The 288,358-nt window shown below is 46.6% G+C and overlaps 3 protein-coding genes across 4 annotated transcripts in view; 1 reads left to right on the top strand and 2 right to left on the bottom strand.

Annotated features, from left to right (window-relative positions):
• Positions 1-9,455, bottom strand: part of GOSR2 (golgi SNAP receptor complex member 2) — a 17,362-nt gene extending 7,907 nt beyond the window's left edge. The window contains exons 1-4 of one of the 2 annotated variants that reach the window (XM_026512583.4): positions 9,345-9,455; positions 3,072-3,136; positions 1,473-1,581; positions 521-653 (exon numbers count right to left, since the gene is read on the bottom strand). In XM_026512583.4, coding sequence (XP_026368368.1) covers positions 521-653; positions 1,473-1,581; positions 3,072-3,136; positions 9,345-9,373 — 336 coding nt within the window. In that variant the 5' untranslated portion in view covers positions 9,374-9,455. The remainder of the gene's footprint in view (positions 1-520; positions 654-1,472; positions 1,582-3,071; positions 3,137-9,344) is intronic. The other variant, XM_026512584.4, reaches the window with a different exon arrangement.
• A 103,816-nt stretch (positions 9,456-113,271) lies between these two features.
• Positions 113,272-133,862, top strand: WNT3 (Wnt family member 3). The gene is made up of 6 exons (XM_057318214.1): positions 113,272-113,421; positions 115,084-115,205; positions 123,270-123,511; positions 126,957-127,222; positions 127,892-128,379; positions 131,922-133,862. The coding sequence occupies exons 1-5, from the start codon at positions 113,272-113,274 to the stop codon at positions 128,369-128,371; spliced, it is 1,260 nt and encodes a 419-aa protein (XP_057174197.1). The 3' UTR covers positions 128,372-128,379; positions 131,922-133,862.
• Positions 133,863-137,414: 3,552 nt separating this feature from the next.
• Positions 137,415-285,208, bottom strand: NSF (N-ethylmaleimide sensitive factor, vesicle fusing ATPase). Its single transcript, XM_026512581.4, has 21 exons — positions 285,113-285,208; positions 261,115-261,200; positions 258,879-258,978; positions 255,444-255,483; positions 239,126-239,292; positions 236,027-236,134; positions 235,467-235,542; positions 232,570-232,725; positions 206,731-206,930; positions 195,104-195,269; positions 193,659-193,733; positions 193,068-193,255; positions 184,941-185,036; positions 182,650-182,806; positions 179,649-179,782; positions 167,034-167,100; positions 164,809-164,888; positions 144,015-144,149; positions 142,836-142,949; positions 139,514-139,569; positions 137,415-139,061 (listed from the first exon to the last, which is right to left on the bottom strand). The coding sequence occupies exons 1-21, from the start codon at positions 285,122-285,124 to the stop codon at positions 139,016-139,018; spliced, it is 2,259 nt and encodes a 752-aa protein (XP_026368366.1). The 5' UTR covers positions 285,125-285,208; the 3' UTR covers positions 137,415-139,015.
• Positions 285,209-288,358: the final 3,150 nt, after the last annotated feature.

Below are 288,358 nucleotides of genomic sequence, written 5' to 3'. Positions count from 1 at the left end.
AGGCCACTTTTGAATAGGATCAAAGTTAAGCGATCCATCCAAAACAAAGTACCCGTTAACAAATTCCTCCAAACTGCTGCTCAGATTCAGAGCAAAACCATTTTCACGCATCCGACCCTGGAGCCACACGCAGACACAGCACAGCGACGAGCGCCCCAAGGCAGCTTTGGACCGCTGCCCTCCTGACAAACAGCTCCGTTCTCATCATCTGTCTCTCTTCGATCAGAAAAAAACGTTTCCACCATGTGAACTTCCACCTCCCGGTCAAACCAGGTCATTTTTACCTCTGCCCACTCCCCCAGCGTAACTGCCTCCTTTTCGCGCTTTTGTGTTAGCAAAAGAGAGTCCCTGTCTGGGTCTAGCGTCGGTGGCAATGCACAAAGGCCACCATCATTTCCAGTTAGCTTCTCCTCCTCGGTCGGCTTCAGCCACCCCCAAAAAGGATGAAGCTCCAAGACCCCGGCCACAGCTCCAGGGAGCTGCCAGTGCCTGTGGGTCCCCACCCCGGAGCCTGGCTTACGTTAGTGGTGAACGTGCGAGACAGAAGCTCCTCTCGCTGTCTCTCCTGCTGTTCCCTTGCGTATCGCCGGTGCTGGAAGTTTCGGAGAGCAGTCTGCAGGTGCTGGACATCATACTTTAACTGGTCAACACGACTGGAATTGATGGAGAGAGAGATTACATTCCAGGAACCCAGGGCTGCACACCTGCAGTGGCCAGGCTCTGTATTCAAGAAAGATGTTTCCTTGCTTCTCCTTACCCCACTGTGCGTTATCCCCACCAAAATCATCTGATTTTGATCAAGGATGTTGGAAAAAAAAAAAAGAAGCAGCTTGTGGTTCCAGCCCACAAGATTCTAGCAGCTTTACTTAAGCATCTGCTGGTCGGGATGTATGACAGGGAACAGGTGATAGGAAGCAGACTCAAGGACCTCTCCCTGACCTTCTACGGACTGTATCGCTTTCCAAGAAGAAGCCCAAGGGCGTCTTTTTGAGTAAAGCATCAACAAAGTTTCATAAAACTTTTGGGAACGGAGGCTGGGGTGGAGGTGGGGGGGGTTCATTTTAATTTCACGGGGGAGTATCAAACATGAGATCGGCATTTCATGATAAATAGACTGATTGAAGTGATTAAGGGCAAGATTTCATTTCAACCCAAGAAGGCAGCGGGAACCAAAGGCCAGAGCAAACCTCTCTGGCGGCAGCAGGCTTCAAGTGGCCACGGGTCTGGTCAGAAAAAAAAGTATAGGAGGCAAAATTTTAAAATGACCCAACATAAGGAGACACGAGGCTTCTGAGCCACTAACCTCACAGGCTTTTTCCTTTGAGGAAGCATCACTGAAATGGAATCATGCCCTTTAAGGGAACTTTATCTTTACAGAGTCTCAGTTTTTCAATGTGTAAATGGATTTTCAGAATACTGGCTAGCCTCGCCCTGGGGTAGTCCTGACGGGCTGAGGGTGTCAGAATACTCACAGTTTGGCATTCTGTCTTTTGTTAGGGGGCTCCTTGCTGGACAAAATCTCCAGACGTTCTAGATGGCTGAATATCTGGTCTATGCGTGCTTGGATTTCATTTTCTACTACTGCACAAAAGAGAAAAAAGAATAATTGCTGGAAAAGAGACAGCGAACTTAAATTAGAACAGTACATTAAACACGTCTTTTTTCCATACCCAATAAATTCAAAGAAACACATCTGAAAAGGAGAAAAACGCATATGCTAGTGAATAACTGGAAGAAATACAAGTTCTACTAAGTGACTCTGTAAATGTTGTTCTAAACACACACACACACAGACACACACACACAAACACACACACACAGCTGTTAAAGCCATAACAATGCCAATTTTTAAAAAAGCTAGATAACTCTGTAGAAATAAATTTCTTGCTTTTAGACACAAAATATTTTAAGCAAAATGCAGTATCTTCTGAAACAGAATGAGGTCTCCTTTCCTTTGAGATTATTCTCAGATACGAGTTATAAATATCTAGTAAAAAGGCTGCCAATTGAATTCCCTACAGTAATGAGGTTAAAAGAAAAAAAGAGCACAAAGGGGAAGATTAGTGTGTGAAACACAGAGGAACGCTCCCTTAAGGCTTTCTGTAAGAATGGGCAGGCTGACGCTGACGTCCCCAAAATAGACCAAATATCACTAGGAAAGGCCCAGGAAAGAATCCACAGAGGTAAAGATATGATAAATACACTCATTTTCCTTATCCCTTTTGACAAACAGTCGAAATGACCGCTTTTCCATTTTGAATCGTGTGACAAGGGGAACATTGGGAAGGCCGACAGAGCCGATGGACACTAATCAGTGCAGAGAAGGGCACCCAGACGGCCTCTCGCCCCAGAAAGGCACGATGGCGGCCAACAAGGTCACCCTCCTGGGCCAACCTGCAGCGCACACACACAGTTTAGAGGAGAACGCGGTGGGCACAGAACCCGGAGACGCTCTTGAAGCTGTGGACAGGAGGCGTGAGCGGACAGGACCGGCCGTGCTGGGGGCCAGATAGGGAGGTGACGGGGTGGCCTCCGCAGCGTGTGCGGTGCAGCGGTGCCCGTCTGACCAGCTCCGAGGGAGGACCTTCTCCTACCACAGCCAAGAAACTACGAAACAAAAAGCAGGGCCCTTCTCCAAAGGAACCACGGTGTGGGAACTAAACTAATTAATATTGCTATTCGGGTCTGAATAATCCTCCTAAAATTTAGCCACAGTTCTCAGCTCAAAAGAAACGACCGATTCCAGCTAAACATCTCTGAGTGGGTGCGGAGCACATTCCTCCAAGGGCTCAGTAATTAGATTAAGACAGATGGAGGAGAGGACGTCCATTCCCATAGGGCCATGTCAGGTTGAGTGGAGGGGTAATGGTGGATAAGACTTGTGGGATTCCACAGGGCGCAATCAGGGAAGTGAGGGACTTTGCCGGAGGGTTTTTCTGTCCACCGTAACAACAGAACTCATTCTGCGCTGAATCATTAAGCCCCCGAGGCAGAAATGCGGTCAGGAAACCCAGCCCATTAGCGTCGTGTCATCAGAGAAAGGACTCTGGTCTCCATAGTTAATTACTCACAGTGCAGAGACTGCTTGTCTGCTGTCTCCAGGCGTCCCATGTGAGACTGGATCTCGTGGACCTGCCTATCAAAGGAAGAGAGAGGAAATGAGAGAGACAGGAGTCATCAACAGTGCTTCGGTCGGGAAAGACACGTTTTCTGATGCCAACATGTAACCGATGTAAATTGACAGCATCGCTGAACCGTGAAATTTGTAAGCAGCACTTCAGGCCGAGTGTCGGCGGGGTTTCTGATATTTTAACGTGAATAAGGTTAATGCGACGATGTTAATCATGTTAATAACACCACCGACGGGCGGCACTACCTGAGCGCTTTGCCACATCTAAGACACTCCGCAAAGTCAATAACCACACGAGGAAAGGACCGTTATCATCTTCATTTTGTAAATAAGACAACGGAAGCCCAGAAAGGTTATGTAGCTTGTTCAAGGTCACACAGCAAGTGATAAACCTCAATCTGGACCCAGCCAATCCCACTCGCTGGTCTTTGACCCAGTGTGCTAGGCGCTGGTCTGTACTTGGGAGAGTCAAAGGGCAGGATAGATATAATCCTTGTCCTTGAGAAACAATGTAATTAGGAAGGACAGGCCAGAGGCACATGAGAAGTCCCCAGAAGATTTGAGAGAGCACTCATACATACAAGTATAAACAAAAAGGAAGCAGAGGAAGGGTGGTGCCAAGCAAAGGCAAGTACACAAAAGAGTACGCTGGGGGAAACTGGTGGGGTGCGGCGAGTTCTGAAGATCATTTTGCAGCTGGGACACATGGACTGGTGAGGGAAGAGATAGAGAAAATGACAGGCAAAAGGGCCTGTCATGTGGACCCCAAGCAGGCTGGCCACCCTGAAAGAGTCGGGGTCGGAGGGGAGAAGGGATGAGGCGATTAGCTGGAGAAAACGATCAGAGAAGGTCCTGAAAGATAGGGATCTCCTGTTTGGTAAACATCTTTCCCTGGCAATACCAGGCGACTGCGATCTCATTTGGAAATGCAACACTGTACCCTGGACCTCTAGCGTGGTCCCAGACGTCAGGCCCTGGAGCACTCTCTGGGGGCTCCCCTGGGCTTGGCCAAGGTCACCCTCGGAGCCCTTCCTAGCAGGCCTCTGTGATCAGGCCTGGAACATTGCTTATGCTGCCCCTGACAACCGCTTCCCGGTGCTTCTGGTCTCTCCACCTTAGAGGCACAGAGAAGGAGTCAGCTGAGCTCTTCTATCACCTCCAACCCCTGAGGGAAAGGTCAGCCGCTGTCCTCCCACCATGGGCACCACAAACTGTGAACCCAAGTTGACCAATGCAAGCAAAGGAGCCCAAATTTGTTTTCAACTTCCTCTTGTCTTTTCCAGGGCTTTCCTGTAGTCTCTACACATGACCCGTGACACAAGAAGCAAGGCCCACTCTCTAATGACTCTGAGTGCGCCTGGGTGAGACCCACGGCCCCGAGAGGAAACTAGAAATCACTACCAGAGACGGAGGGCCCAGACTGCTACTCCGGTAAGGTAAGTCCTGATAGTTTAGAATGAGGGCACGTGGAGATTTGGAGGCATACGTAGGGATGCAGCTTGACTTAACCAACGACTGGATCAGGGTTACCACAGAGGCAGCAGCAGAGGACCGCATGGCAATGCTGATGGAAGGGAGAATTAGGATTTCACAGAAGGCCTGAAGGCCTGCATGTTGGCAGTGAGATAAATTTTCAACGGTAGCTTCACACAGCAAATCTGAAAATTAGCAGTACTGACAGAAACAGGAACATAAAAAGGGGGGGGGGGGTAGGGGGCAAAGAATATCCAAGACAACTCTGAATTACGTACGAGAGAGATGACTTGTCCCACCTGCTATGAACACTTATTACAAAGCCATAATAATAAAACCAATATGGTAGCAGTGCAGAGACAGACAGACAAACCCTGACCCCAACGCTGACCCAAGAGCAAAGAAGAGAGGCTAGAAAGAGTCCTCCATGTTTGGGGACTCAATGACATAAATGAGTGGGAAAAGAATGGACCACAATCAATGCCAAAGGCTCAGTTTGTTACCCACGTAGAAGACGGTATCTCACATAACACACAAAAACAAACTCAAGATGGTTTAAAGGCCAAACGGAAAAAGCGAGGCTTTAAAACTTGCTGAAGAAACTGATGGACCACCGAACTCCACCTCAGAAACTAATAATACAGTAGATGTTAATTAACTGAATTTAAATTAAAAAAACTTTCTGAAGAAAATATAGGAGTACATACTATGACTCAGGTTAAAGAATTTCTTAAACAAGACAAAAACCAAAACTATCCCCCAAACCTCACAAACCACAAGGCTGGTAAATTTGCCTACGTTAAAACAAAAAACTTTCCTACAGTGAAGACACTATAAAAAAATAAACGAGTAAAAAGACAGGCAGAGACTAGAAAATACCTGGAGCAGATGAGAAAGGACTAATGTCTAGAATATGTAAGAAAAAGGCTACAGGTCAATAGGAAAAGTCATACAAAGCACTTCTGTAAAACGGGCGAAGGGCAACTGACAGAAAAGAAAACCCAAACGGTCAACAGATATAAACAGACACGCCACTTGACTGGTCATCAGGAGAATGCAAATTAAAAATAAGGAGAGACCACATCTCTCCCATTGGACTGACAAGTACTTTAAACTTCAAGGATGAGGGCTTCAGGGCGGGCTAAATGATGGTACCCAGGGGATGCTAGGGAAGATTCCAGCATTCCACCACAGGACTGCCTCTGGCTCTATGTTTTGTTCAATATTTTTTAAAAAACCCAACTTCTGTTTATGAAACCTGCACATGATTCTGTGCTACAAGGAGCGGTTAGGATATTGTACCACAAAACAACTATTAATATTTTTCATTAAGTCTGAAAGAGTAAGATAAACTTTGTCCGGGATGAAAAGCATTTTGACTTCAGACTTTTTTAAAAAGTCACATGTATGATATCGAATGGCACTCCACCGTGGGAGCCATCGGTTAAAGGACCCCGGCTGTTAAAGGCTTCCCCTAATGGAAGATGGATGAACGAGACGGCCAGGAAAGACTCTAGAAGTCAAGTCCCGAAGAGGAATGGCCAGAAGAGCCAGTGACAGTAAGCCTCTGAGGAAAGAAAAGGGAAAAAACCCTAAATTAAAGGGGGCAGCTGCTGCTCTTCAAATATCTAGAGCTAACATATACGAAGGGATGGGGCGTGGGTGGCGTTAAGCGTCTGCCTTTGGCTCAGGGCGTGATCCCGGCGTTCTGGGATCGAGCCCCACATCGGGCTCCTCTGCTGGGAGCCTGCTTCTTCCTCTCCCACTCCCGCTGCTTGTGTTCCCTCTCTCGCTGGCTGTCTCTATCTCTGTCAAATAAATAAATAAAATCTTAAAAAAAAAAAAAAAAACATATACGAAGGGGAACAGGTTTGTTCGCCACTGCTGTTCCTTAAGGGAGATTCGGAACCAAAAGGTCCAAATTTCAAGATGACAGATTTCCCCTCAGCGTGCCCCTCCCCCCCAACCCAAGCATAACTATGAACTCTTGCTCTTCCAGAAAAGGAAGAAAAAAAAAGAGCTCTTGCATATTTAAACACAGAGTACGTGAACTGCCTTGGGTTTTATAAAGGGTCTTCCTGATCAAAGTGTGTTGGAATGGAAGATCTTGCCAGTCCTTTTTTTTTTAATTTCTTGAGAGAGAGAGAGAGAGAGTGCATGTGTGCAAGTGGCGGTGGGAGGGGGGGTGACGGCGCAACAGAGGGATAGAGACTGATACCGGACTCAATCCCATGACCCTGTGGTCATGATCTGAGCCGAAACCAAGAGTCGGTGCCTAACCAAATGAGCCACCCAGGAGGCCCCCACCCCTTCAATTCTTAAATTCTGTGAGGACAAAGGGAGAGATGATGGCAACACCCACCCTGTAAACACCCTTCAGGTGGCTTTTAGTATTTTCTAAGCTCAAACGGATAAATTCTAGTTGTAGGGAAACGTTACTGACTTTTCCCATCTAAGCTCTATTATATGCTTTGAATGAACTAGAAGAGATAGAGCCAAGAAAATGATTCCAACCTCTACATTTCATGCTCGAGGAAATAAATGCAAAATAAGAAAGCAAGTATGAATGGCATGGTGGGAACTACTATACGCCAAGGGGGAAATCTGTTTTAAACTGAACTGGGAATTCAGACAACACACTTGAAGCCAATAAGGAACAGGTGATACACAGGTGTGACTTGGGGGTGCGGACACTAGAAACCAGAAGTCCTAGCCCTGTCCAGCATGGGGGCATGGGGGGCTTGGGTAATAACATAAACAAGCAGGGAGATCTAACAGCAAGTCACTGTCGCTGACTTTAAAAAAAAAAAAAAAAAGTCTGTAGAAGATCTAGGAAGAATTTTAGAATGAAATTGCTTTTTAAAAGTCCGTGGAACTACCGTCATCTTCCTTCATACACACCACTTTGTATGCATGCTGCTCTGACCACTGTGAGCAGGAAACAGTTTTGGAGTTAAAAGATACTGATTGCAAGTTCTGGTTCCACTACACAGGGGAGGGATCATGAACAAGTCATTTAACTCCTTGGAACCTCAGTCTTAGGTAAAATAAGGTACTAACAATCACAATTATTTAAAGGCTCAGAGAGCCAAATGCAGTATGAAACTGTTGTGTAACCTACATAGCATCATACAAACCTTTGTGGTTGTTTTTACTTAAAAGCAGTGGGAACCATCTGGTCATTCTCATCTCCCTGACTTTGCCTCTACTGCAATTAGCCTCTAACCAGAAGGCAAAATCAAAAAAAAAGGAAAAACTGGTCTTGAGATAAAATAATAGTTTTTCCACCCAGCTGCTCATCAAAATCACTCGGAGAACTTGTTAAAAATAGAGCTGCTTTTGTGTTCCAGACAACGAATCAGAATCTCTAGGGATAATAAGGTGCAGGGCACTGAATGATGTTGGAGGATATAGGGGACAAGTATGGGCACCTTTACAACCACTGGAATATCAAAAATTGAAGTCTGGCTACTTATTCCTCTGAATGCAGTATTAAAGTGTAAGATGTTTATTCTGATTTTCACCCTTTTTTTTCACTCATTGCTCAGGCGCTTCAGGAGTTTTCAAGATACATAACTTTAAAATATTGATCTCAATGTACTTTCAGGGACATGGCAAGAGATAACAACAAATTGGGTTCAAAGTTCCAGTACAATTCATATGCTCAGTTACTGCTGTGTCAATTCAGCTACAATCATTAGTTTCTGCAAATGCAAAAAATAATTGCTGATGCTCACAGAATTGTGTATTTCCTCTCTAAGACACTCAATCACCAGTATTATGAAGCTGAAAGGAGCCTGGAAGTTTAACCGGCCCCAAACTAACATTTTATAGATTAGAGAAACAAGGTGAAGTCGGCTAGAATCAGAACTCTCAGGTTCAGTACTTGAGGGGAAAGACAAACTGTAAAAGGCCTGCCCTTTCTTAGCAACATGAGAACTGTCATTCCTTTTCCAATTAACTCACAGGTCGAATTTTTAAAGTCCCTTTCTATAATTTTTATATAAGACTAGGGCTCCCAGGGTGAGAGCAAACTCTGTCATTTTAATATCATTACAAAGTAGGTTCTCTATTTTCACTCACCGAAACCAAACACTTCATCATTATGGTCTCTAGTATAAACCATATCAGAATAAAAGGGGGGATAATGTAGCAGCAACAAGATTAATGTCAATGAAGAGTAGGGGCTGACATCATTTAGGAGCTGTGAGCTATAATAAGCTTTTTCTGATGACCTTAGCCCAATGATGGATCTTTCTAAATTGCTAAAGAAGATTCCGTTTGTACTGCTCATTTACCCTCCATCCCATCCTATCACACCTTAGAGCTTTCTTCGGACGTCCCCTGACTGTTCCAAGTAAATAGTAAACTCTGTGTAGGGATCCTGACTCCCCACCAGCTCTACCAACCCAGAGCATCGAGTTGGCAGGTGCTGGAGAAAGTATTATCATCTGTAGGTGTGATTTTCCCTTCGCCTAGTCTACCTAGCAGGTAGGTAGTCGCGGCCTCCAAGATCCCAGGGGCCGTCCGGCCCAACGTTCCCACGTATCAGGCGGGACCCTCCCTCCGCCGCTGACCTGGGCACCCCGCCAGAGATTGGAGCGCTTCCGAGCTGCCCCCGGCAGCGCCCCGGCGGAAGGACTCGGCCTCTACACTGGCTGACGCCCCGAGGCCCCAGCCAGGGGAGCCGGCCTCGCCCAGCCTGGCTGCGCCCCCGCCCGTGCCCCGACGCGGCCCTCACTTGTGCGTTTGCTGGTACAGCGGCTCCATGTCGCCGGCCCCGCCGGGTCCCTTCCTCGGAACACGTCCTCACAGTCCCGCTTCCGGCTTCCGGCTTCCGGCCGCAGGCCCCGCCCCCTCCTGCCGGCCAGGGTCGCCCCCACGCGCGCCCTGCTGGTGGTGGTGGCGACAGAGGAGGAGGGCACCGGGAGAAGAGGCCCGGAGAAGAAGGCTAAGTGTAGTCAGGGCGCTGCCGCAGGTCGGGGACGAGGAAGCCTAGTTTTTGGCGGGGTGCGGTCTTCAGCTTCGAGTCAGGCGTTGACCAGGGCAGTCGGGGAGGACCGACGTGAGGCCCTCAGAGCCAGGCTGGCAGCGGGACAGCGGGTGCATACCTGCCCTGCCCTGGAAACTGCCGAACGGTGGGTCTGGAGGTTTCACTCTTCGCTGGAGTTTCTGACCCAGGCTTCTCCTATGTCAAATCTGTCCGCTTACTGCCCCCCCGCCATTTACCCTTCCAATAAACTCACAGTGAATGTGTGGTTACCATGTGTCATGTGTGCTGTGGGAGAAACGGGGTTCCCCTTGCCCTCCAAAGAGGTGAAGTAAGATAAGTGTACAAATAAACATCTACAGGGGAGAAAGTCCAAAGAGACTGAGCCGAGCTGGGGGTCAGCCCCGTCGGAGATTCAGGAAAGACTTAAATGGAAGAGGTGGCATTTGAGTTAGGACTTGAAGGATTTGGACGCTTCGGTCTTTCCGCGTAGACCTAACCCGTGTCCACCCTCCCAGGCTTATCTGCAGTTCCTCCCAAGGGAGGAGATGTTCCTCTTCCTTTGACAAGTTGATGCTTTTATTTTCCTGTATCCTGGAGTCCACCCAGTTTTGCGTCCCAAGACACTGTCCACCCATGTACATTCTTTCCCTAACATTGTTACATTTATTCTAATATTAATGAGCACCTACCAGGCACAGATACGGGGGGGGGGGGGATACCAGTAAGATAGCCCTCAAATGTCTCATCTCTCATAGTCTGTTGAGCGGGCTAATCATGCCCTCAAGCCACATTATCAGGTAGAATAAGTGCTACAAATGATACAAAGTACCATTTTTCTGAAGAAAAGCAAGAAGAGTTCATGGACTAAATAGCCTACGAATGGGGCCTTCAAGAATCAGTAGATTTTTGTTTTGTTTTTATTTTTGTTTTTAAGAATCAGTTTTAACACTGTCTTGCACACACTAACCACTCTGTAAATGTTTTTTTTCCCCTAAAGATTTTTTTATTTGTTTTAGAGAGAGTGCATGCCAGCTTGCCCCAGGGGAGGAGGGGCAGAGGGAGAGGGAGAGAATCTCAAGCAGACTCCCCACCCAGGAGAGCCCAACACTGGGCTCTATCCCACCACCCATGAGGTCATGACGTTAGCAGAAACCAAGAGTCTGTCACTTACCTGACTGAGCCACCCAGGCGCCCCGTACATGTTTATTTCGTTGGCCTAATGGAGATGAAGGGCATTTGAAGCTGAGGATATAGCTTGAGGAAAGGAAAAGAGAAAGAACATAGACCTCCCGTGGCTGGGTTTAGGGGACTTGGGGCAATAATAGCGTCAGAAGAAAAGTTGGAGCTAAGTCATGGGGGATCTTAAATGTCATGTATAGATTTTTATTTACAGATTTTTAAAATTCTATAGTTAGAAGCTTTTAGAGGTTGGATAGAAATTTAAAATTTTCTCAAAGAATATTTATGTCTATATGTTGCTCTTCTTTGGACCTCAGGGCATCCCAATGAGGTGGGTAAGGCAGATAAGGAAATTGAAGTCCAGAGGACTTCCCCTCTGCTTCTCAGGCTCTTTAGGTTTTTATATGGCTGTAGGGCTTTCTCTAAACAGAAGAAAACTCCATCCCTCCATCTTGCTGTGCTTTTAACTTTTACCTCATTTCTTTTTCTTTTATGACTAAGCCACCTAGACAATTGATCTATACTGCCAACATCTCTGTGGGTGGCTGGCCTTCCAACCTCTCCTTTGTTCTCCTAGATCTGTTTTCTAGCTCACCAGAGTCTACCTGACCTAGTCCAGTGGTCTCTTTCCATGAATCTTCATACATATATTCATTAAACTCATACTATGTATCAGGCGTAATGCAAGGATTGGGGCACAAAGATGGGTAAAACATCCATCAGCTTGCCATTGAAGTTCTTTATTTTTTTATTTAAAATCAATTAAATAACATGTAGTGTATTATTAGTTTCAGAGGTAGAGTTTAGTGGTTCATCAGTTGCATATAACATCCAGTGCTCAGTACATCAAGGGCCCTTCTTAATGCCCATCACGCAGTTACCCCATCCTTCCCCCACCTCCCCTCCAGCAACCCTCAGTTTACTTCCTACAGTTAAGAGTCTCTTACGATTTGTCTCCCTCTCTGATTTCATCTTATTTTTCCTTCTTTAATATACACATCTACACAGAAAGGAAACATCCACAAGGACAATTAGAATACCACGTGGTGAGTGTGGGATAGAGGTGATTAAGAACTATGTGATGACAGAGAAGTGACATTCAGCCTAGCTTGGGGATTCAAGAGGACTTCAAAGAGAAGATGATAACTGAACTGAGTCTTGATTGATTGATTTATTTAATGATGGTTATGTTATTACTCATGATGCTGGGTCATCCTTCACACTGCATGAATACTGACTTCCGGTGACCCAAAATTTGTTACTGTGTTTCATTGATGATGACACTTTAATGGCAAATTTTCCCTAGAGTAGGCAGGAAAATGTGAATATTAATTCACTGTTCAGAATTTTTTAGTATAAATTTATAATAATATATCTTCCAACTATGTCTTTCCTTGAATTCTTCAGGCCTTAATCACTACATTCATAGAATATGGTCTCTTTCAGTGTTGACTGCACCCCTGACTTCCACACGCTGAAACCAGTTGGCAGAGGAGAAATGGTAGCTAGCCTGGAGGTACATGGATGAAGTAAGAAAAGAAGTCCCATTGCATGGCCCTCACCTAGCCCTACTTAAGACTGACTCAATGGCTCATGACATCACGGCAGTGATGAAAGGAAGGAGAAGACATTGATTGTAAAAGCCAGTCGGCAGAGTAATGGTCGCGAGCGAGAAGACAGGCATGGCCACCTCTGGTGCACTGCCTGACATGCAGTGGAAAGCCTGTGGTGGGTGTGGGGTAACCACTCTTACCAGGTGGAGGTGGGGGAAACCCCCAGTGGGCAAAAAATGCTGCCGGCCCCACTGTTCTAGTGTGTTGTAGACTGGAGGCAGCCTTATGGTCAGAACACAGGCTGGTGAGAGCCATGACATGGATCCAAACAGGGGGCTCAACTCCAAGCATCAGTGGTGGACTGTCAGTAGCCCAGAGTCCTGAACTCATCCTGTGTCCACTAAGAATAGGAGTCATCCCAAATCAGCAAGTCAGCACCATTCAGGTGGCCTGATCTTGCACAATGCCACAAAAGAAATACTGTGCTGGTGGGTAGAAGCAACCCACGGACACGGGCCCTGGAGCTTTTCAGGACACTTGGTCAATCAATACCATGTATGGGGTAGAAGGTTGGGGAATACCCTGAAGTGGAGAAACAGGCTAGAATGATCCCAGCCACTGAAGGGGGACTTAGAAAAATTCATAAATAGCACACCAAAGTGGGAGGCCCACAGGCCTGGGACCTGGGCCAGGGACTTCACTTGCCTGGGTCTTAGGACTATATCACATTGTTGAATAAAAGTGGTTTCATATTCTTTTTCCCATTAAAAGATGGAGTCTAATTCCATTTCCTTTTCAATCTGAGCTGGCCTTAGTGACTTGTGTATTCAATATAATGTGGCAGAAGAGAAACTCTGGGTTTTCCAAGGCCAGGTCATAAGAAGCCTTGCCGCTTCCACCCAGCTTTCGGGAGCACTCATGCTGGTAAACCCGAGTCACCTTGGAAGAATTCCAACTACCCTGACGCTATCATTCTGGAAAGCCTGTATGTGTAGGTGCTCCACTCAACATGCCCAGCCGAGCCAGATCTCCCAGCCACGGCGTCAGCCATGTAGGAGAAGCCATCTTGCACCCTCTAGACTGGTCTATCCACCAGCTGAAACCCACCCCGTGATCTGCAGGAAGAAGAATGGAACAGAAGGATCTCCCAACTCAGGCTATGCCTGAATTCCTGTCCCAGGAAATCAAGAGATAACAGCAAACTGACTGAATTTGGGGGTAGTTTGTTATATAGAGATAAATACTTGACCTCAAAAAGTTTATTATCTAGATAGAGAGACAGGGTACAGGACTTACGAAAGGTAACAATGCCAGAAAGACAGTGGGGTTCTGTCAGAATGCAGGGAAGGAAGAGATCCCTTTGAACGTGGATGATGAAAGAAGGCTTTCCAGAAGAGATGAGATTTCAGCTGGATCTTGAAGTACGTGCAAGATTAGGACGTATGGAGAGGCAGGCGCAGGCCATTCCTGGCAAGCCGGGAGGTAAACTTGGCAAGGTGGAGGAAGTCCCGGGCCGTGTGTGTCGTTCCTCTGGCCCAGAGCAGAGGGTCCCTGCAGTAGAGAAGACGAAGCTGGGATGCTGACAAGAAAGATGCAGGGGGGACGTCTGCAGGGCTTGGAGCTTTGGCTAATGGAGTCAAGTAATATTGCAGGAAAATAAATACGATGCCTTCCCGCTCTCTCCTTTTATTTGAGCTTCAAGAAGTGCCCCAGAGTTCTGTGGTTCCAGGATTTGGCACACCAACCCACGGTCAGCCTGTTTGTTCCCTCTGTGGTGTGATAAACTTGAAACCTCTGAAGAGTATTTTTGACCTGTCCAATTTGATGGAACTTAATTCTTGTCTCTGAAACCAAATTAATCTGTTGTGTGTCTCTGGCTGCCTCATTCAGATCCCTTCTCCCAAACTGTCAGTGCTCCCCATACTCCCCAATCCTGGCCTCTGCCCCCCACTCCTGGTGCATCTCCTGGTCCTGTTTCCTGCTGAGCCGCCTGCCCCTCCTGCCCACCCTACCTGTGCCACCCACCACCATGCCGGCCGTGAATACACCTCACTTCCCCTGCCAGACTACGAGAGCCTGTCAAGAGCCCCATCATTCCTCAACCACTCCCTCCCCTTTTCAATCATCCTCTTGAATGATGCCCAAGCGATCCTTCTAAGACAGAGAGTTGCTGTCATATGTATGTTGGGACTTTTGACAGCTCCCCAATGCCTACAGAACACAGTAAAAAATTCGTCTTGGCAGACAGAGCCCTCCTTACTGAACAGATCCCTGGCCATTTCCCCCATCCTCACTAAAGTGACCGTAGATATTCTCCCAATGGCTCTTGTGTCCTCTCATCTTGGCAGGCACAATTCCCTATGCTTCAGACACCCTTCCCTCTGCCTCAAGCCCGATTAACTCCCGCTCATTCAGGTCTCAGCTCTGGTGTCACCTCCCTTGGGGAGCGCCCCTGACACCCAGGCTGGGTGGGAACTCCTCCTCCATGCTGCTCTGGCACCTGGTGTTCCCACTTAGACTTGCCACGGGGGTCCCAGTTCTGTGTCCACCAGGCTGAGGACAGAAGATGTGGCTTTTTCCGCGGCGCCTCCCCCACGTCCGGATCTGTGACTGCTCTAAGGTCTGCGCGGGCTGGATATCTGTTGCGTTGCAACGGGCTCTGTTTTAATCAACTCATTCTCCTAAGGCTTCTGCCCGCCTGCCATTTCGGAAACCCAGAATTATTTGAGGGTTGACTTTTAGGCCATTAGAAACTGCCTGAGTCAGAGGAGCCATCCTTGCCGAAAGGCTCCTCACTTGCAGCCAATGCAGAGGGCTAAACAAAATGCCTCCTCCTCGAGCACTTTCTCAACAGGTTCTCATTCTGTGCTCGTAACCACCTGGTAGGGGGCAGGACCAGCATCGCCTCCCCGGTTTCTAGACAAGCCAGCTGAGCTTCAGAGAAAGGAACTTGCTTGCCCAAGCTGACGGTGGGAGAGCGGAGCGAGGTCCAGGCTACAGTCACGCACCGCCCTCCAGGTCGCTGTTGAACCCAGAGAAGGGCCTTGCCACAGATAAGACACCTCCGATGGCTTCTGCATTGGACATCAATAAAACCCTCGTCGCTGTCCAAAGCCGGAGAAACATAATCTCACCGCCTCTGGGTTTGCTCCCCAACCCCTTCGATTAAAACTGAGCAGACAGAAAGGATGACATTTCTGAATTCAGAGGCTGCAATGAGCTAAGAAAAACAAGCATCTGTGGCTCCTTCCAGGACCCACCAGGTGGAGGGGATGTTGCCCCGGGTGCTGCGGGAGCTGGGGAGGGGCGTCCAAGAAAGCTGCCCTCCGTGGACAGTCCATCAGCGAATTGTCTCATGTAGCCATAACAGCCAGGAGCAAGGTGGGGGAAGCAGGGTTTTGTCCAAGGAGAGCCAATGTATTGTAAACAGGATAAAAGGGGCTGGAAAGCCCCGCTTATCACTGACTAATGTGTCCCCAGGTCATCGGGGAGCTAGACCCCCACCGACAGCCCTGAGCAAGGGAAAGAGAATTCCCGATTAACCCCATCACCTGTGAGCAGAGCCAGGGCAAAGGTCTGGCTTTTCCTCTTGCTAAGTGATTCCTAGGGTCATTAGGCATTTGTGGGGATCGGCACAGTTTTTAGGAGGCCCTCGGCCAGGCTAGAGAACGCCTTCTGAGTCCTTGGCTCTTCGGGGCCACACAGAGCAGGCTGTTTGTGGGGCTATCCTTGGGAGAAGAGGAGGAATGAAGAAGGCAGAGGCAGCATGAGGTTGGGAGCCATTGCAGGGGGGAGGGTGGTGGTCTCCTGGTTCATCTCGGGGGACAAGAGGGTCTGTGTGTCAGCATTTGGAGCCATAGACTGGCTTAATTCAGACTTGAGGAACTGACTGAGAGAGAGATTGCTCTCTGGGCTCTAATGATCTCCTTCGTTCCTTACAAGCCCCTTGATGCAGGTACATTAAATTACAGACGAGAAAACCGAGCTTCAGGGAGCTTAAGTGCCCCAAGTTATGCAGCAGGTGGCCTGCGCTCAGGCCTCACTAGCCAGCAGCCAGGGCATGGCAGCATCAGCGGGAACCAGGGTATCAGTCAGTACGAAAGTGTGGCAGCTTCTGAGGGATGCATGGCTCAAGGGAGTTCCGCCTTCCTCTGAACATACTTCACCCATCCCAAGAGCCTTCCTTGGTCATCTCCGTCTCCTCCTTCTGGGTTCCCGTTTTCCTGGACCGTGGAGACGTAGGGTAGTAGGAAAGGTTCAGGACTCGATACAGAGAGCCTGAGTTTGATTTTCCAACTTGATCCTTTAGACAAATCCATTCATTCCTCTGAGCTTCAGCTCCTGTGTCTGTTAGACAGCGACAATCATACCCACTCTGTGTATCTTACCGAGTTGAAGGAGGATGAATGAGAAAGGGAACGAAGGGCTTTGAGTGAGATTCAAGGGTTCGTTATTTTCACAGCAACTGTTGCAAGACCTCCTGAGGAAATTCCTTGCCTCTGGTTTTCTCTCCACTGCCCATCTGCCCTCCACGCATATCGCTCTCAGAGCCACCTGCCTAAAATACCGCCTCATGTGTGTCTTCTGCTCAGGAACCATCAGTGTCTCCCTGCTGCTGTTTCCTTGGCCTGGAACTCACCTTTCCTGGTCCGGCCCATCTCCAGCTCCCAAACCCAGAGCCTCTGCTTCCTTGCCTGACCATGGGCTCGAGTCACAGCTCCCACTCGGGGAGTCCAAACACACCATGTGTTCTCATCCTCTCATACCTGGGGGCCTGTGTCTATCCCCTCTTCCAAACTTGCCCAGATCCCAACCCCTCCTCCAGCCGACTTCCTGACCACCCATCCTGTAGCAGCCTCTCTACCCTCTTGTCTTCATCTTTCTCTGTGCCTTAGCGTTCACCTCCTGGGAGTACTGGCTTTCCACGGATAATAAGTCTCCAGGCTAGATCATAAGCTTCTTGAGGACAAAGACCTGCTTGTGTCTTTCAGTCAATCTGCTCAACTAATCTAGCCTAGAGAGGCAGTGGGCTTACGGGGATGGCCTCAGGAATCATTCCGTCTGCATGTCAGGAGACAGTGCCTTACCCCAACACATGAGCCCCTTGAGCACCAGGACTTTGAGGATCTGGCTTACAGGAGGGCTCAATGCACGTCCATGAATTGACCGGAGCTGTAGCAGACCAGCGTGTGCGTGGGAGGGGGCGGGGGTTGTGTTTAGCAGGTGGCAACTTAGTGGGACCTGGCAGAGGGTGTCAGTATCGAAGTCCTCCATTCTACGGCCCCGTGGGCTTGTCCCAGGCATGTGGGAGCCCCTGGGTCATCCCCTTCCATCTCTGCCATTCGATGAGCCTTCTGGGTTTTAGGTGTGGAGTGGGCAGCGGGAGGCATGGGGAAATTGCCTTCCACGCCCTTGATAACCAGTGCACTGATAACCAATCGACCTGCTCAGGTACCATCAGAGGAGCTGAGCCCTCAGGAGGGGACGTGACCCGCCCACATCACCCGGAGTTCCAAGCCCAGCTGGGGTTGGAAGCTGCATGTCTTGACTCCTGTTCAGGGCTTACCTCCCTACCTCGCACTGCCTCTTAGGTGATACACACATGACAAGGCCCTGTTGACAGGGCTTCTAGAAGTGCAGGTCTGGGAACCAGGGCTCAGGAACCATCCCGGAAGCCAGATTGTCTACAACATGCCAAGAAGTGAAGGAGGCTGGTCCAGATTGAAAAGTCTCCAAGAAGGAGGCTCCAGGCCCCTTTCTGAGGCCCTCAAACCCGCCACACCTTGGTGCATTCTATCTGGTTGTTTTCTCCGCTTGAAATGAAGGTGCTGTCCGCACAGCCCAGGCTCCATGTGCTGTCACTAGCCACTAGCCACACGTGGCCGTTGAGCCCTTGAAGTGCGGTTAACGCAGATCGAGGTGTGCTGTAAGTTTAAGATGCACACTGGCTTTCACCAGCCTAGTACCGAAATACATAAAATGTATAAATACCTTTTCACATTGATTCACATTGAAATGATAATGTTCTTAAAATGAATTTCACCTGTTTCTTTTTCCTCTGTTACTATGACTTCTAGAGATTGAGAATTGAATATGTGGCTCACATTTGTGGCTTCTGCTCTGTTTCTAGGCGGGTAGCCCTGGTCTGGAGTATTTGCCCTTGGCCTCCCTCTGAGGTCGCAGGCTCTTAAGGGCAGAGAACTGACCTGAGTGAGTACTTCTTCCCTCAAGTTGTCGCTCCCCGATTGGCCGCCCAGGACTGGCACATGCTGACGTACCAATTGGGTTCTCAGTTCTCCAGAATGCAGAGCCTGGCCATGTGGGCTCCTCCGGGGTCCTTTGGATCCACAGAGTCTCAGAATGGCGTCTGAGAGCAATCAAGGCAGGCTTTCCATTGGAGGTGAATGGGGCTTCAGGTCAGGTCCAGGGTAAGGCAAGCCAGGTAGCGAGGGCACAAAATTTAAGGAGGCACTCATTCTCAGGATGGGGCTAGAAACTTCCCTTGCCGCTTGCCCTGTTCCCAGCCTTGTCAGCCTCCACTACGGTGCCTTCAGAGGGACCCAGGCAGGAGCCACATCTCCACAGAGGTCCACAGCTGAACTCACCGCCGTCCCGGCGTGTTTCTCACAGCCACCTTCCAGGGCAAAAACCCCACTCAACACCCACCAAGTCCACCCCAAATAAGCCAGATCGAGCCCCGAATCCTCCACAGCTAAGACATCTTCACTGTACTTTGAGGGCCTCCGGGAGACAAGCCGCATTAATGGTGAGAATTTTGCAGCTTTGAAAGGGAAGCGCCCAAGACCCTGAGGCCTGGGGCTACAGGAGCTCTCCGAGGAGAGGGCCAGACAGCAGGCCTCCCTCAGAGGACTCCGTCCCGCTGCAGGCCACGGGGCCAACGTGTCCCAACATTGACAGGCTTCCTTGCACAAGCCAGACCTCACAGAGTGAGGGGGCACGTGAGGAGGGGGGACAAGGAGGCTCAACAAGAGGGTCGGGGGCTCATCCATCAAGAACCGTCAAACAGCAGGGCCACAGGCCTGCCTGAACGTTTGGCTTTTTAAAGGGGACTTCTGCAGCTCCCCCACCCCAAAATCTTAGCCTCCTGAAATCAAGCACATTCCACTGGAGAGGGATTAGGGGGTTGGCAACCCAGGCTGGGCTGGCCCCCCCTGCTCACCCACAGTGCTGGGATTGAACCCCCCTATGCCATGCCCCCCCCCCCCAACTAAAGCTGCGGTTACGGGGCCCAGGGCAAGGCAGAAATTGGTGGGGCCTTTTTGTCTGTCCCTGCTTTTAAGAAAATAGCACACAGTTTGAGAGGCAATATTTACTATCTTTTTTTTTTTTTTTTAATCAGGAGAGCTCACAGTGGGGGTCTCCAAAGCCTCGTGTAAGCCAAGAGCCGGAGCTGGAGAGTGGGAAGGGCCCCATAGGTAGGAGCAGAGGACCAGTGTCATCCTCCCCACCAAAGCCAACGTGCGCCTGGCCCACCATCCTCAGACACTGGGGATCACCTCAAACCTTGACAGTTGCTCATCAAGGCCTAGGTTCAAATCCTGGCTCAGCCCCTTGCCCCCTGTTGACCTCAGCAGGCTGCTTGAGTTCTCTGAGCCCCGTTTCCTTAATCGGCACGTGCTCCTAGTATACTCCTGGTATAGTGGAAAGTTGTCTGGCCTTGCTATCAGAGGGTGGGGGCCAGTGGCTGGCTGTGCATCCTTGGGTAAGTTACTTGACTACTCTGACCTTCATTGTCCTTATGAGGTTTTTACAAGGAGCAAATGACGTCACATATTTGAAAGCACCCGGCACAACACATGGTGGGGGCCGCCATCGGCTGCAATGCATGCTCTTGTCTCCTGCCCTCCCGCGTCACAATATGGCGCCCCCCCCAGTACAGCTCTGACCACGCTAATCGCCCTCAGGGCGCCGTAGCTGCGGCAGGGCTCCCTGCTGGTCTCTCCGGAGGTGGGTTCCGGGCGGCACCCCGGACGGCGCCCCGCACGCATGAGGTGCTCAAGCAGTGCTCTATTTTCACACCTTGGGAGGCAGGGTTGCCAAGGAGTTAAGAGCATCGACTCTGCAGCCTGAGTTGACGTGCCGGCGCTGCCGCTCGCTGGATGGGCCGTCTCAGGCCAGCGCCGTCGCCTCTCTGTGCCTCAACTTGCTCATTTGTAAAAGGAGCAGAATGATGGCACCATCCTCATGGGGTTGTGGGGAGGGGCTGTTAAATGAGGGGATAATTATAAAGGGCACGGGCTCCATGCCACAGGAGGGTTTTGCTAAATCACATTTATTGACCACCTCCCCGGCCCACGGCCGCTCACCATCCATCTGCTGGCCCCCGTCTGGCCTTTGGCAGGCTCTGTCCATCAGTTCAGGGAAGCCCTTTCTGACCCTGTGTCTATTTTCTTATGGGAGAGGGGAGGGAGCCAAGCTCTAGAAGAGGCCCGGGGAAGGCCTTGGCTTGGCCTCTGGTCCTTGCCTCCCACCCCACCCGGACCCGTCAGCGCTGGTCAGAAGCCAGGCCCTGCTGCTCCTTTCCTGGGCTGGCTTTCTCCAGGGTGGGGGCTGGGCTGGGCGGGCTGCCCCTCACTCGCAGGAAGAGATCCGACAGGCAGGGGACGCATTCGTAACCGCCCAGCGGTCAGCACAAAGGTGGCTGCAGGAGGAGCTTCCTCTCTAGGAGGAAGGGAGAAGGTCAGCGGCCCACATCCGGCCCTGCCTGTTCCTCCCAGATGCTATGGAAAGATGTCCTAGCCACTTCGTCATTGCTGGGCGGGGTCTTTCCTTCACACTGGGGTAGGTCCCTTGGAGGACCCTGGTCTGCAGGGCTGGGCATGCACTCAGAGGCACACAATCTTTCCACCTTGCCCCCACTCCCCCCCCCACACACACACATACACACAGTCCAGGGGCTGCAGAACGAAGCAACCACATTCCACTGGGCTGTCCCAGGCTCTAAGGCCCTGCTGCCTGGCTGCACCATGAACTTTCGGGAATGATGGCTTAACTGTCCATGTTCATTGCCCAAGCAATCGAGGTCATGGGTCAGTCCTTAGATAGGGCCAGGGATTTCCTTCTTTTCCATAGCCACAGATGCCACCGTGCACCAGGCCTTCCTCTCTCACACATGTGCAACACATCTGAAAGGGAGCAGCTATGACTCAGCAGAAGGATACGATTCTGTCTTGTTGCTCTGACCCACTCTGGCTGGGGGCAGGTTCTCCCACGCATCATCTTCATGGGGGACCTTTGGATTCTGTGATGCAGGCTAAGATCATCTCACTAGGGCCACTGTGTAAAAACAGAGGCTTTCGGACATGTGGAGACCCACTCCAAGATCCCAGAGCTGGTTCCTTGGTGGTGGGACTGGGCAGCTCCTGCTCTGTGTTTTGGGAGGTGGAGGCCCAGGGAGGGGGCCCAAGAGATGGGAGCACCTCATTTCCAAGGGAGAGGCAGAGTTCTGCGGGAGACCCTGGGCAAGGAGGCTCAGGGTCATGGACTCAATGGCATCCCGGAGAATTAGGATTTTTTCTATCTTTCTGCCTGACTACTCCTCAAGTGCTTGCCAGCTCGCCTCGTGGTGTCAAAGTGGCTGCCACACATCCGGGTACTGCAGGCCTATACTGTAAATAACTGAAGCGTAAGGGGAACAGTTTCTTCTCATGTCCCTTTTTAAGAGAGAGGGAAACTTTCTCACAAACCCAGCAGAACTTGCTTTCAAGTCTCTTTGGTTAGCATTGTGTTACCTGCCCATGTTCAAATTAATCTCTGAAAAGGGAAAAGGGGTGATCACACCTGGATTTACCCCTGAGCTGGGGGGTGGAGATCCCGCCCCTGGAGGGGATGGGTATCTCATCAGAACTGGAGTTCTCTTTACCAAGAAGAAGTGGGGCTGGCTACTCACTGTGTCTGTTGGCAATCAAGTGAAAGATCCAGGAGTTTTGCGTTTCTTCCCCCACCCCAGGACCTGTAAACCCATCCCTGGCTTTCTCAGCCCCCTGCTCTGTTTGTTTTTCCCTCTGGAAGGACTGCTTGGCCACAAACTGCTCCTTATTTGTTGTTAAAACTTGGCCAAGTGAAAACTTCCTGCCACAGCGTTCTCTCTCTCTCTCTGTCTTACACACACACACACACACACACACACACGCACGCACTATCTAGTGTCCACTGAATTACCCTGAACCCCACACATGTATGAGCAAAATGCCTGCTCCGATGCATCGCCCCGTCTCCGGCAGGGACCCCACCCCCGTGGGTCTCTGACAAGGCGTGCACAAGCAGGCATCTATGAGCCTGCATTTTTCCACACACAATTCACAGCCAAAGACCGGGCTTGATCTAAAGCAAAGAAAAAAAATGACACCTAACCTCATGTGCTCCACGTGCCCAAACAGAAGGAAGATGCTTTTGAGGCAGCGTCCAGGGAGGGGGCAGCTTATCCAGCTGGACCCATAGCAGGCCCCAGAAGGAATCTCAGTGGTCAAAACCTTGCTCCAGCTCACGCAGAGATGGGGCCTGGCAGCTGGACACTGTGGGGGAAACCAAAAGATGTGTTGCAAATGGCCCAGCCCCACTCCATTGCTGTGAGCAGAGGGAGACACCGTACTAGACACCACGCCTTGGGGTTCTGCTGTTCCCTTCCCGTTCCCCCTCACAAGAAGTCTGGAGAGCCTTCCCATGCAGCCAGCGGCCCTCCATACAAAAACCAAGTCCCTAACGCAGACCTGCTTTCTCTGGGTAATAGGACCCCTGTCCACCTCAGGGTCTCCCCTTGCCACGCCCTCCGCTGCAGCCACCCTGGCCTTCTTGCTGTTCCTGAAATGTGCCAGGCTCATTCCCAGTCCAGTTCCCTCTTCCTCACATGCCCCCATCCTACGTTAGCCCACAAGCCAATTCTTCAATGAAACGTCCTTGAACACCTGTAGGTAGTCCCTCCCACCTTTATTTTATTTCTTTCAATGGCCTTATAGCTGGTGAGAAAATGCACTCTTTATAGGGTTACTTCTTTATTATCTACCTCCCCTGCCCCCAGAATAGAAGCCCCACAAGGACCAGACCCTGCACCGGCCTGGTCCCCACTCTATCCCAGAGCACAGAGCTTGGCCTGTGGATGGTGTTCAATCATGAATGAAGTAAGGACATCTCCAGACCAGACCACTATTCTGGGATGAAATGAGAAACAAACTAAGCAACATAAACCTGTTGCAAAAGTGCCTGATATTGGGGTGCCTGGCTGGTTCAGTTGGTGGAGCATGTGACTCTTGATCTCGAGGTCATGAGTTCAAGCCCCACGTGGGATGCAGAGCTTGCTTAAAAGAAAAAATGTTGTGGGATCAAAAATGCCTGATGAAGATTCGCTACAACCGTAGTCTTCCCACCCTGCCGTGTCCTACACGCAGGAGTGAATTGCCAGAGAGAAGCAGATATAAGACCCTCATAAACGCTTCTCCTTCTCCTTCATCATCCTCATCCTCTAAGAGCGACTGCACTGTAGGGAGCTTGAGAAGTAGCAAAGAATGGGAGGAGGTCATGTACTATCTCTAATGGCAACGATGCCTATGTGTTCCAGGCCGTGCTGTGTGTACGGCATTCGGATCATGGTACCCATTTTACAGATGAGGACTCTGAGCCTCATGAAGGCTGAGGGACCTGTTCAAGGTCACTGCTGGACTGCAAGCTCTGTGCTCCGCACTGCTCTACCAGGCCACTTCCCTAGCTCTCCTGCGGGTCTCTGTAAGAATTAAATGCTGCAACGACCAACTCACCTGACACAGTTTCCTGGAATTTTCTAAATAACAGCTGTATTGGGAGAATTCGCAGACCATAAGGTTCACCCTTTTTCAAGTGTACAGGTCGGTGGTTTGTCGTACATTTACAGAATTGTGCAAGCATCACCACGACCCTACTTTCAGAGGATTTTCACCACCTGCCCCCCAAAGCCCATGCTTGTTGGCAACCACTCCCGATCCTCCCTCCACCCCTCACCCCCTACCCCCCACCCCCAGACCTAGGCAACCAGTGCTCCATTTTCTGTCTCTACGGGTTTTTCTCTTCTGGACATTTCTTGTAAATGGAATCATGCAGTGTGCAGTGTTTTGTGACCGGCTGCTTTGACTCAGCCGCACATCGCGAAGGCTCATGCACGCTGCACTGTGCATCCGGCCGTCATTCCTCTTGATGGCCGAATACTCTTCCGTTGTGTGCGTAGACCACGTGCTTTATCCGTTCACCAGTTGGTGGACTTGGGCTTGTTTCCACCTTCTCACTGTTGTGGTTAATGCTGCCGTGGACATTTCTGCACAAGTATTCGTCCAGACATATGTTTCCGCTCTCTTGGGTAAATCCCCAGGTGTGTAATTGCTGAGCCATATAGTAACTCCACGTTTAACATTTGGAGGGATCGCCGACGTGTGTTCCAAAGCGGCTGCACCCCGTTACGTTCCTACCAGCAGGGTATGAGGCTTGTAACGCACAAGGGATTCTAGGTTCTGCGATTATTACTGTTGAAATAGACAGTTGAGACGCCTCTGTTGAGGCGGGCTCCCTTAGGCAAGGATCCTCCCTGAATTTTGAGGTTCCTCAAGGCAAGAACCCCCAGCATGACCTCTGTTTCTGTTTGATTGTCTCTCCTCTTCACCTCCCTCCTTCCTTCCCTCCTCTGGCCCTCTCCCCACTCATGAGCTCTCTCTTAAAATAAAATAAAATAAAATAAAATAAAATAAAATAAAATAAAATAAAATAAAATAAAAAGATGTATACCTTTTTAAAAAATCAAAATTACTAAGATTCCCATTGTTAAAACGCTGGAACTTTGTGTACATGCGTGATATTCTGAAGCTGTGTATTTGCTGGCTAGGGGAAGGTGGGGAAGTAGAGAAAAAAGAATCCGTTTCCACATCTCCCCTAGGGTGTCTCAGCAAGGTCACAGTCAAGTCCAACGCTGAAAAGCATGGAGAAATGTTAGCCCTTGCATGGGTGGGACGGAGAGCCTGTGATTTAGGGAGTCCCTGTCCCTGATAATGGTCTGCTCTGTCTCTGGGGAACTAATGCCTCCTCTTCCAGGAAGTCCTTGGAGACTACTCCTCAAAATAACTTTCTGGAAAATGAGAAGCCTACATTCAAAGGCCACACACTTGCTCTCTTGATGAACAGGCCCCCCTCAGGGAGGGTTGCTGGGTCACACACTACCTGTTTTCCTCTGAAAAATTCGCACTGAGAATCCAGGACCCAGCTGAGTGAGTGGAAGAAGTTCAGGCGGTGGGAGAAGCCATCCAGGAGACTCTATGATATCTTATTACACAGAGTCAGTAAAGGAAAATACACCCAGAGCCTATTGAAGAGAAGCCATGTGCGAAGTGCCAGCATGACCTTACCACAAAGTTCCTCAATCCGACACAAGTTCAAGGACGGACCCGACATCAGTGACTTTGTGGTTTGACGTGCTGTCTCATGGTGACCCTCAAGGTTTGGTTGACAACAGCCCTGGGTGGGCTCTTCTGGGGACTAGGTGCCTGTGTCCTGTGCGTCTAGGTGGTTCCAGGGGTCAACAGCAGGTGGAGGTGGCCCTGGGTTTTTAGATGAAGGTGACCCTGACGAACGGTAACCTCTAATCCTAGGCATCAAGGATCCTGTTTATGACCCTCGAAGGCAGTAGCTCTAGACTCTGGTTAATTGGGCGCCTCCGATCCTGTGGCATTAGTACGGAGGCCTCATGGTTCTAGGTGCCAGCAGCCTCTGGTACTAGGTGGCCAACAAGTCTGTGAGCATTGGCCCCAGCTGGTCAGAGAAGAAGGGCAAAGGAGCTAAGCCAGAGTTGTGCCCACCCTCCCCCCACCCCCAGTCATGAGGGGCAGGTCCTGAGCCTGCCTGGTTAAGCCTTGGACTGCGGCCGCCTCTGAGCTAAGCTATCTGGAAGCACTTTGAAAGGGACAGGCACAGCACACAAGTTAGTTATTACAAGTCACTGACGGGGCGGGACTGGGGGGATCCCAGCCAGCAGCCAGCACACTGACCGGTGGCTGAACCCGAGCTGGGCTCCCTGCCCTGGAAGCAGGGCGATGCCTGGGGATGGGTGGCCTCCTGTGCTCTCGGCCTGGCCCCATGGGAGCCTAAGGCCGCCTCCCAGTGGACTCTGGAGGTGCAGTAAGGGGCCACCACCGAGGACAGTGGGATCCAGCAGGTCTGGGCAGGTCTGCTCTGCCGAGGCCGGGCCCTCTCCTGGGTGGCTGGGGCACCCCAGAGCGGGCAGGCAAGCACGTCCCAAGCCCAGGCCCCTGCCCGGGAGGCCCGGCTAATGACCCCGTGCATTCCGGCCTGCATGGGCCGGGGAATTGGCTGAGGGCAGACCCATTAGCTGGAATTCTCCCAATGCTCACACATCAGAGTGGAGGGGGGAGAAGTGAAAAGTTGAAAAAGAGCTAATTATCGCTTTTATCAGAGCGGGTGGGTTGATGGGTCCTGCCTGAGGGCAGTTGGGGCTGCATTAAAGATTAAACGCCAGGTAGGGGGGAGCAGGGCTCGTCATTCCACAGGAGGGAGGCCGGCAGGCCGCCCTATGGAGAGCCGGTGGCAGGCGGCGGCCTTAGATCTGGCAGCCGGAGCCCTCGGTCCCAGCGCCCACCATAGCCACATTCCACCAGGGGACCCCCGCAGCGCCCGGCACTTCCGCCCACCACTGCCGGGAGGAGAGCTGAGGTCCACATCTGCTCCCTCCAGGGATGAGGGGTCGGGGCAAGCCTAATTAGCCAATTGGTAGGTTTCCTGGCACCTGTCCTAGGGGGACTTCAATGATCCCTGCACATCACCCTTTGACCTTACGTGTAGAACTTGCTTTGGAATTATATGAGGCCCGGCAAGGACTCAAGGTCAGAGAGTCGGATCCTCCTGGTTACTGCGGAGCAGGGGCCTAAGGCCCAGGGAAGGGAAGGGACTCAGTCAATCACTTTGCTGGGCAGTTAATCCAATGAGGTGGTAAATCCCTTGAGGGTGTGGGCTGCATCCTCAATGTCTCCTCTTTACACCGGAAGGAACTGGGGGGATTAGCTTCGAGTCATCAAGGCCAGGGTGCCTTCGTTATGCCATTGCAACCCAACAGTGTTTTGGAGACACTGGGTGTTCAATGAGTGTTTGTTGGGTGGATGATAAAAAGGCCGCACCTAAAAAACATGATGGTCATCTGGAGCCTTCTCCAAATCTTGGGGCTAATTCACTGGCCATGAAGAATGGATGTAGGTGACTATTACGGTCTTGAGTTACTAGAACAAACCGAAGCAGGGGTCGGAGGGGGTTGCTGAGGGCCGCGAGCAGACTGACCGTGACAGATGGTGTCAAGGCGGTCAGCTGTGCTAGTCTTCATTGTGCGTCCCAACAAAGATGTCCACTAAGACATCTCCACCCCCACGGAGACCCTGGAAGCATGGTGTCCACTCTCTGGCCCCTCTAGGGACCCATAGCCCTGTGTGGCCAGCAAGTGCCTTGCCCAGAAGGAAGAATGAGGCTCCTTGCTTCTTCCTTTTCTCCCAGCCTCTAGAAACCAGAATCTTTCCAGTTTGGTTTCTTTAGGCTTCCAAACTCCAACTCAGAATTTGATGCTGTTCTCACCTCTCCCCATGGTGAATGATTACTTATTTTTCAGAGCTCCTGAAGCTTCTGCCAGCTGGGCTGCCCTTGACTGTCGTGGAATAAATATTTGTTGAAGGAGGGAGGAATGGAAGAAGGAAAGATGGAAGGAAGAAGGGGCAGAACTTTTTTAAGAGTGGAGATGGATGAGAGCCGGGCCTCCTTCCCAAGGAGCTCACAGTCCAGTGGGGGAGAGAGAGAGAGATGGTTGCACAGGGCGTTTAGTGTCAAGGTAAAGGGAAAAAACAATCTGATGGTAGAAGCTCCCAGAAAGGCATGATTCACTCTGGGGAGCAGTGGGAAGCTTCTTAGAGCTGAGACTTTAAGATGGGGCAGGAGTGAGAAAGGTGGGCAAAGGGAAGAAAGGCATTCTCAGCAGGACTGGCATGAGCAGAGGCACGGACGTGGGAAAATGTGGCCACATGCAGGGAGCGTGGAAGTGGCTCGGCTGACGGGCCTGGGGTGCCTGCATGGGGCCTGGAGCTAAGGGCTGAGATGGTGGGGAAAGGCTGAGGGGCACACCTGGGGATGACAGCCACGGTTCCAAGCAGGGCTGTGACATGTCTAGCCTGTAAGAAGTGTAAAGAAGGACTTTGAAACTCTGAGGACTGGCATTAACCTTTGCTAGAAACAGAGACCATTCCATTTGGAGCCAAGAAAGATCTGGGGTCCCCAAGGCCCTGCAGAGAGTGATCCTCGGACCCTCATGAGTAGAGACCTGGTGACAGGGCGGGACTGGGCCATGGGGGAGGACACCGCAGCCGGAAGGCTATTGGGCCGGGTGGTATGGGAGGCATTTCACTTTCTCCCTGACATTCTCTACAAACTGACATCCTCCCCACTGAACGGGGCAACTGGGACAGAGGAAGGTTAGAGGGGCCCAGATGAGATCCCCCCACTTGGGGACCCGCTGGAGATCTCTCAGCTCTCGGGCAGCAGGTGGCACGGCTGGGAACACTGCAGCGGGTGGGTTAACAATGACTCTCCCCTTAGAGAAGCCTGAGTGCGGTGCCCCCACACTGCACCCCCAGGCCCTGCAGACCTTGCTTTGATGTCCGGCTTGCCATCTCCCACCTGCAACCCAGGCAAGGGCCTCACCTCTCTGAGCCTTGGTTTCCTCATCTGCAAAAAGAGTTGATAAGTCTCAGCCTCCCCTGGGAGCTCCTGGGGGGCTCAACAAATGAATAACAGCCACGGAAGACACTTGGTAAATGGCAGGGTCCTACACAGAAGTAGATGCGATGATTAAAATGTAATACCCGAGTCCAGAGCAGAGAAGACCCAGACATGGGTTGTCAGTGTTCTGCACCCAGAACCTTTGCGAGTGTCTGGGACTTGCCCAGGAGAGCCCCTGAGAGCTGCAGGGGGCCCCTCCTCTATCACCCTTCATTAGATGCTCGGCAAGGGAGACAGACTGAGCTGAATCTGAAACCTGCTTTCCCCCTTCCTAGCTGTGTGACCGGAGAGCCTACCTCAGGGCGCTGTTGTGGGAATTAAAGAAGTCGAGGGGCGCCGAGTCCTTGGCGTACTCACTGCTGGGCTGTGGGGAGCACACACCGAAGTTTGCTTTTCTTGCCCTCCTACCTGCATGCAACGTCCTCCCAGCCCCCTGCTCCCACTCTTGTCTCTTCCTGACGAACCCTGTGGCTGGCGAGACCCCTGGAGGGGTGGGCCAAGCAGGGCTGAGCATGGCTGAGGAGAGAGGCTTGGCCCCATGGTTTGGCCAGGAGCCTGCCAGTTGCAGAGTTCTGGTGACTCCGGGACTCGTCTTGGACTGAGTGCCCAAGACGCAGGCCCCTGTGGACTCTGTCTGTCAGAGGATGCTGGTCTGAGAGTCTACCCCAGGACGATGAGGCCAAGATTCCAAGACCCCCAGTTCCCTGGTCTCCTGCTCACAGAGGGGCCACTCCTCCCGCCCCTCAGCCCCCACTGCAGCCCCATCTCCCAGGCAGGAACCCACCCGGGGAATTCACAGACCCGCATTCCTTCTCCCGAAGCTTCCTCCAGCTGGGCAGCCCTTGCCCCTTGTGGAGCACTTTAGGCAGAGCTGGGAAACCACAAAAATTTTAAGCTGAGATGAAGGAACGTAATGGGCTCTAATCTGAACTGACAGCAGCATTATTAGCTGGCCAAGGGCCTTAGGAGCAGTGGGTTAATAGGGAGGGAAGGGGACAGAGGGGGAGGGGGACCGGGGACAGAGACACACATCCGACAGGGAATGAGGCAGGGCCTCGGGAATGGAGCTCAGGAAGCCCAGGCCCTGGGGGACGGAGTCTTCTAGCACTAGCGGTGATGGTAAAGATCATAGCAGCTAACGCTGGTTTAGAGCAGACAGTGAGCCCGGTGCTGCTCTGAGCCCCTGTGTTAATGGGTGGAATCCTCACAATGCAGGGTTAGCATATCCCCATTTCACAGATGATGTAGAAATTACGGCACAGAGAGGTCTGTGATTGCTGACCTGTCTGCAAGGCTGGAAGTCTATTGCTTCCAGAGGCCTCCTTCTGCTCTCGAAAGGTCCAAAGTCAAAGGCCCCACTCAGGGAGTCACTGAGATGTAAGCACCGCACGGAAGGCTGTTGGAGCTCCTCCCTCCAGGGTCTGGAAGGGAAGAAAAGACACGTTCTCGTAACTACCGCACACGCACGGCTGATGGGGGTCAGCTGAGTGCCCATGAGGGAGAAGGGGGTCAGGAACAGAGAGGTCAGAGGTCTGAACTAGGCTTTAGAAGTCGGAGATCCGGGGTCCATTTAGTCAACCCAGGGGCTGGAGGCCATGACCGCTGACAGCTGGCTGGACCCCGCCACGGCCATGATGAAGCTATGTGCTTACGTGCCTCCTGCTTTCTCCCCAGAAGTAGAGAGGGGCCATGGTCACCAGCCCTGCTTCCTCGTGGCTCACTAACTCACAGCTTGCCTGGGGTCAGGGCTCTTCCCCGCTGGCCCCCAGCCACGGGGTCACATGCTGAGCTCCCCGGGAGCGGGGGAAGCACTTCCTGTCAGACTACCGCTGTCACACCCCAGAGGTCCTGACTCCAAAGGGAACACCTCTCAGGGAGCTGTGCGCCACCACCCCACCCTGCATCTAGACGTAGTCAACTCCTGACCATCCGGCCCCCCTGGAGATCAGATTTTCAAAATTGTACTGTTGTGATCATGGGTTCTAAGTCCAGAACACAAATCAGGTTTCCGATGTGCTTAGTGGGCTTTATGGAGTCGGAGGAAATGGTTCTCTTCCTGTTGCAGGGACGGGCTGAGCAGACATGCAGAGAGAATGAGACAGGGGAGCTCTGCCGTAGGGCCAGGAAGTGGCCTCCAGGCCCCCCCGGGGGCAAAGCCTGACCATGTGACCTCATGACTGTGACCTCACGGAGGTAACTGAAGCTTCGCACGCCTCGGCGTCCTCATCTGTGCCACGGGGGTAGTATTTACAGCCCCTCGCTGCTGCTGGGATGGGGGGGAGGCGGAGGGGTTGGCGCGCCCTTCGTGCTCACCCCGCTGGCTCTCGCAGCTCTGCATACGCTGTCCCAGGCTTGCGGCCCATCCCAGCACGGGGAGGTTTCTTGGTCTGTGACATGAAACGAAAGGACCCAGGCGGCCGTCCTCTGCATCAGAAACCCAGGGTTGTTCGGGTCCTGTGTTCGAGGGGGAACCGCGGCGAGAGGAGCCAAGCTCCCCCTCCCCGGAGCAAGGCACCCTCAGCTTGCGCCTTCTCTCTGTCGCCCTGCACCGGGGCTGGGTCCACGTGGACGATAAAATGCCGCAGCAAGTGCTGGGAGTGCCCATCACCTAGGCTCCCGGAGGCCCCGGAATATATCACAGGGGCAGCGGCAACAGGCGGGCCCCCTTTCCCTCCTCCCCGCCAACGGCCGCAGCGATAATCGGAGGATAATCGTAGTAGTGGCTGTTGTACGGTAAGCACCTTCCGGGTGCCAGGCCCTATCTAGAGCTACCCTCCGAGCCCCTCGATGACCCTGCACACCCCATAACCACTTCCCCAGGCCAGGTCTGCACCCCAGTTACCCGCCCCCCGCCGTCTTCCCCTAAGCACCCTGTACTCGTCCCTTGTCAACACTCATTGCACTTTATTTTTATTCTATTTTTTATTTTATTTCTTTTCAGGGGTAAGTAATGCATTCAGGTGGTTCACAGTCCAAGAGCAACAACAAGGAATACAGTGAAAAGCCTCCCCGCTCCCCCACCCCTGTTCCCCAGCCACCGAGTTCAGCTGCCTGGGGCGACCAGGGTTGTCAGTTTCATCACACTGAATAGTGATGACTTGTTTATCTGTCTTCTGTCCTTTAGGGGCTGGGACTGGGTCTGCCTGGTTAACTGCTTCATCCCCAGCACCCGGCACAGCGCCTGGCACGTATAAGCGTACTATGTATGCAGTCTGTCTGTCTCTCTACCTATCAATCATCTATCTCTCTAGGGATCCCTATATAGAGCTCTTGTTTGTTTGTTTTGATGAATGAGGCTCCAAGAAGAAAGGTAACATGGCTGCTTGGCTCACCCAGAACTCTGCTTATCTGACTTTTCAAGACTACCTATCCTTTCTTCTTGGACACGTAAGCATCCTCTGTGAAGTGGATCCTGATTTCATGTTTTTAACCCTAATTTGTAATTGGAACATAAGTAGTACTCCTCAATAAATGATCACAAGAGAAGAGCCACGTGTCGGGAAATAGCGTCTCCCCACTTCAGAAGTCCCCCTGCTGCCCACCCGACCCTGATCCCCATGTGCGTTCGGGATGTTATTGCTACTACTCACCTTGGGACTCAGTTTCCTCATCTGTAAAATGGGAAGAGCCTGTTAGGTCCGAAGTTCTATGGATCTTTGATGTGTTCCCTGTTACTACGCCCTCCAGCTGGTACTGCTTTATGCCAGCACTAACGTGAAATGATAGCTCTGGAAGTTTTTGACCAGAGTGAACGCTTGATACCAATGCAAGAAATGGATGAGGTGGGTGAGGACAGCTTTCCGTCTGTCCTGGGCTCTACACCAGCCAATCCAGCCATGTCCCAGCTCTGGCCCAGGCCGAGGGTCAAGTACACACAGCTGTCGGTCCTCTGAAGGGCTGGAGGGAGGGGCAGGGGAGAAACTCACCCCGGGGAAGCAGGTGGAGGTGAGGGGTGAGGACCTCCTTGGGGAGGGCAGCTTGGCCCACGCACCATCTTTATAAGGAGACCAGCAGGCTACTTTCCAGTCGATTAGCTCATTCCCGGCCTGCAGCTGCAGAAGGAAACTCTCTCGCGTGGCCTTGTTACTGCTGGTGGGCCAGCCGAGGGTCCTGGGAACTGGGAAGGTGAGGCACGAGGGGGTGAGGGGAAGGAGAGGAGGAGAGAGAAGGGCAGGGAGCATGCCAGTGACGAGCCAGGGTGTCTGGGAGGCTGAAACAGGAAGCCTGCTCTGGTAGGGTGCTGCTAGGCGGGAACAGTATGGAGGCAAGATTCACAAATCCATTGGTTCATTCACCTTTTCGTTCACCCAATAAAGCAAAGAATGTCAATATTAAGAGCTATTTGCTAGTCAAGGTATATGCAACATGCTAAGAAAATGTAAATGAGGGGGCAAACGATGATGTGAGGGGATGCAGGAGTAGGGGCGTTAGGGGAGCAGACAAATTTCACTGAAGATATTTAGGTCAAGCCATGAAGCAAGCCTAGAAGCCAGCCCCCAAGTCCTCCCCACCCCTGTGGCCCATCTCTTGCCAGACCTCCAAATCCCAGTCTGGCTGGTGTCCTCACTGGATCTGAGTCTTAGGTCCGCCACATACTTGCTGTGTTACCTCAGGTAAGTAATCTAGCCTCTCTGAGCCTCAGTCTTCTCAGCCGTAAGGGAGGGACGACACCAACTTGGAGGGCTGTCTTGCGATTCAAATAGGGCAATGCGTGAGAGGCACTTTGCAAGGTGTTTGGCACCTGCATAGAACATGCTCGAAGCAATGTCCTGTTGATATTGTCAGTATCAGTGGCGGTGGCAGCTTCGTTTCCCCAACTTTGGGCCTCCGTCTCTGGGCAGGAGAGGAAAGCCGAGGCTGTTCCCAGCATCTCCCATCCCTGGCCCCCGGCCTTTGGGGAAACATGAGAAGCAGAGCTGGAGGATCTAATGTGCGCCCCCCACACCCCTTAATCCTTCCTGAACTTGGCGGGGGGAGTGGGGTGGGGGCGGCACTGCTGTAACACCTGCACGGCTCTGACATCTCCTGCCTCTGGGCAGAGAAAGCAATTTCAGAAATGACATGTTGCCAACAAGCAGAAATCAGCTTCTGAATTAAACTGTGTTGGCGTCAGGTGACCCCAGGCTTGAAGGGCTGGCTGCATGAAGACAGCTGAGATTAGGGCCTGTCAGCCACTGGAGGGGCTGTGCGGGAAGGGGCGCGGGGACCCCGGGGGCTACCGTTGGCCGCCCTGGACTTGTTCAGACGGGGGCAGGAATTTGGACTCTGGGTCAGGTTCTCCTGCAACTCTGACCGGCCTCCACTCTCACCTGTCCACTCTGCACCGTGGGGGCGGGGCGGGGAGAGTCCGGCTGGGCTCCCCTGGGCCCGCTGCAGCGTAAACACATTAATGGGACCGAGAGAGCCAGGGAGGAATGTGGGCCTCACAGCCCCTGGGGACTAGAGGAGGGACGGGTAGGGGGTGGCGGAGAGGGGATCAGACACCCCAGAGGCAGTCAGCCTCAGCTCTGCAGGTATGCAGGGAGGAGAGAGAGGGAGAGGGAAGAAGGAGGATGGAGCAAGAGGGAGGGGCCACCACCAACCACACTGAGCCCTCGCAACGTCTCGATGCCACCTTTTCCCTGGCGCCCTGGTCTCCGCGCAAGCCGTACCCTGCACTTGGGACAGGAGGCATGAAGGGTTGTTTAATGGCCAGCCCTGTCATGTACTGTAGGGTTTGGGGCATGGCAGGGAACCTCTCTGAACTTCTGTTTCCTCATCTGTGCAATGGGCCTCATGTTCGTCTATATCCCCGAGGTTGCTGTGGGGACTAAAGCAGGTGACCTGGGGAAGGGCGCCGGACTTCCAGTGCCGTGAGGTGTTTCTCACAGAGCTAAGCACCTAGTGACCTCTTCCCTTGCCTGTCTCCTTGTCCATGACTGCCCTGAAGCCTGTGCCTCCGTCTTGTCACCTGGACACCCTAGGGCGTGCCTGGTACGGGGGTTTGCTGAACAGGAAGGGACCCCCGATGAGAGACGGAGCAAAGTAAAAGTGGAGAATGAATGGGAAGAGCAGGAAGTAGGCAGAGAACCCCACCCGCTGCTCTCACTCCTGAATGTCCCCCACCCCAATCACCGCTCTCCCCTCTGGGCCTTAAAGGCTTCTCCTGGAGCGGGGTTGAGGCAGGCTATGCTTGCTGGCTAGACAGTAGCCGTATCTCCCTGACGGGAAATCAGAGTTGTAGGATCATTTCACGAGTCTTTAGGAGTCAGTGGGGCAGAGTAATTGACCTTGGGCTCTTCTCCAGAGCTCTAGGACTTGGGGTCACCACGGTCATGCTCCACAGAGCCAGGAGCCCAGCAAAGAACAGAACATGGCCCGAAGGGGTGGAGGGCCTCAGGGAGCAGTGAAGACAGACTTGTCAGCACTGCACAGCCTCTAAGGTGAGAGGCGGGCCTGGGAGGCCAGAACGAGGCCATCTCGTGATTTCCAAGAGAGGAAATCTTTGTCCCCCACCACGCCCCTGCTGCCCTCCAGTCCTCTCCAACCTGCTATAGGAGCTCCACTGGGAAAGGGCACCGCTCCCCACCCCCTGCTCAGAGCTGAGTCATCAGAGAAGAACCCCAGAAATCTGAGAAGATTCCAGAGGGCAGTGGGTGAGAGCTCAAACATGAGAAAGGCCTGAGTTTGAATCCTGGTTCTGCCACTCACTCAGCCAAAGACTGAAGCTAGTCCCTAGACCTCAGGTCCCTCATCTCTAAAACGGGGGTAACCATTCTTGGGCATCTGGGTGGCTCAGTCGGTTACATGTCTGACTTCAGCTCAGGGTCCTGGAATCGAGCCCCACGTCGGGCTCCCTGCTCAGCAAGAGTCTGCTTCTGCCTCTGCCCCTCCCCCTGCTCGTGCTCTGTCCCTCTTTCTCAAATAAATAAATAAATAAATAAATAAATAAATAAATAGAATCTATTTTAAAAAAGGGGGATAATAATTCTTACCCTGCAGGGTGGATCGTGAAGATTAAAAGGAATACCAGGGAGGGGTAAGGAAGAAGGGAAAGCTCTTCTTTATAGAAGAATGCCAACTACGGAATAGGCAGGGAATGACGGAATTAGAAAATCCCCATTTGTGTTCAGTCTGGGCAAGGACATCGACGGATGCTGGAAGTTTTGGGTAAAATGTTTTTTGAGCAACAAGATATCCCCACAGTCTCAACACGTCACCGGCAGACGAATCATGAATCACCGGGGGAAAGGGCCGCCTCCCATCAGAGAGATCTGGGGGAAGCCAGATCGGAGCCCAGTGATGAGGTTCATTCAATGTCACCGGTCATGTTGAGAAGCCAACATCCTGTGGCTCCTGGCGGCCCGCACAGAGAAGGACACCCATCACCCAAGGAGATTTCTTGCCAAAATATCAAACCAGAATCTGGTCAAAAGGAAACAATCAGAAACATCTCGATGGAGAGGCATTCTACAAGACAGCTGGCCTGAACTCTTTAAAGTATCAATGGCATGAAAACAAAGGCAGGGAGACTCTTCTAGATCACAGTGGGGGGGGGGGCATGACCACAACACTGCAAGGCCTGATTCTCAAGTGGATTCTGGATCACACACACACAAAAAGTTAGGAAGGACATGTTGAGGGGGAGGCAGAAGTTTGACTACCGAGTGCGTGGTAGATGATATTGTAGCTTGGTTGTGATGATGGCCTTCTGGTTCTTTTGGAGAATGTTCTTGTTCTTAGGAGACGTGTAATCAAGTATTTGAATGTCCTGGTGGCTGCAGTGTTCTCGCAAATGGTTTCACAAGATCAATATGTATGTACCGAGAGGAAGAGAGAGACAGCACACATAACTCAACGTCTTTAAAAGGGGAGATACTGCAGGTAAGGTCCCCATCCCGGGATTGTCTCAGCAAGTGCCAGTCTGGGGAAGAGATCCCCTCTCAGAGCCGCTGGGGGTGGAGAAGCCTGAGGGCCTGTTTGGGAACAGCTTTAAGGGCAGGAGCAGATGGAAGGAGGCCGAAGGCGATGTAGAGTAGAAAGAATGTAGGGTTTGGAGGCAAAGACCCAGGTTCTGTGCTGCGTGACCTGAAGTGAGTCTCTTAACCATTTTGGTGCCTCAGTTTCCCTATCTGCAAAAAGGGAAGAAAGGTGCCTGCCTTGGGAAGCTCCAATGAGAAAACAGATAAGAAGTCCCTTGGAACACTGGAGCCCGCTGTGTGCATACTGCCGTCACCACTTGGAACCAGCCGGTCCCCGGGCCCTGAGGAACACTGAGCAGAAGGAACACGTGAGGACAGGCATGAAGGTGGAAGTGTAAGTGCCCTCACCGTTGGACTGGACCACCCTTTGCCTCCCTCTCCGGGGACCTGGTGTGGATCCCAGCAGGGCTGGAGAGCTGGGGCGGAATAGCTGCCAAGCCCCCTCCGCTGCCCTCTGCTCAGTAAGGGGCCTCCTCCCCCATCAGACCTCTAGGGGCAGTGTCGGTGAAGGGCATGCCCTTCCTGAAGCATACTGGGAAGCAGTATGGCCAGAGAAAGGAACTGGGGGGCTCACCCGTAAAGGGCCCAAACCATTGCTCAGCTGTGCCTCTCATTTGTCCTACTGAGCCCTGAGTCCCTGAAGGCTCCTGCTTCACGTTATCTTGCCCCCCACCCCAAACTGCATTGCTGTCCATGGGGTGAGGACGCTAGAAATATTGATCATGTCCGGATGGGGACCCAGCCTCCAGCCTGGTCTGACTTGGCACATAACCTTGGCTGGGTTACTTCCTTCCTCCAGGCCTCAGTTTACCCAGAATCCATAAAAGGGGGTGATCCATTCCCGCCCTACCTGTATCTGAGGGGAGGCAGCAGTCCAGAGAGGGAACGAGCCACTCTTTGAAGGCCAGCAGATCTGTGCTCAAATCCTGACACCCCTGCTTCCTAGTGGCATTCGAGAGCCTTCATTGGTTGTGTCCAATACGCAGCATTATTATAATAAATCAAGACAAAGTGGGTACAAGTATCTGACATGAGTTTATTGGTTTATTGTCTCTCCCCCACTAGAGTGTCAGCCCCACGAGGCAGGGACTTGGTTTCGCTTGCTGCTACACCCCAGTACCCAGAGAGGTGCCTGGTGCTCAGTCGGGGCTCCCTATGTAATCGTGGATTGAATGGATGGACATAACAGGTGCTTAATATACGATAGCTCCCATTGAAATTCCAAAACGTGCTGAGACAAAAAGCACTTGAAGTTCATGGTTGAGAGAGGAAACTCTGGGAAACAAAAAATAATCTTTGGGGCTGGCATGGGTCTGCCTATGGGCCTGTCTGCCAGGCAATGAAGGACACAGGGACACTGGGCTTATCTGGACAGGGAGAGGGACACAATGTGCCCACGAGAGCCAGGGGGGGACATCCATGAGGGAGGTGGACTGGAGTGGGGGTACATGGCAAACTGGGGACCCCCCCATGCGGCCTAATAGGGCTCTCTCCCTGTAGCCCTGACTGTGGCCAGGTGACAATGCAGGCCCTGTTGGCCAACGAAACTGATTTCACAAGGCAAGCCAGAAATCCAGTGGAAAACAACTCATTTTTAAGAGAAAACCACAGATGAGAGCAAATGAAACCCATCTGTGGGCTGGGAGGGGCCCCGTGATGTCGCCCAGTCCTCTCAAGCAGCCCAGGAGTGGCTTCCACGCGGTCCTTTCTCTCCAGGCCTCTCAGGCAGCCCCAGCCCCTGAGACACAGGACTCCGCTTGGAGAGATGTTGACGTGCTGTCCAGATCCGAAAGGCCAGGGTCACACGCAGCCGGAGAAGCAGCCACTTCCCTGGGCTCTGGGGCTCAGCGTGTAGCCAGACTTTGGGGCTCCTAGGCTCAGGGCAAGTCAGCTCCCGCAGAGCCTGGCCCACACAGTTTCAGTAAACAGCCATCGAACAGACCTTCTCAGTGTGGGGAGGGCACAGTCCTCCGTCTCTGGGCCGCATCTGTAAACCCGGCACAGTAATGAGCCTCCCACCGCACACACAGTTCAGGGCTAACAGGGGGCCGGAGGGGGGGGAGTCAAGCGGGATTAAGCGGACAGGAGTGTTTCTGAAGACCAAAAGTGCTTTACAAAGGCAAAGTGTGGGCATCTTTCTCGTCCTCATTATTATGAGCAAGACAGTTTCTCCAGAGCAGAAGAGGGGCCTGGGACCCGGAAGAACAGAATTTACAAAACCTTCACAAGGACGATCCGGATCAAGGCCACCAGGGCTCACACCCCGAGGGGATGCGTTCTCACTAGCGCCAAGACAGGCTCGTTGCAGGAGCCCACGACACACCCCAGCCCCCTGGGGAACAGTTCAGGGGCGGCCCCGGTCCAGCCAAACAGTGTCTCCCCGGACAGGACGGCTTCTGATGGAACACACAACCCCCACAGGTGCCGCCCATGAAATATAGAAACTATATAAATATTATACATAAATATTTTCTCATATATCTTAGCTATATAAATTATTCTCTTTTGCCCTAAAAACTACATGTGTGAGGTAGACCAAAAAAATACCCTGTGAGCATTTCCCTTAAAGCTCTAGAATGAGGGGGCCCCCGCAGGGCTGAGGTGGACCTTTGGGGGCACCCGGAATAGAAGTGGGTGGAGCAAGAAAGGAGAGGGGGGGGCTAGACAGGGAGGACCCCTCCCCAGGCCGAGGAGCCCTCAGAGCCCACACCCATGCCATTGGTCTAGGTCAATTGCGTTGGTGGCCAGCCTTGGCCTCGGTCCCTCAGAACCTGCCTTTATCCTCCTGCAACCCCAACACCGTGGAGTTGGGGTGCACATGGTGTGTTGGTGGATCAGGCCCCTTCTTCCTGCCGGTGAGGCCTCTGGTGCCTTATGCCGAGGGCTGGGGCAAGGTGGAGGCAGAGTTGGGGTCTCAGGGGAACAAGACGGATTGGGCTGGCCAAGAAACAGTCTCCACGCAGTGCAGGGAGTGGAAGAAACTAGAAAACCAGCCCACTCTCTTTTCTGCTCTTCTTGGCAAGAGGTGGGCCGGCTGTCTGGGCCAGCAAGGTCAGTCCAGGGAGGGGGTCTCAGGTAAATTTGGCTTCTCCTCAGAAGCTCTGCAGCCAGAGATCCATCCGGCCTCTCTCACAAGCTGCCCTGACCCACCAAGGCCGGGGAAGCTCCTCGCCCTTGGAGGTCCCAGGGCACCCAGGGCTTATTCCTGGGCTCTCACCGGTGGTTTCTGAGCATATACGGCTGATTCTGAAGTTTCTGTTCAGCAGAGGGTCAGCAACTCTGGGTTCAGGGAGAAAGGAAGCTGACAGAGGGTGCGGCAGGGCCAGCAACGCGGCCAAGGGCTTCCCGGAGGAGGTCACTTCCTCCTGGCTAGCACTGCTTCCCTGCTTTGGGGAAGCGCTCAGCTTCCAGCAGAGTGGCCGCTGTAAGGTCCTGGTTCTGAACCAGACAGTGGGTGCTGCTAGATGGGAACCCTCAGCCTGGCAGGTCCCAGGGGTGTGCATGCGTGTGTGTGTGTGTGTGTGTGCGCGCGTGTGCACGCGTGTGCAAGCGCACCTGTGTGTATGTACCAGTTACTCTCTCCTCCTCCCACACGAGGCCTTGGCAGGTAGCACTGGAAATGTCCACAGGATCAGAGGAAATTAGCAAAGTCACTCCTATTCCTCAGGTAAGAGCCAAAGTGGGGGCCATCAGTAAGTGAATGGGGCCCCCAAGGAGCCAGGCTTAGCAAAGACATTCCCGCGCCTGTTAACTCCAGGGCAAGACCTTCATTAGATGAGTAACTGGAAGAGTAGGAATGTAACCAGAGTCAGAACTCTCTGGGTCACAAATGTCAGCTGTGCTGGGGCCTCACAGCGCAGGTGGACCGCAGCCACAGGCCGCCGACCAAACCTGGCCTAAGGGGACGCTGAGAAACTGAGCTCCCTGCGTCCCTACCTCGAACCAAAGGCTGTCACCCTCTCCTGGGCTGGGACTAAAGGTTTCCCATCTGGAAAACAGGGGAGGGGTCACTGTCCCTCTGTGCAGCCTCCATGCGCCAAGTGCACCCCACCTGGGGACTGCACGACCCCACCAGCATCCCCTGGGGCTCTTACCAAACAGAGCTGGGTGGGTGTCGATAACGGAGCTCTCAAGGCAAGAATGAGGCCTCCGTGCATATTTTAAAAGCCAAATCAAGGACACAGGGCTGCTCCAGGGCACGTATCTGACTTCTGTCCACCAAGCCCAGAAATCTTCCCTTTCTGCAAACAAACAGCCCCTACCACCTGGCCTCTCCCCCGACCTCTAGCAGAGCAAAGCCACTGGTGGTGGAGCTGCGTGGCCTCCAGGGCTCACTGTGACCCGAGCAGCACCCGAGGGCTGGACTGACCCAACCCCGCCAGGCTCCAGCCTTTGCGGCCAGCTGACTGGCCCAGAAGCTCACCTCCCCACATCTTGCTGGCTCTAGGCCACTCACCAGAGGAACGGAGATAGCGGGATGTCCCCCCTCTAAAAAACCCCAGTCCTGGCCTCCTCTTGGTCTCCCTTATTCCCTCCCCACCTTTTTTCCGACTCTGCGCTCCTGCTCCAACAAGGCTAGGGACCCTCCGTGCCGGGCCCCCCAGCCTCTCTCTATGGAGTGTCAAGGGGGAGAAAGGCGGCTGAGGCCAGGCGGAGAGAGGAGTGCATGAACACGGGCGCTATGTCAGTGAGTGCCTGCCTACTGTGCGTCCCTGCCTGAAGGGGCCTCCAGGTGGCCGAGCGCCTCGAGGTCCTGGCAGCGCCCCCAGGCACACCGGGCAGCGGGCCTAGGGCTTGCAGGTGTACACGAGCTCCTCCCGCACGCACTGCTGGCACTCCACGTAGCAGCACCACTGCACCTGGCAGTGGCAGGAGAAGGCCACCAGGCGGCTCTGGGTGTCGTAGCCCCGCCCGCAGCACAGGCTGCTGCAGCTGGCCTCCCGCGAACACACCCTGCCCGCTGTGCCGGGTGAGTACTTGCTGGGCCGGCAGAAACTGGGCGAGTCTTCCATGTAGACCAGGTCCCCAGGCCGTGGGGCCAGGCCCTTGGTGGGGCTGCCTGGCCGGGCAGGGGCCCACAGCTCCAGGCGGCCCAAGGCCTCGTTGGTGGCGCTGGACACCTTGACGGCTGAGTCATAGCGCAGCTTGAGCGCCTGACCCGTCTCACGGAAGGGGGAGAGCTGCTTCCAGCAGGTGCGCACGGCGCAGGAACCCGACACGCCGTGGCACTTACACGTGGTCCTGAGGCCACTCTTCACTGCCTGCGAGGAGAGACAGAATGCAGGTGTGGCCAGGGGCCCAGAGCCCACGGCGCCAGCCCGCCCCCAGAGCGTGGACCCTGGCAGGGACGTAGCAGCAGGATGGGCGAGAGACAGCGGAAGGGGGCACATGGGACCCAGGCTAACCCACGTGCCACCCTGTGCAAACTAGCTCAAGGCCACCCTTCCGCTGGGCCGAGGTGCCCACCTTGGGGAGAGCAGTGTGGCCAGATCTCAGCCCCGGCTCCTTCCCTTGGCCCAGAGTCGTTGAGGAGTAGAGACCTTGCACAGCTGTGCACAGGTGCCCTGGTTTACTCCGAGTCAGCAGTGAGGACACAGAAGTCAGTTTCCTAAAGAATCGGAACCCTGGCCTCTCCCAGCCTCTCATCCCAACAGACCTAGAAACTTTTTACCCTCCGGTCCTCCCTCTCCTGTGTGCCTCTGCTAAGCCCCCTCCCTTCTCTGGGCCTTCTCTGTCTTTCCGTCTGCAAAATGGAGGAAGCGGGGGTGTTGCACCGATCCAAGTTTTCAAACTACGTTGGCTTCCAGGACGTCCAGGAAGCCCGGTCCCGGGATTGGAGACCCTCCTCCTAACACGTTTCGGCCTCATCAGGGCCCAGTCCCAAGCCTGACCCCCACCTGCTGCCTCGCCCGCGATGGTGCTCAGGACCCTCCTCTACTTCCTGGCACCTGGTAAGGGCATGCGGGTGGAAGGAACGGGGCTCCCCCCCCCCCCCCGGGGACAGCTGTGTGTGCGCTGAGGGCCATGGCAGATGCCGGCCTCCTGCAGACTGGCTGCCTGCAGCTGCACCCCAGCGGGGCGGGGCTCCGGGCCTCCGGGAGCGCGCTCACCTTGATGCCCACGTGGGTGTTGTGAGCGTCCGCCCGGGCCCTCAGGTCTTTGCTTCCTCGCTTGGGCCCCAGGAAGTGGCTCAGGAACTTGGTGCTGTACTTGAGGTTGTCGCCGCACACGCCCCACTGCCAGGCCTGCCGGCTCTCCAGGCCCGGGGAGTCGTCACAGGTGCAGCGCTCCATGCGGCCGGCGCTGCAGGCCCGGGCCAGAGTGTGGGTGAGGGCGGCCGAGGACACTGCGTACAGGAAGGCCGTCTCCTTGAAACCTGGGCCAGGCACCCGGGGGATCCGGGAGGGAGGAGGGGAGTGGGCTCAGAGGCTGCCCTTTGCCCCCTGAGGGCAGAAGAGGATGCTGGGAGCCCCGCGGTGAGCCGGACGAGGGTCGTGTGGACCTGACGACACGACTCGGGGCAGCCTCCTGTCACCTGTCCCTTAGGCTCAGGCTGCAGGCTGCCATTTAGCTGGAACTTTCAAATTCACTATGGAGTATATGCCCAGATTCCCAGGGCGGCAGACAGGGGTTACGGCCTCTAGATGAGGACTTGAAGCTACAAAGAGAAGTGATCTGGGCACATGGTGAGGGGCAGAGCTGAGGCCAAACCACTGACCTTGACCCCAAGTCAATGTGTGGGCAAACTGGACCGACCCATTTCTGAGGCCCCTGATCCCTGGAGTATGCTCCTTGGGCGTCCTGGGCTTCATGATGCCGCTTAAAGATCACTCTCTGCTACGTACTCGTGCAGCAGACCCGGTGACAGAGTGACTCTGGGTCTCCTGCCTGCCTTGCTCCCGACCGATCACCCCACCCGCTGCCAGCACCACCGCGACTTGTCCCTCGCTGGGGCGTGGCCCAAACCCGGCCCCCTCCGCCTGCTCCCCACGGTAGCTGGGTGCTGGTAACACTGTGGGGGAGTGCCATCAACTGATCCCGGACCCTCCCCAGCCGGGGACAGCAGCTGGCCTAGAAGGGGGCTGGCTCCTCCCATATACCATCGCTGCCTTTTTGCTACTTGGTGGCAGTTACATGCGGACCTATTTCCCCCTGAGGCTGTACACTCCCCCGGGGCAGATGGGCTGTGGTTCAGCTCCGTGCCTCCAGCATCCAGCACAGTGGCCGCAAGCCTCACCAGATGCTTAGAGGTGTGTGTGGAGGCGTGGAGGGATGCAGGGAGGAGGGAAGAAGGTAGGGTGCGAATGGAAGGGAAGGAGGGAATGACGGACCTGACGGACCGATGGATGCGATGAACAGTTACAGGTGAATGAGGGAGCGCATGAATCTGGCCCATCTCAGGTTATTTGGCCAACTATTACCTGCCTTCCATCCTTCCATGTTCTTGCCCCCTGTTTTGCATGTGTTCGCGCGTGCGTATGTGTGTGTATATGTGTGCATGTGCGAGGGAAAGCCTGGGCCTCATTAACGCCCGGGACTCTTCCCCCAGGGACTATGCTAGGTTCGCAAGGGCAGCACAGCCTGGGCCCAGGGGCCAGGGGGGCAGGAAGGCTGGCCTCGCCCCCCGCCCTCCCCCCGCCCTCCTCCCTACCTCTCTTGAGCAGGCCCGTCCTCCCCTCCAGGCTGCAGTTCCAGCGCTCGTGGCGGAACTGGAACTGGCACTCGAGCAGGCTGAGGTGAGCAGCGTCCTGCAGGGTCTCGGCCAGGCCGGGCTCCCTCCGGCACAGCTGCTTCTGCCGCCGGGACAGCTTCAGCAGGTCACACTGCTTCAGGTGGGCCCCACCCTGTGCGGGGGCCGCGGCAGTGCCCAGCCCTGGGAAGGGCGTCAGGACCTCCCGCCCGGTCAGGCTAGAGAGAACGAGAGAGGCAGACAGTGACCCTTGGGAGTTCTGATGGGGGAAGGGGGAGGGAGGACAGAGGACAAGCAAGGGCTTCATTTATCCCCTGCTGGGAGGTGGGCCAGCCCCATGCGGTCATGGGCCCATTTTCAGAGTAGCAAACCAAAGTGCTTGGAATGAGGTCTCGTGCCCAAGTTCTCCAGACGCCAACGTCTCTGCTCTTCTTACCCATTCTAATTCCCAAACTCCACCAATCATAAAACCCGTCTGGGTGCTTATTAAAAATATAGATGCCCAGGATCCGCACAATTCTGATCCTACTGGTCTGGAGTGCAGCCTGGGGACCTGTATTTACCATGGACCTTGGGCAGCGTCTATGATCGGGGACATTCGGGGAATACTGCATGTAGTATTGGCTGCTGCTTGGAGAGGAGAGCCACGATCCTCCGAGGGGGCAGGCGGATGGATGGAGGTGCTGGGCAAACACTTGGCAATTTCCCTGATATCCCTCTCTCCCTCAGGTTATACGGCTGCCCAGATAATCCCATGCCCACCTAACATGTCTCCACAATTCCCAGCAAGATCTTCAACCTTTCGGCCACTCAGTGCCTGTTACAAAGAGATGCTTTGGGTGTACCTGGATAGAGGGAGGGAGGAAGGAAGGAAGGAAGGAAGGAAGGAAGGAAGGAAGGAAGGACAGATGGACGGATGGACGGATGGACGGATGGACAGATGAACTGACAGATGGGTGGATGAATTTCCATCACGCCATCTGCTCCAGACTTCCTGTTCTACTATATCCGAAGTCCGAGGATTCTGAAGTCAGGCTGCCACTTCCTAGCCCTGTCACCTTGAAGCCTTGGTTTTCTCCTCTGGGGAAGTGCAAAGAGGGATCCTTTCCACCTCCTGGGGCTGCTGGGAGGATTATACGGAAAGTACCAACCACCGAGCCTGGGACACGCTGGTTCACCTTTGTGCTGGCTGGAGTATCTCAAAATTCTTTCCTCTCGCAAGATGCTTTATTCTTTCACCGGGGCAGATCTTCCCTTTGTCCAGACAAGGAAACAAAGTCTTAGGAAGAGGCAGTGACTGGTCTGAGCCATAAAGCAGAAGAGCAGCAAGGCAGGGACTACCGTGAGAGCTCGCCTCCCCTTTGCCCAGAAGCTCTCTGAATTGATCTCCTCTTTCCGATCCTGTCCCCTGGGGACCCTCCGCACGAGCAGAATGTACGCCATTCCGGGACAGGCCCACACCCCATGGAGCCGAGGCCACGGCTCTCCCGCTTGGAGCCGCCTGACCCAGCCTGGACTTCTGGCTGGATGCCACACTGCCCCAGGGAGAGCGTGGGTTCTGGCCAGGCCCCAGGTGCCCCCAGAAAGTGCCCGTAGATTCTAAATCCATCAGATGCAGCCAACCCAGTGTGGAGCCTATCTCTGAAACCTCTGAGCAGAGACAGATGCTATCAGGCTCCTCCTGGCCCAGCCTGGCCCTAGGCTCCCCTGCTAGACGGGGTGAGGGCAGGGACCTGTTAATCATTAATCTGGGGGCAAATGGGTAAATTTCCGGTCCACCAGGTCTACACCCAAACCCCTCCCTGCAGCCTGGCAGGAAACCCTTAGAGCTTGACCCTTGGCAGGTCCAGATGTCAGCTCTGGCTGAGGAGGCCCCGCCCTGATGGGTTTCCAGTATGAAGGGTGCAAAGGAGCAGGCGCCAATTAGTTCCTCAGATGTTCTCCTCCCCACGGCAGGTGCTGGTGTGAGGGGAAAACTCTGTTCTCTCTGTTCCTGCATTTCAGAAATTGGGACCTCCCTCGTAGCAGCTGATGGCCAGAGGAGAGAACAGGCAGGGAGTGATGGGAAGTTTGACCAATGGGGCTGCCCACCCTTCAAGGCCTGTCTCAGATACCATTCTAAGAACAATAGCTATTATTATTATGGCACTATAGCTGTATCTTATACTTACTTCTTTTTTTTTTTTAAAGATTTTATTTATTTATTTGACAGAGAGAGAGACAGCCAGCAAGAGAGGGAACATAGGCGGGAGGGTGGTGGGAGAGGAAGAAGCAGGCTCCCAGCGGAGGAGCCTGATGTGGGGCTCGATCCCATAACGCCGGGATCACGCCCTGAGCCGAAGGCAGACGCTTAACGACTGAGCCACCCAGGCGCCCCCTTATACTTACTTCTGTTACATAATTTAGATCATCTATCAGTCTCTGAGTCCTTATTACTAACACCTTTAAATTGCAAACACCTGCTGAGTTGTTCCCTACCACTTCTTCTGATCTACATGGTTACCATGTGGCTGACCATGTTACACCACATGACCCTGCCGCTCTGGCCTCGTGATTGGACCAATGAAGAGCACATGACTCACCCTGGGCCAATCAGTCCTTTCTCTGGGAATTTGGAATTTGAATTACGTTGCTTTCTCTCTCTTTCTTTCTTTGTGTGATTGGGCCTGTAACTCAGGAGATAAAAAGAAGAAGCTGGTCCAAAGAGAGAGCAAAACAACGAACCGAACGCATGGAGAGAAGCAGAGATGAGAGTGAGAGGGAGAATTTGAGGAGCTTTTCAGCCCCAGGCCCAGAGTTTTCCTGTGGGCAGCTGTGTTCCTGTTTCGACACTCCTATCTATCGTGCAGTGTTAAGGTTTGGAGCCGGTTGTCTAACCGAGGGTGATGTCCCTGAACACGACCTTCTGACAGCTATGGGAGATCAGGACGCCCCAGCCTGCACCTGTGAGCCAGGCTCAGCAAACACCCTCTCTCCCATCCATAGGCACCTATTTTTTTTTTTAATTTAGTGTAATAGACCCTGTGATTGATGGCCCCAGAAAACGTCCAGTATAAAGTCAGTTAATTTTATTAGCAGTAATGACACTTAGTAGCGATTAATGGTCAGGAAAGGCAGCCAACCGCATAGAGGCCTCAGGCCACACTGGGCCCTGGTCTGCCCAGGGCTGCTCGCAGAGAAGACTCCCCTGGCACTGCCTTAGGAGCCCCCTCAGGGCCTCGGAAGACAGCTGCGAGAGCATCCAGGACCCAGTTTCCCTTTTCTTTATCTCCTATGCTGTGGTTGGGTTCATACTCCCTTTGAGGAAATAGTGCCATGACATCGACTTTAGAAAACACCTTACGTCCTCAAATGGTGTTAGCGAGAGTTCCTTACATGCCCACCCCGTGGCATCTGCTAGGGAAGGCTCCTTCCTGGACCTCAGAAGATTCTAGGCGTGGCAGGTTCCTGTCCACTTCAGGGTCTGTAGGCATGATCCCCTCGCCTTGAAGAAACCACATTCCCTGGCACCCCAGCCCTGAGAACCCCACCCACCCCTGCCTCTCCACAAAATCTTAATTGCCCCCACGCTAGTTGGGCCCCATGGCGCTAAGATGTACGCCTGGAAAAGATCAAGTGAGCTTCATCAGTCGTACAAATCCAGACAAAATTTGGAGTTCTAATGAAGACACTGCCCTGGGGTCAGGTCAGATGCTATCAGCCAAACAAGGAGCCGGTGTTCTGAGCTCCAGAGAGGAGGATGAGTGATTTGTGAGGCTGCTAGTTGCTCTTCTGGGCTGTGGGACAAGAGTTCCTTCAGGCTTCTGCCCGACTCAAGTGCTCCTGAGCCACCTGGGACCACGCCACCCCCCAACAGGCTGTATCTGCTTTGGCCCAGCTGGTCTCCCCCATTTCTGCTTCCAGTCGGACTCCCCCAGGCTGACTTCCAGCCCCTCTTCTTAAGAAAGCAACAATCCCATGTGGCCAGCTCCATTCTCTCCCCTTCTTTGCCTCCAGCCTGTGACTCTCTGCTCTCTGCGCCCTCAGCCCAAGGCCTTTAGTTTAATAATAAGACCAGAAGCCCCCCCCCCCTTACACAACAAGATGTCCCTGGCTTTGACTCCAGATCATCCCCAGCTATCCCTGGGCCACCTTGTCTCCTCCCAGGGTGGAGAGGAGGACACACACCCCTACCCCCAGATCTCCTCTGCCCTCCCCTGGCCCTTCCTGCCCTAGCCTGCTTTCACTCCCCAACGCTCACCCCATCCACAGTTGTGGCTAACGTGGCCCCATCTGGGATGATCCTGAAGGAAGGAAAAGAAGGTTCTCCCAGGATTTGGAGAAAGTGTTCCCAGAAGGCTGCTTCTGTTTACCTTCAAGAGGACCCCAGTCACCACCAAGCCCCAGAGAGGAAATGGAGCTCAGCTTGGAAAAAACACCCACCACCTGCTGGAATAGGGGACCCAAGGACCTCAGGCCCCCAAAGCTGTTCTGGCCTGGGTAGTCTGGTCCCGGGTCTGCCCTCACTCATGGGTGACCTTGGAAATGTCCACTCTCCTGCGGAGTTCATGCCATCTAACAAATACGGATTGACTAGTGGGAGAGCATGATGGGACCACACGGCCCGGGTTCAAATCCCGCCTCCGCCTCTTCCTTGTTGTGTCACCTTGGGCAAAGCACTTCACCTCTCACCTATAAAATGCAGATCACCGCAGTACCTCCCTCGCAGGGCTATGGGGAGGATTAAGTGAGTTAACATTTGCAAGGTGCCATGCTGCCCGCGGGGACATGCCCCTGCCCCTGAGGAGCTCACAGTCTAGAAGGAACCTGGTAAGATTCAGTAGTACTCCAGATTCTCCCAAGGCCCCAAGAAGCAGAAGAAAGCTTTGAACCAGCCCAGCTCCCAGGAATTGCTCAGGGCTCAGAACTCTTACCTCCATCTGGGTGAGAACCAGACCTTGGCCAGGCCCATCCTACCTGTAGTAAGAGGCCTGGGGGGTGGGGAGGAGGCAGGAGGAAGGTCCCAGGGAGCACTCCCGGCTAGTCGGGGAAGCCCAGGCAGGTATAGTGCATTTCCCATCACTTGGGGGTGCCCCAGGCGCTGTTCTTCCACCCCCACCCCTACCCTTGTTTCTGCTTGAGAGGGTCTGATGGTTCCAGAGGAGGTCAGCCCCAGGATGTGGGTGAGGGAGTGGGTGGGTGGTGTAGGACAAGGCTGGCGGTTCCCAGGGCACCAGGCAGTGCCAGCCTGTCTAGACCCTTAGCTGGAGGGGCCAGGAGCTGTGCCTGGCACCAGGGACCATGCCAACTGTGGGCAGCTGCTTGGGAACCAGGAAAGCCTTGCCCTGCCTGGAGCATTGGCCTTGGCCCTGCAAAACCCCATTAGATGCAACCGATAACAGGCTTCCGCTGCAGGGCCATTTGCATGGTAAGTGTTCCCTTTGTGCTTTCATCTCAAACATCTCAGCCCACCTCGCAGCCCTCACTAAATCCCCCTACACCCCCACCCACACCCACCCACCCACGCCCCACCCCCACGCAGTGCTCTCCACCCTCCCATCTCTGCCCAGCAGGGAGAGTTGCTGAGGGCGGTGCCTGGCCCCAGGGAGAGAGGGCATCTGGCTCCGACAGTCTTTCTGCAGAGAGGGGGTACCCTCACCACCCACTCCAAGCTTCTCTGCCCTCTTTCTGTCATGCGGAGGGGCCCCAAGTCTATGCTGCTGAGCAGCACATCATTCCCTCCATCCTTCAGCCTCCTCTCCTCTCCTGGACTCCATGTCAACGTCATGGCCCCTCCAAGACCACGTCCCTAATGAGCAGCCTGGCCAAGTTGCCAGTTGCCATATCCTGCCTCTACGCCGTTTTCTTTTTTTTTTTTTTTTTTTTGAGATTATTTATTTATTTATTTATTTGAGAGAGAGAGAGAGAGAGAGAGAGAGAGAGAGAGAGACCGAGCAGGGGGAGGGGCAGAGGGAAAGGAGGAGGGAAGCAGGCTCCCCACTGAGCAGGGAAGCTGACGCAGGGCTTGATCCCAGGACCCTGAGATCATGATCGGAGCCGAAGGCAGACACTTAACCGACTGAGCCTCCCGGGCGCCCCCCTACCTCTACTCCTACAAGCTCCGGCCCCCTTCACTCACCCATTCACTTAACGGTAAATATCAAAGACTTGGTCGAGGGTCAGCTTCACGCCGGGGCTCCCTCAGCCCCTCCTGGCTCCACCCTCCCTTTCCTCCCCAGCTCTTAAGTTCGGAACCCCATGAACCCAGCTTGAGGACCCAATCTGGTCACCGCCTCCCCCCCAGAGCTCATCCCCAGAGCCTCGTCCCCCACCCCAGCTCCGCGCTGGCTCGGAGAGAAAAGAGCGGCGCCCAGCTGTGGGCTTTGTCTCTCCCCACCAGCTCCACTTCCCGTCCTGCAGCCGCACACCGGGCTGCCCGCTGAGGACGGCATCGGGCGACGTGTGCGCGCAGCTAAGTGGGCAGCAAGCCGCCGGCTCAGCGAGCGTGCCCTGCATCTCAACAATCTCGGGTATTTTGAGCTTGGCCAGTGCAACATCTGCGGAGGAAATGCTTCCCCCTCCTCCTTCCTGTCTCTCTCCCTCTCCACTCAGGCTCAGGCGGGGAAGGCTTCATTCCTGGCACGCAGGGATCAGGGGGCACAGCGGCCACCGAGGGTCCCCATGTGCAGGGGCCTCCCTTCCCTCTACAGGCCCTGAGATTAGGAGCATCTCCCCCCCTCCTGCTCCCTGGCTGGGTCCAAATGCACACCATACTGTAAGGCTGGAGAAGCCCTTCGAGATCACCCAGTCCAGAGGGTTTGCCCTGATGGCCCCTGGGAGGTATTCCAGAGGCTTCTGGGGGCAGGTAGGAGGGCAAGGTGTTTGCCAAGGGTGCAGGTCTCTGCTTTGACCTGTCTGGTGCCCTGGGAATTCAGGTAATATTTATTGCCCAAGGTGACCCACTGAGTTAGTGGCAGGACTAGGACGGGTCTCCTGATCGCGGCTGTCAAGCCTGGAAGCTTCTGCTTTCAGTTTCAATGCAACACTTCAGGGAAGCAAAATCAGCCACAACCACGGCAAATGTCTAGGATGAAAGGAACACAAGGCAATGTGTGTGAAAGGTGTGAGAGGAAGGCAATCTGGTCAAGACTCCTCTGGGCCCTGGGCAGCTAAAGGGAGAGAAGTAGGCTTTGTTTAGAAGACTACTTTTTCCTGGTCTAAAACCCAGTTTCTTTTTGGCTAAAAATCAGAAATGAAGCTTAGAGAAGTGGCCTGCTTATTCATACTAAAGTGTGAGAGTCTGCTACAATGCTAGTGCCCGAGAATCTACTTTAATAGATAGAAGGAAGATCGCAAGAGAGGGGAAGCCTAGAGCAAGGACAGGGGGCGGGTAGAGAAAAAGGGTGCTTAGAAGCCTTAAGACAAGCTTCCCCAGCTTCATGGGTTCACAGGCCCAGCCCTGACCCAGGGGAGTAGTTTAGGGGACACGGGGTGGGGGCTGCAGGAAAAGGCAAGTAGTCGCTGAGGATGTCTCTTCTAGGGCAGGCAACACACCCACCCGGTTCTGCCCCAACCTTGAAACCCTGGCTTCTCGGCTGGGGAACTTCAACCAAATTATTGAACCACGGTAAGTTGACCAGCTACCCAGCTGGGCAGGGTCTTGAGCGGTCACCCTCTTGCCCATGGAGGGGCAGGCAGGCTCAGGCTGAGCTGGGGGCCAGGGAAGAGCCAGGCCCCCCGGGAACGCCCTGTGTGCGATCCCGGTGTGATGAGGGTAGTTCCACTGTCTGCGGCTGCTCTCGGCAGGGATATCCCAGGCTGCACGTTCCGTTTGTCCTCCTCTGGGGCCCAGGCATGGTCCACACCCCCGCACCTGTCCTCTCAGCTCCAAGGACAGCAAGAGCCTCCCAACCTGGTGAAGGGCCATGTCCTGAATGTGCCTAGGGAACACCTGAGTGAGTGGTCGGGACCGCCCTGAGGGATCAAGTTGTAAGGGGCTCCCCTGGGAATAGAGCAGGGTCCCCCCAGAGAGGTCCTGAACAACTTCCCACCTTGGACTGTCCTGGATTCAGAGCCAGGGCTGTAGCAGAGGGTCCACTCCCTCGGGCAGTCTTTTCCCCGTCCTCCTGCCATGGCTACCTCAGTCCTCTTCATGCCTTCCTTTGTGCTGCACCCCCTGTCCGCGATGTCTGTCCCAGTCCAAAAGTCCTCATGGATGCCCTGGACTCTTTTATGGCCACAGCCTGTTTCAACACTTGACTCAAAATGCAAGGAATGGGAATGGTGATTCTGAGGCCCCGTCCAGCTCTAGCATGCTCTGATGCTTATCTGCCTCCTCCAGGAAGCCCTCCCTACTTGCCAGCCCCATCTGTCTCTAACCATCCTCTTTCTTTGCATTCTCTCACTTTTTCAGATATAACAGCCTTAGTTCTGCATGGTTGAACTTCCTCTTCAGAGCTCCACAGACAGACTCTCCAAGTAGCCTGTATGCTTCTGGCAGAGGTCGTGGTTTCTCATACCCTGAGGTCCCCCGTCCCTGGCTCAGGACCTCCATCCCAAGCAGGTGCTCCTCAAACACCTGCTGGCTGCATAAATCCCTCAGAGGTCCAACCCCAGGCTCCAGGCTGTCCCTCAGCCTCCCCACGCCCGTTCCCATAACCCTGGCCTCCCTGCTGTCTCACTCCCAAGCTGCAGGGGCCACCCAACACCCCACACCCCCAACCTTCGCAAGCTCGGCCCTGCCAGCTCTGAGGGGCGTGGCTCTGGAGGAGCCTGCCTGTGGCCACGCCCTCCGGGGGGTGCCTTCACACCCTGCGCACTGGCGTGTGCTCTCTCCAGTGCCAGATCTCGGGGCGCCTGGCCTCGATCAGTCAGACCCCGACTCCACCAGCCACCGGCTCAGCCCCTTTGGGGACTGGGAGAGCCAGGTCTGTTCTCTCTGGACCTCACTTCCTGGGGACAAGCCGTGTCAGGCAGCTGAAGCCTCCCTTTGCTACCCAGGGAGGATCTGACAAGAATTTGGCCCAAAAGTCTTTCTTTAAACCTCAACTTGCCCAAGCTGTAGCGGTGACTCTTGCTGAAAGTTTACCACGGGTTCACAAACCTTCATCCACAATTCCAGCTTAGAAAGCTCAGACAGCGAAAGATTCTTACGCAGTTATGGTGAATTCATACGGCAGCAAGGCCTGACCTGAACCCAAATGAGAATATTTATGGTCTGCCTTTATTTCAACATGTAGATATTTTTCCGCAAGAAATAATCAGATGATTATGGGGTGCTGCCCTAGACAAGGTATATGCATTACATTACTTTCTAAAATTCAAAAATTCTTGAATTCTGACATGACCTGGCCTCAAAGGGAAGGTAACTATCTAGAAAGCAGACCTTCTCTGTTCTTGCCCTAAAACCAGTCTCTTTAGAGTCCGCAGGACTCTGGGGGCGCCTGGCTGGCTCAGTGGGTAGAGCATGTGACTCTTGATCTCCAGGTTGTGAGTTCAAGCCCCAAGTAGGGTGTAGAGCTTACTTAAAGAAAGAAAGAAAGAAAGAAAGAAAGAAAGAAAGAAAGAAAGAAAGAAAGAAAGAAAGAAAGAAAGAAAGAAAAAAAGAAAGAAAAAAAGAAAGAAAGGAAGGAAGAAAAGAATTTCCAGGACTCTGAACATGGTGGTTCAAGCCTATTCATGCTCTTTGAGAGTCTCCACCCTCCCCCTTCGGTCTTCATCTCTCCAGTGAGGGGGTCTGGGCTTGAGGCAGCTGTCCTGCCCCCCAGTTCTGCTCGGCTGCCGCTAGGATTCCCGTGAAAGGCTGGCGGTGGCTGACTTCTGGAGTCGGACAGGGGCAGGTCTCTGCTCTGATTTGCTTCTACTCCCTATGCTGCCAGAGGCCAGGCCATGACGAAGCAGTGTGTACTCAAGACCACCGAGTGTACGTAGGAGACGGGAGAGCAAATATGGTGGCGCAGGGGAAGATTCTGGAGTGGAAGAGCCAGGGAGAGGGGCTGCCCATCTGCACATTCACTGTGGACCATGAAGCAGCGCTGGCAACTGTGGGGGACTCAACCAACAGCAGGGCCCCAAGACCCTTGCCTAAAGAGAGCTATGCATGAATTGAAGACCGAAGCACGTGGAAAAAAATGGGTAACAAAGCAAGAGTTTAAGACAAGCATGCAAGAGACGCCGAGGTCAGATGCCCGGTGAAGGGTGTGGGTGACAGAAGGGAGGACGCAAGGGTCAGAGCTGCCCAGGGGGAGGCAGGGCAGCAGGAGGCAGGGGTGATGAGGTTGGCTCTGGATGCTGACAGGCCAGAATTCAAAGTTCAGTGCTGCCAGCCACTAGCTGTGTGACTTTGGGCAAGGCACTTGGCCTCTCTGAGCTTTTTTCCCCCCACTCACCTCTATGCAGAGAATTCTACCAGCACCTACCTCCTGGGATGTCACAATGGATAAATGACATCGTGCACATAAAATGCTGAGCACGGAAAGAATCTGAATTATACAATGACGGGAGCAAAGACGAAGAGAGGAAGGAACACAGGACGCCAAACGTGCTTCTTACTTGGGAGGCTCGAAGGCCAGATCACTAGATTTCTTGAGCTCTTTCTATACGGATAGCATTGCAGCGTGTTTATATGCACTTAACTACAACAACCCTACGGTTTAAGGATTCGCCCACTTAGTAGATGAGAACACTGAGGTTGGACAGTTAACTGACATGGGGCGCCTGGGTGACTCAGTCGGTCGAGTCGCTGCCTTCGGCTCAGGTCATGATCCCAGGGTTCTGGGATCGAGTCCCCCAAGGGGCTCCCTGCTCAGCGGGGAGTCTGCTTCTCCTTCTCCCCCTGCTACTCCCCCTGCTCGGGCTCTCCCTCTCAAATAGATAAATAACATCTTTAAAAAAAAAAAAAAAAAGAACAGTTAACTGACTTGCCCTGAGTCACAGTTAATAAATGGTTGGAGGGAGGATTTGAACTCAATCTGTGTGACTCCAAGTCTAGTGCTCCTCACACTGCAGCAAGGCCTCGGGCTGCCTCCCTCCCTGCTTCTGCTGATGCCCGGGTGGGGTCACCCTCACAGCACCTGGCCCACGAGCCGTCTTCTACCTGAGCACGTAATCCTAAAGGCACCTGCACCTCTCTTGCTAGGGAATTCCAGCCCAGGGGTCCCCCTGCCTTGCCTGCCCTCCTCAGGCTTAGAAAATCCATCATTATCCATGAGGAGGCTGGTTTGACCCTGAGCCCAACTACGGAGCCCAACTCCTCCTGGGGGGGGGGGGGCGGGGGGTTACAGCTCAGCCAGGGACAAGCCGGCCTAAATTCCTTCCCCAAACACAAATGATTCTTATCAGTGATGTTTGGCTTTCAATCCACCACCCCAAAGCAGTAAAATTTCTTTTACCCTTTCTTCCCTCCAACCCTGTTTTTCTCAGGACCCAATCAATTCTAAAAATGTATTTCAGTGAAAACAATACCATCCAAACACAGAAAACACTTAGGAATAAGTCTTTAAATACGCGCGCGACCTGCATGCTGAAAATTAAAAAACATTGCTGAAAGAAATTTTAAAAGCCCTAAATAAAGAGATATGCCTGTTTATAAATCAATAGATTCAAAATTGTTGAAATGTCAATCTTCTATAAATTAACTTAGAGATCCAACGCAATCCCAAACAAAATCCCAGCAGGCTTTCCTATAGATATCGAAAAATTGATTCTAAAAGTTATGTGGAAATACAAAGGACCTAGAATAGCTGAAACAACTTTTTAAAAAGATTTATTTATTTGAGAGAGAAAGACAGAGAGAGAGAGGGGAGGGGCAGAGGCGGGGTGGGGGGGGAGGGAAAGAGTCCTCAAGCAGGCTCCCTGCTAAGCATGGAGCCCAATGCAGGGCTTGATCCCAGGACCCTGAGAGCATGACCTGAGCTAAAATCAAGAGTCAGACACTTAACTGACTAAGCCACCCAGGCGCCCCAAAACAATTTTGAAAAAAAAAAGAGAGAGGGAACTTACAGTACTTGGTTTCAAGGCTTACCATACAGCCTACCATAATCAAGACTATCTGGTATTGGCCAAAGGACAAACACGTAGGTAAATGGAACAGAATAAAGAGTCCAGAAATAGAATCTCATATATTGAATCAATTCATTGCAACAAAAATGACAACAGACAAAGGACCACCTTTTCAGCAAATGGTGCAGGAACAAGGGGATGTCCACATGGAAAACAATAAACTTTGACCCTGACCTTACACGATTCACATAAATTAACTCAAAAGGAACAAATAGACCTAAGGGCAAAAGCGAAAACTATAAAACTTCTGGAAGAAAACATAAGAGGAAATCTTCACAACATCTAAGTAGACAGAGATTTCTTGGGTAGGACACCAAAAAGCATAAACGATGCGAGAAGTTGTAAATCATACTTCATCAAAATTAAAAACTTCTGTTCTTCGTAAGATTCCAACAAGAAAATTAAAAGGCAAGCCAAAGCTAGGGATGAAATATTGCCAATACTTTCTGACAAAGGACCTGGATCCAAAATATAAAAAGAACACTTACAACTCAATAAGAAGACAATAACCCAATGAAACATGATATTCAGATGACTACCACGCACACGCAAAAATCTGCAACACAGGGGGCGCCTGGGTGGTAGAGTCAGTTAAGGGTCCAGCTCCTGGTTTTGGCTCAGGTCCTGATCTCAGGGTCTTGAGCTGGGTGGAGCCCCGCGTCACGCTCGACGCTCAGCACCCAGTCTGCTCGTGATTCTCTCTCCCTTTGCCCCTTCCGATCATGCTCTCTCTTCCTCTGTCTCTCAAAAAAATAAATAAATCTTTAAAAAATATGGTCAACTCACCATTCATCAGCGTGAAAATGCAAATTAAGACCACAATGAGATATCAATACTTATGCACTAAAACGGCTGAAATTACGACCGCCAGTCGCAGACAAGAGTACGGAGTAATCGGAACTCTCACACATCACTGCGTAAAATGGTACAATCACTTTGGAATGCTATCTGGCCGTTTCTTATGAAGTTACACAGAGGCATACCATTTGATCCAACAATCAGGTCCTAGGTATTATTCAAGAGGCATAAAAACATATGTGCACATATGTACATGTACACAAACGCTTTTAGCAACGTTATTCAGAATAGCCCCAAACTGGAAACAATCTGAATGTCTATCAACTGGCAAATGAAGAAGCAGACGGTGGTACGTCCATACGGTGGAATACTATTCAGCAGTAAAAAGGAATGTGCTACCGATATATGTAACAACGTGGATGGACCTCAAAAACATTGTGAGCAAAACACTTCAGACACAAAAGGCTATATACCAATGGGGACTTCTACAGTGTGAACTTCTGCAATGGGCCAAACTGATCTAGGAGGACAGAAAGCAGAGAAGTGATGATCTGGGGCTGGTGGGGGAGGGCGGACAGCAAAGGAGCACAGGGATCCTGTGGGCTGATGGAAATGTTCCATGTAGTAGTGCGGGGGAGTTTACATAAGCGCATGCATTTGTTAAAACCCCAACTGTGCCCCCAGAGAGCATGCATTTTACTGTGTGTAATGTTGATTAGGGAAAACAGGCCCTTTCATCCATCCTCTCAATGAAGCCTCGCATCAGCCTTTAAGATACGTATTATCATCATCTAAAGCTCAGCAAGGTTAAGACATTTGCCCAAAGCCACACAGCTAGCAAGACAAAAGGCCAGGATTCAAATTCGGGTCTAGCTGACTCCGAAGCCTGTACTTTCATAAACTCCTCTGCACCCTCTGTAGAGAGGAAAGAAACCTAACAAGTGAGGAGGTCACACATTGTAAAAGCACCTCCGGAGTCAATCAGGATTTACAAGGTTGTATCCACAGGAACGACTTGGAGTTATGAAGCCATTGGGATGACTTAAAGACTGGATTGGGTGACGAGGCCTGTCGTGGGCTCTGCTTGTCACATAATACAGTGCATTGTTCATTTATAAAACACCACACCAGTTAATATTTGCAGAATTCCCAAGCCATCCACGCCAAAACATGAGCTCTTGAGCAATCCTAGACTTTCAGGCCAGGATCAGCCCATTAGAATTAGGGAAACTTAGGACCTCCAGGGTATAGAGATTGGAGGCAAGTGACCTGACCAGGTGACCAAGCGGGGGAGGGGGCCACCTTCCACCCTCTTACCCTCTGCAGCTCCTTGTAGCTGCTGCTCCCCTGCATGGTGACACAGTACGCACTCTGCAGACTGTTCCCTGGAGGCGAAGAGCCCAGACAGGGCGCAGAACCTGGGTTCTGTCCTGCCTCTCCCACTGATTCGCTGTGTGACATAGGGTGAATCGCTGAACTTTTCTGATCCCTGGTTTCCCTTGGGGAGCTATTCGCACCATTCTATAGACCTCAAGAATGGCTCTGGGGGTCAGATGAGAGAGAGAGGCTGTACGAGAAAGTGATTTGTAAACTGCAGTACTAAATTAGGTCATTACCAGCATCACCAGAATTCAGCTCTGGGCTCGTACAGAAGGCCCAGAAGCAGTTGCTGGCTTCCTGTGGTTTGGGGATGGTGGCTGCTTCATTTGAAAAATGAGAATAATCGTACATGACCTGCTTGAAACAGGGGGCTGGACCAGAGATGCTTCTGGGGCACGTCCAAATCTTAAGTCTATGATTCTGTGATTTCAAAGACTTCAAGAAGATTGGCCTCACCTGCTCTCCTGATGTTTGAATTTTCTTTTATCAAATGCCCAAACAGTTCATCTTATAATTGGAAATGCAACTTTAAGTGCGAATGACCCAGAGAAAGGAGGAACGCGTTGCCTCCCATTCTCACTATAGTGTGGATGACTGATATCGGATTCTTTCCAAAGAGCAAATTCTGATGGAAAGCTGGAGAATCTGGTCTGACTGAGTCATGACAGGGCTTCCCCAGTGAGAACTCAGGCTGAATCCTGTCCTTTCTCTGAGACTAAACACATAACAGCCCCAGGCCCCAGTTTTAGCTTATTCTCCAAGTATTCGTCCAGCTCCCCAGACTGGGGGGAGTGGTGGCTGGCGTCTATTTTGTCAGCTTTGCTTAGTTGGGTTCATGCCCTGGAAGAGGTGGCTGTAATACTCACATGAGCCCTCTCAGCCCTAACCCAGGCCTAATCAACCATCCCCCCACTCTGATTTCCAAGGCTGCCCCCCTGCTCATACGCCTCAAATTCTATCCCTGTGCACTGCCACAAACTCCTTTCCCCTCCCACCGCACCAGCCAGGGTGGTCCAGGCCTCCTGGAGCCCCTCTCTCCTCACCCCACCTGGCCCTCGCCCCATCCCCAACCCCAAAACCCAAACAAAGAATTGTGGAAATGAGCCGATATCCAAGAGGATGCAGGTACATCTGTCCTCGCGCTCTCCGTTCCAGCTCAGAAACCCGTCAGGGCTGGGATACGAAGCTACTCTGCCTTTTCTCCTCACCAGTAACAGTTACTGACATTAGTCGAGCATTTACTATGTGCTAGGTACCATCCAAGTGCTTTCCATGTACTAACTCATACAGTGTTCGTATGAAATAGGCACTATTATCCTCATTTTACAGATGAGAAACTGAGACACAGAGAGGTTAAGTGACTTGGCCAAGAGCAAGGGCTAGCAAGTAGCTGGGTTGGGGATTGCACCCAAAGTCTGTGCCCTAGTCATTATATCCTGCCTGCCGAGGCAACAGCAGTGCCTTCAAGCCTGAAATCATTGTCAGACAAACATGTTTGTGCACTGCTCTCCGTGGGGAAATAGAGGCTCAGTTCTATCAAGTTCAGCCCCTTCTTTGTACAAAAGGGTCACTGAGGCCCAGAGACTGGTCTTCCCAGGTCACCGGCAAGCTAAGCTTAGAGCTAGGGTCTAGGCCGACCTGCTTACCCCGCCCCACCCCACCCCACCCCCTTATATTTCAGGAGAGGCCACTGCTCACAGCCAAGGCATGTTTTTAACCAGGGTCATGACCCGGAAATTAGCCCACAGCCCTTAGTTCAGCCTGTGCGGGGACTTCTCAGATCCTTACTCCCCTCCCTGGCAGGTTCTTAAGGACAGTCTCTGGCAGGTCACCGGCTTGGTGTGTTTTCTTGCCTTTGCTTTAGTCAGACTGTAACACACACACACCCCCCCCCCCCGCCCCGATTTGGAGTGAAGATCACAAAAAATGACAAGATTAAAGTAACAGCCTGAACGTATTTGGAGCAAGCGTTGGGTGGAGGTCACGTGAGTGCCTTGGCACCCACGACGCCACCTCCCACCCAAGTCCCTAGGTCAGAGAGGGAAGGTCACAGAAGGAGGGACAATCGCCCCGGACTTGCGCTGCACTCACTCTCCGCTCCCGCCCGCTCTCTCCCCTGGTGTCTCCCCAACTCTGATCCTCCTTTTCCAATCATGTACCCCGCCTGCCTTCTCACTCTTGGTCCTTCTCCCCAGAATTCACCCGACGCCAGGTCTGAGATTTGGCTGGGCGTCCCTAGGGGAAGCTTCCCTCCTGCATCTCCAGCCGACACTCCCCACGATCCGCAGGTCCGCATTCCCCTGGTATCCGCGCGATCCCCGCCCCCGGCCGGGGCAACAACCCACCCCGCCCAGTCACCCAGCCCGCAGGGGGAAGGCAGAGGGCGGAGAGAGAGCCCGGGGCGAGGACGGTGGCTGGATGAGACTAGGTTACGAGCAGACAGGGAGCGAAGTGAGGATCCAGAGAGGGCATCGGAGCGCGAGAGGGACGCCTGGACCGGCAGGGACCGGGAGCGCGGTGCGGATGGGGCCAGGGTCTGAAACGTGTGCAGAGTCTGGCAGCTCGGGGCCGGGGTCCGAGGCCGGGCGGAGTGGGTGGGTTGAGGTCTCGGACAGGTCAGGGTGGGAAGGGAGGCGGCGAAGAGGACCGAGAATGGGACACCAGACGGGGCGATCCGGGCCGGAGCCGGGGAAGCCAGACGGAGCTCGCGGGGACTGGGGCCCGCCGGGGGCTAAGGTCTGAGTTCGAGGTCCCACCGCGGCCGGGGCCAGCGAAAGGGAAAAGTTGGCCCTGCTCTAGCCGGAGGAGGGGAGGCAGGCGGGCGGGGGACGCGGGCCGGGGGCGCGGCTGGCACTGACCCGAAGTAGGCGGCGGCGGCGGCGGCGGGCAGCGCCAGCAGGCAGAGCGCGGCCAGGGCCAGAGCGGGCGGGGGGCGCATGGTGCCGGCGGCGCGGCGCCCTGTCGCATCTCCTCGCGCCGCTCAGCGCTCGCAGCGCCGCCACCAGCCGCCCGTGGGGCTTTAAAGCCGGGCGGGGCGGAGCGGAGCTGGGGGAAGGAGCGGCGCTGGCGGCACCCCCCCCCCCCGGGCGGTGAGCCCCCCGCCCCATTGGCCCCGCCGGCCTCGCCCCGCCCCGTCGCGGGTGGGTCCGCCCCCAGGGTCCGCCCCCACCCCGCCCCGCCCCCATCTCCGCGTCCCACCCGCCCCAGGTGAGAGCTCACCTGAAGCGGCGCCCGCCGGGGGCGAGCTGGCGGAACGTGGAGGCCCCCGGGCCTGGAGAGGCGGGGATGCGGGTCCCAGACGGAGACCAGGGAGTCTCCGCATTTCCCGGCGGGGTGGAGGGACACTCAAGATTCTCTCCCCCGAGGTACTGGGGAGGCGAGGGGTGTCGCAGAAGAAGGGAGTCTCCTGGATTCCGCGGAGAAGCCGTGTCGTGTCCACTCTGCTGCGCAGCCGGTGTGGGTCTCTCTGCCCAGCCCCGGGACTCTGAGGGCAGGGCCGGGTCTTAAGGCAGAGCCGCTCTCCCAGAACGGGAGATCCACGTCTAATGAATGTCTGGGGGGGGACCCTGCTGCCCAGCAAAAAGAATCCTGGAGGGCTGTCCCTTAGAGCAGAGGAGGGGGGAAGATCCCTCTGTCTAAAAGGGAGGCTGTCAAGGGCAAGGTGCACAGAACAGGCCTCAGTAGGCGTTTGACAAAGTGCTGCTGATGTTCACGGAACAAAAATCCAAATTCTCTGGCGGGAGAGGGGGCAGCGGGGGGGGGGGGGGCAGGGGGTGCAGGGAGGAACCTGCTTTCCAAAGTGTATGGATGCCGGAACCTCTGTCAGACAAGATGGGAATCTCCAGTATTGGGCCACAAAGCTCTGTCTTGCTTATCCTTTTTTGAAGTTTAACCCCAATTCCTGCAGCGAAGGTGCAGTGATCAAGGCAGTAGCTGACACCGGTCTATGAGAGAGACATACAGCAAGTGACCCAAGCAAGATTTTAAGTGTTTTTGAGAGTCTCGAGCACTGGGTCAAATCAAGCAAAACAAAGTATAACTTGCACTGAAAGTCAAGATCTGCGTGCAAAGTTTCCAAAATCTCAGCCATGCGTGTAGAACATCAGGTGACAGTGACCTTGGCTTTGGGGTGGGCACCAAGGTGATGGGGGGGTGGCTGGGAGGCTGGCGGAGAGATGGCAGCTTCCACCTTAGGCAGGATTCCCCGAGGAAGCCCCTGCCACCGTGAGCCTCTCTGATCTCAGTTTCCCTGCTGAGGTCAATGATCTTTAACAACTCTGCCAGCCCCGTCAGTTCTCATGGTTCTGTTTAGTGAGGTGCACAGCCCAGTGTGGCAAGCTGGGACCCAGAGTCAGATCACGTACATCATCAACCCTGGATATGAAATGGGGATGCCGACAACTATCTCACAGGGTTTTTGTGCAGAGTGATGCCAAATGCCTAGCAGGTGCTAGTGGGTTGTTACAACAGCAGGCAGGACCAGTGGTGTGGTGTTTCACATGCGTTCAGGGCGTGGATGGGCGTCTGATTTGTATCATTCACCGATTTCTGTGCTGCGAATATTCCCACCATGGCTGATCTCAAGATGACAATGTGGCATCATCCCTGATCTCCTGAGTTAGGAAGAGATTTGCTCGATCAGTTCTGCAAGCCAGTCAGAGCTGACACCGCATACCACTTTTAAGATCTTGAACCAGGCTCAGTGAGGCTCGGAGGAGGGGGGGCCAAGTTAAACCAGTGTGAGTCAGGGAAGAGGAAGAGCCCCTAGGAGGCCCCACCACACCCAATGGGCACCGGAGTGCGGGCAGGCGAAGAGCAAGCAGATGCAGCAGCCCCTCCCGTCCTCAAGCCCACGGCACGCACCATTATACACCAGCACGCACCCGCAAGCATGTGCCTGGAGAAGGTGGGGGTGGGGGGATCATAGTCTCCCAAAGTGACCCATTCTCCATATTTCATAAAAGTTGCATGTGGGGGCGCCTGGGTGGCTCAGTCGGTTAAGCACCTGCCATCAGCCCAGGTCCTAATCCCAGGGTCCTGGGATCAAGTCCCACATCAGTCTCCCTGCTCAACCGGAAGCCTGCTTCTCCTTCTGCCTGCCATTCCCCCTGCTTGTGCTCTCTGTCTGTCAAATAAATAAATAAAAATTTTTTAAAAAGTCTGTGATGCAGGGGTTGGAGGGATGGAGAGGTCAGTGGCTAGACTGTGAGATACACACAGAAACTATCCAGATGGGTGTTCCTGAGCCCACACCAGCCAATGGCACGGACTCCACCCTTGGCTCCTTCCACCTGACGTTAGAACTGTGTGGGTCTCTCAGGTGACTCCTGGCTTGCCCACAACAGCCACACAGTGCTGCTTCTGCTTCCCCCTCCTCCGACGCCAGGGCTGCAAGGAATGCCCAGGTGGCAGCTCCTACTGCTGATCATAATTCCAGCAGCAGCTCCCGTGTGTGTGTGTGTGTGTGTGTGTGTATGTGTGTGTGTGTGTGTGTTGTGCGCGCGCGTGCCAGGCCTGGCACGTGGTCTCACCGCAGCTTCCCACCGCTGTGAGGTCAGGGCCACCAGGATCCCCACTGCAGATGAGGAAACTGGAGGCTCAGAGAGGTTAAGTAGCTGGTGAGGGTGACCCAGCTGTAAGTAGTGGACACAGGAGCTGAGCCCAGGCTCAGCTGAACTGTCACACTGCTTGTGGCTCATGACGGGCTGTGGCTGGCCGAGGACTGCCCAGCACAGCCTGACTCACACTGGCCTTTGCATAATTCATCCTTACGCAGCATCATGTACCTCTGAAGGGGCTCCCGCCTGGAGTGGGAGACGGTGATGAAAGCATATTATGTCCACAGTTGCGGGGCTGTGGACTCCAGCCCTCGGACCTTCGAGCTTTGTGTCCCAGGTGGTTCGTTGCCCCCACGCCCTGTGCGCCTGGCTTCTGTCCGTATGTCCAGGGGCTGGCACAGGACCCGGCACATAGTCGGTGCTCAGGGAGTACGTGTTGTTGCCAGCTTACAGCTGGTCTCTGGTCTTTGTGCGGGGCTGCAGAGATAGAAAGTGTCGCACTGACAAAATGCATGCTCACAGCATCCCCTCCCAAGCTCAGACACATGCTCCATCACACACACACACACACACACACACACACGTCCAACTTTGACACCACAACACAAGTCCAGGCATTCAGTGACATACAGACTCCCCCGCACCTCCCCCACGGATGTCTAAATTCCTAGGCGGACCCACAGCTGCTCCTGGACCCACAGGTTCACACAGGTCTGCAGGAGAAGCATTCTTAGACAGCCACATGCAGCTACCTGTCTCCAGTAACCAGCCCAAGGCAGCCCCGCTCAGGGATGGAGTCCTCTCCTCCCCCTGCATGTGCACACACACACACACACACACACACACACACACACAGAGTTTGGAGGCTGCAAGCATGTGCCTGAATGGTTTGCAAAGGCTGCATCAATCAGCTCCCGCGTCTCTCCAGACCTGCCTCCTCCCCCTGAGGCCTGTCCTCAGACCAGGCTGCCCTGCCTGATTCTAACCCTCAGGAAGCATCCAGCTTTGTCTGGCCCCAGCTCCCCCAGGACGCCAAGCCCCAGCTCAACCCCGGCCCCAGGCAGAGCCCAGCAATCACACAATCCCCCAAGCTCACCACCAGGCCATGAGCAATTGGAAATGAGGAATTCCAGGTGGGCTATCTCCCTCTGATCGCCCTCACGGGCTGCACAGGAAATGGGCTCGACCCGACAGGAAGTGGGGCAGGCGATCGCCCAGCAGCTGCGAGGGAAAGCACCAGTGCCCGTGCTGGTCCGCGGCTCGGCTGCTCAGGAGAGCTGGTCCTGGGGAGGCTCGCCTGTCCCTCTGCCTGTCCTCCCCACCTTCTGGTGACCCAGTCTTCTTTGCTGGGGCCTTATTAAGACTCCTTCTCTTCTGAGCACTCCCATTCATCCTGCCTCTGCACATTTGAACTGGATGTGACCCCCACTTGCATTAGTTGACTCTGGAGCGCTGTGAGGTAGCCGGCTGGGTATTGTTGACCTCACTCTTCAGGTACAACCCTAAAGTGCAGAAAGGTGAGTAACTTCTTCAGTGTCATAGAACTCACTGGCACTGGATGGTTAGGGATTCGATGTTTCCAGAACATCAGACTGAGAAAGGACTGAAACTCAGTGGGGAGAGTGGGCTACCAAATCCCTTGCACAGGAGACTCAGGGCTATGTGTGAAAAGAACAACAGCAAAAAGAGGGTGGAGAGAGATGCCAAAATATTAAAAAAAAAAAATAGTGGGTGCCTTAGAGGTTGAAAGTCTGGGTAGAAAATGTTTTTATCCTCTTTGTATTTTCCAAATTTTCTATTACAAGCATGCTTAACATTTATAGTGAAAATTCCTTAAAAGGGGAAGGGGACAAATACCCAAGAATAATATCTAATGATAGGACTTTAAACATTGTTGGAAAGGTATTTGGGAGGGGGAGAGGGAAGCATTCTGGATATCCTCCTATGGCACCCCTCCTGTTCTCTCTTGGGGAGCTCACCCCAGAGTTGGTAGACCTCCCCCACCCATGGCTATTCCAATTCAAAGCCTTCTTGCCTCGATTCCTCTCTCCCTTCCTCACCTTCCTCATTCCAGAACAACACCCTGAATAAAGGCTCTGTTCTGTGGAGGGAGGTATGACCCTCCCTTGTCCCCTGCCTGCACGCGGCTCTTCTCCAGCCCTTGATACAGCAGCATCTTTGAGCTTAGCCAAGCAAGACTGAATGCAGAGGGGTGCCCTTTAGCACCCCTCCACCCAGCCACACTTCCCTTGCCAAGGCCAGCAGGTTTCCTGCTCTGGTGCACCACCCCTCCTGGAAGCCTTGCCTGCCTTTACTGACTGCTCCTGGCTCTGCTCACGCACCACTTTGCACCACGACACTTGATTGGCACAACTCAATTTTATGCCAGTGATTATGTTAACGCACACTGTCTTTGAGTTTGGGGGATGTTAGGTACCCCTGCTATGTGTAGATTGCAGATTTCTCAAGGACCAAGACCTTGACCCCTACCTTCTTATATACATTGAGCTCCACACCATAGAAACCATTAAATATTTGAATTTTGAATAAACACTGGACCGTGGCTAGGCCAAATCTGACATACTGATGACTACAAACTCTGCCCTTAATTTTATAATCATGAGAGACAAGATGCTCAGCCCTCTACACCAGCATGGTTAGAACTGGAGGGAGTGCTCGGATCCGTCCGGTGCTGTCTAGGGATCGTAGATAGGTTTGGAGGTAGATGGGTTACATAATAATCTGGAAGGACAATCCCCATTTAAATAGCCTGCTCCATCATTTCCATACGAAACTCATAAATGTTAGGTGACATATATGTCCGTGCTCTGCCTAAGCACCAGGCGCACCATCAATATACCCACCCCCCGGTCCTCGCTTCCAGGAACATCTGAGTACAGCAAGATGACCGGCCACGCAGCGCTGGGCAGCATCCATTCTGTCCCTGACTATTGCGAATCCCCCACAGGGCTTCCCTACGGCAAAGCCCTAAGGAGAGACTCTCCCCTGGGATGTCTTACAGCAAAAAGATGTTCCATGCGAGGCACAGCTGCTAATACAGCTCAAAGAAAGAAAGAGGAAGGAAGGACGAAGGGAAGGAGGAAGGCAAAAACACCAAAGCCAAAGCATCTACCCAACTTTCTCAGCAAATGGAAATGAAAAACAATCCAGAATTTACTACGAATAACATGCTAAAGATTTGACTCTGAATGGAGACACGCTGCACATGTTCTCTGTAGTTGGTTTTCGTCTGAGCACATTCTGGCTCTCCGGAAGGGAAGGGTGAGGCCAAAAGAGTCCCGTCTGGAAGTTCAGCATGTCGTCCCCCTGCAGTCGTAGGAACAACCATCAGAGACAGCTTCCTCTGGGCCACATTTTCACACCTACAGGTACAAATAAGCTCGCAGGGAGTGCTCGTCAACGGGTCTTCACTAGTAGACAGTTGGACCGCAGCGTGTCTTCCTGAATTCAGCGTGGGGCTCCCTGGTCCCAGCCTGAGGTCGTTCTTTAAACTGGGGAGAGACTCAAACCTGGACTTATATCTGGGAAACAGTAAGCTCAGACTTAACTCCTCAAGGAGAAAAAGGTGACTACCTCTATCTTACCGCAAAAGTTGCATTTCGTCTAAAGTACGATTATGTAATATCCAATGTAACAAACTTTGATCGAACCTCTGGTGTTAAGCCCTGGGAGTAAGAGATGATTACTTGTTCTTAAGTTACCTTAAGCAAGCAGTTTGTTGGGAAAGATGTATAAATAAATACATAGAGTATTTTGACATTTCTCTGTAAGTGTAAGCTAATTATTTAGTACTTACTATGTGCCAAGCATCGTTCTAAATCCTATAGGAATATTAACTCATGTAATCCTCAGGACATTTTACAGATGAAGAAACTGAGGCGCAGACAGGTTAAGCAGCTGGCCAACTAGTAAGCTGGGACCTGGGACTAGAACCCAGGGAGCCGGCACTAGAGGCTATGTGTTTCATCACTGTGCTGCAATAGACAGTAGCAAGTCCCAAACGAGAGGGCAACTGGCGAGAGGACAATCCAGTCATTGTTCCAGGGGAGGGGTGTCTGGGACGCTACCGGGGGGCAGCCATATTTGAGCTGGATCTTGTAGAGTGGCTTTTGCAGTCCATCTTCCTGAACTTGACCAAACAGACACAGTCCATCCTAATTTGCCACATAAATGTTTGAGAAGGAGTCGAGTTTTACCAGTGGTTGTCCTTCTAATTCTAAGGGACGATGCTCCAGAACGTCCCTTTGCTGTATGGAGTCCACCTTTGGAGTCAGAAGTAGATTGAAAGGGTACTGGGGACTTTAAAATAGGAAATGCCTTTGAGACTTGCTGAAACTTGCCACCCTGTATTACTGACTCTGGAATCTCATTTTCACATCAGACTGCCCCCCCCCCAGGTCCAAAGTCAAGGTCTACCCTAGTCTCTCTCTCTGGGCTTAGCACCAGGGATGTGCCCACTGTTCTCCTCCTGGCCCGCAGGGCACTCAGTGTCTCCTAGGACTTGGCTGTAATACCAATTGTCTTCAATAGGGGTCGCTGATTCAGGAGAGGATGGGACACCTGCCCGAAGTTGAATGGAGAGAACCCTAGGTCCTAACTTAACCTTCCTCTGTGACCTCATTTTCTCGACCGTAAAATGGATATAACGTTCGCTATCTGCCTTCCTCACAGAACAGTGTGAGAAGTGTGAGGATGAATGTGGACACCTTCCAGCGTGATTCCGAAGAGGCAGCTCCTGTCCGGATGATTTCAAAAAACCAGTCATTCCATAACTACCTTTTGAGCATCCCTCATCTCGCCAGGTGCCATATGGAATCCAGAAATCATCTCTATCCTTGTATAAAAGGACTTTGAATCCAAGTTTTAAAGCAAACTGTAACACTGAATGGGGGTCAGGGAAGAATTCTCCCCGGAGAGCAGTAGAAGCAGCATCCCCTGCCCTGGGAAAATGATGAGGTGTAAAGCGGTAGGGCGTCGACCTCAGTCTGTGGCTGGGAGTCTTTTCCACTCAATAACTCATCTCTTCCTCACATAACCCAGTTTGCGCATGGGGAAACTGAGGCACGGAGACGGGAAGTGGCCTGCCCAAGAAAGAACCTGGATTCCAAGAACCTCCCAGCCAGCTTATTCCAAAACATGGGGTGGGAAGGGGCATAATGGAAAGGCAAGTGACCTAAGCAGGCCCGGCGGGACGGAGAAGGAAAGACCCTCCTGTCCGGACACCCTGGCCAGGCGGATGGAGCAGAGGGCGGCTGCGGCGGCCAGCCTTCTGCAGGAGCGCCCCCTGGTGGTCCCCGGTGTCCCTGCTCACGGAGGAGGACGCTCAGCGCTGGAGGGGCTGTTCTCTAGAGGAACGAGACCACCCCCTTCTCCCCGAGCTAGAGCAGGAACGGCCGGGAGACGGGGGCGTCCCAACCTCTTCGCTTTGCTCATGGCAAACGCGAAGCTCAGAGGAGGAAGTGACTTGTTCAAGGCAGCGGGATGCGGGTCTCCCAGTCGTCCTGCCTCGCAGGGCAGAGTCCGCCATCTCCCCTCCCCTCCTACCCCGCATTCCTGAGCCCAGAGGGCCCCTTGCTCCCTGGCCTCGCCAAGCCAGCACTCATTGCTCCCCTCCTCTCCAGTCCCGCCCCGCCCCGCCGCACAAGCCCATTTCCTCCCGGAACCTTCCAGCCCTGCAGCTCCAGAGGTCCCCGTGCTCCGAAGCCCTATTGCCTCCAGAGGCCGCGAGTTTAAATGGCTTTCAATTCCCGGAAGTGGTTTTGTCAGCCTCTAGGTCCCATCCCGGGGACCAGAGATGAGGCCTCTCTCTTTTGGATTCTCCGCTCACCCACTCAGCCCTTCTCCACCCAGAGGTGCCTGGTCCAGGGCCAAACTCGCACGGGGTGATGAATATAGACACATGTCTTTTTCTTCTTCTCACTGCAGATCAGCCCAGCAGTGTCTATGGCCCTAACAGCCAGGCTGTCTATGCTGGCTTTGGGGCTTTCTTTCCTAGCCTGCGGCCTTGGACAAGTCACTTTAAATCTCTCAGAGCCTCTGGTTCCCAACAGTAAAATAGGAATAAAGCTATTCGTTGGGCCGGTTGTGAGGCTTGAATGAGATAATGTGTAAAATGTGCCTGAACATAGTAGGTGCTCAATAATTGGCGAGGTTGATTAGCCAGATTTCCAAGGAGCCTTAGGCTGGTCTCCCTGGACTCGCCCCTCTCCTATTTGGCATCCTCAATCTTGGATGTGAACCTTCCAGATGTAATCCTCCCCACCCCCGGCTCCTGTTGTGAGCAGAATCAGGGAGGGGGCCACCCAGTGAGTGTGGAAGGGCCCTAGGAAAGGAACACGCTGCTAGAAGACTGGAAAGGCTGAACAATGGGGGGTGATCAAGCCACAGAGAGCATGACTTTCAGGTACCTGTGTCTGCCTCCCTCGCTCCCCTTTCGGCCAGCTTCCTCACCCTGCACTCTTTCTCAACACATCTTGCTGCTTTCTGCTTCTGTGAACTCTTGGTACCTGTTTCCTAGAACTTACAGCCTGCCCGTGGCCCATCATGGCCTCCATGACATCCTCCCAGTGCTGTGGCCATTCGGCTTTGGAGCCCAGTGGCCCTGCCATGTATCCCGACAAACGTCTGAGGAAAACATGGGAACACCACACCAGCACCGCTTGGACCCGTCGAAGGCTATTGGCCAGTTGTGGACTGGCCACTGGAGGGTCAGGTATCCTCCATGAACACTCATAAATAATAATGTTTGAAACTTGTGAAAGTCATTTGAAATTTATTCATAAAGGAAACAATCCCTTACGAACTGTTTCATGTGGTGAGCGATCCCCTCTACTGGCACCGGCCTCCACGCCAAATTATCTGTCTTGTACACCCGGATTTTTGTGACTGCATCCACTCGACTCTTGATATCCACATGCTTGTTACCATAAATACTGCTGCAGGAGGCAGTCTCAGGGTCCCCAAACTTGACCGATGGTTTTGGGAGAAAGACTTTCCCCTTTCCCCAAATGGTCTATAATATTATCAAAACTAAAATCTCTAGGGGCGCCTGGGTGGCTCAGTCAGTTAAGCATCTGCCTTCAGCTCAGGTCATGATCCTGGTGTCCTGCAGATCCTGGGATCAAGCCCCGTGTCCGGGTCCCTGCTCAACGGGGAGGCTGCTTCTCCCTCTCCCTCTGCCCCTCCCCCTGCTTGTGCTTGCTCTCTCTCTCTCTGTCAAATAAATAAATAAAATGTTGAAAAGTAAAATAAAATAAGATCTCTGGCGCCTGGGTGGCTCAGTCAGTTAAGCGTCTGACTCTTGGTTTCGGTTCCAGTTGTGATCTCATGGGTCGTAGGACTGAGCCCTGTGCCCGGCTCTGTGCTCAGCAGGGAGTCTGCTTGAAGATTGTCTCTCTCTGCCCCTCTCCCCTCACCACCTCTAAAATAAATAAAATCTTGAAAAAAATAAAAATAAATAAAATCTGTAATGTGAAAAAAAAGAAGCCAAGTCCTGTTCTGTATCTTTCCTGTATTTACCCACTGCGCTCCTGAGTCTTCTCTCCCTCCTTCCCCCCCCCCATCCCCAGTTATAAGGCCCTCTTCCAGCAAGGAGAGCAAAAGCCTGAATCTTTAGCCAGATAGCTCTGAGAGGAGACAGCAGGACTGGTGGTACAGTGAAGGCTTTTGCTCCCTGCCGCCCCTGATGACTGTAGGGCAGAAAATGCACAAGGTTTCTCCACTCCCAGGCTATGGCCTGGAGTTGCCCCAACAATTGCTCACTCCCTAGGGTGGAGGTCTCCAAGAAGGTGAGTGTGCACGTGGAAAAAGCTGGCAGGGCACTGCACACCCACACAGGCTCTCCGAGTGATTTGGAACCAGATGTGTCCTCCTCCAGGCTCTTTGCTTCCCACTCTCAGAAAAGGGTCCGAGCAAATATGCCTGTGGTGCCAATGGTGCATTCCTATATGGGGTTCCCTTTTGCAGTGCCCAACCTCTGCAGCTGTGCATGGCAGCACCAAAAGCATACACCAGGTCACTCCTCTGCCCCATGAGTGGGAAACTGAGCCTTGCAGACCATTAGCTAGCCCTCCAAACCATCCTCCATGCACATTCCCAGTGGGGACACCACCACCTTCCTGGGTATCCAGCCTCAGTCCTTTGGAAGAGTCACCTATCCCTCCTGGGCTCCAGAGTTCACATCTCAGGTTCAGCACTTGCTAGTGACCTCAGCTAGGGCTCACAGCCTTCCTGGGCCACGAGTCCCTTAGCTGCAAAGTGAGAGTCACGCCAGCTCTGACATGGGACTTCAGCGGGGGTGAGCTAAGGAAGTAAACGTCGTGCAGCACAATCAGGGCATGAGGCCACCGAGTTCCCTACCTCAGCCCCCCTTCCCTATTTTCTCCCATTTATACTCCAAACTCTGACCCAGGAACCTCAGCACGTGGCTACCTGCGTAGCTTCTCGCTCCAGCCCCGTCACTGCAGACACAGTCTGATCATACTTAAGCCCCTCAAGTAAACGACACATGAAACACTTGCAAGAGTCCTGTACTGAGTTCTTTCTGAAGTGAAGGATTATTTTACAAACTGAAATCCTCATCCCTGGATTTTTTCCTTCACACGCCTGAATTTTTATTTATTCCAGGGAATTGCCAAGCAGCACACGTGTGCGCTAGGACACGGGTTGCCCGGTGGCTTCCAAGCACGACCTCACCGTTCAGCCCTGGGCAACTGCTCACCAGCCCCGCTAGCCCTGGAGGCTGAGGGCTCTCGCCACTGCGGCTTTCATTCTATCAACGGATTGCCCCCAATATGTTGATTATTGGCTGTGTGTCAGGCACTGTGCTCATTCATTTTCTTATTTATTCCTGCCCATTTCTTCAGAAATTGACATTACAATGATCACCCGGATTGTTTTTAATTGTTGCCATTTGCAATATCACACACTTTTCTTCCTCTTCTCAATGCAATAAAACACAGAGGGTGTACTTTCTTGGCCCTTAAAAACTCCATTTCACATATAGATGCAAAGAACAATCTCAGACTTCCTTCTGGGTATATCCCTAGAAATGAGACTTGGAATGAAGTTCAAAGAACAGCACCAGTTCTGAGGAATGCAGCTCATGTCCTTGGGGCCCTGGCTCTCCCTAGGAGCCCCAGTTGGGATTCCAATGCCCCAGTTCCCTCCACACCTTCTTGTACTTCTCCCCTGGGAAAAGGGATAAGGGTCTAATAGCTGAGGGGAATTTCAGGATCCGTGGTAAGGGGTTATGAACTGCCCTTACTGCACACTCCAGCCATTGTCACCGCCTGTACAGTTGCTGTTCCTAGAAGCCCCAGCAGGTGTCACTGTGACCCTGACCATCCTCACAGGCCCCGCCCCTGGGCCTGTGCACAAGACAGGTTTGAGGCCTGGGGGGTTCCCAGAGGGGGGAGCTCACCTCTAAGGGGTCCCACAGGAAGAGTCCTGTCCCAAAGAGAAGGGATCCCGTCTCTACTGCACTCTCTCCCAGGGCCATTGTAGGGAAGGACTGTGGTCCAGGGAAGGCTCACCCTCATGGTCAAGGGCTGGGTAGAGTTTGCAGAGAATGGAGAGTGAAGAGGGAAGAGGGGACCTAGACCTTCCTTCCTTTCCTCCATCAGTCTCTTCTTACATTGCATTAGGAGAGTGTCCTCCCCAACCCCACTCTCCCTCAACCCACCTAACCACCTGCCTTGAGTTTGGGGGACAAATCTTGGTGACTGCTGAGGACCCCTCTGGGTCAGAAATCATTAGACTGATGAGGAACCAGAAGGCACAAAGGGGACTGTAAGTCAGGAAGGGCTTCCTGGAGGAGATGAGTGTGGACTCAAGAGATTAACTCAGGGTCTTGCCTCACAAGAAGAACAAGGGAGAAGAGGGACCAACCTGGGGACTCGGAACTATCTGGGTGAGGAATGCTAAGAGATGAGTTCATGGATGGCTGTTTTGGGGGATGTTTCTGGAGTCCGGTGGGCTTGTAGGGACTCTCGCCCCACAAGCCACTGAAGCAGGAACCACAGACTAAGAGTGTCCATGCGTGTGCGTGTGCGTGTGCGTGTATGTGTGTGTGTGTGTGTGTGTTTGTGTGTATGGAGTGGGGGGAGAGCCTTGGGAGGGGCTGGCAAAGGGTATGAGAGAATAACAAGATGCTGGGTGGTGAGCGGAGAGAGGGAGACCTTCCTTCCAGGCTAAAATTGGGCTGTCTGGATGGGGGGAGGGTGTGACAGGAGAGGGAGGGGGAAGGGCTAAACCCGTGCCCAGCCTTAGGTACGGGGCTGAGCCTGCCAGGTGTGTTTGCTTCCTTGAGCCCTCGGCCTTTCTCAGGATGAAAAGTCAGTGACAAGCCAGGGAGCTGGGCTTTTGCACAAAAGGTGTGTTGAGCCTCCTATCGTGGAGCCCAAGGAGACGTCAGAGGCCCTGGCAGAACTCACTGGCTCCCTCCTCTGCATTTCCTCCTGGCCCATCTGTCCACCCCCTCTCATCTTCCCCAGGGGCCCTCAGTCAGTACCAGTTCCCGTCCACTCTGCCCCACCCCCCTTTCCTCTGCCTCCTGCCCCCACCCCCTTCCCCCTCTGAGAGCTGGGGAACTGGCCCTTTTGGTTATCACCTCATGGAGATTTGGCTCTTCTGGGAGCGAGCCTTGACACCTGGCGTGGAGCCTGGAAAGTCAAGGAAAGACTTGAGAACTGGTAACTACACACACACTCTGGCAGGGACAGCGGGCAGGGGAAGCCGGAGGAAAAGCAAGGGTCTCCAACCAGAGCCTGGGACACAGTGTCTCGTGGGCAGTCTCACCTCCTCCTTTCTTCGGGGGTCCCGGCTTCCCGACGACACCATGTGTGGGAACCATCTCCAGGCGCACATACGGGCCGGGTGAGAGATTCCTGAGAAGGTCCGGTGATGCGTCCGTCTTGTCCAGAGGCGGCCTCTGCCCAGCTCTGTGACACACACCGCCCTCCCGCACGCCCCGGGGCCTGGGTTAGGACGGCCGGGGAAGCAGACTCCCCAGGTGCCCGCAGAAGCCAGCTGCCCAGCCGGGAAGCTGATGTGAGTCGGCTGGCTTTCCTTCCCGGCAGCCGCAGAGGCTGGGGCCGGCGGTGCCGCTGGGACTGGAACCCAGGCCCTGGCGACAGGCCGGGGCACCGGAAGGGACTGGAGCTCTCTCTAATTTGACTGCTCTGGGAAGCAACAGAAATCACAGACTGCTTTCAGTGGGGGCGGAAGCACATAGTGTGGAAGGAGCCCTTACACCAGGGAGGCCACACGGTGTGGGATCAAATCCATCGGGGCCCCAGCCCAGTTTCCACACCCAGTGGTGGCAGGTGCCGTAGCCTGGCTTCCTGGCAGCCCTGTCCTGAGTGCACTGGGGGGCCCAGTGCTGCTGGCTCTCGATGGGTGGACGGCCAGCATCTGGGACACTGGAGTGTCCTGGAGCCCTCACCTCCTATTTACTCCGTGGTCGTGCGGTGGACTTCCAGGAGAAGTAGCCACAGCCACCCACCGGGCAGCTAGGGCCCTGTTCCCTAGGCTGCACACACAGCCTTGGGATCCCTGCAGATCCCTCATGGGGTCTGAGACAAGGGACAGGGGGCCAGAGTGCAGGTCAGGGGCCTTGCTGACTCCCCAGTCCACCCACCTAAGTCGCTGTTGAGGCTTCTTCGATGTTGAGACGCCCCCCAAACCTTCATGGCCCACCCAGGCCAACAGAACACTCTTCCACAGACATGCCCCACTGCGTTCCCCTGGCCTCCCTGCCCCTGCTGGCCCCTGCCAGCTTCCTGGTGCCCCTGGCTGGTGAGTTTCACCCCAGAGGTGACTATAGTCTTTCGGTGGCCAGGGCCACCACCTTCCCTGAGCCCTTTTCCATCGCTCTGCAGCCCAATCTCACTCATCCATAACCCCCAGTAGCGGGGGCAGGGCTGGGGGTGAGAGGGGCTCTCTCCAGGCAGCGGCAGGGGGCGGGGGCCAGGGGCTCCCCTAACTGCAGAGGCTAGCCTTACACACCCAGCAACACATGTCCCCCTTTATGGCCAGGGCTTTCTCTCGGTGCTTAAAGGCAACTGTGAAAAGAGCAGGGCTGATTCTGGCTGCCTAGCCGTCTCCTGGCAACAGGCCTGGCAGGAGGTCTTTCTTTACCCCCCCCACCTCTCTTCTCTCCTCCACCACCCCCCTTTTTCCTTTCCCCCCTGTGTCTTGTGTTGTGTATCATTAAAACTTCCCTCCCAGCCACTTCGCAGCCAACAACCAGGCCCTTCTGGGGCAGCTCAGCCGGCCGGGCCTGGGGGTGGGGGCTCCGAGGGGTCAAGCCCCCAGAGACGAGGCTTTGTGTTCTGGAACCAAGGCTTAAACTCAATTTGGCAACCTTCGGCACGTTCACGAGGGGCAGCCAATAGAACCACCTCTCCCTCGCCCTGCACACCCCTCTTCCTTCTCTCCCCCCTCCTCAGCTTCAGCTCCCAGTCTCTTCTGTTAGTGCCCTAAGCCTGCCAATAGTGCCACTGGGCACTGCCCGACCCTGCTAGGGCCTCACAGGGCTGGACACCAACAACCCCTCACCTAGAAGGACAAGTCTCCGCTGAAGGCTGGGACAGCCCAAGCCAGAGGCCTGCAGCCAGCTCCAGCCCAGTGTCCTGGTCTGCCCTGAAAGGGGCAGGAACACAAGGGGTGGTGGGCCCGGGGGTCATGGGGAGACAGATCATCTACTGTGAGTGTCAGGACCAGGACTCCTCATTTGGCCACTTCAATCTAGAGGGACACTGAAACCCAGAGAGGGTAAGTGCTTTGCCTGGAAACACACAGGCAGTCAGGGGAAAGGGGGGGCTGGAACCCTGGTTTCTGCTCCCCTTCTTCTGTGGCCCTTTACATACCTTACTGAAGGGGAACAGGTGGCTCTCTGAGGCCAGTGCACTTTCTGAGCTCTGGCTTGCCAGCTCAAAGTTCTCTGCCTCCTCCACGCAAATAGCTTCTGCCAGGCCTGGACTTGGCGGGGGGGGGGGGGGGGGGGGGCGGGGGGACCTCCTTCCCCAGCCCCTCTGGACAACTGGGAGACAGTTGAGCTTCCTCCTCCCTCCTTCCCCCCACCAAGAGTGTCTGTGTCACAGAGGCCTGGTGCCAGGCCACCCTGTCATCTAACACACTCATAAGGCTGGATGGGTGGCCCCACGTTTCCTGATAGTCAAGGTAGGGGTGATGCCGGGAATGAATCTCAGCTCTTCGCCAGTATGGTTTCCGGATCCACCTCGGGGGCTCCTCCACTTCAGCCAGCTCCAGCCTGGCTCACCCTCAGGGCCGCTGGCCACCCAGCAGGTGCAGGCCACCGAGAAGATGCCCTGACCACACAGGCGGGCACCGCAATCCGGGGTTTCCAGACTCCCGGCATTTCCACGCTGCATTTGCCCCACAGTACCTGACCTGCTCCTTTCTTAACACTTGTCTTTAAATCGATTCGCTTCGTTCTTAATAAGGAGATATTAGAAGACTGTGATGTTGAGCAGCGTGATTTCGTTCTAACCAGATACTATGGCCCCCAAAGGCTCTGGATGTGTGACCTTTTCTATTTTTTTTTTAAAGATTTTATTTATTTATTTGACACAGAGAGACAGCCAGAGAGAGAGGGAACACAAGCAGCGGGAGTGGGAGAGGAAGAAGCAGGCTCATAGCGGAGGAGCCCGATGTGGGGCTCGATCCCATAACGCCCAACGAACGCCTCTGCCACCCAGGCGCCCCCTTCTCTCCTTATTAGGAAGGAATCTTAGTGTCGTTTTAGTACCAAACAGACTTTCTCCTGGACAATACTCAAGAAGAGTGAAGGAGAGTGGGATAAGAATGTGAGTAAATGAGCCTTCTCATTGTGTGATTCGAAGTTATTAAATACCATGCTTCATCTCGTGGGCCATCATCCATGGTCCTCTCCAGCTTCCAAGGAACATTCGCATCAGCAGTGGAAATGCTCTCCAAATTCCAACATTTGGCCAAACTATATTTCAGACTTTCTTAAATTCTGGAGCAGAAAATAAAATAAAATAAAAAATAAAATAAAATATATTTTAGTTACACCATGTTCTCTGATTTGGGGTTCAGAAAATGATTTCTCACCTTAGCACCCCCTTTGATGTGCAGAACAAAAGGCAGAGGGGACCTGGGGAGGGTCCAGGTAGGGACAGGCAAGAAGAAAGAGGGGGGAAAAGCCTTTTGGGAGCAGCAAAGGAGCTCTGGGAACATCATCGCCATCACCACTGGCCCTCAGTCATTAGACAGTCTGATCAAGATTTTGCCATTGGGGGGGGTCACAAGTTTATAATAAATCTTAGGGCACCAGCATCAGGGTCTTCTATGTGCCCCAGGCTCTCTGGGTAGATTATTCCATTTAACCCCAGGGAGTTGTGGGATCAGCATACCCATTTGACAGGTAAGAAAACAGGCACATGGAGGTCCAAATAACTAGCCCAAAGTCACAGCAAAGCAGTGGTGGGGCCAGGATTTGAAATGCCTCCCTCTGATCCCAGAGCCTGTGCTCCCCTGCCTCCCTCCCGGCAACCTGAGGCTAGCTGGCCAGTGGGGACAGTCCTAACTTAGGAGACCCTGGTCTGTGGATAAAGGGCGAAGCTGATGCCCAGAAGCCTGAAAATGTGTGTGTGTGTGTGTGTGTGTGTGTGTGTGTGTGTAGGAAGAATGCAACCCCACCTCCACCCCGGACCCCAGAGGAGCCTTCCACCAGCCCCAGAGAGCACAGCCTCAGGAAGCTGTGTGGATGTGTGGGAGGGGGCTTCTCTGGGAGCCTGAGGAGGCTGCGAATGGAGGGCTGTGATTACAGGTGGAGAGAGGGTGGGAGGAAGGCAGCTGAGCCCCAGCTTTTTTCCCCTCTTTTTTTTAAATGGAGATACAATTCACACACCATAAAAGTCACCACTTTAAAGTCTACCACTCTGTGGCTTGTAGCAGATTCAGTGAGTTGTGTGACCATCACCACAGTCTCATTTCAAAACCTTTTCATCAACCCCAAAATACACGTGTACCCATTAGCCGTCAAGCTGCGGTTTCTTAAGGAGAAAGGAAAAGGCAGCACAAGATGGAAGTAGATTCTGGATTAATTTTAAGCCTCATCTCACTCCTACACCGTCTCTTACTGCCCCCTTCTCCCTCCAAGTTGTCTCAGAGCGAGTCTCCCAGCTCCGGGAGCAATTGCAACCTCACCCGCATCCAGACTAAACCCCCAAACCAAGAAAAAGAAGCCTAACCAGCCTGTAAACTAAAGCAGCTCAACTGTGAGTCGATCAGCAGCACTTCATCTAGCTGCACCATACTAGGCACTACGGGCAGGAGGGCACAGATGTCACTTGGAGGACTGTGGTTGCAAGTTAACAGCCCGGAGTGGCCGAAACAGCAAGGAAAATGTATTATTTCACATACCAAGAAATTCCGAAGCAGGGGTCTGCTAATGTCTCAGCAACGGTGTCAGAGACCCAGCTTCTTTCGCTTTGCCGTGTTCTTCCTCCACTACTCAGCCTCATCCTCAGGCAGTTTCCCTCATGGTCACAGGATGGCTGCTGCAGCTCCAGGCATCCTACCCAGACACAATGTCCAAAAGCAGGAAAAAGGGACATTTAGTCTCATTTAAAAGCCCCCAAAACCTTTTCCCAGAAGTCCTTTTGCACACTCCAGCAGACCTCCTCTCATGTCACATTGGCCAAAGATGGGTCACATACCTACCTCTAAACCAATCCCTGGTAAGGGGAATGAGTCCAGGATCGGCTTAGACCAATCAGGATTGATCTCTGAGCCAGGTCGGGGAGGGGCAGACAGCAGAACAGACTGGGGGCCTCTTTCAGCCTGGAGAAAGGGGCCACCAGCATAGAAGACTTTACCCTGGAGAGGCTCAAGAAAGAGCAGCTGACTGTCATAAAAGTACAGAAGGGCCACTTACTGAGCTCTTCGCCATGTCCCAGGTGCCATTTCAGACATCGCACACATCACTCCACTGAACAGGCAATAGCCATCCGAGGCAGGTGTTATTATACCCATTTTGCAGGTGAGGAAACAGGCTTCAAGAGGGCAGGTAGTGTGCCCAGTGTCTCACAGCAGGAGGCAGAGCTGGTGCTGATTGGGTGATGGTGGTGGCAAGAGATTGGTCTCTAAGACAAGCACTCACACAGAGGGTCTCCCCACCGTACATATGAAACCCCATTCAGGTCTTACCCGGAAGCCAAGGACAAGGAGCAAAGGAGACGGGCTCTGCCAGGTGTGGGGCAATGCCAGACAGGTGCCCCTGGTCTGCCCAAGGACCTGCCTGTACCTGTCCCAGCCACCTGCTCCTGGGCTCCTGCCGGTGAGGCAGCTCTGACCCCATGGCCAGCCCACTGGGTCCCTAGCCATGTGTCTAGGTTCCCAGGACCCAGGGCCCCTCCTGAGGTTCCACCAACGGCCGCTGCTGGCTGCACTTGTCTGCAGGGACGCTAATTAGCTGGCAGAGCTCTGGAGGGTCTAAACCTGGATTTGACCAGAAATTTCCACACCATCTCCAAGAATAATATCAGGCTTGTTCTGTCCCGTCTCCCTAATGGGCCCCAGAGACGTCTTCCCCAAAAGACCCCTGAGATGGAAAGAACCTTCATGGCTCTTATCTTGGTTTTAAAGGAAACTAGGAGCCATAGTCCATACCAAGAAAAACCAGCCACACAAAGGTCTGGCTCTGCTTTCCTGGACACGATCACTTCCCCCGGGGGGCCAGCCCCCTCTGGGTGGGGGCTCCGGGCCGGGTTCTGAGGCCGAAGGCAGCATAAAGGGGCTGGAGGAAAGCTGAAGAGGAGGAGGAAAGGGAAGGAGAAGGAGGGCAAGAGTGGCAGAGAGGGGGCGCTGGCAGCATGGGGAAGGGCAGCATGAGGGCTGCCAAGCCCCAGATGCCAGCAGGCTGCCAACCCCTGATCTCACCCCACTTGGGGCAGTGCCACTCTCCTCTGAAAGAGAAGCAGGAGCCAAAGCACAGAGCTGGGGAGCTGGGGTAGGTAGAGAGCTCGAAGGGCCAAGGTCTACTCACCGTGGGGACCCTGAAGAGCCATAAGGATCCCAGACATGAGAGAGGGGTCCTCCCATCAGAGACCTCAGCCCCTGCCTCCTCCCTCTGTCTCTCGGCCAGTCATCAACAATGTTTACATGGGGCCTCCTATGTGCCAGCCCCTGCTCAGGGTGTTGGGGTTTTGGGGAGTCCCACAGAGTTTTAATTTTGGAGTAGGAAATGAACGGACATATTTGACATATAATGTATGCAACATAAGGTCAGTGTTAGGGGCTATGCAGAAACATAAAGTGGAATAGGAGCCCAAGAGGGACAGGGTCGGGGAGCAGCTAGTGGTAAGGGGAACTTTTCTGGAAAGGAGATTTTGAGGTAGGTTTAAGTTGGAACATCAAACAAGATTTTCCTGGAAAACCCTTCTGGAGGAAGCTCTTGGGTGCCTGAGGGGGACTGCTTAGCTAAGGCTGACGGGGACAGAAGGAACGACCCAAGAGAGTAGCTTGTTCCTCAGCCCCTAAGAGGAGAAGAAAGAAACCCAATATTTATTATCCTGGGCCGCGGTCTGGCGTTCTGTCAGCACGGCTCTCATTTAACGCTGACAACTCCCTATGAGATACAAAGTATTATCTCCACCTCCCACAGAATAGAGGAGGTTCAGGGATAACAGGCAGCTGGCCAGGGGTGCCCTTCATCCTTTCTGTTGCTCCCTCCCCTTCCAAAGGGCTCTGGCCCAAATCGCTTTCCCAAATGCCCTTGGGGAACCGGAGATGACCAGCACCGGAGGAATCATTGCGACAGGGGAAAGCCCTCACGTTCCCACAGGTGGCACCTGTGATCTCAAGGTGCGGGTGGGCCAGGCTGGGAAGGACTCGGTGACATCACTCTGCCGTTTGCAGCCTCGCATATCTCGACACAAAGCGGAGGCAGCCGCAGGGTTCCCGCCAGGCGGTGCCGAGAAGACCTCACATCACCTCGGCCCGCCCGCGTCCTGCATCTGGGGCCCGCCCGGCCTCCCAACGGAGCCACCTGGGTGGGGAGGAAAGGGAACCCGAAGCCACGCACACCTTATCCTCAGCTAAGCTCGGGGATTGCGAAGTAGATTAAGGGCATTCGCTCACGAGGACGCCTACTTAACCTGGATCCTCAAAGATCCGGGCTGCTCACCAACAAAGTCTCGGGCTCCCGGCCCCGCGGGGTGCGGGTGCGGGGCCGGGTGGGGCCCCCTTCCTCGCCCGCGGACTTCCTGCCTTATTATCAGCACCGCCGCCAGGGGGCGTGCCAGGGCCGGACGACGGAGGGGCTGGCCGGCTCCGGGCGCCTTTGTGTGTTCCATTGACACTGGTTGCTCACCTATGGTGCTTACCCGGTGCGGTCTTCTGGCATTTCCAGGACGCTACCTCTACGCTGGGCGGTTTAAAGAAATCTTGTTCAGTGAATTCTTGTGCCCACCACCCACGCTATGGCCTGCCTGCTTCCGGGCTGTCCTCTCTGGTTGTCCAGCCTTCTAGTGGCTTCCAAGGAGCTCGCTTGAACCGTTCTGAGGCTCCTATAGCTCTTGGGAGAAAGTGAAAAGCCCCTCTCTCCGGTGAGAGGGCCCCCACGCGCCCCCTCGTGCCGCTCCCCGTGCGCTCTCTTAGGCCCTCTGGACTTGGGCACCTGCGGCTTCCCCACCCTGCAGCATTCCCCTCTCTCTTCATCCTCCCCAGGCCGGTCTGGGCGCCAGCTTTTTGGGCCCCGAGCAGCTTTCGGGCACGTTCCAAGCAAAAATGAATAGCCCTGCGCTCGATCGGAGATTTCCTCCTCCCTCCCGGCGACAGACGGGTAGCCCCCTGCGGGCGGGAGGGGGCCTGGCCGCCGTTGTCTTTGTCTGGGCCGTGCTCCGCAGGGGGCCCGGCGAGCGGCGCTGAATACACAGCTGCGGACGGCGTGCTCCGGGGGAGCGCACATCAAAAGGAACCTCGGGGCAGCGAGAGAGGTGGGGGGTGGGATGGGGCCGGGCAATCACCCGGCAGCGCCGAGCTCCCCGATATTCACACGCACAACACCAAGGGCTTCCCACGTGCCAGCCCTCAGCCCGCAGGCCCCGGGCCCTCCCAGCCTTCTCGGCCCTCTTTCTAGAGGCTACCCTCCCATTCAGGGCGGAGGCCTCGGGGTCCACGGCACCGACGCCGCCACCTCAGCCACCCTGGCTGACCTTGGAGGGAATTTAACCCTTTCCCCCCATCGACTGCAACCCATCCTGAGGTTCGGGGTGCCCGTTAGAGAGAGGGTGTTTCCGTTCGTGACACGTAGCGCGGGGGCGCCCTCCCCCTCTCGGGTAGGGACCATTTCTGTGTTCCACCGGCAGCGCCTGGCGGGCGGGAGGAAGGAAATTAAGCCTGTGTTGAAGGAAGGACACCTGGCAGGGGAGGGGAAAGGGCTCAGGAATCCCCTCCTCTGGGCAGCTTTCTAGTGGGGGGAAATCCCCACACCAGCTTCCATTCTCCAGGGCGCCATGCAGGGCCACTAATGGGTTCCCACACCTCCCTGCCAGGCCTCCGCTCTTTTACTTCCCCAGGCTGTGCAGCCAGCAAAAGTCCGAGATTCTCTCCTCCCACCCACTTGTTTCCTGGCCTCTCTTCCCTTCCCTGCCTTAAGCTCCTGACCTGGGTCTCCGGGTGCTCCCAGGCTGCCTGGAGGAGGCATTGGATACAAGTGGCCCTTCAGAGAATGACCAGTCTTGCCTAGGCTGCCGAGGGCCACTGGCTGGGCATGTCTCAGCCAACCCTCAGCCCACCCACAGCCTCGGGGATCTTCTGCCCCCACCTCCCAGGGTTGGCTCCTATGGACTCTGAGGCCCCAGAAATGATCCCAAGAGGTCATCTAGTCCAGCTCCTGCCTCCTGGTCACACTGAATCCACAATGTGTCTTGGTGGCCAGGGCAGGCAGCCCTGCTCAGCTCTCAGAACGACAATTATGGACTCCGAGCCTCCCGAACTTCCAGGCAGAAGGTGAGATCCAGCAGGCACCTCGGATCAGAACACCGGGGGAGAGTCCCCGTTGGGCAGGACAGAACACAGGGGAGGACCTAGCAGGCCGTGCAGGGGTGTCTGGAGGGCTCTCTACCCCTAGAGCTGGCACCCCGAGGCGCCACCGTCAGTGATTACGGCAAACCCACTGTGACCCTCTTTCCAGGTGAATCAGAAACAAGGCACCCCAGAATTAGCCCACCACGGGGGCATCTCTAAAGGATTGCCATCTCTGCAGCCTCCGTCCCAGTCACTGTTCTTGGGCAGGATGGGGCTTTTTCTCCGTCTTGCTCATCCTGCCCCTCTCAGCCTCCCTCCTTTTCCCTTTCCCTTCTCTCTCCTCCGTCTCCCCCTGCTAGTCTCCCGCCCTCTTCTCTCTGTATCCGTGTCTCTCAGTTTCTCTTTCTCTCTCTCCTTTCTTCACTCTGTTTCTCCCTGTTCCCCCTTCCCTCCTCTCTTTCATCTCTCCCCCCACCCCACCCCACCCCACCCCTCCAGCCGAGCCCCCGGCTAGGAACGCGCGGCAGGAGCCGTGACAAGCCCAGGCGGCTCTCCCGACCCTTGGTGCCCCGGGGCCAGTTCCCTGAGCTCCCCGCGCCCACAGCAGCCGTGTAGGGAGAGGGCTCTCAGGATGGGCAGGGGCAGCAGGCTCGAGCCATGGGCATGGGTGGCCCAGATCAAAGGCCAGGAATGTCTGGGCCCTTGCCCGGACTTCCTCTGGCCATGCCCCCCAACTGGTGTAGAGATGGCCCGCCATTCCAGGCCTCTGAGGGACTTGGGGACGGCACCTTTGCTTCCCCTTCTGCCTCCAACCCCTAAGCAGTGTCCCTTGTCCCCATCACTGGCCTTGCTCTCTTCACCCCAGGCCCAGGGCTACTCCAGGGTCCCTGGTGCCTCTGGGGCTGTGGGTGGCCCGGGAGAGGGGCTTGGGAAGCAGGTCGCCCAGGTGACAGGGGGCCAGTCCCCCAAGAGTGACCTCCATCTCAGCACCACTCAGGACTGAGACCTAATTCTTGGACTCTGGAGAGGGAGAGGACAGAAAGACCCCAGGGGGCTGTGGTGGGACTTTTCTCCAATGGTGGGGGGTGGGGGTGTTGGATACATTTGGTTTCCACACAGGGAAAGGACTCCTTATCACTGAACCCGAACCCCAGGTGGGAACTCAGGCAGAGAGTTGGGGGGAGGACGCCCTGGTGGGCAGCAGGGTCTTCTGAGGACCCCAGCTGCTCCCTGCTGGGGCTGCTGCGTTTCACTGGCCCCAAACGGTTCATCCTTAAGATCCAAATGGGACAGCGGGCACTGCTTCTGACCCGAGCTGGAGGCCGGGCCTGAACCCCTGGAGGAGAAAGTGACCTGGCTCTGCGAGCAGGAAATGCAACTGGCCGCTGGTGTCAGTTGCAGGAAATGCAAAGGCAGCAGGAGGTCCCGATACCGATCTGATCCCTGACAAAAGACTCAAATGACACTCAGCTCGGTCCCCCGGCGCCGCCCGCAGCCAGACCTTCGAGCCTCCGCGGACCCTTCTGCGCGCCTCTCGGACACCCGGGAAGCGACCTCCCGCGGCCGGGGTCGAGTGGCCGGCAGGCTCTCCGGCTCCGGAGGCTGGAGGCTGGGAGGGGTTGTATTTCCCAACCCCCTCCGAGACCCTCGGATCCTGTCCTGCCCGAGCGAGGCTTCTGGAAATATCCGTGTGCTTTCTACTCTCGATTTCTCATGCGCCCAAGTCCAAAGGGGTCACGGTCCCCCGAGAGAAAAGGAGCCACCCATCAATGCCCAATCCAACCCGGCACCACGTGAACGCCCCCGTCAAAGCCCCAGCTTCTTCAACCTGGCTGGCGGGGGGCGGGGGGGGGGGGCGCCGCGGCGGTCCCGTGCCAGCAGAGGGTCCAACGTGCCGGGACCCCTCCCCCAGGTTCCCACTATGTCCGGGGCGCGGGCTTTGCCCAAGTTTGCTGGGCGATGCCCTTCCCCGAGCCCGACTCGTGGGCCGGGCGGGAGGGGCGCGTGATTGACAGGCTGAACTACAGACTCATCTCTTACCTTAGGCCGCGGGCGCTGATTGGCTGCTCGCTGACATCCTCAAACCCGGCTGCTCCGCGCTGGGCTCGGGAGGGGGGCGGCTGCGGGTGGAGGTGCGCTTCTGACAAGCCCGAAAGTCATTTCCAATCTCAAGTGGACTTTGTTCCAACTATTAGGGGCGTCGCTCCCCCTCTTCATGGTCGCGGGCAAACTTCCTCCTCGGCGCCGCTTCTAATGGAGCCCCACCTGCTCGGGCTGCTCCTCGGCCTCCTGCTCTGTGGCACCAGGGTCCTCGCCGGCTACCCAATTTGGTGGTAAGACTCGCCTCTTGTCTGCCCGCGGCCCGATTTCTCCGCCGAGTCCCGTGGAGGTGGGGGGCGCCGGCCGGGGGTGGGCTGCGGCTCCTTTCTCCTTGCCTCCCTCCAGCCCCCCACTCGCCCACCCCTCCTGGATTTTCTGCTGGTGTCGCCTTCGGAATCCAACTCCTGGCTTTTCTGATAATCACCATTTTCCCTGCTACTCGCTGCAGAGGCTGGAGGACTTTTCTCGGCTCCGATGGTCTCTGATTCTTAAATCCTCACCCTCCACGCGTCTCCATCTGGGGGCCCCGAAGACCCTCCATTTGCTTGCACTTGGGTTTCTTGGAAATCCAGCGCTGTCCCTGGGGCCCAGCCACTCCTCTTCTCCATTTTGGGGTCTTCATGGGCAAAATCATCCTGTTCCTTCATTCCACCCCCAGCTCCGCCAGCGCCTCCATCAAGAGATTTCCCCCACAATAACCCCTTTTGCCTTCATATTTCAGACCCCGATGGCTTCAGGGATCCCTGGGGCAGGGGAGCGGGCGGGGGGGTGGATTTCATCAGATTCTCCCCACTCTGCTCTAGATTAATCTTGAGCCTCAGAAGTGAATATGGTATTTGCTGATCCGAGATGCCATTGAATTCGGATTTTATTCATTTCTTGTTTGTCCATCCTGGCAAAAGAGGGGCTCTTTGAAAATGTAGTTGTTTGGGAGGGGGTGGGTTTGTTCTTTGACCAAAAACCCAATTCTCCATGTCAAATTCGTTCCTTTTGGAAAACCGAGGACCGAGGAGAAAGGGAGAGAGGGAAAGGAGAATTCTGTCTCCGAGAAATGCGGATACAAAAGACATTTTTAGTAAATAAGGCTGGGAAACCAGGCGCGGTGTTTGGGGGGGGGTGTGCGTGTATGGGGGGGACTGACCAAGGAATAAACATCCCTTTGGGAGCCCCAGTTCCAGGGAGTCCCCTTGTTTTCCAAGCAGCCCCACCGCCCCCCGGCAGGTCCCAGAGGCCAGAGGGGAAAGACATACTGAAACCAGTTCTCTAAATTATACCCCGCCTGTCCTCAGTCTCCAGCCCCCTGCATTCCGGAAAACTTTAATTAAAGAATCTTACCCTCCTGGATGTAGGAGAGCCTCGGCCGGGGGGGGGGGGGGGGGGCGGCGGGGAGGGGTGGGAGGTGAGGAGGAAGAATTTGGGATCTGTGAGTAAGAAGAGGGCCTGTGGCCCCTGAGGTGAAAGTCAGAGGAAGGCCACCAGGGCGCAGTGCCCCCTGCATGTGTCCCCTTTTCCCTGACTTGCCACCCCTTCCCCAGCCCAAGCTAGGGGGGAGCAGAGCCAGCATGATTCCGGGGCCACACCCTGAGTCTGCCTCCAGTTGTTTGGGGGTGGCAGGATTTGTCTGGGGGCCGGGATGGGGGCAGGAGCAGGGCACGGCCGAGGGTCTGGGTACAGAGGGTGCTGAGAGTTGCTCCCAGGACATACACCCGAGGGAAAGTCTTTCTTCCGCCCAGCCCATCCTTCCCGCGGCTTTGGGCTGTTCTGGGGCTTTGGGCTGTTCTGGGGCCTCCGGTACATAAAGAGGTCTAAGGGGTGGCTGGGGCACCCTGGGATTCCAGGTTGGGGGCTCTGCCTGTTGGGGGAAGACCACTGCCTAAACCCATCCCACCTTTCCAGCCCTTTCTGACCCTCTTTCCATCCCTGGGCCAAGGCCATGCTGTTCTTTGCCTTCATGGGGACTGGTGGGGGGAGGGTACGGAGAGAAGGCTTGGAGCCCCACAGGCTGCAGGGGTGAGGAAGAGGCCAGGTCCCCTACCCTATTAACTGGAGGAGGGCACTTCCCAGGGCAGTGCCTGTGGGGAAGCGTTGGGGGGGGGGTGTCTGGTGTGTAATGCTGTGTTGGGGAGCATCTAGATAGGAAGATGTTGGAAAAACCCGGAAAGCCAGGACGTCTTCCCTAATGTAGTGCTGGACACATGGCTTGTTTGGGGGCTGGCGGGGGGCAAGGAGGGGGAGACAGGGATGCTGCTTTGTCTGAGCAGAGGAGAGGGGTGTGTGTGTTCTTGGTCTATGATCGTAAGAGGTGTCAACTGTACACGAGCGAGTCTCCGCATATGGAAGAGTCCGTGCCCGCACCTGGGCCACCATGGACATGAACTCACGTGAGATGGGGGATCCGTGGCTGTGACAGGGCGTGCTGCCTCTCTACACACAAGTGCCAGCAAGTGGCTGATTCTAGGATGTGTGTGTGTGTGTGTGTGCGCGCGTGTGAGAGAGAGAGAGAGAGAGAGAGACAGAGGAAGTCTAGAAGTGTCTATGCCCACGTAAAGGTCAGCTCCTGTGTCTGCTTGTGACACTGCATGACTGTGTTCATGACTGGGCATGTGAGTGGTGTGTGTGTGTGTGTGTGTGTGTGCGCGCGCGTGCGTGCGTGTGCGCGCATGCCTTCATGACGGTGTCAGGGGAAAGCCCCACAGCTGTCTTTGTGCATGGATATCAGTGCTCATGGCCATGACCTGACTGTGCTTGCAAGCAGGAGTGTGAGGCTGTGTTTGGGTCCGCCTGGGACCCGGTCCTCCCGTGCCAGTGACTGGCAGGGCCCAGGTTTGTGGGTATGTTTGCAGACCTAAGACTTGCAGGTGTGAGTGACATCCCGAGCCTGGGTGCTTACTGGGTGTCCGAGGTCCTGGAGGGGTGGTCCGGCAGGAGACAAAGGTCTAACCAGGAAGCTGCAAAGGGCCCCGCTGACCTAGGGTCCCGAGCTCAGCAGTGTCGGGGCAGGGCGCAGAGCCCTTCTTGGCCCGAGCTCATCCTGTCTGCCTGAGGACAGCGGTCAGCAGCCCTCCCCTCTTAGGCCGTTTGTCTTTGGTCTTGGAACTGGGCTGGAGGGTAAGTCAGCCTCTTAGAGCTGGGGCCGGGCCTGGGACAGGGACCATAGAGTGGACAGGCCTCAAAGTCCTGTTCCCACTCTGCCTCCAGGGCAGTTGGTCAGATTCGAGTTCTTTCGGCATCTGAGCCCCACATAGGCTGCCGTCTTTAGCCCTGCCAGCTTACACATTCCCCAGGACGGATTTACAGGGGAAATGGTTTAGCTGGGATTTCTGTCCCTGCCACCTCTCAAGAAAGGTACTTCGAACCCCCAGGGGCCTGCGCTCCTAGAGCCCCAGCCCTGAGAAAGGCAGACCAGAAAGTAGAGCTACTCAGGGCCTCAGACAGAGGCTCCTGGGAGGGAGAGGCGTGCGTCAGGCCTCCCCAGCCAGGTAGTGCTAGAGCTGGGACAGGAAGCAGTGACAGGCACCGATTTCTATAATTCTTCTTGTCAGGCCCAGTTAGCCCCTGCTGGAGGAACTTGTCTTTCTTCTCCTTCTGGGGGGAAAATGAACTCCCTTATTAGGGCCCATCCTAGGGCCTGCTACATTCCAGAGACAGAGGCCCTGATGGAAGGGGCCGACGCTGGGGGTCGGGAGCCCACCCTGCCTCTGCGTGACCCACCCACCTGGGGCTCTGTTCCCTCTTATGCTCCAGCCTCGACAGCCTCCTGCCTCACAGCTTGGGGGACAGTGTTCTGCAGGAGTCAAGGGCAGTGAGCTGGGAAATAAGACACCTGAGTTCTCTTTCCACCATCCTGGGACCCATTCCCCCACTCCAGTGGCTGCCCCAAGCCCTGCCTCAGTTTCCCTACCTGTCAGATGTCGTGCTGCCTCCCCCACCGGCTCCCACCTCCACCCGCCTTTCAGAGGCTTGTGAACATGTTCAGTCAAACCCCGTGGGGGTCAGTGGGCTGGGCCCAAGGAGGCACCTGGAGACTGCGGGGGAGGAAGGCCCCAGGCCATGTGTTAACACTTGTAACAGGCAGGAATTACAGCTGGCTGGGGCTGGGGCTGGGGCTGGCGAGGAGCTGAGCTGGCTGAAGGCTGTTGATCCCACAGACAGACAGACAGATGGGCAGATCGGATGGCCAGGCTTGAACCGGGTGGTCTCCCTTCCAGGGCAGGCCTTCCCTGGGGGGACATGGGGGGGGTGGAAATTAAGCCAGGTCTCTTGGAAGTGAGTTAACAACCTTCCTGCCCACCCCACCCCCACTGTGGGTGGGGTTTGCTGTCCAAGGCGAGCAAAATTGGTGGCGGATCTGCTTGTATTCTTATGATGGGACCACGTTTTGTTTAAAACAAAAACAAAAACAGGTGAAATGTTATAATAATACCAAGAGCTTGGAGCTGAGTTATGTTCTTGGAAAACCTGCTTTAGCATAGGGAAAAAGGCACAAGAGAAGGGGCAGCAGTCAGGGAAAGTTCTCCCAGAATTTCAGAGCATTTTTCAACAGCTCTGAGGCAAAAGGTGAGCGATGGGCGGAGTCTGAGCATCACCCCCACCCCAGGGATCTTGAGGGCCCTGCGTCTGAGACAGCTGCCTGGTAGGAAGACCTTTTGGGGGTGGGGGTGGGGTAAAAAGAGTTGGGAGCTGGACTGTGGTGCCAAGATCTTTAGGGGACACTCTCCCTCCCTGCGGCTTTCCCAGGGACAAACCCAGCCAGCCCCCACCAGCCCCCACACTCTGGCACCTGGGTGCATTCTCGATAACCGATGAAGGTGGAGAAACTGAGGTGGGGTGGGGGGCCCTAGGTGGAAATCCCTGAAGAGTAGACTCAGCCAAGGAAGCGTCTCTAACTCGCCTTACTACAGAGCTTAATGTTCAAAAGACCTGAGTGGTACTTGGGCAGACCAAGGATCGAGAAGACAGTATGGGCCGTGGAGAAGGTGATCTGGGCATGAGATAGGGCAAGGGAGCTATGACCTAAGTGTCTTCTCTAGACTTTGAATAGGTCTCGGCAGGAGACAAGACAAGGAGCTTGGGGTCAGGGCAGGAGAGGTGACTTTTCTCGGAGGTGGATGAAGCTAACAGACCCTTCCAGGGAGAGTGGGGAAAAAGGAAGACCTCCCTGGCCTCAGAATGTGGTGAGCCCAGGAGTGGAGGAGGACCTGGTCTTCTGGCCTTTTCCACCCACCCTGTTGGGAGCCGTAGAATCCTTCTAAAGCCACCAGGGCGGGGAAGACATTCTCTACCTCTGTCCCTGGCTGGGAGAAGAGGGGTGCCTCACCCCTCTCTCAAGGGTAGGGCCAAGATGATCTGTCTATACGTTATGTTCTCATGACAGAGCAGAGTGGGGAGACTCGAGTCTGAGTTCTGGGTTCACCGCCCACTGGCTGCGCGACCTAGGACGAGTTCCTTTTCTTTGTGCTTCGAGTCCCTGCCTCCCTCTGGGCTTCCTTCTCCCTGACTCCCCTGAGGGATCCCTTCTGCCCCTTGGAATTCCCAGGGCTATGACAGGGACTGACATGGTGCTGCCAGGGGCGGCCCCATTGCCACTCTCCCCCCTGCCCTCCCCACGCCCCACCCCTTCCCGGTCCATTCAGACGTTCAGAGCCTGTCTGTCTCAGGCAGCCTAGCCCCTTGACTTCCGCAGTCCCGCCTGCCCTCAGTCCCAGAGCTGGCTGCCCCACCGCCACCGGACCAGCCTGCATGCACCCCCTGACCACACTGCCCCCAAACCCAGCAGCCGGGCTCACATTCACATCCGGGGCTTTCACATACTACCTGGGTAACCTAGGGTAAGTTAACCTCTCTGAGCCTCCGTTTCCCCATTTCTAAAATGAGAACAGTGATTGCTTCTGCTTCATAGGTTTATAGAGAAGGTTCAATGAGCAAATGCATATAAAGCTCTTAGAACAATGCCTGGCCTACAGAAGTATAGGTGAATATTTGTTACTCACACCTCCTGTCTGCAAGCTTTTTTGACCCCTTTAAGTCCTATATCCAAACTTGCCTCTTCCAAGAAGCCCTCCTGGGTTGGCCTCACCTGGCCCTGCTTTCTTACCCTCCGAGGTCAGCTTGCCCTATTATCCTTGGCACTGCTGACCACAAGCCTATAGCTTTATTCGGTTTTTTTTTAAGTTTATTTATTTATTTTTTAGTAATCGCTACACCCAACACGAGTCTTGAACTCACAACCCCAAGATCAAGAGTCCAACAATTGCTCTTTCTACTGAGCCAGCCAGGTGCCCCCACTATAGCTTTATTCTTAACTTGACAGAGTTAGGCCAGGAAAACCTACCCTCAGCTCTCTGCTTGCCCAGGAAGGGTAGGGAGAGAGGGCACTGGAGCCTCCCCTAGCCCTCCTCCCACCCCACAGTTTGTGGGGCTCTTGCGGCCACTGCCATTTCCAGCTGGGACCTGGAGCCACCTGGGGCTGGGCCGGAGAGGGGTGGGGGAGGCAGGCGCAGAGGGGGGGAGTGGCACTGGGGCCGCCTGGACCAGCCCGAGCACAGAAGTTGCTCCTCCAGGAGCCGAGAGATGATTCAGAAGGTGATTTATAGACGGAAGGCAGAAAGCTTGGCTCCTGGCAGAGGCCTGCTGCTTAATTACATTCTTGGGGGGGGGCGGTAGGAGTGGTGCAGAAGCAGGAGATCCACTTCTACTCCCTCCCCCTCCAGGCCTGTCCCCATCGCTGCCCACGCTCCAAGCAGGGTCCCTCTTTCTCCTGCTGCCAGAGAAGGAATTCCCTCTTCGCAATGAGGGACTAGGCCAGGAGAGCAGGAAGAGCTGCTGGGGCTGGAGGAGGTGGAGAGAAAGGGCAGAGGCCAGAGTTCCATCTCCTGGGACTCCTCCGGAGTCTGGCATACAGAGGGGGCTGGCAAACAGGACCGTCCAGGGAGGAGGGTCATCGGTTCCTCTCTTCCCTGCTTCTGCACAGGTGAATCGATAACCCACCCGGGGGAAGAGGGTTTCTAGAATCTTCCAGAAAATGCCAACTCCACACTTTCCCTGCAGTGCCCTATCGTGCGGCTTCTGGATCCTTCCTTCAAGTATGTTCCTTGCATGGTCGGTGCTCAGCGGGCCACGGGCTGGGCACTAGGGACCAGGTTCTGTGCTCAGAGGTTGACAACCAGTTCTTCAGTGCCGGGCAACCTGTGTTATGTGGGCACAAGGGCTGCCTTAGATCTAGAGGGTTCTCCAGGCAGGGTCAGGCTTGTATCAGAGGGAGAGGAACTGTCCTATCTTCACGCTAAACCAACGTCTCAGAGGCATTGCTTAAGCTACAAAATCACTTCTGCACTGTTGACAAGCAACCCCTACTCTGCTCGGTCACTTGCTGTGGTGACATCTGGATCCCCTCTATGAACACGGACCCAGGTGGCAGCCTGACGTCTCTCGACGGCTGCTTGGTTTCCATGCAGTCTCATCGCAGCTTTGAAACCCAAAACCCCGCCACTAGTTCTCGGGGCTAGAAAGGTGTGCTGGGGGCCGGGGGGAGGGTAGCCTAGACCAATAGCGTCTATTTATCTGTTTGCGGCTTGGCGTGCACGGCCGGGAGGAGTTGGCAGGGGTCAGGATGGGGACACTAGACAGCTCTCTGGTTCCCCCTGAGGCGGGCCTTCTCAAAATGGCCTCATTAATGTGTGTGGAGTGAATTCCAGAAATGTCAGGCACACCCATACATCCAGGGGAAGGATGGAGACACAGAGGTGTGCTGGGAGACAAGAGGGGGCAGTGTGGGGTGGCGGGAGGTTTCTGGCCAGTGAGTTAGGGGTCCTGAGCCCTGGCTCTGCCCCTAGTTGGGGTGTGACATTAGGCAAGTCCCTTCACTGTTCTGGACCTCAATAAAATGGGACGTGGGCAAGCGGCTGGCCTTGGACTCCCAGCTCTGCGATTTCAATCCCGGATTCTGGTCACCCAGTGATTTGGACGAGCTGCCCGGTAGAGGGTGGTGGGCGCTGAGAGCTGACCTCAGGGCGGGGTGGGGAGGGCTGAGCACGGAGCTCTGTACTCAAACAGCTGTGCGGTCGTGGAGGGGTCTCACCACCTCCCAGGCCTCGGCGTCCTTGTCTGCAATGTGGGCGATGATCATTCCGCCATCACTGGCCTGCCTACCTGCAGGGCTGTCCAGAGCTTCCGAAGCAAGGGTCTTGATGAGGCTCGTTGAGAAGCGTCACGTTCTTTCCAGAGAAGTCAGCGTCGTTGCTGGTCCTACCAGAAAAGAGGAGTTAGAGTCCTCCCCTGGTCAGAGGGTGCCGAGCAGGGACCCAGCAGGACTCTCGGAGCCTCGGAGCTTGAGGAGTTGGTATTTTCAGCCGAGGAGGAAGGAATGGGCTAATAGGGGCGTCATGAGGCTCAGTGGGGAGCACCCAAGGGAGGGGTAGAGGTTGAGGCCAAGCGGCCACAGGACATGCCCGGGTTCACAGCTCATAGCACACGGCACGGGAGCCCTCCCGACCTAATGCAGAGACCAGAGGCCTGACTGCGCTCAGCCAGGCACAGAGCAGGATTTCTTTTCTTTTTTTTTTTTTTTAAAGATTTTATTTATTTATTCAACAGAGATAGAGACAGCCAGTAAGAGAGGGAACACAAGCAGGGGGAGTGGGAGAGGAAGAAGCAGGCTCATAGCAGAGGAGCCTGATGTGGGGCTTGATCCCATTACGCTGGGATCACGCCCTGAACCGAAGGCAGACGCTTAACCGCTGTGCCACCCAGGCGCCCCAGAGCAGGATTTCTAAGGAGGGACACACAGCCATGCTGGTGTGGGTGGAGGTGAGCTGGGGTCAGGGTAAAGGGCCAGGAGGTGGAAGGGGCTTTTCTTTTTTTTTTTTTTTTTTTTTTAAGATTTTATTTATTTATTTAACAGAGAGACAGCCAGCGAGAGAGGGAACACAGCAGGGGGAGTGGGAGAGGAAGAAGCAGGCTCATAGCGGAGGAGCCCGATGTGGGACTCGATCCCGGTACGCCGGGATCACGCCCTGAGCCGAAGGCAGACGCTTTAACGACTGCGCTACCCAGGCGCCCCGGAAGGGGCTTTTCTGAGGCCTGTGGTCATCAGAAAATCCTAATTGCCTGTACAAGGACTTGCAAACAGGCAGAGCAACCACTCAAGCTAGGTTGGAAAACCAAGGTGTGTGTGTGTGTGTGTGTGTGTGTGTGAGAGAGAGAGAGAGAGAGAGAGAGAGAGAGAGAGAGAGTGCGCTCACGCGCACATGTGCACATGTGTGTTGAGGGTGGAAAGGGGGTTGGGAGCAACAGGACCAAGCACCCAGTCTGTTGGGAGGGCCCTTGTGTGAAACCTGCCCCTGGGCACAGAGTCCCACTTATCTGCCAGAGCCAGCCGGGCCAGCGAGAAAAGCCAATCTCTCCTCGCAGGGCCATTAGGAATGCAAATAGGGGCTTGTGGCGGTGCGAGGGAGCGAGCTCCTGCCTCCTGTCCACCTCCTCACCACTTATCTTCCTAACTGGGATTTCTGAGGATCTCTCCCCTGCTCTAAAACCTCCCATGGCTCCCACCTCTTGTCTGGCACCGCGGCTCCCTAGGATCTGGCCTCTACCTACCCATTCAGTCGTACTTTCATAAGACCCTCCCAATTCCTCTGTGCCTGTTCATGGAAAACCCCGCCCCCTCCTCTCTCCCTTCCCTGCATGCAACTGTTGAAATGCTACTTTGCCTTGAATCCAGATCAAATCCCTCTTCCTTTGGGAAGGACTCCTAGATTGCCAAAGCCATGCCCCTACCCATGTCATCACTCCCTCTTCTTCTCCCCCCACAGGCAGACATGCCCTACGGAATTCCCACTGCCTTCCACCATGGGCTCCCAGACTACACATGCCCCCCTCAAGGGAGAACCAGAGTTTTAGTCCCTTGTAACTCCCCTCCACAACCCCCGCCCCGCCCGCCAGTGCCCAGTGACCTCAGCACAGAGCAGGGGTCTGCAAACAAACACTGCGCTGTATGTAACACCCTCTGTAAAGGCACAGGGACAAAAGATGTTTCTAAGAGTGCCGGGCCCATGCGCGTATCACCGTGGTCTCACGAGCAGACAGAATGGGCAGAAGGGATACAAACCCCACCCACCCCTGGCCTAACCTGAGGCTCCGAGCACATTGCTTCTGCCGACTTTGAAAGGAGCCGGACCTGGTTCCCCTTGACCAGCGGTCAGCCTGCCCCGCGCAGCTCAGGTCCGCTTGGCCCAGGCCACGTGGCTGACAGCCCTGACCTGTGGAGAGCTCTCAGGAGGATGGGAGCCCAGACCTGAGCAGGCTGCTGTCTGAGCCTCGTCCCTAGAGTCTCCGATCCCCTGGGATTAGATTTTCCATCGCAGCTCCACTTGCAAACATTTCCCCTCTGTGTTCTATCTGCTACCCGCCATCCCCGCCGTGCTCCCCAGCTCACACTACACTTGGGAGCCTAAGCCTTTAGTTGTAAATTCCCATTTGGTGGGACTTGTTTCTGCACCCAGGGTCGGGTGAGTGTGTTTGTTGGCAGTCCACGTACTGGTCCCTATAAGCACATCGTGGGCTTCTAAAACCTACTTCAGCCCATTCTGCAGATGAGGACTCGGGTCCCCCGGCTTGTATTCTCAATCCACATCCTGTTGGGCCCAAAGCTTTTTCTTTCTGCCACCATTCAGGCACAAAAGTGGACTTCTTCCTGGGGGCAAGAATCTACTTGTTCGTGTTCCGCCTTATTCCCCAAAGGAGGGCTTTGGGGCAAGATTACATTCGACCTTCAATTTGTAAGCTGCTGCTTTGGGTTTATGGATACTGTGTCTGAAACTCTGGGAGGTCCCTCCCTCGGGGATAGATGCAAGGCCCTGGCGAACTTGCCGCATGCCCTCCAGCTGGGCTAGTCGGAGGCTGGCAGTTGAGGCCGCGGGACCATTATGTTGCCACTCGGACGGGCGCAGGGGGCTTGGGCCGTCAGTGTGTTCTCACCTGTGAAACAGGAAGGAGGTGGAGTAAGAGGCCTCTCCATTACTTCCAGCTAGAAGTTTGGTCCCTTCTGCTCCTTCCCACCTGACCTCTGTCATACCCGTACCAGAAAGCCACCAGACAGGATCTTTCTTGCCCAAACCAATTCTGGAGCTGGTGTATCTGAGACAGCTGCTCTTTTTTACCACGATCTTTACGATTCAAAATTCAGCTTTATTCCTCCCTGAGCACGAGCATCTCCCCTTGTCAGATGAAGTATGTTTCCCTTTATGTCCTGGCTGTTAGGAAACCCAGAGTCAAACTTGGAGTTCAATCCTGGCACCTCTATTGACCTTGACTTGGCATTTGTCTTCTCCTTCACCTTGATCCTGATTTTCTGTTCTCAGGTTATTCTTTAATCCCATGTGTGTTGCATTATAAGCTCCTTGAGGGCAGGCACTGTCTTGCCCGCTGCTGTATTCTCTGTGCCTGGCAAGCACAGAGTCGATACTCATAAATATTTGTTGTCTCTGGAATAAATGTTTGCGGTCAAATCTTTTCTGGAAAGAGGCAAGGCAACACAATTTTTTTTTTTTTAATCTTGCCCTAGGAGGGAGTTGGGTTGCAAGATTTGCAATCAGTTTCTCTTTCTTTATCATCAGCTCCCCCTCCATCCCAAGTCCACTAAAGCCTTGTCTTTGGGTAAGCCACCATCTTTTCTTTTGTCCATGGTCTGGTTCATTCGAAACTTGAAGTTGGTCCATAATCTTCCTCTTGGGAAGCTCTCTTGTTTCTGGCCAAGGTCCCTCACTACCAGCCAGGCCTTTCCCATTGGCAACATCTTAGGGGGGCACTGGCTTAGCCTGGAAGGTGCCAAGCCCCCATCCATCGATAGATCTCCAAGGAGGGACAGAGAAGGGCAGCCAGCAATGAAGGCCAGGAGGGCCTCACCCATCTGCCAGCAAGGGGTCCTCAGGAGTAAGTTCTCACCTCCTCTGCTTCTGGCCTGGAGCAGCTCCTCTGGGGACCACTCCACCCCGCCCCTTGACTTTGAAGAGAGAATGCCCAACCACAGGCTGGGGGCTCCTCCGTCTTAACTGAAGCTTCTGCAGGGAGAGAGATCCTGAAGCCACCTCAGCGATCCGTCAGGAGGGAGTCTGGGACGTCAGCACGGTCCTTGCAGCTAAAGCAGCCCCGTGAGACTGGCACCTTCGTCCCTATTTTGTCCGTGAGAAAATTGAGGCTGCCGGAGCCTAAGTAAGGAGCCAGGAAGCGAGCAGGGAGGGCAGGTCACGGCCAGGCGATAATCCATCATGTATGGGGTGCGCTGAAGAAACAGCATGCACTTTAACTCGTCCCCCCCCCACCCAGCGACCTCGAGACGCAGCTACCCCTGTTATCCCCATTCTACAGTTGAGGAAACTGAGGCCCCCAGAGAGCCACTCCGTTGCCCAAAGCCCCACAGCTGGCCAGCCCAGGAGCAGCCACCACAGCACACACTGCCCGCAGCCAGGCCCACCAGTGACACCACAGCACGTCCTGCCAGTCAGGAAGTTCCTCCTTAGGTCTGACTGCAGTCTTTTCTGACTTAGTCCAAGCCCAGACTCTGGTTTGTCCTCTCGGGGACATGAGCTTCACTGTGGATTTCCAGTTCGCCTCCAGTTCAGGGGTACATTTCTCCCTGAGTCTTCCCTTCTCCAGTCTCCTGCACGCCTTGAACCACCTTGCTCTCCCTCTTCTGATCTCTCTCCAGCTTCTCTACGCCCTTTTGCAAGTGCTGTGACCCACAGAACTGCCTTGAGACCAGGGAGAAGGGGTCCTGCCAGACCCTTCCATTTAGAGGGCTCTACTCAACGGTTTTAAGGCCATGCCCCTCCCTACAGGGCATGGGGTCTGGGGTCCAAGGGGTCACACGCATCCAGAGCACACACTCCCCAACCCCCAGCCTATGCTCTGGGTCCTCAAGCCCCTGGAATTTCTTGCCCAAATGGCTGTAAGCCTGCTTCTGGGCTGTGCAGACCTCTTTCTGGGTTTTATCCTGTCAGGGTGGCCATGTTGCTGGTGTGGGTGCCCCTGGGAGGGGGAGGCCATTTGCAGGGACTGTGGATGGAGCCTGGAGTTTCCATTGGGGTGTCCAGTGTGGGATGGAGCAGGGATGGGCAGACAGCAGGCTGGGGGCTGGCTGTCCCCATGTCACTTTTCTTTCTTTTTTAAAAATTTATTTATTTATTTAAGTAACCTCTACACCCAGTGTGGGGCTCGAACTCACAACCCCGAGATCAGGAGCTGAGCCAGCCAGGCACCCCCCCGCCCTGATATCATTTTTCTAGCATAAAACTCTGCGGAGAACCCAGCCTCTGAGGTGGTGAACAAGGAGAAAGTATACACAGAAGAACATACGGAGGGTCAGCGTGTACCACTCCCTGAGTTGAATGGGACATACCGTATTTAACAGCTTGCTAACCTGGCCGGGACCCTTTCCGCGTCGGACAGCGGTAGATGAGCCCCTGCTTGTCCACTCGCCCAGGCCCTGCAAACCCCCCAGCGGGGCCCGGGCACTTGGGCAGGAAACGGGGCTCCCCCAGGGCCACGCCAGCTCAGATCCCGGAAGAAGGCTTGCTTTCTCCAACTTTGCCGCGTCAACGTTGTCCCTTAGCAGGTTACCTGCCTTGCGCGCAGGCAGTACTTCCAGGTCCTTCATGGGCTGGGGTCACCTCGCACCTTCAAGCCCCTTCCTGTTAAGCTGGAACATTGTCTCACCCATCCTCGGCCTCGAAGGAGCTTCCGTCCTGTGTGGTGGGCTTTGTCGTTGTTAAACGGCCCCATCAGAAGGGCAGGCAGGGGGCAGGGCCTGCTGGTGTGGCCCGTGGTGGCCTGCGCCATCCAGCCCTGCCCCAACCCCCCACCCTAGCTCGTGGCCCACTCCCACCTCCTCCCTGTGACCTGCTTTTCCCTGCGTGGGGAAGAGTGTGGGTTTAGGGAGCAGCAGTCCTGGGCTCTAGATGGTTCTGCCTTTAGTACCGGGCTGACCCGAAACTCTCTGAGTCTCCGTTTTCTCTGTAAGACGAGGGCCGCTCTAAGGAGTAAAGGGCATGGCATGTCTGAGACTTCGTCTAGGCTCTGGTGTCCACACATGTTGCTGTCCTTAATCTTGTTTTATTGTCTGTGTTGTTCTTCGACTACCACCTATGTCCAGGCCTCTGTGTGGGCCCTGGCCTTCCCTTGGAATGACCTCTACGAACTTGCGTGTATTCTTCGAAGCCCAGTTCGGGACACATTTTCTCTGTGTTGCCTTCCCTGGGCACCGGCCCCAGCTCAGTCCCTTCTAGTGGGAGCGTTTTCATGGACTAGCCTGGGAGCCCCCTGTGGGCAGGACCAGCCCCTGGTCAGCTCTGGGCCCACGTCACCAACCAGAGCGGGGGGGCACACAGCGGGTCCTCTAAGACAAGTTGTGGGACGGAGGGACACTGTTGAGAGTCGCCTGCCGGTCACAGGCTCAGCCTTCCAGCCCCGGCTGGAGGCTCATAGCCTCCGTGAGGCCCGCCTGGGAAGAGCTGCCGGCGCTTGTCATGTGTCTTCTTGGATTCTTGGTTACCTCTTCCCAACTAGAGAGTCAGCCCTTTGAGAGCAGGATTCCCCTTAGATGTCCTCAGTTCTCCGGGGAGCCTTGCACGTCGCCCTGAATAATGCAGGAGCCCAGCTGGGTTGGCTTGTTGGCTGATGAGTCCTTCCCGAGCAACCTCACACCCAGGCTCCGCAGGTCGCCGCTCCCTGGGCTGCTGTTTTCCCTCACCGTGTGATGCCTCACAGGGCCCAGCTCCGAGCCTTCTAAGTCTCTGTGCTGAGAGTCAGCCTAGTGTTCCAGAAAGAGGGGTCAAATCTGCCTTAGTGTGAATCTCAGCTGTGCCACTTCATGGCTCTGGAACTTTGGGTCGTTTCTTAAAAACCTCTGAATCTCAGTTTGTTCATCTGTAAAATGGGGGTAAAAATTCTGAGCTCAGGGCAGTTTTGCGTTTTTTTTAAGATTTTATTTATTTCTTTATTTGAGAGAGAGAGAATGGGGGAGAGAGTAGGGGGACGCACAGAGCAAGAGGGAGAAGCAGACTCCCCGCGGAGCACAGAGCCCGACGCGGGGCTCGATCCCAGGACCCTGGGGTCATAACCTGAGCAGAGGGTTATCCAATTGAGCCACCCAGGCGCCCCTTGAGAATGAAATGAAACCATACACAGGAACTGACTTAAAGGTGAATAGCGAATAAGTCAAGGATGTTCTGAAGGTCATTCCAATGTAGCAAGGATTATAAAAATATCCCAGGCCAGGATTTGTACAACAAAAAGATCTGAATTCCTTCCAAAACAGAAAGGCCACACTCAGGGAAAACCATATGCTTTATGTTGTTTGGTCCCAACTAATTAACCTATTTGAAGAAAGAAGTAGGTGATGGGCACGTGGTAGAAGTCTGTGACTCAGTGGACCCAATGCAACGTGGACTCTGGCCTGACCTTTTGTCCTGGTGCCCTGTTCAGCCACAATACTCACAAAGGCCTCCAGCTCATGGGAAGGGAAGGATAAATCAAACTGGAAGCTGGCTGTTTTTACTGGGGTTCCAAGGACTGGTCTGTGTAGATTTAATAGGGCCCCAGTTAATGGCTTCGACGCTCACCCTTTCAGTGTCTCTCTCTCAAATAAATAAATCTAAATAAAATAATAGTTTTCCCAGCTAAGAATGCCTAGACAAATATATATTTCATTTTGCATATTTTTAACCACTATAAGAACGGTATTATGCTGCGTGCTGTCCTTGCTCCCTCTACATTATGTTTCTAATTTCAAACTGTTGTTGGGTGTTACCGGAGCTCTGGGTCATAGCCCATTGTGTGAATGCACACTTGCCAACTCCAGCTCCTGCCAGTGGACAAGTGTCTCGGGGTGCTCAGGGGGGACGGGAGCTCACGGGGGTGCCTATGGCAGGATGCGCGAATGTCCCCTTCGCCATTTGAAACCAAGTCAGGTGGTGCCCATTTCCACTCTCGTCTTTGCCCTATAACTTCACTGACACTTGGAACCACCTGACTTCATCTTTGTCAATCTGGCAGTTACAAAAGGGGACCTGGGGTCTTCATTTGCAGAGATGGGGCTGTTTTTAAGGTCCCAGAGCTGGGCGAAGCGGAGACGGGGCGGGGACCCAGGTGTTCATGTCGACACATAAGACATGCATTTGGAAGAACATATGGCCCATGGCTGGTGTGTCTGGTGGAAATGCCCGACATTGGCTTCACTCCTTTACACTCCTCACATTCTCGAAGGGCCAGAGGGCATCACTGGCCTTTGGCGATGGGGCAAATTGGCTGGTGGAGCCTTCTCTTCTCTGCCTCACCTCTCCACCTGCACCGCTTCTCCTCTCTGCTCCTCAGATGCCCCCTCCTGGGCTGTGAATGCCCTGCCTGCTTTCCAGAAACAATGCCACTCCTCCCAGGGACTCCCACCCCAGCAGCCCCCACCAGACCCAGGGTACATGTCTCCCAGCCCTCTCCTGCCTGAGTGACAACAGTAACATCTCCCAGGTGCCACTTCAGGGAAAACCAGAAGGTGACTCTTTCCCCTAAATCTTGATCCAAATGCTGGGGTTCCTTCCTTCTGAAAGAAAAGCTGTGAGCTCCTCAGCCCACCCCGGGAGCCAGATGGGGCAGCCACGTCCTGCTGGAATCTCTGTCCTCACAAGCTTGGCCTTGCCCATCCTCCCCGCCCCGCCAGGGCGACACCCCACTTCCTCGGGCCTTTACTATAAAGATAAAGGGGTCTTAGGATCCCTTCCCCGACTGGAAAACTCTTTCCCATCACTCCTTCACCTGACCATAACCTTGCCAGGATTTTTCAAAATTCAGCTCGGAGCGGTCACCTTCCCGGGGACGTGACCTTCCCAGCCTACCTGCCGCCTCGCTCCCAGCTCCCCTGCGCTCTTTGGGGCCAGAGCAGGACTCCTTACACCGGCCCCAAACAGTCCTGCTGAGGAGGGTTCCTGGGGTCAATCAAGCTTGAGACGTGCCCCCTGCGACTGCCAACCTCTCGGTGTTTATGGTGCTCATTAGCATATTAGCATTTATTAGCATATTAGCATTTATTAGCATAGTAGCATCCATTAGCATATTAGCAACACAGGCCCTGCGGGGATGACCCTGGTCTTCATTTGTCTAGTGGGTATTCTGAAAGTATTTAACTTGGTAGCCCTTTCTCCCCCAATAACAACTATTACCTGTTTGGAAAATGCCATCTGGAAGAGCCCCCTGCTCCTTTCATAGGTCAGTTTGTCCTTGCGGTCTTAGTCTTCTCAGCACTCGGGCTGTGATTCCTCTGACTTTTTATTTTTTATTTTATTTCATGTGAAAGTTTTTTAGCTATTTATCTTAGCAATCTCTACACCCAATGTGGGGCTCGAACTCATGACCCCAAGATTAAGAGTCGCACGTTCTTTCGACTGAGCCAGCAGAGGCACCCCCTCCCCTGACTTTTAAAAATCATCCTTCTCAAGGTAGTTCAGTCCTGAGTACTCGTCCCAGAGGGGCTTGAATGGAATGAATGCACTCTTTTATGAATGAATGAATGAAGGAAGGAAGCAATCAGTCATTCGGTTGGTCATCCAGCTAGATCCCCTCTCCTGGGAAGCGGTCGAAAATGGCCTGGCCACCGTACCCTGGGGGCTGTATCGGGCCCTCTCCACAGTGGAATGAGTCACTGTCCCACATTAGGCGCCAGTGATTTTCCTCTTAGGCATCTGTCTCACGATCACCCGTCTGTCTCCCTGTAAGCGGGTACATAGTCCCCGCTTGCTAAGTGGCATCTCTACTCTGACTCCTTCCAGAGGGATCTAGAACGCCATGGGCAAGCCCGCAGGCTCCGGAGCCAGAGTGGATGTGTCTATAACCAGCCGGTAACCCCAGGCGAACCGCTGCATCTCGGCACTTGGTCTCCCTATCCAAGCGGAGATGATGATCACAGTACCTCCCTTACCAGGTTGTTGGGGGCTAAATGAGTTACTCGTGCGTGTGAAGCACGTGAGACAGACCTGGCACGGAGAATGGGCTGGCCACTGCTGGCACTTGTAACACCAGCGACCACCATTCCTTGTCCCAGGGGCTGTCATGAGAGCCTGCATTGTCTCAACAACGCCTCCCTCCAGTCTCTTAGAAGGAGCGGACGTTTATAGTTTTCTCATCAGGACGCGGAGGCCTCCCAAACGCAGCCGGTAGTGAGCGGTAGCAACGGGCCGGGGCTCCGGGCAGCCGGACCAGGCGGCGGTTAGCGGCGCAGCTCCCCACTCGGGGACTGGGCAGCTCCTCTCCCTCCACACCTGCAGGGACCCCACCGAGCACCTGATCAGCTTATCCTCTGTCCTTCCCTGAAGATGGAAATCCGTGGCATCGCCTGGGGGGGGGTTAAGTGCACCGTGTACGTAAGACAGAGGGTAAGTGCACGAGGATGGGTTCTTCGAGATGCCTGGGGGTTGCCGTCACCTTCTGGGTAGACCCAGGAACACAGACCATCGAGGCAGGACTTTGAGAATGCGCAGGAAGAAAATGCCCTGTGAATCAGCAGTGCCGCAGACCTGGCAGCTTGGTGTCACCGCCCGTGGCACCTTGCCCCGGGCCCTGTGTGTGCCCAGGAAATGTGTGCAGGCAGGACATCTGTGGTCGCTTTTCTCCGGGCAGGTTATCCGGGCGAAAGACAGATGGTTATAAGAGGGCCTCAGGCTTAGGGGGCCATCCCGGACTTCTGAGGTGAATGTGCTGGAATCCCTTTCCCATGCGCCTCAGACCCTGTAGGCCAACTCCATTCTTCTCCACTTAAGAGGAGGACCCCAGGAGTCATGGGGTGGACTGTCCTCTTTTCACCATAGTGGCCAGGGCTTTATTCTAGCACCGTCCCCGGTCTGGCTGTACAACAGAAGTGAGGTGTGGGGGTCCTGGGGGCAGGGCTAATTCGGGGACGTGACTGTAGGAGGCTTAAGACGCACACGCCACAGGCTATTTATCTTGGAGAAAAGAAGGTTGGGGGCTGGATTCCACGCAGGGGAGCAGCTACTCCGTCAGCACCTGAGGAGAGGACACGAGGGCCAAAATGGCGGCTCAGAGGGATGGGGTGAGGTAAAGAGATGAGATTTCCCACCAAATGTCACAGGCAAAGACACCCAGGAGTGGGAACAGCTGGCAAGGCTGGCAGAGAGACTGAGAGAAGTGGGGCTGCGAACTTTCCAGCCTGGAAAGACGAGGGAATTCCTAGGAATCTATGGGCTGATTGGTCTATCAAAAGCTTGACTAGTGTGAGAATCAGGTAAGGTGTTAAAGTTGGATTTTTCTCTTCTCCATGGTGGTACAGCGTGTTGTGCCAACAGAGGAGAACCAGAATTCTGTGAAGATGTGGAAGAACCCCTTATCATGGTTCGCTGAGTTCTTTGGCTCCTCAGCCCCATGGGATCTCAACCGAACTCCCAAACTGGGGCTACAGAGCTAGAGGGTGTGAGCACTGGGTCCTACTGCCTCCTCTGGGCCTTCGTTTTATGCCAGACCCCCCCCCACCCCGCCCTGCCCCGCAACGTTCCTTCCAGCTCTGACAGACTTCTTTCAGGGGGAAGAGCCCTGGTCCCCACTTCACTGCCTATAGGATCTAAACTCATCAGCTGGGACCTCAGGCCCTCCCTCCTTCCCTCTTTGTTCCTTGGGTTTTGGTGTTTTTGAGTCACACCAATGTCCCCAAAGTGCCCTTCCTCTTCCTTCTCTCTCAGGGCATAAAAATCCACCTCAGAGCATACCCCTCTGAAGTCCTGTGGATTATCTGTCCCCCCATCCACCCCCCATCCCCCCATCTCCACCAGAACGATTTGTAAGCTGGCCGGTCTCCTTACTCACGTCCTCTGTTCTTGTGCATGTGGCCTACTCGTCCTCTGGGCTTTTGGTCAAACCCCACCTTCACTCACTGGTCCCCTGTCCGAGACTCAGCTTCCTTATTTGTCAAGTGGAGACAATATGTTTCTCTCAGGACTGTTGAGAGAATGAACTAAGAGGCTGTGTGGGGAAAATGCTTTGCAAATGGGAAGGTGCCGGAATGTGTGTCATCTACCCTGAGCCCTCTTGGATGCCTCTTGAGAGAGGTCCTGAATTCACATGTCCCATCCCCCACACACATCCCTCCAGCCCTCAGATAGAGGTCTCCTCCCCATGGTGGGGGGGGGGTGCTTTGAGTGTGAGTCTAGCCCTTTCTGGGCTACAGACAGATAGACCTCAAGTATGGAAGATCCATGACAACATTCAAAAGAAAGAAGATCAATAGGCAGGGCCCCCGCGTCCGGGTTTACAGCCCTGTAAATCCCCAAGCAGGCTGAGTGGCAGGATCGACTTGAGTGTTTGCGTCCCCTCCGCCCTCGGCTCCCTACAGACTCTGTCCCAAGAAGTGTCTCCCCTCACTGCTTTATTAAGGCTTCACCATGTCCTAGCGGTGCGACCCCAGACGAGCGCGCTCAGCCTCTCTGAACCCATGTTGTCACCCGTCAAAGGGGGATGATTGTAACCTCAGAGGGTTCTTTGGCAAATGAAAAGATACATTCTACGTAACGTGTTTTCCGCAGCTCCTGGCACTCGCCAGGCTCCGTAACGTCAGCTGTCGTTAGTCATAATCACCGCTCCGAGAGCCCCGACAGATTGGTTCTCTCACTGCCCGACTTACAGAGTTCAGCAAATCGTGTCCTCACGACCTCATCAGGCACTCTCTACCCCGACAAATACACCCTACATTCTCTTTCCTCCATCGGGTATGCACCGGGACTAGACATTCCCCTTTATTTCATTTATTTTATTTCTGAGGGTCCCCCCAGCTCACTTTCCCTGTGCTTTTTGGGCACCTCCCCCTGTCTGTGGCAACCTGGGCCTTCTCAGGCCGGGGTGGTTCCCTTGGGCATTAACTGGACCGAATATGCTTCGACATTTTGCCCCTCATGCTGAAGGCACATTACACACACACACACACGCACACGCGCGCGCGCACACACACACACACGCACACACACTCACGCACACACTCTCTATTTGTAGAGGAAAAAAAATTTTTTTTAACTTTACGTGTTTGCTCTTTGTGTGTGTAACCTGGGTGTGTGTGTGTGTGTGTGTGTGTGTGTGAGTGTGGTGTGTGATTTTATCTTTTCTGCCTTACGCGTGCTTCTTCCTGGGAGAAATTCCTACTTTTGTCACGAATGTGACTAGGACACCGGACTGAAAATACGGAAAGTTCCTGTGGCACCGGCACTTGTGTGGGGATAGGCCTGGGATGGCGGGGTGTAGGCAGTGAGCAGAGGTGACACGGTGGGAAGTGAGGACAGACCCAGAGGAGGTGAGTGGGACCTCCACCCATGGACTTGTGGAGAAAAAGCGTTTTAGGGAGAGATCAATGGGGAACTCGAAGTCCTAGCACACACACACACACAATATATATATAGATAGATATGGATACAGATACAGATATGGCTGTGGGCAAGAACCAAGGAAGGCGTGGACCCCGCCGGGAGAAGGCCTCGGACCTTGAGCCCCAAGAGTGCTTGTCCGTGTCCGCCCCTCCGCAGAGGAACTCGTGCTCACACCATTCCCACCGCGGCAAGGCTGAGAAAAGTGAAGTTGGGAATCAGGAAGAAGGCGAAGTGAGAGCAGGGAAAACCAGAGGACAGGGGGACTGAAAGCCTGGAAGGGGGTCACCAGATAAAGCATTAGGCTGCCGGGGGAAGTGATTTCTCTTGAAATAGACTTCTTACCTTGTCTTTTCCCAGCGCTCCTTAGCCCGTGTTGCGGAGTGCATGTAAAATACCAGCGTGGTGGCTGGTGGGCCAGTGGTTTAGACCCATGTCTGTGTGTGTGTCTGTCTGTGTGTGTGTGTGTGTGTGTGTGTGTCAACCGAGGGGCATGCCCAAACACTTCTGAGGGCTGCGCCGGGTCAAAAAAGATTTGCCTCCCTCCCTGTGAAGAGGAGATGTGAGAGCCCAGGAGAGGGAGGTTGAGGGAGGGCTCCTTTCGGGAGAGGAGGGGAGTGGCTCGAAGACCAGTGGCTGGAAAGGCTGGACGAATTCTGGGAGCTACTAGGGACCTCAGGTGGGGCCCCTGAGGATGCATAGCAGGGAGTGGTGGGGGGCCTCCTCCCACCACCACCCTGGGGGGTTCTGAGGCTTGTCTGTGACCTAGGATGGTCTCCCCCCTGCCTCTTCCCCGCAGCATGGAATAGCACAGAGAAGAGGGGGCACCCGGACCCGTTCAGTCTCTTTCTTTGGGGGTGGGGCCCAGGCCTCAGCAGCTGTCAGCTCCCCCAGGCCATCTGACACGCAGCCAGGGTTGAGAAGCAGTGATCTGCCCCTCGGAGTGCCGGAACCAGGTCCCGCAGAGGTCTGCGGTGGCCTCGGAATACAGCTCTTAATGGGTGCTGCGTAGATGTTTGCTAAGGACCCCGCGGAGGAACTGATGGCAGCACTCAGGGCTGGCGAATTCAGGGGGGCGCAGACGGAGATGTTGAGGCTCGCTCTGGCTGCTTCGCCTGCAGATGGGGATGGGACGAGGCGGGGGTAGCCACTGCTTTGAACTTGCATGGAGCCTCCCTACACCAAGTGGGGATGTCCAGGGGCCGCGCTGAGCTGTTCCACCTGCGTGTCCCCGACCCCGTGCGCGAGGACGCACTCCTGGGAATGCGGTGAAAATACCCACCTTGAAAGCCAGGGAGCGAGTGGAACCCCCCACCCCACCCCAGAGCCCAGCAACGGCGCGAGTCTCCCGCAAGGACTCTGCCCCCCGCCCCAGGCCCTGCGCACCTGCAGCGCCGTGCTCAGCCCCCGGGTCCAGAGTTTGGGGTTTGAGCCCTGTGCGGTTGTGGCCAGAAGTCCCGAGTTGGTGGGAGTTTTTATTGTTATTGTTCCTTCGAAGTTTTATTATGAAAATTGTGAATCTGCAAAACAGAAAAAATAGTACAACGAGCGCACACGTGCACACCTCCTAGTTCAACTGCTTCGCATTTCGCCATGGTAGCCCTACCCCTCACCCCACAAACTACCCCCGCCCCCAGTTTGGCTTGGTTTGTTTTTGCTCAATCATTTCAAAGTAAGTAGAGTCATCATGACCCTTTTTCACCCTTGTATTTCCAAAATATAAGGATGGCCCACCCTATGACCATCTAGCATCATCCCACTAACAAAATTAATCATGATCCCCAATGATGGAGTGTTCCCCAGTTATCCTCATAATGCCTTCATGGCTAGGATTTTCAACCTAGGCTCCAGTTATTTGATTGTTACGTCTCTGAAGTTTATTTTAACCTCAAGTACCGCCCCCCAACACACACACAGAAGTGTACACACACACATACACACACGCACACTTTTTAAAAATGATAGGAGCTTCTGGGAAGTTCAGTCCTGTAGCCCCGTGTACCGTCCCACATTCTTAATTTGTCTGGTTGCTTCCCCATTGTGTCACTTGGTTTGTTCCTCTGTCCTTCATGCTTGCTGGCAGCTGACAGTTCTCGAAGCCTGGGGAGGTTCCGGTTGAGCATCTCTGGCCAGAGAACTTCCTCCGGGAGGCTAGGTACTTCACGTTGCATGATTTCATGCCATGCTCTTGTCACACTCTGCGGGAGGTTTTTAATGATCCAGTTTTCTGGACTCCTCCCCAGAAAGTCTGATTCAGCAGGGCTGGCTTGGGATCCCAGGTGTCTGTATTTTTCAAAACCACCCCCAGTGATCTGGGCGCCAGAGTGTCACGGCCCGTATCCGTGACTAGCAGTAGCCAGCTGAAAAATGCTTGTCCTCGGTTCTATGAAAGGTGGCGTACGAGAGCATGGGTGGGATGACTGAGGTACGTGAGGTCCTCGAGACCCCAGCCTTCCCCAGTGTGTGATCGGTGCTGTCTGGGGGTGAGGCAGGGTGGGTGGGCATCTGGGCCCCAGCAGGGGAGGAGCGTGGGGGTATCCGGGGGCAGCTCCCAGGCTCAGCTGGGAGTTCTTCTTGCAAGACAAGGGATGCCCCCCACCCTTCTCTGCGCTCCCAGCCCTCAGTACAGGGCTTGTCCCAGCATACGAGTTTGTGGAGTGAAGATCCACTCCGAGCCCGTGGCTTACGGAGGGGCCCAAGGGAGCTGCTGTGAGGAGGAATTCTCAGCCGAGGGGTTCTCCTTTCTGTGGTCCGTCCTGGGCTTTTCCCTAAGACTGAAACAAAGGCTTTCTGGATGGAAGAGCCAGCAGCTGTGTTAATAAGGCCCAGAGAGCCAGTAGGGCCAGCCCCTGCCCTCAGCTGGTGGTGGCCTGCGGGACCTGCAGGAGAATGTCCGGGCTAGTCAGGTGGGGAGCGCTCCGTGTGCCTGGGGGGACCAAAGATTCTGCCCATTATCCAAAAATAAGTGAAGTGATTCATCCTCTCAAAAAACTCGGTTGTAGTGGGGAAACAGAGTCAAAGGACAAGTCAGTGGGATGTGTTTAAGGCTCTCCTCGGGTATGTATAAGAGCTGGGAAATATCCAGAGGGAGCACTTCAAACCGGACAATTCAGAGGGGGTTTTAAAATCAAACTTTTATGGGTGAGTAGGGGTCCAAAGTGAGTGAGAGGGCTCGGCCCACTCTGCCTCGGCTTTTACCCGCACCTGCCTGAAGGGCAAAGGAGTGTGTGAACCCAGAGAAAGCCCGGCCTGGGGACCAGCAGATGGCTTCTCAGAACAAGCAACCTCACCCTGTAGGGCCCTCGTTTCCCCATCTGGAGAATGGGAGATGGGCCCTGGCCTTATATAACACGGGGGCTGGAGAAGGGGGAGGGGAGAAGTGTTCCCTGCTGAAAGGAGCTAACGATGCAAACACGGTTTAGGAAAACTTTAAATCAGAATTCTGGTTGGTGAAAGGGGAGGTGGAAGAAACACGTGGCCACGATCCGGGAGTCACAGGTGTCCAAGCTGAACTCGCCTGCAAGGCCCCACTCAAAGGTGACCCCTTTGAAGACGGACTCCTGGCTTTCAGCCCCTCTCCCTCCACGTTCCCACCCCTGTGGTTTCCACCCTCACGCTCCGCCAGGCCCGTGGTCACCTGCGGGGATGTCTGTCCTGCGCCAGGGCGGGGGCCTCTGAGGAGGGTGGAGGCCACGTCTTGTGCACACCAGGCACGTGGTGCACGGGCACTGAACGAAGCCCCCTCCCTCAGACCGGGGGCTTCGAGAAGGAACTGCACAGCACGTGGGAGACAGAGATCTGGCTGGCGTCACAGGGCCTGGGCGGACCCCTGCGCTGCTTCCAACCAGTGGAGGAACTCTAGACAAGTCACGCTGCGGCCCTGGGCCTTAGTTTCCCCTGAGGGAGTGGACTCCTGGATTAGCCCAAGACCCCACCCAACTTCGACCTTCTAAGGCCTGGTGCCGTGATAGAATGATGAGCGCTTCTAAAGCCTTCCTCGGGCATCTTACGCCCCTCCCCGCCTCCTCCAACTAGCCAGAGACCCACGGGGAACCTCCTCGGGCGGGCACTTTCATTCAGCAAGCACCTACCTCGGACCAGGGAGCTCCCCAGAGGCACCTGGTCCCACCATGGTTTCTAGGACGCTTTGCATCTCTCAGGTGGGGAAGACAAGACCCACTGAGGGAACTTTCAGAGGGTTGCCCAAAACTGGTAGGCAGGAGCAACCCTAGGCTAGTCATTTAACGTGTTTGGGCCTCCGTCGCCTCATCTGTAGAGAGCGTGACAACCCCTCGCGCGTCTGAGAGCAGACGCTGGGCTGCAGCTTCTAACTGTGAAGAAGCCGGACTCCACTGAGCAAGTATGAGATCATCTGGGCTCAGCCATGAGTCCTGAACTGCTCGGCAAAGCAAGTGGACCTGGGAGCAGCTTCCCCCTCGGTGGTCCCCTGTGAGCATTCATCTGCCTGTGGCCTCGGTGCCTCTCGGGAGGCCCTCAGGGAGTCTGAGGGGGGAGGCCCTGGGCCTGAACCCCTTTCACTTCTCTCTGGACACCCGCCTGGCTTCAGGCACTTCCGTGCCCCATGGTGAGACTTCCTGGGCCAATGCCTGTCTGAAGGAGGGTACCCTCAGCTCACTGTGTCCTCTCGGGGTCCCCAGGGGGGACACAGCCCCGAGGAGACCCAGGCTGGAGCTGCCAACGGGCCAGAGCCGCACCAACTGCCTCCCTCCATTCTCCTCACCTTCTCCCCCTCCACCCCCCAACTTCTGTCAGGCCCCCCCCTTCATCTTCCCACTTCTCACCCTCCTTTCCTCCTCTCCAGGTCTGACCATCCTGCTCTGAGCCCTGCCTCCCAATTTGGCTGAAGGGGACTATCGCTCTCTCCCCCCCTCCTCCCCTTCTCCTCTGATCGACTCCACTTTCCTATGAAATTGAGAGAAAAAAGAGAACCCTCATGCTCACAACACAGCAAAAAACAGGTTTAAACATTTTACAGGTTTCAACATTTTTCAGGCCGCCTTGTCACATCTTATCAGATCAGCCAGGAGCCGCAGGCCAGGCGCTCTGGGAGCTGCTTTGGAGAACAGAAGCTGTAACATTCCAGCTGAGGCCGGCCCGCCTTCCCCTCCCTCCCTCCCTCTTCTCCCCAGAGAAACATCCCACAGGGCTCCATGGTGGGATGGCGGGATGGCGGCTGGAGCTCGGGGCCAGCACCTCCTCCTCCCCTCCCGAGACTCAAGTCTTCGACCCCTTGGCTTGCAGTGCCCACCACCCACCCGTTCTCTTCGTCCCACGTTTGCCCGGAGCTGTGGCCCCTCTGGCTTTTCAGGTGGGCTCAGCGCCCGTCCTCGGAGGGCCCCCTTGGCCCTGCAAGGGGACCTCTAGAAGGTGGCAGGCAGAGGGCAGTGGTCAAAGTCACTCACTGAATGTAGACGTGACCACTTGGCCAGTAGGGCCGGCAAGTTGTGTCGGAGAGTTTAGGGAGAGAGAGAGGAAGGTAGGAAGACCTTTCTCGGGCTCCCATGGCGAGTCCTCATTGCTGCCCAATGGGACGGAATGGCTCTTTACTGTGGCGTCGTGTTTGGGGGGGGGGTTTCCCATCCGTGGTGGTGTGGACAGTTGGCCCGGAATACCCCGTTTCCCTCACGTTCACCCCCGGTCTCCCATCTTCCTGTTCCCGCCACACTCGTGGTGACCTTGGGCACACACTGCCAGGTGACAGGTCCAGAAAAGGCTGACCAAAGTCCAAAGGCCCAGCTCTCAGCCGAGCCAACAAGGGGAAAGGCCCAGAAGCTGTGTCCCAGGGTGAGAAGGAAGGGCTACCTTTGTGGCTCCCAGGTAGAAGGGTCAGGCTGGGAAGTGCCCCCCGTGTGCACAGAGAGGGTCCCCACCAGAGGACGGGGCTGCGGGTTGATGGTTTAGTGTGTGTTCAGAGCTCTCACCCAGGGAGGAGGGTGGGGACAAGAGTGGAAGAGGGAACGACCAAAGCAAAGGAAGGGCGTGGTGACTCACTCTGTCCAAGTATGTTGGCCGTGCCTCCGTGGGGACCTCATCAGAAATACCGGGAACAGAAGCCAGACGTGGGCGCAGGGTTTGGGGAGAGCCCTCCCCGTTTCTCGGCCTGAAGTGTGAGGTCCGTCTGATGTGAGGTCCCCACCCTCGTGCTGATGCCCTCTCCTCCTCCCATGATGCCCCGCATTCCTGGGGCTCCTCCCTTGGCACACGGCGTCCAGCGCCCACACCATGAGGCTCCCTGGTTGTCTCACCCTTTACCGTGTGCCCACCGGGGAGGGACAAGGCCTCAAGTGTCATTCCACTATTAGCTCTAGCATAGATTCCCAAATCTGAATTTCCAGGCTCTGTCTTTTTCCAGCACTGTCTGGACATGGGTGCCTGGAGGTCTCATCGGCCCCACAAACTGTCTTTGTTCCCAAACCTGTTTCATCTCTTAAGTTCCCTTCCTCTGTTGACGTCATATCCATCTTCCTGGTCATCCTGGCTTAAAACCTTGTCATGCTCTCCTCCTTCCTCTGGTGTCCCCATGACCACCCTTGTGCACGGCTTCCTCTCTGCTCCTAATGCCTCTGGCCTGAGACCCGCTGTCTCAGGCCCCGCTAGCACAGACGGGTGGTGCCCAGCCCCAGCCGCACGGGGGGTCACCCTAGACTAGGGAAACGTGCCCGCCAGGGGTTGTAATGTGCAGCCAAGCCTGACACCCTCCTTAGTATCAACTGTCACACCAGCCTCTCTTTCCCAGCCGTGGGTCACTAGTGCCCACCCCCCTCCGGGCATTTTGCAGTTAGATTTTGTCTAATAGATTAATATTTCCAAAGCCCAGTCCAGGAGCCTCCAACAGCTGCCCAGGTTGCCTGGATAAAACTGGGCACTCAGGGCTCCTTTCCCCTCCTTGCTCCTTTGTACAGTTTCTGGGCTCCAGCCGGGGTGGAACGGCTGCGGTTCCCTCTCCCACCTCGTGCCTGGGGCTTCCCAGCCACCCCAGCGCCTCCCGAGGGAGCCCCCCAGCTGTGCTTTCGTGATCACCATTGGCTGGGACCTTCTTGCCTCTGCCTTCTTGGATGTCTCGGCCCCCGTGGTGCGCTTTCTGGCGTGGTGGTAACTTGGGTGGTCGGTCACAAGGGCCTGGGGATGCTCTGTCACTTGTTCATGACGCCTCTGGCACCCAGGCTTCGTAGGTGCTGGAAAAATGCTGCGGCTCGGTAACTGACAGATGTGTCCTGGTCTGGGCACTCCGTGGGTGTGGCTAAGGCCTCGCCACGTCCCCAGCACCTGGCACGCTGCCCGATTCCAAGTCATCGCTCAAATGCGTGCTGAGGGAATAGGTGGGGAGTGAATCTGTTTACCTCCCCAGGATGGGCACCTCCATCTACTCCGTGTGCTTACTGCCCTCATGGGGCCCTCGGCGGGCGGGCTGGGACGAAGTCAAGACGGGCAGCCCGGCAAGAGGCCTGGGCCTCCGTGGGCCCAGAAGCTTGTATATAATTGTTGTTTTCTCATTGATTCTTCTCTGGCTGGCCTCCAGGTCCCAGCTCAGTGCGAGGACCCTTTCTACCCTCCCCACCCCCTTCCCTTACTCTACATCGACGAGGGTGCTCCCTAGGCTGCCGGAGACACGCGAAAACCAGACGGCCCCTCTTTGATGAAAGGCATCACTTGCGGTGTCTCTGGGCCTGCTCTGTGGATGGAGGGAACCCAGGAGCCCCTTTGGACTCAGAAGCGACCCCCTAGCCTCAGCCTGTACGGAGACGGGTGCACGGCTGCATTCGTGCTCAGCGCCCACGGGGCCCACACGAGCGCCAGGGAGGATCTGTGGCAGGGATAGGAGAGAGGTAACCTGTCAATCTTGAGTTAGGTCTGTCTTGCTCTGTCATGAGCTCCCGGCCAAGGCACCAGGGTGAGTGTCCTGACCAGGGCCTCCCACGGCAGGAGCAGGGATGGCCTTGCCCTTCTGGGTTATAGCTCACGTCATTCCAGGAGTGAGATGCGTCGGGGCCCACCAGGACCTGCCCCTGGCCTGCCCCACTCCGTGTGTGCCATTGAACTTGTCAGGCTCCCCCCATGCTGTCCTCCAGCCCTGAAGGGCCTCTTGACCTAAATGGAAAAGTAGTAGCTTTGTGTTCCCAAACCGACACCTGGCTCTTGGACTTCCTGCCCATTTTCAAGCCTTTCTTTCTCCTGGAAGTTTTCGTCTTGTCCCAAGCCAGGGTGGGGCCCCACTGGACCCAGGAGCAGGGAGGGCACCTGTCCAGTACTGCCCAGGAGCCAGCAGGTGGAGCACCAAGCCCTGGGTTGTTGAAGGGCTTCTAGAAACATGGTGGTCACTCTGGAGTAGAGAGAGACACCGATGACCTCAGAGGAAGTGGTTTCTGACTCCTTCCCTCCCTCTCAGCACCCATGGCAAGTGCCCTGTCTGGGGCTGGTGGAGATAGTGAGGCTCGCCCCAGGGAAAGGTGAGGACCTTCCTGACTCCAGGAAAGGCCCAATGCGGGGAGGCTTGGCCATGGAGCTCGCCCGAGACCGGAAGGAGGAGAAGGGGAGACTTTCCTTGGGCTGTGTCCCTGCCCATCTTCCACAGCCCCACCCATATGTGACTATGTGACTTAGGACCCTCTCTGGGCCTCAGTCTTCCCAACTAGAGAAGGAAGGGATTAGACTAGAACTCTGGTTCGCAGTTGCGTCCTGCAGAGGGGCCGTGACTGGGGCAGGAACTATACTCACTAAGCAGTAACTCTCCCCGCCCCCGCCACTCCCCAGCCTTTGGTAACTTTACTTCCTGTCACTAGGAATTTGCCTCTTCTAGGTACCTCACATCAATGGAATCATACAATATCTGTCCTTTCCTTTCCTTTTTTTCTTTTTCTTTTCTTATTTGTCAGAGAGAGAAAGAGAGAGAGTGAGCACAAGCAGGGGGAGAAGCAGGCAGGTGGAGAAGCAGGCTCCCCACTGAGTAACAAGCCCAATGAGGGACTCGATCCCAGGACCCCGGGATCGTGACCTGAGCCGAAGGCAGACGCTTAACCTACTGAGCCACCCAGGCGCCCCAAAATCTGTCCTTTTCTGACTGGCTTTTTTCACTTAGCATCATGTCATTACGTCATGTTGTAGCAGCTGTCCAAACTTCATTCCTTTTTGTGGCTGAATAATCTTCCACCGAACGGACAGGCCACGTTCCGTTGTGCTTCCACGGGCCGGACACTCGCGGCGTCCGCCTGCTGGCTACTGCGGATAGCGCCGTCATGACGTTGATGGACGTGCGTCTATTTGCGCGCCTGCTTTCACCGCTCTCGGGCACGTAGCTAGGACTGGAATTTCTGGATCATGTGGTCATTCTATGGGTAGCTTTAAAAGAGGAACGGGCCCTTCTTTTTATCGGTTTTCGGTATAGGGGAGTGGGGGAGGCTGTGTATGATTCCATCTGGAAGAACAGGTGACAAATAGAAAACACCCTGAACGAGATGCCTCCCGAGGCCCCTTCATCTCTAAACTCCTGTTATGCTGGGGGGATGGCAGAGTTGGGGCGTCAACGGTGCCCGCATCACCGGCCAGGACACCCTGCACAGGATACTGCGTGTCTCGCCGGGTGAGAGGCGTGTAAGTCAAGGCAGCACCCAGGCTGACTGTGCTGAGTTTTCTCTCCGCCCCAGCGCGCCGCACGGGCCCCCCTTCGGCCCTCCGGAGACAGAGGTGCGCCGGGGCAGGGGACGGGGAGCCGAAGAACCGGGGCGCAGTGGGAGTCGCACAGGGCCTCCTCGGAGAGGGAATTTCGGTCTGGGAGGTCCACATCCAGGGCTCCACGAGCAGCCTGTTGCTTGTAGGCCTCTGCTGCCCATCTGCCCGGCTGCCTGTGTCTGTCCTCAGCCCAGCCGGTCTGTGGGCTGTCCTCAGGGGAGGGGGGCAGGGTCCTCGGGCAGGGCCGGGCCAGGAGCTGGGTATAAATAGCTCCTGCCCAGCTGGGAAGGCCTGGCGGTGCCCTCCACCCTCCCCCTCACCAGCTGCTCGTGCCAGGCGGGGTCCCTACCTCCCTTGGGAGCCTGGCTGTTGTCTGAGGTCCTAACCATAGGGACTTCCTCAGCGGAACCGAGGAGTCTTGTCCTGTGTGGAGGCGAAACCTCCGGATGCCTGGATTCCTGGGGAGTGAGGCTAAGTAGCTGCGAGACAGGGGGCATCTGACTGGCCTTTTGGGGAAGGAGTGGTTCCTTCATTCCTACCTAAGCAAGCGCCTGGCCTTTCAGTAGACCAAGTGTGCGTGTGTGTATGTGTGTGTGTGTGCGCGTGTGTATGTGTGTGTGTCTGGTGTGGTCCAAAGTGTTGGGGAAATGGGAGAAGACGCACCCTCTATCCTCAGGGAACTCCCACTCTCACAGCCAGATCGAACTGGAAACAAGTGAGTCCCCACTTGGGGACAAAGTTTGAATAGGATGCAGGAAAGACAGGCAGGAGAGGTTTCTTCTGTCTGGGAGCCCATGGAAGTCTTTAGAAAGGAGGTGACCCAGGAGTCCTGTCTTTTTTTTTTTTTTTAATTTATTTGAGAGAGAGAACGAGCAGAGGGAGAGGTGGAGGGAGGGGCAGAGGGAGAAAGAGAGGGAGAAGCAGGCTCCCCGTTGGGCGGGGAGCCTCAGGTGGGGCTCGATCCCAGGACCCTGGGATGATGACCCGAGACAAAGGCAGAAGCTGAAACCCTCAAATGGAGCGTCCTGGGGATGCTCCCCGGCCCCTGCCCTTTGGGTTACCTTTAACACTCAGCCAGGTCACAGTTAGGACTGAGCTGCTGGGGAAGGGGACGACTTTGCTCTGATCCAAGGCATCCTTCCCAGCGATGGATGGGAAGGGGCTCTGGAAATTCTGATGTGTTCTATCAAGTCGGGAGTGGGAGGGCAAGGAGGCAGGAGGTTGCTGACAGGACAGGGGACCAAGTGCTGGGGACAGCCCATAAACACATGGGAACCACAATGACTGCCATTTATTAGGGGCTTCCTAGGTGCCCAGCACGTTTTATCATTCCTTCCTCTTACTATGTCTATTTTACAGGTGAGGAAACTGAGTCAGGGAAAGGTTGAGTGAATTGTTTGAGATCAGTAGTTAGGACACAGCAGAGCTGGGTCTGCGCCGGGCAGCCCAGCTCCAGGGTGCACACTGGGTTGGCTCCCGGGCAGCAGGGAGGAGCCCGGATTTGGCCAGAGGGGAAGAACTCATCATCTCTGGGGCACCTGGTGGTTCAGTTGGGTAACTCAGTCGGTTAAGCGTCTGCCTTTGGCTGAGGTCATGATCTCAGGGTCCTGGGATTGAGCCCTGTGTCGGGCTCCCTGCTCAACGGGGAGTCTGCTTCTCCCTCTGCTCCTGCTCTCTCTCTCTCTCTCTCTCTCAAATAAATAAATAATCTTTAAAAGAAAAACAAAGAACTCATCATCTCCAAGGCCGAGTTGTTTTCAGAGGGTGTCATACTCGGAGTCAGACAAACCCAGGGTTGAACCCTGGCTCAGCCACTTCTCTGTGTAAGTTGCCCAGCTTCTCCGTGCCTCAGTTTCCCCCTCTGTAAAATGGGGGCGGCAACGCCCAGCTCCCGGAGCTGTTGTGAAGATCTGATGAGATAATACATGGGGTGTGTGAAAGAGGCAGCGCCACCGTGACCGCTGGTGCGCTTGGCAGCGGAAGGCAACTGGCTCGGGTTGGAGGAGAGACTACAGTCGTTCAGTAGGAAGGACTTGGTGTCCTTCAGAGGAGGGGAAGGGAACGAGGCATCTCCCTGCTGGAAGAAGTTTGGGGAGCAACTCTGGCCTTTGCGGCCGGCCAGTGCCCAGAGCTCGGGGGTCTGGTCGGGGAGGGCCGCCTTGGACCCCGGGGGGAGGGAGTTGGTGAAACCAGGGAGCGGGGAGCCCCTCTGGAGAGCTGGGATGAGAAGCAGCCTTGCCAAGTGGAAATGAAGAGCCAGTGGGGGCGTCCCCACTCCCCAGTGTCCCTTCTCTGCACTGGCCAGCGGCCCGACCTGGCTCCCAGGTGCTGGCTGTGCAGCAGTGGGCAAGCCCCCTCTCTCCGTGAGCCTCCCGCTTTTTCATCTGTATAAATGGGCTTCGCGCTCGCTTAGGGCTCCTCTCGTAGGTTCTGATTCTAGTCCGGTGACTCAGCTTAGCTTGAGGGGGCCCGGGCCTGCCGAGGGGCTAGGAGAGAGCTAGAAAGGGGGAAAGTGACAGACGATGCCCATCTCTGGGCAAAAGGAGGCTGGGTCCTTTGGGGCACTCGGGGCCTTGACTGGTGAGCAGACCAGTAATGGGGGGTGACATGGGACAGGCCCCCTGGTGCCAGAGGTGATTGTGAGACAGACCAGCTCAGATCAGAGTGTGTCGTGGGGGCAGAAAGCCAAGCTGATGGCAAGTGTGGCCACCACAGGGACAGTCTACACCTCCAGACCCAGGCATGGACCGGGGTGCCTGTGGTGGGGGCACCCAGGAGACTGGCTCTGGTCAAAGGGGAGGGACACTGAGGCTGGGAAGTGGGTACCAGGTCTTCCCATGCTTCTCTGGGACAGGCAGGGGCCAGACCTGGGCGTGGGGAGGCAGCCGGGACTCATCACCCCATTCAGGGCCAAACCAAGGTGTGGTTCCTGGGGTGGCAGAGTCCGCTATCGGGTCTCAGCTCCCCTCTCTGACTGTTCTCCTCATCTGGGACTTCAGGTCCTAAATGTCAGAGGAGGGAGTGGGGAAGGCCTGGGTCTTCAGCTCGGGTCATGATCTCAGGGTCTTGGGGTCAAGCCCCACGGCAGGCTCCCTGATCAGCGGGGTGCCTGCTTCTCCCTCTTCTCCCCACCTGTGCTCTCTGTCTCTCTCTCTCAAATAAATAATTAAAATCTTAAAAAAAAAAAAAAAGGTACACGTGGGGAGGCAGCCTGAATGGGGAGGGAGGCTCAACTCTGACACTTTGCAATCCTGCAGACCAGGGCAGGTTACTTAACTTCCTGGCCTCAGTTTCCTCATCTAGGAAATGGAATAATAATGATGATAATGAAGTTCCTACCTCATAGACTTGTGCGGCCAGGATTACATACGGCGAGGGACATGAGCGCTTAGAACTGGCCCAGCATATAATCGGTGATAGATATTTGAATATCATAATTCTCATGATAAGCTGTTTATAAGTGTAAACAGGGTGCGAGCAGGAGAGGACAGGCTGCAGGGCACCATCAGGGGGTTTGGGCTGATCCGCTCTCTCTCACTCAGGCATGAGATCACTGGTGGGCTCAGGGCACAGATGGGCCGGGCCTACAGCCAGCCCCTCACTCCACCCCCCTGCCTCAGGTCCCAAGCAGGCATTGCCCAGAAGGCGGGCGGTGCAGTGGTTTGCCCCCCAGGCTCTGGAGTCAGATGGCCTGGGGTCCAATGAGCAACTTCTTAGCAGCTCTGTGGTCTGGGCTGGTTCCTCGGTATGCAAGTCTCCACCATCCTAAAGCAGCTGCTGTAAACCACCTCCCCCGCCCCCCTGCCCCGCCGCCTTGTCATACAGTTGTTACAAGGATTCAACGAAGCAAACCCAAGGAAAAGGCTCGGCCCAGTGAGCATGCTGTGTTCTGCTCCAGGCCTGGCATCAAAAAGTCTTGAGCAAGCTAACTTCCTAAAGCGTGGCTTCCTTCTCTGGGGGGTAGTGATGTTCTCCAGCCTCGGAGAAGTGATCAGAAATGGTACAGATAAAGCAGCCAGCACAGAGTAAGAGCTGATACATGGCAGACGTTTAGTTCAGCCCCGTGTCTAGTCCAGGAAGCTTGTGTGTGTGTGTGTGTGTGTGTGTGTGTGTGTGTGTGTGTGTGTTTTCCTGATGAGCATGTGGGATCTTCTGGTCCCTCTTCCCAAGGTTTCTGGCATGACTTCGTGTGAGGAACTCGACCAAGGTCACTGCCAGACTGGAGCCTTGGGTCAGTGCTGGACGTGAAGGGGGAGGAGTTGGGCCCCCATGCAACCCTTCTTCCAGCTCACACTGTCCCTGATCACAGGGCTGATTGCAACTGGCCTTCAGGTCCACTGAGACCCACAGATCATCTTCCCAGTTTCTCCCGCAAAATGTCATTCCTGCTGTTCCAGTGCTGGGGGAGAGAGTGGAAGAGCAGCACCTTGGTTTTCTAGTATTTTAAACTCTTGTTCCTCCTCCCCCAGCTCCCCGCAAGACCTTTTCTTCTGTTCACTCTTCACAAATCTGAGAGGTTGACAGGGTATTGATTGAGAAATGAGGGTTAGAAGAGTAAGGTGACTCGACTAAGGTCATGAATGTTGGCTGGGAGAGTATGATCTGAGATCTTCTCCCTCCTGACACTGAGCTACACTTGTCTTGAAACAAAACCAAGCTCCAGTCTCTGGTGAGCAGGAAGATGGCACTCTAGAAACTTCTAGGAAGCTGCCAAGATGGTCACAAAGGCACCGGTGGACAAAGGACAGAGGACAATAGCAGAAGCCACCAATTCCCTGGGGAGGCACTGGGGTCTTTTGGCTGGGCAGGCAGTGTCCTGGGGAGGAGGCTGAGGGACACCGCCACGGGCAGCACGTGCACACGTGTGTGTATGTGTGTGTGTGTGTGTGTGTGTGTGCACGCACACGTGCAAATCTTAGGCATACGTGCACATACGAGTTCTCTGCTGGGACTGGGGCTTCTCTGCCTCTCTGCTTCATCTGAGGTGGGACTGGGGTCAAGCCAGCTCCTGCCACCTCCCTGACTTTAGGTATGGGTTATTTCCCATGGGTCACTGGAGTCTCTGTGTGGCCCCAGAAACTTAGACTTCCTAGAAGATTGTCCAGCCCAACCACTTCAATGCGCATCAGGGCAACTGGCCCAGAGCCTAGGAGGGACATAACCTGGGCCTCTCAAACCATCTTTCCAGTCCAGGGTTCTTTTCATGGTATTGCGTGGCCCCCAAGCACCCCTGCGAGAAGTTTCTGCGGGCCCCCATGCTCATGTCAGATATGTCCCCATCAGAAGGCTGACTGGCTGGACCAGAGCTCTGCCCGTCAAGGGGCGGTGTATTCCTGAGAGCAGGGAGCACACTCAGGGGCCAGGTTGCTTGAGGTTCTGGGTTCACGCTGACCCATGGGCCCTCCATGGCTCCGCCTACCCCAGAGGGCTCTCGAGGAAGAAAAAAGGCCCCTGATGGGCCATGTGCCACCGCCCTCTGTCCGCCCGCAGGTCCCTGGCCCTGGGCCAGCAGTACACATCCCTGGGCTCACAGCCCCTGCTCTGCGGCTCCATCCCAGGCCTGGTCCCTAAGCAACTGCGCTTCTGCCGGAATTACATCGAAATCATGCCCAGCGTGGCCGAGGGCGTGAAGCTGGGCATCCAGGAGTGCCAGCACCAGTTCCGGGGCCGCCGCTGGAACTGCACCACCATAGACGACAGCCTGGCCATCTTTGGGCCCGTCCTGGACAAAGGTACTGTCTCTGGGCCGGGTAGCAGGTCGGGGAGGGGCTGGGTGGGGGTAGGGCATGAAGACACTTCCCCCTCAGGGTGCCTCAGCTCCCAGCCTAGGGGTCCCAGGGGAGGGCCATAAAGCCGGGCGGGATCCGCAGCCTCCACAAAAGTGGGTCGGCTCCTTCGCTGGACCAACCCGGACTGTCACCACGGCTGCCACACCTTCCCAGGTGCTGCTGGGAGCTGAGCAGCCTTGAGATGCCCTGGATCCTGAGATCCTAGGGCAGGACAGGAAGCCATGGCCTTCCTCCCCACCCCCCTCCCGGCTTGCACAGCGGAGGGGACCAGGCTCCGTTGTGGACATTTGTGACATTTTCCCAACACTGGGTTAAGTGCTATGCAAATCTAGCTTTTGGGCGGGGTGGGGAGCATCACCACCTCCAGGCCCCTCCCATGTGGAAAATTCTGGAGCTGAGGAAACTGCCTGGTACCGGTGGCATTGCATTGCCCCCAAGCATTTCAGTGAGAAGATTCTGCTGGCCCCACACCCCTGCACGCTGGATATACCCCCGGACTGTGGAGGGGCGCCGGCCCGGGTAACTTTCCCACCCTTCTGCAACCTGGGAGTCTAGCTGGCTGGTGCCTGAAATGACGGCATTCACAGAACTTGACCTCAAGCATGACCAGGGGAGGGGGTGGGGTGGGGCAACTGCTCCCAAGAAGGGGACTTTGAGGCTGGAGAGTTCTGGGTGGAAGATGGGCAACTCTGGGCAACAGTCGTGTCCCGGAATTTAATGACCCCAGCCAGCCTCCTGGGAGCCACCACTCCCGTTCCGCAGCAACTTGAACCCTCCCGACCACCACCAGGGCTTTGCCACCCAAACTGGTGAGCCCGGCCCTCCCTTCTTTTACAAGAACTGTATTTATAGCCGGAAGGAAAAGGGATCTGAGAGCCAGGTGGATCTGATGGGGTGGGGGTGGGGGGCACTGACCCCCTACGTTTTAGTATGCGGTCCCCCTTCACCTGGGCCTCAGGTAGTCTGGGTCTGTCTGACCTACAGGCCATTGTCAAGGGACAGAAGAGCAATTAGCGAATCAATGGATGATGATTCTGTTTACGCTTCTATTACCAAAGCTAATTATTCCTTGTTTACATAAAAGGTTTGGCCTCTAATTGGGGCCAAGTGGCGGCGGTTTGCATTTCAAACCTGATCTTGCCCGGTGTGTCAGTCTCACCGCCTTCCGGTGCCCCACCTCGAGCCAGGTAGCGCTTAATCAAACAGCCTGGCGTCTAGACGCGCTCCCCAAAAGCAAGACTCGCCTTCTGACTGCTCTTACCCTCTTGGGACACTTGGCAATGAAAACCGGGCCTTTGAGCTTATTACCCATCCACGTTTGTGTTAAACGTTTTCAATCACCGTTGTAGGTTCGGTACCGGCCTTCATGTCTAAATTGCAGGAGGGCAGTTCTGTGTTGGGCGGGCGTAGGGAGGTGGGTAATACGGCACAAACTCTAGGAATCTGATGAAGCTCAGGAGGGTCCGCGGAGAAGGCTCCACTCCGCGCGGGCCGCCACGCGTTCATCTCTGCACACACGCCCCCCAACACACACACACGCTTTGAGAGCCAGGGGGGCGGGGGGGGGGGCCTGCCCGGGGCGCGCACCGTTCGCGGAGGCCGGGACCGGCTCCCCACGGTGGGCCGGCTCGGAGGCGGGGCCGCGGCCGGCCGGGGACTCGCGCGGCACCCGTGGGACGGGGGCCGCGGGAGGTCGGCGGCCGGAAGGCGACGGGCCGCGACGGCGGGGCGCAGGCGAGCCCGGGATCGCGTTCCGCGGGCGGGACGGCGCGGGCGGCCCGGAGGGGCTTAGGCGGCTTGAAAGGGGCCCGAGCGCCGCCCCCCACCGCGCGGCCCGGCCCCGCGCCCGCTGCGGCCGCCGCGCCATTCACACGCCCTCTGGCCATTCGGCGCGGCGCGGGGGCGGGGGGCGCCGCTTCAATGGGGATTTCGCGGGCCGGCGCCGGGGCCGGGGGCGCGGCCCGGCCGCGGGAGCCGCCCGTTGCTACGCGGTGGCGGCCGGCCCGGCGGCCCGGGCCCGGCGGCCGCATTATGCGGGTAATGCGGTGTGACACCGCGCGAACAAAGGCGGATTGAGCGGCCCAGCGGGCCCCGCCGGACGGGGACCGGCACAGCGGGGCTGTCAGCGCCGCTCCCAGGCTAATCCCCGCCCCGCCCCCGTCACCCCCGCGTCCCCGGGGCTGGGAACCGAGCGCGGCCCGGGGCCCGGGCGCCGCCGCCGCCGCGAGAGGCCGCGGTCCCGGCCGGAAGCGAGGCGCTGGCCCTCGGCGCCGCCACCCCCGAGCGCCCCGGGGAGGGCGGGAGCCGGAACGGGGGGCGAGGAGAGCCGGGCGGTGGGGCCGGGGGGGGGGGTCCGCCCGCGGGGCCGTCCGTGGAAGCGGGACGGGCGGCTCCTCCGCAGGTAGCCCACGAGGCTACCAGGCTTCCCGCTTGTGCACCGAGCCGCGGTCTCCCTCAGCACTCGGGATGGGAGCCCCGGCTTCTCGGCCGGCTTGCGTGGCCTTGGGCAGGTCACCTCCCGCTCTGGGTTCCTCGCCTGTCCGAAGAGAGATGTTTGGACGGCAGGTCTCCCAGACCTCGGCCCTCTAATCCTCAATGTCTGCATCTGTAAAATGGGCCTATATTAAGACTTTCTGCCTCCTAGTTGAGAGGATTAAATAAGATCAAAAACACGAACGGCAGAAAGTGGTGCATACTGAGCGCTCAGAGGTGGTTATCAGGATCATGAGGTTGGGGATTCCACTGAGAAGTTCTCCTTTTCCTTCAAGGGATCCTGCCCTGTGTTCTGGTCCTCCCCGTGGTGGCCGGGAGAGGGCTTGGGATTTGGGCCACTGCCCTCCTGGTCAGGAACTCTGGTGGTAGAGGGAAATTACACCCGTTTTACAAAGAGGGTAACTGAGGCTCAGAAAAGGAAGGGGTCTGCCCAAGTGCATCTAGGTGGGGGATGGGGTGGACTTGGGTAGTTCAGGCACTAGGTTCCCCGGCGCGCGGGCCTCAGGCTCTCTCAGGAGTGCGAGGGCTCATGCCTGTACTGCAGTCTCTGGAGTTTGGACAAATAGAGGGTGGGGGCCCGGGGCCAGGACAGAGCAGGACAACCTCATCTCTTCAGCAACCTGCCAGAGCTATAGTTTCTGCCCCTGCTTCTAACAGGCTCAGCTCTGCCCTGTACCAGGTGTTGAGGCCCTGGGTTAATCAGCTGCCCCAGGCCTCAGTTTGCTCATCTGTAAAGTGGGGATTCCTCAGAGGCTGGGCCAGCCAAAGGGGGTCAGGAGGACACCTCGGCTCCTCCCTCTTTCCTCGGGGCTGGCGAGCCCTTCTTCCTGGCTGGGGAGGTCGAGGCAGGGCGGCTGCGCCCCAGGCCCCGGCCTGAGCCATGCCCTCCCCACAGCCACCCGCGAGTCGGCCTTCGTGCACGCCATCGCCTCTGCCGGCGTGGCCTTCGCCGTCACGCGCTCCTGTGCCGAGGGCACCTCCACCATCTGCGGCTGCGACTCGCACCACAAGGGGCCTCCTGGCGAGGGCTGGAAGTGGGGCGGCTGCAGCGAGGATGCCGACTTCGGGGTGCTCGTGTCCCGGGAGTTCGCGGACGCGCGCGAGAACAGGCCGGACGCGCGCTCGGCCATGAACAAGCACAACAACGAGGCGGGCCGCACGGTGAGCTGCGGCCGACCCCGCCCGGTACCCCTTCGCGGACCCTGTCCCTGCCCCTCCCGGCTGGTCTCGTCCCCGCCCCACCCTGCCCTTCTGGTGGCTCTTGTGCATCCCGGGCTTCCTGCTCTCCTTTTTCCCCTTGGCAGAACTTGGCCACCCCCCCACCCCACAATCAACCCTTCTGTTCACCCTTTCCCCCTTCGCTGTTCCTTATCTGCACGCACCTGGGGATGCGTCAGCGCGGGAGTGAGGGGCCCCATGGAGCGAGTACCCGCCCAGTTCAGCCAGCGCCCTTGGGCTGCCTGGGCAGGGCTATGAAGACTGGTGGGCCTGACTTTGAATTCAGCCTCCACCACTTCCTCTGGTCGTTTGACCTAGGGCGAGTCACTTAAGCTCCCGGCCTCAGTTTCCCCATCTTTTAAACGGGGATCCCTATTTCCTACAGCTTTGAGAAATGGCTGCGATTTCTGCCTCTGCTTGGGCTGTGAAGGGGAGGGAAACAGTGGTCATCATTCTTTAGGTCCGTACCTCAGCCCCCAATCCGTTCTCTTCCTGACCCCTAGTAGGAATAGAGGAGGCTCCAGGGACTGGGGGGGGGGAGCAGAGAGGGAGGGCCTAGATGTGCTCCCAGTGGGGTCGTGCAGGGGGCCAGCTGCTACTCCTCTTCCCCAGACCATCCTGGACCACATGCACCTCAAATGCAAGTGCCACGGGCTGTCCGGCAGCTGCGAGGTCAAGACGTGCTGGTGGGCCCAGCCCGACTTCCGCGCTATCGGCGACTTCCTCAAGGACAAGTACGACAGTGCCTCGGAGATGGTGGTGGAGAAGCACCGCGAGTCCCGCGGCTGGGTGGAGACCCTCCGCGCCAAGTACGCGTTGTTCAAGCCGCCCACCGAGAGGGACCTGGTCTACTACGAGAACTCCCCCAACTTCTGCGAGCCCAACCCCGAGACGGGTTCCTTTGGCACCAGGGACCGGACTTGCAATGTCACCTCCCACGGCATCGATGGCTGTGACCTGCTGTGCTGTGGCCGCGGCCACAACACGAGGACGGAGAAGCGGAAGGAGAAATGCCACTGCATCTTCCACTGGTGCTGCTATGTGAGCTGCCAGGAGTGCATCCGCATCTACGATGTGCACACCTGCAAGTAGGGGGCCAGGTAGGGCGGCTGCGGGGCGGCTGCGGGGCCTCGGGACAGGGACCTGGGTTTGCCTGGCTCCTCTTGTTGACCAACCACTTCTCTTTCTGAGCTGTCCAAGACACACACAGTTCCACGGCTCAAACAGGAAGCCAGGATCTCCCCGAGCTTCAGTGGGAATGGTCCCCGGGCAGCTCTGGGTGGATTACAGAGTGGGTACCAGCCGAGTGTGTGCCCGCAAGACTGCAAGCAATTGATTAGCATTTGTATACAAGTTAGTAAATTATGAGCCAGGTCAGATGTTTTCGTGGCCACTGGCTATCATCACTGAGCATCTGGGGAGCCAGAGGAGGGACACTGGGGCTGGAAGCCAGGACACCTGACTTCTGGTCCCAACATTGCCCTGTTCCAGGAAGTCCCTAAGTTCCTGTTCTTTCACTTCCATGGGCCTCAGTTTTCTTACCGTGAAACAAGGGGGTAAAATAGTTGAAATAGTAGGCCAGAGATCCTCTTTTACCCCTGGGGCAGAGTCATTTTGCATCCACCTTGAACTTTGAGGGCAAGTTTTTGCACAAGCATAAATCCTACTGACCTCGAGGAGGTGGGTGGGGGAAGCGGTGTATAAGCCCATATCCTGACAGATCTGAAGCTTGGGTGGAGCGAGGGCACCCTCTCGGAGTTTATGGAAGGGGATGGGGAGGAGGAGGGATTCAAGTTCAGAGTGATGATGGTGAGTAATCAGGGGATCAAAGGCCGGTGGATTATGTTCCCAAGCTTCCCAGAGGTGGCCTGCGTGGGAGACACGGTGCCTGGTCCCTGGATCCATCGGTCCCCAGCACAGGTCAGGACTGACGTAGGGTGGTCCTAGAGTTTTGGGTGGAAGTCTGAGGCCGCTATGCCCTCTCTCCCTGTCCTCTGCCCTGAGGAGGAGCCTAGTATAGAGAGGTGTGAGCCCTGGTCCAGCTGTCACCACCTGCCAGCTGGGGGACGCAGACGAGAGAGCTTTTATAGATCTGTCTGCTTATCTGTCATCCTCCCCAGAGGTGCTGTGGGGGCAGTGCTTGGTTCATTGCAGAGAACTTACCTGCCTGGATCGTGCCCCCAGGACAGTGTGGGGGGGCACCCCTCTGGGTGAGGCAGCTCCACGGAGAGCACCTCAGAGCTGGTGGCACCTGTCTACACTGTGTGGGCCCCGGGGAGTGGCCGGGCCTCTCTGAGGTGCGGAGGAAGGCCCATCACAGGGAGAGCTCCGGGCGAGTACCTCTGGGAGGCCCCGCGGTGTAGCTGAAGCTGGGACCCGGCAGGGACGGGGTCCGGAAAGGCAGCAGGAGGCACGGCCTTCTTGGTGTCTGAGTGAGCGGTGTGGCCCGGGGAGAGAGGACACAGGTGTGCCGGCCCCGCCACGTGCCAGCCCGGGAGCCCGAAGTCCGGGTTCCTCACTCGCGCGGTGACAGGGGGGGCCTAACGGAAGTTTTAGGAGGTTCACGTGAGTTAGCAGAGAACACTTGTCTGACTCGGATACTACTAGGGATGATGACTGCCATCAGGAGCCGTGACACGAGGGTGTCATCGCGCAGTGAGACGGTGTCATCACTTGGGCAAGTTTCGCTTCCTGCTCCTCACAGTGATGGAAATGTCCGCGAGCACGGAAGAACTCACAGGCTCACTGTCACATGCGCACTGTGGCCGAGGCAGCGCGGGGGCCCCACGCAGGCCCCAGCTCTGGCCATTCTGAGGGGGAGCTGAGGGGAAATCGCAGTTGCAGAACGCTAACGCCGGACATGTGTCCAGCTTACTCATCACGAGGGTAGGGACACCGAGCCCAGGTCTCTGTCTCTGGAAAGCTCCACGTGTGGGTCCTGCAGAGGCTCCAGCCTCGGTGGCTCCGGGGGGGGGGGGGGCTCTAGGGTGTCACCGAGTCAGACCCAGCAGCTGTGTTCCCGCACCTCCCCCTCCCAGGTGGGCAGCCGACAGGAGCCACCGCCAAGCAGGGAAGGAGGTGCTGGTTTGACCCTCAGTTTGACCGTCAGTGTCCAGAAAAATTCCCCTGCCTGCCACCCCTGTAATTAGTACTGATCCTAAGAGGAAGGATACATCTGCAGCCCTCTTTTCTCCCATTTCTGAAGTAGAATGGTGTCTTCTCCAATCTTACAGAAAGTGCTACACAGACAGAGTTTCAAATTCCATGTCTAGGTAGATGGGGCGCCCCAAGGCCCCTCCTCTCTGGTCGCTCTGGGACAAGTGAGGACTCTCTCCCAATGTGGTGTCCTCTTGACAAACTCTCAACTTGGTGAGTGACTGGGGCAAGCTGTGGAGACTCTCTGTGCCCCGGTTCCCTCATTTGTGAACTGGGTGGGGGGGCGCATGGTTTTGTGTGGACCAGAGGCTGTATACACAAGAGCCCCAGTGCCGGGCCTGGCATGTGGTCCGAAGAGGCAGCAAAGTTCCCAGGCCCAGCAGAGCTGACCTCCCAGAGCGATGTTCCCCAGGGTGCTGCTTGGTCTCGAGCCACAGGCCCAAGTTTGGCTGAGGCCTGGTTACCTCTCCCCTCTTTTCATCCACACTGACACTGCAGGCAAGATGGGAACTTTCGAGACAGGCCGGCAGGGACATATGCCCTCCACACACTCAGTGGGGAGACCGTCAAAATGGCTTTATGCCACAGGAAGGCCAGAGATTCCCAGTCCTTCCCTGGTCGGGAAAACATCTTTTCCATTGCCTGTAGCTTCTGTCCAGTATCTCATGCTAATGACCGATTTCCTACCTTGCAAATACCAGGTTTATTCCTTGTTATTCGGATATCGTGAGCACAGTAAGCTGGAAAGGGCTCTCTCTGGATAAGAATCAGGGGGCCTGGCTGGCCCCAAGTGCTGGATCTGTCACTCACTTGCCACAGAACCTTGGACGTGGCCCTTCAACCTTGTGCAGCTCAGTTTCTGCCCCTGTAAAATAGTCTTCCGCTGGCCCTGTCCGCCCCCCGGGAGAGGGAAGGTTGATTGGGAATGCCCACGAAAGCGCTTTGGGCCTCAAATCCGTGGTGAGATGTAAATACACAAATGAGTAAGAGATACACACTGGTGCTCCCCTGAGAAGGAATCATTCATAGTTAATTAAACAGCCGTGCTCCAGTGTGGACAGCTCATTATCAAACCACCAGTGTGACAGAAAAGCACAGTGCACGCATCTAGTCTCGTGGGGAACAGGGCCCTGGACCGGAGGGTCCTTCAGTCTCTCTACAAGGCGGACTCCTGTCTGGGGGCAGCTGCCCACCACAGGCCTTCCGCCTGCCCGAGGTCCCAGCTAAAAGGTGGGGCAGGTAGGGTTTGGATCCCAGTCTGTGGCTGTTAAAGCTTCCTGTTCCTGTTTAAACCACACACCCTTCCTCAGCGGCGACCCCAACGCAGAGGAGGGGGTATGGAAAAGCCCCTTGAGTTCCCCATTACCCCCAAGTACACGAGGAATGTCGAGCTCTCCCATCCACAGCCTCTGATCTCGGCACCCCAACGGGGGGTTTCTCCAAGAAAGGAATCACATGTCTGATTCTTCCTCTTTGTTTTCCAAAGGGCACTGGGAACGGGTGAAGTGTGTGGCTGGCAGATTCACCGAAGTCCCATGGGAAGCACGACCTGGAGCCGGGCTCGGCCCTCAGCACCAGGCAGCAAGGAATCTGGACTGTTGCCAGACGCCCGGGCGGTAAATGACCTTGGACCCGAGCCGCCCGCTGCCGGGGAGGCCTCCCTCGCCCTCTCTCTTAAGTTTCTCACCCTGCTCTGGATGGTGTGTGGTTTTTAAAGAAGGGGCTTTCTTTTTAGTTCTCTAGGGTCTGATAGGAACAGACCCCAGGCTTATCTTTGCACATGTTAAAGAAAATAAAAATGGAAAAAAAAAAATTCTACTCCGACAGAACAGGCTGGGCTGCCGTGAGCTCTCTGCCTGGTGGTGAAGACCTCAGCACGGGCAAGATTCTGTTTCCAGACGGCTTCTTCTGGTGACATGCCAAGATGCCTGTGAGGTGGGAGTTACGAAGTAGGACAGACCCCTGCAGTCTCCTTCTCTCTGTCTCCTCCTGCTCAATCTGATAGACTTCCACATTCTGACAAAAGCCATAGGTTTAGCTAGGATCAAGTGGGAGGGAGGCCCAAGGCAATTGTGGGAGTAGGATTTGGAGTTTTGAAGAACCAGGAGCTCTGGGTGGCCTGGTAAGCTGTTTGAAGAGCAGCTGTGTGTTCTTCTCGGTCTCGCTCCCTCTGTAAGCCTGTTCTGCACGAGAGGCTCTGATGAACTACAGTCAGAGTCCCAGTCTTCTGTTGCCCCTTCTGCGGTTTCTACCAGGAACGCAGCGTAGGGTTTTTTGGCTTTTATTTTATTTTTTTAAAGAGGACGAAACAATGTAAATAGGTTATGTTTAGGGGGTGGTGAGCCTTCTGCAGCTCCAGTGGCTTCCTAAAGAAAGAAGTGGTATCTTTAGAAGGGGCCATTCAATCCCTCCTGGCCCTGCTCACCTGCAGATTCCCCAAGAAAACAACTCTAGGTAGACCAGTTGGGAGTTCAGGTCACCTTGGTAGAAATCAGACAAAGGGTCAGAGAGAGAGTAGCGGGCGATGCCCGAAGTTGCAATGTGGTGACTTGTAGATAGGGAGGATAAAAACGGTTCCTTCATTTCCACTCTGATAAAGACATGTCTCCTTTCCCTCCTTTGGCCTGTGTGGGTAAAAGAGAAACGCAGAGTTCTCTAACACACACCTGCTGGTCTCACCTGTGTGCAGAGAGCACGCCAGTCCACGCAGTTCCCAAGGATCAGGAGGAGGTGTTCGAAGGGGGGCAAGCAGTCACTTACTCCCTCGGGTAAAGCCTCTCCCAGCTGAGCTCCCCTTGCTCCAGGCGGGTCCTCTCAAGGGTCCCGAACGGACGCCAGTGGATCAGACAGCACGAACCAATGCCACAGCTCTGTCTTAGGGAGAATCAGGAAGAAGAGAGGCAGCAGGAGTAGAGACGAGAACAAAGCTGTTTCTTCCTTTTCCAAACCCTTCTCTCTTTGGTCTGCCTAACCCTGACCTCAGCTACCGGGTCAAGTGATCTTCCTGCTCATTCAGGCAGGCTTGCCAGGACCATCTAGAAGCCATGCCCGCACTCTTGAATCTGCTGGCAACGCGCCCGGCTAAAGATACACATCCCACCCCCTCTCCAGAGAGTCCGCAATGCCCCTCCCCATCTCACCTTAGACTGAAAAGTTTTCAATCATGTCAACCGGCTAATGCTTGCTTTATGTGAGAATTATTTCAGCAGAACGGATACAAATTTTCAGAACAGTCTTTTCATATCTATGTATTCTATATTAAAAGTGATAAAGTCATGTTTCTGGGGCGTATTCAAGTAGCTGACAAGTAATTATTTAATAATAGTACACTGAGCGCATTGTAATTATTCTCGCCATAGTCAGGTAATAGTCTCCAACAGAAATTTCCTACCGACCTGCTGTATCCAAAGTTTTGTAAAAAGTTGTAGAAGTTGTTGATCTTTTTGATTTTATATTCAAAAAGTCTCTTTTTATAAATATTATTTATTATACAATGTATATACCTTTGAGTTAACTAAGATTATATATTATATAAATATATATATATTTGGAGAAAATATATTTCATCATGCAGTTTTTTTCTGTTAAGTCATTAAAGAGAAGGTAAACAAACTTAAAATGGATACATTGTACAATGTGTGGAGTTTCCAGATTCATGCTCAGGTCAAGAATATCCGATTTCTGGATGTGGTGGCCTCAACGTGCACCCTTAAGTTAGTGGCCCAAAATAAAGCCATTCCCTCCGTTCTCTAAGCGGGATCATCTCAGACGTCATGGACAGTGGGTCTCATCCACTACAGGACTTTCTTACAGGCTTACCTTGCGCTAAGTCAACATCTGACAAGTAATTCCTAGGTCTGGAAGTAAGCGGTTTGGGCAGTAATTCCCTTCGTAGTTTCTAGCACTGCCACTGCACAAATGAATGTCACAGACACTGAAAAGACGTGGCTCGAGGCCAGCAGCCCACGGGTTGGTTAATCCTTTCCTCACCCATGTTTTCAACTCCATTTATTGGGAAAATAGGATTTGCTCTATTGAAAATGAAACCTGACTGGAAATGGCTTCCCCTCCTGCCAGCTAAGCTATAGAAGGGGTAGGTTGGTCGGGAAGAAGAAATGGTTTGCCCTGGCCTCTGGGTGGCCTGGAACAGGTGTCCTCTGACCTTGGAGGCTGGGCAGAAAGCACCCAGCAGTGGGCACACTCTAGGAAGGGCATGCTCTCCTTGGACTGCTGCTTCAAAGGGACTCACCAGAAGCTCACACGCGATGCTCTTTCGACGACGAGGGGCAGTAACTCGGTTTTATGACGACAGACAATCCTTTGGTCTTCAGACCTACCCATAAAATGTCATCTTCAGTTTATGTAGCACGGCTGAGATGCTTTCCTTTTCTTTCTCTTTCTCCTGATTTACCTTTATGAGAGGCAAATCTTATTCATCTCACTGCAGAGACAGAAACAACATAAAAATAAATTGGTCTGCCTTGCGCACTGGCGATGCGCTGCCGCGCGCTCTGTTCAGACCTCTAACCTTAGACTTGGAGTGGCGACCAGATGCTCATGAACTTTACTGTGCCCACGATGTGTCCTTATTTAGTCCCTGAAAAGCTGAAGCCACAAAAATGGTTGTACTGGCCACGCAAGGAATTGGATGTGGAGTGTAGACAGAAATCCCCGTACTCACAGCCCTGCTCATCTTGTACTTCTCTCTGACATAAAACTAACACTCATCTCCCCAGCATCCTGAGTGCTTTTTTTTTTTAACCTATAAGATTGCCAAACATTTAAATGGTCCCTATTCATACTTACCGAGGCCATTTGTAATTCTTTCTACGATTAATCATATTTTATGATTAAAGAGAACACAGTTTATTACAGTGCTTGAACATTCAATTTCTCCATAAGTATAAATACTAATAAACATCTGAAAACAAGAAGAAGTTTAAAAAAAAAAAAAAAGAAGATCCAAAAGAAAGAAAAGAGACAATATAGTGGGAAGGTCTCTTTCAATGCAGCGGTTTACGGAAAAAGCTGGGGAGAAAGTGCGTGAGTTCAAGGCTCGGGGGAGGGGTTACAAATAAAGGCAAAGGAAAGACAGAGAAAAGCAGGGGGAGGGATGATGGGGAGGTGATTCTAGAAGGATCCAGTGATGGGATCCAGTGATCCAGTGGTCCATCTATGCCAGCCCTGGGTACATGGACGGACTTGTAAGCTGTGGCTGATCGACACACACACAAGGGAAGCTAATGCGGAAAAATGATGGTGGCTACGCTGTCATCATTTTCTTAGCTTGACAGAGAACTTTCGAGGAGGCAAAGAATTACCTTACCATTAATCTGATACTCAGCAGAGTGTGACAAAGTCGTTGTGTGGAGAGACTGTATGCGGGGGAAATTTCAAATGTGAGTCCCCTTGCAAATGCTGTCTTCACGGCTTGAGATTCCTGCCCCTCACGGCGCTCCCCAGAGCATCGTCATGCCCGGGTGTCCGCACAGCACACGCCCTCTGTGGGCTCGGCTCCAGGGCCCGGGCTCGGCACTGCGTGCCAGTGGAGGAGAAACTTTAGATCATTTTGCAATAACTTCTGAAATTTACATGCTTTTTTGAGCTTTCATCCACACCTTCCCCGGGGTCTTCTTTGAAGAGGCTTATGAATCAAGCGGCCAGGCGAGGAACAGGAAATCTTGCTTTTGCCTTCTGTGCTTGGGCTGGGTTGGTTGGTTATTGCTGACTCAGTGCTTCACCAAGTCTGCTTACCAGGATTTGATTATTACACACTCAAATCTACTCCATGACTTGCTGCTGAAACTTAAAGCAGAGGCTGTTCACTGTAATTTTTAGGACATGAAAAGACAGCCTTAAGGCAAACCATGTTTCAGATTTTAGCCACCATTATAGTTTTTCTGTTATATATATCTTTTTAAAGATTTTATTTATTTATTTGAAGGACAGAAAGAACGAGCAGGGGGAGGGGCAGAGGGAGAGGGAAAGGGAGAGGGAGAAGCAGGGTCCCCGCTGAGCAAGGGGCCTGCTGAGCAAGGAGCCCAATGTGGGACTCAATCCCAGGACCCTGAGATCATGACCTGAGCCGAAGGCAGACGCTCAACCAACAGAGCCACCCAGGCGCCCTTCTGTTATATAGTTTTGAAGGTATTTCAGTGAAGATGTACAAATACGGAAAGGATGAGATAACCTCCTTTTTTGAGGTTTTAATTATATCTTCTGACAAAAACTAGCCTGTTCGCAGTGCCTCCATATATGAAGAAATCTAAAGCAGCAGCGGCCAGTCTCCTTTGCTTTGTCAGTAGGCCTGTGACGTCGTGTGCTCTCTCACTCTCTGCCCAGCACGACTTTGAAGAGCACTGGGATAGCTTCAAGAGCCCACCTTCCCAAGGTTATGCAGGGACCAGGGTGGCCTTGAGGTCCTCCTAGGAGGTGTGGACAACTCCCAGGGAGCTGACCTCTTTGCACTGAGCCTTGCTGATTCTCTGAGCTGCCTTTCGTCCTAACCTGATCCAACTCTAAGCATCGGGCTTTTAGGCTAAGAGATCCGACAGCTCAGAAAAATGCAAAAAGGATTCCAAAATGAAACATGCGAAGAAATCCCACTGAGAGTGTCTGAATCCCTTGGTTTGTACATTTCAAAGGAGTAATTCTAATTGAGAAACAATTTTCCTTTCTGGATTATTATTAGCCCATTTATGGCTTTGGTCTGCTTCAGTTTTTTAATAAGGTGGAAATAAGTAAAATAAGTGTGAAGGTTCTTGTGCATTAACTCTTGAAAATACGCTATTGATGTATTTCTCTTTTCAAGTGACTATACTTCCTAAATAATGAAAACCAGAGATTTTTAAATTAAAATTCTCCATCTCCTTAGGCTAGTTATAACAAAACAAGGAGGGGCTTTTCTGAGCCCCCTCCTCTTCACACATTCCTATCAGTTACGTGTGTCATTCTGTACAAAACACTGGTCCACAGAATGTTTTTGAGTGTAGATACTCTTTATTGCATTCCTTCATTTGCATGAAACAATATATTTATATTTTTCAGTATAGTTTTGGACAAAACACAAAGACATGAACCTCACTTAACGAGAGCCATAAGTTAATACAGTGTGTGTTGCTTTCCTGGGAGGAGAAAAGAGGCAAGCTGCACAACAGATCAGGGGACCCGGGGTACTGGCCATCAGGGATCACAGAATTATACAACACAAAATCCACTTTTTAAGAAGCCACAAAATAAGCTAGGGATGAAACCCCAAAACGAAGTAGCTGTGACACAGAAGTCAACCAAAAATAGACAGATGGCAGGATCTGGAGATGATTTGCCTTCTACCATGGGGACACATGACAGCTCAGCGCCACTAGTGGCCACAAGCCTCACGGGCGGCGTGAAGAACCTTCAGGTGGCTGCTGACTGCTCGTCCCCGCATTGGAAGCAGCGGTGGGGAGTCAGTGGCTTGCTCCGTAAGTGTCATCACAGACAGGATGACCTGATTCTTTCCTCCTGACTCAGTTATCAGACAAACCTCCGGATGTCCTTCTCTTTGGAAGGAGCGTGTGGAGGGGAAAGGAAATGTGTTAAACGTACTGGAATGGATGTTGAAAGACTCTAGGTGAGGGCTAGAAAACAGTTTCTTCTGGAGAATAGTGTTTTATTTAGATGCTAGACAGCACAGAGGGTTTAACATAAAGGAAGAATAAATCCTAAGTCATTAAACCGAGGAAAAAGAAAAATGGTGATACTAATAATAAGCCTTTGATATCATAAAGAATTCTCCCATTTAGAGTCGGATGCTAATTCGTGCTGAGAGATTTATAAATGACTTTATTTTAATGACTCCTTTCTGTTTAGGGGGGTAGGCTTTTTCCATACAGGTCTTTCCCAAGTCGCTAACGACAGCTACCACGTGGCAATGGCCGGCACATCTCTTGCCACGGAGCAAATGAGTGACACTGAGCGGGTGCCACGTCCAACAGTAATAGCTGGACTCTCTATTAAGAAAGATCTCCTGACTGCAACTTGGAAACATCTCTGAAAATGACTGAGAACAGCGTCTCAGAAATTCAAAGTCCTGTTTCTTCAGGCAAAGATAACAACTAGTTTTCTGGGAGAACCTTTAACCAAATACCCAAGCTTTCAGTGTTCGCGCAGGGGAGCTGTCAGATAATCCCTCTGAACCCATACCTCCAAGTCACTGCTCCTGGTTTACATCCAGAAAGTCTTCCTTCTAAGAGGCCAAGCGTTGTCTTGCAACATCATTACGTTACTGAGAGTTTCTGGGTGGTGACGGTGGTTGGGAGCTTACAATGTGTAGTGTTCACAAGTGCAGCGTGTCTCCACACTTCGAGACTGAGGAAGAAGAAATCATCCTAGCTTGCACAGAGAGGTAAGCATAGCATTCTAGAGCAAATTTGTGCCTTCCACAAAACAGAATATCTGAGTAAGCACAGGGCAGGGAGTTTATTGCACTAATCATGCAGACTGAGCACATGTGAAGGTAGGGACATTTCACTTTGTCTGGGATCTTGAGTAAGTTGAGTGAAGATCCCAGGCTGTCTTCACCTTGGTCACTTCCCTTGGTCACTGTGTGTGTGCAAAGAGTTCATTTTCAAAGTCCAGGGGGCTACTGAAACAGAAACACCCAGAACAAAAAAACAGATGAGGGTCTGCAAAAAACCATTTACCACAAAATCACCAAAAGCTTCTTAATGGTTTTTCTACATTTTTTACTATGCATTTGCTATTAGATAAGCATTTCACAAAAGAAAATGGTCATAGCCCCATGCATTTAAAAGCAGGTTCCAATAAATATGTACCATCGAGTTTTTTCCTGCACTGTGACAAGGAAGTTTTGCGAAGCAGGACAAGGAGAGCAAGCCAACAGTACAACCAATTTCCTTGCTTGGTCTCTCAGACCTACAACACAGTGAAGAACGCTAATAAATGGAAACAAAGTTGTCCAAGAAAGGTTGAGAATCCAAATGTATATATGCACTGTCTAGCAACGCTTAGAACAGGCACTGCGATTTAACACAGTGGTAAGCCTGGCTGACGGCCTTACGTGTTGTGTGTACTTACGCTCCTTCTTCTCTTAAGAGGGCCAAGAATTTTCTCACACGGTACTCAGGATCCATCTAAATACATCAAAAGAAATAAAGAACACGGGTTAATGGTACCTTCTAATGACTGTGCACTTCATGCCAAGGAAATGCTCGGTTTCGTACTTCCACCAGTGCCCTGCTGAGTCACAGAACTGTGCTACCGGCTCCCTGACCAGTATTCTGACACACAGCGAAGCAGATTACGTCATTCACGAGGAGTGAACAGGATTTCCCAGTACAGAGAATCACCACGCACGAGGTTCCAAGTGACCCAGCTGCTCATCCCCCGGCACCTCAGCCGGGCGCCCCCTTAGCTAGCGCTGTGTGAGGGGGCAGCACATCTGCGAGGACACGTGTGAGACCAGACGGTGGCTGTTCACGGGGGTTCGAAGGGCATCCAAGTCTTAGGACTCATGCAACATATAAACGCGAGCCCAAACTTAAACCAACTGAGGTTGATTAAATGGCTAAAAAGTAGCTTATTAATTCTGCATGATCGACACATTAGCTTTTCTTAGCCTTGGTCTTCCGCGCAGTTTCTTCTTTGCAATTAATGGGAAAAAAAATGGTGCTGAAAGTAAAAAAAATGAAGAGTGGGGCTGACTCCCCTAACGTGGCCCCTGGATAATCCAGGTCTCCCATGATAGAAAAGCATCATGATAGGGGCCCCTGGCTGGCTCAGGCGGTAGAGCACGTGACTCTTGATCTTGGGGTTGTGGGTTGGAGCCCCATGTTGGATAGAGATGACTTAGAAATAAAATCTTCAAAAAAAAAAAAAAAAAAAAAAAAGCATCATGAGTCTAGGAGAAGATAGGGGAACTTTGGTTCAAGGGCCAAGTTTAGGATATTACTAATTTTCTCTCTTCATTTTCCTTTTATATTCATGTTTATACAAATTTCTTTAATTATATTCTGTTCTCACTGGTCCACCAGAGATGTGAAGTTATCTAAACAATGATCACTAAAAACATCTTTAATTCCTTAAGATGAATTTTTATTGTAAGAAACATACCTAACTTTTAAAAAATGTTCCAGGGCAGGAGTCTGTTTCCCAAGAGGGAACTCCCTGCCCTCCAGGAAGAGCTTTCAAATGTCGGTGCAGCTGTGGGTAAATGTGCAACTGGATTCCCCCCAACCGTTTTTGTTTTTTTTTTAAGATTTCTTCTCTTCTATCCCAGAAAAACATGGAACAGAAGTTTCAAATGTATCAAAGTTAAGGCGTCAGACTACAAAGGACTAAGAAAAAGTGTGAATAGCTAACAAAAGAAACATTTTCCCTCTTTGGGAATAGAATTACATATGAATCAATTGTCAAGTTCTTTTAAAAAAAAAATGGAACTGGCTGGAGCTCAGCTGCAGTCAGTACTTGCAGCTCTTTGCCCATTAAATATATTTAATATGTGTGAGCAACGACTTACTGACTTGCCTGTAGCTATGGAATTAAAAGTCAAGAGAAAGGGAGGAAAAAAGTAATCTAGATAAATGACTTTATTCCCTCAGGTGACATCCAGTCAGAGCAGATCCTTAGCACTGTGCAAGTTTTAACAGAATCGTGTATAGTGAACAGAGAGGTAACATGACTTATATTCTGCTCAACTACATGCCTCTCCACTTAGGCTCAGTCTCTCTCAGGCAGATCTAAAGAGAATTCACTCAGCTGCACGAAATCCATTTGACAAGAAAGGGTTCAAACTCCGAGGTCCATGAAGATTAGGCCTGAGTGCCCCACTCTCACTCTCTGCCCCACACACACGAGAGGCATGAAGTTGATCACTGACCTGCAGGCATCAAAGGAAGAAGGGGTAGGGACTGGAGCGAAAAGCCTGCATAGTTTCTTCTACGCAATTAGTGAAAAAAAATTATGCTGAAACCAACAAAAAAAAAAATGAAGAGTAGAGCTGACTATCTTGACAGATTTATCTTTTCCCAAGGAAAAAGTGAATACATCTGTATATGCACCTTTACCAAGGATAATCCTAAGCAAAATGATTAGTCTGTAACTTCAAGTTACCACTCATCATGGAGAATAAATAAATTTCAGTCTGGCTGAATGTTCAGTACATTCAACTTTAATTTCTGAAAGCCACAATTTGTTTTAAAATAAAAGTACCAGCAAAGGTTAAAAAGCATTCACTTCGTGTTCTCCATTTGTTATTGGTCCAAGAGCCTATTTCGGATGTAAACGTGAAGTCAAACTTGACCTCTGCCACCCACTGCTCACAGGGCCTGGATGGCAGGACTGAGCAGTGACACATAATGTCAGCTGCGCGGCCAATCTGCTCACCAGTGACCTGGGATGGACCCACCTGACTACAGTTCACTGAGTGCCCTACTGTGTGTCCGGCTTTGTTCCAGGGGACTGTGGATTCAAACAGTGAGTGACAGCCAAGGTCCCTGAACTCAGAGAACTTGGCAGGAATACATTTATTATCTAACCAGGGTGTCAGATAAGGATAGGAAGACATAGGATGGACACGTGGAGGGGTGGAGTCCCCAAAAGAGGAAAGATAAGTTGCCAGTAGATGTGAGAAAGTCCCAAAGAAATTTCATCTGTCTTTGCCCAGGCACTAGCCTAGGGCTCGGTTTTCTATGTGATCCTGGATGCTTTAACCCCACAGTAGTTTGCATGAAATTTCTAGGAGCCCAGCCAGGGGAAAATACAGAGAGCCTAAGTCTACTCTGTACAATTCAATTAACCTGTCCCTTAAAACGGTCTCCCAGGCCCCTTTCGGTGTAATGCACAGTAGCTTCCGGACCTCTGATAAACAACGCCATCTTCCTTCCATCAATAACTGGCTATGTGATCTTGGATAACCCACTGACCACCTGTGGGACACTCAGGACCCTCACCTCTAAAATGGGGGCAGGGGGTGATGACAAGAGAGCAATTGCCTCTTTGAAGCCCTTTCCAGTTCTAAGATCTAATGACTCCTTAAATTAAAATGGAAAGTAACTATTAATCTGTTCTTCTATTTCTGAATTTTAAGAAGTGAGAAAGAAAAGTACTAATAAGTTATTGCTTGGTCTCAGAAGCAGGCTATGAATAGCAACTTGAGTTCAGAAATAAGAGAATTATAACAAACTAATTAAAACCTTAGCAAAGGAGGGGCGCCTGGCTGGCTCAGTCAGCAGAGCAGGTGACTCTTGATCTCGGGGTTATGGGTTCGAGATCCACACTGGGTGTAGAGATTACTTAAAGTAAAATCCTTAAAATAAAACCTTAGCAAAGGAAATATAAAGCCTCTTGGTATGTCACGAAGCTCCTGTGTCTGAATCCTACGGAGAACGCAGCCTCTTACCTGGAGCGACATCTCGATCAACATTAGTAACTTCTTGATGCCTATCCAGACCTTCTTCCCTTTGACTTGCTGTGAAATTGTGGTACGTTCCTTATCTTTGAAGTTGCCCAAAAGCTACAAAAACAATAAAAATAACGAAAGCACTTTTATAATAAATGCATCAGCAACATTAGTTAATGCTCACATTATCTTTAAAAGAAGAGTAGTAAGAACTGACTGGTTCAAGTTAACAGGATTTTCTATTTTAAAATCCAACCTGACCTTCTTAAACCCATTAGGTACAATTATGAAAGTGAAAACTGGTATTCTAAATCCGGTTTTCTTAGAGATCTCCTTTATAATTTAGATATACATTTGCTGGGGGCAGGGGAAAAAAAAAAGGCTTCAACCCATAATAAATACCAGTTAAAAATTTCAACATGTGTCAAAGCAGAGACTAAATTTAATTCTTACCCAACCTCGGCACAAGAGCTGCTCACATAGGTAACCTGGAGACATTCATCATATAGATAATTCCTGTTTTGTTGGGAGTATGCCCCAATTGCACGGGTCTTGAGGATTTTAAGAAGCTTTTACCACTGCTGAACAAATCACTACATCACATTCTTTCAGATCTCAAGTCATTTGTGTACATTGATACTAATCAAAAGTTTAATGAAGTTTACAGTTTTTAAAAATCTAAACTCTGTCATCCTCAAAAAATTTAAGACATTTCCATGTTATGAACTTGTTAATAAAGCAGTTCCTTTTACTTCTGTAGCTTTTTTGAAGTCTCTAAGGTTTTAATCACCACTCCAGTTTATTAAAGGCAAGTAAATGAGTAGAAAGCTATTGCGAATGACCGAATTTTCTACATATTGATTACTCTACCGTCCCCCTCCCCCATTCCAAGGCTCTGGCCCATGTCATCTGTATGCATCCCTCATGGTGGGCACAGAGTCACTCATTCCTGGCAGCCTGGGTGCTGCCTACACCAAGGAACGGGAGATTCATTCACTTTCACTGACATTCATCCCTTCCTGAATTCCTGAAACGACGGGAGGTGTATCCCAGGGGCCCTATTCTGGGTTAGCACAGAAACTAGGCACGGGGTGCAGTGTCCGCCGCACTCCCTTAGCATAGTTCCCTGCCCCGACTCCTTTCTTAGAGACAGTCTGCGGTCCGTTGAGTCATCATCACCTCCAGAGCCTCCAGCAGCTGCTCTCCTGTGGCAATGTTGGGCACGTGGATGGTGGTGCTGAAAGCGTTCAGCATCTCCATCTCCTGAAGGACATCTTTGCGGCTAGTGGTCCCGATGATAAGAAGCTTGCGGCCCTGACCACAGGGAGAAAATGTGTTAAAATGCAGGGTAAGACCAGTTAGGAAACGAGAGTAAAGCCTGAACAATAGCCATTTATTTAATTGCAGAAATGCAAGGGGTTAGGCAAAAGAAAAGAAATTCAGAATTTTCCTCATGAAAATCTAAAGGAAAGTATCGCAATCGGGATTCAGAAAGGCAACAGCTCCTTCTTGTCATTCACGTCAATGAAATAATGGATGAGTAAGTCAGGGAGACATACAAACCAAATAAAAAGACACTGAAGTATATGCTGTAATTCATTTCTCACGGCCAACACGGTGTACGTATGGTGCGGATTGGAAAAAAGGAAATGCATGAACGGTAAGTCTGTATCACCCACTTAGCAAAGATTTATAATGCTTTTAAGAAGGAGGAAGGTAGGGGTGCCTGGGTGGCTCAGTCAGTTAAGCGTCTGACTCTTGGTTTCAGCTCAGGTCATGATCTCAGGATCCTGGCGCCGAGCCCGCATCGAGCCCGCATCAGGCTCCGCGCTCGGCATGGAGATTCTCTCTCCCTCTGCTCCTCCCAGTCGCACTCTCTCTCTCTAAAATAAATATATCTTAAAAAAAAAAAAAAAGGAGTAGGGGAACAATAGTTGTTTACATTTATGCAACACTTAACTGTAAAAGGCATGGTGCCAAGTGCTTTACATAACTGTGTCATTTAATATTTTAAAATGTCAGTTATTTTAACCCAAAAACATACAAAAAATGCTTAAAAACTACAGCAGGCCTAGGCCACCATTCCTGATTCCCTCTCTCGAAAGGCTTTCATTTTAAACTCTTGGCTCTTCTTCTTGTATTCAACTCCCTTTCTTTAAATAACAAGGTTACACCACCATTTTTAGATTTTTGTTTTCAGCTTCAAATATCATTTACTGACCACCTATTAATGAAGATGGGGATTTACTACTAAATTTTCACACACCCCTGCCATGTGCCCCTTTTCTTGTTCTTCCAATGTGGTTATTTCATAGTCTTTGAATAAAGCTATATTCAGTATTTATCATGATTATATAAATATGGTTGACAGCTAAGCCACTTATTATTATGTTTCCTTTCTTAGGAAACATTTTATATTTATTAGAGTTAATAACTGCCATTTTCACCCTTTGCGTCCTTTACCAGGTACCTATTACAAGCTCATCCCCAAACACACACACCCATGAATATCCTTTCAATACATTCAGACATGTTGGGGAATTTTAAAGTTTGTTTGTGTCGGGCATCCCCCTCCTGGAGTCCTCGATTCTCAGAGTCGGACAGACTGCTGCTGCACAGCTGCCGTTCTAGAACTTTCTTCTCTCCTGTTAGATCCCCTACATCCTGGTCTTCATTTATTCCCTCTTTTCCGTGGTGCACCAAGTTCAAAAACTTCCTGAGAGAGGGTGCACAGGAGGTAAAAATGTAAAGACTCTGAATGTCTGGAAATGCCTTTATTCCACCATCAATATTGTCCACTCCATACGTGAGACTTCGGCTAGGCACGCAGAACAAGGCTAAAAATAATTTTCCCTCCAGAATTTTGAAGGCATTACTCTATTGTCTTTTAATTGTCAGTGTTGCTGGTGAGAAGACAGATACTATTCTGATTTTGACTCCTCGCTTCTACTTTTGCTTTTTTTTTTTTTTTTTAATTTAAAGGACCTTTTCCTTACCTTTATATTCTATAATTTAAAATCACATACTTTGAGATAAGTCTTTCTTTACTCATTATGCTGGTGCTAGATGGGTCCTTTCTAAACTAAAAAATCTTTCAGTGTTAGGAAATACCTTGGATTATTTCTTTGATATTTCTTTTCATTCATTTTCTATGTTTTTCTGTTTTGTTTTTGTTTTTTGGGGATTTTAACCCCCCTCCCCAGACCCTCCATTAGTTGCATACTGGTCTACTAAAACTAATATATTTTTCTTTTTTCTTTTTTTTGATCCTGGTTTTTACTTCTCTTTCAAATATTTTTTGGGTTAGTATCAACATTATCTTCCAACCTTTATATTAAGTTCTTTCTATATTTTCATTTCTAACAGCTCTTTCTTGTTTCTTAATTTTTTTTTTACTATGTCCTATTGTATTTAATGGATAGATGCCTTATTTTAGAGTTGTGTGAATATTACAGATTTTGTAAATGTTTTCTTCTGTTCTCTGCTTTGTCCTGTCTCCCTGGAGTTCATTCACTGGAGCTTTCCCTCAAGTATCTGGTGATTGCTGGATGACTATTCAGATTTAAGAGTTAAAATAGTGACTGGAAGCTCTGAGTCTGAGGGCTTCACTACAGCACGATCAGATAAGACGTGGCTGATTATTGGGGGTCCTTCAAAGGTCAGGATGTGTGCATTTCTCCCAGAGAAGAATCTTCCAATCTCCTTCCTGAAGGCTATAAAGCCTAGTTTCCAGCATACTGGGAGTAGATGGGGGAAGGGATCCAGGTACCTCACCATTCCATATGGAGACTCCCGTTTACTCCTATTTTGCAGAATGGCAATCTCTTGAGATCAATGTCTCATTTCATGTTCATATAATCCTGAGAATTAAGTACTTGCTCTCTCTACTGATGAAGCTATTGAATCTCACAGATACAAGTAATTTGTTGAAGGACATTTTACTAATATATGATGGATCCAGGAATGGAAGCCAGATCCAGAATCCCAAACTGTATACTGCTTTTCTTGGTGAAGAAAAACACATTTAAAAAAATGTTTACTTAGAAAATGGAAGAGGAATGCATTTTAAAGTATGTCACTAGATTTATGGTACATACGTACTCCACAGATAAGCCTTTAATACAATCATTAAACCTATTCATGGATCTTAAAAACTCAGGATGTTAAAATAAATGAGAAAATAGGGACGCCTGGGTGGCTCAGTCATTTAAGTGTCTGCCTTCGGCTCAGGTCATGACCCCTGGGTCCTGGGATCGAGTCCCACGTCGGGCTCCCTGCTCAGCAGGGAGCCTGTTTCTCCTTTTCCCCACTACTCGTGCTCTCTCTTACTATCTCTCTCTCAAATAAATAAAATCTTTAAAAAAATAAAATAAACAAGAAAATAAATTATTACATGAAAATTAAACTCAGGAAAAGATGTGAAGAAATTGAAGATCAGATGCCAAAACAATTTCAGTTTGGGTTTTGTAAACATTATACCATGATCATCAATAAGGCAGACCAACCATTCTCCATCTTATTCACTGTTTTTGTCCACCTACTGTGCAATCATGGAAAATGAACCAACATAAACAAAGGCATATCAAAGAAGCTAAGTTGAGACAATCAGTGACTGGCATACAGATGACTATGCAAAGACCACAGGATAGAGGTATACCTGGGAGGCATACAGACTGAATGATAATCATTATTATCATTCAAGAAATCAACTAGCTAAAAATCAAACACATTATCAACAGACCTTTATCAAGCTCCTGGATGAATGTGGAATAGACCCTGTAGAGAGAGAGAGAGAGCTACAAAAGAGATAACGACGATACTTTATGGACAGGTGGGGGTATTATGCACAGGATGTCACGGTAGAGGGAGGGAACATGTGGCAGAGAAACACCTGCTCTTTCTCTGAAACTGAGTCTTAAGGAATGAGTAGGTTGATTAGCAAGATGAAGGGGAAGGATATTCCAAGCCAGAAGGAGCAGAAATATATAAGTCTGAAGGCGAAATAATAAAAACACGAACTGGGGAGTTGCGGTAATCACAAACACACAAAGAAATACACATTTCTACTAACACAGAAGAGCAGTGCTTTAACATTCAACACTAAATTCCATCGGTAAACTTCGGAACACATTCCTGAAGGCTGATAGATGCTGAAGGCCACACAGGCTGGTACACTCTCATTACAATGAAAGGCAACTGTTCTCTCTTCTTTTCCTTAGGTTTTTAATGTTCTATAGCCCATAATTCAAACTCCCTCATCTTGTCTTCTCTCAAGGAGGGCCACATGTTGGCCCTAGAAGAAAGGCATTGAGGAAGAAACTTCTTACTCACTCCAGAAAGCTGGAATTGCCATTTTCCAAGTGAAACTTTCTCTTACGTTAACCGTGACTATGCTCTTCAGAGTGTTGAAAGACTGGGCAATGCAGAGCAACTTATAATGGAAACACTAATTTATGTTTTGCTTTACTTCTTGTTTAACAAGACTGCAAACACTGCAGAGAGGTCATGACCCAGGCAAGTTCAGGCCTTGACTTGTAAAGCATCATCTTTAAGAAAACACCGAAAATCATTACCAAATAATTAAATTGTGCTGGGTCATTTTGTCTATTAATTAGTGGTAATGCTCATGAGGAAGCTTTATCATGAAAAAACAACTCTGAGTGTGTTAATGTAGTAAATCATATTGGAGAACATTTTGGATGAAAAGCCGCCAGCAGCATGTAATAGGAAAGCCGGCTTTAAAAATAAAAGTAGAGTTCAACCCAAGACTGGAAATCTAACTCATTAATGTGTGGCTACTTGTCTTAAGTCTACAGCATGGAAACATGGCCCTTGATGGAAAGAAAAAAAGTAGAATGATAACTTATTTGAAGGAAAAAAAAAAACAGTTCCCAGCATACTCTTTACTGAGATTTGCTAGTTCCTGATACAATAAAGAAACGGACCTAAATAAAATGACTATCTGCCAATCGGATTATGATGAACATTGTTCCAAGGTTAAATAAGTATTAGTTAACTAATTCTTGGTACCATAAGAAGCAACTCAGGTGAAAACATTTCCATGAAAAAGGCAGGGCTCAGTCAGGTGTTGATCCTTCAAAAAAACACTTCTTTACATGATGAAGAATGAACAAAGTACTAAGCAGTATCTAAGCCTTTTGCCACACAAAGGACTAACCAGATAATCCACACCCTTTCATAGGTCCTGCCCATTGATTGGCCCCAATAAACTGATTTGTAACAAAAGTTCATGTGGAAGAAAGCTTTTTTTCTTAAATAAAAATGCCACCGATATAATACTGCAGTGAAATGGAAGGGCTGATTTTAACCTGTGAACAAAAGTAAAGTCAGTTATGCAGTAAAGAAAGGCCATTCTTTCCATATCATTCAATGCTGAGCAAGTGTAATACACTCTCGGTAAGAAGAATTAACTGTGAACAATTGGGAACCCTGAAATGGATTAAGAAGTGAGTTTAAAAGTGCAACTCAAAACTGCTGTGTGCTGGGGGCCTTAAACTTTATTCTCTGATTGTTGGAATCTGAGGTTTTTCTAACTGAGAGTGAAAATTTTCAGAATATTAAGAATTTATAAACCCAGTAATTAAAAGACGAGTCGATCAGACCATTAACAAGAATCTATTCTGTTCAGGTATTCACAGAATTATGAGATTTGGTTTGTGCCCTCAGAGAGGGTATAACTTAGCTGGGAAGAGCAAATGCACATTCAGATATCAGGACCAAGTAACACACCAGCAAGCACAAACTAATAACGGCCGAGGGGACAAAGCATAAGGGGACAGGTTCATTGGAGGGGGGGCATCTACGAAGATTCCCGTAGACTGTAGAGTCACGGACACAGAGGCGGCCCTGCAGGAGAAGGGACGGGTCTCTAATGCTACTAAATCCTATGTGGGTGGTGGAGGCAGCTGAGCGGAGTGCTCAGGGCTGAAAATGAAGTCTTTTTAGAGAGAGGGGAGTGGGCAGCCACTGAAAGGAAGACTCAGAATGCTTAACTAAGGAAGGAGATTTGATATAAAAAGCAACAGGAAACTAAAGAAGGTTCTTGAGGAGGCAGAAGAGTGAGGAAGAGAAAGAGGATCCTAGCAGCTCCGGGCAGGAAGGTCCAGGGGCCGGTGGAAAGTGCTCGCTCTTCAAGTCTGCAAGCCCAGGAAGGCTCCGCACCTTCCCGCCGAGACCTCCCACACACAACGTCCTTCTGAAGGCAAGCCCAGGGCTGGCAGACAGCAAGAAGGAGCGCAAGTCCCTGACGGATAGGTGGCTTGGGGCAGTAGCAAAAGGACAGGCTCCGTCATTCATAGCCATGTGATTTGGGGCAGATTATTTCACTTCTGAGTGCCCGGTCTCCTCCTCAATCATACACATGGGATAAAAATCCTACCTCCCTGTCAGAGCGCTGGTGGGGGCCGGGCGGAGAAGGTTGGCGAAAGGGAGTCTTTCGGAGAAGGCGAGAATGAAAGGAGGTGCGAGCTTGAATGAACAGTCTTGAGGGCAACTCCGTGTTGGATGTCAGGACTCCATAACGCTACGGTTAGGTCAGGGTTAGCTGGGTGGGCGAGAGTGGGCTGTCTGCAAATCCCTCCCCCCACAACACAGGGCACTGATTGGCAATGATGCACAGAGAGCGCATTCCCAAGATTCACTCTCGGGAAGAGGAGAGCGCCGATGTGCAGCTTGACGAGGGTTCCAGGGAGGCCCAGACGAGGCCTGAACTAAAGATCAACCATCGCCTTCAGGAGTCGTGGCAGAGGCTGAGAGTGAGTGGCCTCAGCCAGAGGCTTCTGAGGGAGAGGACAGTTCAGGGCAGGGGTGTGAAGGAGCCTTCCCAGGAAGCCATGCTCTACTCCTCCACGCATCCAAGCTTCATTCATGAAGTGGGAAGAATTTCACACATTTTTACTTAGTTTGTATTATTCAACATAGAGACTTTTAAGAAAACATTCTACCCACCATAGTTCTTATACAACTTTATCGCTGCCCTTATTTGCAAGTCTGAATCTTGTTCCTAGCCTGTCAACTCCCTGGGGGTAGGAGCCATGTTTTATTCATCTCTGTCCTTGTGGTTGTCAGCACAGCATGCCCGGCACATAGACTCCTGTGCTCCCTCCACCTGGAACGCTCTTCCATTCTACATCCACGTGATTCTCTCCCTGACATCACAGCATTGCTTGAATGTCACGTCTTCCACAAGGCCCACATGGCCCCCCGGGCTCCGCCATTTAAAACTGCACACCCCTTCTTCAGCTCCCTTTACCCTGCTCTCTTCCCCCCAGTATGCATCACCTTTTAACATGCGAAATACTTTACTCAATTACCGTCTCTACTTATTTATTGTATTTATTGCTGGCCTTCCTTCAGGAGGACAGGATTTTTGTCTGTTTGGGTCTATTGATATGTCTGGGGCTAGCACCGTGCCTTGTACATCTTGAGAAGTGAATACATTTGTGTTGAATGAGTGAATGGTGATCTCATTGCAGGCTTCGAGGATGCAGAGCACTCCTTCCTTGTCACATTCTCTGTTCTGGCCCCAGAAAAATGCACATTATACCAAGTGTTCAATAGGAAAATAACTATCTACCAGTTCAGAGTCTGCACCTAGGAGCCCCACGTGGGGAATGCTATAACAAGTTTTCAAGAAAATAATCTAGAATGAACGGCATGTATGCGTCAGTTACAATGTCAGTGGATGCCACAAGGCTGTCATCTCCTTCTTGTAGTTAATCATCTGATGGATGAACAGTTAAGCGATTGATTGGATAATACAGACTACTCTAACAGGGAAAAGAGGAGATTCATCAGAAGCCATTAATTCAAGCTAGTGAAATAACAAGTATTGTTAAGCATCTCCTACAACTCTTGGTTTCTCCAAAACAAGGGAGACAACTGACTACCATCAAAAACAACCAGGAGCCAGGACAGTATTCTACATGCATTTCTGATTTCTCATGCTCAAATGTCTGGTAATTTTTTTTTTTTTGTGGTTAAATGTTTAAGTTGAATACCAAAGGAAGGATGTTTCAAATAAATCATGCTACAACTAGGCAGACAACTCAAACTCTCCATTAGCTTTTCCCCTGAAGCAAATTCTTAGTTTACCTCATGGTGCTGTTAGCAGGGCAGAGGACAGTAAGGAGGGGAATTCACGACGCAGACTGGATATGAAATGAGACACTTCACCTCAAATCATTTAAAATAATTACTACAGGCAAGAGCAGATCACTTTACGATATTACAGAATATTTTAGGATCAATTTGTGAAAAAGACACTGAATCGTCAGATTTCACACTTGAGTAGCTCTTGAAGATTACCTCGTCTAATGATGACCGAGTCCTCCCCTGGTTAGTTTGTAGATGAGAAACCTGGGATGAGAGGTGAAGTGACCTGTCTGCAGCTTTTATATCCAGGCAGGGAGCTGAAGCTAGAGCTCAGGCCTCTTAGATATTTCCATTATGCTCTGCTGTCCATTGTTCTCATCTGTGCAATTTTTAACTATCGGCAATGGCTGATCTCTTAATTATGAGTCAGGGAGACACATCACCTAGGAATTATGATCTCTGCGCTCTGAGGAGAAAAGTTTAAATTAAGAAAATAAAGCTGTACTGATCATGCCACAGTATTGTCAGTGCCGAAAGGAATAGTTCTCATTAGAAACTGAACTAAGATGACCACTGATTCATTAGCAGATCCAAACTCCTCAGTCTTGCACCCACAGAAGTTTCTCTCCCTCTGGACGTTTAGTTTGATGCGCCTTACAATGACCTTCGTGCTCTAATCAGGTCAATTTTCTTCTTTTCTCATTTAGTTTCTACCTCTGTGACTTTTATCCACAGCTTTCCTCTTTATTGAAACGCTTTCCAGAGTTTTCTACCAGTTTGCAATGATCTCTTAAGTCCAAGATATTTCAAAACTTGTCTTCTCTCTACACTCTGCCCTCACTTAACCAGACACAACTCCGTGTATTCCCACAGGCCCCAACCTTTTCGAACTCGGATCGGCATGCCCTCACTTAACTGGAGGCCAGTCTGCTGAACAATTTCTGCTATCCAGAACACAGAACCAAGAAATAAACAAAAATCCTCTAATCCCAAGACCAAAACAAAACAAAATAAAGTGAGATTCAAGTGACTTTACTCACTGCTAGTGCCACCTTATCCATTAGGCACAGTGGGCACAGTGGCCAGGGCCCATAAAACTTGGAAGGGCCCACAAAAATATTCTATATATATATATGTATATGTATATATATATATATATACTTATATATACATATATATACTTATATATACATATATATATACTTATATATACATATATATATACTTATATATACATATACATATATATACACATATACATATATATACACATATACATATATATACACATATACATATATATACATATATATAAGTATGTGTGTGTATATATATATATATATATATATATTTTTTTTTTTTTTTTAAAGTAGGCTCCATGGCCAGTGTGGAGCCCAACGCGGGGCTCGAACTCACAACCATGAGATCAAGACCTGAGCCATGACCAAGAGTTGGACACTTAACCAACTAAGCCACCCAGGTGCCCCTCTATTTTCTTATAAAATCAAAACAAAGAGATCTTTCAGGTCAAAGAAAATGTTTTGTCATTACTCTTGTTTTTAAAGATTTTATTTGATTTCATTTTTATTTATTTTTTAGGTGGGGGAGAGCCAGAGGGAGAGAGAGAGTATCTTAAGCAGGTTCCACGCCCAGTGCAGAGCCCGACTCGGGGCTCCATCTCATGACCCTGAGATCATGACCTGAGCTGAAATCAAGTCAGATGTTTAACCGACTGAGCCACTCTGGTGCCCCTAAGGATTTTATTTTTAAGTAAACTCTGTACCCAACGTGGGGCTCAAACTTACAGCCCTAGATCAAGAGTCACATACTCCACTGACTGAGCCAGTCAGGCGCCCCAAGAAAATGTTTGAAATGCCAACAATTGGAAAATAAAATTCTGATTTTTTTTTTAATGGAGGAAAGGGCCCATGTTAATCATAATGTGGCCCTGTTCACAGGAAAGCTCTTCCAGCTCTTGCAGCCTGGTTACTTGACAAACAACTCGTGAGTCCCAGTGGTTGCCTTTTTTAGCTCACAGCTGACCACAAGTGGCAAATGAGAAAAGTGGGAACCATCAGAGGTAGGTAGGCTAACACAATGCAATGCGATTTTGCAAGTCACAGCTAATAGCAAAACCATTAAGAACAAGAAAAGGTACAAAAAACAAAAACAAAACAAAACAGGGCACACTGGACCTATTTCATGACGACCTGCACAGAGCTGTAGACATTCCAACAGTTCCTGCTGTTACTCCTGATATTACTGACCCACGTGCATATGATTTGTAATGATGATCCTTATTCTCTAACACAGTTCAGATACCAAAAAGGTATGTAGCAATTTTTTCCTCTTAAAAAAGGCTAAAGTATAAGAACAGATATTTAAAGAGGTTAAACTTTCATCATTTGAAAATAAAGCTTTTGATTTCTTACTAATTCCTATTTTTGTCTCCAGGGAAACGGAATATGCCACATGAAGCCTGAGATAAGTAACTGTACACAAAACATATCCTTACATTTCCAAGTATCCATTAGTGTGTAAATAATAAAAATTTGCTAATTCTGGCATTCTGGCGTTGAGGCATCCTTCACCATCTCTCCTCATTGCTTCAGAGCTGGAATGCCTTACTGTGGCACAATGGCCCTGATAACCTTCTCCCCCCCTTCTACTCATCTTTCAAGACCAAGATCAAGAACTATTTATGGAACATTAGCAGATTTTCTCAGTAAAATGGACTGTGCTTTCCTTTATATTCCACTGGAACCCACACCACTTATAAAACTTAACTAGATATATCATGTTTACACATCTCTCTCCATCACTGGATTGTGACAGGGATACTAGTTAGACTCAGTTAACTAAAAAAACAAAACAAAACAAAACAAAACAAAACCCTTCCTAGGTGGAAGAACTAGAAAGAAGCTTGTAGCTATCCTTGCCCCACCCCCGCAAGGCCCAGCACCTACTTGTAGGAGTAACTTTCAGGGCTAAGGTTGCCAGATAAAGACCCAAATATGCCCCAAACACTGCATGAGATATACCAAAAATTATTTGATATCTTTCTGGAATTCATATTTAACTGGGTGTCCTTTATTTGCATCTATCAAATCCAGCAACCCCACTCAGAGCAGATGCAGCCCCATACCAGGGTGGATAGGGCTTGGTGAGCGAAGCGTGGGCTAAACGTTAACTCTCAATTGTCACTTGACCTTGTACACACTTTGTTCACCAATTGCACAACCGAACAGGTGGTCCTGGATTATAAGCTCTTTGAGGGCAGGTACAACGTCTCACTCACCCTTTATTTCTACAGTGTGGAACAAATGCTTATTAAGTGCACATCCCAGGATAAGCATAGATTCTATAAAGTAATATTTCAAACTTGCATGTCAAAAGAAATATTTTTGGATGGGGAAAAAACCCTTCCCATTGCCCTTCCGTGGAACTTAATACAACTGTCACCATCTACCTTCGGCAACCTTGGTCACACTGGCATTCCAGCATCATGAGTTCCTACTGGAAGCACAACACTGAGCTGAATGCCAGGTGGGTCTCCGAGGACAACTGTGAGAGGCATGAGACACTTTCACACTTTTCCTCTCAGGATCACAGGGCGTCTTACAGACCAGACCTTAAATTAAATCAGCCTTACAAGAAAAAACAAGGTTAAAAAAAAAAATTACATATAGACAAGCTTAGAGACAAAGGACATTCATTTAACCCTGTTAAGCAAACAGCAAATCAGTTGGAAGGATTGGAATTAAAGAATTTTGACAGTTATATGCTGCTAGTTAAAAATGAAAACAATAGTATACACATTTTTTTTTCCTGATTATAAAGTAATAAATGCTTACTGTCAAAAATTTATAAAATATAGGAAGCAATAAAGCAGAAAAAGAATCACCTGAAATCCTACCATCTAGGGTACAGCAGGTGCCTTTAAGATGGGGAAATAATAGAACTTCCTTTTATTTCTATTTTTGATCGCATTCTTCAAAAAGTTTCCTTTTTTATGTTTTAAAATGAACATCATCATAATAAAATGAACATCATCTTATAGAACAAGAGATGTAGTAAAATGTTGGGAGGATAAGCTCAGATTTTTTTTTTTTTTTTACTGGTAAGGGTACGCATTCAAAAAGCTGGGGGTCGCTGCTATAAAGGCAATCATTAGAACACAATTTTGGCATTACACCCCCTCACCCCCAGTCCTTTTTCTCCTTGACTGAAATCCACTCGGAGAGTAACTCGGGATTAAGTGAAAGGTGACTTGACAGTTATGCAGGCAGTTTCTGACACAGGTTCAGTTTATATAGACAATGGGTCACTAGCTGGGTGGCCAGAGTTTTCCATCTGACTGTGGTCACCTAGATATTTCTCTCTGTCCTCCCTTCCCAATATTGCCCCTCTTATTTTGGAAACCGGCCCCCTTCTTCCGCTTGCTCCAGGGCTGGCTAAGGCAGGCAGGTGCTGCAGGGAGCAAGAGGGCCGGCAGAGAAAGCTGCTATGTTCTCTCTTCCGGATTTCTAGGGCTGGTTTCTTCAGCAGCAGCCATGTGGAGCCGAGCTCCTTTGATATGGGTTGGTTGCTTTGTTGGTTTTATATATTTTGTGTGTGAGGAAAGACAAGAGTCAGAGTTTTCTTTGATGTGAAAAATAAATTAATAACTGAGTTGTGCTTTGCAGTTGACGGAGAACTACAATAAACATTTCTCTTATTTAATTCTCACATTCTCAACTTCAATATTTCTATTGTTCCTATTCTAGAAAAGTGAAAATTGAGGCTCCAAAGTAACTGGATTCTAATTCAAGTCTTTGAATTCTAACTCCCGTGCTCTTATTTCACTGCCAATGTTAGTTCTATGTGTAGTTAAGACCCACCATCTTCAAAAATACCCCATTTGTAGTAAATATCATCATCCACATAGCCTAACTGGTTTAAAAAAAAAAAAAAGGAAAGAAAAGAAAAGAAAAGGTGGAGCTGCTCAGATTGTCTGGAGCCTGCCTGTGGAAGCCCTCTTTCCATTCCCCAATGTGAGGGGTAAGGAAGGTTGTCAAGATGAAGATGTGATCAAGTAGTGACGGTAGACCAAGCAGTGACTTAAAAAGATCAAGACCTTGTTCCATTTACACCCCAATAACTATCAGAATATTGACGGATTGTTCTGGACCTTTTGTAAGATTTCTCTTACTGGCTCTTCTTGCCCAACAGTTGTTATGCCACACAGTATAAAGCCCTAAGAAATCTCCAAAGATCTATGTACTTGTTTCAGGGACAAGAAGGCAGGAGAGGTGAGAGACACTACTCTGGTCCACTGTGAGGTAGGAGAAAAGGAGAGCTTTAGTCACAAGCAACAGGTGGCTGCAGGGAAAAAGCAAGTAGGTGGGCCAGTCCTTGGAGGCTGAGGATAAACATAACAGGTAGTGTCCTCAGGGAGCTGACAATGGCCAGAAGCCCTGTTCCTCCCTCTACTCCTTACCCTGTTGAGCCCTGAAATTCCTGTCTCTGTTTCATTCTTCATTTATAACAGGGATCTCTAATTCTCAAACCAGAGTACTTAGGATGCTTCTAAATTCCAGCACATGGGAGATAGGGGCATACTTATTATTTTTCCCTCCGTAATGAGAATGAAGGAAGTTGCGCCTGGGCACTCCAGGCTGGAACTCCAACACACTTTCTGATGATCTGCTACATATAGGAGTTGCTTTCTTTAGTTTTTCTGTCATACAGGCTAAAAAGAGTCTGTGGACTGGCACCTCTTTTCTTTAAAAATAAACAAACTGGGAAATACATTTCTAGTTCCATACAATAGCCTTAATGAAATATTAGACCCTCTAAGAACTTTGAAACAGCCACAAAACAGGAACAAACAGAATCTGAGATGGTCAACCCTTGGCCCCAAGCGATGGGAATATTCAAATCAAGAGAACATCCGTTCTCTTTTCGAAGATGTTAGGATAAGACTCTATACATCAATCCTTTACAAATGACATGCTCTGTGGACAATGGCAGGTTCCTACTTTTCAGTAACCCCACGCTTTTCACAATAAAGCATCAGGTTTAGCCTTCTGTGTAGTCCCCAGGTTTACAGAGGACTTCACTGTACATTATCTTCGCTGGCCCTCAATGGGGTAGGTAAGGCAGGGAGAATTACCTCCATTTTACAGATGAAGAAATACACAAAGATAGTAAGGGACTAGTTCAAAGTTGACTGAACTAACACTCAAACTCAGGTTTTCTGACTCCAAGAGCAGTTCTGCAGAGGGGGTCCTCACAACAAGATTCACTAAAATCAACACTTCTAACACTGACGTCATGTTGCAATAATATATTTATGGCAATGGGGCTCAACGAAGACATTCTGGCAGGGATAGAGTATTGTGTCTCAGCCCCATTAGCAGTTCCCCGATGACTAAACTTTAGATATTTAATTTTGAATTAGCTGAAAATGGTGTATACATGTCTTATAATTTTTTGTATTCATTAATACCTATTATAGATGCACTCTACCAAACCAAAAACCCTATTTTGAAAACATGTTTTTTTTAAAAATGTGTGTCTGTTTTTATTTATTTATGTACTTGATTTATTTTTTAAGTAAGTTCCCCACCCAACGTGGGGTTTGCACTCATGACCCTGAGATTAAGACTCACATGCTCCACCGACTAAACCAGCCAGGTGCCCCTGAAAACATGGTTTTATTCAGCAGGTATCTGTAGCAATGTTTTATAAAAGGACTCACCAAATTTCTTGCACTACTTTTTATGTATCTGAAATCATCCTACATATATATATGTGTGTGTATATATACAGATATATACACACACATATATATATGTCTCAAAGTTATATATATATATATATATTCGATTTATATAGAACTTTGAGACAACCTACTATACTAAGCAAAGTATAGAGAATTTTATAAAATACAGTAGCCATCTAATGTCACTGACTGAATAAATGGAAAAACTGGGCCACTAAATTGTCAACCATCATACAGCTTTTCTTCAACAAAGCAGTCCAATGCACAAGTCATCACATCAGTGATTACGACTAATGTGTCTGGCAGATTGACTACACCTCTTTCCTAAAGTGGTTACACATCTTATTGAGTCATATTGTAGTCATTAGCCAGAGTTAATTTTGAACAGATAGATGGGGAGATACTCATGTTTAGGCCTGCACGATTTGGAGTCTCTTCCATTATCTGCTTATTTCGCTGAAGCAACCCAAAGGCTGAAGAGTTGCTTAATATTACCAAGACTTCCTAACAACATCTCTGAAGTAAGACTGTACTCAGACGTCGTGTCAGGATTACACGAAGAGCAATCTTGTCCAGGGACTGGTGATGTTAAAACAAAATCCATGGGACAAACAGATACACCTGCCCGAGTTCCCACTTGCAGCTCACTACAGTTTTTTATTGGTACGTGATGCCAGTCCTGGCTCTAAACCCTACTTCTTTCTTATCAGGTAATATTCCTAGGTGCCAGAGCAGTGAGGAAGTTGGTTTTTTCCAACAACTTTTACTTTACCTAAAACTCTAACAACCCCTAGGTCTGAATTCTCCTTCAGTAATACTGTTATGAATTCAGAGTGGTCTTCTCTTGTAAGAGTTTACAGTTTCCAAAGAGTTTTCCAACTGGTATGCTGCAAAGGAGTTATAGGTGGACTAAGGTATCGGTTCTCGTCAGCCCTGGGGAAGGCTGGGTGGCACTGGGGTGGGGGTGGGGAGCTGCGCCTCTGTCTGGCTGAGAGCGGTGGCGGCCATTTACCTGACTTACCTCAACAGATGCTACCGTTTTCTATATACTATTACGCTGAGCTCAAAGAGGAATGGGTCTCCATAAATGACAAGGCCATTCTGGTGGCCACGGATGCAGTCTTCCAATGGGATTCCCCAAAGTGTCAAGTGAATCCAGCACTGAAGCAGTCAGGTTAATGGGCTTAACTAACTACTCCCGCACTTGTTGAGGAAACTGGGAAGTCATGTCATTTTAGAGCCTGAAGAGTTCCTTTGCGGGCACTTTATTTTGTCTCCCAAAAAAGAAAAAAAGAAGGTGCCAGAAGGGCCCAATGAGGGAAATAGTAAAGCTGTCGGTGCTGCACGTTGCGGGAAGATTTACCTGGCCTTACAGCTTTCCTACTGCTTCTTCCTTGACATTAAGACTAAGGCTTTCATCCTCCTGATGTTGAAAAGCACATTCTCCTCAACTTCCATAAATCTGCAAAACCTGAAAAGAGCCCCAGTGTCACTGAGTAAAAGAGCCGGCTTTAGGAATCTCACTGGAAGGAGGGGTGTCTTCAAGCCTCTCACTGCTAAGCCGGACATTTCCTAACACTGGACAAATTGTACATCCAGCTCGGGGAGGGTGAACTGCAGTGGTCTTTTACCCTCCGAGCCAATTGTTAGCTTTTCACAGGAATCAGCAGGGAAGCACATGTGAAACCTCTGTGGTGCCGGTGAGCGCCCCCATGCCTTGTGTGACTCTGCATGTAGATGAAGCCAGCCGGGGGCTTTCTGAGCCGCGGCCGGGAGTTCTCAGAGCAGCCCTTTTCTCCGGCGTGGCTCCCTGCTGGGACAGCCCTTTTCAGTGTTCTACCCCCCCTCGATCTCTTCTCCTGCACAACACAGGGCAACTTGATTGAAATAAAGACCTAGGGAACATGTTTTATTTTCTCCTGTTCAATCCATTTTAGAAAAGCTTTTAATTGGTTTTAAAAAGATGCTAAACAAAATGTGATGATGTTTTTCAGTCTTCATGAACTACAGATACCACTTTTTATACTTTCAAAGGGCTAATAAATCAATCATGAAATTAACTCTCCAGCTAAATTTAAAGCAAACCCACTGAATACCGGGTTCATTAAAAATCTATGCATTTACTTAGAAAAATTTAAAATTCAAAGAAAATTATCCTAGTAACTGAAATCTGACTTGAATTTTTAGTCCTACACTGAAAATCCAAGACCAAAGCAATCACAAAGGGAAAAAAAGAAGGCTTGTGAGCCAGTTTTAATAAGCCAATTTACAGCGAGGGAGGGGGGGGTGGGGGAGGGGAGGAGGAGAAAAGAGAATATCTTGATACATAACAACATAGTGCCCCTGAAGGGATTCTTTTATTTGAGCATGTGCACACATGCACACATAATTTTTCTGTGTGAAAGCTGGAATTACAACAAATGCAATATTAAGGATTCTGTGGCTGATATGATTACTATATTGTACACATGTACAGTTCCTCTTTTTAAAGAAAAATGCCTTCAACTTCTCTGTTTTCTTGACGGTGATAAAAATAATAGTTTTCTACCACCCTAGGTGGCTCTACAACACTCAGATTCATACACTTTTAATATTTAATTGAAAACATCTGAAAAACCGACACAGATAATGGTTTGGTGAAGTGAATGCTTTCACTTTATAAAGACAAATATTCTCGCCACTGGATCAGCCTGAAAATTCTCCCTTATTCTCCTGAGAGAATACATACTAATTTAAAAAGCAAGGTGGTACAGAGAAAGCATATTTTTATTTTGTCAAATGTACGCCAACTAGATATACTGGAAACGTTTACTTCCCCGGCCACTGACGTGCTCACACAGTAGGCCATCATCCAGCAGTCCAGGTCAGAGTCACCGAATTCTGATTAACGACAGACTGGTAACCCTTAAAAGAGAATCCCCACCATTTCCAGTCACTAAGGCAACCAGATCTATCCTTGACTTCTTATATATTCCCATATCCTTCCTTTTCGGTCCTTAGAGAAATTCATCCCACATCCCTTTTTAATGATCCAATCCCTGTTTCTAGGACTTCTCCCAAGTTGGGCCATGTACCTGGATGCTCACTCCTTGCTTCCAGCTCTCCCTTTAACCCTCCTTTCATCACTTAAGCAGCTTTGCAATCACTTTCTTCTTTAAAGTATCTGTTTTATTGAGACAGAAGTCACAGAACACACAATTCACTGATTTCAAGTGTGCAATTCAGTGGTGTTTAGTATATTCACAGAATGTGCAACTATCACCATGATCCATTTCTGAACATGTGAAACACCCCAAGAAGAAACCCACACCCGTTAGCAGGCACCTCTCACTCCCCTATCCACCCCTCCAGGCCTAGGCCACCGTGAATCTACCAGATTCTGCCTCTACAGATGTGCCAGTTCTGGACATTTCATACAAATGGAATCAATCTGTGGTCTTTTGTGACTGGCTTCTTTCACTTAGCATGTTTTCACGGTTCATCCATGTTGCAGCATGTTTCAGACTTCACTTCTTTTTATTGCTGAATGATATTCCATTGTATGGATATACCACAGTTTTTGTGAACACCTGGGTTGTGCCTGCTTTTGGCTATTATGAATAATGCTGCTTTGAACATATCTACAACCTTCTGTGTGGACATATATTTTCATTTCTTTGGGGTATATACCTAAATTGTTGGGTCATATTGTATCTTTATCTCTAACGTTTTGAGGAACTGCTAGACTATTTTCCAAAGGCTGCACAATTTTTATATTCCCACCAGCAGCGCATAAGGGTTGCAATTTCTCCATATGCACAGCAACGCTTATTGTTATCTGCCTTTTTGGTTGTAGCCATCCTGGTGGGTATGAAGTGGTATCTCATGTGGCTTTGATGTGCATTTCCCTGACGGCTAATGATGTGGAGTATCTTCTCACGTGCTCGTTGACCATTTGAAATTTATTTATTTTTGAATGTTTTCACTTTAATCATACTTTGCCAAATACAACAATACAAAATACTTAAGGCCACCAAAATGAGCGGACACTCAAAAAATCTCTTTAGAAGTTGTCTGTATTTTTTGTGGAATAAGTTGTTCATGAAGTACACCCGTATAAACTGGTGCCAGACATTGTAAGATTTAAAACATTAGGTAATGTTCCTTTCCTCAAGAATTTTACAATTATTTTTACAAAATGGAAAGTTATTCTTAAGTCTTTAGTCAAAATGCTGCAAGTGTTTTTAATATGCTCTATTTATTTCTATTGGTATCTATTTTGGATTACAAATAATTCTGTTTAAATATATGTATTTGCCAAGGTAAAGGACAAGCAGTTTAAAAAATATCATTGAAAAATAATTCTTCCTTCTCCCAATGACTTTTAGCATAAATTCTTTTTAGCTAAAGACTGAATAAGATATAAATTTATTTTTTTAAAAGATTTAATTTATTTATTTGAGAGACAGAGAGGGAGAGCATGAGCAGGGGGGAGTGGGTGGAGGGAGAAACAGGCTCCCTGATGAGCAAGGAAACAGATGCGGCACTCGATCCCAGGACCCTGCGATCATGACCCGAGCCAAAGACAGAAACTTAACCAACTGAGCCACCCAGGTGCCCCTGAATAAGATATAAATTTAAATGCCTGGAGAAAGTCTCCCAATCTAATAATTTTTAAAATGCTATATCATAGGAAAGGATTCTTTTTGTATGTGATATATATGGATATTGGGGTTATTTACTTTTTCTAGCAACTTTATTTTTAAAGATTTTATTTATTTATTTGAGAGAGAGAGACAGAGAGAGTGTGCCTGTGTGAGCAGTGGGAGAGGGAGACAAGCAGACTCCCCACTGAGTGGAGAGCCCAGTGCAGGGCTTGATCCCAGGACCCTGAGATCACGACCTGAGCCAAAATCAAGAGTCAGATGTTTAACCGACTGAGCCACCCAAGCGACTCTTCCAGCAACTTTAGATTTATCTATTTATATACTTATTGCAGGAATCAGAGAAGGGAAAAATACACCCAGTTCTCTAACTTCAGCCTTAGGACGAGCTAATTCCCAAATACCGGGAATGACAGTTTATGGAAAAATGATTACAAAATCCTTACAGTGCACATATGCAGTAAATTTTCAAGGCTGTTGTACCTTATGTTTCTTTTCACTATTCTAGAAATACAAAAAACCAAAAAAATCCCAGAAAATCAAGACAAGTCCATCACTTTTAGTTCTAACACACACACACACACACACACACACACACACACACACACAAATTTTAACTGTTAAATTAAAAAGCAGATTCATCAACTTAACAAGAAATATTTTCCATACAGCCTAGTTAAAATCTATAACTTCAATACAAGATTCCCATACAGACATTAAGATGTTTTTCAAGTTAATGCTTAACCTCTTTGTATCTGTCTTTGGCATTTCTCGAAGGTTACAGCACACAAAATCAATCAAGAGAATTGGTGTCTTGTGTCATAGCCAAACATGCTCTGGCAGCCTCTACGTAATTAACATATTTAGCCAACCCTCATAGATTACTTTTAAATGTGTTATCAAAATCACCAGTCTCCAGTAGCCACATCAGTAAAAATGCAACCACATGAACAAGGATCTGGCTATGAACTCCCTCCTCAAAAGTGCCACACGACACAAGAGACATAATTCAAGCTTCACTGTAAACATTTTTTAAAAAGAAAAATCTGCCTACAGGAAATAAATATCCTCAAATACAATTTCTTAGGAAAATCTATCCGATGATAAATGAAACAAATGGGAATGTATATTCCATCCCTTCTACGTGAATATCATGATCTCTCATGGGAGATGCAGGTGGCCAGGGATATGTAACATCCTGGGAAATTTACAGAACAACAAAAACAGAACACTGATCGAAACTAGGATTTGGGGGTCTTCGGAAAGGAAACTTCTCTGTTAAGAAAATCATTTACCTTAAAACAGAAGTCCAGACCAGATGACTTTTCCAAAGCCCCTCAACAACAGAATTTTACGTTAATGATCACTTGCTTAGTTAGCAGCTTATATGCACCATTATACGCAATATACTGGAAAAATTCTGTGGAAATGTTCCTTATATTATTTTTACCTGAGGAGGTGCCTTTTTGAGTAGCACGAGAAGAGCCTGTAATACCAGATTAGAAAATCGAGGGCCAATAGGGACATAATCTGGAACAGAAACATTGCTGTGTTTTAGGGATTCGATACACATATGCACATATTCCAAACGTTCAGATTTTTCTGCATCAAGAGTAAACATAGTCTTAAGTAACTGTCATGCAACTAACGATAATTAGAAGAATAGTATCTCCAATAACTGAAAGGCTTAAAACATTATGTAAGAACTCACATCTGTAACATTTTTTAAAAAGCTTCTAAATATCCATTTTGAGTTCAGGTAGACATCTTTGTCTAATATTCAGAGACAGTTTATTTTTTTGTTGTTTTTTTTTAATGAAGAAAATAGCCAGGTGTATCTACCAACCATTTCCAAGAAATTACTGCAAACCATGGTAATACAGTAAGCTCACAGGCAACAAAACATACTAGAAAATGAGTAGAGGGGGAAACAGCAATTAATAATGTAAGTAAGGTATTAAATATAACTGAGATGATGGTAAAGTCACTAAGAATGGTCCTTGGTTGGTGAAGAACAGAGAACTTTCTATAACCTTCTGTTAAACTTCTACTAATCCTTCAAGATTCAGCATAAATCCAGCTTTCTCTGAATAGTGCATACGCACGCACCCTTGCCTTATGCTTAGAACTACCTTCAGGCACCAGCCCTCTGAAGTCAAAAGTGATCTTTCCCTTTTCCGAATTATCCAGAACACAGGGCACATTCTACTTTGCAATAATTTTTACCAATATATGTTACAACACCAGCATGTTACTTATTTTTTCGGAGAGCCTAATAATTCTAGCAGAGTAGTAAGGGCTCAGCTTACTTTGTTGAATAAATGAACAAACAAGTATAGGTAATAACTATTCATACAAGTGAAAACATACTCGGAGGGCACACATTCCTGACACAGTAGTGTTGCTATGACCACACATCTCAATTGTGTTTAGATAAAGGAATTTACACAGAGCTATGAGTTTGTGCTTAAAAGCTTTTAAAGAAATAATCCTATAAACTGGGCTGAAATGTATCAAAAACAGCAGACCAAAAACCCCAGGTCACTAGATAAAACTATCAAATTAAGAAGACCTCAGATACACCTTGTTATATATAGGTACGTCTTTGCTTTATAACAAACATTGCCTTAAGAAATAAAAATAAATAACAGAGGACCTAAAGCAAGTCTGAAAATCATGAGGAAAATGTGGTAAGAACAGTTAACTTCGAAATCACTACTACACCATTTTGGATAGCTTAAGAAGGGATTACTCAGGTGTTGGGTGGTATTTTCAGAAGTTTATGAAGTCACCACATGGGTCAATTTCAATACAGTGATCACAGCATCCCGAGTCACTATTATAATGCATTTATTCCAGATGTATCTAATTTTTGCAATGAAATAAATGTAAGTAACAACACTTTTCTGGCATGTACTGGGAGATTACATCTTACGAGTTGCACGCAGGGACTGTCCTACTATTCATCTTTGTATCTGGCAGCAGTGCATTTCAGCATAAGAAATGGTTAATCAATATTTAAAAAAAATTTTTTTAACTATTGTAGAGCACCTGTAACTTTCAGAATGTTTTCAACACTGTTACCCCACTTTTGTCTGCACAATTACTCTATGGGATAAGTAAAGAAGGGAACACAGTCTCAGTTCTTATAAAACAGGTATATTTTATTTGCAAAAATTAGATAAACCTGGAATAAATGCATTATAACAGGGACTCGTTCTTATAAAACAGACTGGGATACAAGAGAACTTGTAGCTTCTCCCAAGTGTTATTTCACTCCATTCATAAGCCCGTTTTTCCCTTAGTTCTATCAAAGTTCCTAGCTGGAAACTCTGGGGTACAGGCAGTCCAGAGGTACTAAATAGCAAATATATCCATCAATGGAAACTACTGATCATTTATTACGGGCAGAGAACTCTGTGCAAGAAAGAAAATAACGTGAGGTGTGGGCCCTGATGGGAAAGCAGTTCATAATGGAGTTATGGTTGTAAGGCATATCTAACATGAAGATCATCACTGACTTCAGCTATAACAGATAACATAACTCCCTGTAAGACAAAGAAAAGTATTTCTATTGCCTTATAGTTTATAAATACCCGTTATTTTTCTCTTGCAATTTGTGAGACATTAGTGTAATGTGGCAAAGATAGCACAGTGGCAGAAATTATGACTCACCAAGTAGTCTTTCAATGTCATCCACAACCACACAGCTAAGCTGGGATTTGTACGCATCATCAAAGATCTGGAAGAAAGTAAAACCATTTATTATCCCAGTGCTCTCCATAATTATGACAATTTCCAAGAAGATGAAATTTAGTTAATTCTTGAGCAATGCCTAAACAAAGCACAATAGAAAACCAATATTTCAGACTCTACTATGTTAGAATTTAACAGATACTAGGATTTTGGAACTAAGAGTTCTTACAAGTTAAAAATGAGGAAATTGAGGCCCAAAGCAGTTAAATGACTTGCTCAAGACAACACAACTGGATCTTGGCTGAGCAAGAAGAAGGGTAATGCTGTTTTCAGCCTCACCAGCTGGACGTGTCACACCTGCCCATGCTGAGGAACCGCTGGTCATTAATCAACTGACAAATCCCATCAAATGTATCACAATGGTCTCTCCTCCTATGTCAGGAGCGCGACTTCAGTGTTGTGACCCAAGAGCTAGCTGAAGCCACAAGGGATGGGTAGAATAAAACCGAATGTCGTTTTATTATCGATAAGAATTGCGGCCCTGTTAAGCAGGAACAACACTGAGAGAACAGAATCCTGTTCATGCAAATCAGACCATAATGGTCAAAATGTTCACAGAAGAATTAAAGTTGGTTATAAAGGATCAGATAGATGTATCTTTAGTACCAGAAAAAAGATAATAGTACACTGTCTTAAGATAGTGAAAGAAATGCAAATTAAAGCAAGCAGTAAAGGAAGTTGTTATATCCTGACAAGGATGTGGCAATTTCAAGCCAGACAGAAGATTTAATTTATGTATAAGTTGGATGTAAGTGCCCACAGCCTTGGGACCAGCCTTTTCATAAATGTGGGGGTTCCTACCCTAGTGACTATAACCGGGGTTCAGGGCACCCCACCGATGTCAACGGTAAGAATTAATTTCTGCATCCCAGCCCAGTCTTTCTGGTTGATAAATAACCTCAGGGCACCAAGATGCTAACCACCACTCCACCCATCTTGCTCGGGGTGGCATGATACTCCTTAGTGGTTATCTTTTAACCATAGATAATTAAGTATTAGGCACAGAAATAAGGTAAATCAAGTCTTCAGTATTAATATTTTTTCATATTAAATTTAAAGACAACTTATATATGCCTGGTCTCAAAAGTATTTGTAACAATTAAGAAAATTTACCATATCAAGATTAATAGATTAGCCTTGCTAGTTCAATTTAAAATATACTGTTGAATAATTCATTTTGATAAGTTTTTATGTTGGAAGGCAAAAGATAACTTTAAAATGGTAAAGGTAATCTAAGATTCACCATATATATATTATTAGTTGTATTTTAATTTATTACTAAACAAATTATAGTTATTTTGAAACTCAATGTTTTGTTTGTTAGACAAACAACTGAAGTACTTCAAAGAGAAAATAAAACATTTTAAATGTGTAAATATAGTTTAAAATATTTAAAGAAATTTAATTAAGTTGTAAAAGTCCCCTTTTAAGGAACTGCTAACCTTCACTAGACCTACAAATAGAATAAGAGATGTAAAGGGATTTTTTAAAAGTTTGTTTTCTTTTGTGTTGAAAAACTAGGTTTTAAATTACAAAATTTTAATATGCTCCCTTTCATTGTTTAAACCTTAAATTAGCTATACATGGTCTTTTTTACCCTCAAAAGCCACCCTTAAAGATGCAAAACAAAAACATGGCAAAACAAATCGACTCAGGTTGGCAATCCAGATAGTAAGTTCCTCCCAACACACTATCTGTTCTTTAAGGAAGGAATTGTCTTCCTCGGTATTATGTTTTCAATGTCCTGACATGGCACTGGTGCTTAACAACTGTCTCCTGTATGTATGCGTGAAAGAAAGCCTCTGCTGCTTTCCTTTGCACCATCCCCTTTACCCCTCAGTCACTCTCCTATACTGTGTAAAAATCCCATTTACCCTTTCTCCCCATTGGATTGTGAGGTGGATAAAAACTTGATTCATGTCATCTCGAGGACCTGGCACAGAACAGTATTTATACTTGCCCAGTGAATTCAGTGGTTGAAACAACACAAGTTCTAATTCCATCTTGCCATAAATCACTTGTCTCTGCTCTGCTCTGGTATAGCATTTTGTATATTGTGTACGTATTAAGGATTCTTTACACTCTTCCTTATATTATACTAGAATATAAGCCCTCTAAAGGCAAGTACTATCTTAATTATCGACGTATCCTCAAATCAATATAATGCCTTATCATAAAGTAATCAATAAATATTGACTGCAAGAATAAATAAGCATTTCATTTTATTTTGTTTGTTAAAGATTTTATTTATTTATTTGAGAGAGAGAGAGACAGAGAGAGAGCGAGTGCACAAGCAGGGGGAAGGGGCAGAGGGTAGAAAGAGAAGCAGATTCCCCACTGACCAGGGAGACCACCTGCAGGGCTCGATCCCAGGACCCTGAGATCATGACATGAGCCCAAGGCAGACGTTTAACCGACTGAGCCACCCAGACCCCTCATAAATATGCATTTTATATTCAAGCAGAAATATCAAGTGAGTATAGTTGGAGACGTATGACTGAAGTCAGGGTATGGAGCTCACCCTCAGGGCAATGACTGCTGAAAGCACGCGAGGGGATGAGAGCTCAAGGAGAAATGGCAGAGATAAAAGAATAATAGGCTAAGTACCAAATCTTGAGTGTTACTCTGTGCAGTCATTCAACAAATATTTTCAAACTGCTGTTATGTGTCAAGCATTAATGAAGGCAATGGAGAGAGTAATGAATGAGACAAGTATGATCATAACTCCACAAAGCTTGGAGTGGGGGAAGCAGGTCACAGGTAACCATAACAAAGCATGACACTACTATGTTGGAGGAAATACGAGATGAGACAGTAGTCCTTGGGGATACCCCCACACATACTGGTTCTCTTTCTAGCATGTGGTAGGATTGTAGTTCCCGGCCCCCTCTCAAGGCAGGGACGACTACAGGGCTTGCTTCCACTAATGAAATACAACTGAATATATATATCACTTTCTAAAAGGAGCTTTAGAGCAACTGCAATGATTCACCATATTCCCTTTATCCTGCTTCAGCTATCATGATCTCACATGTGAGAGGGAGCTTCTACTATGAGTTAGTTTGAGTCTCGGAGAAGCTACAATGAGCAAAGCTCCTCCCCTGAGCCATGAAGGCCACGTAGTATGAGCCACAAACAACCTTTGTTATGTTAACCCACTGAGATTTGGGGGTTGCTCATTATTGCAGCATAACTTAGCCTATCTTAACCGACATGGAGGATTGTGGAGTCAGTGACAGTGTCCTAAATTTAGGAAGTGGCATTTAAGTTGAGATCTGAAGGATAAACAGTGGAAAATGGGGAAGAGGGTGTTCCAAGCAGAGCACACCGAATATTAGGAGGCTCAGAGCGAGAAAATTCAGGAGCACTGCAGGAACTGACATATGGTCAATAAGAATTAAAATGAAGAGGTCTTAGTGTGGTATGCATAGGGAATGGTAGGTGAGCGATGAAGCAGAAGAGGTGACAGAAGGGCCTGGACATGGAGGGTCTTAAAAATTTCATACCAGTTGAAATTTTATTATAAAGGCAATAAAAAGCCTCTAAAGGATTTTAAATAATGGACCACCATGTCAAGTTCATGATTTAGAAACATTTTTCTGGCTACTATATAGAAAAGCATCAGAGGGGAGTAATCATTGTTTAATACTATAGAACTCCAGGTGAAAGCTAATGGTGGTCTGGAAGTGGGAAGGGGAGTAGGTGTTCCGATAAATGGATGGATTCTAGAGATATTTAGAAGGCAGAACTGAAAGGACTTGGTGATGAATAGTTGTGGTAATGAGGAAGAAACTAGAGTGGAGGGTTCTTTCTGGTTTGGCTACTGAAATAGAGGACAGAGGAGAAGCTGGTTTGGGGATGGATCATGAGTACATGTAAAGACCAGCGAAATAGGAGCCCTTTACCTCTCCCTGCACCACCCTCCCTCCCGCCCCACAAAGGGAAGAAAAATAGGACATTTATTTCAACCTCTTGATACATAATGATCAAGCTTTGAGTTGGTGAATCCAAGACAGGAGAAAAGTTTAGAAGCAGTTTCACAGTAGTTCTTGGCTATGTTTTTTTTTTTTGAAGACTGGACCAAGAGAGCAGTCAATGTGGTATCCTATGAACTCTGGTGATGTCAAAGAGTCACTGAAAATACACTTGCTCTTCAAATCATTTTTCAGAATTCTACTAAAGGCTCTGATGCAAGCATATAGCTCCGTCTGTCAGGCTGGACTAGCGTGGATTGGAGTCAGAGGGGCCCAGGATATTTGCAGTACTCTATTTTTCCCAAGTCAGCCCTTCTCCCTTCTCAAGAACAGTATAGAGCTTACTCAGCTACAGGAACCTTACTCAGGACATTGCTGGGGTCAAAACTGATGATAAACTGTACACTGTCTCACCAGTGTATCTCAGATACTGTGTTCACGAAGCCTTACAGATCACTTCATAGCTGACTGCATGATTTACCTATAAGACTTGAGAAGAAAAGTACCTATGGCAGTCATTTAATGTAGGTTTGTTTTTTTTTTTTTACAGACAGCTCTTAATGTACTAATTACTATCATGAGGAGAGGAGCACTCAGGGCTAACTCTCTTAACAACCTACTAACCATGACAAAGGCTGTGCAATTCCAGTTGTAACTTGACCAGTTTCAGTTGACCTGAAACTCCTTTGGGTGGCAACTCTGCTCTAATTTAAACACACACACCCCTTTCACTTCTTCCACACATAATTCTTTGCCTTACCTAGTCACTAATGTAATACAAAGTCACCACTTCTCTGGATCCTTGTTTTCGGCCTAGTCTCCTCAGCCCCTTCCATTCCTCGCCCCCTGGTCCAGGCCCCAGCACAACGTTCACTAAGAAGACAGATTTGACTGGCAAGTACATGCAATTCACTGCCAGGTGAACATCTAAGTGAGAGATTTACAGAGTGAGCTGGGAAGTTCTACCACAACTTTAGGTAGATAAACCCAAAAAAGGAGGAGATGGACCAGAAAGAAAGCTGCAGAAAAAAAGTAGAATTGTACAAACTGCCCACTCGAACTGAAGTGCCAAACTTGCCCCTGCTAACAGCACCTGGCAGACACAGTGCCTGCTCCAGATCGAATGACGCCGAGCGCCAGGGAGGCAGGTGGGCTGCAGCTGGGGCTAGTGGCTGTATGTCAAAAACTCTTTAAAAATAAATTTAAATTCAGGGGCGCCTGGGTGGCACAGCGGTTGAGCGTCTGCCTTCGGCTCAGGGCGTGATCTCAGTGTTCTGGGATCGAGCCCCACATCAGGCTCCTCTGCTATGAGCCTGCTTCTTCCTCTCCCACTCCCCCTGCTTGTGTTCCCTCTCTCGCTGGCTGTCTCTATCTCTGTCAAATAAATAAATAAAATCTTTAAAAAAAAAAAAAAATAAATAAATAAATAAATTTAAATTCAGATCCTCTCAATTAGTACTACGAATGTATGACACTTAAAGCCTTTTCTTGGAGAGGTTATCAGTTGGGGATCAGAGAAACAGTTATCACGCAAACCAGGACACCTGAAAGGGGGGCACTGTTAATAATCATGCTGAATTAACAGGTAAAAACCAGGATTGCTCAAAGCAAATCAGAATGTCTGGTCATCCTAGTTTTATCAGGCTGTTTCCTGAGAGCAGGTAAAATTATCAGTATATGTAGTCTTCGAGGCCGGGGAGAAGTCTGAAAATCTGAAGAACCGAAGAAAGAAAAAGTGTGTGAAAGAGTGGCATCAGTCAACACGGACGTAATGAGAGGTCTATTCTAGAAGATGAATAGTAGCTCTAGAGAGCAGAGAATCCCACAGTCTACTTCTGCTCTCTGGTACCAACCCTCTTGTGGGCAAAGTAGGTACGAGGTCCTAAGACACAAACCAGTGTGAGGAGCTGGGCTGAAGGCAAGAACGTGCTGCATGCGCTATGCAAGCCGGAGGACAGGGAGGCGCGGGGCAGGTCTGAATACCGTCCCCGAGGACCCTGCAAGCGCTCTCGGCACCGAGCCCACTCCTGGAATCTACAGACGAGCGAGGAGCCACCTGTGTGGAGGGGAGGGGCGGCAGCTGCCGATTCTGGAGTCTCCATGAGTACAAATGGGAACACGCCAACATTAGCTCCATGTTAATCCCAGCCTTTCAGAATCACAAACCACAGCAAAGCGTGTTCTAAGTGGATTCCGTCCCCCATTTTCTATCACCTCATTAGTGCTCTGAGGTAAGTGAAGCCAAATTCTCTGGTTCTTCTGGGGCTGAAGAGTTCATCTCAATTCTGAAGTGGTTGGCGTGAAGTACCTAGTTAGTAGGAATCTGATGACAGTAGGAATCTGATGACTTAGAAAAATCCCTAATGCAGTAAATCTGTCAGCAATTAGTTGAAAGCCTACCCTAATCATATTTGGTAGCATATAAAAACGTAAATGAGCAAATTCAAATCGGTGCTATCAGTAATAATCTCTAGTTTCTAAAAATAACTTGGGAGTAGACCAAGCAAACATTAGCTGTCTTCTAATGAAACTGCCTCAGGAAGTGGACCTAAACTTTTGGCAAAGCACTAAAGCTTCCTGGAATGACCTTAAAATCCCTCATTTGTTCTCCCTGCTTTTCAGGAAAAATTCTTACATTTTTTACATAACACAAACCACAGAGTGGGGTATTCTTAATAATATAAAAAGTCACAAGGTCTTAAAGTTCTACTAAAGGCTGCACCGTCCTCCTTTGTGTGCCCAAGAGAAACAAACGCCAAGAGACAAAGTGTATTAAACAAAACAACAACATGCGCCCACCCCCCAGCCGTACGGGGACCTGTAGTCACTTCCGGAGTGCCCACTTCTCTCAGTTAATACGTGCACAAACTTCGACAAATCAGCTACATGATATATTAGGATGTTAACCAAAAACATCCAAATTCTGTTGCTTAGTAACTGCTGTCAAAAGATCCAATTTCCAGCTCTGCTCTTTGTATGGACTAAACCATGAAAAGAGGAGGATTAGGCACCATGATTCTGTTCTGTACAGACTACAATTTGCAGTGGGATTTACAGGAGGATATTCAAAGAAGATTATTTCCTTCTTGCAAAGCTAGTGGAAAGGAAAATTTCTTCCATTAATTTTCAGTCCTTTAAAAACAAGACTATATTATGTTATTAACGGGTATAGTTTTATAAGTCACTGATATTCCTACTTAATTTTGTTCAATTTAGTCACGTCAGGTTGTTCTATTTCCTCTCTGTACTGATTGTGCACTCAGAAAGCATCAAGATTAGGTAATTAGTTAAAATCAAACTCTACTGTTCTGTTCTTTTGTTCATTTAATGCCACTAACAGAATGAGTAAAATAGATTTTTAAAAAATATAGATGTGAATATGGATAAAGGAACTAAAATTTAAAAACAGAACGGAGTTGGGAAACAAACATAAAATGGGGGAGAAGAAGATCTGTAAACCCTTCAAACATCTTAATGGAACATATGGTATCTCCGCCCACCCCCTCCAACGTGAGGATAATGGCAGTGTTGAGGAGTTTATCCATGGAGAAAGGATTTATTAAGCAAATTACGAGAAGTACAAGGTAGAATTTAAATTAATTGAAAATAAACTACTTTCGTGTATTTTTAGCATCATCCATATGTGAACAAGAAGCAACAGCTTAATTACAATTAAATCTAAGATACTCACTAAAGCAAGCTGAATGACCCTCTCTACTAACAAAAACTCTTACCTCTTGGTTTAAGTAATAAAATGGTATATAAAGATGTTCTATGAATCAATGAATCAGACCACCTCAATTTAAGAAAAATTAATGTGTTAAATTGTATGAAATTACAATATTTCTGAGTTTCACAAACTATTGCCATTATAAAACACTTAAAAAATCTTTTAACTTGAGCACTTCATTATTAAAATGTAGCTGAAGAAATAATTTTAAATGCTAATCTTTTACCTCTCAAATTGGCAAAAAATATTTTAATTAATTGTTAAAGATGTTATTTTTAAGTAATGTTTACACCCAACATGGAGCTTGAACCCACAACCCCGAGATCAAGAGGCACACGCTCCATCGACTCAGCCAGCCAGGCAGCCTGGCAAAAAAAAAAAAATATTTTAATAAAATCAAATGTGGGTGAGAGCCCAAGGCAATGGACACTCACATGATGGGGCTACAAGTGTAAATTGGTACAACTTTTTGAAGAGGTGGACTTTATAAATCAGCAGTATTTTTACATAAGAGTTTTGATACCAATCTTTATCAAAAATCTTCAAAATATTAATGTTTTTACTTCAGCAATCCCAATTCTGAGAATTTATCCTAAGGAAATAACCAGAAATGTATATACAGTAATAATGATATGTAAAAATAACCTCTACACTTTATTGAGCACATATGATATCCCAAGGCACTGCATGATACTTTACATAGATTATCATCTCACTTAATTCTGAATATTATCTTCATTTCATAGGCAACAAAACAGAGGCTTATAGGTTAAGTGACTATAAGACCTGGTAAGTGTGGTGGAGCTGGGATTCAAAGGCAGATCTATTCGAAACCTAAGCCCAAGTTCTCAGCCATTAAAATGTGATGCTACTCTTAAAAAATCTAGTAAGACAATGGGGAGTAGTGATTTCCCTAGTTTGGTGGTTCTACAGAATATTATTTTTAATTGTGAAAAAACCTGGAAACAAACTAAACATCCAGCAAAATGGGTTTAAATGAATATTGTACATCTATTAACATACTACTGAGATACATTTTAATGACACTGAAAAAAGAGCCATAATGTATTAAGTGAAAAAAAGCAGGTTTAAAACAGTATGTCCAGGGGCGCCTGGGTGGCTCAGTTGTTGAGCGTCTGCCTTCGGCTCAGGGCGTGATCCCAGCGTTCTAGGATCGAGCCCCACATCAGGCTCCTTCGCTGGGAGCCTGCTTCTTCCTCTCCCACTCCCCCTGCTTGTGTTCCCTCTCTCGCTGGCTGGCTTTCTCTGTGAAATAAATAAATAAAATCTAACAAAAAAACAAAACAAAACAAAACAAAAAACAGTATGTCCAGTGTGATCCCCAATAAACAATGTGTGTGTGTGTGTGTGTGTGTGTGTGTGTGTGTGTGTGTGTGTGATTATAGGAGAAAATTGAAGGACAAATATGGACTCCTTTTTTTTTTCTTCTGTGCTCTTTTCTGTATTTTCTAAATTATTTTTGTGATTAGAAAAGCTGCATCACTGGGGAGGAGCAGCACTTAAAAGAAAAAAAATGTCTTTTCAGAACTGATAAAAAATTATAGATTATTTGTGCTCTGAAAAAAAAGAAAGAAAGAAAGAAAATATCTTCCCATCCTAACACTAAAAATGAAGGGAAGAGAACAGCAGTGGGAGGTAGACAAGAAGTACTGAGGAATGGCATTTATATTTCATTTTCAAAAGCAGCCTGGAAGACTTAGCACCTTTAGACTGGTTTGAGCCCGCAGGCTTTTGTCAACCTATCATTAGGCAACAATGTGAAAACTATTTGCAGGGAAAGATTTTGCAATATTTTTAATATATTTCTAAGACACCTATGCTTCATTTTTTGTTCCTGTACTTTAGTTACAGGGAATGACTTTTTTTTTTTTTTCCCCAGAGAAAACAAAAAAGTCTAATATGAATTTATTATACTGGTGACATGGAAATAATTTTTGTAACTTTAAGGGTGTATGGATGATCCAGACAGTGAATCATGAATCGAAACAATTTTGAATAAGCTTGTATAGACACTTATTTTTCTATTCCTTAGCCTTCCACTCATCTAAAACTCTACCTTGAAAGGCTTTAACAATTTAAAGATTAAATCATAAGTTATTAAGCCATTAATTTAACCATTTAAGCCTCTAAACCCAGCACATATTACCTTCCCCCCTCAAGTCAATTTGCAAGAGATTAAAATAATAAAAATGATAATATCTCACACTTACAAAGCAGCTTTGATCTGCAGGAGCCTAAAGTGCTTTTTTAAAACTTTATAGAAAAACTAGGACCATTCCACCCACATCTCAGAGTACATCTGAGGTAGAAGCTGGCAGCTGGTGAAAAGCACTGGAGTAATTTACCATCTGCAAAGGAGACGACTACTTTTGAACAAATACAAGGACTAGATGGAGTTAGGGAAATGCGAACAGAATTAGCTGTGCAATTAAACGCTACATTCAATGGCCACGGATTCCAAGGGCTATTATTTAAAGTTTGACCAGAGGAAGTTGTTTAGGTTTCCTTTAGAGGGGAAAAAAACAAAAAAGAAAAGCCACCCCCACCTACATTAGGGAAGTTTCTGGTTCTAGTGATTCTGTCTAGATTTTCCCCAGAAGGAGAGATACTACTGGTTTCACCTCAGACACAGAATAAACGGACTATGATATTTAAGTTCTTTTTCTGTCTGGCAACATTTCCCTCTCTTTCACACCCAACTTCAAAGACTTTTATATATGATATTTATCTTTTTAAAAAGATTTTGTTTATTTTGAGAGAGTGAGTAAGAGAGAGAGCACGAGCAAGGGGAGGGGCAGAGGGAGAGAGAGAGGGATAAGCAGACTCCCCACTGGGCAGGGAGCCCGACACAGAACCCAGGGATCATGACCTTGGCCAAAGGCAGACGCTTAACCAACTGAGCCACCCAGGCGTCCCACAGAATATTTATCTTGATGGTACAGGCAAGAATCCTGGTTCCAGCTCTGCCCCTTGCATCCATTTCAAGAATGCTACAGGAACAATCTTCTGCCATCTGCACAAACAAGAAGCTAACTTCTCAAACTTACATTTTTTTGGAGTCTGCTTCTTTTAAAATATTATCTTTCCTCCAGTCTTTTCTCTTAAAAAAACCTAAAGTAACTGTATCCTCTATCTCTAAAAATTGGGGTCCTAGGAGCAAGGTTAAAGAACTCTGGAGCTGGGGCACCTGGGTGGCTCAGTTGTTAAAGTGTCTGCCTTAGGCTCGGGGCGTGATCCCAGGGTCCTGGGATCGAGCCCCACGTCAGGCTCCATGCTCCACTGGGAAGGCTGCTTCTTCCTCTCCCACTCCTGGTGCTTGTGTTCCCTCTCTCGCTGGCTGTCTCTCTCTGTCAAATAAATAAATAAAATCTTAAAAAAAAAAACTCCGGAGCTGTCTTTATTAGGCAGCACCCCAATTCTCAAAGCTCTTTTCTCCGATTCTGATTTTCCCACATCTCTTTAACTAACAGTCAGTTCACACCTATGAAAGATCAAGCATGAAAAATCAGATTTAAGTAAAAGAAATACTTCAACTAGATATAAAAAAATAACTTCTTCACTGCCTGGGAGTATACCAAATCAGAATATCAGTGGGAACACAGGCTGCCAAGTGACATGAAACAGTCATTATGTCTTCATCAGTGACTTTTTTTAAAGAGTAGCCACTTACTATCCTAGAAGCCATAAATGGCACTTGCTTGAATGTAAGAGAGATGGACCGGGCGGTCTTAGAGTCCTTACAGCTCTAGGATTCTATTCTATGTGGCTCTAACTTTCACTGATGGTTTAAAGCAGCTGCATTAAGAAGGTGACAAATGGCACTCAGAGAAACGAAGAAGGATGAGGGCTGCATTAAGTTGCCAAGCAGACTCTGACTGTCCTAACAGACCACCATCCCTTTGTAGGGGTTTTGAAAATATCTTTCCAATGATGTACTTCTGTTCTTTCCCAAACTACATAGTCAACCTAATTGACTATGTGTGATTTTGTACACTGATTAAAAAAAAAATCCTAAATGAATTTGTGTGATTTTGTACACTGATTAAAAAAAAAATCCTAAATGAATTTGTGTGATTTTGTACACTGATTAAAAAAAAAATCCTAAATGAATTTGCTCCACTTGACTCAAATACTTCTTTTTTTAAGATTTTATTTATTTGAGAGAGAGAAAGAGAGGGAGAGAAAGTGAACAAGGGAGGAGCAAAGGGAGAGGTACAAGCAGACTCTGCGCAGAGCACAGAGCCCAATAGGGCTCAATCCCAGGACCCTGAGGTCATGACCTAAGCAGAACTCAAGAGTGGGATGCTTAACTGACTGAGCCACCCAAGCGCCCCTCTACTCAAATACTTTTAACTTGATCTTTCTTTCAATCAAGTCAATACAAACTTAGGAAATGAAAATTAACTGTAATATGTATTAAACAAAACATAATTTGGGGGCGCTTAGGTGGCTCTGTTGGTTAAGCATCTGCCTTCGGCTCAGGTCATGGTCTCAGAGTCCTGAGATTGAGCCCCAAATCGGGCTGCCTGTTCAGCGGGGAGTCTCTCTCTCTCAAACAAATAAATAAAATCTTAAAAAAGCCCTCATAATTTGGAAGATAAATGCTAGTAAGACTGCATTACAAAGTTAAATCTACCTAAAACAGTCACTGTTTCCCCCCAAATTCTGCTGATAATTGAGCTCACTTGAGAACATGGTTGCTATGGCTTTTACAGATCTACATGTACGAAGATAGATATACAGGTACATGTGTACACACGCGTATCTAAGAGAGATAGGAGAGTAAAATGAAAGTAAAAATCTTGATACCTTCTTCATGGCCTGACACTTGGCTGTCTCAGAAAAGCCAATCATCTTATCAGGAGAACAGATCTTGATGAAGGGGAAGTTGGATTCCTCTGCAATCTTCGCTGCTAAAGCAGTCTTCCCACTATGAGGAGGGCCTGCGTAAAGATAGGAGCAAGTCAGGGGAAAAAAGCCAACCTAAGCAAAGGGGAATAAAACAAGTTTAAACGTTTACCCACAATGTACTGAGGTCTCAACTAGTTGCTCATTAACATTTCCTGACACAGTTTCATAGCAGACATGTTTTCTCTTATTTATTAGCAACTAAACTTAATGAACTGATTAGCATTTCTCAAAGGTATGATGAAATACATTCCTTCTTTCTTTCTCACAGTCTTAATCTTTCAAACTTCTGGCTAAATATATAAAATGCAGGGGTTTTGTTTCTTAAAAAAAAAAAGAATGCATTCAAAAAGAAAGAATGCATATCTGTACTCATGTTATTAGTTCCATCAAATCATATGTCTAACAAAAAAATATGATCTTATATGTCTAACAAAAAAATATGATCTTCTTAGGAGATGACATCGGGACAGGGAAAAACTGCCTTACAGAAGCAAATGTGACTTAAAAAGCTAAAATTTTAAAGATTTAGTTAGGCCTTCTCATAAAGGCAACCAAATCTATAAACTTAACTGTCTTTGGACATCTCCTCTTTCCCTTCTGTGAAATGGAAGATGTGTCCCTCTTCCATCCATAAACCAACAAATTCTTCCTTCCCATCTTCTCGGGAGCCTGACCCTGACTGTATCTTCTTCCCCATCTGTTCCACGTCTTCCTCTTCCCTACAGTCTGTCCAACAGCATTCTGGCATGCTTTAATCTACCTAACAGTTTAATAAACAGAGCAAAAAACTCTTCCTGGACTCACACCCCTCAACACCACTCCTTCTTCTCCCTTCAAAATGGAAATACTCAAAATAATTATCTACACTGGCCACCTTCACTTTCCATCTTCCTCCATCCTCAAACAAACACTCTGGCTTCCATTGCCATTACATGGAACAGGATCCCATGCGGGTCACCGATGACCTCCATGTCACCAAATCCAACAGACACTTTCTCTGTTGGCTTCTTAGGAATATTTGATACAATGGATAACTCCTCTTCTAAAAAACACTTCTCTTGACTTCTGCAATAGCTCCTTCTCTTTCTCTCCCTCTTACCTCTTGCTCAGTCTCCTTTGTCAACTCTTCCTGCTCTACTTGGTTTTTAAATGTTGACACACCTCAGAGATCAGTTCTAGGCCCCCTTTCCTTTTCAACTTATACCCCTTCTGTAAGCCACCTCACCCAACTCCCATGGATTCAACAACAACTCATGAATGTTACTGCCAGCCACACCTCTCTTCTGCACCCACATATCCAATAGGCTGCTCAACATTTCCAATTCAATTATCCAACTGGAACCTCAAACTCAACATATCCAAAACTGAACTCATAATCTTTCTTCCTGAAATCTGCTTCTCCACTAGTGTTCCCAATCTTACTAAACTGCACCATTTACCAGGCCGTGTATACTAGAAACCTGGCGATTGTATTTGATAACTCTTCCCCATATTCAATATAGTTACTTAATACTTCTAAGTTTAGCTTCCCCATCTACCAAATAGGCCTAACAGAAGCATCTGCCCTCAGAAGACTGAAGTGGGGTTTAAAGAAGACAATAAGTGTAAAGTGCCAGTAGAGCGACTAGAAAGTAACAGTTCAAAGAATGTTGGCTTAATTATGATTAATCATTAATAATCATAATGAAGTCTCTTTTATTCTCTCTCCTACATATTTCTCAAAATGGTCTACTTATCTCCATCTCCACTACCCTATGTTACTTTAAATCACAATCAGCTCTCATTAAGATGCATTAATACAACTGCTTCTAACCATTGGTTTATCCTGTATCTTTTCTGACCCTCTAATCTATTCTCTACCACAAAGCAGTTGTGAGGTTTTGAAAATACAAATCTTATCATGTCGCTTCACTGCTTAAAACCCTACAAATGGCTTCCATTGCCCCTCAGACACAGACTGAATCTTTACTATGGTCTACAAGGCTGTGTACGAACCGGCTCCTGTCTACTTCTTCAGTTTCATGGCTAGCCAACATCCCTTTCTGTTTCAATCCCCTTCCCACCCAGGTCTTTTTCACATGCCGATCCCTCTACCTAGAACATCTTCCCCAATTACTTTGCTGGGCCAGCTTTTCCTCATCCTTCAGGCCTTGGCTTAATATGTTTCAGGAGGCCCTCACTCCCAGACTTCAGAAGGAGTTAGGTTCCTCTGTCATGTGGACTCACCAAACCTTTCCGTGGTACTAATCATAACTATAAACAAGTAACTAGTGAATAGAATGTCCTTGCCTTTCTGTCTACTTGGTAAAATCCTAACTAATCCTTCAAAGTCTACATTAAACACCACCTTTAGCTTTCTTTGATCATCCCTGGGCAAAATGACTGGCATTCACACACACCTTTACACATATATACTGTAGTTAAGAATTTGTTTACATGTCTTTTTTTGTGACCAGACTGAATTCTGTGAATGTCTTTGTATCCCCAGCAACCAGTTCAATGCCTAAAACATTTTACTCAATGAATACTTACTTCATTGAATCAAGTACTTTGTGCTATCATACAGTCTGTTACGTAACATAGCACTCAGTGAATATTTATTTAATTGACTCAAGTACTCTATGGTAGCACATAGTCAATTAAGTGACAGAAATTTAGATACGATTCCACAAGAAAACTTGTTGCTATCATTCATTAGTAACATTCTACCCCAAGAAAATTTTAATTTATGCACAATATTGGCACATAGACTGGATTACTATTTTTAGATCATGAATAGATTTAGAACGGAAAATAATTCGTTTTTCTGGAATGTGCTAAATAACTTTGTAAAAGTATTTTTTGTGTTTTGTGTTTTTTTTTTTTTAACTTTGAATGCCATCTCCTCATACTTTCTCACCTTCCAGAAGGACGCTAACCAGTGGTGTGCGGTCACTATTTTTAGTCTGCTGAACCAGCAGCTCCCCATCTTCTAGAACTCGTGTAACTGGATCACCCCATTTGATAATACCATTCATAATGTAACTTGCATAATCCTCTTGGTTTGTGCCAAATGCCTATGGAGGAAAAGGATAATTTAAAGCATTTTGAGTGTTAGTATAAAAATTAAAATACTTAAAGGTATAAAAGATGAGTAATAATTCCTACACACTAAAAGTGTTGAGCAATATCCCATATTCATGTAAAAAGCTTGAAAAGCAAATAAAACCAAAAATAAAAAACCCATTATTTTATAATTTCTCATTTAACCTTTGACCCAGTGGTGGGAGAGTGACTTTGGGTGACTTAATAGAAAAAAACATAGATTCTAGGGTCAGATTCTACAAGAGCCCAAGCCCTCATGATCCCTGAGAAAGGGTAGTTTCAATGTGCTTATTTCTGTAAGGAGTACGTTGGTTGTGGCCTTCTGTTAAGAACAAAGAGAAAAAGAGGTTATGGACTTAGAAGCAGTTGGCTCAGCAGACAGAGATACTATCCTCACACTGACTGCAGGGGTCTCGGATTAAAATGGGAAATGAAATGGTAATGAGAAGATCTCGTCCACATCGGCTTGGTAGCAGGGGACATAGGACATAAGTTAAATGGCACCAAGGTAAGCCTAGGTTTGTCAACACAAAATTTAGAATGAGGTAGAAAGGAGAAGCTATACTGAAAGACTGAAGTATGAGAAAAAGGAAATAAAAGCAATTACTATATAATAATCTTATGTGTGTTCATTACATATTAGAGCTTAAATCACATCCCTCTTCATTTTCAGCTTCAGCTTTCACATTGTAACTCCCATCAAACCAGCTCCCAAGAGGAGTCAGTGATGTTAGTACTTAGTGACTTAATTGAATTGTGTTTTCATAAGGTTCACAAGTAAAGAAATGAGTAGGAAAACAACCGAACGTAATCTAAGGGTCACATATCTTGAGAATTTCAAATTTCAAAAAATTATCACATCCTTCAAAAAGTCAGTTTTTCATTACCCAACATATGGAATGATTTTAACATTAGAACTTGAGCCTCACAGAAAGTCATTATCTGTAATACTGTCTCTTAACAGTATAAGGTGGTCTCATTACTGTGTTACTTTGCCACCAAATCACTTGCAGACCACCCTCTCGTCCTTGCACACACTTCTGATTCCTGAATACAGAAGAAAGATATCATTCCCTCTTCTGGATACGGGACACTGAATGGCCCTGTATAAAGTTATAAAGGGCCTAGGAAACACTGGTTGAATGGCTACTGTAGGAAATATGTGGACTGGCTGGCTTTTGTCTGTAATGATTCCAAGTACATGCTCCAAGCCTCACGGCAGCAGCAGCAACAAGATACCTGAACCAGGAAGGGGTGACCCTCCCTGGCTAACCAAATGTAGGAGTCTTCCTTACTTATTCTGTCATTTTATTTTCTGTTTTATACCCCAGGCCTGTGCAATAAATAAAAGTAAATTATTAATTACTTGACTAAGTTATCTTAGTTTACCCTTCCTGGTAACAAATTATTTGTCATTAAAAAATTCTTGCGATAAATCAGTTAGGCCAGGCTCTAATACTTTTGGTAATTATTACAGATGGCAGCAGCAAAAGATTAAATCATTTCCATTACTTGATAACTTTTGAAAGTAATTATTTTATATTTAAAAGTCACAATAATCATAAAGTAGACAGGGCTAAAACAAACTAATTTTTGTCTTTAAAGGAGATACTTGCAACAAATAATTATTGTCAAGAATATATAAGGAACTTATGCAGACCAAATAAAAATAAAGAATAAACAATACAACAGAAAAATAGGCAAAAGACACAAATAGCATTTCACAGAAGACACTCATATGGCCAATAAACATATGGAAAGATGCTTAACTTTATAAATAATCAGTGATGTACAAATCAAGATCAAAATTAAATCTCATTTTACATCCGACTGAATGGCAAAAATTAACTCTGACAATACCAAGTGTTATGAGATGGCGATCTCCCTATCATGAGAAATAATGTCAATTAAGTCCTGATAAATTACCCAGCCACCAGCATTAATGCGCAAATGTTTCTCATACTGGACACTTCCAATATTGAGATTTCCTGATTTTTAAAAATATGTATGATATAACCTTACAGAATATTGAGTAAAATGGCATTTACTTTTCTCTTGAATTACGATTATTTTTTGGCTTATCCATCACTCAATATCCATACTCACTGGTTTGATATCATTCTCCAAAGAAGCAAGAAAGTCTCCTCTTGTCACCTGCAGGCTCTCTGCTTTCTCCATGTCCACTTCCACCTTAGTACTGGCCTAATTAGAAATGATAACAAAATGTAAGGACTTCCAAGATGTAAGAATATTTTCAGTCTAAGAATGTAATACCTGAGGACTTAAAAGGCGTCTATTCACAGACAAAAAACCTCTCTCTCAAATTCACAAACATAACCTTTGCCTGAGCAATTCCACTTCTAGGAATTTATCTCATGAATATAACCACAAATGCATGCAAAGTTATATATATCAGGATATCTATTAGAGTAATTTGTAATAATAGAAGATTAGAAGCAAATTAAAAGTCTAGCAAGAGGGTACCAGTTAAGTAAATTATGATGCATTTGTACCAAAGAATGCTAGATAGCTCCCCCCCTCCCCAAATAAGGCACGAGGAGGAGAAAATACATTCAGAGGGTCTCTAAGAACAGTGGTTCTCATCCTTGGCTGCATACCAGCATAACCTCTAGAGCCTTTAAAGATATACAGAAGCCCAGCCCCACTCCCTTCAGGATTTTGATCTGACAGGTCCAACAAGGGTCCATACACTTATATTTTCATAAAGTGCCACAGGTGATTCTGATGCTCAAGTAGGTTTGTGAACCATGATTCTAGAAGACCAAGGTCCTACAACTTTGATTTGTAGCCATACTCTGTGGTTGAGAATCTATGTGCCAGCTCCAAATATTCTGCTTACTGCACCTGGAGCTAACACTTAGAACAGACATCTGGAGAAGCATCAAGGCCTTTATCAGCACTTGGAGCTGCCTGGACCTGATGAGTGATTAGATACCAACACATTTTTTTAATGCGACTGGGCTCACTCCCAATAGCACAAGGCAAGTGAGCCTAATTTCTAAATGGCACTACTTTTTTTTTAAAGACGGTATCTTCCAAAAAAATCTGACTGTAACACAAAAGTATGTTAAGCAATATCAACCTTCCATTGATTATTATAAAATATGACTCATTTTCCTTTAGAAACAGGTTGTTGAGACAAATGAAATGACAAACATTTTGTAAAAAGTCAGCCTTATGGGATAAAAGGAACTATGTCAGGAAACTCGCTCAAGATGGCAAACAGAACATATTTATTTATCTCCCTTCCTGCCCCAAATTCCATGAAATGACAAAGTGAAAGAGAAAGGTTAAAAAGCATGGACGATATACACAGAAATTTAACACTGACCCAAGAGGAGTCTCAGAAGGAGAGAAGAGAAAGGATGATAGAGAAAAAACAATAAGATGGAAGAAAAAATGTTTTCCACTGCTGAAAAAAGGAGTGTCTTTGCAGCTTAAAAGGTTCAATGAGTGCCAATGAGGATGAGTGAAAAAACCCCACATCTGTCTAGACACACTGTTGTAAATTATCAGAACACTAAAGGTAAAGAGGAAGTCCTTGAACGTTTTTGGGAGACAAAAACAAGTTACCTGCACAGAAACCAGAATAAAACTGGTGCATCTCTCACCAGCAACACTAGAAACTAGAAGACAATGTAACTAGAAGACAATTTAACTAAAGGCGGTCTTCAAAAATACATCCAGCTCTCTCCCCTGGAAAATGATTCTCACATGCACTCGGGGAGGAATAGGCAAACACTTCCACAACAGTATTACTTACTGTTCCAGGCACCAGAGACATATCAGAATATAAAACTGACAGGGTTCCTGTTCTCATGGATCTTACATTTTAAATTATGCTATAATATTCTAGCATATTGTGCATTTGTCCAAAATAATGAAGACTTAATATATACGGACATGGAAAGCTATCCAAGATACACTGTCAAGTAAAAAATATAAACTGCAGTATAATTCCACTGATTTTTTTCTTAAAAAGCACATATATATGAATGTAAATGTAAGGAAAACACACTATAAAGATATAACTTAAATGTTGGCACCTCTGGAGAGGGAAAGAGAAGGGGTATTAGAAACAGCCTTTCTCACTTTTCCCTCCATCACTTGGCATCCTTGAATCATCTACAAAGAGAATGTATTCATACATGACTTCTATATTTTTAAAAAGAAAGTAACAAATAATATTTAAGTAGATATAATAATAGATTCTACTTAAATACAGAGAACAATGAGCATTTAAATTATTAATAGGGTCTTCATCAACACATACTAGGCATTTGATAAATATTAACCACATCTGGGGGACTTGGGTGGCTCAGTCGGTTGAGCATCCGACTCTTGGTTTTGGCTTGGGTCATGATCTTGGGATCATGGGATTGAGTCCCACATCAGGCTCCATGCGTGGCATGGGTTCTGCTTGAGAGATACTCTCTCCCTCCCCAACTCATGCTCTCTCAAACAAATAAATAAAACCTTAAAAAAAATATTACCCACATTTATTTGACATTTCTAAGTAAAAGAAAGGAAATGGTATTACAAGAAACAAGCACTTCCATGAAAAAATGCTCAGTGCTCAGTTCATAATATATAAATCTCTACAGTGCTTTATAGTTTTGTTTCGTTTTTAAGATTTTATTTATTTGAGAGCGAAAGACAGCAAGCACGAGCCAGACGGCGTGTGGTAGAGGGACAGAGGGAAAGAGAGAAGCAGGCTCAACGCTGAGCAGGGAGCCCAATGCAGGACTCGATCCCAGGACCCTTGGATCATGACCTGAGCCAAAGGCAGACACTTAACCAACTGAGCCACCCAGGCACCCCAGTGCTCTATAGCTTATAAAGTATGTTCATATACATTACTCATTTCATCATACCCATTATCTCATTTTATCCTTATACAAACCTGGAAGTTTTCTTAAATTAAAGGTAGGATAATTCAACTAAGGGTAGATATAAGATTTCCTTCCTAGGTAATCTTATATAAACGTTTTAACTCTGATTAAAACTTTTTGACACATCTTAAAGGATTCTACAAGGTGTTAACTTTCAGGTCAAAGTGAAGAAGGAGCTCTGACAGAATCATGTTAAAGCCCCAATGAAGCCTCCAGCCTCATTCCCAATGTCCCCTCTGTATATAGCCCTGAGCTTCTACTACGATGTTTTGTGTTTTGATTTCCTCTGCTGGTGAAAGTGAACTCAAATGATAGATACATATAGCAATGTGAGGGGAAAATCTTAACTTCTGACATTTGACAAAAAAATAGGATAGATTTCAGGACTGAAGCTGTGTGAAACTTGTCTTTTCACTATTAAGAAGGGACTTACCAATGAGTTAAAAGTGAATTAAAATGGCTGGGGGAGAGTTATTGTAAGACAAGTTGTTAGGCATGCCAGGAATTGTAGAACTTACCTAACTGTAAATAATCAATATTCTAATTATAAATTATTCCTGCCTATTCATTAAGTTTTCTAAGGCCTTCTCCTAACTTTTACTATTTTATCAAAATTGGTAAAATCTAATTTTAAAATATTCTACAATTCTGAATTTTTACTCATTCAGAAAACCTTTTCTCATTTGTCTGAATTACTGTGATTTTTTCCTGCATTTTATTTATAACAGCTAATCAATAGAGAAGAGGCTACATCTTTCAGCTTATACCTGCAGAAACTAATAAACTTGTATTTCAACACTAGCAAATATCGAGTGGTCACCCTTAAATTTCATAACCTTTTAAATCTGACCTTTCAAAGTTCTTATCATTCCTCTTAAATTACGGGTAGAATGACCTTAATCAATCAAAATTCTACAGAAAGCAAGAAATGATTTTATTGAAATTCTGCAAGCGTAAATCAGAGCTCGGATTCCGGGGCAGAATGTCTGTGTGCTGTGTGGATGAGCACGTCCTCAATGTACTTCCTTACAACCCATTAGAGCAGAAGAAACTTGGGTTATGACTCTTTTCTACCTGAAGCAGAAATTCCTTTCAAGAAAAAAACAACCAAACGTCACATGAATTTCAGTTGACCACAAACATGGGTTCAAGTACAAATGACATGAACATCAGGTGTTTGTGACCGGATTTTCTCCCTGTTTCAGAAAACTTGAAAAAAACAAACCAAACACAGTCTAACCGGGAAGACTTGTTTAGTTGAATCTACCTGACTTGTTATTTAAGCCTAAATCTTTTGAAAAGGATGCAAAATAAAACCAATTATGACTTTTTATAATACAAAGACAGGACTTTAGAACCAAGAGCCGAATGCTGTGGATGTGTTAAAGTTGTATATCAACTCCAGATCATAAGCTTCAGATTAAATACTCACTCACCAATCACTACTAGTAAAGCTACGAACATCTGCAACAATGGAAATATGACGACTGTATGCCTTTTGTTCAGCTGAGGAGTCTCGTTGGGAAAACAGTGTTTCAAGATCTTTGACAACACAGATTTTTAAAAACACAGAAAAGAAAATAAATGTTCACATAATTTCTTCTTGGGGGTGAGGGTTGGTGTCCTATAAATCCTTTTCTTCCCTGAAGTGCCTAAATAGTCCCTTGTATTAGATATTCCATAGATACTGAAAGAAAATAAAAGCTCTTTGGTATAAAAGATATTGATCCCAAGTCAATATGCATTACCTTAAGTTTAAAAGTAACCACCTGGGAAAAGTGAGGGCAAGAATACCAACTATTTGTACTACTTCTTACTTGCAAATCTGAAGGGTAACATATTCTGTACAGTGGTAGCAAACATTTACAATGGAAAAAATTATAACTTATTTAATTATATTTATATTATATTTATTATATTATTTATTATAATTAATTATAATAGTCAACAAATTCAGAAACTCAGGCATTGGAAAGGATATATATGGTGTGCTCTCAAATTAGCCAGTAATAATAAAAATGGAAACAATTAGCATTTATATACCTTATAAGGCACTTCCATATATAGTATTTGATTTGATTTTCAAAAAACCCTGATGAGGTAAGTAGTTATTTCCCCTTGACAGAAATAAAAAAGTCAGGGATGCCTGGGTGGCTCAGTTGGTTAAGCGTCTGCCTTCGGCTCAGGTCATGATCCCAGGGTCCTGGGACTGAGCCCTGTGTCGGACTCCCTGCTCGAGGGGAGCCTGCTTCTCCCCGACCCCCCAGCTCATGCTCTCTCTCTCTCAAATAAATTTTTTAAATCTTAAGGAAAAAAAAAAGAAATAAAAAAGTGAAAAAAGTGTAATGCACAGCCACACCTTCGGACTACAAAATCTGTGATCTTTCCACCATTGCTCATTGCTTTGTGTGTAGATAAACTCAATATATACTTAAAGAAAGTACGTTTCTTAGTGAGAGAATGGCTTAGAATGACATTTTGGGATAGGACTATTGTGGTAAAAATGACAAGTGACTAGGAGAAAAATCCAGTGGCCACTGCACATGAAAACTTTGGTAATACACCAGTCACTGTGGATTATACAAAGATGCACTGATGTGGTCTGAGATGTGGATTATACCAAAATGATGAAAGGTCTGGGAACAATTCTCACATCATTTACACAATTTTTCTTGAAGTTGCCATCACTTCTAAGGCATTTCTTATGGCAAGGAGAAAGGATGAATGAATGGATGGATGGATGGATGGATGGACGGATCCAGTCTATAAAGGACCCAATACTGTATTCCCACACTATCCTGACCTTTGGCATTTCTGAGCTAGAACAAAGTCACTTCTACTACGTAGGGAAGAGCTTGATTCAGAATACATACATGGGTATGGGTAGAGCTTGATTCAGAATAAATACATAAGCTTACTAATTTTAGAAACACTTACCAAACACCTGCTGTGTTCTCAGTATTTAGACCTATTTGGGGCACGGTGGGATATTCAGACACGAATAAGATAGGGACTTAAAGTCTAGAACAGGCGTTGACAAACTTTTTCTGTAAAGAATGAGGTAGTAACTATTTTAGGCTTTGTGGGCCAAGCAGTCCTTGTTCCAAATACTCAACTCTACCACTGTAGCATGAAAACAGCCACTGCCAACACACACATAAATGGGTATGTTCCCCAAAAACTTTATTTATAAAAATTGGTGGTGAACTGGATACGGCCCATGGGCCACAGTTTGCTGATCCTTGGGTTAGAACCAGTGACAGGATGTTGCCAACTCCACTCCCCTCAATACTCCACTCGACACAGCTGCCAGAGTGAGCTTATGTTTTAACACTATGTCGCTGCTATTCTTAAAACGCTTCAATGGCTTAGCACTACTCCAGGAAAAAAGTCCATACTTCTTAGCACAATATAAAAGGCTCTTTGTGCTCCACTCCCTGCTTTAGTCTCCTGACTTATTCCCCACAATGTCTCTCTCTACCTCCCCTCCCCTACCTTTTATGCTGAAGCGATACTGAATTACCCTAACATGCCATGCTATTTTGTGTCTCTGTTCCTTTGCCTTCTACCTAAAATGTCCTACCCCACCAAGACATGCATTCACCCAGAAATGTCTCAGTGAAGCATCCTCTCACCCCACGAGTTGGCCACATCTGACACCTTCTCACTTCCTTACGTCTCCTGTCCTTTCTGTTACTGAATGTGGAGATTAAAACTACGGGCTGCTCAGGGTAGGTGGTTTCTTTCAGGTGTAGCACTAGCTGCCAGCACAGCGTCTGGCATAGAGCAGGTGCTGAACACGTCTACTGGGAACCGAAGTGAACCCAAAGTACCACAGGTGATACATCACTATTTCAAGAAGGAAGACAAGACATCCTTCTTGAAGGAGACAATCAGAAAAGGTTTGAAGAAAGTGGTGGCATATGAACTAGGTATTAAAGAGATAAGTAAACATAGAGGGTAAAGACTTCCGCAAAAGCAGAGAAGTAACAAAATAAATTAACGTCTGATGACCAATGAGTATTTCAGTTTGGCTAAAGTATGGAGAATAACTGGGAACACATTTGGACAGGCCAGTTTAGGGTCAGATCTAGAGGACCGTAAGGATCAGGCTAAGAAGTCTGTACTTTGTTCCGAAAGTTTCTGTAGGGTAGAATAGTGTGAAACAGGAAGACTGATCAAACAGAAAGTGGGTAGAAACTGAAGGACACTGCCAAGATATAAGTGACAAAAGTTGGCAAATGACTTGATGTAGGACACAGGAGAGTGGCAGGAATTAATGATATTCCTGAAGTTTTAAGCCTGGGAAATTGGTATAAACAGGAAAATAGGAACAGTAAGGAAAGCAGTAAAAAAGAAAAAAAAAAAAAGACAGTGAATTTGGTTTTGGATATTAAATTTGAGACCTGATAAACCATTGAGGTAGAGGTATTTTGTGTAAATTTGAAAGTGGGAGAAAGAAACTTTCAAGAGACAAGACATAAATCTGGGAGTCATCCATCTACCTCTGAAGAGGAGAAGGGATGGTAAAGATTCAAAAGCACTTTATCAACATAAAAGTATCCTGGTATGTCTTCCTACCATAGTATCAATAACATTAGTGTACTAATTTACAAACATATCTATCCACCTGACTCTAAATTCCTTGAGGGGAGAGGTCACAGTTTATCATCTTTGTGTCTCCAGTTTAATACTCAGAAAACAGCAGGTATTCAGTGTGTGTGCTGAACGACGCAGCCCCCACAATTCAAGCATCATAGAAAACCCAACTTCTATGACATGTTACAACTCAACACAGTACAAAGATTAAAAATTAAATTCTTCAAGGGCGCCTGGGTGGCTCAGTCGGTTAAGTGACTGCCTCAGCTCAGGTCATGATCCTGGAGTCCCAGGATCGAGTCCTGCATCAGGCTCCCTGCTTGGTGGGGAGTCTGCTTCTCCCTCTGACCTCCCCCCCTCATGCGCTCTCTCTCTCTCTCAAATAAATAAATAAAATCTTTAAAAAAAAAATTCCTTTGGAAACTTCCTTTAAAAAAAAAAATTAAATTCCTCCAACTCTTCAACTTCACACGTTTCTATCAGACGGCGGCAAACCGAGGCAGGTGTGTCAGCAGTGACCGTGGGGCAGACGCCAGCATCATCCACTTCCTGCCACCCTGACACTTTGGCAGCTGACAATTCCTATTCCTTTTACCAGGTCTCTTCTCTGTCAAAAGTCAGCACTACCATAGCCCTTGCATGTTTGAAAGGAAAGAGACAGAACACGGACACAGCATTTACAGAGCTGCAGACCCCGAACGTGTTAGGTGATCTTCCTGACCTTGATGTGTCGGTTCATAGCAGTGGACTGTGCCGCCCGCACCAGCCCCTCCAGTTCGGCACCGCTGAAATTCTTGGTCTCCACAGCCAGTTCTTTAATGTCTACATCGGCAGAGAGTAACTGATGCCCTCTCATCCTTGCTGTGTGGATATGAAGGATCTGTAGTCGACCTTTCTCATCTGGTAAGCCTGGTAAAATTGAAAATAAAATAGAAATTACAATCATCCTAATGCTGTTCTTTTTTTTTAAAGATTTTATTTATTTATTTGACAGAGAGAGAGACAGGCAGTGAGAGAGGGAACACAAGCAGAGGGAATGGGAGAGGAAGAAGCAGGCTCCCAGCAGAGGAGCCTGATGTGGGGCTCGATCCCAGAATGCCGGGATCACGTCCTGAGCCAAAGGCAGACGCTTAACAACTGAGCCACCCAGGTGCCCCATCCTAATGCTTTTCTTATAGGTACTTAGGTAGGTAAACATGAGCTCCTCATGATACATAACTTTTCTAACCGATGTTAAGTTATAGGACTCTGCTCTTACTCATGAACTCTACACACACACACCCCTCCCCCAACCAGTGACAGACCTGCTTACCTATCTCCATTTTAACTTCCAGTCTTCCGGGTCGAAGGAGAGCCTCATCTATCAGATCTGGTCTGTTGGTCATTCCTAAACACAGATTTCAAAACAAAACAACAAAAGTTCAAAAATAAGATAAAATGTCCCTTCAAGGGCACATGCACCCCAATGTTCATAGCAGCAATGTCCACAACAGCCAAACTGTGGAAGGAGCCGAGATGCCCTTCAACAGATGAATGGATAAAGAATATGTAGTCCATATATACAATGGAAATATTACCCAGCCGTCAGAAAGGATGAATACCCCCCATCTGCATCGACATGGATGGAACTGGAAGGGATTACGCTAAGTGAAATAAGTCAAGCAGAAAAAGACAATTATCATATGGTTTCACTTACATGTGGAACATAAGGAATAGCATTGAGGACATGAGGAGGAGGAAGGGAAAAATGAAGGGGGGGGAATCAGAGGGGGAGATGAACCATGAGAGACTATGGACTACAGGAAACAAACAGGGTTTCAGAGGGTAGGGGGTGGGGGATGGGTTAGACCAGTGATGGGTATTAAGGAGGGCACGTATTGCAATGAGCACTGGGTGTTCTACACAAACAATGAGTCATGGAACACTACATCAAAAACTAATGATGTACTGTATGGTGACTAACACAACATAATAAATAAATAAATAAATAAATAAATAAATAGTCCCTTCACTACATGTACAAATAGTAATTTCTCAAACAAGCTAAGATATATTATAAAGGTCAAACAGAAAACCAATTATTCTCAAATAAAAATATCATTTGTTCTTGATCTGTTCTAATGGAAACCCCTGAAGACTCTGCTTTAGTATTTCGCCATACTGCCAATGGAATATAAATGTAATGAAATCTTCAAATATTTAAAAAGAGAAGATAAAGTTCAGAGAGGCTAAGCAGCTGTCAAAGTGAGAGAGGGACAATGTGAATGTGATCTGCCCAACCCCAAAATCCCTCTCCTTTTTTGTAGGCCAATGGTTTTCAATGTTCATAAATAACAGAAGTTTTGTTTTGTTTTTTTAAAGTCATCTTAAGAGAACCTCAGTACATGTAACAGTTAAAAGAAGTTATAATTGGGATACATGATCTGAAGCTCACTCACAGACCCTGAGGCACCTCTGAGGGCCCCTGGAGGCCTATAGGACGCAATTTGAAAACCACTGCATTACACTGTGCTGCCTTTTTCATCTTTGAGCTATGAGCATACACCCATGAGTCACTAAAACCCATCTTTTATTTGTCTTATTAAGGCCAGACATTAAAATAGGTACTTAAGATTCTTCAATATCACTTGATACTAATTTGGAAACATGGGCAACACAGTATTAACTACAACCTACACAGATCTTAATTCAGAACCTATGTGTCTAATGTTTTGAAATCATAGAACTTCTGTTGGTTTTTTTTTTAAGTAAACATACCGATGACTAAGATGTTGTTCAGTTGCTCTACCCCATCAATTTTGGACAGCAACTGGTTGACAACAGTGTCATGAACTCCGGTACTACCAGCCATGCTCCCTCTCTGCTTGCAGATGGCATCAATTTCATCAAAGATGATTATGTGCAAACCGCTGTTGGCACCAAGCTAGCAAGGCAAGAAATTAGAGTCAAGGTCATAATTTGAATATATTACTAAACAAACTAGTCAACAAAAGCAAAACAAAGCCATCATGGATTGATTTTGCTCCATTTTGACTAATAAGTACAGCAGGTGTACTCATGGCTCCTACCCTCTCAAACGTATTGGAACTGCATTCTCAGAACTCTGCAAACTGAAAAGGCATTCCAGAACCTCATACTTAACAGCCATAAAACAAAAATACACATTATACATTAATGAATGTGAAGAGTCCATCAAATAATAATCTGTTCATTGACATGCATTTCTTATCTCACTACTGGAAAGAAGAGCTCAGAATTATCAGATGCCTGTCTTAAGTCAGTGAATGGCAACTCCCTCCCATTTTCCGTGAGTTTTGGTGAGAGAACTGTCCGAGTTGCAGCAGGTTTAATGTTTGTTTGTCATATTATATAACTAAACAGCAACTCTACCCGGAGGTCGACTGGGAAGTGGGCAGATGACGGAAGGAGGTGAACATGATTCACATTTGGTTATATCACATGAAAACCAAGTACTTCCTAACTGTAAAGTGAGAACAGAGACATGGTTTATAGAAAGAATAGTCAAGGGGGTGCTATTTCTTCTGCATAGTGATTTGAGTTTACTTAATAAAGAGTCATCATTACAAGAAAATAGTTTATGTATTGTAAACTTTTAACAGATGCAAATACTTTCAAATGCTAATAATTCATTAGGTTAACATGGACCTTCTAACAATTATATTCAAGTACTTAAGTCTCTTATTATAGGAACCTAAGAAGGAAGTGCACTCCATAAATTTTCTTTTCTTTTTCTAAACAACAACAACAAAAAACACCAGGGATTAACAAAATAGGTGAAAATGAACATAACTAACAAATGGATAATATAAATGATAGGCATAATGAGATTCAGGATTAAATATGGTTGGTGTTCATTAACCTCTGGTAAGGATAGAATCTTTTTTTTTTTTTTAAGAGTTGGGGTTTTTTTACTTTGTTATAAAAGCATTAGATGTTAACTGAGCAAAAGTTGAAAAGCAAATGGAAATAAGTTAAAAATAAGCTATGTTATATCATACCTATGATATATACTATATAATACCTAAAGATAAATGCTGTTAACATTCTGTGGATTTATTTCTATATTTTAAATTTATTTTAATTAAAAAATTGGTAACTCACTGCATCTTGTATGCTCTTGAACATTATTCTTTGAAAACTATTTAAAATTGTTATTTTTGTTTCTATTTGCAAAAAACATGATCGTTATAAAGAAAATGTGGAAAAATACTTAAAAATGTAAAGAAATCACAATCATCCAAAATTCAACTAGCTACGAATAACTCATAGTATTAATTAGGTCCTGTGTAGGTAGTTTGTATCCCTTTTTTCAGTACGGATATTATCTTCAGCCCTTCACATGGCTATAAATACAACTACATAATTTTTAATGGCTCCATAATATTTCATTGTATGACTGGTTGCACAGAGAACTCCCCTAACTTCACATTAATTCCTTCCTGTCAGACATTTAATAATTTCTAAGTTTTGAGTATTATGTATGTTGTTACAACAAACATTTTTTTAAGATTTTTATTTTTAAGTAATCACTATACCCAACATGGGACTTGAACTCACGACCCAGAGATCGAGTCACATGCTCTGACTGAGCCAGCGAGGCGCTCCATAATAAACATTTTGTACTTAACTCCTTGACAATAGATACGATTACTTCCTGAATGCAAATTGTTGCTTTAAAAGGTGTATTGAGTGTTTTAAGGCCCTTAAAATAGGTTGTCAAATACTTTTCCAGAAATATTTTATCACTTCATAATCCCACCAAGGTATATAAAGTGCTTATCTTGGTACATCCTCACAAGTAATGAATATGAGAAAAATCTAAAAAGTAATTTCCAACTTGATAACCGAACAATGGTGTTTTTCAACTGTTTTTAACTGGCATTTGTCTGATTACTGAAGAGGCTGGCACTTCTTAAAATCATGTTTTTACCATTTGTAATTTTTCTTTTATTAATTATTTGTACATATTCTTTGCACATTTTTCTGTTGGGACTTAATAGTGTTTCTTATTGATTTCTAGAAAAATTTTTTATATATTGAGGGCATTATTCATTTGTTATAAATATTTTATCCCAGTTTGCCACTTATCTTTTGATTTTATTTATGGCATATTTTTTAATACAGAAGGACTTCTACTTTTTTTTTTTTTACTATGTAAGTAGCCAGAAGTACCCATTTTTCATTTTATGATTTTTAAAATTACTTTCACCCTTAAAATTCTCCCCCATTACAGACCCTGATGGTCACCTATATTTTCCTCTCTTTTAAAATTTACTTTATATGTAATTTTTCAATCTATCTAGAGTTTCATTTTTGTAAATGGTACATGTGAAGTAAGAATGCAAGTAATTCTTATTCAAACAATCAACTAACTGATCCAATACTATAGACGAAATAATCTTTTTTTCATTGATTGAGATGTCATTTCTATTGGGCTTTATGTTTTTATATTATTACCAGCCTATTCTACTATAGCAGTAGGCTGGGCAAGCTTGCTTCCTCCACACATTATTCTTTGTCATAACAATTTTGACTATTCTATGGGGTATCTGGGTGGCTCAGTCGGTTAAGTGTCTGCCTTCAGCTCAGGGCATGATCTCTGGGTCCTGGGTTCGAGCCCTGCCATCAGGCTTCTTGCCCAAAGGGGAGTCTGCTTCTTTCTCTCTCCCTCTGCCCCTTCCCATCGTTTGTTCTCTGTCTCAAATTAATAAATAAAATCTTTTTTAAAAAATGTAGAATCTCAGTTTTTCAGTCACAAAATTCCCAAGAATTAATACCCTACCATACAGAAGTGTTCAGCAAAGCTGAAGGTATAGTTCCAACTCCTTATTCTCAGTCTTTTCTATAGTTGGAAAGATGATAGCTTTTGGTGTTGAAATTTTTTTTAAGCAACCAAGCTATCATTTATCATCAGACACCTGTTCAATAAATACGACTATATTGAGAAAATTAATTTTTTTTCCAGATTTGATTTTAGTTTTTAAAACATTGGTGGAAGGAGAACAATCTCTAAGTAGTGTTCAGGGAAAAAAACAACCTAGTTAAATTTTGGAAACCTTGATGAACACATGACTATCCTCTTGCAGAGAATTGCATTAAAGAGTGAACAATAATCCAGATATGAATAATAGAATGTAAGTATTAAAAGATATTTTATCTGTTTTCTAAAATTTATAAAATTGAGTTTTCTGGTATGCAGTTTTGTGGGTTTTTTTTTTTTTAAAGATTTTATTTATTTGACAGAGATAGAGACAGCCAGCGAGAGAGGGAACACAAGCAGGGGGAGTGGGAGAGGAAGAAGCAGGCTCACAGCAGAGGAGCCTGATATGGGGCTCGATCCCATAACGCCAGGATCACGCCCTGAGCCGAAGGCAGACACTTAACCGCTGTGCCACCCAGGTGCCCCCAGTTTTGTGAGTTTTAACATGTGTATTGGTTTTTTTTTTTTAAGATTTTATTTATTTATTTATTTATTTATTTATTTGAGAGAGAGAGAGTGAGCGTGCACACACGAGTGGGGGGGGGGGGGTGGCAGCAGACTCCCCACCCACCAGGGAGTCCCATGAGGGGCTCCATCCCAGGACCCTGAGATCATGACCCGAGCCAAAGGCAGATGCTTAACCAACTGAGCCATCCAAGCGCCCTGAGATTCTACATTATTTTATAAGACATTCTTATTCAAGGTTGTCTGCCAATTTAGCACGAAACAAAAAGCTGCTAAATGTATGAATTTTGCTGTCAATGTACCTTCTGTTGCCACTGGAATCATGACTTCCTTCTCAGTCTGACCTCAAAAATCATCTGTGTGGATGGAAAGCCAGAGACAATAGGAACACTGTATGCCCCCAGGAACAATCTGTCTTAAATATAATTCGGTACCATTCTGACCTTTTCAGAACCTTACTAATCTTGTGACCTGTCATCAGGTGCCTTCCCCCAACCTAGTCAGTACAACCACACCAATTTTTACAGGTGTGTTACTTAAATAAAGGTAAGTTCTTGCAATAAATTGGAAGTCAGGCAAGGAAGATGTCAAGATTAATGTTCACAGATTAATATAGCTGACTCATCAATAAACCCTTTACCAAAGAGTTTAAATTTCCCAATGCAATCCTCTAACTCACTGGCCTCTAGCTCTGTTCTTACCATCTGCAAAGTCTTCCCCCACAGAAACAGAGCTGATGCTGTGGAGCCCCTGGCAACTGCCTTCGATAACGGCTGTTCTATATTTAACCAGTTTGACCTATATGCAAGTGTTCATCTCTGTCGGCCTGGACTGTCCAGAATCACAGAGGTGATGCTTTTCTTTATTATGTAACACACATCTGCCCTCCACGGGGTTGTTAGCTGAGTATACCAAGCCATTCCTGGATGTAAGAATTGAGAAAAGGTGTAACTGAAAAGGCTGGCTAGATTAACATCTACCTAGAAATTCTTTGTCAACTCAGTTGTATCATGAATAGTGTCATATTTAAACTCTCTGCAAGTTTAGGGGCGCCTGGGTGGCTCAGTCGTTGAGTGTCTGCCTTCGGCTCAGGGTGTGATCCCAGGGTCCTGGGATCGAGCCCCATGTCAGGCTCCTTTGCTGGGAGCCTGCTTCTCCCTCTCCCACTCCCCCTACTTGTGTTCCCTCTCTCACTGCCTGTCTCTCTGTCAAATAAATAAATAAAATCTTAAAAAAAAAAAACAACTCTCTGCAAGTTTAAAAACAGCACCAAAGACACCTATGCAGCCATGTGGAAACGATCACAACAGATTTTTATAAAATGCCTCTTTCGAGAGGGGACATTTTGGCTCACCTGCACCTAGTATTTAATCCTCAGTATTATCATCAGGGTCCACTAGACACAGTTTCAGTTTTTAAGTTTTTTTGCTGAACAATTTTAACTATTTATAAATATTGATATTTTATGACTTTTTAAATTAGAAGTATTCCACAGAAGAAAATGGAAAATATATTTTAAAAAATAGAATAAATAGAATAAAACTCATTCTATCTTGCAATTACCATATGAGTCCACTGGACCTTTTTCTAAATCTAAGATATGCTATTTCAACATTCTAGAAATTACATCATCATTACTCATCAATTATTCCTACCTATCCTAAAAAAATAATGAAATGAAAATAAAATAATGAAATGAAGATAATAAGAAAGTGAAAGAATGATGGAATTGCTCAGAGGGATAATGCAATAGTGAAATCAAGACCGCTAGGATATCACCCTTCAGTTTTCTTACTGTGTTGCCCAAAAAATTACAACATCTTTCAAGAAGGTATAAAAGAAGTCCGGAGACACCATCCACCATCTTTGCTGCCTGGTTTTAGCTTTAACTGAACACAGTTGAAAATTCAGATTCCCCCCCTCCGCCGGCCATAATGGCAAAGAAAAGAAAACTGACCGAGGCAAATATTTCACACTTATTACATCTAATCCAAAGATTAATGCAGAGTGATAAGGTAGCACTTGAAACTCTAATGAAGATGGTGAAATCGATGATAATAAGTAAAATCTCAGACTACGTGGCTTCAGGTGATGTTATCCTGCATACATTTTCTCAAACTCAAGAACGAGTGCAGGGTGCCTCAATGGCACAGTCTGTTGAGTGCTGACTCTTGGTTTCAGCTCAGGTCTAATCTCAGGGCTGTGGGATCGAGCCCTGCGGTGGGCTCTGTGCTCAGTGGGGAGTCTGCTTGAGTTTCTCCCTCCCTCTCCCTCTGCCCCTATCTTGCCCCCACACTCTCTCTCTCTCTCTCAAATTAAAAATAAAGAATGAGTGAATAATATACTTCTAAGGACAAAAAAAATGGCATTTTCATCTAGTTATTTATTCAACAAAAATTTTCATTGTGCAATATTTTGTGACAAGAAACTAGACCATCTCATTTTTCTAAAAGGACACATGACAGTGTTCTTTCATCTCTTATTTCATCTATGCATCAAAATTTCCTTGATATGGTTTCTAAGTAGACAGATGCTGAAGGCAGGTATTAATAGAAAGATGATGAGAAGAAACAGATGATATAGATATTAAAAAATTTAGCCATTCTAAAAGGTGTCTACAAATTTAAAAATGAAAATGTTTTGCAATTATGGAGTATTTGGTGGCCATCCTCTCTACAACAAAATAATGATTTTTTTAAAAAAATTCAAGTATTGTGTCTTGACAATGCAAGTACAAAAAGAATCAGAAGTAATGACAAGCTAGACTCCATTACAGGTGTATTTGAAACTTAGAATCAGGGACGCCTGGGTGGCTCAGTCAGTTAAGTGTCTGCCTTCAGGTCAGGTCATGATCTCAGGGTCCTGGGACAGAGTCCTCGCTGAGCAAGGAGCCCGCTTCTCCCTCTGCCTGCCGCTTCCCCTGCTTGTGCTTGCGCGCGTGCTCTCTCTGACAAATAAGTAAAAAATAAAATCTTTTAAAAAATAAAGTAAAACTTAGAACCAGTATGTAGAAGTTCATGCATGACAACTGATGGACTGTTAGTTACATTCAGAGGCTCCTGCCCATTTGGATGTAGGTATATAAATGTCTACATAGATATAGATATATAGATCTATCTATATCTATATCTTCAAAACCAATAAAATATGGAATAAAAATTTAGTTTGCTATATTTAAGTTATTAGATATATAATCGTCTTTCACTTCCTTTTACTCTTACATTTGTAAATTACTTGTAAAATAACTTAAAAATAATTTTTAAAAAGGAGTTATTTCAACCCAGATAGTAAATGATGATGACAATTTTTCTTGGCACCCTGAGTGTTAAAAAGATTTCTGAAGCAGAAAATATTGTAGTGTTAGGGATGAACAATAAAACTGAATTGGTTCTGGGACTGTCTGAAGAGTTACTGGACTTGTACCAATCCACCAAGACCCATGCCTTCTAGAACCAATGTGGCTAAGGCCAGAGACCTAGATCATGACATGAGCCAAAACTGAATCAAACACTCAACTGACTGAGCCCCCAGGTGCCCCCGCTGGTTGTTTGTTTGTTTGTTTGTTTGTTTTTTAATTGTGGTGTTTGTCTTTTTCGTACTTAATATGAAGGAGTTATTACAGACAATTCATAAAACACCAATTCTTTGTGGATTATATGCATTGCAAATATCCTCTCCAGTTTGAGACATCTATATTTAGTGTAATTTGTCAGAGGGAATTTTCTTCATATTATATTAATGTAACCAAACTAACATTTTTTTTCTTTTATGGATTTGATTTCTGTATCTTAATAAAGAAATTCTTCTTGGGGTGACTGGGTGGCTCTAAACAAACAAACAAACAAATGAAACTTTCTTTTTTAAAGAATTCTTCTCTAGCCTCAATTCTTAAAGCTTTTTGCCTGTATTTCTTCTAAAAATGTTTTCTCTGGTAAGTTTTAGTTTATTTTTTGCAAATCCATTTTGCAATTCTGTATGATACGATAAGGACTGTATTTTATCTTTATCAAAACAGAAAGCCAATGATCTCATCCTGATTCACGGAATATTCCTTCCCCTTTGATTTGTATTGTCACTTTTCATATAGCAAGTTCTTCCTGTGTTCTATTGTTTCCTTGGTTTGCTTATGCAAGAACATATAACTGTCTCAATTACTACAGCTTTCCAGTAAATCATGATATGAAATAAGTCTTCATAATTTTCCAAAACTTTCATGGCTCTTCAAGTTTCAAAAAAAAAAAAATCAAGTTGTCAAATTCCAAAAAATTCCCATTAGACTTGATTGGAAAAGCATAAATTTATAAATTAATATGGGCAGACCTGTCATTTTATGATAATGTCAGTAGTCCCACACATAAACATGGTTTATCATTTACTAGCTCTTGAAAACATATTCTCAAAAATGTTTATAATTTTCTCCTTTAATTTTCCTGTTAAGATTTACTTCTAGGTACCTTATCATTTTGACTGTTGATGTAAGTGAAATTTTTTTTAAAGTTACATTTTTAATATCTTCACATTTTCTTTGAGTCTTGCCTTCTAAAGAATTTGAGTTTTCTTTATTCCTTTCCCAGCTCCTCCTCATGCTTTGGAAAAGTGTGAAAGTTATACACAATTTTCACATACACACTTAACTTAATGTTTGATGTTAATTAACAGTACTATCTTCTTCCCAAATAATACAAAGATCTTACATAAACTTAATCCACTTCCGATATGTTTTGTTCCATATTTTAGTTCTATCCTTTAAAAAAAAATGTATTGATGACTATTATTGTTGTCTCATGCAGTGATTATTAAGTTTACCTCTTTTAAACTTTTTTATGGTGAACTATGGGATGCAGAGGGAAAGTTCACAAAATATGAATGCATGTTTCAAGGAACTGTCGAAAAATGAACATCCCTATAATGTAACAAGAAAGAGAATAGTGCCAGCATCGTGGGCACATGTCCTCACAACTCTTCCCCAATACCCCTCCCCTTTATTCCCCATAGGCAACCCCAATCTGATTTTTTACAGAAATTACTTCTCACTCTTCTTTATAGTTTACCACCTAAGCATGTATCATTAAACATTATATCTTAGTTCAACCTTATATAAATGGAATCGCACAGTATGTATTCTTTCTCGTCTGGTTTCTCTGGCTCAACATTTATTTGTGAGATCCACAACTATGTATAACCATAGTCTATTTCTTACTACTGTGTAATACTTCATTGTATATTTACATGACAATTTATCCATTTACTGGATACAAAGTTCTAAGTTAATAGTTCTTCTCTTCCAGCTTCTTAGAAATAGCATTCAACTAATTTCTGGTTTCCATCATTTGTGTTGGTATTTTCTATCACTTTTCATTGGTTTCATCCTTTGTCTCTGGTTATTTTTGTCTAACATCTTTCAGTGCGCTAATTCTCTCTTCAGATGTTTCCAATTTGCTGTTTAAACCCAACTACTTGAATTAATTTCAGTTGTTGAATTTCTCATTCCCAGAATTTCCTTTTTTTTTTTTTATAGTTTTCACTGTTTGGCCAAAATTATCAATTTTGCTTCCCTTTGAACATGATAAGTGTAGTTATTTTAAAAGTCTGTATCTGAGAATTCCAATATCTGGAGGCCCAATTTCTATCACCTTTTGTTTCTCTTTCTTCAAGTTGTCTATGTCTTTGTACACCTGACTGCTTTTGATTATAACCAGGCATCTCATTTGCAAACTACAGAAATAATATGTGGCCTTGCAGGGTACTACCTTCTTCCAGGAAGGATCTACAATTCTGTTGGATGCCAAGGGGCACTAGTGATTTAGGAACCTTCAATTTAATTGTAGAGAAATTAGATGTGATTCAAAGCTGGCCTCTGTGAGAGCATGTGTACTTCCGGTTAACCCCTGCTTCTATCGTGCAGCCTTCCACAGTCCTAACTCAAACGGAAGTAAGTTCATCAGGTGTCCTCTCTTCATGAGCCATGCATTTCAACCTCTGGCCCCTTACTCCCACTGGCCTGTCAAAAGGGCTGTACCGCTGTTTAGCAGCTCCCTCCAGAAATGGCTAATATCTCCAAAGGAATGGTGACCCTACACACCAGGACCTTTTTTTTCTGGGCCTCCATTCTCCTCCTCCCAGCGGTTTGCTAATATCTATCAATCCCATGCTATCATTAGTCCAGGATTCATTTTTAAATCAATTTCTCAGTTTGGGGGCCCGAGACCACATAGGTCAGGGGTGGTGGTGGTGGTGGTGGTGGTGGTGGTGGTGGTGGTGTGTGTGCTTTCAAATCCTAAGCATAAGTTAAGAATCCATAGTTCAGAATTCCCATGAGAGATTCTTTAGCTCCCACTGCAGAACTCAGACAGATGGTTAAATGTTTTTGTTATTTCTTTGTGCTGGTGAGCAATTTTTAGTCCATTCTTTTCATTGAGGACACAACCCCTTTGAAGGTTCCAGTTCCTAGTCCACACCCTAAGTGGGTTCAAGGACTCATTTTCTACCTGCTAGCGGGTACTAAAACCCAAACTCATACATTACCAGAACCAAAAGCTGTAGCTCTTATCTTTACCACTCTAATTTTCAGAGTTTTCTTCTCATTTCTGAAGATCTCCTTTTCTTTCTTGAGAATTAAATTATGCATTTAAAATGATTTTAGTTATATTTTACCCAGCATTTGAAGGTGTTTATGGAAGACAGGTTTTCAGGTTACCTAGTCTACTGTATTGCTAGAAGCAGAAATCTTATGGCATTGTTTTTAAACTTCTGCTGATGAAATAAATATGTTAGCATTAGCGTATGAGGGTTTTCTGGAGAAATGTAACAGTAAGATAGATCTATGGATCCATCCTATTGGACACCTGGAAATACACACACACACACACACACACACACAGATCCATATAGATCTAAATGTAGATCTATATCTATCTACAGAAAGATTAATCATAAGGAAGCGGGTAACCCAATTATGGGGCTTGACAAGTCCCCATATCTGCAGTTGGCAAGCTGGAGACATAAGAGAGCCAATGCTATAGTTCTCGTCCAAAGGCCTGCAAGCTGGAGAGTGAGGAAGGGCTGCAGTTTCAGTCTGAGTAGAAAGGCAGGGAAGAACTGATGGCCCAGATAAAAGGAGTGAGGCAGTAGGAAATTCCCTCTTAGTCAGGGGAGGAGCAGCCCTTTTGTTCTAGTCAGGCTTTCAACTGATTGACTGGGGCCCACCCATATTAGGGAGGGCAATTGCTTTACTCAGTCTACCAATGCAAATGGTAATCTCATCCAGAAATATCCTCACAAACACACCCAGAATAATGTTTAACCAAATGTGTGGGCACCCTGAGGCCCAATCAGACTGACACATAAAATTAACCATAACAATTAGTAAACTCGGGTTTGACTTTTAATTAATTTTTTTCTAAGACCCACATCAAACTTTCCTTTGAGACCTTTTCCTTTCCTTGAGACCTTAACAACTCATGCCTGTCACTCTACAAGTGAGAAGACTTAGTGGTAAGTAAACTAGCTTTCTGCTCGTGAACCTTACATATAGATAATTCTAGAAGTCATTTTATGGATTTAATTCCCCCCTTTTCCAAAGGATAAATGAGTTCAAGTATCTGAAAGTAATGTGGAATAAAAGTGACACCTGAAAATAAATTCATGCTCTGTTTTTGCAAAACCTTTGGCTTATATAATCATCTATCTTTGTATATGTACATGTGGGTAATGATGTGTTCACATCATGTAAATTCCCCATAATCCCTGGTTCAGTACTAAATATATTTTTTATTATATTAAAATATAATTCAGTACTAAATAAATTTTATCTGCATGTTTTCAAAACATGGATCACAAGTTTTCCACCATAGCTTTGGGCTTCACTCATTGTATAAATGATAACAACTTTTACTAAAAAAACTTATATTAACATTACCCTCCTTTGCTCCTCTTCAGCATCAGCAAAGAGTTTACGAATGTTAGCCTCTGATTCTCCCACATATTTGTTAAGGATTTCTGGCCCATTGACCACTTTGGGCTCCCTTGCATTCAACATCTTGCCAATCTGTCGAGCCAAGAGAGTCTTACCACAACCTGGGGGCCCATATAACAGGATGCCTTTAACATGTTTGCAACCTAAAAAGGAAAAGAAAACAGTCTTATAACAACTAACTAAACTCCAAGTAAGACATCTAAAGGAAAGTTTTCTTTCTTCTTCATATGCATGTTAGGAAAACTATAGTCATGTCATTAACATATAATACCCAAGTGCCAGAGCAGAACAAGAATGAACAACTAAAGCTCTTTTTTTTTAAGTAGGCTCCACACCCAATATGGGGTTTGAACTCATGACCTGGAGATCAAGAGTTGCATGATCTCTCCAGGCGCCTCTAAAACTCTTTTTTTAAAATAGAAAATCCAGAAAAAAATTCCTACACAAGTACCAATATTTGAGTGTGAAAGCTGCCAATTAAAGGTCTTTGGAAAAGTATATTTGAACTATCATTTAGAACAAATACATTTAACTCTGAAAATGTCTCTTTGACCTAAATACCTAATTAGGAAGTATTACTTATTTTCTATTATCTTTTACTTTAAAGTCAAAGAATAAAAGAGATCTGCTTTTAGGCAAATTTAACTCAACACAAATCTATTATGATACGGTAGGCTATGGAAACCATATCTTAGTCATAGAAATTACAGGTCTACCTGTCAACACAAGCCCTTGAAGAACAGGCAAACATGTTTTGAGTTGGCTGGTATAGAGCAATCCATAGGATCCAAATGGATGTTACGACTTAGTGGATAAAGGTGAATGTCCTACTTCATGTGACTAATGCCAAGGGAGGCACACGCTTTTCTCAGCACCACCCAGATGAAGATGAAGTTTCAAAAGAACAAAATTCAATTCTTTTCTAGGCAAGCACTACTAAATGGCTTAAAAGTTATCAGTAACAATTGGGAAAGAGCAGGACTGGTGATTTAGACTCCCCAGGATTTCTTTAGCCAACTCTTCATGACCATTAACTCCATTTCTAAGATTCGGACGACCTGTGGTTTCAGTTTACTAACTCTAGGAATTCTCACCTTTCTTGCAGTTTCACACTTAAGATGCATGACTCTTGTTTCATGAGTTTTTCCCTTACACTATACCAAAAAAAGCATTCTGCAAAATAATGATTTATTAGATTTCAGTGTTACACTCAAAAGTACAGGTGAAAAACAAAATTTCTGGAAATGAAATATAGTGTGTTTCCATGTATAATAGTTTGTCCTCATTTGGAATGAAAGCCTTAAAAACTGTTTCTTTAAAAAAAATTATGACAATACGTTTAATAACTCACATAAAAGAAATCACAAGGTACAACTCTACTAGATATTTTAGATTCTCAGTAGGAAGACCCTTTGGGTTGCCAGTATGGTCACTGCTTCTATATGTCAAAAAAAGACTCCCTTTAAAATCCCTGAGAGTAATGAGATGTGTGCCTATGATTAGATTTGTAGAGACAAGGGGAACTTAGTGGAAACCCTTGAAGGCTTAAGAGTCTTAACCCTTCTCACCACAGAGTAAATTCTTGTCCCGAGAACCATGGCCAATAAAATGTCTTTGCCCTTGACCCACTCTTGGAGCACAAGCAGTAGTGTGATACAGTGGTCAGGTGTGAGCTTCTCCTAGAGGCCAACATCAGGAGGCACTGCCAGCATCCAAACCACTGGGGCACTTCTGATGAAGACTTTGGGACCTGGCTGCTAATCTCACCCTCCAAGCCAACTGCTACCATCATGACTTGAAACTATTCATATAAACCACAGCAGAAGCAGGTGGTCATGGTGGTAGTAAAACAAGGCAAAGGAAAGGGGAGTCAGAAAGGAGAAAATGAAGACTTGCTGAGGACAAAGTACCAAGCCTTATCCTCATCCTCTTATTTCTTAACTTTCTCCAAATTTATCAACTTCCTCCTAATGGTACTTCCTTCCACATTAAGCTACACTTTCTTTCAACTCCCTGGCCTTCTTACACTTCTATTCTACTCATCCCACAGGCCTGAACACAATATGGCTTTACTGCACCTACACGTTGGCCACAGAGCACAGCCAGCGAAAATTACACCACTGTCCTGACTGATATTCTCACAATTTCCTGTTATCCAATTTCAGTTCCATGCTCACTGCTTCTCGATACTGCATGCCACCCTTTACTGGTTTCTGTTAGTCCGCCTCCCATTCTTCACATAATTACCCAGATTGTCACCGTTCTTCTCTTCTCAAGCGCTACCCCATGCGTTTAATTCACAGAAAAGATCTAGATTCCTACTTCGCATATTAAAAAAAAAAAAAGGACTACCAGGTATGAACTTCGTTCAGCTCACTGCTTCTCTTACCACAAATTCATCTGCAGACACATCCATTCTCAACCTCACCATGGCTTCTCAAAGGAGTTTCTTTCCTCTTCTCCAAAGTTTAAGTTGCAATTATTTGTTTATATACCTTCTCCATTAGACCATGAACTATTCAAGAGCAGGCGCTACCTCCTCAGTCTGGAATTGCAAACATCCACCATAATGTCTAGCATATAATATGTACTCAGTAAATGGCTGAATAAGTAAATTGTTGTTGACTCCTTTCCTACAAAACTCAAAGAAAATGAGGGAGAGGAGGGGGCGCCTGGGTGGCACAGTGGTTAAGCGTCTGCCTTCGGCTCAGGGCTTGATCCCGGCGCTATGGGATCGAGCCCCCCATCAGGCTCCTCCGCTGTGAGCCTGTTTCTTCCTCTCCCACTCTCCCTGCTTGTGTTCCCTCTCTCGCTGGCTGTCTCTATCTGTATCTTTAAAAAAAAAGAAAGAAAGAAAGAAAGAAAAGGAAATGAGGGAGAGGAGACCATTTAAAAAAATTATTTGAGGGACACCAGGGTGGCTCAGTCGGTTAAGCATCTGCCTTCGGCTCAGGTCATGATCCCAGGGTCTTGGGATCAAGTCCTGCATCAGGCTCCTTGTTCAGTGAGGAGCCTGCTTCTCCCTCTACCTCTGCCTGCTGCTCCCCCTGCTTGTGCTTCCTCTGTCTCTGACAAATAAATAAATAAAATCTTAAAAAAAAAAGATTAAAAAAATTATTTGAAGCTCTTCATTTATGGAAGTAAATGTTTACTTTCATAACGGAACTAATTTAAACACCTAAAAAACGTATTTACAGTGACTGGGACTTTGCAAATTTAGCAGACCAAACTATATAATATATAACATAGATCTTCCTCAACTTATGATGAGGTTACCTCCTGATAAACCCATTGTAAGTTGAAGACAACCCTTGTGACGGCATGGCCAACTGGGAGCTGTGGGTGCTGCTGCCCAGAATCATGAAAGAATATTGTGCTGCCTACCTCTAGCCCAGGAAGACCAAAATTCAAAATTTGAAATATGTTTCTACTGAATGCATATCACTTTCACACCATCAAAAAGTCAAAAAATCATTAAGTCAAACCATCATAAGTTGGGGACTGTCTGTACTAGAGTCTTAACTCCACAACTCTGTTTTCGCATGTGGAAAATGCTCAATTTAATGTGGTTTGATTTAAATGGACTCAGACTTTACAAACAATTCACAAAATATTTCCACAAAGTCTAAAAGAGATAAAATGCATATCCATGGAACTTACTGTATTTCATACATATCTCTGAAATAACAGAATCTACTCAATATGACACCAATAGGAATGTCATAGAAGTGCGAGTCTGCATTAGAACTATAATTCTTTCAGGATCTCAAGAACACACATCAAAAATATACATTGACATGTGAAGATTTTCAAAATCTACTTCCACAAAGGAAGCAGTTACTTGAATAAGCAGTGGAAATGGGACTTTGTTATTACTACTATTATTATAGCCTATTCTGACTTATTAAATAAGCATTGGTCTCTAATTTTAAATGAGTCATAAAAACTCTTCGTAAGTAATTCCATTCAACAAAAGTGTATTAAGCTCCTGTTTGGACTAGGCATGAAACTAGGTGTTAGGGATACAAACATGAAAAAGGCAGTCCCTACCTGCAGGGCATTTCTGGTTTAGTAGGAAAGACAGAAATAAAAATAGGTTATCTACAATATAATATGACATTATCAGAGATATGTATGAAATGTTTTTGGAACCTGGCCAAGAGAGACTGACTCTGCCAGGTGATGGCAGAACATTAGGGATGGATACGGGAAGACATAATATTTAGTGTAGGCCTTGAAGGACAGCAGGAGGTTCATGATTGGCCACAGAAGAGGAAATGGCACCTAACGAGGGAAACTAGCATGATCAAAGGCATAAAGGTATGGACATAGAAGCTGTCCTTTCAAAACAGCCAGTAGTAACCTGTTGTGGCTACAGCCTTGGAGGGGAGGGGAGGGGAGTGCCTGGAGAAGAGGCTGACAGGCTCCCAACTATGGAAGGCCTTGACACCATGCCCAGGAGTTTTTAATTTGTTTTGTAAAAACCCTGAGGTTTTTAATCAGGGAGAGTGCACAATGAGATATACATTTAAAAACTAACTCTGGTGGTAGAGTGGAGGAAGGACTAGAGAACAAAGATGAGTGGGTTAAAGTGTAGCTAGAGGAATATTTTTAACCTTTTTCTGGGGACACTGCCTCACTGGCTGGCTCTGGACTTCTGCCAATTAAACTTTCATTTCCCTCCAAGTCCTTTGGAAGCATATGAACAAATGGGTCCAGAGGCCTTAGGAAGACACCTCCCTAGAGATGCCCCAGCTTTCTCCTGAGCTTCTGCAGGACATTAAGACGTGGCTCTGATGCTGGAAAGCCTCTGACCTGTGGCTGCTGGACTGTCCTGTCTGACTGCCAAGCTGAACTGACTGCTGTCACTTGTTCTTTCTTGATGTCTTACGTGCCTCGCTGCTCAGAGATCAGTGCCCTGGGCTGGTGAACTACATAGCAAAGAGCAGACATGGAAAGAGAAATCAGTGGAACTGACTCATTTAAATTGTCATAGTCTCTCATTCTATCTCTTACTTTCTTTCCCATGGAATAGTCTAATGGACCTGTCCCGAAAAATGCACATGTACAAAAAATTTGCATGCAGTTTTGAGGGTATTCTTAGATCCTCTGAGGCCTATTCATGGAATCCAAATTTAAACCCCTGAATATAGTACTGAAATAATCTAGACAAGAGACCAGAAATAGAAAGAGGCAATAGTCGTAAGAAACTGTAGTAGGAAAAGAAAGGAAGATTTGGGACATATTCATTTGGTGGTGGGGAAGAGGAGGCAGTTCTCTTCTGACTACTTCTACTTTCTCAATGAAATCATGATTCCAGGGTACCAGCAGCTGGTGAGGAGGGACTGGAAGGAGGAAATGGTGCTGGAGGTCTGAGGAGAATGGAGAAGAGGAACGAGTCCTCTTCGAGAGAAGGAGAGTAAAGTGGCTAGACTAGGGAAATGCAGAAGGAATAGCAGGAAATACTGATTCCAAGAAACACTGAGGGCCAACTTGAGGTGTGCTTCTTAAATTTAAACTGAGATCAGATACCATGCTTTGTGCTCTTCTGAAGCCATTCTCAGTAGTCTGGGTACCGATCCAGAGCAGGCAGGTAGCTGACACACACCCAGGCCTTTGACACACACAGAAGATGAGGAGCAAGGCCATAAAGATGTACTTGAGGAGGATAAACATGACAGACCACAGAAGCGAAGCTGGGTAAAGAGGGAAGAGAGAACAAAAAGGTTGGGAGGTGAGAGTAAATTAACTGGAGGGTCCTGTGGGATCCAAGCTGCTAGAGCTGTGGAGGGCAATGCTAGCACGGCACAAGCAGGAGGCGGCTTGAGAGCAGGACGCTTAGCGCTGAGATCCCTGAAATGGTGGTTACTGGTAATGGTGAAGCCTGGGGTGTGACCAAAGAGGGGGTGGCTGAGATGGAGTGAAAGGAAAGTTCACTGGAAATGAGGAAGCCAAAGAACTGTGAAGATAGTCTGATAGGAGTCAGACTCCGAACTGTCCTGTGAGAATTACATCACCGCTAGGTGACTGTAAAGCTTGAAAATAAGTGACTACTTTGCTTATGAAATTCTTTCTGAGACCGACAACTCTGGCCCCTTAACTTATCGGACACTACTGTCACTTGAACATTGCAAGTGATAGTACCCATTCTGCTGATGCAAGCTCCAAATGAGCACCGTAGTGAATGAGGTGGACCACAGCAGTTTCACAAAGATTTCACGAGAGTTTCAGGAAGTCAGGATTCTCCATGGCTTCAGCCTCTGTCTTCCAGGTGGACTGGATTACTGTCAAAGTCAATCCCACCTGCTTCTCTTATGCCTCAGGCAGAGTCCGTTTCATACCTATGTCTCCAGTTTTCCAAGCCCATTTAGGGTCAACACATACTTGTTCACATAATCCAGGCTACAAGGCTACTGTGATTATCAGTTCCGTGTGCATATGTCCTGCTATCTCCTCCACCCCTTGTTCTACTGTGTGTTTCTTCTCCAAAGTCCCCTGTGTCTCCCCAGTGCAAAACCACTGTCATAGTTCCTAGTGGCCACTTCCCTCTCAGGGAGCACACATGCAGCTCTGCTGGCACTCACCTGGAATGACTTGGTGCTACTGGGAGGAACTGAGGCTATTTCTGGGTACTTCATCCAAAAGCACATTTGCCTTGCCAGACGACCACAGCCTACCCTCTGCCTGCTCATTTGAGGTAGATTAGCATGATACGCCTTCCCACCTCACTTCTTACTCTCTCAGTTGAATTAGCAATGAATTCTCCAGCAATGTATAAAACTTGGAATACTGTTTGAGCCCCAGGTATTGACACCCAGTGATTATAATCATACAAATTTTGGTGGGGACAACTTGAAGAGGCTTTAAGGTGTGTGCTACAAATAACCTCAAATCATTTCTGATCTGAAAGTCTAAACTGAAGAAGGCCGTATACACTATAATAAGGCTTATCCAGCCCTCTGATGAAAATGATCCATGAAAAAATAAGATATCTAATATGCTAATTGTAATCTCTCTTCTTAAGATAGCTCAATGAAAAATATATAGCCTTACCACTGCACTAAAATGAATAAACAGTAATGTTTGCTGTTTATAATCTTATAAAACGTTATCCCAAAAAAGTGACAAGTATGTTTGCTAGGCTCTTTTATTTTAAAAAGCAGTGAATTTCCTTTGTTTTCCTGAGATGATATCAGAGGCAAGCTGCACTGAGGAAAAACTGTCAGTCAACTTTTAGGTATCCGAAAGAGGAAAAACTATACATATTAAAAAAAAAACCAACACAACTAACAACTACTCATTGATTTTACACAAGAGTGAACAGAATGATAATATATTAGAAGTGATCTCTGTCAAATTAGCATCAGGGTAAGGAGTGTCTAGTTCATTTTGTGGACAAAAAGATCTGTAAAGAGAGAAAGTGTGAAGTGGGTTTTGAACGACAGCTGATGTTTAAAGGGGAAGTGCAAGTAGCTTCCAGTTCAGATGCAGACGGACTTGCCATGTTTGCCTAAGAGGGAGACTATCAACAGACTAGTGGCAAGTCAGGACATATTCACAAGTCTTGCAAGCTTCTCTCTGCAGTTGTGCAAACCAGATTTGAATGCTTATTTTTAAACAGTGCATGCACTTGCAGAAATACAATCACAAGTCAATATTAATATATGATCTTTTGTTTTAAAGTTTGCATAATTCCAATTTCTCCTAGAACCATGAGTATGTTCTTACTTCCATCCAACTCATCATTTCAGTAGTATGATATGATTACTTACGAAATAGTTTGGTATTTTCCAGCCATGCAGTGAGGACTTGGAGCACCACTTCTATCAACATACTGAAATACAGGAGGCCCTTTTAGTTTGTTTGTGCGTTTCAAAGACCGTCAATCAGCATCTAACACAGGCTATCATCTGCAATTGCTGAGCTGTGCACTTATCAAATATTTAAGGAAAGGACACATTTAAGACTAAAAACTCACTCCTGACCCCATTTGGGCAGTCAGGTCTCTGATCAGCCACAGGTGTCATTCTGTCTAGCAGAGACTTGCTGTGCCCCGCCAACTTTAAAATATTCTCAAGAACACTTTGAGTTCCGTTACGATAAAGTGAAAAAGGCCTACGCCCTGAGCACCAAGCAGCTGTGTGATGTCTACCACCTGACTGGTCTATACCCAAATTAGTCAACTGAGATTTAATATAGATCGTCTCATTAGATAGTCTAGAACTAAAGATGGGGTATGTGTAGCAACTCTCCAAACTAATCTCTGCTGACACCCCCACCCTTTTACACTCCCTCCTAGGGTGTGGCCTGGTATTTCATGAATTCTTGATGACAAAGATCATGCTTCTACTATGGCAGGTCCTGCCTTGCTGCCATCTGGCATGTGTTCTTATTGGTTTCAGAATTTTACAGCTTTCCCTTTCTTCTTCTTCCCTTTGTCCCTTAGCTTTCTACTTATTCCACTTGCTCTATAAGGCATCTGCTGCACACTAGCAAATACCTTGTCTCCTCTAGCAGACAACTTATTCTTTCTTTTCCTACACCTGGAACTTCTACTCATTCTATCGAGTTCATGTTCTTCTGCTCCTCAGAAATCACCTCCTTAAGCAATGCCCCCTAACCCTGTCACATCTGACTGTGTCAGTGCCACCTCGTTCGCATCCCATCTTTGGTTCTATTCTCCAACACTTACAGTAGCAGTAGTCAAACTTTAACACGCACCAATGTTCAATGGGGCCTGTTAAAACGCAGATTTTCAGGCATCACTCTTAGAAATTTGAATTCATTAAGTCCAGAGTGGAGCTGAGGAAGGTGACCAGTTATAAAGCTTCCCCCCACCCAGGTGAGTCTAATGTAGGCCAGAGGACACTGAGAACCGTACATACTTACAACTGACATTTTGTTAAGTCATTTTCTAAGAGTTCTGAGGTTTTTATTTTATTTATATATATGTTCTACAGCCTAAATTAAATCATAAGCTGAGAAGGACACATTTTTTATTCCTTGACAAGTTGTAGCTATAAAATAGCAAAAAACTATTCTAACAAGATAGAAGTTATCAAGAATAAATGTAAGATTTCTGTAGTTGAGTAGAGCTGGGGGAGGTACGGTTTTGTAAGAGATGATTTGGGGGTTTTACTCAACAGTAATTCAACGTGAGATAGAACCCAAGATAGCATGTGGATGTCAAAAATGCTAGTGCAATTCCAGCCTGCATTAAAAGAAGACTGAGGTTTTGAACAACGGATGGAGCGTTCTGGTCTGTTTTAGAACAGGGGAGACACTTGCAACATATCACTGATTTCTGGGTTTCACAACTTAAGATGAATATAAACAAATGTTAAAGTTCAGAGAAATGTGAATAGGCTGGTAACAGGATGAAAATAAATTACAAAAGGATTGGCTGGAGGAACCAACCAAGCTGGGAGATGTAGCTTAGGAAAAAGATGAATCCTGCAGGACTTTAGGTCTGGACAGAACAGCTCTCTTCACATGCCTTAAGGGCTTTTATAGTGAAGGAGAAGCATCCTTGTTCTATAGAGTCTTAGTGGGGAGAACTAGATCTTGTAGAAATACAAGGATATACATCTCACCTTAACATAAGGAAGACTCACATATACGCTTGTCCAAAAAATGGAATGCAACATTCAAAGACAATAATTCCCCTGTCACTGCAGGAATCTAAGCTTAGACTAAGGAACTTGACAGAAGTTATTTAGCAAAAATGGAGAGAAAATTCAACAAAAGTGTATGAACTAAATGATATTTAAGATCCCTCGCAATGCTGAGATTCTAAATTTCCCTTGACATTCCCTGGCAGAACCAGCTAGTTTTGTAAAGAGAATGAGCTTTGAAATAAATATTCCTGGATACGAAGGGGGAAAGAGACTGAAGGCTAGGAAGATAATATGGAAGCTATTGCTTATAGTTCAAGTATAATTTACTGAAGCTATAAAAAAATAAAAAAGGAAGGATCCAAAAAATGAAGCAGAAAAAAATTAGGAGTATTCAATAATGGATTTGAAAAATGCATGCACACACAAATACAGCCAACTGATTTTTGACAAAAGAGCAAAGGCAATACAATGGAGCAAAGATCGTCTTTTCAACAAATGGTGCTGGAACAACTGAACATCCACGCGCCAAAAAAAAAAAAAAAAAAGAAGAAGAAGAAGGAATCCAGACACAGACCTCACGACCTTCACAAAAACTAATGCAAAGTGGATCCCAGGCTTACATGTTAAAATGCAAAACCATAAAACTCCTAAAAGACAACATAGGGGAAAAACCGAGATGACGCTAGGTACGGCAATGGTTTTTTAGATAGGACACCAAAGGCACGATCCATAAGAGCAATAGTTGATACAACGGACTTTGTTAAAATTAAAAACTGCTCTGTGAAAGACTATGTCAAGAGAATGGGAAGACAAGTCACAGACTGGGAGAAAATATTTGCAAAAAACACATGTGACGAAGCACCAAAATATAGCAAGAACTCTTAAAACTCAAAAATAAGAAAACAACCCAATTTAAAAATGGGCCAAAGACCTTAACAGACACTTGCCCAAACAGGATATACAGATGGCAAATAAGCATATGAAAAGATGCCCTACATCATATGTCATCAGGGAAATGCAAATTAAAGCAACAAGATACCACTACACACCTATTAAAATGGCCCAAATCCATAAGATTGACAACACCAAATGCTGATGAGGCTATGGAACACAGGAACTCACATTTGTTGCTAGTGGAAATGCAAAATGGCACAGCCATTCTGGAAGACAGCTTCTTACAATATTAAACATACTCTTTCTATATGATCCAGCAATTGCACTCCTTGGTACTTAGCCAAATAGTTGAAAACTTATGTCCACACTGAAACCTGTACACAGATGTTTATAGGAGCTTTATTCACGGTTATTCATAATTGCCCAAACTTGGAAGCAACCAAGATGCCCTCTAGCAGGTGAATGGGTAAATAAGCTGTGGTGCATCCAGACAACGGAATACGATCCAGCACTAAAGAGAGATGAGCCATCAAGCCGTGACAAGACACGGAGGAACTTTAAATGCATATTGGTAAGTGAAAGAAGCCAATGTGAAAAGGCTACATGCTGTATGATCCCAACAATAGGACATTCTGGAAAAGGCAAAACTACGGAGACAGTAAAAAGATCAGTGAGTGCCAGGGATTGGGGGAGAGGGCACAGAGGATTTGTAGAGCAGTGAAAATACTCGGTATGATACCACAACAATGGATACGTGTCATTATACATTTGTCCAAAGTCACAGAATGTACAATACCGAGGGTAAACAGTAATGTAAACTATGGGCCATGGGTGATTATGATGCGTCAGTAGGTTCAATTATAACAGAGATACCACCTGGTAGGAGATGCTGATGTTGGGGGAGGCTATGCATGTATGGAGACTGGGATATATGGGAAATCTCTGTATCTTCCCCTCCTTTTGCTGTGGGCCTAAAACTACACTTGAAAAAAAGAAAAAGTCTTAAAAAAAAAAAAAATGCTTGCAAAGCAAAGGAAAAAGGGAAGAAAACATGACTCCAAGGACCTAGAAAATAAAAGAAACTAGGAAGAGAGAACTATTTGTGGGATGAGAAAACATGTTTAATAAATGTAACAAAGTTTTGAACATTTCAAGCTTTTTTTTTTTTTTAAGGTAGACTCCACACCCAGCTTGGAGTCCCACATGGGGCTTGAACTCATGACTCTGAGATCAAGACCTGAGCTGAGATCAAGAGTCGGACGCTTCACCGACTGAGCCACCCAGGGGCCCCTCAGTAAGAATTCTAATGGGAGATGGTGAAAGCTTCTGGAGATAGAGCCATATGTTACATACAGTAAAGGTAATCTAAGAATCACCACTAAATGCTTGGACAAAAGGCATGAATAAGTTCATATGAAATATTACCTTTCGGAAATGGAATTATTAAACCTCCAATCTGAGCTTTTTTTTTTTTTTTTAAGATTTTATTTATTTATTTGACAGAGAGACAGCCAGCGAGAGAGGGAACACAGCAGGGGAGTGGGAGAGGAAGAAGCAGGCTCCCAGCAGAGGAGCCCGATGTGGGGCTCGATCCCAGAACGCCGGGATCACGCCCTGAGCCGAAGGCAGACGCTTAACGACTGCGCTACCCAGGCGCCCCTGAGCATATTAACTTTTAAGAGTTGGAAAAACATAGATGTTATTTGAAAAAGAAATGAATGAATAATTAATGCGTACAGAACCCAAGCAGGGACAGATGGAGGCTGGAAGTGCAGCTACTGGAAGCACTGTCCTAAGCGCTTTCGTGTGTTCTCTTCCGTAGTCCTTTACAAAGCCCTGTGAGCACGTCTTATTCTTACCCTTCTTCCGGCAGATGTGGAACTGAGGCTCGCAGCAGTAAAATGACTTCCCCCTGGAGACACAGCTGGTAAACAAGAGAGTCGGAACGTGAACAGCACTCTGCCCGATGCCAAGTGAGCACTGGCAGGACAGCTCAGCCACTGGCGGCACCGGGTGTCCGCTCTGCCTGAGACTCAGGTTCAGCAGACCTGAGGGAGAACCTGGAAATCCGTTTCTGAATTGTTTTTTCTTTTTTATTTATTTATTTATTTATTTTTAAAGATTTTATTTATTTATTTGACAGAGATAGACAGCCAGCAAGAGAGGGAACACAAGCAGGGGGAGTGGGAGAGGAAGAAGCAGGCTCCTAGAGGAGGAGCCCGATGTGAGGCTCGATCCCAGAACGCCGGGATCACGCCCTGAGCCGAAGGCAGACACTTAATGATGCGCCACCCAGGTGCCTCTGTTTTTCTTTTTTAAAGCTCCCCCAAATTCTGATAGACCCCAAAGACGGAGAACCACTGTGTTCCTAAATAGAAGTGGCATCAGAAGGAGAGACATTTTGGAATAACCCCCCAAAACTGAAGAAACATGGCGAAGCTCTTCAGAGTGGGAAAAGACAACGCTCAGTAGGAAAGCTAGGCTCTTTGATCTCATACGCTGGGGACACGGAGACCTACATTATCACTCTCAACTCCCACAGATATTTACTGAGTATCCATTAGATACCCCAAAATATGCTAAGCCGAGTTCTTCCAGGAGATGAGTAAGATGGCCTTTGTCATAAGTAGCTCGATATTAAAAATCAAAGACACAACTGGATAGAAACAAAATAGATAAAGGGCTATGAGAAGCCAAAGAGGAAAAAAAAATTACTTCTACTGGGAAGACACGTGTGAGGGCTCTTCCAGAGAAGGGAATCAAGCTGGAACCTGAAGGATAAGCTTCCCTGCCAGAGTCTGTGCACAGACTTCATATGTCACTAAAATGAGGCATTCACACAGCAGTTGTTCCAGAAACATTTCTACATCTCATCTGCTTTCCCCTTTTTACTAATGAGGAAACTACATTCACGAGTCACACAGTCAATGACAAATTAAGACGAGGCTCCAAAACTCTTGACACCTTGTCCATCAGTTTCCCGGTAACCACTAGAGTTCTCCCATTTCTCTCTCTCTTCCAGAGAACCGATGCAGTGACTGATTTCATCTATAACATTCTGACTTTTTATTAAGGAAGTCTAAATCTGGCAGTGCATGAAAAAAGGGTTTACACTTGGGAATGCTCTTTGAGTCAGCAATTCCACTTCCACGAATTTATCCCAAATGTGACTTTAGCTTAAATCAGCCGCTTACTCTTCTGGGGCCCCAATGTCCTCAACTACAAAATAAGAATGACATGAACAAACATCAGTGTTTCTCAAAACTGATGTTTCCTTGGAACATTAATAGGTGTATCTTTATGTAGTATGCGTAAGTAAGTTTAAGTAAATTTGGAAAATTTTAGACTAGATCATTTCTAAGGTCTCCTACTCTAATCTGGTCTAATTCTGATTCAAGTATATAGCTACGTGAATGTACTTAAAGCTACTATATTTACAGATGTATCTGGAGGTTACCTGTGGTTAGCTCCTAGAGAGGAGTATTAGATAATGCAAAACGGGTGACAATCCTTTTGAGCAAATGTCATACCTTGACAGCAGCAACTGAGTGCAGAAAGCAAAGGGGCTACAGGAAAAAGGCACAAAATAGTGTCTGAGAATGGACTGGATAATTAAGGTAATAAATGTAAACAATGTCTTTTATTCTGTTTCTAGCTATCCTTCTAAATGATCTTTTCCCTCAAATGCTTATAGGAGTTGCCAAAAACAGAATTACTCAACTACAAGGTCAACCCATTCAACTTTTTAAAAAATTCAGTTTTAGATAAAATGAAGAAAAGGACTCAATCTTTTGTCTATGGTAAAAAAAGACTATCATCTTTCTCTCATTGTGTGCACACAGTGTCCCACCTGGAGCCATTACTACTTATAAGACAAACCTGAATTTTCCACAGTTGAGTTCTGTCATTTATTATCACATATGGGCAGCCTTCTCCAGCCAGAGAAAGAAGAGACGACAGAGACTGTGTAACTCAAGGGAAGTGCGTCTTGCCTATCTCCCTTGGTCTCAGCTCATCACAGCCACAACTGGTGGCCTAAATGAGGCACTGCAGAAGAGGCCAAGTCATCACGTGGCAGACAGAAAAGCAAAAAAGAATCAATCAAGAGAAGTTTTGTAGAAAAAGTCCAGTAACACAGGAAAAGCGCCAGGCAAAAAAGTAGTTGTCGATCAGCTTAGAAATGTCCCTGGAATGTACTAATAGTCAGCAGTCTGGATGATTCTCCTACGTATACCTGAGATTTGACTGAACATATCTAGTGTGTGGCTTGGCAGCATTCTCATTACAGGTTTATCCTGCAGTAACCATTCATTATCAAAAGGCTCCTAAGTCTTGCTAAGTTTTCTCCCTCGTGACACGATTCTTGGTAGATTTTTTAAAAATCAAAGCACTTCCAAAAAAATTATGTCATTGTGGATAAATTCGAGTAAATATGTATAAACGGTAGAGAAGTTCAAGCTACAGATGTGTGTATCTTTATATATCAGTTTTCAGTCACTCTGGAATAGGAACAGAACTCAAACTATCACTTGCCCAGAGAAAAGATACCGTGTGAAAGCCTGAGGTGTTAATGAAGAACTCACAGCCCTAAGTACAGGAAACCTTTGAGTCCTGAATACATTATCTACAGTAACTTTCAACGTTAAGTTTTACACAATTAGGAAAATGGTATATGGAAGGGATTTACTGCTGTCTCTTCTAACGTCTTTGAAAAACCTAAAAGAACATCACGTTATTTAAAAAACAAAAGGCAGGGACACCTGGGTGGCTCAGTTGGTTAAGCATCTGCCTTTGGCTCAGGTCATGATCCCAGGGTCCTGGGATCAAGTCCCCAATTGGGCTCTTCACTCAACGCAGAGCCTGTGTCTTCATCTGCCCCTCCCCCCAACTCATGCTCTCTCTCTGACAAATAAAGAAATTAAATCTTTAAAAATAAATAAAAATAAAAAACAAAAAGCAAAACCCACATTTCTTGCAGGTTTTTTAAAAATTATAAACATATTATCAAAGGTATATTGCTCCAAGTAACAAGTCATACGGAACACTACGAAAAGTCTCTTCAGAATCACGGTAGAAGAACTCTCCTAAATAATTTTGCATTAAGTTCTGTGCAGCTTTTTGCTAACATCATTGCTAATTCTTTCTTCCACCTCCCTTCCTCCAATATTCTATTAAGATAATCGTTTTTCTAAATCAGTATTCATATACAAGAAACTGACAAGATTTATAGAAGTGGTAGAGCATTTATCACCTCCTCTCTGATGGAATGTGATAAAAAGTAAATATAAATCAGCCAAAGTATGAGTTCACAAATAAAGAAAAAATATTTCTAAGTGTCCCCTTGACTACCTTATCAACAAACACTATTCAAAATGGACAATTACCAAACATCATAAGAGGATAATTTAAGGCGTTAACTATCTTCAACAGCAACGAAAGTTTCAGATAAGGAAATAGATCTATAAACATTTGACTGAAGGCAATGGATTAAAGATTTTTGCCTCTTACGGAACTGGAAGAGTACCTTAGGCAACAGAGTCATACCAAACAACTACCTCTATGGAGTGTTTGTTAGTGAGGATGAACAGGAGCAGGATAAAAAGATGGTGAAATGCACCCTGGGGTACAGAGGTAAGAGACAGTGGCATGACCCAGCAGAGGAACTGAAATAGGACAGGTTGGCTGGAACCCAGAGCATGGGGGAGGGGCACAGGCTGCAGCAGGAGGGGAAGTTTGGCAGGGGCCAGAACGCATGGCTTATAAACCATGGAAGGAGTTAAGGAGAGCTACTGGAGAGTTTTAACCAGTGGAGTGACAGGATCAGACTTGCCTTTTCATAAAAATCCCTCCAGCTACAGTGTGAAGAATGGACTGGAGAATGGCAAGGCTGAAGGCCCAGGAAGCAATTCAGGCAAGGGATCCTGATGAAGGCAGTGGCAAGGGCAGGGGGAGATGGAGAGAGAAGACAGATCTGAGAGAGTGAGGAGACTATAGCACTGATGGTCTGTTCTGTGACTGACTGGGAAGTGGAGCGGAAGGAGAGAGGAGAGCTAGAGAAGGTGCCCAAATTTTTGGCTAGAGCACTGCCCAAGACAGAAAACAGGAGTAGGAGCATGTTTAGGGAGGACAGACGGGACAGCTGAATGAATTTAATTTTGAACTTATCTGTGTGATCATGAGAGAAACAACAGGTTATGCTGATAAAAATCCAGAGCTTTAAACTCGGACATAAAATATGCATATCTGAGAGTTGATGGCATAAAGATACTAACTGCAGCTATGGAAATGGACGTGATCAATTTTAGGGAGAACAATCTCAGAGTGAGGAAAAGAGGAGTTCTAAGACAGATTCCTGAAGAACTCCAGCATTTTAAAGGACACACACAACACACCCAAAACGGACAGCCAGAGGTAGAAGGAAAATCAGAAACCCTTGGAGTGAGAGAAACCAAGTAAAAAGGATATTTCAAGAAACAGTGGTCAACAGAGTGCTTCTCAAACCTGCAGAGACTGAAGCTAGCCTTCACAAATATCAGTCACTCTTCCTAGCTTCAATCCAGGTTCTAGTTTCTCTTCGTGGTAATGACAATACGTGCAATGATATTCTCCACTCCCGCCAAACTAGGTCCTCCTGGTCTTCTCATTTCTAACATTTTTTCAGTGAGACCTGACTTCTCACCTCCAACTCTGTCACCCACAGTAAGTAATCATCAAATTCTGCCAGTTTCATCTCTGTAACCTTTTCATGTGCCTTTTCTTCCCTTTCCATCCGCACTGCCACCACCCCAATCCGGTTCTAAGGACCACACAAATGGAGACTCTACTGGCTCCCAGGCTATGCAGTCTTTTCACCTCTTCTCTAGAGCAATCATTTTCACACAGAACAACCATATTAACAACCCTAAAACATTCGCTTTGTCTTATCCCACTATTAGAAATTCTCCAATGACTCCTCATTATAATCATTTGTTCAGAAATTTCATTCATTTAGGGGTGCCTGGCTGGCTCAGTCGGTGGAGCATGCAATTCTTGATCTTGGGGTTGTGAGTTCGAGTCCCACATTGGGTGTAGAGATTACTTAAAAACAAAATCTTTTTTAAAAAATGTCATTCATTTAACAAATATTTACATAGGGCAACACTTCTCAAACTATGCTAAGGTCCAGTTTTTTTTTTCTTAAAAGTTTCTAATCAATATTTTTGTAAAGTACAGTAAAAAACATTGTGCTAATGTTAAATTGCTACAAAAGTTTCTAAATTCTCACTCTCAGTTTCAATATTTATCTTATCCTGGACTGGTAATAATGGTTCAAGGTCCAGCAATGGTCTGTAGACCACATTCCAAACAGCCCTGATGTTGATAACACATGGATAAAAAGACACTATGATTGTGCCTTCAAAGGTCTTAGAGCAATGATTCTCAACGCGGGGCAATTTTGCTATTCAGGCGAAATACTTTTGATCACTACACAGGGGGAAGGAGGCAGGGAACTACTGGCATTGAGTGGACAGAGGCCAGAGATGCTGCTAAACAGCCCACCACAAACAGGACCAGGCCTTTCTCCCAACAAAGAATTATCCACCCTAAAATGTCAAAGATGCTGAGGTTGAGAAACTCCCCCTTGTGAGTGTAATGCAAACAAATAATTATAGTATATTAAGAAGACAGCTACATCCTAAGTATATACAAGGTACAGAGGAAGCACAGAAGAAGCACCTGAGTCCGTCTTGAAGGTCAAATAGGTTTAGTATTTACAAAAAGAAAAGGAAGTCCTCATCTCCTGATTCATAGCTTTCCACATACAACCCCAACCTAACTTCTAAATCTAATTTCCTGCTTCTTCCAACAACAGCTCTGCTAAACTGGTCTAAGCTGTGAATTCTATACCTTGATGAGTCTGTCACTCTTCCCAGGGCATGGACAACCATCCTCTCTCCTCCTATCCAAAATCATTCAGCATTCAAGGCCTCATTCAAGCTCCGTCTCCTTCATGAAGTCCTCAGGGATTCTCTCTCTTAAAATTGCTATCGGACTTTCCATCTATACCACTCATTTGGCACTTTATCATATACTGACTTTTGATATCACTTATTAGGTTATGGTGCTTAATTTCTAAATGATTAATTGTAGCATTTATGTTCCATCTCTAAGTTGACAGTTCACTTAAGACAAAGCTGCTGGACAACCCAGAGCAATCACTTCCTTCCTGTATTAATGCTACCACAGGTACCAAAAAACACAAGAAGAAAGTGGACTAGACTTATTAAGTATTAGACATTACAGTCATACAACCAATGCTTCATGTCTTTGAGCTCATGACAATTTGAATATATCCAGTTACTAGAAAGGCAGTTTATTTATAAAACCTCAGTGTTATAGAGAGTTCATTCATTCTCATACATTGAGCACTTATACTTCTTCTCCAGGCCAAGAGAAGTCCACTGATTTTTGCCACATTTAAGTCTCAGAAAATCTGCCAGAAATTAGAAAATTTAAAAATCTCAATTGGGACAGTTTCTCTGCTCAAAGTTCAAAACCCAAACAGATAAAAAGATCTTTATTATTTCTACTCAATACCTTCCTGCTGTGACAAAAATCTGAGATTCTGGAAAATGCCACTAATCTCAAAAAGAAGAATGGTAAGAGTGAAGGGGGTGGGGGAGGAGACGGAAGAGAAACAGGAGGAGCAGGGGGAAAGAAGAGGAGAATGACAAGAGGAAGATGAAGGAGGAGGTGGTTTAACTAGTTAGCAGAGACAGAAAGGTTGGAAAAGTTTAAACAGTTTAGAAAGTTGTCTTGTCTCATACCTAAATGCAGAAGTCCAATTTCTGCAGTGTATTTTCTGAACGTTTACTTATACCTGCATATGGGCAATGGCGGGGGGGGGGGTGAGGTCAGACCTATAGACCTTCAGGGTTTCAGTAACTCCTCTCTTCTGTCCCACCCTCCTTACCTGTCATGTCTAAGTTCTCAGAACCTTTCTATACGGAAAACTTTGTAAATTTCTTTGAGAATTAATTAAGGGAGAAAGGCAAAAGTGGCACTTATTGACTCATCATAAAATATTCTTCGACCTAAACTTCAGGGCTTCCTTGACTCCTTGATTCTTTGCTCCATCTCTCCAGTACCTGGAAAGGCAGCTGAGACTCCAATCAGACTCTGGAACCAGACATCCTACTTCCAACCCCAGCTCAGCCACTTACTAGCTGGACAAACTTAGTAAGTCACTTCCTCTCCTTCTTCAAGGGTTCCTGAATCAGAAGAACCAAGTTCTAGTCCTAGTTCTGCCTGTGACCTGCTTAGTGACCTTGGGCCATAGCTTCTGCATCTGTAAAGAGAAGCCAGGGGCTTGTACTAGCTCACCAACGGTGATTTTGCCCCCCAAGGGCCATTTTGGCAATGTCTGGAGATATTTTTGATTCTCACCACTGGGGGGGGGGGGAGGGAGTGCCACTGGCATCTAGCAGGTAGAGGCCAGAGATGCTGCTGAACATCCTGCAGTGCAGAGGCCCGCCGGCACCTCATGCCAAATACTGATCAGGCCCCAAAATGTCTATGATGCCACAGTTGAAAAACCCTTGGCTCTAGCTCCTTCAAAGACCACCTCAGAGGCCCCAAGAAGTGGGGCTGAGAAGGCCCATTTTAGTGGTTACATAGGATAGGCTTTCATGAGAGAAGAACAATGTAAGTGTTAAAGGTGTGGCCTCCGAGGCCAGACCGCCTGGGTTCAAATCTGACTCCGCCACGTACTAGCTATAGGTCCTGGACTAGTCAGTTAACCTTTCGGGACTCAGCTTCCTTCTCCATAATATGGGGATGATACAGTGTCTACCTCGTAAGGTGGTTGTGAGAATGAAACAAGTTAATACATGTAAGGAATGTGAACAACCCCTGGCACTGCAGGAGTATTAGCTACCACCGTCATCGACGTCATCACCACCAACTTAAACACGGGAGTAAAAGGGGAAGAAACACCCACCACTTTACATCAGGAGTCACGGGAGCTGGATTCCTCAGTGGAAAGGTGTGAGCAAATTCAAGCACAGCTCCTCACACATCAGAGATACTCTGCTCTCCCTCAAGTCCCTGGGTCCCACTCTCTCCCCTCTAGGGTTTCCACAGCTGAGTAAAGGCCTGATGCAAATGTTCTCACAGTTTGCAGGGAGTACAAACTACTCATACCCATTAATATAATGCAAAACAGTTATAGGAGGAAGTAGTTTCTTACACATCAGGAACTTGGTCTTTTCAGTGGAAAAGGACATGTGCTTCTGACTCCCCTCTGTCAGGGGCTGCCATCAAGGCCCTGGGGGGGGGGGGTCCCATGACCCCTGCGCTCTTTTCCTCCAAAGAAACCTCATGAAGGACATGGGACACACCTGTTCCCGCGTTCCCTTGCTGTGCTGACAGCAAAGCCACCACAAAAGAGAAAGAGCCTGTGATATTACCTTTTGGTTGTTTTCTTAACTACACAAGTAGAAATATAAGATCACAGTAAAACATTCAGATGCAGAAGTTCAGAGAGTAAAAGAACAAAAACCTCCCTGTATTTCCCATCCCAACTTCCCTTTCATGGAAGTAAACAATGTTTTTTCAATCTAATGTGTGTTCATAGAGACTTCTGTAATGCATTTAACTTTCAGTTTTATATATATATTTTACTAAAACATCTCTATACATTGGAAACTATCAGTTTAAGACCTGCTTCACTGTATTCCATACCGAGGGTAAGAGCATGTAGCATACTTTATTTAATTATTTCCTTACTGCTGGAGGTTTAGGTTCAAACTTAGACTAGTGACTGATCCGTAACTCACCTGTAGCTGCCAGCAAATCTAATCCATTAGCTTAGACTCTACGGACAGCTCCCCCTCCTTGAAAGATTTATTTCTAAAAGTTTATCTATTAATAAAAAATACTAACTGAATTTACACACAGTTTGACTCTGAGACATGACCACAGCTACATTACTTCTATTCAAATGTTAGTAAATTTTACTTAAATTATTAAAACCAAAGCAAGAATTAATTCAAGGTTAAAAATTTCAACTTATAAAAAAAGCACCTAGAGTATTTTTTTAGGGTGTGTGCTTTAGCTCTAAATCCTGTTCTAGAGATTTTTGGAAATCACATGGTCATAAGCTATTTCTTCTTCTAATTAAAAAAAAATTACAGATTTCCTAAAATGAAGTTTGAATTAATAATTAGTAAATTATTCCTTCTTCATGTCCAAGTATCATCTATAAGTACTTGGTGGAAAAGCAGAAGGGGGAAGTTTTGCATCTCTAACTAGTGAGCAACTGCTTTCTTTTCCTTTCCTAATAAATTACAGGCAGACTTGAACAGATGTCAGGTTGGCATTCAAAACCTAAAATATAGCTGAAAAGCAAGTTATGACTAATACAAGGAAAAAAGATAATGTCAGAAAGCTTCACTTTTTTTTTCTTTTTTTCAAATTTCAGATAAGCTCTTTAGCCTTAGGGTTCCTTTTACAGAGCCCTGGAGTTCGGCTAGATGTCTTAACCCCCATTTAAATTGCAATCTCTCCTCATGAGTGGGAGTGTGAAAATGCATCTTAAGAGTGTCAGTGTTTATGTTAATCTGAGTAAGAACTCCCTCTCCCCCAAATATGGCGCGCAGAAAACCTCAGTGCCCTTTCTTCCACCATATTTTATTTGCACTGTTCTTAGCATGTGAAAGATGTCTGCGTGTGACTGAAAGGCTCCTTATCTTCCAGGCACTCTACTCCGTAGAGTAACTGCGGCTTCACCTATTGTATCAGAAAAGAGTTGCTCTCCTCTAGAATTTCAAAAAAAATCTTAAAAATACAGGTTGAAAATGGGCTTAGAGAGGGAGGCATAGAGAAAGGGGACCAAAAAGAACAGAGTCCGTTTCAAAGAAGGGAGGCACAAGACATCACAGAGGCTCTCCTCCCCGCTAGGTGGCCTGGATCTCCTGGAGGGATACGGCCACCAAAGGCAACATGAGGCTGGAGGCCTTCAGTCCGCACACTCTTCCTTCCAACTATAAAAAGAGGAACTTCTGCCAAAGCCCCTTTCCTTGGCTACATGTAAACCTAGTCCTAAAACTACATTAAGAGACGTTAATTCTTTAACAAGCATTCCACTGTCCTTTGAAGAGGATTTTTGGTGGGGTTTTTTTTGTCCTGGCATTTACAACTTAGGGGTAACTGCCAGGGATGCTGAAAAATGAAGTTTCTTTACAGAATCTCTATCTTTGCCAACAAAAGAGCCACAACAAGAACTGAGGGACTCAATCAATTAATTATTCACAACATTCTCCACAAAACCACGTGCAAGGGAGTAAGTGTGGTAAATGTCTGAACGCAAGTGTATATCCAGCTGACACCTGACTGTACTCAAGGACAGCAATCAGCTGCTGAGTTTATTCACCGAGACATTCAGACACCACTTTTTGATGCCCACACCTTTACCCTGGGACTCAGAAGGTGCTCCTAGGACACGGACTGCATGTGCGTGACCTCACCTGACCTCGAATGTTCCTGCATCACGGTGTGCCTCTGGTTAGCCCTTTGGTCTTTGTATGCCTCACCGGCAATATTCTGCACATTTCTAAACTACATCCTCAATCATGGAAAGGAACATGAAGTTTTACAAGCAAAAGCAAAGAACTGTATTACCTAGAAGCAAAATTATCACTCATAAACACAGTGAGAGAAGAGAACTCTAAATCGATCACTCTGTGAACTTGCAACTTTGATACATAGGCAAAAAGATCCATTTAGTTAAGATTCCTACTTACAAAGTAGACATAACTCTAGACTCCATGGTAAACACAAAAAGTTCTCTGCTTAAAACAAAACAGCCCCATAACCTACATAAATTATTCTTCTCTAATCACTATTTCTTTCCATTTTAATTGATTTAAACAATCACACCCAGTGTCCAAACAGATCCCCAAACCATTAAAGAGTGAGGAAAAAATCAGACAATTTTGTTCCCACCTGCCAGGGTAAAAGAACACAGGGTATATATAAAAAGAACTTGTGCAGGGTTATTTTACATTCTATCCAAATGTAGCAATCTGTACTTTTATATACCTTTACCAAAGCCTAATGAGAATTTTATAACCATGCTGTTTTTGGACTGCAATGAGGTATTCTACCATGTAATCCCCCAAAATTCAAAGGAAAAAAGAAGACTCTAATGGAAAACAGAGAATGACACGTGCATTGCAAGAGAACAATTTCCCAGCCATTTGACCATTAGGACACTGACAATCTTCATTCAGAATAAAGAAAATAATGCCTTTCAATTTAGCTCAAAAGCAAAGGGAGTTTTATACTTTTTGTCTTTTAAATCAAATTGATAACATGCATCTTTATGGCAAAAAGCCATAAAGACAAAAAAAAAATTTTTAAAGAACAGAACTCGTTTTTTGTCCAATTAGTGTAAAAATATTAAAAAAATAAATCCACAGAAAAGGTTCTGGATAGTAGCCCTCACAAACAAAATTCAAATCCATGGTTCTTAGTCAAAAAACTTGTTGACAATAACAAAAAAGCAAATTATTATAATTTAACTAATTTCAATATGAGTTGTAGCAACAGATTAAATTCACTCAAAAATTCCAGATCTGTTTTGATTTAATTCCAAACCCTCCAACAGCTGGCAAAGTCACAGATCGACCAATATGAGTTTTGCTTCTTTCAGGATTATCAACCCAACTGCAGACAGAGGCCCTAATGAGCAGGGTCTGGATAATGCACAAACAGGAAACATGCATCTGAAAAACTGAATCCTTGACAGCTTCTAAAAACTGCGAGAAAACATTTGTAATATAATTAAAAGATACAGATTATTACAGAAGCCGTTACTTTTCTACTTGCTGGTTGGATAATATACATGTTCAAAGAAACAGAATCATTAGACTCTGCACAGAGCTCAGTCTTGAAAAACCAGTAAAAAATATGCCATAAGAATAACAGAACATTTAAAATCATCCTTTTATCTCTCCTGATACTCAAAATATATGCAAACAACATTTCCATGTCTTGATCAAAAAGCTTTATGGACTTATTGTGCTTTAAAATACACATTACCAAGACAGTGAATTACCACATTTTTTACTACGTTCCAAATTAAAATTCTGTTTTTTATGGACTTGGCCTTTGTTATCTTTCAGATAAAAAAGTATGTTATTGCCATCTCAAGGTGTATAAAACTCAGGTGATGAGGGTCTCTGTCATTTTCTCTTAATCCAACTCCAAACTCGACCTTTACCCAGAGAACAGGTGTGTGCTGTGCCTCTAATTTATCAGCGTGAACGGCCAGGCAGAAAGGCTACCAACAATAGGAGGCTAATAGAACCAAGCACTTAGTGCCTAGAAAGCAGTTCTTTTCTCCACCATACTTTTATCTGCCAGTAGCAATGTACAGATAAAGAATGATGGAGGTGAAGGGAGTAATATCTTCGTATTTCTTCAGGTTTTTCTTAGATACTGTTTTTATACTAATAGTCTGTCAGAAGCTGTTAGGTTATAAATTCCTTTCCCAGATATTCTGTTGCTCACATTCCAATTCAACATATGATATGGATATGAAAACAGTCATGACAGCATTTCCACTGGGGCAAATAAAGCCATTTCACACACAGATAAATTAAATAAACCTTCAAGAAGAAAATGATAAATGAACGGCACATTTCTTTACACGCAATATGGAAACTCCCATGTATACCATGCATTTGTCTTTTTGGATCAAACTTATCTAATTGAAAAACATGCCAAGAATCCATTTACTAGGTACGAAGATGTACTAATTGGGTAACGCAACAGCACAATAAAAAGAAGCAGTAGCTAACATAAGAACAATGCCCACAGTCTAATAGATGATGATGATTCAGCAGCATAAATCTTAGACACACACTGAATCTTCAGAGTCCGGTGAAATTCCTAAACATGCCCTATAGAAAAGCATTCATAAATAAATAAATAAAACGAAATTTCTAAATATGTCCATACACAAACATATTTAAATTAACAAATAAATAAAGATAAAGTAACCACAAATATTTCTATTTTCCCTATAAAACTAAAATGTAATTTAAAAAATTGTAATACTTCAAAAAAAAATTTTAGACCATTTTTTTAAAAGAAAAAGTTAAAACACAAAAATACACTGGCAAGTCTGAAAAAAATTTCAAAATGTTATTTAAAAAGAGATTTCATTGCATTCTTCTTTTTTTTTTAATAATACAAGATTTTATCAAATTTTCCTTTTTAAACTCACCCATCTGCTCCACAATCTCTGGCGGAAATACTCGGGACGCAAATGCTCGTCGAAAAATATCTGAAAATTCCTTGTCCAGACCTCCTATTCCCATTTTTTCAAAGTTCCAGTCAGGATTGATGATAGACTGGCGATTTTCCTTGGTTTTAGCTTTGCCTATGTCAGACAAATGTAATCAAATGTGAAACAAGAACTTCGTTACTAGGTGAAAAAAGACAGAAATTGCTGGGCATTCTTAATGAATAAAGAGAAGCTACCCTAGGCAAAGATGAACACACTCTTAGCTGATTTTCTAATAAGAAGAATAAGTTTTGCTATGTTAACTACTTTGTCTGGACCCACTTAGGGCCAGCAAAACATTTCCGACATGTCTAAACTCATGCGGTAGTCCATTTGTGGTCAATCCATGGAGCTTGGTCTTATTAACCTCTAATCCTAACCTAGTTAACTAACTTGGCTGATGAGAGGAAACACCATGTGTACATCTGATGAAGACAACACTAGTTGCTAGAAAAGCAACTGAAATCTAGCAATCCCTCAACGCTCCTGAAGCAAGTGTATTTAAAAATACGTGTATTTATCTAGATTAAGTTTATAAACCGTGTATATAACCCCTTAGCCTGAAAGGATGCGCTAAGTCTGATGTCTTATTTGTTTTTTCCTCTACTTGCACACAAAAGTCTAAAATTATCCTAAAGTCTTAATGATTTCAAAATTCACAGTTCCTAATTTTCACAGATAAAAAGTATCTAACTTAAATGTTATAGTGCCCCCTAACGTAACTCAAGAGAAGCACATTACCCACCTCAAACAATAAAAGTGCCTTAGTACACTCCGCTATGAACAAAAAATAAAGTGATACAGTTTTTTTTTTTTTATGAGAGAAGAAAAGCTCACATTAGAAAAAGTTTATCCTAGATGGTGATTTTATGGTTAGGGTTTTGCGGACTCGTTTCCTTTATGAAGCTATGAAAAATATTTCTTACACTCTACTGCCCTCTTGTGGCCAAATTTACCACACGCTAAATCCGTACACAATTTTATTTATCAATGGAAAAAAGCCCATCAATCACCTTTGCATGACTTAGAAACACCCACATTGTAGGAAAGGCATGCAACTCCCTTAAGATAAGATACCTTAACAAAAGGTGTATGAAAGGTGTATAAAATACAAAGAAATCACTTCAGAAATGTATTGGATCAATAATAGGAGATTCTAATAAATCTGACATCCATAAAACAACATATATAGTCATTAAAAATTATATTGTTGAGGTGTATGAAGAGGCTTGAAATATGTTAAGCAACAAAACAAATTATAAAACATTATGAAAATAGGATCAAATTTAAAAATTTTAGAGTGTGTGAGTTATTTTTGAGTGAATATCCATATTTTATGAAACAAATATTTTGTTGTAAAATTAAGAAAAAAAAAGTAAGGAGGGAATGATAATTTATGGATCAAGAAAGGTCACATATTTGAAGGTAAATAGCCTTGGAAATAATGGTGGGCAACCAATGATGACAACCCTCTACTTTCTACTGGGGAAGACATCAGCATAGTGAAAATCACCCCAAATCAGAATGACTATACAGTTCATGGCATCATCATTCTGGTGAGTTACTTTTCTTGGAGTCCAATCTGCATTATTTTATTATAATAAAAGCAGGGCTAACATACAAGAGTAGGACTGAGCTAAGAATCTGTTGGAAAGACTTTCTTTACCTGCACATTCACCATTTAACTCAATCACTAACAGAAGTGATGCTAGTATCACACTGAACACACCACCAAGTGAGGGGCAGTCTACAAATAACTGACCAGTTCCCAACATGCGTACAGACACATTATGCACCAAGGTGGATAAAGACAGTGGAAGCCTGAGGAACTGTCAGAGACCAGAGAAGGCTATGGAAACTAAACAACTAAATGCAATGTGAGATTCTGAATCCGATCCTAGAACAGAAAGGACATAATGAAAAAACTAGTGAAACCCAAACAAAATCTGTAGGTTAGTTAGTATCAATGTAACTATGTTAACTTAGTTTGGGTAACTGTACTACGATTATTTGAGATGTAACACCAAGGAAGCTGCTGAAACATACAGGACCTCTCTGAACTATTTATGCAAATCTGCTGTAAGCCTGAACTTATCTCAAAATTAAAAGTTTAAAAATGAGGGGCGACTGGGTGGCTCAGTTGGCTAAGCGTCTGCCTTCAGTTCAGGTAAAAAACCCAAGGTCCTGGGATCGAGTCCCACATCAGGCTCCCTGATCAGCAGGGAAGTTGGCTTCTCCCTCTCCCTCTGCCCCTGCTTGTGTGCTCTCTCTCTCATTTGCTCACTCCCTCTCTCAAATAATAAATAAAATCTTTTTTAAAAAGTTTGAAAATTAATTTTACTCTGTATTTTTTTCTTGATTTTTAGTGTCATTACTAGAAAATTAAAAATTACACGTATGGTCCATATTCTATTTCTATTGGACAATAATGATCTAGTGAAGGTTTTAAACTTTTTTCTTTTTTTCAATAAACATTTCATTTATTTATTTGACAGAGAGAGAGAGGGTGAGCACAAGCAGGGGGAGCAGGAGGCAGAGGGAGAGGGAGAAGCAAGCTCCCCACAAAGCAGGGAGCCTAATGCGGGGCTCGATCCCAGGGATCATGACCTGAGCTGAAGGCAGACAATTAACTGACTGAGCCACCCAGGTGCCCTAAACTTTTTTTCTGTATCAGCACATCTGACAGTGATGAAATACTGTGTGATTTTGTGATAAGCCTTCTCAACAGAGGTGCCCTTATTCTCCTCCCAGACTTGAAAATCACAGTAGTTGAGTCACATATGATAACAGAGATAGTCCCACTTCATTCAGACTTTTCTAAAAATTGCAAATCTTACCAATAAGATTAAGTGATGAATTTTCTGCTTTTTCAAATGCAACTTGACTGTTTCCAACAACCAGTCCTACTTCAATCTGTACAGAAAGACAATAATTAGTAGTTAGTCTAATAGTGAACTTCTGGACTTCTCAAAGCAAGGCCAAAAATGAAGGGGAAGTAAGGTCTCTTTGAGCAAAGCAAATCTTCCAAACTATCATCTAAGTTACATTTATTTTTGTCCTAACTACTTTCTACTATTTCTATTTAATTTCAATGCATGTATCTTTTGATAATGCCTGACTTACTGCTCTTATTTGTGTACAATAAATACAGATGATCTGTATTCAACCAGGATTACGAGTACACATACAAATTTCAAATAACTATTAAGTCTGCAAATAAGTTTAATTTATGCTATATTTTGATAATAGTATTAGTTATAAAAGCAATGTTTTCTCCTTACTACCTTAAAAGAAAGACTACATAATACGAAAGAAAACACTGAGCAAGAGAATGGCTAGGAATGTTGTATTAATTTGCACAACTCGCATCACAGTGATTATTAGAACTAAAACGTACCTTCTGTCTTTTACCTGTCGCGGGCTCTCCCTTCAGGATGCTAGGATCCATGGCTTCGATGTCCTTTACCAGCAAACCAAAAAGCTTTTCATTGAAGCTAAACACAAGCTATGTAGAAAAGAGATAAGGGGAGAAAAATCACTTCCATGATATAATGGCTGGATTCTCACATCATCACCAGCGTTTTCCAAATGCAGCGAAGGCAGCTTTCTCCTGTATATCCCTCTCAAATCTGCTCTACAGGCAAACTACGCACACAGGCAATGAGAGGAAAAGGCAACTAACATTTATTGAGTATCTTCGTGTGCCAAACAAACACTACAGGAGGTCCTCTACTTAATACAAACTCTCTTGGAAACAGACGGGCTTCCTCAGTTTTACCAGTAAGGGAGCTGAGATCCAGAGCGCGCCTAAGCAACGGAAGTCAGAGTCACAGTCAATGGCAGTGCCAGGATTCACGCCTGGGTCCCGGGTCCATAACCCCCAGAGTCATGCCTTTCTACCACCAATACAAATCCCTGCCATACAAGTGCACGGAGAGCTTCTGAATGCCCATTCCTTCACCAAGTGTTTACTGAGTGCCTTCTACAACCTAGGCCCTCTTCTACCTGCTGGGCTGCAACCGTAAGTACCGCAGGCAAAGCTGACTGCCAGCCCTGCCACTACTGACCACTACGAATGGGAATCGACACTAAGAACAGTGATTTGGGGTAAGATATTTATTTCTTCTCCGAATTATGGAGGATTTTTCTCTCATGGGTTTATAGACATCTGGATGTTCCTGGGTTTGAAATGATTACAAATACCAAAGCATCTTCTATCAAAGTCGTAACACTAAAGGAAAAGGTAAAAACAATGACGTTTAGGTAAGCAATTTGAGCATAATTATTCATCAAAAAGTGTAGGGATCCAGAAGGAACAGCATAGCTCAAAAAGCAATGGACACGTGGTCACCCAATGATCAGCGGACTATTATCTTGGGGAGACTCCCCGGACCGTCTCATCTCGAGCAGCACCATGCTGGTTCTCTGGTACATCAGCTCATTTTCCTTCCATCAAAGTACTTAACAGTGCATGGTCTTCCCCAACTAGAAAGTAAGCTCTGTAAAAATAGGAAATGTGTGTATTTTGTTCACTGCTCACCTGCTGGGACTAAAATAGTAGCCGAAACATACTAGGTTATTCAGTAAATATTTGTTTAATTAATTAACTGTTCAGTTATCTAGCGGGTTCTTGTCTCAGCTATGGCCCTGGCTGTGTAGCCACGGGCACGCTTTTTACCTTCTCTGAATTTAAAAATTACTCATTTGCAAAATGAGGAGGTTAGACAAGACAACCTCTGAGGTTCATTCCAATTCTAATACTCTTAAAAAGAATAATAAATGCACTGTAACCCTTTTCTGTCTGTCAGTGATTTACTTTCACTTGTGAAAGCTTGATTATCATAATGTATGGATTATCCGGATGCCTGGTCTTGTTCTTTCAGATTTACGCCATTTCACTGAGATGAGAGAATCCAAAGAAGTGACACTCCTTTCATCCAAGAGCTAGTTCTTTCTACCGCTTCTCTCACTGTCTGTTCCACATACTTCCCCAGATGAGAGCCTGCAAGGATAGTCTAGGTAAGTCACTAGAGATCAGAATGCCATAAGCGGCGATTCACAAACTTTTTAGTCTCAGGATCCCTTTATATGCCTAAAAATTTTTGAGAATCCTCAAAGAGCCTTTGTTTAAATGGATTATATCCACTGGTATTCACTGTAGTAGAAATTAGAACAAGAAACTTAAAATGTATTTATTAACATAAAAATGACAAGAAATTCATTATGTGTGAACGTAAGTGAATTGTGTTTAATTTATAAAATCCCCCGCCAGGGGCGTCTGGGTGGCACAGTCGTTAAGCATCTGCCTTCGGCCCAGGGCGTGATCCCAGAGTTCTGGGATCGAGCCCCACATCAGGCTCCTCCACTAGGAGCCTGCTTCTTCCTTTCCCACTCCCCCTGCTTGTGTTCCCTCTCTCACTGGCTGTCTCTGTCAAATAAATAAATAAAATCTTAAAAAAAAAAAAAAAAATCCCCCGCCAGTTTCCAAAATAAAAAACATATGTGGAAACAGTGGCACTGTCACATTTTTGCAAATCTCTTTAATGTCTCGCAGACGGAAGACAGCAGACCCTCACATCTGCTTTAACAGTCGATGTGCTGACGAGCTAGCATACATCACACAGTCTGCAAAACACCACCATACGTTCGTGAGAGAGTAAGAGAAAAAAGAGACGTAACATCTTGCTATTATTATGAAAATAATTTTGACTTCACAAATCCCCTGAAAGAGTCTCAGGGACCCAAAGAAGTCTCTGGACCACACTCTGAGAAGTACTGCTATGGAGCTATGAATGACAGGGGGAAGGAGTTAGGAATAATTAAGAAAAGTCACAAAGATGGAGACAAATGTAATGGTGAAGTCAAAAGAGCAATGATTCTTTATGTGTACAAACAAGCAGCAATTTTTAACTCACACAATTTTTTAAGTAAAATTTTAAAAAGAACAGAATTTCTTCCTAGGAGGTTAACAATATGTTAACTGAAGTCCAAAAAAGGGCAAGATCAGCAATATCACCTTTAAGGATAGAAAATCTGGGCTTCGGATATTCTGCGAAAAACCTGAAAATATATATAAATAATTGTCTTAAGATTCTCAAGTTAGTTCATAACTAAAAGAGTTAAGAATTACTTTTCTTACAGAAATGTATCAGTAAAACAAAAAGCCATCCAGAGACAAAACAAATGTCCCACAAAAAGAAAAGTAAGAAATCTGAGCATATAAGTTTGCAGTGTTCCCAAATTTACAGAGGAAAGAGCTGCTGTAATTAAATATGACACTATAACCTAGAAGCTACTTTAGAATTTTTCTGACTGGACTCAGAGGTTCAGTAAACACATCTCCAACACTATCTATCACTTTCTATCACTCGACTGGATATCTCTGTCCATATGTGAAGCTCCTCGTAATTTCTACAAGGTAGAATTATTATTTTGGACAACTACAGAGATTGGAACGCCTGTTAAGTGGGAAGAAAGAAAGAAAATTCAAAACCACCTGTTGTCCCACTGAGAATGCCTGGTTGTTAAACTGCTGGATGAATTCGGCTGCCATCTTGTCAGTATCATAAGGGTTGGAGTCAATGCTCTTTTTCTGCAGGAAATCAATCTCGATGGTCATTGTGCCAATGCATTGTTTGGCCTTGTCAAATGTATATAAGGATACTAGGGGGAAAAAGAAGAAGCATTTTTAAAATCTCAAAGATACCAAATACTTTCTGTGTTTCGAATAACTAAAAGTTTCACATAAATGAAACCTAACAGAACTCGACCAAAAGGGGGCTTTCCGTGGCTGTCACTGGAGGGACACACAGGCACAGATTAAAGAAAATAATATGACCACTGAATATTTTGCTCCCCTCTGAATTAATTAGGGCATATTGAACAGCACCTTCCCTCTACCTTTACCCCTCACCCGACCCTTATGGGAAATCACAGCCCTTCCCACATGGTCTCTACATCTTCTTTCTTCTCATTTAACAGAGAACAAAATGAGCACGGAAAGTGCCAGTGGAGTTGGCATAGCATGCTGCTTTCAAACAAGATTTTTGTATGACACAAGCAAGAGCTAACATGAGAAGTGTGTGGACTCTTTTGCCCTAGCAAGTTAGTGTGTAGGACCAAAAAAAAAAAAAAAAAAAGGCTTGAGAAACAATATTTACTAGGCAGGTTTACTCCACAGCAACTTAGAGTTTGACATTTCTTTTTTAATACTACAAAAATATTTACTGACACCTACTGTAGGCAGGGAGTAAGTACACTCAAGAGTAAGTATTCCATGTACAACATGTAAAAGAAGGCAAGGACCATGTTTTTAACTCATCTTTATATGAACAGCACACAACAGCAAAAAACCTAATCTCCATGCTAATAACAAAGGAGGCAAGACAAAGGAACTTTGGAGTTTGAGTCTGTGTTCCAAAAGATTCCATTAGGGGGCGCCTGGGTGGCTCAGTTGGTTCAGCGGCTACCTTTGGCTCAGGTCATGATCCCATGATCTCCCTGCTCAGCGGAGAGCCTGCTTCTCCCTCTCCTCCCAGCTTGTACTCGCTTGTGTTCACTTGTGCTCACCTGTGTTGTCACTATCTTTGTCTCTCTCTCTCAAATAAATTTTTTAAAAAATCTTAAAAAAAAAGATTCTGTTAGTTAAGAATCTAAGTAAATCATCTAGCTCTCTGTGCCTTTATTTGTCACATCTGTAAAACAAGAAGATGGAACTATATAAACCTTTATGTTCCTTCCATACCCTAAATTCTGTTCTAAACTTATTTTTTTTTAAGATTTTATTTATTTATTTGACAGAGAGCGAGAGAGCACAAGCAGGGGGAACAGGGGGACCAGTAGAGGGAGAGGGAGAAGCAGGCTCCCTGCTGAGCAGGGAACTTATTGTGGGGCACGATCCCAGGACCCTGAGACCATGATCCGAGCCGAAGGCAGACGCTTAACCATCTGAGCCACCCAGGCGCCCCCTAAACGTATTTCTTATAGTCTAGACAGTTATATACAGAGATTTTCTTTAAATTCTCTGAATGAAATTGCTTGTCTAATCATATTTTAATATTTTGGTTTCCCATTGTAAAGGGGGATACACATAAAGATAAACATTTTCAAAAGCAAAATAACTAAGAAAGTCAGGGTAAAGAATAGGAAATTCACTGAAGATCAAAGAAAAAGTTCAGGGGCGCCTGGGTGGTGCAGTTGTTAAGCATCTGCCTTCGGCTCAGGGCATGATCCCGGCGTTCTGGGATCGAGCCCCACATCAGGCTTCTCTGCTAGGAGCCTGCTTCTTCCTCTCCCGCTCCCCCTGCTTGTGTTCCCTCTCTCGCTGGTTGTCTCTCTCTGTTAAATAAATAAAATCTAAAAAAAAAAAAAAAAAGAAAGAAAAAGTTCAAATCTCACCTGAAAGTTTCAGAAGACTTTCCTGCCTCCACTTTTTTTTTTTTTAAGATTTTATTTATTTATTTGACACAGAGAAAGAGGGAACACAAGCAGGGGGAGCAGGAGAAGGAGAAGCAGGCTTCCCACTGAGCAGGGAGCCTGATGCGGGGCTCGATCCCAGGACCCTGGGATCATGACCTAAGCCAAAGGCAGACACTTAACGACTGAGCCAACCAGGCGCCCCCCTGCCTCCACTTCTAGGTGTTTTGTTCTTTCTTAACATTTTGTAGAAAGTACAGGTTGCATGTTAAGTAATTTTCATAAGCAAGAGAGCCTAACTGTTTCCTCATACAGTTAAGATAGATACAGAATGAAATATTAATGTAGAAATGAGTAAGTTGGGGAGCCTGGGTGGCACAGAGGTTAGGCGTCTGCCTTCGGCTCAGGGCGTGATCCCGGCGTTATGGGATCGAGCCCCACATCAGGCTCCTCTGCTATGAGCCTGCTTCTTCCTCTCCCACTCCCCTTGCTTGTGTTCCCTCTCTCGCTGGCTGTCTCTATCTCTGTCAAATAAATAAATAAAATCTTTAAAAAAAAAAAAAAGAAATGAGTAAGTTGGTTCGGTAATTCCATTTCCAGGTGTCTGTACCAAAAACACTCCTTAACATTTATCTAAAAAGAGATCTATACAGAGGTTCCTTGCAGCATAATTTATAACAGCCGAACATTGAAAAAACACTGATCAGTAGGGGAATGATGAGTAAAATGTGTTATATTCAGAATGTGGAATACTATACAGCAATTAAAATAAAAACCTGACGTATATGTAACTGTGTAATTATAAATTATATTGTATGTATATGTATAATTTAAATGTATAAAATATGTATAATTTAAATGTATAAAAGATGGATGAGCTATTAAAATATAATATTGAGCAAAAAACTGTATGCAGAAAGATTCATACAGTACGATACCATCCTGTGCATTAAAGACTCAAAAACCATTCTATAATGTCATGATGTATATTTATGTATGTGTGTATTCACACATACACATACACCAATGTGTGCATATACATGTGTGTATCATCTACATATCAAGAAACTTGAATAACTGTATTAAAATATCATTATTTCTGACTATGGTTTTCAAATGTGCCTTAATTTAAGGTCAGTGTTCCTAAATAGAAAAGACCAAGCTGTTAAACAATTTCAAATGCTACAGGCAGTACCATGGACAGTACCACGGACAGTACCAGAGGCAGCACCATGGTCAGCAACACTGTCAGCCCCAAAAGGACAGGTGCCCTGAAAGTTTCATCCAGGAGCAAAGAAGGGCTATAAGGTTGAGAATGTTTTCTTATTTTATGATTAATAGAAATTTAATGCCAAAGACTAATAAAAATTATTTTTATAAGCAAAGAATGTTATAGGCAGTGCTTTGAATAAACAGACATTACAATGAAAGGCATATACTATAATGGTCAAAAACGTGTTAACTGGACATTAGTTTGTAATACTTAAATATGCAAATGATTCTTCTAGAAGATTCCTTCACACTAAAATCACTGACTTGACTAAAAAAAATTCTCACCTTACAGACAAATCTCCTGTTTCAGAATCTTTGAATTAGCACTCCCCTTCATACCACACGTTCTTGCCTACCTGTGCCCACATTGCTACTTACCCTGAACCAGCTGTATTCCTTTACGGCCACATCACTCACATCACTCAGGCCTCCAAACTCTTCCTTGCCTCAAGCTAACTCCACCTTAGTCCCACCTAATCACTTAGTTTTATAATTTTGCTCATTAAGTCTGTTTGATTCACTTTTTTAAAAAATATTTTATTTTTTTAAAGTAATTTCTACACCCAACATGGGGCTCAAACCCACAACCCCAAGATCAAGAGTCACATGCTCTACTAACTGAGCCAACAGGTGCCCCTGTTTGACTTGCCTTTTAAAGAACTAAATTTACAATCAAGACAACAATTTCTCGTAGCAGAAGAATGCTTTAAATATAATTTAAGTCACAAAACACATTTCTCAACTCATCAAGATTTATAATCTTGAATTTTCATACCTTTCCACACAGAATTTATCTACATTAAAGGCTAAATTTAGGCACTCTCTTAACTATATTTAGAAAGATAAGTTTGAAGAAGTAAGAAACCTACGTTACATACACACCTATTTTCTCACTAGATTTAATAAGCATATATGTCTGTAAATAAGGAACCCTGGTTTCATGCACTGACCTACTTCACTCTGGTGCTGAACTCTTTCACTGTCTCAGCTTCTCACCAGGCTTCAGGTGAGGGGGTTAGAGTTAAGGGAATCACTTATGTCAGTGTTTCCCAAAATGTGGCTGAGTAATTACTTAACAGTGTTAAAAACACAGATTCATGAATCAGACTTCTCAAGGAAAGGGCCTGGAAATCGTTTTTTTTTGTTTTTTGTTTTTTTTTTTTAACAAACTCTCCAGGTGTTTCTCCCAGGCAAGTGTGGAAAGCACTAATTATGTAACTCTCTCCACCAGCTACCCATAACTAAAGTAATTTCCTTTATTTTCACACCCAATCAAAAAAAATTAGCCCTCATCCTATTTCCACAAAGGAAAAAAAAAAAAAAGATAACCTAAATATTTAACCTAAAAGATAACCCCAATATTTAAGTTCCCTCTAAAAAAAAAACCCACAAAAATTGAAAAAAACTCCACAAATTTACTACAAAAAGAAAACATAACATATAACTAAATAGTGCAGCATTTCAGCTGATAAAGTGTCTTCTCTCCCAAAAAATCAACCATGAACTAGAAAATATATATATAACACTTTAAAATGAATTAAATATCCTCAAAAGAGTACATAGAGATATAACAAAACATCTACAATTGGAAGATTAAAATGTAAGACACAAATAGACACAAGAAATGCAATTGGAGTTTATGAAACTCAGGAAGGAAACTGAAGAAAAAGATAAAATTATTTCAGAGTGAATAATAAATTACAAAGTGCCCACTGGAGAGTAGATTCAAACTGAAATTTAGTAAGAGGCAGTGAAAGAAAAGGAAAACAACCAGATAACAAAAATAAGATTAAAAAAATTTTTTTTAAAGAACAAAGGGCCCCTGGGTGGCTCAGTTGGCTAAGCATCTGAGTCTTGACTTCGGCTTAAGTCCTGATCTCAGGGTCGTGAGGCTGAATCCGGGTGGGGCTCCACGCTCAGTGTGGAGTCTGCTTGAGAGTCTCTCTCTCCCTCTGCCCCTCCCCTGGCTCATGCTCTCTATCTCTGTATAATGAATAAAATCTTCTTTTTTCAAATCTTTAAAAAAATAAATAAATAAAATAAAAAATCTTTAAAAAAAAAGAACAAAGAAAAAAGTGGTTGAAATGGAAGGCAGGCACACAAGGACTAATATATATATAATTAGAGCCCCTAGGAAGAAAATCAAAACAATTGGACCAGAACTAATTTCCAAAACCATAATCTAAGAAAAATTTTGGAAATAAGAGAAAACTTAAATCTGCATATTGAAATGACCTGCTATATCCCTTGGCCATTGACCCAGAGTGACCAATTCCAAAAAATATCCTAGTAAGGATATTAGACTTGAAATAGAGAAAAATCCACAGGGTTCCCAGGCAGGAAAATTGAATTACTTAAAAGGTAAGAAAATCAGACTGGCATCAGACCTCTCAAGAGCATCAAGGCAATTGCATGCAGCATTTTCAAGAAATTCAAGAAAAGAAAACAAGCCAAGAAATTTATATCCAGCCAAGCTGCACTTGAAATAGCAAAGATAAAGAAAAACAGTTTGGATATGCAAGAACTTAAGGAACACTATACACATATATACTTCCTGGAGGAATCTCCTAGAGCATAGGTTTTTATCCAACCAAGTAGAAATAGGCAAAAGGACCGATCATAATCATTTAAGAGACTTAATTGCAGAGTTAAGACTAAAACAAGTATGGGGTCACGTGTGGAAGAACAGCATTTAAATATCATGCTTTGAAAAAGTAGAAAGAAAGTAACTACTATGTACAACTTGGTGACTACAGTTAATAATACTAAATCGCATATTTGAAAGTTGCTAAGAGGAGATCTTAGAAGTTCCCATCACAAGAAAAAAACTACTTTTGTAACTATAGAAGGTGACGGGTATTAACTAGACTTGTGGAGGTCACTAGCAACATATACAGACACTGAATCGCTGCGTTATATACCTGAGACAAATATAATGTTATACGTCAGTTATACCTCAATTTTTAAAAATTTGCTTCTCCCACTCAAAAAAAGATTTTTAAATTTGAAAAAAAAAAAAGAAAAGCAAGCAACAAAATGGGAAGAGAAAGGGGGAGGTAGAAAATGATCATGAACTGTTGTATAGGCAACAGATGAGAGTCAAAAGGTATCACTTATAACTGACAGAACAGTTTTTGAAAAGGTCAAGTAAGAAAAAATAAAATAAAAATTAAAAAAGGAGGGGACCAAGGGGCTATGAGAGGTACAAATGCAAAAGTAATCACTAAAACACACACACAAAAAACACTCCTAAATACCAAAATAAAAATTTTAAAATAGCAAAGACGACATAACAAATAGAGAAACACAACTAAAATGTAAAATAACAGAACTGAGATCATTTATCAGTCATATCAATAACTGTGAATGGGCTTAATAAGCCTATTAGAAGATTTCAAATTAACTCATAAAGCAAACCCCAACTCTACACTGTATACCACAGACACACCTAAAACACAGAGATTAAGAAAGGCTAAAAGTAGGGCGGAGGAGTAGGAGACTCCGTTTTCAGCCAGTCCTCCGAGTCGAGCTGGATAGGTACCAGACCAGCCTAAACAACCACGGAACCAGCCTGAGACACAGGAAGACGCATCTGGATCTCTACAAATGAACATCTCCAGCGCTGAGTATTGAGGTACGAAGCGGGGAGCCATGAAACTGTGCACAGATATCGGAAGATAAACGGAAGGGGGAGGGAGCCGCCGCGTTCGGGCGCCGGGAAGCGGCAGCCACTTGCACGGGAGAGCGGGCGGGGCTCGCAGACGGCACCCGCGAAACAGCAGACTGAGACCGTGAGCCGGGTGCGCGCGCCACCAGGCATCTCGCGGAACACCGGAATCCCGGTGCGCTCACTGGATCCAGACTGAGACCGGGAGCTTCCGGAGCGCGGGCGGGGCGGCTGGCGGCATTAGAAACACAAAGGACAGAGACGCGCCGGCCCTGGAAGTGAGGGCTGGGACGCCGGGTGTGGGGCGCACATCCCGGGACGCTGCAGGGTTGAGCAGCACCACAGGAACAGAGTTAAAGTGGCCAGAACATTAGTAGAGAACGGGCCGCAATCCTTCTGTTCCGTGACAGAGGCTGAAATTTGGCCGCTGCTGCTCTGACTCTCAGAAGAGGCACAGCAAACCGCCAGGGAAAGCCGCCAGAGAACAAAAGCCTGGAAATACCGGCTCAGGGAGTGCCCATCCCCATCCCCCCTAGCAGGGGACGCCGAGACTCTACCCAAACAGGGCTGCCTGAGTATCAGCGCGGCAGGCCCCTCCCCCAGAAGGCAGGCTGAAAAATCAAGAAGCCCACAACCCGGGCGCCTGGGTGGCGCAGTCATTGAGCGCCTGCCTTCGGCTTAGGGCGTGATTCCGGCGTTCCGGAAAGGAGTCCCTCATCGGGCTCCTCCACTGGGAGCCTGCTTCTTCCTCTCCCACTCCCCTGCTTCTGTTCTCTCTCGCTGGTTGGCTGCCACATAAATAAATAAATAAAATCTTTAAAGAAGAAGCCCACATCCCTAAGATCCCTATAAAACAAGGGGCACGGCCTGGGACCCAGTCAATAATTTGGGCTCTGGAAACCCCGCAACCTCTCTTCATCAGAATGACAAGAAGGAGAAGCCCCCCCCAGCAAAGAAAAGACAGTGAGTCTGTGGCCTCTGCCACAGAAATAATGGATATGGATGTAACCAAATTATCAGAAATGGAATTCAGAGTAACGATGGTCAAAATGATGAGTAGAATTGAAAAAACTATTAACGAAAAGGTTACTGAGAATATAGAATCCCTAAGGACAGAAATGAGAGCGAATCTGACAGAAATTAAATATTCTATGAGCCAAATGCAGGCAAAACTAGAGGCTCTGACGGCCAGGGTCGCAGAAGCAGAGGAACGGGTTAGTGAATTGGAGGATGGGTTAATAGAGGAAAAAATGAAAATAGAAGATGGTCTAAAAAAAATCCACGCCCACGAATGTAGGTTACGGGAGATTACTGACTCAATGAAACGATCCAATGTTAGAATCATCGGCATCCCCGAGGGGGTGGAGAAAAACAGAGGTCTAGAAGAGATATTTGAACAAATTGTAGCTGAAAACTTCCCTAATCTAGCAAGGGAAACAAACATTCGTGTCCAAGAGGCAGAGAGGACCCCTCCCAAGCTCAACCACGACAAACCTACGCCACGTCACGTCATAGTGCATTTCGCAAATATTAGATGCAAGGATACAGTATTGAAAGCGGCCAGGGCAAAGAAATTTCTCACGTACCAAGGCAAAAGCATCAGAATTACGTCAGACCTGTCTACACAGACCTGGAATGAGAGAAAGGGTTGGGGGAGCATATTTAAAGCTCTTTCAGAGAAAAACATGCAGCCAAGGATCCTTTATCCAGCAAGGCTGTCATTCAGAATTGATGGAGAAATAAAGACATTTCAGAATCACCAGTCACTAACCAATTTTGTAACCACGAAACCAGCCCTACAGGAGGTATTACGGGGGGTTCTATAAAAGTAAAAAGGCCCCAAGAGTGATACAGAACAGAAAGTCACAGCCAATACAAACAAAGACTTTACTGGCAACATGGCAACATTAAAATCATATCTCTCAGTAATCAGTCTTAATGTAAATGGTTTGAACCATCCCATAAAACGCCACAGGGTTGCAGATTGGATAAAAAGAAATGACCCATCCATTTGCTGTCTACAAGAGACTCATTTCAAACCCAAAGATGCATTCAGACTGAGAGTAAGGGGATGGAGTACCATCTTTCACGCAAATGGACCTCAAAAGAAAGCTGGGGTAGCAATTCTCATATCAGATAAATTGGATTTTAATCTACAGACTATAGTTAGAGACGCAGAAGGGCACTATATTATTCTTTTTTTTTTTTTTTTTTTAAAGATTTTTTATTTATTTATTCAACAGAGACAGAGACAACCAGCGAGAGAGGGAACACAAGCAGGGGGAGTGGGAGAGGAAGAAGCAGGCTCACAGCGGAGGAGCCTGACGTGGGGCTCGATCCCACAACACCGGGATCACGCCCTGAGCGGAAGGCAGACACTTAACCGCTGTGCCACCCAGGCGCCCCAAGGGCACTATATTATTCTTAAGGGAAGTATTCAACAAGTGGATATGACAATTATAAATATATATGCCCCCAACAGGGGAGCAGCAAGATACACAAGCCAACTCTTAACCAGAATAAAGAGACATATAAATAAAAATACATTAATAGTAGGGGACCTCAACACTCCACTCTCAGAAATAGAACACCCTGGCAAAAACTAAGCAAAGAATCAAAGGCTTTGAATGCCATACTCAACGAGTTGGACCTCATAGATATATATAGAACACTACACCCCAGAACCAAAGAATACTCATTCTATTCTAATGCCCATGGAACATTCTCAAGAATAGACCATGTTCTGGGACACAAAACAGGTCTCAACCGATACCAAAAGATTGAAATTATCCCCTGCATATTCTCAGACCACAACGCTCTGAAATTGGAACTCAACCACAAGGAAAAATTTGGAAGAAACTCAAACACTTGGAGACTAAGAACCATCCTGCTCAGGAATGACTCGATAAACCAGGAAATCAAAAATCAAATTAAACAATTTATGGAGACCAATGAGAATGAAAATACAACAGTCCAAAACCTATGGGATACTGCAAAGGCAGTCCTAAGGGGGAAATACATAGCCATCCAAGCCTCACTCAAAAGAATAGAAAAATCTAAAATGCACTTTTTATATTCTCACCTCAAGAAGCTGGAACAGCAACAGAGGGACAGGCCTAATCCACGCACGAGGAAGCAGTTGACCAAAATTAGAGCTGAAATCAATCAAGCAGAAACCAGAAGTACAGTAGAGCAGATCAACAGAACTAGAAGCTGGTTCTTTGAGAGAATCAATAAAATTGACAGACCACTGGCAAGACTTATCCAAAAGAAAAGAGAAAGGACCCAGATTATTAAAATTATGAATGAAAAAGGAGAGGTCACGACGAGCACCATTGAAATTGGAAGGATTATTAGAAATTTTTATCAACAGCTATATGCCAATAAACTAAGCAATCTGGAAGAGATGGAATCCTTCCTGGAAACCTATAAACTACCAAGATTGAAACCGGAAGAAATTAATTCCTTAAACAGGCCAATTAATTATGAAGAAATTGAGTCAGTGATAAACAACCTTCCAAATAACAAAACTCCAGGCCCGGACGGTTTTCCTGGGGAATTCTACCAAACATTCAAAGAAGAAATAATACCTATTCTCCTAAAGCTATTTCAAAAAATAGAAACAGAAGGAAAGCTACCAAACTCATTCTATGAGGCCAATATTACCTTGATCCCCAAACCAGGCAAAGACCCCATCAAGAAGGAGAATTACAGACCGATTTCCCTAATGAATATGGACGCCAAAATCCTCAACAAGATACTTGCTAATAGAATCCAACAGTACATTAAAAGGATTATCCATCACGATCAAGTGGGATTCATACCTGGGATGCAAGCGTGGTTCAATATTCGCAAATCAATCAGCGTGATACATCATATCAACAAGAAAAGACTCAGGAACCATATGATCCTCTCAGTCGATGCCGAAAAAGCATTTGACAAAATACAGCATCCTTTCCTGATTAAAACCCTTCAGAGTGTAGGAACAGAAGGTACATTTCTCAATCTCATAAAAGCCATCTATGAAAAGCCTACTGCAAATATTATTCTCAATGGGGAAAAGCTGGAAGCCTTTCCCTTAAGATCAGGAACACGACAAGGATGCCCACTCTCGCCACTATTATTCAACATAGTACTAGAAGTCCTTGCAACAGCAATCAGACGACAAAAAGGGATCAAAGGTATTCAAATTGGCAAAGAAGAAGTCAAAATGTCTCTCTTTGCAGATGACATGATACTCTATATGGAAAACCCAAAAGAGGCCACTCCCAAACTATTAGAAGTTATAGAGCAATTCAGTAACGTGGCAGGATACAAAATAAATGCTCAGAAATCAGTTGCATTTCTATACACGAATAACGAGACCGAAGAAAGAGAAATTAGGGAATCCATCCCATTTACAATAGCACCAAAAACCATACGTTACCTTGGAATTAACTTAACCAGAGACGTAAAGGACCTATATTCTAGAAACTATAAATCACTCTTGAAAGACATTGAGGAAGACATAAAAAGATGGAAAGATATTCCATGCTCATGGATCGGAAGAATTAACATAGTTAAAATGTCCATGCTACCCAGAGCAATCTACACTTTCAATGCTATCCCGATCAAAATACCAAGGACATTTTTCAAAGAACTGGAACAAACAGTCCTTAAATTTGTATGGAAACAGAAAAGGCCCCGAATCTCCAAGGAACTGTTGAAAAGGAAAAACAAAGCTGGGGGCATCACAATGCCGGATTTCGAGCTGTACTACAAAGCTGTGATCACAAAGACAGCATGGTACTGGCACAAAAACAGACACATAGACCAATGGAACAGAATAGAGAGCCCAGAAATGGACCCTCGGCTCTTTGGGCAACTAATATTTGATAAAGCAGGAAAAAACAACCGGTGGGAAAAAGACAGTCTCTTCAATAAATGGTGCTGGGAAAATTGGACAGCTACATGCAAGAGAATGAAACTTGACCACTATCTCACACCATACACAAAAATAAACTCCAAATGGATGAAAGACCTCGATGTGAGACAGGAATCCATCAAAATTCTAGAGGAGAACATAGGCAACAATCTCTACGACATCGGCCAAAGCAACCTTTTTCATGACACATCCCCAAAGGCAAGAGAAACAAAAGATAAAATGAATTTATGGGACTTCATCAAGATTAAAAGTTTCTGCACATCCAAAGAAACAGTCAGAAAAACTAAGAGGCAGCCCACAGAATGGGAGAATATATTTGCAAATGACACTACAGATAAAGGACTGGTATCCAAGATCTACAAAGAACTTCTCAAACTCAATACACGAGAAACAAATAAACAAATTAAAAAATGGGCAGAAGATATGAACAGACACTTTTCCAATGAAGACATACAAATGGCTAACAGACACATGAAAAAATGTTCAAAATCATTAGCCATCAAGGAAATTCAAATCAAAACCACACTGAGATACCACCTTACGCCAGTTAGAATGGCAAAAATAGACAAGGCAAGAAACAACAATTGTTGGAGAGGATGTGGAGAAAGGGGATCCCTCCTACATTGTTGGTGGGAATGCAAATTGGTACAGCCACTCTGGAAAACAGTGTGGAGGTCCCTTAAAAAGTTAAAAATTGAGCTATCCTATGATCCAGCCATTGCACTACTGGGTGTTTACCCCAAAGATACAGACGTAGTGAAGAAAAGGGCCATATGCACCCCAATGTTCATAGCAGCAATGTCCACAATAGCTAAATCGTGGAAGGAGCCGAGATGCCCTGCAACAGATGACTGGATTAAGAAGTTGTGGTCCATATATACAATGGAATATTACTCAGCAATCAGAAAGAATGAGTTCTCAACATTTGCTACAACATGGACAGCACTGGAGGAGATAATGCTAAGTGAAATAAGTCAAGCAGAGAAAGACAACTATCATATGATTTCTCTCATCTATGGAACATAAGAACTAGGATGATCGGTAGGGGAAGAAAGGGATAAAGAAAGGGGGGGTAATCAGAAGGGGGAATGAAACATGAGAGACTATGGACTATGAGAAACAAACTGAGGGCTACAGAGGGGAGGGGGGTGGGGGAATGGGATAGACCGGTGATGGGTAGTAAGGAGGGCACGTATTGCATGGTGCACTGGGTGTTATACACAACTAATGAATCATTGAGCCTTACCTCGGAAACCGGGGATGTACTGTATGGTGACTAACATAATATAATAAAAAATCATTAAAAAAAAAAAAAAAAAGAAAGGCTAAAAGTAAAGAGATGGGCAAAGATACAGTGAGCAAATTAAAAACAATAAGAAAGCAAGGTTTTGATCCTGACAGCGAAGTATAATTTACAGCACATTAAATTAGATAAAGGAGGACACTTTATGATGCTAGTAGCCACAATTCACATTAAAAAGATAACAGTTATGAATATCTACATACCAAATAACACAGAAACTACTATGTAAAATAGAAACTACAGGAGATGCAAGGAAAAATAGAAAAACACTAAGATTTTAACACACCACTCTCTCAGTGCAAGACAGGGTAAGTAACCACCAATAAGTAAGAATATAGAAGATCCAAACGGCATAATCAGTAAAGCAGAGCTTCCGTATATGTAACAAACACTACACCCTGACAACAGAGAATATACCTCCTTCTCAGTGCACATTCTTTCTGTGTGTGTGTGTGTGTGTGTGTGCACGTGTGAGATGAAAATGTTTGAGATCTACCCTCTTCTCAAAGTTTAGGTATACAATGCAGTATTGTTAACAATAGTCACACCACGCTGTATGTTTGCTCTCCAGAACTTATTCATCTTACATAACTGAAACTTTGTACCCTTTGACCAAACAACTACCCCATTTTACGTTTTCTTCAAAAATATCACCATCATCAAAGGAAAACAAAAAAGCTGAAGATTAGAGAAATGGCAGCTAAGTACAAATACACGGTCCTGAACTGGATCCTACACTGAAGGGGGAAAAGGCTGTAAAGGAAATAACTGGACAATTATCAAAACTGAATTATGGACTACAGATTAAAGTTTCAATGTTTAATTATATTAATGTTTCATTTCCTGAATTCAATTACTGTAAGAGTGCATCTTTGTTCTCAGGAATTACACACTAAAGTATCAGATGTAGAGAGGAATGCTTTCTGCAACTTAATATCAAATGGTTCAGGAAAAAAAAGCGTGTATGCAGGCATGTGTGTAGAGAGAAAAAGAATGAATTTTAAAAATATGATAATTGGTAAATCTGGGTAAAAGTAGTATATAGCGATTCTATTATTTTTGCAAACTTTTCATAAATATGAAATTTTTAGGTTTTAAAAGCAAGCAGAAAGGGGCGCCTGGGTGGCTCTGTCAGTTGAGCGTCTGACTCTTGATTTCAGCTCGGGTCATGATCTCAGGGTCATGGCACTGAGCCCGGGTTGGGCTCCAAGCTCACAGGGGAGTCTGCTTGAAGATTCTCTCCCTCTGCCTCTCCCCCAACTCATGCACACATACTCTCTCTCAAATAAATAAATAAATCTTTAAAACATTTTTTAAAAAGAAAAGCAAGCAGAAAAAAAGCTGACTTAATTATACTTGCTTCTTTCCTTCTCCTGCCATACCCATGAAGTTGACATGAAACTATCTGACAAGAAGATTCATACCCCATTTTCTCAATTTGCCACAGTGCCTAAGAGATAATGCCAATTTTTGCTTATTAGCTCATTAGTTTATAATCCACATGTAGCTTAGTCCTTTTTTCCTCCTGAAGTCATAAATTGCTTTCTACTCCCTTCCCCAATGAACTACGATGACTTGATACATACTTCATTAAAAAAAAACTACACCATTTGGTTAGCCTGGTGGCTCAGTTGGTTAAGCATTGGACACTTGGTTTTGCCTCAGGTCATGATCTCAGAGTCATGAGATCGAGCCCCATATCAGGCTCCCCACTCAGTGGGGAGTCTTCTTGAGGATTTTCTCTCTCCCTCTCCTTCTGCCGTTCCCCTGCTTACATGCATTCACATGCTTTCTCTCTAAAATAAACAAATAAATCTTTAAAATAAAAATTGTTAAAAGTATACCATTTGCTTAAATACTGCCATCCTTTCCTTAACTTAAATCTGATTTATCTTTCCAAACAAACACAGAAGAAAACATAACTCAGTATACAATAAAATGGAATCACCAACTAATACCAATTATCTTCTTCAACATAGCTTAAACTTTCAAGATTTATTTATTTGAGGGGCACCTGGGTGGCTCAGTCGGTTAGGCGTCTGCCTTCAGCTCGGGTTGTATTCCCAGGGTCCTGGGATTGAGCCCCTCATTGGCTCCCTGCTCGGCGGGGAGCCCGCTTCTCCCTCTCCCTCTGTCTCTCCTGGCTTATGCACTCGCTCTTTCTCTCTCTCTGTCTCTCAAATGAATAAATAAAGTCTTTAAAATATATTTATTTGAGAGAGAGAGAGGGAGCGCCCAAGTGGGAGGGGCAAAGGGAGAGAGAATCTCAAGCAAACTCCAAGCTGAGAGCAGAACCCAAGGTGCGGCTCAATCTCGTGACCCAGAGATCACGACCGGAGCCAAAACCGAGTCGGATGCTTAACCAACTGTGCCACCACCAAGGCGCCCTCAACATACCTCAGACTGTAAAAAAAAAATTATCATAGCCATAATTTCAGAAAGTCCTATTCAACTTAATTCTAGGCAAGTCAAACTATCTCCAAGCTATTTTCCTTGACTCCTGAATTCTCCCCTTTCCTCACTATCCTCCACCCTGACATCAGAATCTTTTTTAAAGTTAGGATTTTGACGGGCTCATTCAGAAATCCTCAGGAGTTCTCAACTGCGTTTGAATAAAATCCAAAATTTCCAGTATGTACTTTTAGGCCCTCCGCTAACTGCATACTCTCATCACTTAATAGAACTCGTTCAGGCAAATCCTTTCAATCAGGCAAACATACTTCCTGAGCACTGCCTACGATTTGCTTGCTCCCATATGAATGCCTTTTATTGATACTATTGACTCATCTTAAGAGCCTTCCTTCCTTATCTCTACTATGTAATGCTTTCCCCCTACTTCATAATCATGCTCAAAACTCCAGTGCCTAAAAAGATTTCTCTGGCTGATTTTCCAGTCTCCAATCAACTCATCCACTCCTGTTCTATCTTAGCACTTTCACACAGAGCTCCCAATGGTAATATTTGTGCACTTATTTACCCTGTACACATTCTGTGAGCCACGAATAAGTGGATATTCTTTCCCCCATTAGACTGCAATTTTCAGGCAGAGTAGTAAGTCAAGCGGTAAGTTCCATAACTACTTACTTTTCCATTATCATATATTTAACCAGTAACATAAACAGGATCAATGTTTAATGGCCTGACAACCACTAATAGAAAATTTTACAGATACCCACAACCACGAGAAAAATCATAAAGAAAATCTATATCAGGTAGCTAAAAAATACACCTACCTTCTATTTCCTGCCCAATAGAAAGTCCGGCCCATTTTCGCTGTAAAATAAAAGAAAAAAATTAGACACTTAAAACCAAATCAATCAAAATTAGAAAAATGAGGTAAAAAGGAGTATCTATGAATTTCAGTACACATTCAAAGATCAAAACGTGGTTTAGTGTTGTGTGTTGAACTATGATCCACAAAAAGACATGTTGAAGTCTTAGCCCCTGGCATATGGGAATACAACCATATCTGGAAATACGGTCTTTGCATATGCAATCAAGGTAAGATGAGGTCATTATCAAATTAGGGTAGGCGTAAGCCAATATGACCCGGTGTTCTTATAAGAAGAGATAGGGGCGCCTGGGTGGCTCAGATGGTTGAGCGTCTGCCTTCGGCTCAGGTCATGGCCCCAGGGTTCTGGGATGAAGCCCCGTGTCAGGATTTCTGCTCAGTGGGGAGCCTGCTGCTTCTCCCTCTCCTTCTGCTGTTCCCCCTGCTTGTGCTCTCTCGCTCTATCAAATAAATAAATAAAATCTTAAAAAAAGAAAAAAAGAGAGAGAGAGAGAGAGAGAGAAAAGATAGACACATGGGGAGAAAGTCATGTGATGATGCTGGCAGAGACTGAAGTGACACATCTACCAGTCAAGGAACATCAAGCGTTGTTGGCAACACCAGAAGCTAAGCATGGAACAGATTTTTCTCTAAGGCCTTCAGACAGAGCATGGCTCTGCTGACACCTTGATTTCAGACTTCTAGACTCCCAAACTGCAAGAGAATAAATTTAAGCCACCCACTCTGTGGTACTTTGTTACAGGAGCCCTAGGAAACATATTTATATGCTATAGTTCATATCTGACCATCTATCTGAAATATACAAAGCTTGCCCTTGGGGGCGCCTGGGTGGCACAGTAGTTAAGTGTCTGCCTTCGGCTCAGGGAGTGATCCCAGCGTTCTGGGATCGAGCCCCACATCAGGCTCCTCCGCTAGGAGCCTGCTTCTTCCTCTCCCACTCTCCCTGCTTGTGTTCCCTCTCTCGCTGGCTGTCTCTCTCTCTGTCAAATAAATAAATAAAATCTTTAAAAAAAAAAAAAGCTTGCCCTTGTACAATAAAACTGGTATCACAGAGTAGCATGCTCCTTTGCACACTATACTGCTCCTGAAGGCCTTCATAGTATCAGAAAATATTTCGGTGTTCTAAATGTACTATGGTTACTTATACTGTTTGTTATAATATCTCAACAAGAAAGATGTTCAAATCATGAAAACTAAATTAAAGCTGGTCAGCTAATCTAGTCTGAAAACCAAGCAGCCATTCTAATCATTAGATGGTCCTGATGACTCTTTGTACTAGCCAAAGAATATTCGGGCTTTTGCAACTAGACTTTAGCTTCTCCCAGGTCCAGACTGGTTACAATGGCAAGAATATACAGAGGCAGGCCAGATTGTGCTTAGGCAGGAATTTAGGACTGGCTTGGTATGGATTCAAAATTAGTCATTCCTGATAACACTTCAAAGAACAGTGAGAAAAATAATTTTTGGCTGAAAATCCACATTTTGTCTACTCATCAACCAGTGCGGATTTGGGGGTGGATGGTGAAGAGGCTGCATTGTGAGTATGTGCAACACCTGCTTTCCCCTCTAGCTCTCTTATCACAGTTGCTTCACCCTCCTCTCCGCCCTTCATGCCCCCTTCTGTAATATCCCATCTCACTTCCAGCCAATGAGAAATTTAGCAGCATGGTGGTAAGTCCAGACTTTGAGTCAAAAAGCAGCCACAAACAGGTTCTATACTTCAATCCCAAAGACAGACTCAAAGGATGAAAGTAATAGTATCTATCATATGGGGTTGTTCTGAGAATTAAATGAGCTAATATATACAAGTATACTTAGAATAGCACTTGGCCTATTGTAAATATTATGGATTTTTTTTTTTTTAAAGCAGAGAGACAAGAAGAAATAATTAGAAGCCCCTTTTCTGGCCACCAGAATCCCAGCTCTGCAAAAGTTGACAAACTCTAAAATATCCCAAACATGTGATGTGTAAAAACAAATGTGAAAAGTAGTCCTGATAATCAAGAGGCATCCAAATACAGAAAAGGGGAATTGTGAGTAAAGATCTCCCATAATTTTTGAGGGCTTCAAGAGACCTTTAATAGATCCCTAAAGAGTGTTTGATCTCTTTCCTTCAACCTCCAGGGGAATGAATCAATGCTTATTAGCATACTAGAAGGTAGGGGTTGCATTACATTGCTGAGGACTGTGGGATCAGCAGCACAAGTAAGATAAGGGAGAAAAGGATACAGACTAATATTGCAATGCTCCTCAATTATGTATTAAGTGCCTGCAACAGTGCAAGGCAGTTTTCCTGCCACAGAATCCACCAACAATTATATATGTAATCATAATCCTTCCGCTCTTTAGGAAGCCCAGCAAGTTACATCATAATTTGAGATAGTAACTACTCATATCATATTCATTAGCGTGACATCATTGCACTTTAAAAATCACTACTATGTGATGTCAATTTTATAATTTTTTTTTAATATTTTATTTTTTTACTGGACAGAGAGAGAGAGAGCACAAGCAGGGAAAGCAGCAGGCAGAGGGAGAGGGAGAAGCAGACTCTCGTGGAGCAGGGAGCCCAAAGTGGGGTTCGATCCCAGGACCCCGGGATCATGACCTGAGCTGAAGGCAGACGCTCAACTGACTGAGCCACCCAGGCGTCCCTATAAATGTTATTTTTATATATTTTCTGTTACCCTATGAGTTAACATTAAAATAACTTGAGACTTTATCTGATAGCTAACTGATATAACCACCGAATTTTTTTAAATTAGGGGAAAAAAATCAAGGCAATAAAAAGGCAAACACAGTAAAACTGGCAATTAAGAATGTCTCTTTAGGGGTGCCTCGGTGGCTTGGTTGGTTAAGCATCTGCCTTCAGCTCGGGTTATGATCTCAGGGTCCTGGGATCGAGCCCCGAATTGGGCTCCCTGCTCAGCAGGGAGCCTGCTTCTCCTTCTCCCTCTATCCCTCCCTACTGCTCATGCATGCGAGTGTTCACTCTCTCTATGTCTCTCAAAAAAATGAATAAAATCTTAAAAAAAAAAAAAAAGAATGTATCTTTAGGGGCACCTGGGTGGTTCAGTCAGTTAAGCATTCAACTCTTGATCTCAGCTCAGGTCAGGATATCAGGGTTGTGAGATTAAGCCCCTGTGTCAGGCTCCGCACTGGGCATGGAGCCTACTTAAGATTCTCTCTCTCCTTCTCCCTCTACCCCAACCCCCTTTAAGAAAGAAAAGAATGTATCTTTAAGTTCCTCATATAAATACCTAGACGTTTTTCTTCCATATGAATCAATACAGTTCCAGGATGATGCTTGCTTTAAATGAATTGATTTTTCTAGGACTTTCAAGAATGGAAGAGAATAAATCAGCATCTGAGTTACCTGAGGTAAGCTGAATGCAATGCTCCCTGGAACCACGGATGGATGGGTCCTCAATGTAAATGTGTACCTGTGGTTGGGAGAGGTCCTCACGATCACATGCCTAAAAGACAGAAACGTAGTTAATGCTCCATGTCAAAGGAAATAAAAAACATCAATTCCACTGCATGTGTTCATTTCCGACAACTGATGCTTGATGAGTACCAGGTGGAAACATGGCAGAGAGTCTGACAGTCCTGAAGGAACAGAACCACAAATTTCATTTCTTAAAACTAGGTTAGGAATGCAAAATGCTTTCCAGGAATAACCTTGGGCCAAGCACACATCAAGGAGACTCAGGATCAAGTTCAAGAGAGTACATACCAGTCAAAATATCAACACTATTATATTTCCAGTTTACATAAAACTAAAGACAATGATTTAGAGTCCTTGATATTAAGTAAAAATTAGATGAGTTTCCTCTTCTGGGAATTATTTCACACCCTCAACAGAATAAAGGGAGGAGAACCAAAGACAGAAGGACGAGGATATAACAGTCCAAAAAAAGTTAGTTTTAGGACTAGTCATTAAATCTCTGTAGGTTCTCACAATAGTTGAAACAGTTGCAACCTACAAAATTAAAAAGATGGTAAAAATAAAAAATTGTCACAAAAAAATGTCACAAAATGTATTTTGTGATATCATATAGATATCAATATTTATTATTTCAAAGCATTTTGTGCTAATTCATTCTGCTCAAAAGTTACCCATATATAGATAAAATATAGTCATCTCATGATAACCTACTACAACAAGAAATTGCCAAGGACTGTGTGTGTGATGAAACCTTCAAACTCTATTTTGCAACAGCGCTATCTGTTTTAAAATCACCTTTTAGAGGGGCACCTGGAGGGCTCAGTCAGTTAAGCATCTTCCTTCAGCTCAGATCATGATCCTGGGATCCTGGGAGCAAGCCCCAAGTTGGGCTCCCTGCTCAGCGGGGAGTCTGCTTCTCCCTCTCCCTCTGCTCCTCCCCCCGCTAGTGCTCTCTCTCTCTCACTAGCTCGCTCTCTCAAATAAATAAATAAAATCTTTTTAGAATATCATCTTTTAAAATGTTATGACTTTTGAAATATTAACGGTTGATGTTTCTATACACATCTTTCTGCCACTAGAACACAAGTTCCTTACATCTGCTACATTTCAAGTAACTCCATCATGAGTACAGTGAACATCTGACAAATATAAGAATTCCATAAACAAATTCTCACACTGATTATCTATACCCCAGTTTATAAACAGAAAGTTCTGTGTTCAACTTAGCATCAAAGAGTTTTTAGGATAAGAAACAATATTACAGCAATCATGTAGTGCAGCCCCTTACCCTGAAGCTGAAAACTACAAACAGTTGGCGATTCTAACTTTGTAAAACTCCTGGATTTTACAGATAGCTTTTTTTTTTTTAAAGCCTCAGTTAAAATTCTGCCTTATTGTTCCTTATTTCCCTAGTCTGCCTTCTGGTGGGCTCCTTTATCTCCTTACCTCTACCTGCCTCAGAAGCATATAGGTGGCACTGAACTTGGTAGTGGGGTTTTTAGAAATTTTGGCAGTAGGTGATATGAATTGGTTAAAATAAAAGACAACAAAAGAATACTTATAAGTAAATAAGTAAATACTTATACTTTGTTGTGCATCTTCCAATTTTCACGTCTCTTGGATTATCATAGTAATAATTATCAAAATAGCTAACATTTATTGAGGGCTTATTCATGTGCAAGGCACTGTTCTAAATGCTTTATTTCTGTAAGTCAATCTGCCCAACTACCCTGAGGAAGATATCATCATCATCCCCATTTCACAGATTAGGACACAGAGGCACAGAGACGGTAGATAAAGCTTATCCATGGTCATCCAGTCTGTAACTGGCAGAGCCAGAATCCAAACTCAGACAATCTGACTGCAGAGCCAAAATCCTAATGACTATGCTATATATGATTTAATAACCAGTATGTTTAGTTCTGCTAAGAAAGTTGATAAAAATAAAGATTATATATAAAAAGCTATGTATGATTTTTAAAACATATTAATCAAAGTTTAATATAGTATAGACTAAAATACACAACACTCCCACCTCTTCCATTTTCCAACTCAGCAGGAGGAATTAAAAAATTATTCTCAAGTTTCCTAAAAAATAAGGGCTCTCTAGAAGTTTCTAAAACACCACTTGGCAGGTTAGGAGAAAACAAAGTTAGATACTCACTGGCCAGGCTGGAAATCCTTTTCATTCACAACTGCACAGTTGGTTAAAGATAATTCATCTGTAGGACATCTTGCAGCTTGCATACTCTATAAAAATCAATGATTAAGAAAATAAAATTAAGTCATCTCTTAAATATTTTTTAAAAATTTATTTATTCAAGAGAGAGAGAGCACAAGCAGGGGGAGCAGCAGGCAGAGGGAGAGGGAGAAGCAGGCTCCCCGCTGAGCAGGGAGTCAGACATGGGGCTCAATCCCAGGACTCTGAGACCATGACCTGAGCTGAAGGCAGACGCCCAACCAACTGAGCCACCCAGACGCCCCTAAGTCATCTTTCATAACCTTAAAGAATAGTTTATGCCTCCTGTCCTCTATTCCTCATCACCTGTAGTAATTACCTATTGTTTTTGACTCCCTGCATTCCTTCCTCTGTGGTAACAGCAAACCCTTCCTTTGGGAAACTGTTCCTTCCCCATTCCATATGTTTCCGTGGGCCTGCCAATCACAGCACATGTGCAACTACAGATTCTATTTCATCCGTGGAATTTTATACAGGCATATGCCAGGAGAAGGACACTTTCCCTGGCCTCACCACTGCATGGAGGTTTCACTGCTCTACAAGAGTGAAACTATCACAGAGAAAGCCAAGGTAACAGAGACACAGACAAACAGAGACCTTGAAATACAGATCTGACCAAGTTAACTAACCAAGTTAAAGCCCTTGAGATGAATACTGAACACTGGTTATGAACCAATAAATTCTTTTTTTCACTCAAGCTTATTTGGTTTTCCATCTTTTCTGAAGAAAAGAATTTTGACTGATTCAAATGCAATGAAGTAAATTCAGTAAGTTTAATAAAGTGTATCATGAACAAATATTTTTATAAGAGACCCCAAGTGGCATGAGCCACATCTCCTAAGGATTAAGAAAGACCATCATCCAAATACCTCCCAACAAAGATAACTGGAGGGTATATATTTTTTCAAAGCAGCAATTAATCTTTTTGATCAACAGCTACTAGCAAAACATTCCTTCATATAACATACTTAACCAATAACCCTTCTACCATTCTCTAGGGTTTCCTAGTTAGTGAAATATGACCCTTGTAGTCATGACATGTAGTTTATGACTAAAGTACTCATTCTTTACATCTCAAGCCAAAGCTGATTCTTCTTAAATTTGCCTTCCAAATACAAATGTATAAAGCAAAATATATTACTTTTTGCTTTGTTTTTAACTAAAATACAGTCATCCCAGTTGTTTAGAGCAATGGTCCCTAAAGCAGGCTATGTGCACCAGAAGGATTTGCAGATAATCCAAGCATCAAAATTAACTGCATTTAGAAAACAGACCTCTAAAAAGGTATATCATAAAATATTAGGCCAAGATTTTAAAGAATAATGAAGTAGCACTTTGCTCGTATTTTTTAATAAAATAGAGAATATGTTTTACATCTTTAGTTCCTTTTTAACTCTTTTTGTATATGTTTTACTATGTATATAAGCTACTAGTATGTCACTTGTAAGTACATATGTATACATATTGGAGATACAGGACCAAAACATGTTTTACTTATGGGATTCATAAAATGTTTGGAAATCACTTATTTAGAACATGAGATGAATAAAGTCTAGATCAAAAGTTTGCTTTATGAATGAGATGGTTTTTTGCCCATGGTCAGTCTGACTAGCCATCTAACAAAAGTTTATCAAACTTTTCTAGTTTCCTACCCATCCTCAGGTCTCTCTCATCTATAAGCTTCTTCCTTGTACATTCTTCTCTCTCCACTAATGCTGAGCCTCTTGCCTAGCCAACTCCTACTCATTTCAACAATTCTCAGCTCAGACATTACTTTTTCTAGAAGACCTTTCTAGACCTTTCCCTCCCCACTAAACTGATACGATAAAGTTCAAATGAAAGCACCTATTTTTATTGTCTGTTTACATGTGTGCATGGCATAAAAGACAGTAAGCTTCTCAAGAACTCAACTATATCTTGCTTACATGTGTGGTTCCCCAGGACTAGTACAGAGCTTGGTACACAGTGAATGCTCATCAAACATCTGCTGAATAAATGAACTTATGGATCAATATAAATCTAACTGCAGAATAAACTGTTCAAAGGACATGTACACAAAGGACATTTCAAGGTTACTTAGGAAGTGGTATGAAGTGACATAATTTAATTTATCTAATAGTTCAAAATTACACAGAACTGATATAGCCAAAGTAATAAAAAATGTACAAGATGCTCAATTAACCTTTTATTTTTTAAGATTTTATTTATTCATTTGAGACAGAGAGACACAGAAAGAGAGAGAGCATGAGCAGGAGGAGAGGCAGAGGGAGAGGGAGAAGCAGACTCCCCTCTGAGCTGGAAGCCCCGACGCAAAGTTCGATCTCAAGACCCAGAGATCATGACCTGAGCCAAAGGCAGACACTTAACCACCTGAGCCACCCAGGCACCCCTAAGTTAACCTTTTCATTTATAAACTTGTTTAGTTGTCAAAGAGGCAGTGTCCTCACATTTATTATCTTAGTTTCTGTTGCTCAGGAGCCTAGGCATGGCTCATCTGGGTTGTCTAAAATCTCGTAAGGCCATAATCAAGAAGTCTGCTGGACTGCACTCTCATCTGGAGGCTTGCTTCAATGATCACAGGGATTATTGGCAGAATTTATTCCATTGCTATTGTGAGATTGAATGTCCAGGCTTCTTGCTGTAAAACACCCTCAGTTTTTGGAGAATATTCTCAATTCTTTGCTACATGGCATTCCTAATATAGTCACTTAGTTCATCAAGCCATCAAGGAGAGTCAGTACATTGAGTCCCCTAGCAAGCTGGAGTGTTATGTAACATGATGTAATTATGGAAATGACATTGCACTGCCTTTGCCATAATCTATTGGGTAGAAGCAAGCTGCTTGTCCCATATACTCAAGTATATGAGGGGATTACACAGAGGCACAAATAACTAGAGGCAGTGATGGGGGGGTCGGCTTCCAGTCTGTCTGATACAGGATATTATTTATAATACTTTTCTACATCCATCAAAAAAAAAAATTGCCAAAGAGGTAGTGTCCTTCAAAAAAAAGTAAAAAACTCTGTAGAAGTCATCTGGCTAGCCAACCAAAACAGATGCTGTGAGCAAAAGGCCTTCCTAGTGGAATCTAGAAGCATCTGTGTTTTTATGATAAGCCAAGCAGGGTATCTCATTTTCTCATCAAAATATAAATTCCTATAAATAGTAGCTGTTTACCCACCACAGTAATGCCAACGGAAAATTCCACAATTTTTCTAACATTGAACTTGCCTCTAGGAAACAATAATAAAAACTCAGCCACTACAGCCATGCAGCTAATATGAAATGAAAATACCACACTGATAGGCAATTTTATAAGTTCAGTTATCTGAGTTACTAGAACATTTAACCATCTAAAGGCTGTAAAATGTTTTCACTAATAACTTGAAATGTAAAAAATTATTAACTCATTGCTACTCAAAAGAATAAAAATCTCAACAAATCTTTAATTGAAACTTTAGCAGAGGCAATTATATCATTACTTGAAAGCCTTTATTAGGGGCACCTGGGTGGCTCAGTCGTTAAGCATCTTCCTGCAGCTCAGGGCGTGATCCCAGAGTCCTGGGATCGAGCCCCACATCAGGTTCCTCTGCTGGGAGCCTGCTTCTTCCTCTCCCACTCCCCTTGCTTGTGTTCCCTCTCTTGCTGGCTGTCTCTCTGTCAAATAAATAAATAAAATCTTTAAAAAAAAAAAAAAGCCTTTATTAAAGTGCAGAAAGAGAATTTGCTTCTCTTCATCAAAAAAAAAAAAAATTGGAAGGATTTAACTAGGTCTCCTTTGGGCAACATTATACAGTTTTTGAATTCAAATAGCATAATTCCATCCAAAGGTCTACTTTAAGAACTGGATTAATTAAATATATGCTTTGTCACTTACCAAAGAATTTAATAGGGAAAAATAAATAGAAAAAAACAGAGTGCAGTACCTAACTAGAAGAGCTCCTTGCCAAATAACTGCCCCTACCCTAGCTAACTGCAACACTCATGAATCCTCGTGCTTTTCCTCTGCGGTGCTTGAGGCTTGGTTACATCTCTCTAGAGACACCCAAATCCCCCACAGGAAAGGGAAGTAGGACGGATAACATGAACTTGCCCAGAGCCAGCTCCGCTGACAAGTCTCACTCCATTATTTCTTGTCAGACGAGCTTTGCTGAAAAATAACATTTTAGAACTGCGTTGTTCAATAAAGTAACCACTAGACAGAGATGGCTATTAAAATTAAAATAAAAAATTCCATTCAGTTGCACTAGCCACCTTTCAAGTGCCACATGTGGCTAGTAGCTATCACTGTGGAAATTTCCACTGGACAGGGCTAGTCTAGGATTATGTGAGAAAGCCCATCAGTGATATCTGTCTTCAGGCCTCTGAGATCACTCCATGCTATAAACTCAGGTAATAATTTCTGTTAAAATTTGAAGTCACATGAGCCTATAAGTGGTGGAGTAGAAATAAGTTAGTCTTAAAGTTATCTCTCAAAGAGCCTGTAGGGATACTTCTACCTTATTCATTTCAGACCAATAACTATTCAAATAAATGAACCTCCTGACATCCCTTAGGGCCTTAAAATTCCTTTACAGATTTATCCTGAAAAAGAAAAAAAGCAAGTTCCAATTTTGGTCTTTTTTTGGGGGGAGGGACCCCAAAGAAAAATGTAAAAGGCTGACAACATTAAATACTGGCAAAGACGTAATACAGTTTCTTATAAAGTTAATGTGACCCAGCAAGTTGGCCTAGCTTTTTATTCAAGAGAAATGAAAACATATAGCCACACTTGTACACAAATGTTCACAGAAGCTTTATTCATTATAGCCAAAAATCGGAAAGACACACAAGTGCCTACCAACACATGAATGGAAAAACAAATTGTGGTACTGCCATACGATGGAATACTACCCAGCACTTAAAAAGAAACCATGGATACATGCAACAACATGAGTAAACTTCAAAAACATAATAATGAGTAAAAGAAGCCAAATGCAAATCACTGGATATTATGTAAATTTCACCTCATATTCAGATGAAGTTCTAGAAGAGGCAAAAGTAATCTAGAGCAACAGCAACGAAAAGATCAGTCAGTGCTTGCCTGAGTGAAAAGGACAGTAAAGAAGCATGAAGTAACTTTTTGACATGACAGAAGTGTTTTATATGGTTCTTTAAGATTTTATTTACTCAGGGGCGCCTGGGTGGCTCAGTTGGTTAAGCATCTTCCTTCCACTCGGGTCATGATCTCAGGGTTCTGGGATCAAGCCCCACATCGGGCTCCCTGCTTGGTGGGGAGCCTGCTTCTCCCTCTTCCACTCCCCTGGCCCTGCTTGTGTGCTCAGTCTCTCGTTCCCTCTATCTCAAATGAATTTATTTATTTGAGACAGTGAGCGGGAGCACGGGGAAGGGACAGAGGGAGAGGGAAAAGCAAACTCCCCACCTGAGGAGGGAGCCCAATGCAGGGCTCAATCCCAGGACCCTGGGATCATGACTCGAGCTAAAAGCAAACACGTAACCAACTGAGCCACCCAGGCGCCTGATAAGTGTTTTACATCCTGATTGCCTTTTACTGTATATAGGTTATAACTCAATAAAGTTGAAAGATTATGCTCTGATTTTTCAATGGCTGTACAGTCTAATAATTTCCATTGCAAAGATAGGATAAATGCTAAAACTAGAAAACAGAGTTTCAGTACAAGTTCAAAATGGGGCCCTTATCTCTATATAACAAAGACCTAGACCTTGATACATCCACATTCCTACCTGGTAGACAGAGACAATTTGGTCTGCAGAACAGCCTCCGTTCACTCCCCAACCAGTCCTCATCCCAGACGCAGGAAACATACAGAACTAAAAGAATGGTCAGATCTACCTCTAAAAGGCCAGTCCAAGGGTACTGCCCATACTGGCCAGTCCTGGGCACAGGAAGTCAACGTGGAAGGATAAAACCTACAACTTCTTCTGGCACAAATGTCCCATACTGACAGTCAGATTGGTAATTCTTCCTCCTGAGAAGAATAAGTAAGGATTTTTTTCCCTGTAATAATTCTTCCCTTAAGAGGCAAGGAAGTTTGAGCTAAAGTTCTACCCTCCCTATGGGCAGGGACAGAAAAGTGAGAAAATAGTAGGAAGAAAGGCACACCCACCCACACATACACAACAATGAGAATTAAATGAGATAATCCTCATTTACTGATGCGGAGTAAATACTCAATGAATCTTAGCTATTATTATAACTATCCTAAAGATACTCAGTAATAGCAAAAAAAAAAAAAATCACAGACACCTAAACCTAAATAAATGCCATTAATAGGGGTGTGGCTAAAAGAATCCCAACTATGCAGCCATTTCAAGGTCAAGGTACCTCTGTGTGTTGCTGACAAGGGCAAATGTCCACTATATAGTGCTAAATGTTTCTTAAGTTACAAAACAGTGTGTAGGGTAACCTTTTTTTTTTAAATAAACAAGATACACACTAAAATAGCAGTATTTACTTCTGAGGAGAAACAAGAAGGCATAAGGGAAACACTTTCACTTTTCACAATTCTAAAATTACTTTTACAATAAATAACCTTTGTCTTACGGAAATAATTTTTCTTTTTAAGTTTATTTATTTTAAGTAATCTCCCCACCCAATATGGGGCTCAGACTCACAACCTCAAGATCAAGAGTCACTCCCTCTTCTGACTAAGCCAGCCAGGCACCCAGGGAAATAATTTTAAATATGGAAAACTTCTATGTACAAAATTGTCCTCTATAGCATTATTTTAACAGTGATGAATTAGAAGCAACCTAAAAATACTATTTCCAAGTAAAGGCTATGTAAACTACAACATATCCACTTAATTAAATATCACAATATATTGAGGGGTTTATATCACAGGAATATGAAAAAATACACATAAGTTTTACTTTACAGTTTGATTTTTTAAAAGAATAGCAAATCAACTAAATGGAAACACACCAAAATGTAAAAAACAATTGTAACTGGATAATGGAACTACAGATGATTTTTTTTCATCTTTTTTTGTGCATTTTCCAATTTTACCAAATTAAAATTTTTGTTTTAAAGTTAATTGACGGTGGAGTGCCTGAGTGGCTCAGTCAGTTAAACATCCAACTCTTGATTTTGGCTTAGGTCATGGTCCCAGTTCATGAGATTGAGCCCCACGTCAGGCTCCACGCTCAGCAGTGAGTCTACTTGAGATTCTCTCTCTCCCTCTCCCTCTCCCCCCCCCCCCCGCCCTCTCTCTCAAATAAATAAATCTTTAAAGTTGATTGATGGCATTTCATTTTAGATCTCTGTCTGCTTCTGTATAGATAGTTATGACCACACACATTAGGAAATAACTCAAAGGACATGCTTAATAAAGGTCATTGTCATTACGCATGACATACAAGACACTGACTCATCCTTTGTGTGTGTCTTTTCTTCATAATTAAATCATGTTGGTTAAATCTAATTTTCTTTTGATAATGGTGTGACAAGGATTTTTGTAAATAAAGAAAAAGCACGTCTAGCAAACTCAGTAAGAAGCTATAAAATATGGTTTGAGGGGCACCTGGGTGGCTCAGTCATTAAGTGTCTGCCTTCGGCTCAGGTCATGATCCCAGGGTCCTGGGATCAAGCCCCACGAAGGGCTCCCTGCTCTGCAGGAAGCCTCCTTCTCCCTCTTCCACTCCCCCTGTTTGTGTTCCTTCTCTCAGTCTCTTTATAAATAAAATCATTTTAAAAAATAAATAAATAAAAATAAAATATGGTCTGAGACACAGAACCACTTGATAATCATACAAAGAGTTAAAATTTATTTATATTGGGCAGGTTAACCAATGACAGTACAGCACTAAATCACAGTCAGTTAACTGAGTCCTTGGCACTGGAAACAATTTCCTCTCCAAGGCTGCATTAATCTGGGGAAGTTCGTCAATGCCTTAAAATAAATTATTTAAGAATTTGGAGAAGTACCTGGAAGAATATCTAGCACATGATAGGGACTCAATAAGTGTTGGTTGAATTTTAAAATTTTTGGAGAAATATATCTACAAAGTTGAAGAAAATTAATGCCTATCTAAGCAGATAAATACATATAATCAAAAACTGCTATAAATAAGAAATAGACAACAGGTTCCAAGTACAACAGAAACAAAAAATGTTTAAAGTACTAGAAAAAAGTTTAGCAAAATGCATAAGACCCTCATAAAGAAAATCAATGGAAATACATAAGAGAATATCCATATAAATGTAGAGAAATATGATGTTATTGTATGCAATGACTCAATATTGTAAGGGAATCATGAACTCCAAATTAACCTATAAATGTAATGTAATTATAAGCAGAATCCCAACGGGTCATTCATAAATTCAATACAGTAAAGGAACTGCCAAGTAAAATACAGTAGAGGAAATGGGAGGGAATTTTCTTAATTTGTTAGTCAAGAAAACTTTTAGCAAGAATGAGGGCAACTGGCCCTACTAGACATCAAAACATGTATATACAATAATTAAAACAAGATGGTACTGGTACAAAAACAAACGGTTCATGGAGTAGAACTACCAACAGAGAGGGGCGCCTGGGTGGCTCAAGTCGCTAAAGCGTCTGCCTTCAGCTCAGGGAGTGATCCCAGAGTTCTGGGATTGAGCCCTGCATCAGGCTCCTCTGCTGGGAGGCTGCTTCTTCCTCTCCTACTCCCCCTGCTTGTGTTCCCTCTCTCGCTGGCTGTCTCTCTCTCTGTCAAATAAATAAATAAATAATAAAATCTTAAAAAAAAAAAAAGAACTACTAACAGAGAAATAGGATTAAATATACATGAGAACTTAATATACAAGATTGAGAATCAGTGGGGGAAACTATTCAATAATGGTGTTGAGACAACAGACTATCCATTTGGTAGTGGTGAGGGAGGAGTGTTAATAATAAAAGCTAAGGGGCGCCTGCGTGGCTCAGTCGTTAAGTGTCTGCCTTTGGCTCAGTTCATGATCCCAGTACACTGGGATCCAGCCCCGCATTGGGCTCCCTGCTCAGCGGGAAGCCTGCTTCTCCCTCTCCCACTCCCCTGCTTGTGTTGCCTCTCCCTCTGTCAAATAAATAAATAAAATCTTAAAAAAAAAAAAAAAGCTAATGTGTTTGGGGAGTTTCATTATGAATCAGACACAGTTTTAAGAGCTTCACATACCTGCAAACATCCCAGCCCACAATTCTTTCTGATTACCAAAATCTAACATTACAGTTGACCCCTTGAACTACATGGGTTTGAACTCTACTTCTATGAAGCTTTTTTTTGATAAATACATTACAGTATTATAAATGTATTTTCTCTTCTTTATGATTTTCTTTATATATATATATATATATATTAACATATATATATATATTTTTAATCAAGTAAACTCTATGCCCAACGTGGGGCTCAAACTCACAACCCCAAGATCTAGAGTCACACGTTCTACCAACTGAGCCAGCCAGGTGCCTCCCATATGATTTTCTTAACATTTTTTTCTCTAGCTTAATTCACTGTTAAGAATACAGCATACAAAATAAGTGTTATTCAACCATTTCTCAGTAAGGCTTCTGGTAACAGACTATTAGTAGCTAAGATTTGGGGGAGTCAAAAATTCTAACTGGAATTTCCATTGTCAATGTCCCTAACCCCTGTGTTCTTCAAAGGTCAACTGTATCTGCCTCACTCCAGCTCTAGGTGTGTTTCTCACAACACAAGAAAATTACTCCTCTTTAAATGATTCTTTAATATGATTCATTCTGAATATTCATACTTAGAAGAGAAAAAATTATTTTAAGGTGAATAACTGAAGATTGCATATTTTCATCCTATAGGCACCTTCAATATGATTTAAGCATATAATATAGTTTCATTTCATCATCTTCAAGGATCACAACAGTCCACTGTTAACTTCAACCACCCTCATCTTGGACTTCTAGCCTCCATAACTGTGAGAAATAAATTTCTGCTGTTTAAAGTTACCCAGTCTCTGGCATTTTATTATAGCAGCCCAAAAAGACTAAGACAATTTCATGTAACATACAATTCATCATTTTAAAGTGTACATTTCAGTGGTTTTTACAATATTCGCTATGTTGTGCAATCATCACCACTAACGCTTCCAGAACATTTCCAGCAAACTTCAAAAAGAAACCCTGTACTTATTAGTAGTTAGTCCCAATTTTCCCCTCCCTTCACCCTCTGATAACCACTAGTTTAACTGTCACTGTGGATTTACCTAGTCTGGACATTTCATATGAACAGAATCAGAAAATCTGTCATCTTTGTAGGACTGTCTTCTTTCGCTTAGCATAATGTCTTCAAGATTTTCTATGTTGCAGTGTGTGACCAGATCATTCACACTGTATGAATAGGCCACATTGGTTTATCTAGTCATCAGCTGATAGACATTGGGTTATTTCCACTTTTTGGCTATTATGAATAATGCTATGAACATCCATCTAACAAGTTTATGTACAAACATGTACTTTCGTCTCAATTATATACCTAGGAGTAGAACTGCTGAGTCATTCTGTTTAACTTTCTGAAGAACTGTCACTGTTTTCCACAATGACTACAGCATTTTACATTCTCACCAGCAGAGGATAACAGTTCCAATTTCCCTGCATGAGCACCCACACTTTTTCTTTTTTTTAAACTATAACCAACCTAACGGGTGTAAAGTGGTACCTCATTGGTTTGTTTTGTTTTTCTTAAGGCTGGGCGTGGAGCCTAACGCAGGGCTTGAACTCACCACCCTGAGGTCAACACCTGAGCTGAGATCAAGAGTTAGATGCTTAATCAACTGAGCCACTCAGGAACCCCTCATCATGGCTTTAATTTGCATTTCCTTAATGATAATGATGTTGAACATCTCTTCACATGCTTACTGGTCATTTGCACATTTGTTTAGGAGAGATGTCTATTCAAATCCTTTACCGATTTTTATTTTTCCATTGCCTGTTTTTATATTGTTGTCTTTTAATGTTGAGTTGCAAGAGTTCTTTATATATTCTGGATACTAGACCCTTATCAGATATATGATTTGCAAATATTCTCTCCCATTCTGTGGGTTGTCATATTTTTGATAGTGGTCTTCAATGCATAAAAGTTTTAAATTTTGATGAAGTCCAACTTATCTATTTTTTTTATGCTTTTGTCATATCCAAAAGAAAATCACTGTTTAACCCCAAGTCATGCAGATTTTTACCAATGTTTCTTCCTAAGATGTTACAGATTTAGATCTTTCATCCATTCTGAGTTAATTTTTTGTATGTGGTGTGAGGTAGGGGTCCAAATTCACTCTTTTGCATGAAGATATCCAGCTGTCCCAGCATCATTTGCTAAAAAGACTGTTCTTTCCCCATTGAATGGTCTTGGCATGCTTGTTAAAAATCAATTGACCATGAATTTATGGGTTTACTTTTGGACTTTCAATTCTATTCCATTGGTTTATATGACTATCCTTATGCCACCAGCACATCATCTTGATTATTATAGCTTTGTAGTAAGTTTTGAAATCATGTGTGTGTCCTGCAACTTTGTTCTACTTTTTCCAATTGTTGTGGATTCAATGGCTTTGCAACCCCATATGAATTTTAGGAGAAGCTTATCCATTTCTGGAAAAAAGGCAGTTGGAATTTTGACGAGGATCACACTGAATTTACAGATCAATTCAGGGAGTATTGCTACATTAATAATATTAAGTCTTCCAATCCATGAACACAAGATGTCTTTCCATTTCTTTAGATCTTTAATTTCTTTCAACATGTTTTGTACTTTTTAGGGTACAAGCATTGTACTTCCTTGAATTTATTCATAAGTACTTTATTCTTTTTGATGTTATCGTAAATGGAATTGTTTTCTCAATTTCATTTTCAGATTGTTCATTGCTAGTGTATGGAAATGCAACTGATTTTTGTATATTGATCTTGTATCCTGCAACTTTGCTGGATTCATTTTTTGTAAATTCTTTAGGGTTTTCTATATATAAGATCATGTCATCTGCAAATTGAACTTTATTTCTTTCCAAACTTTTTTTTTCTTTACCTTACTTGTGAACTGCCTACCTAGAACCTCCAATATCTCATTGAATATAAGTAGCAAGAGCAGGCATCCTTATCTTGTTCCTGATCTTAAAATGGAAAGCTTTCAGTTTTCTCCAGTAAGTATAATGTTAGCTGTGGATTATTCTGTTGAATTTTGCTTGTTGAACTGAATTTACAGAGTGCCAACTCAAGGTTGCTCCGAGAATCTAACAAGAAAAGATCTGTGAAGGTGTTTTCAAAACTGTAAAATACCATTTAGTTTAAGATATCTTTATTCAGTAACTTAGTGCTCTTACTCTAAAAAGTTATCTCTAAATGTTAAAGAAATGAAAACAATGTTTGTGAAGCTCTCTTTTTAATTCCCGACATCCTGATGGAAGTGTAGTACTTATGTTCTTTTGAAGGGTGAAGGGGAAGAGAAGAATCTTAGGAGAAGTAATCAGAACAAAAATAGAAGGCCTAGAGCCTCACCCCAGTTTAAAAAAAAAAGAACTACCATTTCTTTAAATCAACTTTTATTGAAGAAAAACATACCTCCAGAAACGTACGTACATTAAAGTGTCTGGCTAAATGAATTTCTAAAAAGTGAACACACCGAGTTCAAGAAAGAGAACAATACCAGCCTCCCATACTTCCCCCTCCTAGTTACTAGCCCTTTACCCCCAACTACAGATAACCAGTATCTTGTTTCTATCATCAGAAATAATCATAGTTTTGCCTATTTTTGAAACTTTATATAAATAGAATCATATAGTATGTGCAATTTTGTGTCTGACTTCTCTCCCTCAATGTCATGATTGTGAAACGCATCCACACTCTTGCATGCAGCACTAGTTCATTCATTTTCATTGCTTTTTATAGTATATAATTATATGACTATGCCACCATTATTTATCCATTTGAGTTGTCTCCAGTTTCTAATTATGAATACTGCTGCTATCAGCATGTTTGTACATGTCTTTTGAATAATATATGTATGAATTTCTATTGGATATACACCCCCCACACACACAGCCTCCAGAACTGCTGGGTCATAGCATATACATACATGTTCAGCTTCAGGGAATTTTGCCTAACATGTACAATGTGGTGTTTTGATATAAGTATACTTTGTGGAATGATAACCACAATCAAGCTAATTAACATATCCAGCACCTCACATAGTTAACCATTTTCTCTGTGTGTGGTAAGAACACTTAAGATCTACTCTCAGCAAATTTCAAGTATACAATATATCATTTTTAACGATAGTTACCATGCTATCTAGCATTTTAAATTGTTTCTATGGGAAGAGCACTTCAAATACCAAATTCACTATACTGCAGGAAATAACTTTGCATTCTTAAATGTTTGAGAATTGGATACAGTTCAAGGTATTAACGGGAAGAAAAGGCAATAATCCTGAAATCTCGAAATAACAAGGTTGAATATACATTTGGAAAGAAATGGGAAAATTATCTTCAGCAATCTGGAGAGCACCATGTACCAAGTCAATGGTTCTTAACTTTAGCATACATCAGAATCACTTGGATAATGTGTTAAAGGAGATTGCAGGGGCCCCACCACCAGAGTTTCTAATTTCATCAGCCTGGGGTAGGGCCTGAGAATTTGCATTTCTAACAAGTTCTCGGGTGATACTGATTAGCTGGTCTGCAGATTCCACTTTGAGAATCACTGTATTAAGTAAGGAGAAATAATCTTCATAAAAACAGAAATACCTACAGGTTCCTTTCTTTCTACAATAGAAATGTGGGAAACAGGCTTCAATAATGCCCTTAGGCCATTTCATCATTTAACTTGAAAAATACAATTAAGTTTATTTTGATGCTTGTTAAGTAGTAAATTGATTGGGAGGCTTTTTATACAAAAAACAATAATCAGACTCAATATCGGCACATGGAGAAAAAAGACTAGCATGAAATCCAGCAGCTGTTTAAAGTTAGATCTATGCCACATTATTAATGATCTGAATAACAGAATAAACATCAGTACAGAATTCAACAGCTTGGCAGAGAATGTAACATTAAAATTCAAACTACATTGTCCAAAATGATGATTTATTAAGGTATTTAGAAATAAATGTTCATCCATTCACTCAACAATCATTCACTGAGTAATACATCCACACCAGGCTCTGTTCAAACAGTGAGAACCACGTCTTCTATCATCTCACAAAATGCTGTCAATATTATTCTCTAGGAGAAAAGTAACTAGGATAACTAAATTTTTTAAATTCCCCCACCTTGATGTTCTTTGGAAGACCCAGAATTAGCGATAATTGCTATTTTCATTGCTTGTCAACCAAGTAAGAAAATGTTTGTTCATATGCACATAACACTAAAAACACTTTACAGTATTTAAAAATCCACCAGCAAAACCCTAAAATATTCTTTTATTATTTAGGGATTTTAAAAATAAGTGAATGTTGGATTTGAAAAATGACTACTTATTTCTTACTTTAATAATTTTCCCATTTTCTACATTACCAAAGATCTATATGGCTAGTGCAAAACACGTGAGAACTTTAGCACTTCATTCTGAATTTAGCAAAGGACCAAAATACCCTGCATTACTCACAAACAGCTGATGCTAATTCATTTGGTTTCAAATCTATAGAGCACAAAGTTTTGATAAATTATTAGTACTTTTTGGCTTAATGTCAAAAAAAAAAAAGAAAAGGAAATCGGCTTTGTAGAGTAAATTCAGCTGAATTTTATTGAAATTATCTTTTATCTGCTCTTGTAAAACATAAGGGGAAAATGCAGGTCAAAATCAATGACAATAAAGATAATTTTTTTCTAAAGATTTTTTATTTTTAAGTAATCTCTACACCCAATATGGGGCTTGAACTCATGACCCTGAGATTGAGTTGCACACTCTACTAAGCCAGCCAGGCACCTCAATAAAGATAAATCTAAATTTAAAGATAAAGACATTTTTTGGGGCACCTGGGTGGCTCAATCATTAAGCGTCTGCCTTCGGCTCAGGTCATGATCCCAGGGTCCTGGGATAGAGCCCCACATCGGGCTCCCTGCTCAGCGGGAAGCCTGCTTCTCACACTCCCCCTGCTTGTGTTCCCTCTCTCCCTGTGTCTCTGTCAAATAAATAAAATCTTAAAAAAAAAAAAGATAAAGACATTTTTTAAAAGAGGAAAGATTACCTTCATATGGAAAAGGGTCAAGAAATGCCAAATAAAGAAAAATAAGGAGGGGGCAAGAATAATTTTAGCATATATCAAGAATAATTTTAAAGCTATCATACAATATATATAACATCAAATAATACAATTATTATAAAATATATAATATGATATACATTTAATATAATATTAAAGCTATTTTAATTAAAACAGTGGCACTGGTGCATGTATAGGCAAACAGCATATTAATAACAGAGTCCAGACTTAGGGTGGTTATAAAACACAGATAGCATTAAAATCAGTGGGAAAAAAGGATGGACTCAATAAATGACGTTGGGACAACTGGCTATACATATGGAAAAGATAAAATTAGCTTCCCAATTCACACCAAACACAAAAATAAATTCCAGACGAATTCTTTCTTTTTTTTTTTTCCCTTAAGATGTGTTTACTTATTTATTTGAGAGTGAGAGCGAGAGAGATCACATAGGGAAGAGGAAGAAGCAGACTTGCCACTGATCAGGGAGCCTGATGTGGGGCTTGATCCCAGAACCCTAGGATCATGACCTAAGCCAGAGGCAGACGATTAACCCTCTTAGCCATCCAGGCACCCCAAATTCCAGACGAATTAAACACCAAATTGTAAAACCCAAAATTTTAAACTTTTGAGATGAGTATCTTTTTGACTTGAAAGTAGGTAAAGATTTCTTTTAGGGCACCTGGGTGGCTCAGTTGGCTGAGCAGCCGACTCTTGGTTTTGGCTCAGGTCATGATCTCAGGGTCCTGGGATTGAGCCCCGCGTGGGCTCTGCGCTCAGTGGGAAGTCTGCTTCAGGATTCTCTCTCTCCCTCTCCCTCTCCTTCTGGCCCTCCCCTGCTGTCTCTCTCTCCCTCTAAAATAAATAAATAAACCTTAAAAAAAAAAAGATTTCTCTTAAAGCACACAAACACAATAATCATAAGGTAACAAATAAGTAATTATAGCTATAATAAAATTTAAACCTAAAACTCTATAAACATGAAAATATCACCACTGTCTGGGAGAAGCTATTTACAACTAAATAAGAATGAGATTCCAAAGCATACCTTACTCCCCACAAAACGAAAACTCTACAAATTAATTTTTTTTTTAAATACTAATAGCCAAAAGGTAAAAATAGGCAAAGGTTATACAAAGATGATTTGGAGAAGGAGATATCCCAATGACCAATATGAAAACTGCTCAATCTCACTAGTAATTAGGGAAAAAATGCAAATTTATTTATTTTTAAAGATGTTATTTATTTGAGAGAGAGAAAGCATGAGGTGGGGAGGGTCAGAGAGAGAAGGAGAAGCAGGCTCCCCACTGAGCCAGGAGCCTGATGCGGAGCTCTATCCCAGGACCCTGAGATCATGACCTGAGCCGAAGGCAGACACTTAACCGCCTGAGCCCCCCAGGCGCCCCGAAAAAATGCAAATTTAAACAGTAAGATTGTTTATACCTATCATAATGTAGAAATTATAATGTCGGCTATGTTAAGTGCTGGAAAGGACATGAGTAACACACACTCATATACTGCTGGCAAGAGTGCAAACTGGTATAACTAGGTAAAGACAAAGGTTAACTCATCACCCAGCAATTCTATGTAGCAATTCTACATAAGATACATGTCTAAGTTTCTAGACATATATCTTAAAGAAACTCTTACATGTGCATGTAAGGAGACATATAGAAGAATGTATACTCCATAAAAAATAAAATTGGAAGCCACTTAAATTATCCTCAGATAAGAAAAGAGATAATTGTGGAGCAGTCACAAAATAGGATACTACACAGTAGTTAAACAGAATTAACTGGCTCTCTATATATCAACATGACTAAATTTCAAATGTCATTTTAAATTTAAAAAATGCAGTTTGCAGAAGGAAATATACAGTATGACATCATTATATATATTTTTAAAACACACAAAACAATTTATTACTTATGGGCACAAACATACATAAATGTGAACAGAAAGGATCTATACCAACTTCAGAATAGTGGTTAATTTGGGGGAAAGGTTAGTGAAATCAAAAGGAGATACAAAAGAGATTCAATTGGATCTGTAATGTTTTATTTCTAAAAATTAAAGTTCTGAAACAAATATCACAATATGTTAACACTTAAATCTGGGTGGTGAGCATATGGATATATGCTATTTGCTGTACTTTTCAGCATGCTTGAAATCTTTTTTAAGATTTTTTTTTTTAAGTAATCTCTGTACCCAATGTGGGGCTCGAACTCACAACCCCAAGATCAAAAGTTGCATGTTCTTCTGAGTGAGCCAGCCAGGCGCCCCATGCTTGAAATCTCTTAAAGTGTATATAAATTATTCTTGTTTAAATGCACAGAATTTCTAGAAATACTTACAGTCAAGAAAGGAATAGTTTCCACCATAAAAAATAAGTCGGAAATTATGAGATTAAATCTCTAGGAAACTGAAAGACAACATAGTGTAGGCCTCAGAGACCACTCAGTGGTATTAATACGGAATTGTGAGAGAGGATCTCATTAAGACGTTCTTACCGAAGATACACACCCAGAGTATGGACCCTTAAGAACTGCACTATAGCAAAGTGTCTAGTATATTGCCAGTGCAGGTGTTTCCAGGGGCTCACTGTTCTGACAATTCAAGAATTTTCAAAAGTACAATAGTATACTTTCTTTTTTTTTTTTTTTTAAGATTTTATTTATTTGTCAGAGAGAGAGAGGGCACAAGCAGCAGACAGAGGCAGAAGCAGGCCCCCCGCTGAGAAGTAGCCCGATGCGGAACTCGATCCCAGGACCCTGGGATCATGACCTGAGCCAAAGGCAGATGCTTAACTGACTGAGCCACCCAGGCATTCCCAATAGTATACTTTCACCTTATACCTCTGCACCTTGTTTTAAGTACTTGAAAAAAGAATACATCCACTTTAAGCATAAATTTCTTTTGTTTCAAAAAGAAGCTATTTAATAGTGCTATAAATAGTTCAATTTTATTTTCTAAAACATATTGCATTTGAAGATACTTTTTAAAATCTCCACTAAAGTAACACACACAAACAATAACTACTGCATGTAAGAGTGCAGAAAGTTGATGTGCAACTCTGACTTTACGAAACAAGACTACAAAACATTCTGTATTGTTTGATTGGACTTGTGGTATTGCACATAAGCTATTCCCAATTCAGAACTTGTGCTCCAAAACTACCTGAAGGTCGATTATTTGGTAAAGATGTCATTTACCCACAAAATGTTATAAATGGCTAGGTTTCTTGGGGCGCATGGTGGCTCAGGCATTTGAGCATCAGACTCTTGGTTTCAGCTCAGGTTATGATCTCAGGGTCGTGGGATAGAGCCCCACATCCAGCTCTGCGCAGGAATCGTCTGCTTCAGATTCTCTCTCCCCCTCCCTCTCTCTCTCCCTCTGTCCCTCCCCACTCACGCTCTCTAAAATAAACAAAATCTTTAAAAATAAATACATAAACAAATAAATGGCTAGGTTTCTAGACTAGGCTACAAGTTTCATCAGTATACTGATACTAAATATACTAGCCTGCCCTCGAAAAACGTGAGATTAGGTAAATTTTACCTCTAACATCTTTCTTCTTAAAAATTTTTTAAAAGATTTTATTTATTTATTTGAGAGAGAGAGAGAAAGAATAAGCCGTGATGAAGGGCAGAGGGAGAGAGAGAGAGAAGCAGACTCCCTGCCGAGCAGGAAGTCCAATGCGGGGCTCAATCCCAGGACCCTAGGATCACGACGTGAGCTGAAGGCAGACTCTTAACCAACTGAGCCACCCAGGTGCCCCTCTAACTTCTTTCTACACCTCATTCAACTCCTTAGATTCCTATTTAACATCATCTTATTCCTATTCCTTCACAACGGATTACCTCAACAAGGTGTAAGAATTTATGAAGAAAGGGATCCATTGGCTTTACTGGCATTACTGTATGTGTATTTTCAGAAAGGCACTGCTGAATCTCCAGCAAGTGAAATTTCTGGCAATTTTAAAAGATTATAAAAAAGTTCAGGAAATGCGGAAAGCCTTTCTTCTCTTCAGTAACCAGGTGGTGGTGGTGGTGGTGGTGGTGGTGGTGGTGGTGGTGGTAGTAGAAGGGGCCAAGAAAGCAACACCAAATAGAACAGCTTTACTCGGGAGCCTCTCCATACTTAGAGTCAGCTCTCCTAAACATTTAAGGCTGTATTTCAGATTCTTTCTTTCCTCCACTTCTGATTCTATGATTTCAGAGAAGCTGTAGCATAAGAGTTCTGATAGTGCATAAGAGGCCTGGGGCAGTGGTAGCCATCTGTATGGGGAGTTCATTTATAACTAAGAGTCCGTATTCAATGTAAGTAATAAGAATTAGAACTATAGAATCTGCTTTATTACCAGCAAAAATTTAAGACAGCCAAGAACATTAATTATCTAACTCAATCTTTTTGAAAGGCCAAAGGGAATCAAGTACGTTTAAATCAATTCATCATTTATTATAAAACATATCCAACTTACAATTCCTTGTTTTTTCTCATATAGTAAATACATTGAAGAAGATAATGACAAGAATTATTTCCTTTCAGGTTCTTTGCTTTTGAGATTAGGAGCTTCAGGATATTTTAGGGTCATCAGTTCTGATGACCTAAATGCTATTTACTGAATAATATCACACATTTTATTCTTCGGCCAATTTCCCAGATGAACTAAACATGATGCTCTCCTTTGCCCAGAAAAAGCAAAAGACAAGATATACAGGTTACTAATGCTACCAGTGATACATGTGATATAATGATTCAGTGAAAAAAAAAAGCCTTCAATTATATAGTGAATATAAATACCATTTACAAGATGTCAGAATGAGAAAATTAAACTAACCAAAAGCAAAAATAATTCAAAATAGCTTTTCTCCCACAAAAGGAAATTCAGAACTCATTTTAAAAGCCTTACAACAAGGCTAACTCTATTTGTTAAACAACAATAAGTAGTTACTAGGAAATTATAGTTGTCAGAAGAAACAAGAAAATCAGGGATGGGCCAAAGGTGTTCAGATTTTCCAAAAGATAGACGGTAGTTTTTGAAAATTAAACTTTGGCAGCAACCTCCAAAAGTTCTAGGTAAGGTAAATCTACTCTTCTCTAGACCCTTGCAACAAAGTTGGTGAAGCAGGTAATAGTAGCAAACTGAGATGAATTCATATCCTGACCCTGCTTCTTGTTAGTTATGAACCTGGAAGATTAAGGAGCCCCTATCTCTGAGAAAAACAATATTAATGCTACCTAGCTTGCAGAGTGGTTTCGTCAGGATTAAATGAGATATGTTTGTATTTAAGTAATGGTACTCAAAGTATACTGATGTTTATCAGTCTAGAGGAAGGTCTCTAAGAGCACGCTCAAGGGCTATTTCTGACCCGTCTTATTCTCCTTTTTATCAATGACTTGAATATAGACACAGAAGTCATGATTTTAAGCCTATAGGTGAAAACAAAATCAGCAGACAGAGCTACTATGTTGCATAACATGAAAGAATCGAGAACCAAGAAGAGCATGAACAAGTAGTAGATAGGTCCTGATATAAAGAAAAAAAAATTGTAAAGGGATAAATGTAAGGTTTTATACTTAGGTTCAATAAAACAATTGCACAATACATAAAATGGGGTGGGGGAGCCAATCTTAAAAGAATATGAGAGTTAATTGACTGCAAGCTCATTATGAGCCAAGAGTGTGATTTACTACAGAATAAAAGCAAATACAATTTTACCTGTATTAATAATGGTAGTAAGCGTTCAGCATATTCTTCACTAATCACTGTGTTCCACTTGGGGCACATTTTAGAAGAAACATTGGCAAAACAGCATTTCCAAAGGAAGGTAATCTAAATGATGAAGGGTTTGGAATACAGAATATTTGAGGAACTGGGGATGTCTGACTACCAAAAGAGAAAATCTGAGAGAATATGTAACCTGTCTTCAAATATATGAGGACCTATCATATGGAAAAGGAATTGTGTTTAGTTCTATGTATCTGTAAAGAGCTAAAAATTACTTGGGACGCCATATGAAAAAGACCTCTCTAACATGACACTAAAATGGGTTAGCTTTAATGGTGATGCACCCTCTACTGCTAGAATATTCAAACAGAGATTAGATTAGTTTCATTTTAAACAAAAATGTATTGAGCACCTAGGTCCCAGGCAGTGTGCAAAGTACAAGTGATGATAATGAATAAAAAACTAACACGGTCTCTTCTTTCATGAAAGATAAATGGTAAAGGCAAATAACTACACCAATAAATTTAAAATGACAAATAGATAAATCTCTAAGGAAAGGAATACAATTCTTCAAGAGCATATAACAAAGGACCATGACTTGTGTGGGATCAGAACAGACTTCCCTTAAGTAGATGAGTGATCTATGAGTAGGAGGTAAATGGTTGGGAACAGAACATCACAAAGAAAGGAAACAGCACATGCAAAGACCTTGTGGTAAGAGACACTACTAAAGTTCAAGGAACTGAATGGTTTATATAACCTGAGCATAGACTGTAAGGCAGTGAGTAGAAAGAAGCAGGAGTAGAACCACAAAGGGCCTTACAGGACCAATTTGGATTGATCTTCTCCCAAAAGTAACCTGATGCTATTGAGGTAGGGGTTTAAGTAGCAACAGGCATGGGAGGAAACAATCAATGTGGAAAATGCTGTAAAGAGACCTCTAGTGAGCTTCCCGAAGTAGTCCAAACCACAAATGATGGTAGTTTGGGGAAATGAAGTGGAAATAAGAATGCACAGAAGTGGACAGATTGAAGAGACTTTTAGGATATTAAAATGACAAAACCCACGTGACCCGTAGTCCAGTGGGTTATTTGGGTATAGTTTAAAGCACCAGTGCCCAAGCCATATTCTTTGGACCTAATAATACCCTTTTAGGGAAGGGATGGGGTTGGGTGGAATAGAACTCAGTGATGAATTTTACTGGGGGGGCACTGGTTTCCAGCCTATGGACGGTGATGCCATTCACTGAAACAGAAAACAGGAAAAGTACTAATTAGGTGGGGTAAGATCATAGGTTTAGATGTGAACAGTAGAGTTTGAGGTGCCTTGATTTTAAATAGGCAGTTTGACATATTGATCTGGAATTTAAAGGCTAGATCTGAACTGGGAGTAAAATACTGAGAATCACTGGCATATGGATGGTAGTTGATGCTGTAGGCTTAGAAGAGATTGCCCGAAGAGAAAATGGAGAAGAGAGCCTTGAGGAATATCTGCATTGAATAACAGGGTAGAGGAGGGTGAGTCTGCAAAAGAGAGGTGTGAGTAAAAACAGGAGCAAGCTGCACAGAAGCCATAGGAAGAGCATTTTCCATGAAGGAGGCAATGGTCAACCATGTCAAATGCCGTGGAGACATCAAGCCAAAGAATGAAAAATGTCAATTAAGTTTAGCAACACTTTTCGGTAGACTGATAGGGCCAGAAATCAGACCGCAGTGGGCTGAGGGATGAGTAGGTGGTAAGCAAATGGAAGACAATAAATGTACACAACTCTATCAAAATATCTGGCTGAAAAATGGGAAGAGAAAGGAGACAGCTGTGGGGGTTGAGGGAGGGTTTGTCTAAAGATGGGAGAAGCTTAAGTATGTTGAGAGGAAACAGGTGAATGCACAGGAGTGGGGTTTTTTGGGTGCAAAAAAAGAGAATCTGAAGCATGGGTAGAGGGAGTAGACATAGATAAAAGGAGGCTATGGGGAAAAGGAAGAGAAAGAGGTCAAATTAAATGACCTTTAAGGTCTCTTCCCACTCCATAATCTCACGATTTACAATTTCTTTTATATAGGATATTTGCAGGAGAGCATAAATCTATGCAAACTTGTTCAAATAAATCAGTCAAGCACATCCTTATCCCCTAGTGACGCAGTTAATGTCCCCAGGTTTATGACCAGTGTAATCTCTGGGCAAGATCCATCCCTCAGAGAGCTTTTAGCTCATCGCACACTGCAGTACAGCACAGAACCAGCCCTATCTCCCCTTGCCAAACCCATACTACACCGCGATCTTAAGAGGCTAAAGGAGGAAGTAAAATTTAAACCCTGAAACTCAACATATCCTACTGCATTCAAAGCGACTGTCATTCATAAAAACAAAACGCGACACCCTCAAATGCATCCCCACTCCAAGCTGGAGATATTCCTGCCTGTTCCGACAGTGACAGGTCCCCCAGATGGCTGGGGTTTAACACTCAAAGTCATTTGCACCTCCTCCTCCTTTCCCAAGACCTTTCACTCTAAAGAAACAGAAATGGGTTCCTAATGATCCTTCCCACAGCACTCGCCCCAACGCAGCAGACGGATCCCCCGCAATTATTCCAGCGGCTGCACCTAATAAGCCCTAGCAAGGGGGTGCAGAGAAACCCCCAAAGCCCGTCCGACGGGGCTGGGACCGCCACAATTCTGCGGCTGGCTTGGGGGAAGCGGGTAACAAGCCCCAAGGCATGGAAAGGGAGAATTAAAGGAGACCCAGGAGACCCAGGGTAGTGAGGGGGTCACCTCCCCTCGAGCTTCCTTAGGGGAATGGAGTTTCTGAGGAAGGGCAATCCCCTGCCACCGCTCCCCCTTCTCACCCTCAAGCCCTTCTCTGGCTTGCCGCCCCCTCCAACCCCCCATCTGCTGGGACTCACTCCCCCTCCCCTGGGGCCGTCCGGACCTCGGAGTGCCCGCGAACCCGGCGCCCCCGCCTCGAGCCGCAGGTTCGGGGCCGGCACTCACCCGGCCCGCCATCTTCGCGGACACGTCCGGCTCCGCGGCTGCAGCTGGGCGCTTAGTAAAGCCCGCCCCCGCCGCGCGCGCGCGCGCGCCCGTCGCCCGCCCTCGCGCAGGCGCGCAGCCGTCGTGAGGCCGCGCCCGCGCCCGGCCGCGTCCCCGGCGCTCCCGTCCCGTAGGGCGCGCGCAGGCTCAGCGGCTGCCGAGGGGCGGGCGGGGCGGCGGCGCCATTTTGAGCGGGAGCTGCGGGTGCTGTGACTCTGATTTCTGCAGAGTGCCTATCCGCTAGCGACTTTCTCAATGGTTTCTTTTTCGAGTCTTGTCACAGCTGACCGTTTGCGCCGGACTTTGTAGCAAGGCCTGTGATGTTTTAATCCCTTAGCTCAGCTTCTCTTTGCCCGCTGCTGCTTGCCCAGTAATGGCCTCTCATCCTTTTAACTTTCTGCTTCCAGATCCATTGAAATGTGAAAATGTGCCTAAGAGTCCTGCCCGAAGTTGGTTCTGAGTTCAAGTTCTACGTGAATTCAAGCGTTTTTCTGTAGGCGAGCTTGTTTACCTAGCTCCTGGAAATTAATCAACGTTGGCATTTGTATTTAGCTTATGTGTAGCCTGGAAAACAGTATTTTCTAAAAATTTAAAAGTGAATTGTGATTGTTGCTATACCTTTATTTTCTATATTTTTTATTTCATTATTAGGTATATTCATTTATAAAGGTAATGATTTTAACAATCTTTAAAATTCCCCAGTATTGTTTCATTTTAGACAATACGGCGGAATTTGAATGAACTATGCCCAAAATTCATTCTTTTTTTTTTTTTTTTTTTTTTACGTCGATGTTTCTACTATACCATTTCCTCACTGGAGTCTCAGAATAGGGGATAATAATTATTAGAATAAATAATTATAACAACAGCAGCAGCACCCTGCAAGAAGAGAGATTCTGCCTAGCAGATTCCCTGATGCTTTTATTGCCCCTGCCCGTGATAGCTTGTATTTCTATAAGCTATCAGCTCTTAAGACAGGAGAAACAACAGGATTTATCTTTCATTTCTCACAGTTGATTAGGAAAAAATAGTTTTTCCAACATGAGCAAAGGAAAAAATTAGAAGAGCTGGGCATACTTAGCGGTTTAAAATTGGGAATAAAAATCAATAAGTGGCCTGAAGGCGGGCCAGACACAGAAGAAACAAAATCAGGCCAGTTTTATGAACTCTCACGCAGTGCCTGAGAACCACATTGCTTTATTGGACAAATCAGATGTTAACTAAATCAGTGATCTGAGTTTGTCAGGAAAGACAGAACTAGTTGAACTCTGATCTATTAACTTGCAAAAGCTACAAAAACAATGAGAATGGATTGGTGAGCTTGGAGGTGTAGGTTCTTGTCCCTTCCCTTGCTTTGCCAACTCACTTGCCATATCTCTTAACCTCTCTGAGCCTGTTTCCTTATCTGCAAAGTGAGAGATATAATTAGATGAGCTTAATGGTTGTGTCTTATATTTGTTGATACTTTGAATTTGAATCTGTAAATCAAAGAGATTTATCAAACAGATCCAGAATATGATATTGGTTCTCAGGCCAATGACCTTGACATTATTTTCAAGGCCAGAGAATAATGCAAATATATTTACACCACTGGTTTGGTACTAGGTAAAATAGATTGCAAGGAAAAATGTCTTTAATCTCTCCAATAGGGAGGAATACTTACCACCTAGGAAAGATAGGCTCGCTGGAGAGGTTCCAATGTGTCTGTTTAGAGCGAGTAATAGGCCACCCTTTGTAGCGTCTCCAAAGTGGTATAAATTCAATAGCATCATGTACACTGTCCTACAGGTCCACCTATCAAAGAAACTAGGTAGGCATGAGCTCTTGCCTTTAAGGTGCTTAGTATCCAGCTGGAGCAGAAGGATTCTGAGATACTGGTCCAGGCTGTCACAGTGCCTGTACTTCCCATCTGTGCCTTGCTCTGCTCTTCAGGGTTATCTTAGAAATAGTGGAACTGATTCTGCATCACCTTTGAGCAATTCTTACAGTGATAGTCGATAACGAATAAATATTTTGCTGCCCCACATCCACGACCCCTTTTTCTGGCCACAGTTCCTCCAGCTCATGCCGCTTGGAAACTGTCAGACAAGGTGCCCTGCCATCCCCTGGCCCAGGAGGGAGCACAGAACCTAAGCTCAATCAATCAGATGCTTCTCTCCCAAGCAATTGCAACCTTTTCTATCCTGAGGAAGATAGAAAACAGTGAGAGCTGATTCACTACAATGGTGACACCTTGAAAAGACCATTCATGAATTATCTAGACCCCTGGAGTTTATCTGGTTTCTGTCTTCTGCAAAATCTGACTGTCCCTCTTTGTCTTCATTTGTTTGTCACTTTCTTTTTCCTTCTCTTCCTCAAAAAAAATACCTCCCTCAGCTCTTCATTGATCCTGAAATCCTTTTAATATGTTTTTCATTTACAATGAGAAAGTAGGTAAGACAGCTAACAATGATTTAGATGTATCCCTTTTTTTTTTTAAGTAATCTTAATGCCCAGCATGGAGCTCCAACTCACAACCCCAAGATTAGGAGTCACATGCCCTACTGAATGAGCCAGCCAGATGTCCCTAAATTTATCCTGAAGTGTAAATGACCAGCATAATTTTCTAAGGGCTGCAGGGCTTTTTTAGAGAGGCAGGAAGTGGATGAGGTGAGACTAGGGATAGAGTCAGAGAGGAAAGGGGTATTCGGTACCTCGAATGAAAGGACAAAAGATAATGACATAATAATGAATTAGATATAGCAGTGTCTAAAATAAGTAACAGTGAGGAACGGGGGTGGTGGTGGTAAGGGTTTGATCAAGATCGGTTCTTGTTGAACTGTGTGACCCAGTGTAATGATTAATTTTATGTGTCAGTTTGGCTGGGTCACAGTGCCCAGATCCTTGGTCAAACATTATGCTGGATGTTCCCATGTGGATATTTTTAGACGAGATTTACATTTAAATCCATGGATTTTGAGTACAGTAGGTACTCTCCATAACGTGGGTGGGCATCATCTAATCAGTTGAAGGCCTGCATTGAATAAAAGGCTAATCTCCTGGGAGCAACAGGAAATTTTCCAGCAGACTGCCTTCTGACTTCATCTGCAACATTACATCTTCCTGCTTTCCTAGCACAATGCCTTTGGACTGGAACTGCAAATCTTCCCTGAATCTTCAGTTTGCCAGCCTGCCTCATCAAATTTTTGGACTCCCCAAGCCTCCACA

This window comes from Ursus arctos, unplaced genomic scaffold (assembly GCF_023065955.2).
Source record: "Ursus arctos isolate Adak ecotype North America unplaced genomic scaffold, UrsArc2.0 scaffold_24, whole genome shotgun sequence".
Lineage (NCBI taxonomy): Eukaryota > Metazoa > Chordata > Mammalia > Carnivora > Ursidae > Ursus > Ursus arctos.
This window is presented reverse-complemented; position numbering and strand designations above follow the sequence as displayed.

What these genes read in the sequence shown, in the direction of transcription:
- WNT3 (XM_057318214.1), top strand. Translation starts at nt 113,272, where the DNA reads ATGGCGGGATGGCGGCTGGAGCTCGGGGCCAGCACCTCCTCCTCCCCT. An exon ending in TGGCCCCTCTGGCTTTTCAG is followed by an intron (nt 113,422 to 115,083) that starts GTGGGCTCAGCG and finishes GGGGCTTCCCAG; the next exon opens with CCACCCCAGCGCCTCCCGAG. An exon ending in ACAACGAGGCGGGCCGCACG is followed by an intron (nt 127,223 to 127,891) that starts GTGAGCTGCGGC and finishes CCTCTTCCCCAG; the next exon opens with ACCATCCTGGACCACATGCA.
- NSF (XM_026512581.4), bottom strand. An exon ending in AAGGATTTCCAGCCTGGCCA is followed by an intron (nt 258,979 to 261,114) that starts GTGAGTATCTAA and finishes TCTGTCTTTTAG; the next exon opens with GCATGTGATCGTGAGGACCT. An exon ending in AGTGTCAGGCCATGAAGAAG is followed by an intron (nt 167,101 to 179,648) that starts GTATCAAGATTT and finishes ACTTTCTTCCAG; the next exon opens with ATCTTTGATGATGCGTACAA.